Source organism: Limanda limanda, chromosome 13 (assembly GCF_963576545.1).
Source record: "Limanda limanda chromosome 13, fLimLim1.1, whole genome shotgun sequence".
Classification (NCBI taxonomy): domain Eukaryota; kingdom Metazoa; phylum Chordata; class Actinopteri; order Pleuronectiformes; family Pleuronectidae; genus Limanda; species Limanda limanda.
The window spans coordinates 16,089,472-16,366,664 of record NC_083648.1 but is presented as its reverse complement, the minus strand read 5'-3'; the positions used below and the strand labels follow the sequence as shown (position 1 = coordinate 16,366,664).

The window sequence follows — 277,193 nt, the reverse complement described above, 5'->3', positions numbered from 1 at the left end:
GTTTTGCTGGCAACAAAGACCACGTTGGCACCAAGCTGTTTGAGCATCTGGCACAGGCAGCCAGTTTCAAGACAGCCGGGGTTAAACCTTAACTGAGGAGCCTGGTTGTCCTGAACCATACGAACTGCTGACACAGGCAGTTGTGTGTGTGACAGAAACAGCCGAGGGGCAGGAGTGGATGGGCAACGTCTCTGAATGGTAGATGACGTGGGGGTTTTGGGGTTTAGTTTTAGCATGGATATGAAAATGAGCCCAGGTTTCCAGATTCCCACTCACGAGAGGGCACCGTCGGCGGTGGGCGGCCCACCTTTGATTAGACGCTGCTACCCTTTTCAAATGGATATAAATGTCATGACATAGAGACGTCCCAAAAGGTTGACTTTACATAAGCATTGGTCCTGCAAGGTCCAAGATGGTTGGAAACAGGAGGTGGTGTTATAAACCATGATCAACCCATAAACATAGAGTTATTATATGAATATGGTCATAAATGTGATATTAAAACCAGCATCAATGTATCGAATCGAATAACAGTCATAATTTTTTACTGCTCAAAAAAACGTGTGTGCAGTTTCTCTGTCATCATTCGAATATGTGAGAAGAATAGCACAGCCTCTAGAGGTCAGTAGTAAATGTTGAGCGTGTTTACCTCCACAGTCATAGCCCCCCCCCCCCCCCCCCCCCTTCACCTGAGCATTGGAGGAAACAGGCTTTATTAATGCTTCTTGTTGAGCGGACACCCCCTCGGAGAAAACAGTCTGATGGTGTTAAATGAACTGACTGTGATGAACGTAATCACATCTGATTAACCATCTGAAATGAAATGATGGCACTGGTGTTCATGGCATTTACTGTGTTTATGGAAATTAGAGCAGTGGTGCGACACTGTTTTTTAAGTCAGCATCTGCTCAAATTATGACTTCAAAGTTGTCGCAGTTTTTAGCACAGCCTCACCAGCTCTCTCTCTCTGACGCTGCTTTGCATCGGTGGAACGCAGCTCGGCGTTTGAAGCCTAAACAGGGGTGAAGCACGATGAATAGCTAATCAGTATTTAGACACTTAAGGCAAATGTGCTTCATCTATTAAAAACTCTGATCAGCGTAGACCTTTTCATGGTCACAGCTCCAAGAGAAAGCTGTGGCTGACTTCCAAACACTCTGAGAGGTGGTGAATTGGAAGTCAACGGAGGATTTCACCAAGCGTTTAAATTATGTTTGACATAAACACCATCCATGGTTTCATTGCAGAGCCCCTTTTTAAGTCATGAAGGCTGTTTTTTTATGACGCTTTATAAAGCAGAGCTCTGATAGTGGCACAGAATGGTCAAATGAAAATAGTAAATTGTTTACCAGTTTTAAGAACATTACTTCAAATGGTAACCCAGAAATGTATCAAGCTTTTTCAAATTAAAGTTAGCAACGGTGATAATATGACATAAAAACGTTAATTTGAACACAAATATATAATTCTGGTCACATCTCTTTAACTAGGGCACTAAGAGAGATCAGCCCTTCAACAAGGCAAATGCCCTATTTCGCAATGTAAAAGAAAGTGAAAGAAAAAATGGAGGATCTGCCCCCTTAATTAAATCTTCTACAGAGTTTTATAGGTCGTTCCTTGGCCCTATACCGCACCCTTCCAACTACTGTAGTTTCGAGAAAATGGGTTCAGTAGTTTTTCCGCAATCCTGTTTACAAACAGCCAAACAGCAATTAAACAAAACTCCTTGGTGGGGGTAATAAGCTAATTTAAGCAATTCTAATCAAACCAACTATACACAAATACTGTGCGACACAACCACAAGGAAAACTCCTGTTTACCTAAACCGGGAGACGGAAAAATATTGTTGGAAACCATCTCTGTAGAAAATAAGATGCTATAAATAACATCACAGACAACCTAGTTACAGAAATTAACCAAACTTTTCACAAGTTACATATAACATAGGCACTAACTAGGACACTTGATCATTTTCAGAAGCAGAATACAAATCTTGATGGAATGAGTGTTCATGAGAAGAGCTGGCCACGCAGCACTCTCACCTCCAGTTGAGCCGTTTGATGTATGTAAGCGTTGGATGGGATCCAGACTTATTCATTATCTCGATTGTTATCCAGAGATATCCTATAGAGCGCTCGAGGTGATAATGAAAGTACAGTGCTGGGTGAGGAGGTGTTGATTGCGTTTGGTATCTGTACGAGCAGTGCAATTAAAAAACAGAAGCAGCTTACAGTGAACACCATTACTTTGCAAGAGAAGGATATATAAGGGGATTTCGCAACACAGAGAATGCAAAGGCCCATACAACACTCACACACAACGCAATATTTCTGCATAACATACAGTATAAACAGGTTCCTATACAGTTGGATTCTGACATTGTCAGGGTAGAAAAAAATCAAAACGATGTTCTGCTCTGTTTGCCCTGGAGATTGCGCTGACAGAGCAAAACTGCAGACAGGTAATCATATTCCAGAGCACCTAAGGGCACTCAGCAGCAGACTAACGCCCTAATCCTTTTCAATAATATCGACTGTCGACGTAGCGATTACACCAGATGATCACTCTGACAATACCTCTGCAGTTAAGCACATGCTTTAATAGATGTCTTCAACATGCAGTGGTAATCCCCTGCATCTCTCTCGACTTTCGCCTTTTCACTGCCTAATGCTCATTGCTGTGAAGTACATACAGTGCATTTTAAAAGTATTTTTCGTCTAACAACGTATCGAGTACTGCGACATCTTTCTGTGTGAATGGTCTCTAAAAGGGCCATTCCACAGATTTGAGGTTCAGTTAACCAGTCAAAGATGGAAGACTGTTGTATTATGCCATCTAAAGCTTTGTGGGCAGCTCTAATAGAGGGTCTAAGTAAATTACTCTCATGATGTCTTTGAGGATTATGTCAGTTTAATTTTCTGAGACTCCAGTTTTTAACAAAGTTTGGCAAAAGTGGCCATTTAAGGAGGCAGAGAAGCTCTGTGAAATAATGAAAGATGCCGTCAAGTTGCAATGTTAGACGTTTAGAATTCTGGGTTTCTGCAGTTTGACCCAATCATATCTGTCCTCTAAATTGAAACCATTGTATTTTTTGATCCGTCTCAAATGAGCCCAAAGACTTCATGGAAATTTGGTATTTTTTAAAATATATATACTTACGTTTTTTAAATAAAATTCAAAGAAACAAGAACAAGTAACTTAGGTGTAAATGTAGTGTGTGTTGTTCAAATATTTCCATATTTTTTTTGCTGCAATTCAATAGAAATTTGGTTTGTTAATGTGTATTTACAGTATTAGACAGTGTCAATAATCGGTCTTAGTGCAATTGTGTCCCTCACTAGTGTTTTTAATATTCTGGGACACTAAGGAAGACTAAGAAATTAAGTTGTTTCAGGCTGTGACCACACTGGTAATACTTAGGATGACGTAGGATGATATCATTGTTGGTTTTGGTGTGTTCACTGAATCTGTTGACAATAAGAAAAATGCTAAATATCTGCAGCCTTGTCCTTTCACTGGTCCACAATGCTTATTGCCATTCATCCAAGTATTTTCTAAATACTTATTCTTGAAGCTGCTGGAAGTGAAAAATAAAAGACTCCACTAAACTGTCAACTACAAATAGAGAACTTTATGAGCAGGGAGTTTAAATAGCTTCAATTACAGGGGTGAAGCTGGGGATAGTACTTCAGTACATAAATTGGCAGTAGGGACTGGCGAAGACAATTAGCTGGATTAAAACATGACCAACTGTAGGGGAAAGGACAAAAGTGAAGTTACTTTTTGAGGCAAGCAGGTCCATAATCTATACAATATTCATGGAGTGACAGCAGTAAGAGAGAACGACACTGGTTTTAGCTGCAGTCTTAGCAGACACACCACTGAGGCGTTCATTAATTATTTAGACTTCTCTACTACCACACTGTGCATTAGAGACGTGGTGTACAGGAAGTGCATATGGCACTAAACTATGTGTGTGTGTGTGTGTGTGTGTGTGTGTGTGTGTGTGTGTTTACTCAAATAAGCATCCACCCACAACTGTGTGTTGAACACAAAAAGCTGCACATATACACAAGCACAAAAAGTTTTACACACAAGGGACTTTTTCCACAAAAGCATACACCCACACACATACAAAACTGCATCAGGTTTATATAGTTAGCAGTTGACATTTGGACAAACAAGCGCAGGGGTTGATCACAGCCGAGTGCGAGTCGTTCTAAAAGGAGCGAAAGGTGGCTGACTCCGAACGAAGAGACACGAAACAGATGTAAATGATTAAGGTTAGAGATGACAGCAAATGCCACAGAAGTCAGAGACACCAGAAGGGTTAGAATAAGAAAACAGGAAAAGGGTGAGAGGGAGGAGAAGGTGAGAGAGGGAGAGAAGGAGGTGAGAGCAGGACAGAGGGAGATAGAAAGAGACATTTGACATTTAAAACATGTGTAATTAGTCGCAGAAGCTCCGTGTGTCACAGCCGATGAGAGCAGGGGAGTATTAATAACAACATAAACATAGAGAGGCTAAATCGCACAAGTAAATTTACAAGTAACGCATCATGTGGCCCTGCAGCTCTATCGACATGGTAGTCATATCAACAGAAAACAAAGAAACTACAAAATGAGAGAGAGGGGCGAGAAAAGTAGAGCGACTTCCTGAGGGAGCAGCAGAGACACAATGTAAGCTGATGTCACCAACTAGATCCTGGCTGGCAGAGACAGATGCCCAGAATCAGCAGCAGCCTCAGCCTCAGGTATGCCCGCCCCTGCCTGCTGTGACATTACCTGCCTACCACCACATAATCATGATGAATCGCTCCGGGGCTTGCCGCCGACCGCTCACACCGCCAAACAATGAGTGGCAATGGCAAACATCACCACACCACGCAGCCTCTCTCTTCCCCTTTATCTTCCTTCGCTTTCTGTCACCGTGCTCTCATTCTTTTTCCTTGCCCTCCGGCTCCCCACACCGCCTCTTCTCTAGCCCTCCTCTTGTTGCCTAGCCTGATTCTTTTCTCTCTCTTTTGTAATTTCAAATGCATCTCTGTCCTCTATGCCTTCTTTCAACTTCAAGTGGGGCCAGTACCAGAGAGAGAAAGAAAGACGGCTGAAGTTTCAATACATAGAAGGACACTAGAGGTGACTTTTGCATGCATAGGACAGAGAGTATAATAATACTTAACCTGATGATATTTAAAATAAAAATCCTTTCAACAAAAACTGTAGAAAATATGCAAATATAACACGTGCATACTACAAACCAATGGCAATAACCACTTAACCAATTAATAGAAATGCACAACAAACAAACCAAAAATAAAAGACAAATAAATTGCTACAGAGGCCAAAAGCAAACAGAAATGATATTTCACATTAGTCTGATTCAATTGAAAAGGACATTTTTCACACAGAGAAGATACAGTGTCATTGTTAGACATGGACATTTCCATAATCCATTGCCCAATACTTGGTTTTGTTCCCGCTCTTCCAGGCAGGAACTATGAAACGTTTTTAGAGAGGGAATCGTGATGATCCACCGATCAATCCGTCCATTATCTATACAGCTTATCCATTGAGGGTCGCGGTGGGGACTGGAGCCAAACCCAGCTGACATTGGACGAGAGGCGGCGTACAACCTGGACTGGTCGCCAGTCCATCACAGGGCCAACATACAGAGACAAACAACCATCTACACCTACAATCAATTTAAAGTATCAAACCTACTTGAATGTACATGATTTTGGACTGTGGTAGGGAACCAGAGTACCTGGAGGAAACTCCACACAAAAAGACTGCGGCCAATAATCGGGAACCATCTTGCTGTGAGGTAACCGTACTAACCACCACTCCGCAAATTGATGATTTCTCCAAATAGACTGTATGTGGACGGGATATCAGTTAGATGGCAGATAATGCCGCGTGCAATGCGAAAGCCATGACAAAGTTTGTTAAACCATATTCATTCTGTTGTGTAGGCAACACTTCACTTCAGACTGCAGTGGCTTCCTAGTTAAACTATAATTCACAGAAAAAATGTATGTGGAATTTCATAGTTGTTAATGTTTTCTTCAAAACATTTTCTTTTTTCATCTCACCACATAAAGAATGTGTGGGTCGAGATCACCACAGGGGTGGGGGGATTGATACATGTGGAGTATTATAGATATAGTACTTCCACAGTATCATAAGTTAGAAGACCGTGGGGCGCATTTTCAGAATTTAATACTAAAGCCAAGCCATATTACTCTCGGCAGTTTGTTTTAATCTAACACGGGGATCGGGGTGGGAAAGAAAACATTGTTTATCATCACTTTTCTCCAAAAATCAATATCTGACAACGGGGATGAATTACGTATTCTGCAATAACAAAGAGGGTAGCATCAGCGCCTCGTATTTTTTGAAATCACCTCATTCCTCAAAGTAATGCCGAACTAAAAGGAAGAGAGTATAAAAGCTATAAAAGCTGGTAAAGTTCGAGATGGTGATCCGCTGTCACCGATTCCCAAGCAATTACCGGAGCTCCCCTTCACTTTGCCCCTGCAGGCTACTGTCTTTATAAAGAAATGATGCTTGAGAGGCTAACAGCACCTTGTGAGGTAAACAGTGTAGCTCTTTAATATTTGATGGCGAATCGGCCTAGTTGCTGCCCATTTGAGCAGTCGTACAGTAACAGTCGTCCATGTGGGAAGACAGAGGGAGGAGAGACAGAGGTCAGGGGTTAACAAGACGAATAAGCTGGACATCCTCCCCCTGATTTGTCTCATCTGCAAGCGTCTGTCTGCTCCCTCGTGGAGCTGCCATCTTGGACCACTCCACTCACTGCTGATCCCCATTACTGAGGAGGACAGCTGCCTTGTTACAGAGGCTGAGGAGACGTTAAGTGAAAGTGTACGCGTGTGTCTGTTTAATTGTGCATGAGGGAAGGAAAGGGGGAGGTAAGTGCAAGGGCCATGGGGGAAAGGGCAGCTGTGGGAGACGAGGTATGAAGGAGGCAGAGAAACAACAGGCCCGTTTTCCAATGAAGACAAACAGTCACTACATGCTTAACTCGCATAGCTTGCGGCCGTCACGGCTGCTAACAGGAGCACTCTTCTTTCTGATGACGGCTGAGAAACATTTTCCGGCCAACTACTAATAACATATAATGGGAGAGTGGTCACACAGAGGAAGGAGCGGAGGGGAGAGGACTGATGGTGTCTTTTAATGCTAATAAATCCCAAACCAATGCATCAGCAGGGTTATCAGAGCTGTCTCATTCCCTTTCACACACTTCCATTCATGTTATTTCATCTGTGATCCTCTTACCCTCTTTTCTCTCCCTCTCAACTGCCTCTAGGGATGTGAAGTTTTTCAAAGAAAAACGTTTTGGTTCTCTCAGACGAAACACCTGTTTCCCGTGACAGGAAATGAAGTGAAATCATCGGTTCAAACCCACTATAATCCAAACATATCATAGTGAGTAATAACTGATATTCGGCACAATGTAACAGGCGTATAAATGACACACATGTATCATTGTAATGTGCTGCTGTTCAACCCATTGCTGTATAAATGTCTGACATATTTCAGACGATGTTGCCAGTGGCTCGCATAAACGGTCAAATGAAACCTTTTATTGAGGGTATGGTAGAATTTACTCTTCCAATAATCTGGAGTGGAAAAACACATTCCAGACGATAGTATTCTGTTTTTAGTAAAGGCGGATGTGAAGTATGTTGCAGGAACAAGGAGGCTGACGGTTTCAACTATCCAAATTACATTTTACACACCTCTCTGATGTGCCTTGTGTGGTGCCGCTGTCTTTTCAGCTCCACACAATAAATGTATTGTCTGCTTGTGAATGTAATTACAAAGGAAAGGTGCCACAGAGACGTGTGAAGTGAGAAATCTACACACAAATCCTTGGCTTTTCAATACAAATTAAGCAGTTCAATGGTTTAATTGTGACGGGTACGTCCTTACTTTAGATACTTACCAGGCTTTTTGTTTGCAATGTCTGTGATGTGACTGCCGTCTCCTTTTCGAAAACAATGCAGCAAAGTGTGTTTAACTCTTTACTGTCTCACACAAAAATATGTACAAAATATATTTGTCCTCTCCCCCGTCTTTCAAAACAGTTTGAGAGAGATTCAGTAAATAATGGTAATTTCTCTACATTTAGCCTTTATAAGATAGAATGTCTACCCCGCCGTTGTATGCCTCCCCCAACCAGTGGAGTGTCAGTCTACGTACATTAGTTTTCCAGACTGATGACTGTTCAAAAACTGAAGAAATTCCCTGAAAGGTATCCTTAAGATATAATGTTCAAGAGGTCAACAAGATGTTTTATGAGACAATCATGACCTTGACCTTTGACCACCCAAATCTAATCAGGTAATCTGTGAGTCTAAGTGAACATCAGTGTGTGTATATATACATTTATATGCATAAAAAGAGTAGTTCGAGAGCCTGTGACAACGTGCCATCTAACACAGCACACCAGAATCTCACATAATCAATAATAAGTCTTATTTGAGCCAAATGTAAGAAATGGCTAAGGACCAAGTATCTTTTCATGAATGAACATTTTACTTAGATCAGTTACTACAAATACGCGCAAACACATTCTCTATGCCCTTACTATACAAAAACATGTGAACAATATCTGCTGTTATCTGCACATAACACAATCTTCTCACTTTTCCAGCCACCTTCTAAGAGGAAGTATCACCTCAGACAACAAAGCCCTTGTTGTCACACATGTGCATAAAACTATTGTGAGATTTTACACATCACAATGCACAAAGGCCTGGAGGAGCTGCCGAGGATACAAAGGGATTTTTCATTTTTGCGTTTGTAATGATGGATGTCAATCGATTAATGATAATGACCTGAGGAAAAAAAAAACCTGGGTAAGCACCTTTATCAGACCACCAACACAATGCTGAACCGGCAGAAAGAGGAATAGGATTTTTCTTTTTGCTGACAAAGAACTGAGCAATAATAGCAAAAAAGCTGCGGACTGAGAATAAAATAAACAAAAAGAAAATTTATTACACCCGAGTAAGTACAAATTAAAAATCATCTGTTGTGACTTGGACTTGATGGGAAATGTTGTTGTGCTGACACAAGAGAGGTGGGTGGTAAAATACTGCTCGTTCCTTGGGGACAGAAAATAAAGAGAAGGAGAAGAGAGAGCGACTTAAACAGCTCTTTGTGGAGAAAATAGTTTTGAAAGATCCTATTAGCATAGCAAGAATGTATAGAGGAGGAGGAGCAATTGACTTATAGGGCAACAAACCATTCATCAAAAACACTGCAGATGGGGAAACTGGAGAGTAAATTACAAAAACGGAAATAGAGCTTCCGCTTAGAGGCATTTAAATGTATGGATCAGGGAATCAGGCAGTGGACTAGACAACTCACAATCATGTGAATTTGCTTCACATGGAACAACAATATAAATGGCCTCATGAGCCTGATGGCACCGGGTCAGCTTCTGTTGAAAAACACAAGAAATGAATGTATGAAAAAATAAGGTGATTAATTGACTTTCTTCAGTCCAGTTAGGTGCCCATCACACTTCCTGTTAAAGTAACTAGTGACTCAGAAGAAGTCAATATTTGCGCTGGTGTAAAACCACAGCAGGTTTTGATTTGCTTAGTACTGAGAAGATACATGAGATTGAGTCTTGGAGTAGAGATCTTTTTTCACAGCAGATGTTTTCACATGAGAATCCCATGTGTTACAGATAACTGCACTTTTCTTGTTACATCATTTATTTAATTAGTTTAATTATTAGCCCATTTCCGTGTGAATTCATTAAGCATATCCGACCCATGTCTTTGTGCTTTAAAGAGATTTTATGTGATTTTTTTTTACTTCGCCATCAAGGTTTGTTTATCGGGAAGATTTTTGGAGACAGATCAGCTTTCTTCTTAGGCAAGAAAAAAATCAAATCTACAGTTCATTTGCTACCAATAAAAATTAACTTCTCAACATCACATTATAAATGTAATCTAAGCCCAAGAAGCATGAAGCTGAAACTAATTAGCAGGTGAATGTGTTGGTACATAAACTGCCAAGATGGATTTTGCTCACAAAACAACATACAAATGTTGTATGCACAGTTGGATGCAGCAAAGTAGCTTCAAAACACAGTTGTACTTTGTAACTACATAATTTACACACACACACACACACACACACACACACACACACACACACACACACACACACACACACACACACACACACACACACACACACACACACACACACACACACACACACACACACACACACACACACACACACACACACACACTATAAATCAAATCTAAAGTGCTGCTGCCACAAGGGGAGAAGAATAGAAAGACAGAGTCAAAAGGCACAGACAGAGACAGGTAGGGTGATAAAGAGAGACTCATAAGAAGAAACAGAAAGACTGACGGAGAGAAACAGAGATAACTCCACTGACTGATGACTCATGAAAATTAAAACCTTTCTTCTTGCTCTTTCCCTTCCCGCTGAGACGTCTTTCTTCCTGAGCAGCCAATGCAATTTCAGGTACAGCAGGTGCACCAGTCTCTACATGCATGCAGATGTTGCACCCGTGAATCACATCAGGATGAAGATATTTTAAGAAAAAGGAGGGCAGGTATTACTGTGAGGGAATAAAGGAAAATGAACAGTGATTTGGCTGCGCTGTTATTCTCTGCGTGTTCCTGCCAACAACAATAGTATTCTATCAAAATTTCAGTATCCCAAAAACACAGTCTCTAAATAATCACAATAAAACCCTTCATTCAGAATTACATAAGCTATAAAATTGGCTTATATAATAAGTATTAGTCATTGTTTATTCAAATAAAATAGAAAGGTATTAAAACTCACTCTCTAATCTGCATTTCTGTGTATATTTTGTAGGTAACAATAAATCCATAACAAACCAATTTGAAGGTTTGTGTTACAAATTAAAAAGGTTTAAAAGGTTTAACCTAAAACTCATGCTGAATAAAATGCACATATATTTACAATGTAACTTGAAACTGCATTTTAATTTTCACTAACCAATATGCGAATATTTACCATTACTATGGCAACAAGTGACATTACCTGTTTATGTGCTAGTTTAGGTTAATCTTCCAAAGTACAATACAATTCAGCTAAGTTATTAATCATATCATCTACAACTAGAATGGCACTCAGGAGAGCCCATACCTTTACCAAGGCCAAGCATTCCAGTTCTTAAAAAATAAATATATAAAATAAAAAAGGAAATAGCCTGATAACCTAAATGATTCATTTTATAGTTCATGGATCAATTCCTTGATCCTTATAAAGATTTACATTCTTTACTGGCCAAGACTCCACCCCTCAAACCAAACTTGCTGCTAACAATTAAACTAACAAAATCATTAGAGCCCAAACCTCAGGCAAGGCCCAACAGTCCCCTGCTGAATCCACATTTAAATTCACTAGATACAGATTTTTATTTGGATCTGCTCCAAATTGCACATAATCATAAATATCAGTCCCCTAAACATGTATGATTATCATCAAGATCCATGAATTATTCTCTGAGAAATCTATGAAAATGCTGCAAAACGTCCTCTCGCCTAATGTTACAGAAAGTGAAAATAATTCCTATATCAAAACCTAAACTGGGTCATGTCCCTTTGCTCGACAAAACTTTTATGGATATCGGTTGAGTAGTTTTTGCGTAATCCTGCTGACTAACAAACAAAAGGTGAAAACAAAGCCAACTAAGTGGACGATAATGAACAGTGATTTTGCTTCAGGGGTTATTCTCTGGTTGCAACTGCAAACTGCAAACTGAAGACTGTCGGGCGTGGATGGCTTGTACACCCACATTTGGGTATCTGTCAAACTACAAAATAAAGTACATAAACTAAAGACAAAAGGACATATGTGTAGATACATGTGAGTGGGGAAATAAACAGAGATGCTCTATATACCACACAGATATGACTGGAACCACATAAACTGACTATCATTTGCTCCACACACGCAGCTCAGTCTGCTCTCAAGGTATTCTTTTGTTGGCTTAAAAATAATTTATTTTTCAGTCACCGTTCAAGTCTCCTTGTAGGCAAAGTATTAAAGGGTTGAAAGAATTTCCTTTGGCATGACTTTCCGCAGCACCTGTGATTTTACACTATGCAGTTTCACTTTGTAGCCCACCTCTCTAATATTTACCTAAACATGTGGTTGTAAAACATCTCCGGAATCATATTTCACGATGGGAAATACATGGCTCTTTCATGGTTTCTACGGGGGAGAAGCAGAAGCAATGAAAAAATCTAATATAAAGCCACTTCAAAGCATAAAGTGAGGCTTTGGACTGATTATGCAAGAGACCCACACAGGACAGCTTGAAAGGAAGATGAAGGAGATGACTCAATCCAGTTCGGGCTGACATGAAAAGAGCTTTGTGTACGTGTGTGTGTCCTATATTACATTCGGTCGAAGTTGAACACACACCTCAATGTTAACACGTTTTATTAGGTGGAAAAATACACAGCAAGCTAATAAGTTTGTATTGGACTTATAATTAAAACAGTGCGCAGTGGTGCATGTCTTCATAACTGGAGGCTTTATCATGAGTCACAACAGAATGCCGTCTATTGTTTAATAAAGGATTGCCAGGCCTGTGTGCATAGAGACAAAAGATAACACTTCAATGACACCAGCTCATGGGACACAGCTGAAGCACAGCGCCTCAGCTCAGTCTGTAAGACGCTGTTGAGCAGCTATTCAGCCAAACGTCCAAAGACGAACCATTTTAAAAACTGGTACCATGCTCTTATGAAGACTAAAGAAAATGATATCCCATTTCAAGAGAAGATTTTAGACAAAACCTCAGAAGAGAAGTCATTGAACCTCCTCCTTCTCTCAAGTCTCTCTTGAAAGATAACGTATCAGTGCAGCGAATTCAATTATGTGAAATTTAAACCCCAATTCTTAACTTTTTAATCACCTAACCTACCATCATAACACTTAAGTGTCCTTTAAGCAGTTGACGAGAAAAGCACAGTGAGGAGCTATACCATATAATTGATCTACCTCAGATATTAAATATATCTGTTTTGTTAGAAGTTGTTGCTTATTGTCGTCTCTGTGTAGCCTTTTTATTTGAGTTTTCAATAATTCATGTAGCATCATGATTGGACATTTGGTTAAAAAAGGGGGGGGGGCAATTCTTTCTGTTTTGAGCAGCTGTGTTTCTACTATCAGGTTAGCAAGCATGGATAAACTAATAGGTTGCTGCTAAGGTTGTTCATCTCATGTCATGTTATCCCTTTGATATTTTAGTACATGGAAGTAATTAGCTGTGAATTGGATGGAATACAATGGAATAAAATTAAATGGATATAGAGCCGAAAAGGGCCAACCCACATTGTTCACACACTGCATTTTACAACAACTATAATAATGATACATTACCTGAAACGTACACTGAAGTCTACAACTGTAGTTTTATAGTTCAAGTTTGCCCAACGATGTTAAAAGGAAATGTTGCAGTAAATCAGCTTTTAATTGTCCTGGATTTTACCCTAGCGTGCCCTAGTTAGCCAGTAGGTCACTGACACTATGGTGAATGTTTTCAGCGTTTTTTTATCTATATTAAGATCTTGGTTCTTTGTGAATTCATCGAAACGACAAATACACAATGCAGTGGTGTACTGCGGCACCTCACTGAGATTTGTCCACATTATGAGAGTGTGTGTTTCGTCCATATTCCAGGACTGGGCTTACTGGTCAATCGCAACCAAGTTAGTTAATGCCCATTAGACTCTACACTAAGGCAGAGTCCCCACACAGTTAAGCTTTGACAGAACTGAACTCTGTTGTTGCAGTTGACACTTAACTGAATTCAGTGTGGGATCCAGATGCATTCTTAAGTGTCACTGAGTAACCCGTGCACCAGTGTTGTGATGCTGCAGGGACAGACAGGGTTTGGGGAAAGCGTGTCTACATCCCTTTCTTCCCATCCAATTTTCTGTGTTTTTAAATCTCATGATGAGCAAAATCCAGACAATAAAAGAAAAGGAAAATAAACGGGTGCTGGTGTAGTAATTATACCGAATCTACTAGCACTTTATTAAAATAAATAAAGTGTAAGTCTCCTTTCATGCCTCTCTAGCGCTCCCATTACCTCTGTCCTCTGTCTGACTCCATCTCCTCTACAGCACCACCCTGCTCATTTACGGACGAGCCGCCACCTGGCAGAGCTTCAAGGGGAAAATGTGTGTGTCTTTATAAAGAAATAAGTGTTTAAAGGGGTAGTTTTACAGCGTAAGAGTGTTCAAGTGTCTGTGAATGTGTGTGCACGCTTTAGTGAGAGAACAGTGTCTCTCAGAGGTGAACACTGCATGCAATGTTTACCCACCACATATTGAGCAGCGCTGACCAGAGAGCCCCATCGGGCCCATTGGACCAGCTGGTGTGTTAGTGGCACAGACACAGGTCTAAACATAAACACCTCTCTCTCACACTCACACCACGCACACACACACACTCACACTAATTCTCTCCTCACCACACATACATCATCCGATGGCAGTCCTTCCATTTTCAGTCCTCTCCTCCACCTTACGCCTCATCAGACATATTATAATTAGCTGTGCTGAGTAATTAACATCCAAATTAGGACATTCATTTGCATATCTGCCCTCATTTGCATACACTTCTCGCAGCAGACGGACCTGACATTCCTCCACACACGAATAAATGCCAAGCACAAGGGTAATAATCAGTCTTCCTCTCGATACACAGCTCATGCACACATGGGTTTCACAAACAGTGAACATGCTGCATATCTCTTTGCAAACCACCATGTATAATGGCTGAGACGTCTCACACAAGTGCATTAACAGAAAACACAAATGCAAAAGTGACAACATAACGACAATAGTCACACAACGAAGACATAACCACAACAGGACAAAGCATCAACGGATGTTTACTGAAACATCTACGTTTTTACTTTTACTGTAACACCTCAAATACACAAGGCAACTGGATTTCTGGGTTTTCACAACATGGCTCACTTGACCGCAGCAAGTAACTCCTGTTTCACTGTCTTTTGTAGTTGTGTTGAAGCTTTTGTTGTTGTGTCGTGGCTTTTGTGGTTGTTATTTTCATCGATGGGCTTCTGTGAGAGCCGGGGTAAGAGGCAGAGAAAATAATGGGAGGAAGGGAACATAACTGGGATGAAGAAGAGAGTCGGTTATAGAGGAATCCAGGATAGAGTAAGAATGTGACACTCCAGATGAGGAAAGGCAAAGTAAGACAGACGAAGACTCTCTCACCGTTTATACATCTCACTTAAGCCCATAAAACTCTGGAATTGAATCGACAGCTATGAAGAGAGAAGGAGAGAGCTCTGGAAATCAGACTAAGAGGTGTTCAGGCTCAAAGAAAAAAAAGGAGTGAAAAGAGGGAGAGTGACGAAACACTTCTCTCCCTCTGTGACATTTGGCCTCTGAATGGCATCAGCTCAACAGAGCGGAGCAGCAGAGAGTGATGCTGAGTCAAAGCAAGAAAGACAGAAAAAACACAAGTGAGAAAGCAGAGGAAAGAAAGAGAATAGGACGGCATGAATGACAGTAAAGACGGGAGAAAAAAGGAAAAAACACAAGAGGACGGGGGAGAGCAGTTCCCGGCAGACATTGTTTCACCAGTCATTGCACAGAAGAGGAAAGCCTGATTTATGCTTCAGAGTTCCACATTGCTTTCACGATTTATGTTCCGGCGAGGATAATGCAGCTAGACGGCTCTGTTGAAAAGACAACCATAAATCTGATCTTGTTTTCGATTTTTTTCCTCTCCTGTTCTTTCCCTTTCGACGCCCCTCATATCCTCTCAGTCTGTTTTCTCTGGCAATCATCTGCTCTGGTCTATTCCCCGACTTCTTATGTAAAGGTATTCAGCAGTAAAGCCTTTGTCTCATGTATATACTGTATTCTGCTGAGCTTGTAGAGCGCACAAAATGGAAAACCTCCACACACAAATTAATCGCTCTCTGGGTCGGTCTGACATCCAGTCAGCACCGAGGCCTTGATCGTATACTTTTCTAACATTAAAAGGAAACGGCTTTACATAACAATACCAGGTCATCTCGGTTCTGAAGAAGCGATATTGATTTTTTCTTTTGACTGAGTTGAAGCCAATCTAGCCATTTCATAATATGACCAGATTGTGGTCTCTGCACTGTCTAGCCAATAACAGATGTAGACATTCTGTACATATATTTGATCTGTCAATCAAAGCTGAGTCCACACTTTACATTCACCTTTGAAAACTGAGTGAGTTATTGAAGTCTATAGAAAAGACTCTTCTATACAGTTAATCCAAACCTAGCTACAGCGGCCTTGCTTCTGGTTCCTGGCCACATGGAGGTCTTTTATAAACAGACAAATTATTATTTTCGGTTGAATCTAGACAGTAGGTTGGTCCAGCACTTTGACTGCAAAAACCCAATGAATATCACAGGAAAACACCACAGATCGTATATGAAAATGGACAACATGTCTCCAGTTCCGTCCTAAAGCCAAAATATCCACGAAACGATGCCATCATTTTGCGCACTCGAGGCCACTCTGTGCAGTAGTAATCGGGGAATGAGGTAGGAAGGTCGCGTCGATCCAACTGTGAGTCAGACATCGTTCATGACAGTTCATCCCGTTTTTAATGGCATCAAGTAATAACAACCAAACTTATCAGTAAAATAACAGTTGAACAAACATCAGTGTGATAAGAAATACCTAAAGTGACAGAAATATCTTCGAGATTGTGAGATAGAGAGAGATATGTAAAGATATCACGGGGTAAGGATATGAAGGAATACAACACCCTGACAATGGCTGCCCTCCATGAGCACTAATCGATTATCATAACCAGATATCATCTTCAGATCACCGGCCAATCATGACCAGCAACTAAGTGCTGACGCCCTCAAATAATGTGGAGTTAATGGTGTTAATCATTTCAAAAGCAACGGGGGCCATGTAAGGATTCTTCCGCTGCTGCTTGCCATTTGTGGGAACTGCTGGGGTTCTCTATAATATTATGGGATTTCTACCCTTTAGGTCTTTAAAATACTTGTATATGAATTCTTAGTGTGTTATATAAGTTAAAGAGGTCAATTATGTCTACCATCAGAGCAGAATAGACCACAGAGAAAAGAAAATTGAGAATCCAATAATCAGTTTGTCATGTTTACAGCTCAGTAAAATTGGCTTTAGTTTCTCATTTGTCGGGTTTTGCTGCTTTAGTTGACTAATCTTATGTATGAATTGAATATACTTTTGGTTTATTTCAAGACAATACAGAGTTTTAGGACATTAAATGGGTGTTTTTCATAATTCGTGTTCATAGGTAAAATGAATGATGAAAGCAGCCCCAATGTATATACAACAGTCAGATATCAGCCAGACCCCACCACAGTAAACAACAACAAAGCTGTAACTTCCCACTGCCCCTGAACACCTGTCCTGATAGTCACACCTGTCCGCCATCACCTTAACCCTTCGGCTAGCGAACAATTCACAAGTGAAAAACACGTTGATTTACGGTCTATTCCTCAAGAATTTAGCGTCTAACAGCCTGAGAAGTATAACACAAATGGCTACGAAGTTGTCGTACAACCCGTTGCAACTCAAATGCGGAAAAAGCCACAAACATGTCGAAGCTAAGTTGATTTCACTCTTTCTTTTCTTTTTTCACGTCCTTACCTTTTCCGCCGAGAGTCCGGGAGGAGCCCCAGATAAAGAAGAAGAGCCAAACGGAGGAGAGCCCGGGTGTGTGCATGGTGGTGGAGCCGCTGCTGCTGTGTGTGTGTGGGTGATGTCTGCTCCGTCCTCCTCCTCCTCTCCTCTGTTCCTGGATCTGCTCCTCCTGAGCGAGAAGAGCTTCCTCTGCTGCTGCTACAGCGAGGAGGGAGGAGAGACGGCGTGGGTCGAGAGACACTCACTGACGACAGAGAGAGAGAGAGAGAGAGAGAACTCACTGACTACTGTGAGGAGAGAGAGAGATACGGAGCGAGAGACTCACCTACTATTGAGAGAGAGAGAGAGACAGAGAGAGAGAGAGAGAGAGAGAGAGAGAGAGAGAGAGAGAGAGTCCTTGAGTATTTTGAGGAGAGAGAGAGAGAGTCACCGAGTTTTGTGAGGAGAGAGTGAGAAAGAGGGGGAGTCTCTGAGTATCGTGAGGTGAGAGAGAGTCACTGAGTATTGTGAGGAGAAAGAGAGAGATAGTAGGTATTGTGAAGAGAGAGAGAGAGAGAGAGAGATTTACTAAGTATTGTTAGGAGAAAGAGAGATCCACTAATTATTGTGAGGGGAGAGAGAGAGTCCCAGAGTATTGCGAGAAGTGAGAGATAGAGATTAACTAAGTATTGTGAGGAGAGAGAGAAAGAAAGAGTGAGTAATGTGAGCAGCGAGAGAGAGAGAGAAACGTTCAAACAGCATCAATAAAACCTCATAGCCGCTGGTTTATTTTCAAAATAAAACGCAATTAACACTATTGTTTAATTGTGTAAAAGTAGAAAACAAAAATTGCATCTATACTCTTATGACTTTATGCGACTTTTTGTACTTCTAAATGTATGTTATGGCACTCTAGTAATAATAGGCCCTCCAGAACTATTGTACTACAAGCCAGACAAATGTAACGCTTTTATGTTGAAGAATCACAGTTTCCTTTCGAGGCGTTGGTTTTGTTGAGCTTTATGTAAAAAGAGAGATGCAGCTATTGATGGACAGCAGGGGAGATAGAGGGGGATCTGTGTGAGATGAGAGTGACATGTGTTGGTGGTGTGGTGTTATTATAAGAGTGGTGGGGGGTGTTGACACCCCCAGAATGGGCTGCATTCCCACCAGAAGAACTATTAAATCAATAATCCCCAAGCTGTTGTGCGATGGGGCACCACGAGTTTACCACATCCACCGAAATGAGGCAATGACTGTTTTGTTATGGGAGCTGTGGGAGCACAGTGCTTCGAGCGCAGAGGGATTCAAGCTCGACACATGAAACTGCTTCTAAATCAATGATCCTTTGAACCCTTGTATTTATCTCGTAGGCACTTGCTGATATCATATTAGATCACATGCCTTGATTCGGTGATCTCCACCTCCTTCATTTGCAGCTCGTGTGCATCCTTGAGGTGGTTTATTTAGCTGTTAACTGTCTGTGTAAGTAAGACTACTTTGGGAAATGTAAAAACTAAATTAAGGAATGACACGAGCTGTGGATCTTTGAATGTCCTCACTGTTCATAATCGAATGAGGCAGCTGTTACGCTGTGCCTCCATCTGTATCCTCCTAACCAGAGCCCGAGCAGCACAGCCGTACTCCCCCTCACAGATTTGGAGTCTTTCAGTTTTCACCCTGTGGCGGAATCACAGTTTTTTTCCTCTAAAGGCCGTGTGTTCTTCAATTATTCCCCCATGTTCCGTCTTCTTTTGGGTGTGGGTGTGCGTGCAGAGGATTAGAGAGAGGGGGCAGACCTCAAGTGAGTTAAGAGGATAACAAAGATAGAGCGTGCACACACTCACACACACATGCATATGGAGACACACACATGCAGCACCACATGTTTATGCACACGCAGTCACATCTACTCCCAATTGGCTGTTTCCATGGGCAGCACGTTAGTCGCAGCGGCGCAGCGACGGAAAAAAGTGTGATGAGCTGTTTGTCCCTCTTCTTTCAGCTCAAGCTCTGAGGTAAACAACCGTTTAGGACGAGGGACAGAATCCGTAATTTACTCTCGGGTCGTTAAGGTATTGACACAGCCCAAAAAGTTTACGACTGCTAAATTATTCATCTTGTAAATAAATTAATTCATTAAGCTACTGGACCCTCCTTGTGATAAGGTATTTTATTTTGCTTTAAACAGCATACAATATACAAATGAGAATGATTTTTGTTATCGTTTCCATACAATTAAACCTCTGAGCCAGCGATGCCATCAGGACACACTATCTAGACCTATTGTCCACCTGGGTTAGGGTTAGCCAGATTAACTTCTAGGCACCATAGTGGTTTATTTATTCCAAAAGTTCCAAACAATATGTTCATCCATACTCAGAAAATGTATCTAGGAGCTGTTTTTCCACTTATCTCGACCGACTCTGATGTTGCTTCATGGATTATTGGGTGAAACAAACTATAGGGGAAGGTGATGTGAAAATTAATATCACTTGATTTTTCTGTTTTTGGAAGGTGATGATATTATATTACGATATTACTTTATCTAATTCAAATCAATTTGTGGTAAGATGCTAGTTTGGATGCTTTAATCGATCAGCTGGTCTGCTCCCTTGTTAGCATGCACCTTGCATGAAGGCAGTCGCTGGCAGAGTGATTATGTTTTAGTTTCCATAAAATTAAGCTGTTGATTTATCACAGTGATTCACTGTATTGCACAATCCATGTCATGGCACACTACCGTACTGGTGATGACTAAGACACTGGTGTTCAGCTCACCCCTGAGACAAACTCCTCTACACTTGTATTAATGGCAGAAATATGATGCATGCATGAGGCCTGAGTAATCCACAATTTAACTCTGACCATTGCAATATTTACTATACTATCAATAAGAAGAAATTAAGAATTAAGTAAGCTTGTTTATGCACGCAGTCCCAGCTTGTTTGTGCTTCCCTATGACTGTAACTGTCCTCACTGGGCAGACCAATGTCATTGGTAAAACTATTTGCTGTACGATCGTCTAGAAATCAGTTTCCGGCCACAGTACAGACAGTCATTTAGTGTTCGACAACGTTTCCGCCTTCCATCTGACAAGCAGCTAACAACAATGGAGCGAAAGGTTACCTGCAGCATGTAGGTGTTTGATGCTGCATCGCTGTAAAGGTCAGATTCCTATGAAGGAAGATGGTGTCCTCACCCACACAAGAACACATTCAGCTTAAACTCGCCGTAATATTATGACACAGATCACAGTGTGATGCATGGGAAGAATGTGGAGCCCCTCACTGATCGGGCTGTGCTGCGTATTCCAGCACCACGGAGAGCTCCGTCCGCTCAGACTCATCCTCTGCCAGCAGGGGTCGCACTTCAGTCAGGGATTCTCTGCGGAACCATCGACAGGCAGCTCCTCAGATCCAGGGAACACAGAGAGTGTGACACACTGACCGACCCGTGTAGAGAAGGTAATGGAAGTAATCCTCATTGCTGCTGCTTGTGTTTGTACTGTGACGGGTTTAATGTGTTCAACAGCTTCAGCTCTACGTACATTAAAATGGGTTGATGTAGCCATGTCAGAGCTAACCATAGTTAGCACGCTCGTTCAATGTCAAGGCTGACCTTTTCAGTGTTGTCCTCTGGTTTACATCATACTGTGGCAACTATTAAAACCACAGTAACTCGTAGTTTCTGTTTGATTTCTTAAAAAATGTGGCAAACACAACGTGTGTGTCTGTTCGGTTGTACACAGTGTGGAGTGTGCACCTGATTAACACAACCTTGCACCAACACATACAGGTTATGTAATGTACTTAAAAAATCAAAATCAGACCAAACAACATTCAACCAAGCAAATTCAGATCATAACGAATTGCAAATATATATAGAGGCCTATTCATGTTGTTTTATTATGGGATGTCACAATATTAAATGTAGTATCAGCTATCGTGCAATGTTTTGATGTAAATATTCTTTTATTTTTTTTTTATTGTAAGCCTGTTCAGCAATGTCAAATGTGTTTGTTTAAAATGTGCTATATTCTGATAACCTTTGACTTGACTTGTAGAGATTAGACGGGAAGGTAATGCAATAAAAATGTATTAATAGGGGAAATGTAAAGCTGGACTCTTACAAAACTGACAAGCATCATACAGGGTACAGAAAGTTAACCAAGAATCAGCCCCAACCCAAATGACATGTCTCAAGTAATGGTAAACTGTATTTATATTGTGCTTTACCAGTCGCATTCACCCATTCATGCACATATTCATTCAGCGCTACTAGATGCTTTTTATTTTGTCACACACCGTTCATACACTGTCTCTGCAGCCGTCAGTGGCAATTAGAGGTTCAGTATCTTCCCCGAGGTCCCTTTGGAATGCAGGCTGAAGTTGCTGGGCATCAAACCACAACCTTTTGGTTAGTTGATAACCCTCTCTACCTCCTGAGCCACAGCTGCCTCTGTAATAAATATAGATCCTTGGCTGGATACCTGCTAGATTGACTGTTTGAATAAACAGGCTCTTCACTTAAAGTTTACCATCAGCTGAACAGTGGCTGGTGTTTATTTCCCCTTCGGCTCCTTAATTACACCAATGTACACATTAAAACAAAATGTCAGTACAGCCGGTCCCCTCCTCCGGTTTCTGACTCGGTAAATTACTTCCACTTTTTTTTCTAAGTACATTGGGTGTCCTGATGATAAATGGTCAGAGAATGGGAGCAGCTTGGGTTTGTCTTCCACTGACGCCACCTGCACTAATTCTGTCCTCATGGGATAAAAACTCTCACCAAATGACAAATTAGTTTATAAGGTTAATGCAACTCGGGCTAAGCTCTTCAAAAAGCTACATCATGATTATTAGAATTGCAGAATGACCTATCACGCCCTGTGGAACCTTCTAGCGGACGACCCACTCTCTACTTGCTTGAGTCCCCTCTGTGTCCCAATCGTCTGTCTCCCACAGAAAGTTTATAACTCTTTCCTTCTGCTTTCCTCCGAAGTTCTTTGGCCATGGTGTGAGGGGATTAACCAAGATGGCTAACCGGCGTGTTCCACTAGTCCTGTTAGCCTGCGGCTCCTTTAATCCCATCACTAACCAGCACATGAGGCTGTTTGAGCTTGCCAGGGACCACATGCACAGCACAGGTGAGATCTGATCGTCCCAGACACTGTGACATAAGGACTAGAGCAGCATGTCAACCAGAAGTTGATATCCTACAGAACATACATCATCATTTTTTGCTGTGCTGGCTGTTTGTTTGTCTCATCTTACTTCCTGGATAACCCTCGGGGTCAGAGCGTCCCTGTTAAACCTCTCATATGTTTGTCTCAGGAATTTTCAGAAAGCAATAAAGGAGAGTGAATATTGGATTGTGTTTGTGAGAAAGACAAAACCCGATGAAGACATTGCTTTATTTCTCCTTAATGTGAAAGTTGGGTATTTCCTAATATGAAAACTTTATAAGAAGGTAACAGGGCTTTGTTTAATGCTTGTTCTAGAGATGTTTTATCCATCCCCACGGTGGGCAAAATATTCTTAAATCCAGCTTTAAATATATCATTAAAATTATATTATAATTATTGTAACAAAAAAGCTTCAAATCAAAGGGAACTTTTGTTTCATTGATTTTTGACAAACCCACACACAATGATAACCATCTGCAAACTCTCTGATGCTCTCTTCATGCATAAATACAAAGATCAGTTACTCTCATGCGGCACCCGTGTCAGCAGACCCAGTCCCCTTATATAAACCCTGCACCATGTATATGTCAGAAGCAGCTTTGAATGCATGCACTGGCCTGATCACATGGTGGCAACAACATAATTGTTAGAGCTGCACTGGTCCTGAGTCAGCTCTCTCTCTCAGTCTAAGATCCTTTATGAATCTGTGCAGCCTTTCTGTGGGCAGGGACATGAATAATGCTCTTACAGGTTCCCTTCGACCCTAAACCTAAAGGACATCAGCTGACTGGTGTGAGGGTAACAATCAGAACGAGTGTTAGCTGCATACAAGAGCTGCTTTTATTCTTTTGCTGAGTGATGCTCATACAAAAATGAGCACAAATTCAAACTTTATAGAGTGGCCAATAAAATGAATTATGTGTATCTTCATTTCCTTTAAAAAAGATCAAGCCTTTGTCCTCAAATGTGAGATCGGACAAAACGCTCATAATTTCAACATCACTATCTAATAGAGACGACTTGATCCGCTGATTTACATTCCATTTCTGTATCTGCTGTCCTGACCCAGAAAAACTGTATTAATCATCTCTCCCCTCAGGCCAGTACCAGGTGGTGGGTGGCATCGTGTCTCCAGTGAGCGACAGCTATGGAAAGCAAGGCCTGGTACTGGCTAAGCACCGCATTGCGATGGCGAAGCTGGCGCTGCAGAGCTCCAACTGGGTCACGGTTGATGAATGGGAGAGCCAGCAGCCAGACTGGACGGAGACAGTGGTAACTATGAGGTATAAAACAAGTTTACTGCGACATCGCAGTTGAAACTGCTTCATTTAACAAGGGAAGGTTTCAAGGGGGTCGAAGTCAGAGGACAAGAGTTTCTCGGGTGATGCCAGCCTTTGATTATTCAATCTAAAGTTGCTTCTAATAACAGAAGCCTGTAAATTCAGTCAGTCTATTTCCATTCACTGTTCAATTCAGAGCGCTTCAGTGGTTAATCACTCCGGAAAAATGTTCTTTGTGTTGAGTACAGAGCAAATTCCATTACTTTGGCTGAACAGATATTATGAGATTATATTAAGTGTAAGTACCAGCACTCTCATACTCTAATCTTTTTTTTCTGAATCAACCTATATGGACACTGATTACTCCAATTAAAGTCACAGTGTACTTCACAAAGGGATGAAACAGTTCCAAGTATCATGGTGTACTTTGGTAGAATTCAATAAGTTGCACCATTTCAAGTCCGAAAGCTCTCAGGCGCAGCAAGTGACGTGGATTTGTTATGTGAAGTAAAAGCATGCTGGAGGGAGTGATAGGTAGTGACAGCAGGAGAGCTGCTAGAGCTCTGCTAGCATCCACTGCTGCTATAATTATGTGTGTTGAGCAAATGTGTATATTTGGTCCTGACTCTCAGACATTTGAGGTCGACGTCTGCACTTAACACAACAACTTGTGAAAAACCTGTCTCCTTCGCAGAGAAAACTCAACTGTGAATGACTTAAATGCAGCTGAGATTCTCACACTGAGCTCAAATGAAACATTCAGCATTATCGTGAAATTCTGAAATGACTTGCACGTCAGCTGGTATAGTACAGAGTCTTCTGCAAATTTTATATACTTACTTAAGGTTGTGTTCGTTTAAACCTGCATTACGAGAAGTGTTGAAACTAAAGCCTTCTTCCTTTAATGTTAATGTTGCACATTTGACATGATGTTGGCTATATTATTATCACTAATAATGAATATATTATTAAAATGCAATACTTGAATTTACTTCAGTTTGTGCACCAGTTCTTTTTGAAAATTTTCAGGATATTGAACAATGCTGCGATAATACTTCAAATAACCATTCAAACTTTGGTCTCTATAATCTTGATGTGGAACTTTCACACCGTTTCAACTCTAGCTAGACACAAGGATTATATTGAGTTGAATTACTGTATCAAAAGCCCTTTTCTTTATTGGCATGTCGAGTCATTGACGACTTTTTAACGCACTAGAGGATAAACCTACTTCACGACAGGGTCAAGGACATTCCATTCCACCAACAGCATGTTACTCACTCCCTGCTTTATGTTTCCATTAGCTTTTACTGTCTCCTGCTAGACCTTCTCTGGGACACAAGACAAATATTTCCTCCTTTTTGACACGTCCTAGTTTTACCTTAGCACCGGCAGAGTTCCCAGGGACGTACTCTTCTTCTCTGCCAATCTGTCAGCCCTTCTTAAAGCCCGATATTCAAGCCTAAATTATAGGTTGTAGTCTCTTGAGGAACGCCAGACGAGACTTGAGCTGTGGCAGGTTTGGGTTTTCACCGGGTGAAATCAGAGGCGCAGGCTGTTAAATTCATGGGCCAAGTGGGACTGGTGCAGTTGTATGAAAAAATAAAAGCTGCCTGCGATATGAATATGGGTGAAGAGAGTCAGATAGAGCTGCTGCATTCATAATGAGAAGATGTGAATACGGAAAGTCTGGGTGTTGTCCCACTTTGTATTACAAAGGCAGAAATATGCTATTTGTGTAACTGGGCCTTATCAAGTGTGTCGCCCGGGGGAATGAATCAGCATCTAATGATAAAAATGGAAATTTAGTAAGTTGCATTTGCTTATGGGTGCATATCTGGGCTAAATTTAGAAGTTTTTTCTCACTTTTCCCTGTTTCCTGCTTCTTACAAATCCCCTTATTAGTGACCTCCCCCCCGCCCGCACTCGTTCCTCTGTAAGCTGGGATTTCGCAACACAGGTGCAGATCAAGGCATAAGGGGCCTGTTGTCCGAGGCCACGTCACACGCCATCTCTCCCGAACACACAAGCGCAAATGTGTGATGACCTCTTTAAGAAGCTTTACTTGAAAACAGTGAAGTTTTTCATTCATCTTTTTGTTAATGGTTCCTCTGTCACTCTGTCTTTCTCATTCACTTGAGTTTTCATACAGTTTAAACAAATGTATACACAGAGAAAGTGGAATAATACTTGAATACACATTCAAGCCAAGGCAATTTCCTGTATGTGTAAATATACTTGGCAAACAAAAGAATTTTGATTCTGATTCTGAAGTAATAATAAGCTGCCCATGGATTCAAATTATAACTCTCTATATTGGAAAAAACAAAGACAGAAGATTCTGTGTATTACCAATAGACTGCATCTAAAAATGGACGACGCGTCTTCACTTCCTCCCACCATCCAGAAATGTAGTGAAAATAACCTGGATACAAACACTGCCATTTTGCGCATTTGAAACGAGTGCAAGTCTGCACACTAGTGATGCACAGTGAGTTTGGTCCATGTCCTATCGACTAACATGGAGGAGGCGGGTTTATGACAGATACCGCAGCAAGCCCCCAGGTGGCGATCGAGACGCTTTGGCTTCATTTTCTGGGAACTGTCATGTCATCCATCTCTATTTACAGTCTATGTCATTACCATATCAAATTCATATTCTCTCTCATACCTTTTCTGTTGGTTTATGTGCAGGTATCATTATGGACGTATTCTAAAGGAGTATGAGGGAAGAGCAGGGAAGCACATTAACTCCAACAGTGACCCCACTACCGTCGCAGGTGAGAACTGCTTGTTTGAAACTTGGCATTAGTTCAGTAAAAGTATTAACACAATGAAAACTCAAACGTTTTTTCCCAGCACATTACTTCATCCCATCTTTAACAATCCCTGTAACAGAGGACTGTTAATCCCACATAATGTGCCTGTGCAGTGTGCTGCTGAACAATAGTGTTTAGAGAGTATTAGTGATACTTTTTAAGAGTGTGTGTGTGTGTGTGTGTGTTTGCAGCACTTTGAAATAATATCATGCACAGGAAAAGCTCTGAAAGCTCATCAGAGAGAAAGCAAATAAAATATGTATTTTGTTTCGCGATGACGATGATTATTTCCTATTGTATTCATCTTTTAGTAGATTTTATGGAGAGTTAAGGAAACATAAGTTCACACAGTTCACTTTGAGTTTTTGTGGAAAGAGTAGTTAGCGTTGTTGTTTTTAACTTTAGCCTCCTGCAACATGAATATCTAAGTTGTGTAATTGTTAGACCTATTAGTTTTAGCCATGTTGTACTTCTTCTTTTTATGGTCCAAACCCTTTGCTCCTCATATCAGTGCTTGTTTTCGAGATACTTTATTGGTTTCCAAATTTTTTTTACCTGATTGTTGAGAAACCACAATTGGCCCCAAAATCCTTTCCCTCCTCTACAGATTCTTCGTAATCGCATACAGAATAGACATAGCGGTTACAAAAACCTTAATCCTTTTATTATCATAGATTATGTTTTATATTCAGAATAAATAAAATCATATCAGGTATTAGCTCTAGCCTTTTCACTTGAATGCCTCACAACTTCCATACATGTAGCCTGTATCTTTTGATCTGTCTTCCTCTTTAGGACCCCAGCTGAAGCTCCTCTGTGGAGCCGATTTCCTCGACACCTTCAAGATCCCCGGCTTGTGGCAGGACGAGGACGTGGAGGAGGCGGTCGGGCGTTTCGGCCTCGTCTCCGTCAGCCGTGGCGAGCTGCAGCCCGAGCAGACTGTGCACGAGTCGGACATGCTCTCCCGCCACCAGCAAAACATATTCCTGGTGAGAGAGTGGATGAGGAATGAGACGAGCGCCACGGAGGTGCGTCGGGCTCTGAGGCGGGGTCAGAGCGTGAAGTACCTGATCCCAGACTCAGTGATAGAATATATTCACCAGCACAAGCTTTACACAGAGGACAGCGAGAGGAGGAATAAGGGCACGGTGCTGAGGCCACTCACCAAGCAGCCAGTGAGCAGTCTGGATGACTGAGACACAGACCCATGCGTCATGGCTGAGCATGAGAGTCCTTGAAGAGTGGATTTACTCAAAGATCGGTGCTTCACTTCAGGGACTGGAAGCTCTCTTTGTTTCCACTGGACTGCCGAGTGGAAGAGGTTTTCACAGCCTGAAAATGTCTGTACAAAAAAAAACATGTTTGGTCTAAATTTGTTTTCCAGGCATCACTTGTGTTCCTGCACAGTGCTGTGACGTCTGTTGATTCACTCTCATGAAATGTCATGAATCCTTGTTCCATTGTGAAAAAGAACATTTGTCTGCTAACAGTTTTCTATCTTTTGTAGTTTTTCACATCGCACATCATTGCAGTTCATTAAACCGATATAAAATCTATGTATGTGAAGTTTTCTTGTCTGACTGGTGTTTTTATTATTAATCATATATATATAAATGTATAAAATCTAAAGCCAGGCAGTAAAAATATAAAAAGATCATAAAGCCCCTTAACAACCCAACCCAAGTATCACTTGTGAAAGTTTTTGAAATATCTCAATCACACAGGTTTTGTTTTGTTAATGGAGATAATTCTTAGGTTGTTACAACAAATACAACATGGCAGACTTTTTCAGGCATAGAAAAATAACTTTTTTAATTTACATTGATCACTGGTGTTTACACAGACCACTACACTTAATCATAGACACAAAGCAACATCTAATCATATAGATTATATATAGTTTATTGAAAACCACCTCCTCAAGTCCACAAAACTAAACTCTTTGTTCTGTTGGAATTACTCAACCCTCTATGTGCTGTATAGGTTGTTTTGCTGTGGTTCACAGTTTTCAATCACCATGCTACCAGCCACCATGTGTACTTGTTTAGTTGTTGCCCCATTCTGAATTTCTTCTCATTTGAGGATTTTTCATTCATTGTGTATCCGTGCAGTTTTCCCATTATCGTCCACACACTGTGTGTCTGCAGGCCTGTAGTTTATTTCTTCCACCACAGGAGTTAAAGTAATCCTGACAGTTGCTCAGCTACAGGAGGTGATATCTCACTGAGGCCAATGGCTGAGAGCAGCACTGTGCCACTGATACACACTGGCATCCTTTGAAAGAAGTGTGTATGTGTCTTTGTGTTGTAGCCACTAAAGGATTTAGACAGTGGTTTGGCTGCAGCAGGCCCAAAAAAGAGATTATCAAATTAATTGAGTTATTTAGGCGAGACAAAAGATGTGACAGGCCTTTTGTGCTCAATTTAATTGCTGCAGTTGGATCATTTTAAGCTCAGGTGATTCCGCTTTTGTGCCGTGCATTTCATCCACAACATGTGCTCCGTTCAGCCGCAGCACAGGACGATCAATGTTTAAATTGATCTTTGTGTGATTTGATTCCATTAGACTGATTGTTGATGGCTCAGTAATCTTGACACAATTGAAACAGGCCTCATCTTATACAACAGAAGCCAAATCTACCACACACGGATTTTCCCACACACAAACACACAAGTGCGCCTGGGTCAACTAATAAAGGAAGTGTTTCATCCTAATCCCATACAGGCGGAGTAGGCACTCTCCCAACATAAAGCACACAAGTGTACTCTGCATTATGTATGCATGTTCCTGTTATACATGCAGGGGAAGCGTGCTGGGGATTGTGGGGTTATGTGGTGCCGGTGGTGGGAGGTGTGAGGAACTGGTTAATCGGATTAAAGTGAATTTGGTTCAAATTGAGGCTTTTGACAGCAGAGTTCTGCATTCCATCACAAACAGTCGACCACAGCAGACCTCCTCGCCCGCAGAAACACAGCCATCATGCCTATCGATCTGAATGGATATTGGAAAATGATTTCCAGCGATAACTTCGAGGAGTACCTGAAGGCTCTCGGTGAGTTTGTGGCAACTTTTGTGGAAGTAGGTGAAAGGCCGTCCTGTTGGCTGTAGAGAATCTGCCTCACCTCATCCTCTGGGATAGAATATTAATATCAGAACAGACTGAAATTTGAAGGTCGGTCAGCAGGTATATAGTATATGAATATATATATATATACTTTTTCTAACAATCCTCCAGTGTTCATAAAGAGAATAATATTTGAGTATATGAAATAACAGTTTTTTTCTCTCAAATTTCATATTATTACCAGAATAAAGGAAATGCAAATTTGTTCTGATATGTAAGGTCCTCCAGTTACTTTTATAGATAAACTATAATTATTAACAGCTAGTGCTCTACTTTAGCTAGATTGCAAAATATAATATCCTTTCACTCTCACTTTTCAAAACTAATCATCTTATTCCTGAAGTTGTATAACTGTACTGAAATACCCTGCTGCTCACCTCCCTCCTCCTGTTTCTTATTCCTTTTCCACTTCCACAGATGTGAATGTCGCCATCAGGAAAATCGCAACCTTGCTGAAGCCTGACAAGGAAATCAGCCACGACGGCGACCACATCGTCATCAAGACCCTCAGCACCTTCAAAAACTACAACATGGACTTCCATGTGGGCAAAGAGTTCGAGGAGGATCTGTCTGGAGTGGACGACAGGAAATGCATGGTGAGTGTGCTCCAGGGGGCGCTCAATACATTTTAATGAAGGTACACACGTTGCACTTGGGCAAAGCTGCTCAAGCTACCTCACACTGCTGCAGGTGTGGCGACCTGTGGCTCGGACACATCTGGTAAAAACCCTGCAGACGGATAAACTGACTCTTGTCGGTGGCACATAGCTGGACTGTAATGAGCCGCACAAAACTTTTCCACCTGCATTTTTAAAACTTCTCAAACTCCTCTGACGCTTGGCAGCGGATTGACGTAATGGAGAGCAAGGTCAGACACTCCAGGGGAAGAAGTGGAAGAGGCCGAGAAATAAGTCAAGATTCACACTTATTTGATCAGAGTCAGTGAATACTGAACGGGCGTAAAGATTATCTGAGGTCCCCCTTGATGAATCTTTTCTTTATTCTGATAGTCTGATTATAGATAAGCTATAAGCTGTTTGGCTCGGTTCTAAAGAGAGAGAGGGGTCCCGTGTGTGTGTTTGTGTGTGCGTGCGTTTGTGCGTGTGTGTGTATGTGGAAGAGGGGACTGGGCCTCTCCCTCTGCATATTCCATATGTTTAAATCATGCATCTACACCGTCAAGTTCAAATAAATCCCCCACTGACGCATCTCGTGTCTCACCCTGACCTTTGACCCCCCCAGACCACCATCACTTGGGATGGAGACAAGCTGGTGTGTGTGCAGAAGGGGGAGATCGAAGGAAGAGGCTGGAGCCACTGGGTGGAAGGAGATGAGCTTCATTTGGTGAGAAAACATCGGTTCCTTTCATGAATATTAATGTTTGCAGTTTGGTCACTTAAATTCAAATCCAAAATGCCTCTCAGCGCTGTATGTGCGGTGCATATTTTTTCTATGTGGGACTCCAGTATGAATTTGCCCACCAGCTCCAGCAACATTATACTGTGTGAGGTGCATAAACACAGGATGAAGATTATCAAGGTTACAAGTGTGTGGCTCATTTACTGCCATATAAATCACATTTCTGAATAGGAAATAACATCTGAGGATGTTGTCTCCATGGAAAAAAATATAGTTTCATACATTCTCAACTCAAACTTTTCCTCATGGTCAAACAAAAAGATTGATGCTGAATAATATAAGATTAAAATGTCTTGTTTCTTCATGAGCTCCAGTGATCCAGCATGCACCAGCGCCAACTTCTGTCGTATTATTATCTTGACTCTGCAAAACTAATTTCTGTTAGGAGGACTTGAGTAGCATTTTTTTTCCAAACAACTCCTCTGTGAAATTATTCATAGTGTGGCCCCAGTGTGGCTGCGTAATGAAAAGCATTTGCATCTGAAAAGAATTTAATGTAATGACTGGTGCATTACCATTTTCATTAGCTCTGCATTATCAGATTTACCTCTGTATGATTACTGCTATCAAGGCTAAGAAAAAAAATTACCAGCTAAATTATTTGGTTAAAGTTGTGCCAACTTATGTTTTCAATCAGCCGCCATGAAATTAGTTGTTAGTGAAAAGTTCCCAAGAGCTGGAGGAGGGTTTGAATGTGGAGCAACAGTGACCTCTGGTGGCAGAAATGACATTACCGGGTGGAAGCATGAGAGTTATGGTTAGATCATTGTCCCTGTTATGGTAAACCATGAATTACTGATATTTCTTGTAAATATACTGTAACTTTGTGGTTTCTAAGTGCTTCTTTTCACTGGGAAACACATTTCATCATCTCTGTCAAAATGTACAAACCAAAAAGGGCAAATAACTCAAAAGTCCCCCCATGTAACTACATTTAAATCCATGAGATCCGGATTTTTATTTGGATCTGCACCAAATTATACATCAGTAAATATCAGTTCCCTGGACATGGCGGATTTATTCACCAAGATCCAAGATTTATTCTCTGAGAAATCAATGAAATGTTGACAGACGAAGGAAGAAGGGGTGAAAATTCCTGTATGATCCGGAACTGCACCAAAATGTGATGGGTTCCTACTGAGGTCATGTCCCACCCCTCCACAACCGACTAGCTAACAAGGAAAAAAATTAACACAGAAGAAGGAAATAATAAAAAACACCCTAAATGATTTGTACATCAGATTTAATGTCCGTGACAAATCCTTTATTAACATTAACCCATCATTATCCCAGCCTATAATGACTTTTAGTAGTTAACTTTCAATCAAAAGCACTTTTCAGGTTGAGGGAGAAGTGTTGATTGGTCAAAACTTTAAGCAATTCATCCAATTTTTTCCCTTACTTACCTATCTTTTATCTCCCTTGTTTTTACAGGAGCTGAGAGCCGGGGGAGTTGTTAGCAAGCAGGTATTCAAGAAGACCTAAGCTGCCTCCGACTCTAACACACACCCCCAACTTCCATTTGGGCCATTTCAGCATCTCTCCATAGATCCATCCACCTACATGTGTATTAGTTGTTGTAAACGCTATTTTTGCTGAAGAGAGACTAAGATCCCATCAAAACTGTTGCCTTCCTCTGTAATAGCCAGTTTCATATACAGTGCATGTCAGTGTGTGTATCAGGTAACGTTATCTGTCCATGTCTGTCTCAAGGTGGAGAGCAGTGAAATAACAGGTTAATCATAAGAGGGTTAATAATAAGAAGGTTGAACTCTTTTTAGTTGGACTGAATACAATGATCTGAGTTTGGTTGAGGACTTAAAGTTTCTTGGTGACTGAAGCTTAGTTTCTGCAGAATGGATATCAGGTACGATGTGTGTGTATATATCCCTCCATGATCCTTTAGGGCTGTGCAATTTATAGTATAAATGAATGAATCAATAAATTATTCAGATCTCAACCATGTTGTTTGTGTTTTGTGAGATCTTTATTTGGTGTTGAAGTGTTTTTCACTGTCTTGGTTGGAATCCTGTTTCGTCCAGGTTGTGCTTTTATTGAGTTTACATGTTCTCTTCGCAACCCTCAGAGGATAAGCCGTACAGATGATGGATGGATGGAATCAATTGGTTTGGTTGGCACACAAACCGTTTAAATGAAATGTTCTTATTCACCTAAGTTTGGAGCTTGGAGCCTCTTCTATCCAAAAAGCCTTTTTCGTGATGCGTGTGAGGAATCTGAGGGCCTCATTTTGAAGATTTCAGAAGTGAACTAATGTGCAGCCTTCAGAGCTTCAGCCACACAACTGGGCTCTGAATCAGCTAATCTGTCAGCTCACTCTTGCCATTACCAACCGGTTACTTTATATAAGCTGTCCAACTCATTCTTTACTCCTTCTGCTCCTTCTTCCTGCTGCTCCTTGTGCATTCACACCCCGCTGCCACCCGGGCCTCTACACCTGCAGGCTCTGTTTATTTATGGTTCCCGAGGGGGGGGGGGTTATTGATCTCTCCCCAGCTCTTGCTTTGGCTGGTTCAAAGATAACGCTGTCAGGGAGAGGTCCAACCACAGTCTGATGCCAGAGGAGTAAAAAAAACTACATTTACATTTATTCTCAATAAAACATTTCTAAAGGATTTTGTCGGTTTGGGTGAAGCAGGAGCCATTTTGTGTCCTGAAGTTCAAGTTGTTATCAATCACTCGAGGATGGAAAGATGTGTGAAGCAGCTACATTTGTAGATTTATGTGAATGTTTTCTGGATTCCGTATGATCCAGAGTGCAAATGGTGGACCCTTACCAGATTTAACCAGTCACCTTAGCGATGCAATAGTTCAATTGAAATAAAAGCAAGGTAGAAAGAGCCTACTATTGAAAAGTCAAATACATTACATACAAAACTAAAACTAAATACATTTAAGGTGCAGTGTGACATTCGTTGCAAATTAAGTAACAACTGTAACTGTATGGAGTGTGGTTGAATTTTTCCAAATTAAGAGCAAATAGGCAGGAAAACAGATGAGGGTTGTTAGTCATGTGTTGACTGCAAGTTTATGAACCTGATGACCTGTTGGTAGAAACTGTTCTTAAACCATACGAAATTAAATTAAATTGCCTGGGGGCTATCCTGGCGAAAAACTTACTCAGATATTTATTTCAGATGTAAATATTTATTCAAATTTAGTCTAAAATGTATTTTGTCTTCACTGCAAGACTGAACTTTATTAACCACCACGCTCAAAGGTCAGCTCCTCTTGTCTGGCGGTTGAGTTTGCCTCAGAAAGTGATCAAATAGAGAGGGCTCACTGTTGGCAGAGGTTACGACACAGCGTCTGTACATTGCACACGGACCACCACAGTGACATCTGCATGGGTACATGTGAGGTGGTGGGTTCATGTGGGTCTGTGGGTCTGTGGGTGTGGGGGTGTGGGGGCACCCAGACCTATGAGCCTAGTATCCTCCCCAATGACCCAAAGTAAAATAATGACTCCTAACCCAGTGTTTCCCCTACCATTCTATTAGGGGGGCGCAGCGCCTCCCGCCCCTCCCGCCCCCCCTGGAAGGTCAAGTTAATTATTTATTTTTTTATTTATTTTTTTATATGGCGCCAGATTTCTACATAAAACATTTTAAGGTTACATTACCTATAAAACAGGTCTATAGTTTGCATTTCTGTCTCGACATGGTCGCGCGGTTAGAGTTCTCCTCTGCTCTCTGTATCGCGCACGGCGGAGTTCCATCCAGATGCGCGCACACACAGACACGTGCGCGCACACACAGGTGAGAACCTCCCACCAGCGGACAGAGAGCATCCACCTGAAAACATGTCGCATGAACCACCTGAGAAGCAGTTAAAAATGTCCGCGTTTTTTATACGCTCCCAGGTGGATGATGGTAACGTAAGTTATGACCATAACTATGGATCTATGAGACCGACCGATGACCGTCACCACGGTCTTAACACGAATGATGTCCTCATCTCCCTATCCTCGAGACCAAATATCAACAATGTCACGTGAGTGACCTTAAGGGGGCTGGGCTCACCGCCCATAAAGCTCCCCGGTGAGCGCGGCCGCCTCCTCCTTGTCTGAACGCCTCAGCCCGTTCTGAGTGACAAAAGAGGGTGACGGTCATCGGTCGGTCTCATAGATCCATAGTTATGGTCATAACTTACGATCTATTTCGACCTCCCTCAGACCGTCACCACGGTCTTAACACGGATGACTAGTATCATCAGGGTCGCGAAGAACGGAGGACTCTACCGCCTCACATCCTCGCCCAGCAGCTGAGAGCAGCACTGCGGAAGCCATTGGTGTGGGGGAAGCCACATTGACCCTGTAGAATCTAGAGAATGTGCAGGGAGCACTCCATGTTGCTGCTGCACATATTTCTGAAAGAGGGACCCCCTTTAAAGCAGCCCAGGAAGTGGCCATACCCCTGTTGGAATGAGCTACCAAGGAATCTGGGACTGGTATGTTCTGTCCAGAATAGGCCTCAGCGATAGTATTAACGATCCAATGGGACAAACACTGTTTAGACACAGGGTGGCCGACTTTCTTACCCCCAAAACAGACAAATAACTGAGAGTATGAGCCCCTCAGAGACTTTGTGCGTGCAATATAAGCCTTCAGTGCCCTTACTGGGCACAACATAGGCAGGCCGGCTTCCTCCTGTAGTAGAGCCGGATCAGGTTGAAAAGTGCTGATCTCGATCACCTGATTTACCGTCTGATGGTTTATGACCTTAGGCAAAAACGAGGGGTTTGGCCACAGAGACACACCTGAGTCACCTGCCCTCCATCTTAGACAATCGTCACTTATAGACAGAGCATGCAATTCACTCACCCTTTTGGCAGAGCATATAGCCAGGAGGAAAGCTGTTTTGTAAGATAGAGACTTAAGGCTGGATTGCCCTATGGGTTCAAAGGGAGACTGCATCAGGGACCGTAATACCAAGGGGAGTTGCCACGATGGAGCCCTGGGAGCCCTGCTTGGTCGCAGGCGGTGTGCTCCCTTAATGAACTGAGACACTAGAGGGTGTCTACCAACTGTAACATCTCCCACTGTCTCATGGAAGAAAGAGATTGCGGCAGTGTATACCTTAATGGTGCTAGGTGCCCTGTTAGAGTCCAAAAGTGACTGAAGGAAACGGAGAATCAGCTCAATAGGACAAGCGGCTGGATTTTCCTGTCTGTTGCGACACCATGTAGAAAACACACTCCATTTATGGCCATAGTTAGCCCGAGTGGAGGGAGCCCGGGCATTGTCTATGGTCCTCAGGACAGCCTCATCTAACCTTTGAGAGAGGTACTGAGAAGGGGCCAAGCCCAAAGCTGCAGGATGTCTGATCTGGGGTGCCATATCTGAGCTTCTGCCTGTGAGAGGAGGTCTGCCCTGACTGGCAGGGCCCATGGTTGACCGTGAACCAGGCGAAGGAGCGTTGGGAACCAATGCCTCCCTGGCCACCTGGGGGCTATTAACAGCACCTCGTAGTGGCCCGAGGCAACCCGGTTGAGTACCTGGGGAATCAGAGGGAATGGAGGAAAAGCGTACAACAACCCTTCCGGCCATTCTTGAGATAGTGCATCTAGGCCTAGGGGACCTCCCTGGTTTTCCAGAGAGAACCACATCCTGCAGTGGGTTGTCTCTGCTGATGCGAATAGATCGGCCTGAGCCGTGCCAAACCGACTCCATAGGAGGGATACAACCTCTGGATGAAGTCTCCATTCTCCTGGGAGAGGACCAGTCCTGGACAAGAGGTCTGCTGCTCGATTTACAATCCCTGGGATAAAGATTGCTTTGAGTGAAGCCAGATGCTGAAAAGCCCAAAACAGAAGTTTCTGTGCCACCTGGAGGCAACGCAGGGACCTTGTGCCTCCCTGGTGATTTATATGATACACAGTTGAAGTGCTGTCTGTCCTTATCAAGACATGCCTGCCCTGGATGGAGGAAAGGAGAGCCTTCAGAGCAAGGTGAACCGCTCTCAACTCCAGAACATTGATGTGTTCGCCACCCCAAGGGGGTATCCACGGGCCACGCACCATTCTGCCTTCCCAGACTGCTCCCCAACCTGTGAGGGAAGCATCTGTCGTCACCACTGTCCTCCTCGAGGGAATGTTCCCAAGGGGGACTCCTTGGAGCAAGAGCACCCGGTCTGCCCATGGGCGTAAGGCTTGGAGACATGTGCGTGTCACACGAAGTTTCATGTGTCTGTCCAGCTTCGGGTTGAGCTTGAAGGCATTCAGCCACCTCTGAATTGGCCTGGCCCTGAGGAGGCCCAGAGGAACAACAGCTGCTGCGGCTGAAACCATCCCCAGCATCCTCTGAAAGCTGATAAATTGTAGCTGCCTGCCGAGACGGAATCGTTTCCGGAAGACTAGAATCTTCCCCACCCTCTGAGATGTGAGGGATGCAGACATTGTAAGGGAATTCAAGCAAAGTCCCAGAAAAATCACCTGCTGCCTTGGCTCGAGGTTGCTTTTCGTCACATTTACCTTGAAACCCAAGGACCGTACATGCGACAACACCCTCTGGGTATCCTCTACAACTTGGCCAAGAGATGGAGCACAAATCAGCCAGTCGTCCAGGTAGGGAAGGATTTTTACTCCTGACAACTGGAGAGGAGACAAGGCCGCCCCAACCACTCTGGTGAACACCCTTGGTGAGAGGGAAAGGCCAAATGGCAGGACCTTGAACTGATAGGCTTGCCCCTGGAATGCAAACCGAAGAAAAGGTCTGTGGTTTGGACAGATGGGCACATGGAAGTACGCGTCTTCCAGGTCTATCGAGGTGAACCACTCTCCTCTTTCGATAGATTCTAAGATCTGACCCGTGGTCAGCATCTTGAAAGGAAGTACCTTTATGAAGGCGTTTAATCGCCTTAGGTCCAAGATGGGACGTATTCCGCCATCTTTTTTCGGCACGAGGAAATACGTGGAGTAGAAGCCAGTGAGCTGTTCGTCTGGATCTACTTTCATAATTGCATCCTTCTGCAGAAGGGTTAAAATTTCCTGTGCCAGGATTTGAGCCTGGACTGGGTCCGTGACAATCGTCATGCGGATCCTGGAGTAAGGGGGGGGCCGCCGCCGAAACTGAATTCTGTACCCCTTTGATACTGTAGCAAGCACCCATGGGTCTGACACAGTTTCTTCCCAGCTGTCCAGGCATAGCCGAGAATGAAGTTCGGCGGGTGTCCCCCCACCCCTAGGCTGTACCGCCCCGAGGTCCTTGACCTCTGGGGGGGCGCCTCCTCTGGGGAGCACCTCTAGTCGAAAAACGGGGATAGAACCCACGTCGACTTTGTGAAGGCTGTTTGGAGCCACCAGAGGCTGTGAATCCTGTAGCCTGTCGCCTGTCATTCACCCATGGCTCCTTACGGGCCCAGGATGATGATCGGTGGGGAGGCTGGGAGCCCCTAAGTTTATACCTGGTAGACGCAGCCCCTCTGAAAGTGCGCTGTACTGACTCTCTGGTACGCCGAGACTGTTCAGCCTTATCAAACACACCCTGGGAGTCAGGATGAAAAACATGTGCCGGCACGACTGGCATATTGGTCAGTTCTTTCCTGATATTCTCGGGAAGAGTTGTCTGTGCCAACCAGATCTGCCTCCGAGCTACCATGGCAGATGACATAGCTGCACCAATGTCCCTTGTTAACTGGGAATGAGTGACCAGGGCAGAGTCTATCAGGCTCATGGTGTCCTGGTCCTCTGGGTTGGCTGTTCTCCTAAGAGCTGCCAATAAAATGGCGAGTGCATTGCCCGAGCGGGCTGCTCGTGTGGCTGCATTATAAGTCCGAGACACCAGTCGGTCTGACTTATCACACTCTTTCAGGGGACAGCGTGGATTGGTGGTTACCCGCTCTGGACCCAGAGATGTTAAGGCTGCCATCTCCCGCTCAACTGGAGGCATATCCCCCATACCTGTTTCAGGAGCATACTGATTCTTAGTCAGTCTCCGGCAACCTGCATTGAACTGAGGTGCCCCACTTGGGATGTTCCATGCTTTCCTGAGCATGTGCAAATAGTCACCAGCCACAGGTACAGTAACTGATTGCTGGGTCTGAGTGATGCCGGCCCAAATCCCATCCATTGGAGCAGGAGCCTCAGTTGGAACATTGAGCCCCACAATTTTTGCCGCACTTGAAACCCTTGAGATGAAGTCCATGGGTGAAGGCTCACTTTCACCCATGTTGCTGAGGTTGGACGCCCCCTCACATTGTGTGGATTTAGGCTGTTTTAGCCCAGCAGCACCCTCAGACTGCCCATCACTTTCAAAAAGGGAATTTTGAGCATAGAGAGAGAGAATGTCAGGGTGAACCACATTCTCCTCCTGATAGGAGGGTAACCTGTCCGGGGAGGAGTGCCCATGCCTCGATGCCCTAGCTGTTGTGGCCGGGTACTGGGCCTCAACTCTACCCAACCTGTCTGACAGACTACGTATGGCCGCTAGGATTTGCAGCTGAGTGTCATCATGCTGACCAGCTGGGTTCTGTGAAGGTTTTGGAGCCTGTGTCTCGCTTGAGTCCCGCCTGCGAACAGGGGTGTGTTCATGCCCACGTTTTCGGGGGGCTTTCCTTGAGGTGTGTCCCCTTTCATTTAGTTTGGCTGGTAGAGGCTGCACGGCCCCAGCACGAACAGACTGCTCCACCCATCTGGCTCTTTTAACACGCTCCTCCACAGGCAGTTCCACTGCTGCCACACAGGGGTTCTCAATATCATCCATTAAATGTGCCATGCCCAAACAAGTCGGGCATTCACGGTGGCCATCTCGGGGATCCATGATACCCCGGCAATAATGGCACAAATGTGAGGACATTTCTGTGTTACTTTTGTGATTTAAGAATAAATATATAAACAATAGCGCCCAGCAGCTACGGATAGCTGGTAAAGGGGATCTTATAAACAGGCTAATCACAGCTGGCCAATATCACATAAAACGAAGGAAGGGGTGAAATAACTAATTCACCTGAAAATGCCCACTGTATGCCTGCAATGGCAGAAAACAAGGGGGGTGGGGGGGTGGAGAGAGAACAACATCCCAGCCACTGCGAACAGGGCTTTAAGGGAAACAAAATAGCACCTACAAAGGGTGATAACCAATAACCAACTGTATTTTATACAGGGAACACAGGCAAACAATCCCACCTGCTGCGCACAGAGGTGAAAAGGGGACACTACCTGGCCTCAAACACGGTTTATTTATTCATTTTTGAAAGGCAAATAAACGTGAAAAGGTTGGCTTTAACTCACCTCCACTCACTGTGCGCGAACGCACGAGGGGGAGTTGGAGAAACCCCACTCCCTGCGGACAGCGAGTTACCGGGTGAGGAGGGGGGGGGGCACCCCCGATCCAAATCAGTTTTAAGGGATAGATTATTTATTGATTAAGCTTCCCAACTTTTCTACTCACTCCTGTAAGAGAACAAACTCTGTATGGACACAAAAAGCACGAGATAAACAATACTTACCCAAAGCTGTGAACATGAGTAGTTAGTGCCAGGTGCAGCTAATTAAGCTGCCTGAAACAAAGAGCAGAGCTTAACACATGCAGTGTAGCCCTCTGCCTCACTTTTAGAGAAGGGGAAAACCACAAACAATCCTCAGGGACACAAGGCGCCTGCACAAAAGTGTCGGATTGATAAAAGTGGAGTCCCAAAATATCTTACTTACCTGTCGGTCTCGGATGAGGCGAGTGAAGAAAAGAGGAGGCGGCCGCGCTCACTGGGGAGCTTTATGGGCGGTGAGCCCAGCCCCCTTAAGGTCACTCACGTGACATTGTTGATATTTGGTCTCGAGGATAGGGAGATGAGGACATCATTCGTGTTAAGACCGTGGTGACGGTCTGAGGGAGGTCGAAATAGATCAGCCACTCTCCTGCGAGGAGCAGCCGGAGGAGCTCTCCTGCTCCGGGTCCGAGTTTAGAGAAGAGCCCACGTGTTGCACGCCCTGCCCCAGACAAGAATCTATTCAGTCACCACCGGATGACATGTTCTGACCCAGTTTGGCTGTCAGAGGGGAAAATTCCCCCCTGGTTGTACAAGACTGATCTTGATAACTTAAGTATTACACCGGACGCCGAAGCGCCGCGCCGCGCAATTCTCCAGCGCGCAGGCGCCTGGCTGTTCTCACGGGACGCGCATTTCTCAGCGCCGGTCAGCCAGCGATTCTGCTTTCTCCGCTTGTTGTATTTAACCTTGTATTTGACTTTTAACTTTTACTCGCTACATTTGAGCACAAATAGCTGTACTTTCTACTTCTTACATTCTCAAAACTGGCTCGTTACTTGAGCAGCGGAGGTTGGCGGAACGTGCAGCTTTACGCACGGCGCACCTCTCTCTCGCCTTCTCGCTCCTGCAGGAGCTCGGTTCAGTCTTTATTATTAGGGCCCAGGCACTGACAGACATGTGGCCCTATTGAAATTGTAAGGATTATTATTCAGGCAAATGAATTGGCTTTTTGAGGGCTTTTATAAGGTGACTTTACATAATTTTTTGGAGGTATTCCTTTTTCGATTCACATTCGTTTTCCCTTTCCTGCTTCGTGTCAACATCTGCACATAAATAGCTCGAAGCAGCTAGTGGTTAACTTTTCTTAAAGAAAATATTGGAAGAAGTTGGTTTAAACAAAAACTGTTGGCAAATAGACTATCATTGGTTGACCATGTCTTACTACTTAGTCTTACACGTCCACGTAAACAAAACAAACAGATTTAAAACAAGTCGAGATGGAAAAACAAACAACACAACCAATTATATAAGCAAACGCAAAAACAACTTTCAGCCAACACAACCAAAAACAAACACTGTGTCATGGACTACTACTACTGCATATTCACGCACACAATTCATTTTTTTAATGGACCTCCCAAATGGAACCCTGGGTAATCAGGCCCAGTTTTCCACTCACTATAATGCCAATATAATTTTTGCAAATATATTATATATCTATATATTGCCAATTTCAATCCTTAGACGCCCTTTGTGCTGACTCAACACAACTTAGAAGCTGTTGAGTCTTATATATGTATTGTACAAACTGGCTAATGTGTACAACTTCAGGCAGGGTTGTGTCTTCACTTTGTCGTCCCTACAGGCAAGATACCCTACAGGTGTATTGTCACCCTGCTGGAAACAAATGCAAACACAACCCCAGGCCCATTCAGTGAAGATAGTCTAATGATAAATAAACAGGCTTACATGTAGATGCGTGGACAAGCTGGCGGGCAGGTATACAGGCAGGTAAACATCCAGGCAGTTAAAATGCAAAATACAAATAGACACAAAAGGTTAATTTGGTCTATTAGTGTTCTTAGGTAGAATCAAGAGGCACTTGTTTATTCTGTTGTGTTGATTCTTTGTTGTCGCTAGAAGTTCAGATGCACTTGTCCAATACCAAGTCATTTTCTGACGGGTGACTTTTACTTTAACCGGAGTCACTTTCAAGTAAGATATCTGTACTTTTACTCAAGTATGGCTTTCAAGTACTTTATACACCACTTTTTTTAAGAATGTTATGTCGCATACGTAGACAGCATAAACAGGCAGTTGTGAGAGGAAACCAGACCCGGCCATTTATAGTCTCCCTGCCAGTCCTACAGAAGGGAATAACTGGACAAACACATGACGTCTGAGCATCACAGAATAGCCTGTCAGCGCCGAAATCCAATGTACAGTTCAAAATCATTAAAAGAAACACATTAACATCATGATTCCTTTAAGTTTTTGTGTCCGTGTTTGTCTCCCCCCCCCCCCCCCCCAAAAGCTGTAAACCTAGGGGAAACACTGTAACCCCTCCCTCACCTAATGATAAATAATAACCCCTGCCAATCTTCTTCAAGCTATAAACTCACTTATCAATAGTCCTCTGCCCTCCCCCCCGACTCTATCTTGCATAAAAGCAGCACAACGTAGACCTTCCCTCTCTTTGCACTAAGTCTAAAGTCTACACACCCGCACAGCACTGTCACCAGCTGCCACCATGCCAGCAGACTTCAGTGGGAAATGGATACTGGAAACCAGTGACAAATTTGAGGAGTATTTGAAAGTACTAAGTAAGAAACTTTTTTAATTGTAACAGGTTTCATTTGTCGTCTGTGTTATGCGGTGACGTGAAGTTCCAGGGTGATGAGAGAGGTTGAACAAGCTGCACGAGTAACAAAGTCATCCAATTTCATGCTCTCTCAATCTTTCTGCAGCGCTCCTGTTCTCTTGTTCCCATCTACCCTGGAGTTAATGCGCTTTCACTACAGATTCGTGTTGAGTTCAACTGTTGTATTATTCAACTATTCAACTATTTTTCTCATGGACATAAATCAAGAAAGAGTGTCCTCTACTTAACACTGAACGCAGACGTCAGCGAAAAGCTCTGAATTGAATTATTTCTCTGTTCCTTTATTTCATGCGGAGTGATGTGTCTGTTCTGAATAAGCACGTCTCTCTCCTCTGACCCCAGACATCGACTTTGCCACAAGGAAAATCGCCATCTCCCTGTCTCAGACCAAAGTGATCACCCAGGATGGAGACAAGATGGACTTCAAAACACTGAGCACCTTCAGGAATTATGAGCTGGCCTTCACTGTGGGGGTGGAGTTTGACGAGCACACCAAGGGACTCGACAACAGGAACATCAAGGTGGGCTGACCTTGCATGTCAGGAGACCTTGACGCGTCAAGAGACGGTGATAGTGTATCTATTATTCAGAATTCACCCCTTGTTGTTTATGTGTTAACAACAGCAGTGCTATCTAGGTGTGTCCAGGGTGCGATGTTTCTGTGGCGTATGTGTAACATCAGAGATAAAAAAAAAAGTTGAACCACCAACCTTCTGGTTTGTGGAAGACCTGCTGTAACTCCTGATTCACCCAGTGCTGGGTAAAGAAATGGATTAATGACATAGGAGGTAGTGGGGAAAATGTAAGCGCTGTGTTTTTACATTCCTTAAAAAATTCAATTCAATGTAAGACATGGTGATTCACTGAAGGTGTAAATTCAACTACTACAGACCTGTGAGAAGCCACACTGACACGTTCAGTATATGGTGAGTGGTCAACGTAATCAGTGAGGTGGAATCAGGCAGCTTTAGTCACAGGTGTACTTATGAACATGTCAAATCAAAAACCCATTCATACAGATTCATATGTCGTCTTGTAGTGTCTGGTAAACTGGGACGGTGACAAGCTGGTGTGCAGCCAGAAAGGAGAGAAGGCAAACCGAAGTTGGAAGCACTGGATAGAGGGAGAAAAACTTTACCTGGTGGGTTGACAGTATTGGTCCTGGTAATCACAACCAGAACATGGAATTGATAAAGAATAATAATAATATATTGGATTACTAGGGTGTGTTGTACAGCAGAATGTGATTTTTAACACTTTCAATGCAATTTATTCTACGAATCCCTCGGCTACATCTCATTAACAGATTCATTTTCCTCTCTGCTGACAGGAGCTGACGTGTGAAGATGTAGTTTGTCTTCAGGTGTTCAAGAGAAAAGAATAAAATATGTGCAAATGTCTGTTTTTGTTTTGATTTGCTTGGTTAATTTAGTCTCTGCATGGTCCTCAGTGACCTGTTTCCCACATTTGAACAAAATGAATAAAGGCAGTTTTCAGACAACATGCTGTGTTGTGTGTGAATGGGGGCAGGGGGGGGGGACACCTGCTGTGAATCCACTTTTACTTCAGGTGTTCATCATCAGGAAAAGCAAAGGGACTTTTTGACTAGTGTGTCCAGGCACAAAGAGGCTGCAAGGAAGTCAAGAATCACATCACACCACTATATTTCAAATCACTTGTAATTGACATGATTTAGCATTCTTCTTCATGGGAGATCATACTCGCCACCTGCTGGACAAAAAAGGTACTATCCTGGAAGTGAGGTGGAAGTCAGTAGAGCTCAACAGGTTCATCTCTGATCCATGCAAGCTTCCTTCTACCAAGTTTTGTGGTTATTGGTCAAGTAGTTTATTACATGTTGACTGACAAATCAGAGGTGAAAACATAACCTCCTTAGCAGAGGTAATAAAACCTCCACACATTTATAAAAGTAGAATAAAATGTTTCTATAATATCTAAATAGTTGATGGGTAATTTTCTTATCAATTAAAAGCTCATTTCCCCCTGCTACTTAGTCTATAGGGTTTTTATATTGTTTTTTATTTACATTGTATATATTGGTTTATTTTTGTCGTGCACTGGTTACTGGTTGTACATCAAATTGCCCTTGAAGGATAATAAAGATTTTCTTTTATGGACAGCTTAGTTAATCACAAGCTGCACAAAACAAGCAAGAGCGGAACAGGAACCCAGCAGCCAGCAGGGGGCAGCCTCAGGACATCACATGGAAACAAGTAGCAGCAGAATGTGATTCTTGTAAGACGTCAGAAGACAAGTTTGGAAACTACTGGGTTATTCTCTAACAATAGGTTTTTAAAGCATGTTAAATACTCCAGTATCTAAAATCCAAAAATATAAAAGTAGCTTTTAAGTAAGGTAGTAAAGTAGAAAATATTTTTCTGAAGTGTGTATAAAAAGCAGCACACACACGATAATTTGTCCAACTTCTTAGTGTTCTTAGTTCCTCACAGTAGTCAGCAGGTGTTTTAGCCTAGTGGGTAGAGTGGTCGTTCTTCAACACGAAGGTTGCGGGTTTGATCCCCAATCTTTCTTATCTTCGTGCCGGCAATATACTGAACTCTTAAAATTGGCAGGATTTCAATCACCTATTAATTGCAAAATATATTACACTTTGTAAATTTAAATTAATTAAATATAAAAAAAGAAAATTAAATTAAATTAATAAGTAGTAGGCTTCTGCGCAGGATATGCGCAGTAGGTTTCTGCGCAGGATGTGCAATGGGCTTCTCCGCAGGATGTGCGCAATGGGCCTATGCGCAGTTTTTTTTTAAATTTAATTTAATTTTTTTATTTAATTTAATTTAAAAAAAATTGTTAATATATATCTTTGGTGCACAGCAACATTAAGCTGCTTTCCCAGTTTGTGCATCTTCACTTCGTTTGGTTTTGTTGTTGCTTCAAGTTTCTCTGTGTGTGTCTTTGTGTTTGTGCATCTCTCTGGACTTGCAGTCAGCAGCCTTGTGTCTCTTTCAGGTGGAGATGAGGGGGGCCCTGCCTCTTTCGGCCCCTGACTCTTTGGGCCCCTGGACGTCTCCCACAGGCCTGTCCGGTTGTCCATCGATGACAGAGACACACTGGTCAGCCTTTGATTCGTCCATGCAGCAGCTCAAAGACAAACAGCAGCTCCATGTCACGTCATCACTTCCTCAGCGCAGCTCACGCGAGATTACGTTCCAGGAAGTTCCACGTCAGTGTCCCTGTTCACTGGAATCGCAACATTAAGAGACCGACCGCTACATTTATTTGATTTTATAGCGACAACACGGGGATACAATATGGTAGGACACCTTTAAAATCACTTCATATCTGATATTGTTTCCGTAAGAGTCTTGTGAGTCTCCTGGTTTCTTTTAAAATGACTGTGACACATTGTCAAATAATAATACACTGTCGTTATTAGCTAAGCGGCTAGTTAGCTTGTGGCTAACGGCTGCTAACATGTCTAAACTTTGCTGTTTGTAGACTTGAATTCCTGCCCTGACATTTGTATTGAGTCCGCTTTCTAATGTTTCAATTGTACGAGTTACAATTATGGAGAGAGCAATTAAATGTATCCGGCCCTTTAATCGCATGCTAGCAGCTACCATTCCTGGTATTTACGTGGACGTCAGAGTGGTTTTAATCCAACAAATCATCAAAGACTTAGCTACACTTTTGCCGAGAATATGAACAATGTACGAAGAGACCCTGACAACCTCCATGTTTTCAGCCTCTGAGGCTGGACATCAAGCGGCGGCTGACAGCCAGGTCAGACCGGGTGAAGAGTGTGGACCTCCACCCCACCGAGCCATGGATGCTGGCCAGTCTCTACAACGGCAGCGTCTGTGTGTGGAACCACGAAACACAGGTATGTCCACCAGGCTCTGACCCTCTTATCCTGGGTAATATGGGGAGAATGATGTCTAAAAGTCATTGATTGAATATCTGAATATAAAGTCAGAGATGAAGTCTGACATTTTTTCCACCCCAGACTCTCGTGAAGACTTTCGAAGTGTGTGACCTTCCTGTCAGAGCTTCTAAGTTTGTGGCAAGGAAGAACTGGGTCATCACAGGAGCGGTGAGTTGTGTCCATGAATCTACTGGTATACTTGAATAAACTGAGAGAGTGTGATATTGAACTTATTTGATTTGGTGTGGTTTAAGTGCAGTAAAATATTGAGCCATGGTTTCCCATAGCCGAGGGGGACTTAACATCACATCGTTTATGCTTCAACTTAACATCTGATCAAGATAATTAACATTTCATTTTCAGTCGGTATTGAATTTTTTTCCTTCCTCAAACAGGATGACATGCAGATCCGTGTGTTCAACTACAACACCTTGGAACGGGTCCACATGTTTGAGGCCCACTCTGACTACATCCGTTGCATCGCTGTCCATCCGGCCCAGCCATACATCCTTACCAGCAGTGGTAAGCTAGTGAATTTGTGATGACAAAATTGGTGGTGCACTGAACTCCCCTCTACCTTGTGTATCAAATGTACATATAGTTAATCACTAATGAATGAATGCCTTTCTATGTTTGCACAGATGACATGTTGATCAAGCTGTGGGACTGGGAGAAGAAGTGGTCCTGCAGTCAGGTGTTTGAGGGCCACACGCACTATGTCATGCAGATTGTTATAAACCCCAAGGATAATAACCAATTTGCCAGTGCCTCCCTGGACAGGACCATTAAGGTAGCAACCACCTGCTGTTGTTAATTTGAATGTACAGTGCTGCAGCTTCTTCAGAAATGGTCTCTGAAACACATTCAGTGATTCTCTGTCATGTCCACTGGATTATTTTAGGTGTGGCAGCTTGGTTCTTCATCTCCCAATTTCACTTTGGAGGGCCATGAGAAAGGAGTCAATTGTATTGATTACTACAGTGGAGGAGACAAGCCCTACCTCATCTCAGGGGCTGATGATCGCCAAGTCAAGATCTGGGACTACCAGGTTAGAAAACATTATGATTCCCCCTTGGTGTTTTTCATTTACTTCTTTCTCTGGAAAAGTCAGTAGCCTACAGAACACTGATCATAGAGCCTTAGCATTTTGCCCTCATATTAAAGTTTCAACTGTCTTCCTCTGTGTGTGGTAGAACAAGACCTGTGTTCAAACTCTAGAGGGCCACGCCCAGAACGTCTCCTGTGTCAGCTTCCACCCCGAGCTGCCCATCATCATCACTGGATCAGAGGATGGTGAGGAGGAATACCACTTGTTCTCACTCTGCGCACAAACATCACATCACTTCATCTCTTTCTTGATCTTACTGATATTTGCTTTGTGTAACGTTACCTCTTCATTCTGTAGGTACGGTGCGTATCTGGCACTCGAGCACTTACCGTCTGGAGAGTACACTGAACTATGGCATGGAGAGAGTGTGGTGTGTAAGTGGCCTCAGGGGCTCCAACAACGTGGCGCTGGGCTACGACGAAGGCAGCATCATTATTAAGGTGAGCAGAGGAAGGAGTCATTTTTAAAAAGTCCTTTTGATTTTAAATTATTAAAGGCACTATGAGAAGCGTGTAATCAAAATAAAGGAGCTCTACTTAAACTTTTTACATTCAAAATGCTAAATATGGAGGAAAAACATACATAAATACTTTTAGGTTTTGTACACAATTCAACTATATATGGGTAGTTGACAAATAAGGGTGAAACAGTATTTTTTTAATAAAGTTCTAATGAGGATACAGTTTTATGAGATTATAATTTTCAAATGCTGAATTTTTTTAAACTGCTAGTGTTCGGTGGATTTTTTGTATAATTTCATCCTTGTGAGTCATTGCTATACAAGACTGACCTTACCTATTATGCTAACTGAAGAATAACACAGTTTAACCTTAATATGTTTAATTACCTATTCACCTATGTTACGGTCACACCGCAGGACATTTTGCGTATTCACCTTAAAATATAATCAAAACATAACAGATATTTCATACAAAATCATAAGTTTAAAACAAAGTACCATAATATGCATCACATCCATGTGTTGTTTAAGTGGTTAAATGCATCTAAATAAACATTCACACTTAATTACAGAAAAATCATGCGTCATGTCATCCACCCATATAGTATAGCCAATTCAAACAATCTTATTCTTCTGCTTTGCAGGTGGGTCGTGAGGAGCCAGCCATGTCCATGGACACAAATGGCAAAATCATCTGGGCCAAACACAGTGAAATACAGCAGGCAAATCTGAAGGCAATGGGTGAGGCTGAAATCAAGGATGGAGAAAGGCTGCCACTAGCTGTGAAAGACATGGGCAGTTGTGAGATTTACCCTCAAACCATCCAGCATAACCCTAATGGAAGGTACACAGACAGAGAAAAACACAGACACAAGCCTCCAAATATTTGTCCTCGGCAGACAGATAAATGATGGATATACAATAAGATTTCTATCAGAGGTCACTCATTTATCAACTTGTGTGTACACCAGGTTCGTTGTGGTTTGCGGAGATGGAGAGTACATCATTTACACAGCCATGGCTTTGAGGAACAAGAGCTTCGGATCAGCTCAGGAGTTTGCCTGGGCTCACGACTCCTCCGAGTAAGTACGCATATAGAAAAGAGATACTTCCCTGCTCTTTATCTTTCTGCCAGAGAGTTGAGAACTAACTGCAACACCTTTTTTAATTACAGGTATGCCATCAGAGAAAGCAACAGTGTCGTCAAACTCTTCAAAAATTTCAAGGAGAAAAAATCTTTTAAGCCTGACTTTGGAGCGGAAGGTAATGAGGACACTGATGTGAGGTGGGATTCGGGTTTTGGAAGTCGACAGTTTTCCTCACCAAGTGTGTGAATGTGTTTACTTCAGGGATCTATGGAGGCTTCTTGCTTGGGGTGAGGTCAGTGAATGGCCTGGCCTTTTACGACTGGGAGAACACAGAGCTTGTCCGCCGCATTGAGATCCAGCCTAAACACGTAAGATAGGCTTCTCAATTGATAAATGTCCATCATTGTTTTTCTTGACAGGCTTTTTACTTTGTCTGATTCACATCTTCTCTACATACTTTCGTCTTTTTCATAATTCATTCAGATCTTCTGGTCAGACTCTGGTGAGCTGGTTTGCATTGCTACAGAGGAGTCCTTCTTCATCCTGCGTTATCTGGCTGATAAAGTAGCTTCCTCTCATGAGAACAATGAAGGAGTGACTGAGGATGGTATTGAAGATGCCTTTGAGGTGGGTGTGTGGATGTGTGCACATCCTTTATTAGGAGTACATTTCTGTATTTGTGTGCTAAAATGTTCAGTTATCTAGCATATCGTAGTGTCAGTTTGGTGCTATTTATTTACTAAGATGGAATGTTTTCTTCACTTTACTTTCCATACTTACCTTTTCAATTGATTTTTAATCTGTTTGTCCCTGTTGTCTCTTTTCAGGTCCAAGGAGAGATCCAGGAGATTGTGAAGACTGGTCTCTGGGTCGGAGACTGCTTCATCTACACCAGCTCTGTGAACAGACTAAACTACTATGTTGGAGGAGAGATTGTCACAATTGCTCATCTGGACAGGTAATTAAACAGAGAGATTTATCTTGAATTTGAATTTAAGCTCTTGATTATTTCTCGCAAAGTCTGATAAAAGCTTGCTTTCTTCTAAATGTCAACCCGATTGCTGTGTATCTATTAAACCTGCTGCCCTCTTTACCTGCAGAACCATGTACTTACTGGGTTACATACCCAAAGATGATCGTCTGTACCTCGGAGACAAGGAGCTCAATATTGTCAGTTACTCCCTGCTGGTCTCCGTCCTCGAGTATCAGACTGCTGTAATGAGGAGGGACTTTGGGATGGCTGACAAGGTGTTGCCCACAATTCCAAAAGAGCAGCGGACCAGGGTGGCCCATTTCCTGGAGAAACAGGTTAGGAAAAAAACAGCGCTTTATTTTTCATTCAATTTTTCTATAAGTTTAATTAAGCAAAGATGCAGTTTTTTTTGTAATCAACTCTGCAAAAAGATTGAATATTTTATCTGATGATACATTATGATAATGACTATAATCTGTGTCTTTGCAGGGTTTCAAGCAGCAGGCACTGGCTGTGTCCACAGACTCAGAGCACAGGTTTGAGCTGGCCTTGCAGCTGGGAGAGTTGAAGATTGCTTATCAGCTGGCTGTGGAGGCAGAGGTAAGATCATGCTAGCTTTTTTTTTTCAAATCACATGTTTCATAATTTAGAAACATTGCCATACAATTCACAAAATCTCTCAAAGATTTTCTGTGTTAAACACATTTCTCATATTTGTCCTTTCTTCTGCAGTCGGAGCAGAAATGGAAGCAGCTAGCAGAGCTTGCTATCAGCAAGTGTCAATTCAGCCTGGCCCAGGAGTGTCTGCACCACGCCCAGGATTACGGTGGCCTGCTCCTCCTTGCCACAGCCTCTGGTAACGCCACAATGGTGGGCAAGCTGGCTGAGGGGGCAGAGAGGGACGGGAAGAACAATGTGGCCTTCATGACCTACTTCTTGCAGGGGAAGTGAGTATAGAATGTTTGGGACTTCAAGCTAGTGACACTAGCGAACAAAATTAGTGAAAGGGATCAGTCATGACGACTGTTAATTTTTCTCTATCTTCTTTTCTCAGACTGGATCAGTGTTTGGAGCTTCTGATCAAGACCAACCGACTACCTGAGGCTGCCTTCCTGGCTCGCACATACCTGCCCAGCCAGGTGTCCCGTGTGGTGAAATTGTGGAGGGAGAACCTGGCGAAGGTCAACCAGAAGGTCAGTCCTGTTGTTGAGGTCATAGTTTACCAGAAACAATATTGCTGCAGCAAGAGTTGTTTACTGAAGAAAAATCTAGAAAAACTATCTATCAATGTAGATGCTGGAGAGTTATTTGTGCATATTGTTCTTGACCATGACACATTGTACTAAATCTCCGTTGCAGGCGGCTGAATCACTAGCAGACCCTACAGAGTATGAAAATCTGTTCCCCGGATTGAAAGAAGCCTTTGCAGCCGAGTATTATCTGAGAGAGACCTGCTTGGGCACCTCCAGGCCTGCAACGGACTATCCTCTTGTCACAGTGAGTTGTATGACTTAAAAAGTGACAAAAAGGTGTTAATATTTCTATAGTTTGTCAATCGTCTCTTCCTTGTGTTTTTCAGCCCAATGAAGACAGGAACATTCTTGAGGAGGCTGTAGGATACGAGCCCAAAGGAATCTTCATTCCTACAAAGGTTTGTTAACAGTTTTCAACATTTCTGTTGACCCGCATATCAGTTTCAGGCTTAGCTTTGCTTACATGCTGTATAGGTCATACGTTTGTATAGAATCTATAGGAAGAAATTCATACATTCATTAGCTGCCTGATTCTGTCAGACACAGGATCCTGAGAAGAAGGAGGAGGAGAAAGAGGAGAAGAAGGATGAGGAGGAAGACGAAGAGGAAGAGGAGAAATTACTATCCTCAATGGCAGAATTTTCTGTTGCTGCAGCAGCAGCAGCACCTGAGGTCACTTTTCAACCTGAGTCTGCTGATACCACAGCAGTGGAGGAACAGGAGGAAGAAATACCTGAATTTTCACTCAAAGACAAGGTTGGTTTTTATCTTTTCTTTTTTTTTTTTTTTTTTTTGTGATCAAATTTTTTTATTGAGATTTGAAGAACAACAATCATCATCATTCAGCAGCGCATAAATAAAGTAATTACAGTATAAAAACATAAGTATACCCATGTACTCACACACACAGATACACACATACACGCCGGATAATAATAAAATGAAGACATAAAAATAAAATAGAACGATATAACTGAAGATAAATATATAGGAAAAATTAAGTGCAATACATAAAAGGAAAAAGGTGCCATTGAAGTGTAACCTAGTTAGATCTATCAAATGGTTAGATTCCGTCCACAATTTACAGTACACAGTAAAACATAAACAGGCAATATAAACCAAAGAAAAGAAAGGAAAACAGGACCGGAGGGGGGGGGGGGGGGGTTATCTTTTCTTAAGACATTTGTCTGCTGGGTGCTCAGTGCCACTTGCTCACCTGGTAGCATTAGCTGGTGTTATCTCTCGATTATATATATTTTTTAAATTGTACTTTACATTTTTTTTTGGAGCTAAATGGTTATTACAATTGTTTAAAGGACCTGACATTTGTTTTTAAATTTTGTGATATTCCCTTTATGTTGACGTTTATGAATTGGTGATTGTGTTATTCCGAAGTTATATTTTCAAATAAAATTGGGACACTTAAGTTGGTAATAATTGTCCTTTTTGCACCTTTTTCAACATAGATTCTGGACGAGCTGGAAGTGGACCTTGACAACATGGAGCTGGATGACATCGACACCACAGACGTTAACCTTGATGATGACTTCCTAGATGATTAAGACCTGCTACCACTCTGCTCCTCAGCACACTTGAGAGTTTATTTAAAAAAAGAAAGAGACCAAACCCCCTCTCCCCACTTTTTTGTATTTGTATGTAATATTATTATACTGAAGTGACAGGATTTCAGTAGATTATGACAACGATGATGATGATGATGATGAAGATATTAGTCATATTTTATTCTCGGATGAAAAGCAGACAGATCATAATGTCTTTTTCTGGAGCACCATTTTCTACCCCATTCATTGATTGTTCCAGTCACTTTCACTGACTATTCATTGAGTGATATGTTATATTTACTCTTCGCCTTTGTGTTGTCTGTATTGGCAAATCAAATTACATTCAGTCCAATAAACTGCAGATTCTGTACATATTGACATTTGACTTTGTAGTATTTCATACTTGGGGTTGAACAAGAAGTGATGCTCCAGTATCAAGGTTTCACCATTTTCTCCCGAAAATTTCAAAACATTCTACGTCAGAGGACAATAATAATAATAAATTGTAAATGTTAGAAAAATTCCCAGTTTCTGATTGTGAAGGATAACAGACACAGGTTACAGCTATTGCACGCCACAAAATAATACAAGTGCAGCTGATGAAGTTGTGGAAGACTGTCCTATTCAGGTCTGCCTACACTAAATGCAACACAAACATTGTTATGGAATATCTTGTGTTTGTCTTTGTGACAACACAGTCTTAATGTTCGATGAGATGGAAGTTAACACTGGACAATGTAAAAATCTACAGTCTGTTTCATTCTATCTTTCTATCCATCTACTGTACCTATCTGAATGTCATGTCTTTGTAAAGCACTTTGGAAAACATATGTTGTTGTTTATTGAAGCATTCTGGGACTTGACATTACAAGTCCTATGAGATGAACCTTTTTTCCACCTCATGCACATGAAATGTGTGTTATGATAATGAGTGGGTGCAGATTTGAGGGGTGTTAAAACATTACCCCAGATCATCCTAAAGGTTTTCCTTATCAAGAACACTTATTTCAATTTTGATGTGTACACCGTTGTGGCCCTGAGGTGCAGAACACAACAGCAAATAAAACAAAATGACGAGGAGAATGGTACATAATTAAACAACAGCTAATCTGTAATCGCAACAGCAAAACACAAAGGCATTAACATCTAAGAAAAGAATAGTCATTGCTTTTGAAAAGGCTTGTCACTGATTGGATGGAAAGATTGTCCATGTTTTAAACAGGAAGATTTTGATTTTTTAGTGATTTCTTAAATTTTGGGATTTGCTGTGAGATATGTGTTTTTAAATTTGTCGTTGTATTAATAATTTAATTAAATAGTAGGGATCTGCACACATCCTAATTTTAGGGGTTCAGTATCTTGCTAAGGACACTTCAGCATAAAGATGGGAAAGAGTGGGTATAGAACCCACACCCGTGTTGGTGGAGAAGGAGCACTCTACCGCCTAGGCCACACCGCTAGCTCATTCCCAGTGTCATTCTGTGCTGCTTTTGATACACATTTCAGAGAAAACCATTGTATTTTATACTTTACTACATATATTTGACAACCTTACCTAAAAGTTACTTTTATATTTTTGGATTTTAGATACTGGATGATTTAACATGCTTAAAAACCTATTGTTAGAGAATAACCCAGTAGTAAGGGTCACTCATTAATCATTAATCAAATCAAACCTCCGGTTTCCTGAACTTTTACTTCGAAGGTGAGCTGGCTCACTGTCCAACTCTGGATGTCCTCGTTCAAGATTAGCTTCTCAGGTTGACTTCCACTTCATGCACAGACCAGGTGAGGCCTCACTACTGCACGAATCTACAACAACAAATCCCTGGATCTTTGCTGCTTAATTTCCAAGCAGTCTGCTGCTGCTTGTTTCCATGTGATGTCCTGAGGCTGCCCCCTGCTGGTTGCTCGGTTCCTCTGCTGCTCTTGCTTGATTTGTGCAGCTTGTGATTAACTAAAGTTGTCCATAAAAGAAAATCTTTATTATCCTTCAAGGGCAATTTGATGTACAACCAGCAATCAGTGCACGACAAAAAAACAACCAACATATACAATGTAAATAAAACACAATGTAAAAACCCTTTAGACTAAGTAGCAGGGGAATGTTGAATAGATCCACATTTGTTCACGTAAATATTTCCACTCATTCTCATCTTACACCCTTGATGTGTCCAATGCTGTTGTAGAAGCGGTAGTAGGACTGAAAGTCAGGAGTCCCTCGGTGCCACTTTGGGTCGACATTCCTCTCTGGTCGAGAATTAGTCAAGAAATCATGACCCTGAGCTGAGTCAATGTTCACTGGGTTCAATGTGGAAGAACATGGAAACAGGAATTATAAAGATACACATGCCAATATCACTTGAAATACAATTTGAGAAGCATTCTGTTATTACTGAGAATTAGTAGGTATAATATATATTTTATTAAATATAATGATACATGGAAGTCGTAGTTGGTTTTAGATTTGTCGTTGTGTTTTGCTGTTGTAATTTGCACTTCCGGTCCACGCTATGTTGATCATATGACCTTCTACCTGCAACGTGGGTGCCCCCCCCCCCATTCCCCCCTCAGTAGGACCGCCTCTGTTGATTGTATGCACTGCAGCAGGCCTCGCACAGCTGCCACTCTCCTCCTCTCCTGTAGGTGGCGCACTTCTGAGAGAGGCTCGGACGGTTGTGTGCAGATTCGTGTGCAGGAGGAGTAGAAGCTTGCAGCTGGCGAGCGGAGGAACCAGAACCTCCAGATACCGATTATCTCTCCTGCCTTTTCTCACGGGTTTCCACTCGTTTCTCAGCCTCCGCTGCGCTGTCGGGAGTTCGGTACGAACGGGAGCTGACGCAGTTACATCGTCGGACGGGGCTCGGACGCTTTGCGGTGGAGCAAGGTGCTTCTTCGAATTTAAAAGGCTGGCGTCGGCGAGCTGGCCTAGAGAAGAGAGAAGCAGGCTCACAGCAGCGAGTCGGTCCGCCGGGGAGAGCCGGGAAGACCACGGCACCGCCGCCGCCAGCGCCACGGGGAGCCGGGGCCCGAGAGGGAGCCTGCCGGGCCCGCGGCTTGATGCACCCTGCCTGCCTCGCCTCAGCCGCAGTCCGACATGGGGGAGACCAAGATCATCTACCACCTCGACGACCAGGAGACGCCGTACCTGGTGAAAGTGTCCGTGCCGGCGGACAAATGCACTCTCGCAGACTTCAAAAACGTCCTGAAGAAGCCGAACTACAAATTCTTCTTCAAATCTATGGATGATGACTTCGGGTAACTGTCCACTGGGTTTATCGTGTTTAACATGGAGTCGACATTAGGCTCCGGGCTTTTCCTCACGCTACAGCAGCTAGATTAACACTAACTTGGTTACTGCCTCATTCCGCCGGCCTGTCATCAGTGTTAACGTTACCTGGCTGCCGGTCATTAGCTAGCTCATTGCCCTGCCGTTCCTTTGTTAGCTGCTAGCGACGGAGCTCGCTGCGTTAGCAGCTCTGCTCAGCGTCCTGACCCCGTTTGTTTACATTGCTGCTGCGGCTAGCTTACGGGACTCGGCTGCCTTGACTCTGTCACGCCGAGCCTGGTGTTTGTCATGTTAACAGACACCAGAGAAAACCCCTGGCTGGCACTGTGACCCATTTTAGGTAAAGTAGGAACATGGTAGTGTTTGACTGAACTGATAACAACCAGTTAATACAGTAACCACCAGGCTAATATGCTAACATGCTAATGTCAGAATGTACACGGCCAGTTTCAGTGAGTCTAGCAGGCCCCCGCTGTTGTTGTCTGTTAGCCCGAGGAATGCGGAGTGGAACACAGGAATGCCCTGTTCATCACCGTGGCAGCTTTATGAGCACGTCCCTTTGTGTTTAAACCAGGCTGGAGAAGTAGACGTTTTATGTGCCTCCAGACAGGGACTCCTGCCCAGCAGGGAAACGGGAAAATGTACTATTTTTATACAGCTCAGCCAGGTTTCCAAAGTTGTTTTTGGCTATTTCCAAACTCCAGGGTGGGGCAACAACTCCTGAACGTTTGCAAGTGGGGAAGAAATGTTTTGAGAGGGGACAATCTTGTCCATGCTGTAAGGAGGGATCTGGATAATCCTGTAAATTAGATAGTGAAACCTTTACGCCAACCTGTGTTGGTTTAGATTGAGCAACCTGTCTTACTGAAACAGAGATCAGAGATCCTGTCAGAAACTCCCACTGACCAAGATGCACAACCATTCCTGTCCCGACCTGTAGTCTTGAGGCAATTGCTACATATGTGCCTGATTTGTTTGCTTGAAGTGACAAGGTGGTGGAGAGGAACCATTTGACACCTCAATCAAATGTTATCTTTACAGCCAGTTATCACAATCGGCCTCATATGGTTTAACAATCTGTACAAGGTGCAACATCCTCTGGTCTTAGCACTGAAACAGTCGGATCCATAGCCCGCTGTAGATTCATCGATCAAAACATTTTGTTATTTGGTTGAAACATATGAGAGGATTCATGTTTATCCTGGAAATCTTTATGTTCCCCAGTCTGTTTTATCTTCAGACCCAAACAGTTCCCTTTTAGTACCATTTGACCTTTATATAATGCCTGACCAAGATGGCGTCTTTTGACTGGTTTTCCATGTCTGTGCTTGTAGCTTCTAAAACACAATGATTTCCAGTTTCACCTTGATATTCTGTTGATATTCTCTTTTGAACAGTGCTAAATTGTGTCTATTTGTAAGCAGATCATTGATGTTAAGTAAGCCAATTTTCACTGGTTCATTTTCCATATCCATTTGTAATACAGGTTAGCATGCTGAATAGTTTCTGCTAACTTAATTGTTTCTCTTCTTAACCATAGTTTCATGTTACTGTCTACAAAGTATCAAGGAACAGTTTTATCTCTGCATTGAGGACATTTCAATTGTTTTCCCTCTGTCACTACACAATACTTTGGTCTGACGTTTCTATAGGCACTTTGTTTAAGCAGTATATCTTGTTTTTCTGGCAGTGTAATAGTCGTGTAGTAAGTGCACTGTTAAATCAGCATTGGTTGTCCCAGTTTTCAGTGTCTGCCCTTGCTGAAGTTTCGCCCATCTCCATTGCATCTAAATACAGCCACATGTTTTATTGCCCTGAGAGCTTTTGTGTTGGTAAAGGTTCTCTGAAACAAAGCTTTGTTCTCTTTACAGGGTGGTAAAGGAGGAAATATCCGATGACAACGCTAAGCTGCCCTGTTTTAATGGACGTGTGGTGTCATGGGTAGGTTTAACGTACATCCGGGAGTCATTGCTCTGGTTTATTTATTTGTTTGTTGGTGTGCTTCTCTCTGTGTTCACCATGTCTGTGTGGCAACTGCGTGTGTGCATGTATATCAGAGATTCCCATCTGTCGGCCAGTCACAACCCTACTCCATCTCTAGGGAGGGGCTCCATGCATCTGCGTGATAATATCATTATCACATAATGACCCGAGGAGCAACACACACATGAACAGCGGGATCTTTTTCTCCGATTGTGTTTTTAAGCACCTTTTTTATGTGTTTCAAAGTTTGTTTGTTTATTTATTATTAATTTGATATGCTAGTCACCACATGCACCACATACATGCACATGCTTACGTTATGTAGTGTTTGATTTGGAGGCTCTAAGCAATAATCCTCCCATCTCCACAAAATTAGAGACATCTGCTGTTGGTGCACACTGCACAGTCGGCCTTCCTCTCTTGACGACGTTGAAATTGAATTAAGAACAAGTGAAATCACAGGATAGGAGGAAAAAGACCCCATAACAAAGAGCTTCACTGCATTTCAATCTAACAAGAAGATTGAATCTTAACGAAAAGAGAGAACAAAGTTGAGGGAAAGAATGTTGTGTGTAAAAATCTGAAAGGGTTATGCATTTGGTTAATTTTGTACTGTGCTTATATTAGATCCTATTTGAGGGACATCAAAACAGTGTTATCGCTTCATGTTGCTGTGCGTTATCCAGTGTGCTCATTCCAATGTAACCCTCTCCTGTGGTCATTTTCACTAGACTGTGTGCAGAGGTTTGGTTTGTGTAGTTCTAAGCCTGTTCCCCTCTTTGTGTGTGTGTGTGAGTGAACATGTTTATCTCTTGGGGGTTGTTGAAATGTTCCGTGTACAAGGAGCTGTTTTTCCTGTTACGGTGTGTCCATTTGTTTGTCTCCACCGTTCATCTGTTGGCTTGATTGATTGCTCTCTGGGGTCCAGGGGCCTGGCTCGCTAGCATCACATCACATCATCACAATGGGCCAGCACCCCGAGTCTGCAATGTTTATTTTATTGTCAGCTCACAAAGGTATATTGCCTATTTAAATCTTTCCACCTCAGTGCGCTACAACGGTCCTGCTGTAAAAATGAAATGTACTGAAGTAGACTCCAAACCTGATAGTACACATACACACTATCTATATATAACTGAGAAAGGGTTAACATTATTAGTTGTACGGCACATTGTTGCAACAATAAGTACTCTTATTTAATTACTGTCTTAAAACAATAGATTGCTGTGTTATTTCCGTACTGGTCATTAATTTTAATGTCCTTGCCGTAATCTATCTAATTTAAGACAAGTTGTCCATTTGCAGTATGATACAATTAATCTGCTGTTGTTTCATTTGTTATTGGACATCCCCCATTTTCTTCCCTTGCAAAACTTTCATAGTAAAAATCAGTTACGGTACACAAAAGCCAAATATTTTAAGTGTCTGGTTTCTCATGGTGGAGATTTAATGCTTCTTCATGACATTCAGTCTCATAATCTGAACAGCCATGGGTATTGGAGTTTTGGGTGGACAGAAATAACACATCTTGTTGATCACCTGGGGTTGTGGGGAAACTTATGGGTAAGAAAGTTAATTTATTTTAGTTTGGCTTCAGGAATGGTACAGCTAAGCACTATGGAGATCATGTTTTATAGACTTCATGGGTGTGGTGAGGATAACATGAGATATGACTCTAGACACATGTTGTGAGAATGAACCTGATGTTCTAAAAAAACATGTTTCTTTGCCCTGGATCTAGTAAACGGCTGTGTTTTTTTATTTTTTATTCTACACAAAAGATACAGTATATACTGAAATGTATATAGCTCAGCTATTACTTCAGCTCCTACCAAATTTGATCTTTTAACCCCCTTCAAGCTGCTAAAAGAGCAGATAGTTAGACTTTAAGTTAGTTTTTGCATGCAAAAGCAAATGCAGCTATGGACAACAGCCAAGATGCTACAGAACTTAAGAACCACATTAGACTGGGTTAAAAAAATATTCCCTGAAATGTGTTGGAAGTTAAAAAGAGATGGAAATGTAAACAGTTGAATGTGCTAATATTAAAATGTGCTGGTGAAATAATTTCCTCTGAGCGCTCACGACCCATTGGAGCCCACTTTTTCCCACACTGTGGTAACTCAGGCAACGCTGTCAGGTAGACAAACCACAACTCTTGAATCTGTGTTTTCTTTCTCTCCTTCTTTCTTTAATCCATAGCTGCCTCTGGACAGCTTTGCTCTGTCAGCAGGAAATTAGGAGAAGGCAAATAAGTTTTTAGTATTCGTGGAAGCATTTTTAGTCCCCAAAGTAAGAGCACATTTGTAGCTATTAGCTGTTTTATTTTGTAGCAATAGTTTACTTACCACCTGTAAATGCTGTTCAGGCTGTAGGCTGCGATAGTACAACAAGATATCCTGAATATGGTGTAGTGTAAATATAGTAGTGCCCTGACATGTGCCTGTGCCCACTTATTCTGTGTCTTCATGTGTTCTCCTCCCTCTCTGTCTTTGTCTCACCCCTCAGACTGACCTGATTCTCTGTTCTCTTTGTTAACAGTTGGTCTCGGGAGACGGGGCCCACACAGACACCGGCTCAGTTGCAGATAGTATAGAGCCGACACCCCCCCTGGAGAGGACCGGGGGCATCGGGGACTCTAGACCACCTTCCTATCAGTCAGTACACTCAAGAGAAGACTTGTTGCATCTTTGTCTAACGTGCAAAAGAGCGAGTTTGTGTAACACTTGATTCTGTGGGTGTGTGAAAGAGCGAGAGATGCCACGTGTACTTTGTTTAGCTCTGTGTATGTGTCTTGAATGAACCCATCTGTTTTCTAATAACCTCAGTTACACAGGAAACAGCAAATTGAATAGAAAAAGTATGACACCTTGTGACTGCTGAGGAGGAAAAATACTATTTTTTTCTTCCACCCACTTATCAAACAAGTTGTCTTCATGCTGGAAATACATCTTTTGTAACATTTGATTTGGTAAAGTAGAGCACAGATTTCTCTCAGTCCTGCTTCCATCTTACAAGACTTTTAGTTCTTTAATGGATTTGTTCAAAGCTTTTACATTTATCTTCAAGTAAATCAGTGTAAAGTGTGTAAAAGACACATGATCGTAATACAACAGAAATCTTCAACTGACTTAAAAAAGTCAACTAACACAACCACTTCAATTTCTTTCAGACCCAGAGTGAATCCTCAACCACACTGGGGCAGAGCTTTTACATTTGATACAGTTTATGATGTGATTTTAAAAAGTAGTACTTTATATAAACTTGAAATGAACTTAACTGCTACACTGATGATGATCGATTGTATTTCCCTCTTTAATGCCCACCCTCTCCCCTGTTCTCTCGCTCTGTCTAAAGTGGGAAAGCAGCAAGCGGTCGAGACAGTTTGGACAACGACACAGAGACCGGCTCCATTGTGTCGCAAAGGAGAGAGAAGGAGAAGCCAAGACGGAAACACACTAACGACCAAGGTAAGAAAACTGTAACTTCAGCTGATTTCAGACATGAACTCCGGAAAAAGTCTGGATAATTGGGTCTGGGCATTCTCTGGAATTCAGAGGGGATGAACGCAGTGAGAGATTGTTAGGGTCATGCCCGATCACAACATCAGGAAAATGTTTTACTCTGTTAGAAACGTTGTCAACTCACTCACTGTTCATTTTCCTGCTGTATTCTCAAGTGGGCTCACTCAGAAATTTTCCAGACATGGCACTAAAAGCTCTGATAAATGTCCAGAATATCTGATTGTAACTCTGGTGTCCTCACATTCAGCTCAAGAACATCTCTAGAGAAGTTTTTCAACGTGCATGTCTGAAAACAACTTTTGTGTTTTTTTTTTAATGTTTCTCGTTTTACTTAATGTTTTTGGAATGTTAGAGTTACATCCTTAGTTTTGTGCTGTCACAGTTTGAGTAGCTATAGTATGAATTTAGATGAAAAGGAAAGAAGAGTCTGACCCATGACAAACAAATTGACCTCAGTTAGTCTCTTTTCTATTTGTGGATACAGTTTTCATATTCTTTTGTCAGAATTTTTTTAACAGAACTTTATTTCCATTTGTCACATGTATTCTGTTCATGATATCGTCCTGCTTTAGGTGGGAGGCAGAATGGCGTCTCATCGCGGGCAATGGGGCGCGGAGGCGCAGAGTACGACAGCTGCTCGTCCTTCATGAGCAGCGAGTTAGAGTCCACTTCCTGCTTTGATTCAGAGGATGACGACGCAACCAGCAGGTCAGATGTTTAGCTTGTTCACTCAGAAAAGGGCTAGAGGAAAGCATCTACATTTACAGATGATGGCTTTTGGCAGAGATTAGCACAGACTAATTGCCTAGTGGTTTTGTGGTCACCCCCTGGTTCTCCTGCAGAGCTCGTAGAAATATCTGCAACCCACGTTAAAGCCTCTGCTGTTCTCAGCCTTTAGGCATCTCCCAGGATGACTTTTCCTGTTGTTGCAGCTCTAATCGGCCTGATTTACAGTTTCTTTCCGCTGCAGAATGAAATTGATTTTTTCACCTCAACAAAATGTCTTGATACTGTGCCAACTGAGGCTTTGTCAGCACCTAACTTATAAATTAAGTTAATTGGATGCTGTCGCAGAAACGGTTAAAGCAATCCTGACTCCTGGCCGGCATAACTTTTATTATGGAAATATAATAAAAGTTATAATGTGCGGAACAGGGAGGTTTACATACAACATTTACACAAATTACACGAAGACAATTTGATTATTGTTCGGTACAAGTATTTTTTTCTTTGATTATGTCCTGGATTGTTAACTTGATTTAGGAAGAAAAGATAATTGAAATTATATGGTATAATTTCTTATTTAAAAGAGCTATATTTAAGTTTGGCTGCTGCTGTATAGCATATCATTTACAGCTGTTTACTTAGCAATCTAGCTGAAACATTACAAGTTCTATTCCAAATGTGATTTCTTTACTTGCCAAGAGCTTTCTCTAGCATTAACTCTTCTTTGGTTAATATCTCGTCTTTGCTTTGTACTGAAGTTAGCATAATCACATCATCACATAGTTAGTTATGATTAGATCAAACATTGAAGTGTTAGTTTACTCAAATGCTAATATCTTCTCGTATTCAGGTTTAGCAGCTCCACCGAACAGAGCTCCTCTCGTCTAATGCGACGACACCGCCGTCGTCGACGGAAACCGAAGGCCTCCAATATTGACAGGGTGAGACCTCGCACACAATTGGAAGTACAGGACTGCAAAACCTACCTAAATCTCTTAAAGAAAATGTATTTTCTTTGCTTTCCTCCCATCTCATTGTTCCCTCCAGTCGTCATCATTCAGCAGCATCACAGACTCCACCATGTCTCTGAACATCATCACCGTCACCCTCAACATGGGTAAGTGACTTAACGCTTCGGAAGTTGTACACAGAACATACTTGGATTCGAATGAATAAATGTGTAGTCTGCCTTTTTTCCATAATAAAGCTTCCTTATGTTGTCACCCACTGAGACAGATTTCAAAAAGTCATTTCACTGGACCGGAAGATACACAAATGTTAACAATTTGTTCTACTTTAATTCCTAATTCAATCCCTGCTGCTTCGCTTGTTCCTCTCCACCTCACAGAGAAGTACAACTTCCTGGGCATCAGTATTGTGGGTCAGAGTAATGAGAGGGGAGATGGAGGAATCTACATTGGCTCCATCATGAAGGGAGGAGCTGTGGCTGCAGATGGACGCATAGAGCCTGGGGACATGCTGCTGCAGGTGTGTGTCTTTGTGTGGGTGTGGTTGAGACAGAGAAAGAGTAGAGACATAGAGAATGAACAACGTGTGTAGGTAGTTACCTGGAAAAAACTTCTCAACAGGCAAAACAAACTCATGAGTTATTAGCATTACTGTCATTCATTAAACGGTTGTTGTGAGTCAAGCATGTGTGTGGATTCAGATGTCGTCTGAGCCTCTCCAGTGTAGGTAGCTGCATGTTGTGTTTGTGTTTAAGTGCCAGCACCTGCAGTGAAGTGGAAAGACTTAGTAATGTGTGAGCAATAAACGTTTTTCTAATAAATGCCACAAATGCTTTTGGCATTATGTCACTACACATGTTAATAAAGATTTCTACAAACCTTTTTCTTTTTATCTATTCCTCTATCCCATGCTTGTTTACGTTTACTCGCTCACTCACATATTAGTAAAAGTGCTGTTTTGCATGGTTAAGAAACTCTTTTGTGCCTCACTTTCCTTTATTATTCTAATATGGCACCTCATGTTGAAACAATGCCAGTCTTGCTAATTGCTCTATGCAGCTGGATTTAATGGACTGGCTGTGAAAATGTTATACCTCTTTATACCGAGAACAATGGAGTGTGAGGTTTGTCATTTGAGTATCAGATTTTAAATATTTTTTTATTTTCTTTTTATCCCTGCAGGTGAACGACATCAACTTTGAGAACATGAGCAATGACGATGCAGTCCGAGTGCTGAGGGACATCGTGCACAAGCCAGGGTGAGCAGCACAAATTAGCACAAACCCTGTCAGATAATCATAATATTCCATAAACCACAGTTGTTAAATAAGAACATAAATGAATTCTTGTAAAGGTGCAGCTGAGACCTAAGTTTGTTTTTAGATCGGTGTGGGTGTAAACTTGCTTGTTTTTTTTTTTACCAGCCCCATTACTCTCACTGTGGCCAAGTGCTGGGACCCAAATCCTCGTGGCTGCTTTGCTCTGCCAAGGAGTGAGTATTTGATTCTACTTCCATCGTGTTACTCTGGCTCGAATATGGTCACCAACTCCCAAATGACTTCCCCGCCTTTCATTTCAACAGGCGAGCCAATCCGGCCCATTGACCCAGCTGCATGGGTGTCCCACACGGCGGCCATGACGGGGGTGTACCCTCCGTATGGCATGAGCCCTTCCATGAGCACTGTCACCTCCACCAGCTCCTCCATCAGCAGCTCTATTCCTGAGACTGAACGTGAGTCCTGTCGCCCACTGAGGGCTGCATGTTGTGGCCTTTAATAAAGGACCTTTTGTTCAAAGCAACATAGCACATTGTATTTTAGCTCTTAGTCGTGGTTTTCATTCACTTTTATTTTGTCAGCATCTACCCTGAACAGGATCTTATATATTGTCTGTTCTTCTGAGGTATAACGTCTTACAGGATTGTTGATATTCCAGGACATACACTTTTTTGACCAAACACAAACCCTGCCACCTCCAAAACTGCCCTAATATCACTATCTTCCTCTGGCGTGTTAGTAATTCTCTGTTAACTGTGGCCCTGCCCTTTCACTGCATTCCTGCAACTTCTCTCCGTTCCAGCTTTTTACTGTGCTCGGCCCCACAGCTTCCATCTGCTCAGTAACTCTTGTCAAAACTGAGCTCATAACTCACAACTTTCATCCTCCCTGTAATCTTTGGAAGGACTGATGCTTTTTTCCCTTTTCTTTCTGGAGAAATACCTCCACTCTTAACACACTTTCCGATCAAGTTTTGGGGATTTTCCCTCTCAGAAAGAACATAAATTGCACTTGATCACATGCTTCGGGTAAATATCTGCGATATTCCAACACTTAAAAGAGAGGTTTGGCTGGTTCTGTCACCATTTTTCAAATTTAAAGGCACATTTGTCTTGTGCTCTGGATAATTGGGTAGGAGGGTAAAAAGTGTAGCTACGGTAAAGTTTAAAAAGAGAGTTAGGCTTTAGTATGGGTTCTTTTTTTTTAATGGAAAAAAGCACTACAAAAAAACAATGAAACCTAGCATTATTAATCTTCAATGAAAACATCTACTTTCCTTGAAGTTATATCCAATGTTAAACTGTCTCGTGTGCAGCACTCAGAAAATGTTTGCAACCGTTTTATTGTATTATTACAGTAACGAGGAAAAAATCATGGTTGAACGGGAGGTAAATGAGGCAGTGAAAGAGGAAGTCAGAACTTTAATAAGTAAATTACAGGACATTATTTGACTGCAATAATCCTCAGTTAGATGATACGTAAGACATAATAATATTCTAGGTAGAACTTTAAATGTGAACAGGCTTTTGTTGGGGTTTTATCAAGACCAGCTGAGTCGTGGTCCAGGTCAAACAAAGATCAAACCTGATCTCGTCTGATTTGCGTCAAGGCAGAAAGGGACACAAACTACACTCCAGACCACAGGAAACCAAATACTATTCCTAAACAGACTTACATTTTTGTAGTTGTCCTGATAACAGCACTCAGCTCATTTTGAGGTTTAGGGGGAGAAAACAGAAAGCTCTCAACTGTTTTTATACATGTAGGAGAATAACATATTTTTTTCCAAACAGGTTCTGTGGTAAATACGTTTGATATGAGATGGAGATCCAGAGTATCTCAGCTGTGTGAGGAGAATGTGGTTCAGCTGCTGTGTTTATTTGAACGTGTGTTCTTTGATATTTCCCAGGATTCGATGACTTCCACCTCTCCATCCACAGCGACATGGCAACAGTTGCTAAGGCCATGGCCTGCCCAGAGTCAGGTCTGGAGGTGCGGGACAGGATGTGGCTCAAGATCACCATCGCTAATGCCTTTATCGGTACGTCTGTCAGAGCGGAGGGCATGGTCTCGCATTTGTAATTTCCTTCATCAGTATGCATTCACATCTTTTCTTTTATTCTCTCCATTCAGTTTTTAGACTGGCTCTGTCAATTCTAAAGTGACAACATTTAGCTTTTTACTCCAGTTTAGAATTATTCTTTGTCTTTATGAAGAAGCACCATCACCAGTTTTCAAGCAAACAGCCTTTTAATAACAGTGGTGCTAATAAGCCATGAATTTGTTTTACCTACTGAGAAGTCGGCAGATCTCCTGGTTCATTGCTCAGTTACACAGTATATGTATATGTACTGGTCAAAGATAATTGTGTGTTGTTGCTGGCCAAGACAGAGCAAGAAATAAGCAAAACTGCAGAATTCACATTTTATGAACACGCGTCTCTGTGTCTTCAGGTTCTGATGTGGTTGACTGGCTCTTCCATCACGTGGAAGGCTTCTCGGATCGCCGCGAAGCCCGCAAATATGCCAGCAACCTGCTGAAGGCCGGCTACATCCGACACACTGTGAACAAGATTACCTTCTCTGAGCAGTGCTACTACGTCTTTGGAGACCTCTGTGGCAGTAAGTGCACACTGCAGCCTTCATTTTGCTAAGATCTGCCTGGAGTGTGAGCAGTAATATTAAAATTCTATACAGTTTGTTGGTTAAGTTGTATTTCCTGCCACATCTTTTTAATGCACTGTTGTGAAGGAGGACAAATATATAATATAAGTGGATGGTTAATGCTGGAGTTTACATCCTTGTTTCTTCCTCTTTCCTCCCTCAGATATGACCCACCTGTCTCTCCATGAGCACGATGGTTCCAGCGGGGGTGCCTCAGATCAGGACACCCTGCCCCCTCTCCCCCACCCCGGGGCAGCTCCCTGGCCGATGCCCCTGCCCTACCAGTTCCCCATCCCTCATCCTTACGACCTGCCACAGCCCTTCAAAGGTGGACCAGGCGCTGGCAGTGCAGGAAGCCAGCACAGTGGTGAGTGCAGCGTGAACAGGAAGTTTCATCACGAGAACAGCTTAGTTATATTGAAAAACAATCTCAAGAGAAGGGGAAGTGTTGTGGTTGTTGGAAAAGCAATAGGAACATCCAAAATTAATCTTTGGGGTATTTACTTGACCTGTGAAGAGTTATCTGTGTCTTCACAAACAAATATGTATCAAAATGTTTATTGAAACCTTTCCAATAGTAGGATATTAATCAATCTATCTGTTGCAAACCCAAGGTTTTCCTTAACATATTTTAATTAGAATTCTCTTATTCTAATGAGGGACGGAGGGACTTCTAGAATTTTAGATAGAGCCACATGAGAATATCAACACAAATGTCTCCATACAGTGACTTGTCCAGTGCTTGTTTGAGTTATAATACTTCAAAGACTTACAGGACACAGTCTGGCTCTGTTGAGAGTGAAAAATATTTCTTCCAGCCGCGCCAAAGCTGCCTTATTTTCATGATGCATTTTGTGTATTGAAAGTGTGTAGAAATAGAAAACCAGACATTGTGGTTTTAGGAGCAGTCTGCTTACGCAATTGAAATGTTTACAGACCAACAACAGCTGGACCCACTGACTGCACACAACATCTCATTTGTTCTGTCTTGATTTAATGGCTGCACACTACTGCAATTTGAATGTACTGGTGAATATCTTAGCTAACAAGATACAACATGAAAATAACAGTTTGTTTCATTACTTTTCATGTTTTTCCTGCTTGAAATGTTTGTGCCGAGTTAGTCTAACAAACCACACCTCTGTCTCTCAAGTAAACTCATACAAATTCTTTTCATTTCTGTGGATTTTAATATAATTTCATGGAACATGCATCTCTAGCACTATAGTAATCTTTATTCATATCAACTGTTATGGTTTCATTCATCATTCTGAAGAACTTGCTGGAAAAGAAAACAGGCTGTTTGTGGTAACAGAATGAAACTTGTAATTGCCTCTGGGAATGGCTGAGGTGTTTGGCCGGTGAAGGCAGAGGATTCTCTGAGTCATGAAGCTCTCCTGAGTGGCTCCCATAAACTGGGTCAGCACTGACTGCATTACTTCACCGGCACGCAGGTGGGAGGGAGAGGCTCATGTAGGTCATGCAGAGATAATAAAAAAGGGTAAGGTTTTTTAAATTTTAATGTGACACATAATAAGGGAGGATAAGTGGATAATAAGTACCTCGTCTTCTCCTCTGTCCACAGGAAGCAGTGGTTCAAACTGCAGCAAAAACGAGGGTCGGAAGTCCGGCGGCAGTGGCAGCGAACCTGAGATCAGGAGCCACCGAGCTCCTAGCGAGCGCTCGCTCGCTCCCCCCAGTGAGCGGAGCGTCCGCAGCTCTGTCAGCCACCGCAGCGCCAACTCTCACTCCATAGCCTACGGGCCTGGCCTCGTTTACGGCCCCCCTGGCCTGCCCCCCCAGCCCCCACACTTGTCTACAGCTGCGCCTGGCGCCCCACCGGGCAGGGAGCTCCCCTCTGCACCCCCGGAGCTCACTGGATCACGCCAGTCTCTGCGCATGGCGGTGGGCAACGCCGGAGAATTCTTCGTTGATGTGATGTGATGTAATGCAGGTTTTAGGCCGATTAAAGTAGCAGATTGGGCTTTCTCATGACGTTGTGAGACTGAGAAGGACAGCGTGACGAGACGGGAGGTCCTGTTACCCCAACGCTGTGATTCCACTTTCATGAATGGAACCAATCCTGCTGTGTGTGCGAAGAGAAAACGCTCCCCCTCTCTTTTGCTTTTTTCCTTATAGTAGTGGCCATACTTTCTTCAGTGAAGAAGCCCCCTCAGTCAAGATTGAACCAAAGCAGCCTTTCTCCTTTTTACGCTCCTTGGTGGGGAAGAGTTTGAGTGAGGACAAAAAGCAAGAGAGAGAAAGAGGGAGGGAGGCGGGGGAAACGGACGGCAGGGGAGGATGAGTCAGTGCTTTTCTACATGGATGTTTTTCATTTGTTCTTCTCTTCACTCCTCTCTGCCTTCCTTATCTTGCATTCTCTGTCCTCCCCCACCCCTGTCCATGTCAAAACTGAAAGAGAGAGAAAAAAAAGAAGCCAATCTTTCAATTCCCACTTGCTGACCCCTAACAAGACGAGAGAGAAAAAAAACTGTAACAAAGCCGAAACGAACACTAACTGTTGACCTTATTCAAACTTTTTAAATGTTTGCTTGACTTAAAAAGAGAGAAAGAAATGGAAATAATTGTATGTAGTGCAAGAGAATCACAGTCCTTAATGTAAGAATGCATTTGTTTAATTATATATACGTAGTTGGTCACAACTAGTCTCATTCTCTAATGCTTAACATGAGCATCCAGCTTCCAGAGTCATTTTTACACTACACTGCTGCATTTTCATCTGTTAACCAGAGCATTTTCTGACTCTGTCATGTGATAATGTATAGTGGAAAAAAAATCCTACCATGTCTTTCACACTACTCTTTTATCAAGGAAAAAATGTCTTTTTATTTATAAATATAGTTTTATGACTTAACTCTGCTGCTCTGCGTTGTTTTTATTGCTTTGGTGTTGTTGGTGTGAGCCTGGGTGCCAGACGAACTAAGCCCCGCCCACATGATTTTTTGGTCGGAAAAATCGGTCTGGAGTCGCTCCTTTGGGGAGAAAGTATCTCGAACAGAAGCTGTTCGGACCAATCAAATTGTCAGGGCGGGCTTTATACGAGGATGGACAGATGATCAACAGTTACGTAATCAACTACGTCATCAAAGACGCTGGAGAGCTGAGATGTGTAGATGCTGCCATTGAGTAAGTTCTCCGTGTATCCTTAAATTCTTTTTACAACACCCGCAAAAATCGTTCTTATTCTACTTCTTCCAGCGTGCGTGCAGTTGAGTTCTATTGACAACAACTATGCGTCGCTCAACATACGTCACACACTACGTTGCTCTGATTGATTGTAGGTCTATCCAATTGAGCGAAGAGGCATTTCTTTCCTGGTGCGGTTGAAACACGCCCCATAATCACAGCCCAATGGAGCGGTCTCATATTCTGACTAGAATCATAAGTATGACAACGTCAGGCTAGGTGTGTGTAAGTGGAACTGAACTTTGAAACCTAGTCTTTTTTTCTCCCATATGTTACCCCAGGTCATATTTGCGTTTAAAAGCAGCAGATTCCAGACTATCCACGAGCAGGAATGTGAAGGTCAGGCAGTCTGGTGCACAGATGTGTGTGTGTGTGTGCATTTCCCTCAGAAGTGAATGACCTTATGCAGGAAGTTATGTGTTTCTAGGGAGGGGGGGTACATTCTGTAGAAGGGTGATTCAGTTAAATAAAAAAACAAGTTTAAAGTTGAAACGGATGGATTCTGCGGGACACAGAGCACCCACACAACCATAAAATAAAGTCAGATGACAGAAGTGTGTTTTCTGGCTTCCATCCAAGTCGGTGGTCCGGATCCACTTCTGGAGCTTTTCGTGAATTCCCGTTACTCAAGAACATTTAATGAAACCAGCAGGACACAGGCTGCCGGGCTCCAGAGCCTGTCCTATAGAGGGGGAGGGAGGTGCCAGCTCGTCGTGTAACTCCTCCGTGCAGCTATACCATCCATAAATCGTTAATGAACCGCCATGAAACAAATAGTAATTGAGCTGCAGCCTCTGTAGCTTATCACAACAGGGCCTGGGTGCGGTTTACACATCGCTCCAGCCGCGCCTTTTCCTGTCCAAGCGGAACGCCTGCGTGAGGCGGCGGGTCAGCTGACAGCCACAGAGCACCGGGAGGAAGCAGCGGAATCAGCGGCTGTGCGAACTGGGAGCTGCACTGCCAGAGCCCGTCACTGAGGCTGTGTCCGAGGCCGACGAGGGGGGTGAAAACCGGTGGCGCTAGCGTGAGAAGTCGGGTAAGTTCCCCTCGGTCGAAAGGGTCGAGAGTTTGTGGTTAAACAGGTGTAAATGTAGCGCGGTGACCGCTGCGGAAAAGCCGGCGGAACGGTTACATTCGCGGGAGTTGCTAACGGTAGCATCGTTAGCCTCCGCTCCGCTAGCTAACGTAAAGCTAGCATGAAACCGGAAACGAGGTGGCTTAGTTCCTTCATAATAAAAGCGCATAACGTATCACCTTGTTCGGCTTTCAAATCGAGTTTTACCCCATTGTGAAAAATTGGTGATTGCATTTGATATTGTGGATTTTTAGGTTGATTATAACAACATGTATAAATAATAATGGAGTCTGGGTGAGGGTTGTGAACGAACTGGATTTCTTTCCACCGGAAGTCAAGTTAAATTTCCTCACAGCTAGTCGCTGGTTCGCTGCACATATCTGCCAGCTAGCCTGCTAGCGTGAGCTAAATTAGCTAGCGATCTCTCACTCGGTCTATTTCCCATCACTTTGAATATAGCTGAAGGTCAGGCCTCCATCTGTGCTGGAGTCATTCAAAGCAATAATTTCCCACGTCAATCGAGTCTCAAACGAGAAACGATGAAAAATGTATGAACGTTTGGGAAATGGACCGAGGGAGCAGACATCGACCAAATAAAAGGGCGATTGCGTTTTGAAATTCGGTCACGACTCGACGATGTCTTATTGAGCAAACATTTGTTTAATCCAGGGCTCACATTTGTTTTGTGTAATCCCAATGAGCTCTGTGTGCTCAACATGTCAGCCCTCGGTCTACGAGAAATGTCGAGCTTGTCCTTCATCTCCTGGTTTCCAGAAGCGTCCTTCTTGAATGGAGGCAAATTCCTAAGATGTGTGGATCCAAAGCATTTAGCAAAATCTGCTTTGTGATAACTGCACTGAATGTAGATGGAAATTATGTCTTTATATGTTGATCTTATGTTTAGTCTATTTAGATCCAGGCAGCAAAGGATGTACAATCTAACCCAGTATAAGCAGCATATTTTCCAGCAGGCTACCTGGTGGCATCCTGCTTCAAACTGGTGGCTGCTAATCTGCTGTTAATCTGCCTTTAGTGGAAAACGAGGAATTGGCTGTGGTGAGGGTAGAGCTAGTTGAGTCTTGCTAGCCTATATGATCCTTCTTGTGTGTGTGTGCATATGAACACAAATGAGTCACCACAGTGGGCCAGCTGCAGGCCACCTTCAACTGGCCATAGAGAGTGATGTGTGTAAGAGACAGAGAACGACAGAAAAAGAGGATGTGAAGGACAAACGACTCCCTGTGTACTGTTGGTCACTCCCTCACTTTTCACTGCTTTCACTTCTGTCACCCACTTTTTCCCCTTTCCCCCCCACCCCCCAATTTCCTTCCTACAATCTCTTGCTCCATTTCTATCTCTTCCCAGGCTGGGTTTTGGTTTCACCATGGCCTGTTGGGACTGAGAAGCAGCCACAATGATTGGAGGATTGTTCATATACAACCACAAGGGGGAGGTCCTCATCTCCCGGGTCTACCGAGATGACATAGGGTACGTATCTGAAGGGGTGAAGTTACATTTTGGTGGGTGACATAGGTCACCGAGGACGCCCTGATCCGGTGTGGGTCGACAGGTTGGGTATTGATCCTAAAGGGATGAGAAAGGATTATGTCCACCTTCTTTGCAAGGAACTTCACATTTGTCTTGTTGCGTAATCTTGTCTCAACATTCAACAATATTACTTATTCTTAGACAAAACATAATTTGGTGTCAACCTTTTTTTCCCAGTTATTCTGTCAGTAAATGAACAACAAAAAAACAATTTAATGTAATTAACATGCAGTTATTGCTCATCCACTGTTTCCCATGCTGTTTGGTGTAATGATTCAGTTCATTCGTGCTTATCAAACCACACCTTCCATTTAAAAGACTAAGTGCAGCTGTTTGGAAAGTTTCTCAGAGCTGAAATCAGTGATGATATAAGACATTAACTATTGCCGCATGCAGAAGAGGCACTGAAACCTTGTTGTTCTCATCACTGGCAGCAACATCCTTTCAGTTCTCTGGATAGTGCAGTGGCTTGGCTGTACTTTGAAATACCTGATCATAATTACCTTCAGTCAAACAGTGTATATTTGGTATAAACTACCTGAACATTTCAAAACACACATCAATATTGTTTGTTAAATCTGAACATCGGGAGTCCCTGAGCAGGTTGATATTCAGTATAATTCCAAACAGTGTCTTCACCTAACGTTTATAGTAAGGTGGATATAAAGGCACGCAAGAATTTATTATTGCAGATTCTTTCAAAAGAAATCATAGACATATAGCACACCATATGAGTCCTCCATCATTACCACCTCTAATACACAATTGGAACTTGAAAATATCATTAATGGGTAGGTGTGCACATCTCCTGTCTTCACCTTTTTGATAGTTGATCATTGTCCTTTGTCTGTCCGTATCTGGAGTGAAACATGTCACAATTCAACATTTGAATAAATAAATAAATAAAAATACATAAATAATGTCAAATATATATATTTTCTAGCTTTGACATGGGGGGCTGTGGAATCTATAACTCAGTAGGTAGGTAGGAAATAATGGGTTTAAAATATCAGTAGGTTGTAATGACCCCCTCTTAAATGTGGCTGTTGCTTGAAGAGACTTTAAGCAACTAAACAGCTGAGGTAGGAGTCTATGCAAAGCTCCTGAAGATCCTGTGTGAAGGAAAATGTCCCTTTTGCGTAAAATGGAGGATTAAAACCACGGCTGAGTCATATCCAGTGTGGACGGTGTGGTAGCCATGTTGTAAAAGATGACATGTGTCTGGTTAAAGGATAATCCACACTGAATCACCTGTATCTTTAATATGTTACAGACAAACAAAACTACACTAAAGCGTATTGGCTAGAAGCGGCATGTTTTAACCCTGCACACATGAAGTGACTGCAAATAATTACTGTTTGTCTCTATCTGTCTGTACACCCTGATGAAGGCACAAGCAGATATGCGTTGGTGTATTTTAAAGCTCAAGGCCCATTTAAAGCTTTTTACATTTTTCAAACCACTTTTGAGTGCCTGGACCTGGATTCTTCATGCCATGTATTCCCTTCCATGAGCACCAGTGGTTTGAGGGACACCAGTAGCCCTCCTGCCACCTCTTTCCTTAAGAATTGAATGTATATTCTGAAAATCTAACTTTAATGGTGTCTGTGTGCCTTCTCTTAAACTAACTTGCTTGTGACACACTGTTGATGTGATGTGGAATTACCAGGTCTCCATGCGCAGGCCTAACAACCTGCCTCTTTTTTGTGTAAACTGGGTGACATCCAGTGTTTGGATTGAAGTCAGAGTAGGACGGTTCTTTCATGTCGTCTTTTAGATTTACACAGTGAGGGCTGTCAAGGTACAGAGAGGGCACAGGGGTAGAAATGGACGTCCTAACACAGAACCAATACAAGGTCTGCGGATCATTTCTTGTGCAGACCCACAAAGATTTGTGTTGCTTGTCGAAGTAATGTCGGAGCTGCTTAATGTGACTAGTTGTGTCCGCGGAGACCCCATTGAAAAGCCTATTTCAATTAGATGTGTAGAGGTTCTGCATGTTTGTTTTAATATCTAAATGAAATGAAAACTTCCCTCCAACTTTGTATTGTTTCTAGGCAGCAAGATGGAATTGTGGTCGCTAAATTGTAATTATTGCTCCGCCCTTGTCTAACAGGAGCACAAACACTGTCTCCTCATACAGAGTACTATAGGAACTAAGAGCAGCACAGACATAAAGTACTAAGAAAAGGCTAGAACTGAATGATTACCTTTATCACTACGGCGGATTTTCTCTTTTATCATTTTCGAAAGGTGCAACACTAGGATAGTGTTGTGCTTTGCATTTCCACAACCATTCTTTAAGACTCTTCTTAGGGTGCAACTGATCAGGAAACTCATGGTTTGAATCAGGTCATGGTTTAGAATAATTTTTGGATCAGCAGTTTTATAAGGAACCCAGAAATATGTATTCTAATAATAACATAGGAGATCGATGAGGTGGTGTTTTGCTCCATTCATTCCTTGTAGAGCTGTCTGCAGCACTATCTGCCTCATGCTTGCTTGGTCTTGCTATCGTCCATAAAGTTTTAACTATCCGCGTAGACAGCCAGACCTCATTATCAGCTAAAGCTGTGTGCGTACTCGTGAGTGATAATCTGTCCAGTTGTCTCATATGCGATAACTTCTCTTATACTCTAGTCTGTGTACCTGTAACTTGGGCCCTGTTGTGCGTAGGAGCTCACTATGTGGGCAAGCAGGTGCACACTCCGTACCGCCACAGACTGAATCAGTTGTGTGGAAAAACACACATTTTATGTTGAGGTCCTGCTTCAGACAAATTAGGTAGATGCTTCATATGTGGCCATGCTAAATGTAGTGCCATATTCATATGGCTTTCTAGTTACAGTGCCTACAAATGCAATGGGGTTGTCCGCCACACTTCCGTCATTAGTTCTATTTTACCAGGAAGCCGAAATGCTCCCATGCATGTGACTTAATCAACATTGAAGGCTTCTACAATTCCACATTCACATGCGTTCCAAACTGTGACCAAACAGATCAATTGTGGTCTGTAGCACCCTTAACCCTTAGAAATATTCTGCAGAAAAACAGAAATCGATGCATTTTATGTTGTTCTCAACACATTTTAATGGTGATATTTGCATTTGGATATCCTCCCTGTTGCTGCAGCATTGCAGAGTCAAACAGGCACATTATGTTGCTCTAACGTCTGCAGTGTATGTGCTATTATGTTGGGTGGAAAGCTGTGGTCACAGTGAAGGCTTTTCATCACAAGTTAAATAGAGGTTGAAATTATGTTATTGAGCTGTATAGATCAATTAATATGCACCTGATGTGCTGCAGTGAATATAAGACACAAGATTGAGCAATATAATGTTGCAAACCTTCCCTCAGCACATTTGATAGCATCATCACAAACACCATGTTACTCACTCTGTCTTTGTACATGATGCACGAAAATGTCTCTCGTGCATTTTTGTCTCTGTCCTCCCTCCGTTACTTCATCCGTGTTTCCTCTCTATCCTCTGTATCACCATTTTCCTCCATCTGTCCATCTTGGCCCCCTGTAGGAATAGGTAAGAATCGCTCCAGTGTATCGAGCATGACCCCCCCCCTCTCGTGGCCACCGATCAATGACCCCTCCCTCCCCTTCCCCGAAACCCTAAACTGCATGCCCACTGACGCCACAGTCAATGTGCTGAATCTTCCTCTAAGCATGAGTCACCTGTCATGATAAATAAAGCCCCAAGCTACTGAAATACACAAATCAATCAATCAAAGCCAAAGACACCAGCCACTTCTACAGTCCTTAGTTTATACTGTTGCTCTCTACCAACTCTATCCAATGCCTAAGCATGTAGTCTGAGCATGAATATGACTGATTAAGTCCTCATGTTTTGTTTCTACTGTGATTTTTCACATAGAAATTCAGAAATGTTTTAGATTATTCAAGGTTAATTGTATGAGCTTTCAGTCAAAAGGGATTTTGCCCAATTCAGTTTTAAACCATTTCATGTTTAATTTATTATTTAATGTTTAGGCATATTCAATGTTTTAGGATTTCTTGGTGTAGATGATGCTCATACCCAATAGCTTAGCTTTATGGGTAATTCAGACATCCTCCTAGACTGATGTACTGTACCTTTGTGCTAATAGGCTTTGAGTTATCACCATCTTGAATTTCTAAACTTGCATCTTTCAACATGTAACCTCAACAAAGAAAGCTGTTTGCTGTTTGGGTCTGCTTCGTTTTTTTTCTCATGGTACCATTCAAAAAAAGGGAAAAGTACAATTTCAATATCAGTGATTTGAAAAGTTTACATGGAGTTTTGAAGACAAAATGTAAAAGATCTTAGTACATTGTCCTTACACTTGAGTTGTTAACCAGAGTTATTTATCTTAAGAAGTAGATGGAGTTGCTTTGATTTTTGGTAACTTCGCAGTTTGTAACTGGAATTAGACCAGAAGATGTTCTCAGGCGTCTCTCGGTAGGATTTGTTTTTCTTGTCAGAACGTGCTGCATCCTCTTCACTAAGCCCTGTTATTTCTATATCCACGGTAAGCAGGGATGAGATTTCCCAAAGCATTGTTGCAAAAAGCTACGTTGTCCTGTCTGTTTTCAGTAGAACTGAATTCAAATCTAATTCAAATGGCCTTTGCAATTGAAAAATAAAATAAAACCAAATATCAGGATTATAAACATGGTTGACCCTCTTTAGTTTCTGGTGAGTCCAGTGTTAGTTATGATTCTTTGTTCAGGGTGTCAAGGTAAGCTCTGTGAGCGTCTCTCTCTCCCTCCTGGTAATTATCACCATTTACACAACAGTCCTCCTTTTCTTCCTCTTAAAGCAGCAGCTCAATGTGTCCTTTTCCAGTCTTTAGATAATGTTTTGACGATTGCTTATTACTTGAAATGGGTGGAAATGTCGTTGAGGTTTAAAGAGGTTATTTATTTAGAGCCCTGGATCTCACATGATCTCATAGGGTGGGTTAGTGTGAGTCAACACTCTAATTGTTGGATAAAAACCTGAAACAATAATCTCAAATCCTCCCTTTTCTTTCTGTCCCCATCTCTGTCCCTCTCCACCTTCCTCGCATCCCAGGCGTAACGCTGTGGACGCATTCCGTGTGAACGTGATTCACGCCCGGCAGCAGGTCCGATCCCCGGTGACCAACATCGCCCGCACCAGCTTCTTCCATGTCAAGCGCTCCAACATCTGGTTGGCGGCTGTCACGAAGCAGAATGTCAACGCTGCCATGGTGTTCGAGTTCCTTTATAAGATGTGCGATGTCATGACGGCCTATTTTGGCAAGATCAGCGAAGAGAACATCAAGAACAACTTTGTGCTCATCTACGAGCTGCTGGATGGTACGAGACTACGGCCTCTGGAGTAGAGGCTCTCAACAGTATTGTATATTTGAGTAGTAGATACATTGAGAGCCTAAATGATACCTGAACAAACCTAAAAAGTACTATAAATAGAATTCAAATACAACCAAGCTAACTCGAATGCACATCCTTTCTATATAGTGTTAATTCTGATAAAGTTTTTATTCCGACACATATCTGCAACCAAATGCAGATACTCATATGTCTGAAAATCTCATTTCGACCAATCTTAAAAATAAAAAAAACACAGGTGTCGAGTGAATGGGACCAGGAAATTACCTGCAACAACAGTCCCATATGAATTGACTAATGTGCTTCCTCTTACCATCTTATCTCAAACCAACTGTTATCTGTTTGTTCACACAGAGATCCTGGACTTTGGCTACCCCCAGAACTCAGAGACTGGAGCTCTGAAGACCTTCATAACCCAGCAGGGCATTAAGGGACAGGTCAGTGAGGCCGATGTAGACTCCCATTAGATGATAATGACAAGTTAGGCTGATAGACTGAGAATAGACTCCAGCTGCCGGTTCATTGGGTACAACTTACTAAAGGTAGTCTAATGCACAATTCCTGCAATAAATCTTTCTTTTATAAAGAATAGAATGTTTAGTTGTTAATTTAACCACTTTGAAGGCACTAGTTGGTGATTGCTTTTTTGTGTTTTATGATATTAGCGATACCCAGGTGATGGCTCTCTCTGTAGGGATATGATATAAAACTCAGTGGAAACAAAGCATTTCCTGTAGCCTGAATGTGCATCATTCATCATGCAGGAGAAAAATCCATAAACAAGAACAAATATAAGCTATGACAGACTGGGAGCAAACAAAACCTCATAAGTATGTATGAAACATGTTATTGTGTGATGACCCAAAATTACCTTTGAATTAACATTTAGCTGTTTTCCTCTCATTCTCTCCCCAACCTGTGCTCTTCGTCTTGGACCCGTCATATTTCAGCACCAGGTAAGACAACACACTGTAGCGCCGATGATCCCCTTTCATCGTCGCCTTTCTTCTGTCGGTCTCGTCAGCTCTCTCCTTTTGTACTAGTGACACAGTTTCTCCCCCCGTCTCCCAGACAAAAGAGGAGCAGTCTCAGATCACCAGCCAGGTGACGGGGCAGATCGGCTGGCGTCGCGAGGGCATCAAGTATCGCCGCAATGAACTTTTCCTGGACGTACTGGAGAGCGTCAACCTGCTGATGTCGCCACAAGGTCCAAGCTCAATCCTTCAGAAGATATTTTATTTAGAAAGATTACTAACGAAAGCAGATTTTGTTGTAGATAGTCTTACAACAGAATCTGTATCTTTGCGTTTTTTTTTTTTTTTGTCACAACAATACTCTTAAGTAGAAAGGAGGACTAGGGACTTGTAAGTCGTAAATTTGTGAGTAAAATAAAAATTAATTTAAATAAATTCCTCATTTAATGACAACTTTATTCTGGTAATAGTACGATTTTTTTGTATCTTGTAATATCTCGTCATTATTCTATTACGCCAATATTGACATGTAGACTTTGGATTTTATTTTTAAACAGAGCTGAGAGTGTAGAGAGGAAAAAGCCGCACAACACAAATAAAGTTATTATTTGACTGTGTTTTGTTTGCCCTCAGGCCAGGTCCTCAGCGCTCACGTGTCGGGCCGAGTAGTGATGAAGAGCTACCTGAGTGGAATGCCTGAGTGTAAATTTGGCATGAACGACAAGATCGTCATTGACAAACAGGGAAAGGGAGGAGCATCGGATGACGCAGGGAAGAGGTGAGAGACCACAAATCGGCTTCAGTAGAAAGTCAATTCTATTTAAACTGTGAGGCTGCAAATCAAATATATTTATATATATATTATCTGCATTTTAAGTTTCTGTATTCAACCTGCTGCTTTATATCCTGGCAAGAGAATGGGATTGTTGTGTTAAAATTGTAAGACACCACCTTGTGTGTTAGCCCCCTGTCTGTTTGAGTGTTGTCTACTTTAAAACAACACTGGCTTTACAATTTATTTATTCCTTTTCTTTGGATGCATCTCTCCTTTCTTTCCCTCTCTTTCTTTTCTATGTGCTGTACCTCAGTGATTTAGGGGGAGGAAGGTACTGTACAGACAAGTGTCCACCCTTTGTCAACTCAACACAAACATACACACACACACACATGCACACACACACATTCACATTGTACCAACACACTTGTCTTGTCCAAGCCCCTTGAGCAAATGAACCTGTCATGCACTGTCTCCCACACTATATACAAATCATCCCGGTGGTTGTTTCCTGTTTTTAGTAGAATGGTTTGTTTGTTTTGTTTCCCCACACCTCCCTGCTTGACTTTAACCCTTTACCAACTCACCTCACAGATAGTTTTTCCTTTCTTTTTTAACATTAAACTCAAAAAGGCTCATGTCTTGCTACCAACAGTTCTGTCCTCATGTGTTTGATGTTCATTTTTTTATTATGGACAATAGTTGAGGGATAGTAGTAGTAGTAGTGGTTTTGTCTTTAATGGATGTGAGAATCATCATTTTCAATATTTGATTAGTAATGTAGAAGAGGACTAATACTCTATTTTTTTCCCTGTGTCTCTCATGTGTTTGCTCTCCCAGCAGTGGGAAGCAGTCCATAGCCATCGACGACTGCACTTTCCACCAGTGTGTGCGGCTCAGTAAGTTTGACTCGGAGCGGAGCATCAGCTTCATCCCCCCCGATGGAGAATATGAGCTCATGAGGTCAGTGGATGGAGTTTTGAATATGACACAAAAGGGCGAGAGGTTGGGGGACATGAGGCAGAAGAATGTTATTAACAGTCCTTTGTTTTTACCAGGACCAATTTCTCGTGAAATAAATGTTGTGAGATATGACAGAGAAAGGTTTGGGTGAACACGAAGGCACTCTTGTGTTAAATAACCATTTTTCTTGCAGGTATCGCACCACTAAGGACATCATCCTGCCGTTCAGGGTCATCCCTCTGGTGCGGGAGGTGGGCCGCACTAAACTGGAGGTTAAGGTGGTCATCAAGTCCAACTTCAAACCCTCGCTGCTGGCTCAGAAGATCGAGGTGAGATCTCATCCCAGTTAAGCTGGTGATGAATGCAAACGACCGTAAAGCAGCACACGCCCACACATCCTGGTTTTTAGAACTATTTTCCACACATGACAAAATGACACTTGTAAACCCTTGATGCAAATATGTGAATCTTAGTTGCTTTAACATTAAAAGGCTTATTATCAATGTCCCAGGTGCGTATCCCAACACCCCTCAACACCAGCGGAGTGCAGGTGATCTGTATGAAGGGAAAAGCCAAGTACAAGGCCAGTGAGAACGCCATCGTGTGGAAGTGAGTTGTTGGCGCTCTGCTCACAAGATGTATTCAAACGTTAAACTAATCATTAACTTCCTCTTCTCTTTAACCTGGTTGTTTAACCTCCCTGTTACGCAGACAGTCCTCTTTTTGTAGCCCACCTTTTTCCGGCGACACATTTAAAAAGGTTGTTTGTGTGTCTGTGTGTGTGTAGGATCAAACGCATGGCCGGGATGAAAGAGTCTCAGATCAGCGCAGAGATCGAGCTGCTGCCCACCAACGATAAGAAGAAATGGGCCAGGCCTCCCATCTCTATGAACTTTGAGGTCAGAACACATTAACAGACTACAGTCCCTCTCTCTCTCTCTCACACGTCTCTCACTCACTTTCCAAGATTTCCAATTCAGTGTCGTTGAATAGTTTTAAACCCATCACACTAATGTGGAAAGTTTTTGGGAATTATTGTAATTTAGAAAACAACAAAAAAAGTTGGCTGATTAAATATTGTTTGAGCTTTAGTTTGAAGTAACTTTATGTACAGAGTTGGCAGCCAGACAATCAGCCACTATCAATCATGCAAATCCTATGGAGCTCACTGTTTCCTCATAAGCACACTTCCTGCTCGGAGCTGCCTTCACTGTTTGTCTCGCCCACAACAACATCCAGTAGCCCGTGTGGCCTACATCTCCCAGCATGCCCCGACACGCCCTGACCCTCCTCTCGTCTCCGCAGGTTCCTTTCGCTCCGTCTGGTCTCAAGGTTCGCTACTTGAAGGTGTTTGAGTCCAAGCTCAACTACAGTGACCACGACGTCATCAAATGGGTGCGGTACATCGGCCGCTCCGGCATCTACGAAACGCGCTGCTGAAGTCGACCCCTGCCGTGCAGCGAGCTGACCACTTCCCCGCCCCCCCCATCCTGTCCTGTTAAAAGATTTTTTTTCTTCTTCCTCTTCCTACTTTGTCTCTTCTCTTCCTTCCCCCTCAAACTCCTTATAGCTTCTCTCATCCCTCCCACCTCCCTCGCCCCTTCTAACTAGGTGTCGGAGATTGAATTTACATCATAAAAAAAAAAAAAAATGGTATAATGCAGAGATATATGCAAAATGTGAACCATTGTATCGTATATATCTTGTAGTGATGAGTAAACCTGTACACCAACTGGTGTCCGAAAGGAAAAGACAAGTGAGGCAGGGGGGGACCAGGGGGAGGGGTCTGGGGGCACCGCTTGGTGTCTGTCAGGGTTGCTCTGTTGTGTTAATTCAGTGTTATTGTTCGACCATCCACTTCCTTTAGAAGTCCCACGTGTCGTAGAGTTATCCCCGCTATGATGATGTCTAGCTGTTGTGGTTTACCATGAATCCCGATCTAGTCCCTGTACATGAGCTTCTGTCTCAGTAGAGTCAACCCTCCGAATCGAGCTGTGTCGTCTGATCCTTGTGCTGCACACTGACTGATGTTTGATCTGTGTTTATTGGGAACTGTCACTCTGGATCTCTTGTCGGTGGAAAGAGGAGGATTTAAAATGACTGAGCTCTTTAGGGTTTTTTTGTTCATTTTTTTTTTTTTTTTTTAAATGTAATTTCTTTCCCGTTTCCACTATATCTTTTTCTTTTTTTTACCAGCAAGTAAAGTCAGAACATAAAAGAACATTCCAGACAGTTTAGAAGTTCGACCATCTTCCTTGTTAGGACTCCATTTCCTCCATGTTTCTTAAGCACTAAAATCAACTTTCGTCACACTATCTTGATTCAAAAATCAGGCCCTGGAAGTATGTGTGTGTGTGTTTGCAGTGAGGTGAGGTCTCCCCCTGGTGTTTGCCTCGTCACTATCTGCTTCTTTGTGTGTGTAGCCCTGGTGACCGTTCTATCCAATAAAATCTGACTATGTAACCAAATCCCAACCTCTCATTCCTTATTTCCATTTGACTGATGTTTGTTTATATGTCATTGTCTCACTGTTTCCTCTTGACATTGTTTGAAATGAGGGTATGGGGTGGGGGTAGCTGTAGACATAATGAATCTTGGGTACTATTGGTTGTGATGCGGCTTTGGCCTGAAATCTGACCAACAGAAGTTCAAGGCATAAATTCCCTGATTGTGATTATTGAAATATAAAACCCAGCAGTGATGAGACAGGAAATGCTTTGGCCGACATTGTTTAATACATTTTTCCTGTCTTCTTCCTCTACATCCAGGACATAAAACAAAATGAGCCCCAAAAACTGTAAAATAACACTTGATTAAAACACTTGCTGTTAAAACATTTACATTTTGTTAATCTTTGCAGCAGTGGCTGTCACTGACTCGCCACTCAAGTCTTTCACCGACGTGACAACATGCTCTGAGAAGTTTCACACTGATTTTTAAAAAGAACAGATTCCACAAGAATCAAGGCAAGGCTTCCCAAAAGTAGCTTAGCACCAAAATCTAGGCTGGATTTCCTCAGCAGATTAGTCGAGTTTAGTACTTTTAAATACCAAAAGTAGAACATTTATAACTGGGAATTCTTTACTGTTACCACCTCCGCAAATCTTAAAATCGGACACACAACACACGAGAATAGAGCCAGTTTCTATCGCTGCAGCAAAGACCGATTTTAAACCACAGGTGCTTTTGAGAAACCAAGCCTAGAACAGATTGATCCGTCAACATTTATAATGGAGTCGTCTTAACAGTATTGCATTACATCTTCAGGTCACCTGTGATGGTTCATTGTCGGTTATATAGGAGACAACACATGCTTTATTATCACTGGAGATGCAGGATGAATACACAATCGCGCGCACACAAACACACACCGAGGCCTGAAAATCAAATATTTAACCAGTCACATTGGTTCAGTGTTGTAACAATGGCTCTGTTCAGAAAGGACAAATAACGCTCACACCTTGTGCTCATCTAAAGAAAAGAGAAGAAGTTTAGGGAAGAAGGAGGTAGCTAAAAAAAAAAACTAAAAAAAACGACTTTCACCGATACATAAACCCAAACCCTTCACCCACATGTGAAACTCAGTCCAGGCCAACAACACAGACAATTAGTGTCTGTGTGTGTGTGTCTGTGTGTGTGGTCTTTAAAACCTTGAATTTTCCCTAAGCATAACATGAATATCAGAGGGAACATGTTGACTCCCCAATGGCCCAGATCTACATCACAAAAAAGGAAAGAAAAGAAAAGTCCAGCGTTTCTCACGTTGATCCTCGGCTCAGCATGAAAAAGTGCTTCTACAAGGGGGATGATTAAGATCACATCTGTACAGAGGATAAAGAAAGGAAAGAGGAAATCTACAAAAATAAGTTTCTACGTCAACATTTCAACAGGTCCTCCCTGCCATCCTTACGAGAATTTCTCTTCTGCCACATTTAAAAAACTGGCGTCCAGTTTGATAGGTCTCTTTCAAAGACCCATCTCCTTCCGCAGACAAAAACAAAAACATGTGTAAGCAAATTTTTTACTAAATGCAGTAAAGTCAAGCTGAACACAGAACTGTCAACAGATGGAGAAGTTTGACAGGAGCCAATTCAAACATGCCAATGTTATTTTAGAGCTCGTACGCAAAAAACACCACATGCACATACACACAGCCGCACACAGCCCAAAGCAGGCGACAAACTTCAGAAAAAACCTGCTGTTCAGTGACGATTAACACCGCTACTCTCAGATTCAGCTCTGGTTTGATTGTTTCCCCTGGTATTTCATAAAAAGCCGGGTTGATTTCCTGTTAGAAAACTGCCCCATTGAATGAGCAGATCATTAAAAGCTTCAGTTTTCGGACCTACTCCAGGATAAACTCAACAGCGTCACCTCTCGCACACCAAGGCAACATGTGCTGTTCCAACAAGTAACCGAACCCCCCGTGAGCCCCTTCCGCTAAAGTCATGACAAGAACAAAACCACAAACTCCTACAATGCAAACCTGAAGAACACCGTTAGAGATGGAAGTGTGACACAGAGAGTGACACGTGCAGATATTCCTAAAAGACATTGTCTATTAAAAATCAACATCAAAAGTGACTGAGATTAATGAGACGAATTTTCAAAGAACTCAAGTGAATAGTGGTAACTTTTACTGACCATTACACAGAGACAGAATTGGCTGTTTAAAAACAAGAGCTGTGGAGAAACTGGTTGTTAAAGTTAACGTGACACTGAGGTGCTAAACATCGAAATAAAATGAAAAAAACGTAAGATGGAAGCAGGAGCTTGACGAAAACCACGCTACTCGACAGCTCAGCTAACTGGTAGCACTCCGGCCGTGGATCCACGAGGCTGACCATTCAGTTTTCGTCGTCTTCGTCTTCGTCGTCCTCGCTGATGAGGTATCCGCGGGCGCCGCTGTGGTGGGGCGGGGGTGAGGGTGGAGGGGAGGTCTTGTTGAAGAAGGGGAGACGGAAAGTGGGAGAGGGCGAGCGCTCCTCGCGGGTGGGGCTGCTGTTGGGGCTTTGCCTGGGGCTGATGGCCTGCAGCATGCGGCCTTTTCCCTCCTTCAGCATGTGTTTCTGTGGAGGCGGAGCCATGGAGAGTTAAATAACGAGTGGCAGAATAAGCCCTGGTTAATCAGGTTACTATAGAGATCAGTTCTACGTGTGAATGATTAGTAAAGAGCAGATCAGCAGAGGCTCAACAAGTAATGCGTCTCCCCCTGGTAAACAAAGTCCCAGAGGAAACATTGCAGTGTGCTTAATATTACAATCTTGACTTTATATTCATTCACTTTCTTGCTAAGAGTCAGAGAAGACTGAGACTACTTGAATATAAACAAAACATTTCATTATTACTATTAAATAAATCAAGGCATGTTGGCATATTATACCATGCGTCACTGAGCTTAACACTTTAAAGTTCCCTGGGCAACCAACAGTGGTTGTTCAGCCTGTTATTCAATATCATAAAGGGCGTCATCCTCACCAGAGCTCCCTCGGGTCCAAACATCTGCAGGAAGTTGCCGATGAACTCCCTGGATTTCTCCTCCCATTTCTGGATGAGGTCGATGCTCTTCTCCTCCACCTTCTGCACAAACTCCTTGCTCTTCTCCTCCACGTCACGCACCTTCTTCTTCACCTTATCCACGCGCTCCTGCAGGTGGTATTTCTTCTCCTGTCGAGAGGGAGGACAGCAAAGGCCATGAATGACTTCGAACATACATATAAATACACATTGTGCAAACAAATTGCAAACTTTTTGTTCTCGTAATTTTACTTACAGAAATGTATGCTGCTGTACGTAAATCTGTATGTTTTCTTAGTATTAGGAACCGCTTGTCTTATCTGTTGTGCCTGTGCACTTTATATGTTTCACCGTGGGAGAGTGGGAAACGTCCTATCGATTCCTTTGTATGTCTTGAACATGTGAAGAAATTGACAATAAAGCTACTACTACTGCTACTAATTAAACCAAAGCTGAAAGTGTCCTACGTTGATGAAGCTGACGTTGAGCTCCTTGGCGGTGTATCCTCTCTGTAGGTTGCGTCTCACGTACAGATCGTAGTCACGGACGATGCGTGTGATGATGTCAGAGGTGGAGATGCCCTCTGTCCGCTGGGTCGGAGCAAACATACCTGAGAAACACGGGTCAAAGGTCAGAGTAGACTCCAGATGTCACATATTTACAAAGTCTTATTACTCAAATTTCTTTAGTGAAGGTGAAGCTTTTTTTCCCTCCTCCCCATTTGTAAATAGAGGTTCAATGTTTGGGTGGTCAGAAGTGTAATTATTTGAGCATGTTATACTATATTATAAGCACTTTGTAACCTCGTTTAGATAAGTGCTATACAAATAAAGTTATTATTATTATATGTATATTCAAGAGTCTCAGTGTCATTAGTGAGCTGACATTGTATAGTCTGAAAAAAAAATCTCTATTTATCTAAGATACGTTGGGGTTAGTATCACAATGGAAATGTTTTATTTGTATTCGTCATCCCCAACAAATGTTGAGTCAAGAGAAATCATTTAAGATGAATATCAGACCTGCGTCGCTCTGACTGGAGCCACAGGGGATCTCACAGAGAAAGAATGTGAACAGACAGATAAAAGAGGAACATGTTATCTAGTATCTATTTCCTGGTATCAAATGCAGCTCAGGTCAGTGTCATTGTAAACTATGAATACTATGTTTAACCAAACTGCTTTTATCCTAAGGGTGTCTATGGTGTGTAAATAGAAAAATATGATATTTAAATGAGTGATATGTTCTCTTGTCAAATCTGGGAACTTTCCTAGCAGTTCAGTTGAAAATGTCTGTCCATATTTAAATCAAACATGCTATCCAGTCTCAAATGTCCAAGAGTTGTAAACACTGAACTGTATTGTATAATTATTTGTAACGACACAACCTTATGGTTACTATGACACTCACCGGCTTCTTTAATGTGCCTGTACACGTCATCACTGCCCGCTGAGGAGTATGGGATGTCGTCATGGGCCACAAAGTCAATCTGGAGAGGTCAATACAACCGACATTAACACAGTGGATTCCAAAGTAGTTCTTTGAGTACAAACATGTTGTTGCTGGTTTCTCACCGTAAGATTCTAAACTGATTAAGTATTTAAAATGTTTTAATCCACTCACGCGATGTTTTGTGAGGAATTCTGGCGTCAACGTCCAGGGGGCGTTTCTCACCACCTCGTCCACGTAGCGGCAGTGGCAGATGGCATCATAGCGCTCGTCCTCATTCATCACTGTGAAGCCCTTGTATGTGTGGGTCAGGTCATCACTGCACACTGTAGACAGTTAGAGATATTTAAAGAACATACACCGTGGAACGCAAATAAAAACATCAAAGCATGATCTGGCTCACACAAACACACTCATTAGGTGATGAAAGGAAAGACAAGCGATGGACACTGAAAAATACAACGTGATAAAAAGCACTGATCAGATGCATTAAAATGTACTATGTGTAGGACACTCATAAGCTGAAGATGATAAACTTAAGAACATCCAGCAAATACCACAGTTATCTTTCCTTATCTTGCACGTTTCACTCTCAGTATTCTAACTTTGACCAGATGTCTAAATTCATCTGTGTACACTTTCACACTTATGAAAGAAGTAGCTGATAGAAGTCAGCCGCTGTGAAATATGGACACACACACACACACACAGAAGAGTCATAGTTACCTCCGACGATGAGGTGTGTATTTGGGAAGAGGCATTTCGCCTGCATGAGAGCTCTGGCGTGACCCGAGTGGAAAACGTCGAAGATGCCATCTGCATACACCCGCACTGGTCTGTCAGCTGGACGGAGAGACAAGACAAAAGAGAGACCAAAGATTACAAGTGAAGCCAAGGCTGATGCGTGTGACTGTACTGAGGACTGAGAGGAAGTGTCCTAATATTGGTAGAAAAACAAAAAGGAGAATGTGTGTAAGAAATACAAGGAAAAACGGGAATAAGAAAAGTGCAATGATGTCGAGAGCCATGAGCTTAAAGAGAGAATCCGACTCACGTGGTGTTCCCCTCTTGGCCGTCTCCATGTTGACCCTCTGATAGGGTTTATCAGCTGGCTCCAGCTCATCTGCGAAAGGTGCAGGGTGCTTCAGTCCCTAAAAGACCCGAACCAACGGAATGAGAGGATTTGAGTTTTTTACTACGTCACACAGAAATCATTGCTCTACACTCGACTGATTCCCTCAGTTTTAACAACATTATTTCCTGGACAAAACAAGGCTGATGTTAATGACTAGCAGGTCCATGTTGCTTTAAAACAGCTGGTAACATTGTAGGCAGCTGTGGCTCAGGAGGACCACTAATGAGAAGGTCATAGGTTCGATCCCCCACTCCTCCAGTCTGCATTTCAAAGTGTCCAATTTCCAACTGGTGACTGTGCTAACACTGTTAGAACGGGATGTGTGATAGAGAAGCTTGTTCAAAATGCTGTTTGAATGTGTGTGAAGGGTGAACGAGACCTGTGGCGTCCAGCCTGATCTAAATGTAGTCCCTTTACAATTGTATAAGCACATGACATTATCCAAAATATGAAATATTTAAAATCCCTATTGCTCATTGTTCTTTGTGTTAAACTTGGGTTTAGCTGTCCTTGCAATCATGTGCATTATATACAGAATTTGATAAAAAAATGTACTTATAGAAATTGCAATAAATACAAAAGATAAAAAAGGGATTCAGATCTCGAAAGAGAAGGTAAAAAACGTAATATATTAATTAGGTGTGGGAAATTTGTATCCTTCTTTTAACATTCACTATAAATCTATGCTTAAATTGTAGGTATGCATCTCCATATTATACATGTCTGTGTGGCGCACACACATAAACCTATGAAAATATGCTGCTTAGTGACAGCTGGCTCACCACAGTGCATCTTGGGTATTTCACATGCCTCTCGGCCTCATCTTTGTCCCCATTGGAACTATCTCTTCTTCTCTTCCTGGTCAGCAGCATCTCACTGGAGCCTTCGGCTTCCATCTGGGTCAAAAGCCAAAGAAAAACAATAAAAACACTGAGTATCTCCAATACAACATACATGACCTCCGGATATGACCTCTACGATACATAATAACAGTATGCATGACATAGTATACTGTACAGACGGACAGTAAATATAGAAAGGTATGAGGTTATGGGATATGACATATCCTGAGTCAGCACTGAGCCAGTAACAGAAAGATGACAGTATGTGCCTCAGCTCGGTAAAAAAAACATAAAAGAAATATGAAGTGAAGTAATCTAATACAATCTGTTTCAGAAAAAATGTGGGGTTTATTGGCGGCTGGTAACCAACTCCACTTACTTCTTCTTATTTGAATGGGGCCTACACAATACTTTAATGGCCTCTCCAAATTCACCTCTACCACTTGGCCCTAACCCCTTAGTTTTGCGCCTGGAAATTAAAGTATAAATTAAGGGGTATACGGAAATTCCAGAATACTTTACTAGCAAACTATTGCAAACTAAACTAAGATATACTAAATTATTTTATAGTAGCCAGTATCATCACAATGTGAACGGTACCCAACCTTAGGTTCTCGTTCTCTAACCCTTGTTAGAAATTAGAAAGCATGGAGTGGAAGAACTGAGCCTGTAAATAAAATGTACCATTGGAATAGGGAGTATGCTCCAATATCTGAAAGAGACAGGATTGGAAAAAATAATTGAATATGACCTGGATTGCACTGATTCACGCTCCAGCCAGGGGGGAGTGGTGATGCAACTTGATGTTGGTTGCCACTTGCCAATAAACTGAACAAAGAAAGAAGAATCTGTAGCCATCAATGATTCATAGCATAAGTGCATTGTAATGTCATTGAGACTACGTTGCATTTAAATCGATTTTTGGAACAGGGAGATGGAATAGGCGCTCGCTCCGTCCACTTCACGCATAGACCTGGTTTTGCAGTACCTCTTCTGGTGGGCAGGCCAAAGAAGAAGACACTTTAGATGGCGGCGATCCACATTGGTTTTGGTTGCCGCTCGCCAATAAACCAAGCAAAGAATATGAAGAAACTGCAGCTATCAAGTATTCATAGCATAAGCGCATTATAACTTCATTGAGTCACATTTAAATAGATTTTTGGAATATGGAGATTCCAGTTGGGCAGAACAAAGAAGATGACCCAGTAGATGGCGATAATGGACCTTGGCATTGGTTGCCAATAAACCGAACAAAGAGGAATAACGGCTTTAAGGATCAAAGGTTCAAAGGCTTTATTGTCATATGCAGAAATAAAGGCAGTGGCTTGGAGATGAAAGTCAGTCGTATGGCTTGGGGGTAGTGTAGAGTGTGAAGAGGGGGTGCTGGGGGTGTGTGGGACCTTTGATGGTGTTCCGGGCTTTTCTGAGGACCCTCTGCTGAACGATGTCCTGCAGAGATAGGTGGGGTTGATACAGGGGGTACAGTGCCCCCCTTGGACTTTCCTAGATTTTGTCATGGCATAACCACAGGTTATAATTAATTTCATTGTGATTTTATGTAATAGACCACCACAAAATAGTCCATCATTTGGAAGTGAGGGGAAATATTACATGGATTTCAAAATCCAGCAGTCTGTGGGTGAATGCAGGAATAAAGAGATGTGATCTGATAATCCAAAATGGGGTCTGGGTGAGGCTTTCTAGGCATCACGTATATTGCTATACACGTGATCCAGTGTGTTATCCCCCTTGTTGGTATCTTGACATGCTGGCAGTATTTAGGCAGAACAGTAGGTTACAGTGGTTAAAATCTCCCGCGATTATGAATGCTGCGTCAAGGTGTGCAGTTTCCTGCATGCTGATGGCGTCATGGAGCAGTGTGAGAGCTGCTGCTGAGTTGGCGTGCTGGGGAATGTAAACACACCCCAGGAAAGCAGCGCTGAATTCACGTGGTAAATAGAAAGGTCGGCACTTCAGCATTAGCATTTCCACATCTGATGAGCTTCGGTCTTACCGGAGTCAGCTGTGCAGCCACCTCTGTAGATGGAGTGGGTCTGCAGCTGTAACACGGAGTCGGGGCAGTTGGATGACAGCCAAGTCTCCTTGAATAGCAACGCACAACAGTCCCTGGTTTCACGATGTGTTCGTAGCCTGGCTCGAACACAGCATGATCGAACCAGTTCCTCCATCTTGTTCTCCAGTCAGCACATGTTAGTGAGCAGCAGGCTGGGCAGTGGTGGTGGGTTAGCCCTGGCTTTTAGCCTAACGTGGAGGCCTCCTTGCTTCCCCCGGTGCAGTTGTCCCCCCGTCTCCCCTGGCTGCTGCTCCTCTTGGGAGGTGGCGGTGCGCGTCTCTGCGGTGCAGTCCAGCATTCCGGTCGGACGATACACTTTTGGATTAAAGCCGCTTCTTACCGTCCGAAATGTTACCTGCCAATGTCCAGTAATGTCTGCCAGTCGTAGGTTATCAGTGCGTTAACCTTGTTCACGGCCAGCAGTGGCAAAACAATGAAAATAAATAAAAACACACAGCCTTCAGGAGAGAGACGTCTGCCACGATGGGCACCATCAAGTATTCACTTAAAATTGCTTAAATGATAAATCAATAATCCAAATAGTTGCATATGGATTTTTTTCGTCAGTTAACTGACTACACAAATCGAAATAAACCAAGAAGTCTAAGTTCAGTGATTAGTGCGAGCCTGAAATTGTCTTGTGTATCCTTTCAGAACAGGACTAGAATTTAACACCACATTCCCTAAACAGAGTTTGAAACACCTTTTAAGATCCTATCTACAAGGACAATGTTATGGGTTAAGGCTCTGCCCCATTCCACACATTCCATCAAGCCACAGGTCATTAAAGGGAGGGGTCATTACTTCCTTATTTAAATTGAACATGCATTTAATTCTGGAAAAGGCCAGTCAGGATCAATGCTGCTGTGCCAGTTATGCATGTGTGACTAAGTATAATGAGTGACTGAGGTGGCACTACATATTGCTGGCAGTGCCAGCTATTTGATCCCACAAACCCAAACGCTTGCACAAGCACCTGGCCGCTTCCTTCTCTCTGCAGCAGCTGAGTGAGAAGCCGGGCAGGGCTCCCACTTAACACTGACAGAGGAGATTTACATGAGGATAACATGTCCTCATACTTGAATTTGCTGCTATAATAAGAAAACAACAAAAGGACAGTGCCAGGTCCTGTTTAACCAGATGCGTTGCAACAGAGATTCATGACAGAACATGTGAAACCATTTAATGAGAGAATTACCAGTTTGGCTTGGTGGTGCTGGGGCCGGGCTGTGTGCACTCTGGCTGGGCCAGCAGAGCTGTGCATTACTTCCTGGTTTACTTTACTGTGGTGTGAGTGAGTAGGTGGGTGAGGGAGTGATTGAGAAGCCTCAGAGACACTGTTCATGAGAAGGCAGGCAGTTCTAGAATTATTTAAAAACATTTATTAACGTTGAAGATTAAAGCAATATGTAATAATTTTGAATGTTGATTGGATGTTGCTTAGCAACTGTTAGGAGGAGCTTTCTGGAGAAGTTTGGACAAGAAGATGAAGACAATAGATGGCAGTATTGCACCTTGATGTTGGTGCCACCTGCCAATAAACCGAACAAGGAAGAAGAAGCTTGTGGCTTGGTGCTCTCTGGCTTGGTTCGGCCCGGCTGTGCGCTCTGTGTCTGGGCCAGTGGAGCAGTCCAGGGTCCCCAGGTGTCTGCCCCAGCTCCATGCTGTGCCTGGTTCTTAGCACATTCCCAGCCTGACTTATTGTCCCAGTCCACCCCTGGACCGACCAGAACTACCATCAGGCCACCGGGAAATGTTCCAGTGCTCCCTATGTGCAGTCCACCACTGTCTACAGTATTTACGTGTGCTTGATGTGCAAAGCAGAATGCTAACATACTTTTATTCACCATACTTATTATTAGTGTTGAATACTGTGGTTCGGGATATAACTATGGAGATCTCTAAATAAGTCAGTGTGGTCTCCTGTGATTGATCTTACAGAAATGTAGATCAGTCGAAGTCAGTAGGTAAGTTTAGTTTACTGGGATCCTGTCCCGGCCTCGTATTGGTCCCTGAACCCAACTTGGAGCACCACAGGCTTCATCTGCATGTCACACAATGTTCCCTACATCGGTTCTATCGCTTATTTTGACAAGGGCGTCACAAACAGACAGAAATACGCCAAAGGTGAGCTTGAGTCCGCACACGGCCCCTCCAGCTGGACTCATGACAGTGAAGTTAACCCAGAGAGTGAAGCAGATCACAGAGGAGTTGAACTGGTGACACCGCAGCTCCACTGGCAAACCCCCTGAGGAACTGCCCACTGAACCCCTGGAACCATCATGCTAACTATCCCGTAAAGTAAAGCCAGGTAACGTTAGCTCGTTGCTTTTGGCTTGTATTCACTTACCGTTCCCTCTTTTGTCCGGAATGGCTGTTTAGTTTAGCAGGAGTGGGCGGGTTCCTCCCCTCCTACGAGCAGCAGTCTGGATAGCTAACGCAGCTAGCGACCGTCGAGCGCTAGCTAGCCAGCAAGCTAGCTGTCAAGTTGGTGGGCTCGTTAGCTAACTTTAGCTGTTAGCTCGCCGATTAGCTGACAGCAGCAGCGACAGTGAGAACAGACAGTCCTGAGCGTGAGGAGCCCGGGTGTCGCAGCCGCTGGGAGACTGTAACCTCCAGAAGGACTAATAAATTAGCGTCAGTGACAGCTTGCACTACAACGCTGACAGGTCAACTGCACAGGAACTACAAAACTTCGACATCCGTAAGGGAAATGACGACACGACAGCCACATCAGCACTTCCGCTGTTTTATTGTGCTGCCACCTAGTGGAGGTACTGCACGTTGCAGCAGGGAAGCCTCCACAAGATGGCCTGCGTTTTGTAACATTATCCTTACTGAGGTGTTTATTTAGCATTCAGTACATTGACCTACTTTGTGCGTCCATTCATTTCTCACATATCCAATACTATGCATCATTTTTTTAAATCACAGTTATTTCCTCTGCTTTCAGACTCTACAACACCATCCAAAATTAAAAATAAAATCCTGCACTGTTTTTTTTCTTATGTCACCTCTACTCACACTATTCTACTCTACTTGCACTATTTCCAACAGAAAATAACTCTTTGCACTTTTGGTCATCTGCGCATCACAATTTATGTGCAAACTGGTTTTCAACTCGCTTGTGCAATCATCCTCTGCCCCTGCACGTTACTTTATAACAATCAAACCAAATTTAATTTAATTTAATTTAATTTTTTGTTCTATGGCTATATTCTTTTTTCACATTCTGACCTGCCTGCTGCTGCTGTAACAATTGTATTTACCCGGTGTGTGGATCAATACAGTTTTATCTCATCTTATCCTATCTTATCAAATCTTTTCTTGAGCTCACAAATTCCACAAATCTATTTTTGTGTTATTCACTGCATGGCCATTTTCCAGAGGTGGGAGAAGCCAAAAGAGCTCATATTTAAGTAAAAGTAGCAAAATCATCATTTTAAATACGAAAAGTATTATATTAAAAACAGTGTTGTTGTTGTGCAGTCAAAATCTTAATTTAGTAAACTACAGAAGCATCGTTAGCAAACCGATTGGAGTAGATGTATGAAATGGAAATATGCATCTATATTTATTACATCTAGTTCTTGATTAAATATCGACCATTATTTATTATTTTTTTACATTTCACCACTCCCTTTTTTCACCCCGGACTTCTTGACTTGTCACAAACCTACTAGCTTTGGAATGACCTGAAGACATTTCTCTGGAGCTGATCCTCTTGTTTCCTGCAGAGAGCTCCATGACAAGGTGTAATTTGACTTGAGGATCAGAGGGCCACATGTTATGATAATTGATACCCTGAAGGTTATGTGTTAAAGTTGTGCAACGAAAGCCGTACGCCACAGTAATGCAACCACGACATGGTCTCCAACTCACATACATAAAAAGAGCATTAAAATAATTACGAGGTGTGTAATGTCACCCAGGAGTTTACCCAATAGCTGGGTACAAGAGGTCTTATTTTACTTTTTCCATCACAAAACAAAAGAGATATAACTAAAAATCTCGTTTAACATGATAAACCCTTTTTAATATGTGTTGTTTTTTGTTTTCTAAAGATATAGTAGCATGGTCTTTCATCCATTCAGAAAGTTTATCTGCTGCATGGCAAAAATGGAAAATAACGTTTTTTTTCTCCCACTTACACTCACTGAAAATAGTTGAGTTTGTACTGCAGCTGTTTGTCCCAGTATACCGGTGAAATAAATGTATATCATTTAAGAGTAATAGGTGCCCGTACCCTTCCATTTTTGTCATGTGCACAGAGCAATTACAGTACGATGTTCACCATTAGCCACCTGGCAGGTCTCCTTCAGACTCCCTGTCTCCTATTTTTGCTCTTTGATCGCAGCCTCACCTCCTGGTTTGAAGGATAGAATTTGCTTCCCTGTTGAAATGTCAAACAGCTGATGGGTGGACAGTCTCTGAGCAAGATGGAAAGCGAGAAAGTCCAAATGGGTCAAAAATAAGACCAGGGAATGTAATGAAGAATTTCCAAATCAGAAAAACAGATATATTACCTGACTGAGCCTAGTTCACATTTGTCCAAAGTTTAGCCATAGCATATGAACTGCTTGTTCTTATTTCATATTTCTTTTTTAGATCTCAGATCTAGAAGACATACAGCAAAGGGCTGGATCAAATCCAAACCTGCAGCTGCTGCAGAGGACTCAAACCTGTGCACATGGGGCGACTGCTGAGAATGAAATATGTGTCAGTGAGTGGGGAAACCAACAGTCCAACACATGCACATCCCCCTTTAGAATTGCATGGGTTACACCGTTATTCACAGATACTTGAAGGATCCCAGTTATACAGTCCAGCCAATGACAAATAGCTTTTTATCACTAATACATATTGCAGCATGTCCATAACATGTGGTGGTTCATTTTAAACAACTGCATTTTTCTAAATAACTCTATAGTTGGTCACTTGAAACTTTTTTAATTAATTTATCTGTTTCTCAATGTTTTGGGGATTTTGTTTTAATTTGTACTTTAACTTTAACCAGATTTTAATTTAAAACAAACATATGTGTCTACTTGTGGTATCCAAAGATTGAGAACTATGTCTTGAAGTGTCTGAACAACAATTCCCAGGTCTGTGTTACAGATTCTTGTTGTTGGGACAAGCAGGCCCATAACTACAGCATATTTCCTGGGGACTGAAACAGCAGTTGACTCAACTCCCCCTCTATTTCTTGACTGGCCAGGACCAAAGTTAAAAGGACACATCCAGCTGTTTTGGGCACGAAGGGTTAATTTTTACCTTCCAGGCATGTTTTGTCAAGAATTACTCTAAAGTTACATGGTGCATGTCACCATATTCTGCAAATGTGGAGCATAAAACAGATTGAGGAATCAATGTTTTGCAGATATAGATTTTGGAAAAATGCATGCATGAATACTGCCTTCACTCATGGCTTCACCCAGGATTATAATCCCTATGGTACATGTAAGTAACTGGACTGTCTGTGCACCCAGTGGGTGCCCTGCTGTCACTGGGTTGTTTCCTGTGACTTTACAAGGTTTCACATTTTGTTTGAAGTTCACCTTTTACTGCTGGCCCATGCTCAACCTGCTAATGAGCTCTTCCACGTCTATACAGAAAATGCAGGAGAGGTGGAGTCAGGCCTGCCAGCAGGTCAGTGGCCAATGGAAACGCCTTGGGGTTTTTAGCAGTATTTATGAACACATATGTTGTGCAGCACATTAGTCCAGGACAGGGGAGATGCAACACCAGGTAAGCACGCTCAGTTAAACCATGTTTTTCTTTTCTGCAGTAGCCATGTCAGGTTTAAAGCAGAGCCTTTCAAATATTTACATTTCATATTTGCACCATGTTTGGACCATTCTCTGCACCATGATTGTCTGCCATTGTGCAAATAAATATCAGAGAGTTATGTAACTGATCAAATTGCAAAGAGTGGTAGTAACTTCACAGGGAAATACATCACTATGAAGTATCACGGATACACTTTAAGTACCTACTGGGATTTTTGAGGATTTTTCCTGTTGGGTAATTTTTTGTAATACTGGTATCTTTTTTCTTGAAGGCAGATGAACTACAACTGGTTGTAATTATCATGTGATGTGACACGTTTGAGTGTCCCTGCATATTTTTATACCCTTTTGTTATGTGCTGAGTCATGTGTGCTTTAATCTAATACTCTTTTGTTAATAACAGTGACCATATAAGGCAAATTGCAATAATTGGGGTTTTGCTTAATATTGTTATTTCAGACATCAAGGATGATGTTTGACGAGTTCCTGTTGAGGGCGATATGCTGTCTGGTTTTTATGTCAGGTTTGTAAAATGCATTACATTTTTTGTTTTTTAATTTTAGTTGAATTTAAGTGTTACATCTCTTGGGCAATAACTTAATGCTGGATTCAAGGTCTTGAGTGGAAATTCTTTACAATCTTGGCCATATACTTTCATGCTTTATATATAATGTTAAGTACTCAAGTATATTTCCTGTTTGTGTGTCTAAGATTTTCTCTGCTTCTCTCCAGGTTTGCTAGAAGCAACATCTCTTATGAAAGTAAAGAATCCTGGAGGTATTTGATCTTTCATGTTATTGCAGATTGTAATCTGGTTAGATTCAAAGTATAAACAGAACACAAAAAACGGTACACAAAAATGTGCTACTTATTAAAATATATATCTAAATTATCGTTTAAAGGCTGAGATTTCTTGTGAAATATCATAGTAAATTCAAGTGTGGCCATTTTTTAGACATTCTGGTTTTAAGGTACATTGACTAACTAATTATTTCAAAGTTACTTTGCATAAGCACAGTTCATATGTTACTTTACAACTTCTGTATATCATTATAGTTTAGTTAATAAAAAATATATTATACCGACTAATTCTTAGTAATTTAAAACGGAATGCTTCTCAAATTGTATTTCAAGTGATATTGGCATGTGTATCTTTATAATTCCTGTTTCCATGTTCTTCCACATTGAACCCAGTGAACATTGACTCAGCTCAGGCTCATGATTTCTTGACTAATTCTCGACCAAAGAGGAATGTCGACCCAAAGTGGCACCGAGGGACTCCTGACTTTCAGTCCTACTACCGCTTCTACAACAGCATTGGACACATCGAGGGCGTAAGATGAGAATGAGTGGAAATATTTATGTGAACAAATGTGGATCTATACAGCTCAAAATGTTCTGTGTCCTCTCTGAGCACCTTCTTTTTCTCTCTCAGATCTATGAGATTGACAGGATCAGGATACTGTACCAGCAGATGCGTCACTTGGAGTTGACCTACGGCCCAGACGCCTCCAGTTACCAAAACATGTTAGGTGTTCAGACAACTACCGCTGCACCAACTACAACCACCCTGCCTCCTCCACCTCCCACCACCCCTGCTCCGACCCCAGACCCCCTAGAGAACGCTCAGAGGATCTACCTGTGCAACCCCAGAGACCCGCTGTGCAAACCTCAGATCGTCTACCTGCCTACGGGGGCTGTTCCAGTGCTGTGTGACCCACGACGCAACCCGGCCTGCAGGCCCAAAACAGAGGAGGAGATTAAGGCTGAAGCTCCTCCCCCACCTCCCCCTGCTCCCAAAAAGCCTGCCCCACCTCCCCCTGCTCCCCAAAAGTCTGCCCCGCCTCCCTCTCTTCCTCCACCTCCTGCTTTCGTTGCCAAAGGTATGGAGTATGACTGCGACCCTTACTGGGATCCTGACTGCCTCGTCGACCACCCTCCCCGCCCTATCCAGGAAACATCTGCACCAGAGGCACCAGCTGAGGAGAAAGTGGTGATAGAGGAAGAAGCAAAAGCTGAGGAGAGTGCCCCTGCAGAGCCAAGCATAGAGGAAAACCCTGAACCTCACTTTGACCCTTATGATTTCAAACGTGACCTTTATGACCCCTTTAAATATGCCAATCCAGCTCCAGAAGAGTAAAAAACACAGTGCTTAAGAAATCATAAATAAATAAATCATGACAGGACTGTGAGCAAATCCACAAACTTAAAGTAAACCTCATGCAGGTCATCACGTCTAACAAGGCAGACATGAAAACTCAACCTTTTTCCTCATGGTTTTCCACACTACACCTGTACAGTAGGTGTGAATGAGTGCTAATATTGTGATACACAATAAAATGTTGTGTGGGATAAAAACAAAAAAACAATAAAAAAATGTATCGACAAAAAACAAGTGTGATTTTATATTTAATTTGTCATTGCAGGTCTTTGAAATGTATCTCTTTCCCTGCTACCATTTTTTTTATTTGACAGCTCAGATAACTTTGACTAGTGGCCAATATACTACGCACTCTACTCCTACTAATAATAATGATAATAATAATAATAATATTAATGAAAACACAGGGGGGGGGGTACAAATTACCTATATGAAATCAAATATATACAAAAAATATTAATAATAAGTAAAACTGAAGTACAGAATAAATACAGGTAACAAGGATATAATTCAATTAAACATTTGTTCCATATGAGAACAATTCGACACAAAACAATGATACAAAATATTATAGCAATACACAAACATTAGTCAGTTTATTTTCTAGTGATGTGTTGGAGTGATGTAAACATCTCAGAGTGGCATGATGATAATGACAATGATCAATGTAGTAACAATGAATCAGGTATGATCGTGTATACAGGAGGCAAAACGCTGTGATATAATGTTCTATACTAAACAGTGCAACGCTATGATTCAGACTGTAGGAGGATATGACATTTTTATACTAAAAATATGAATAATGAGCTCAGTGCGGTTCCAGCTCGAGCCGCCAGAGGTCGGTAATACTCCTGCTGGTGTTCGGGCTGAGCGCTGAAGAAGAGCACTGCAGCGGCTCCCTCTCTTCCAGCATCATCACTCTTCACCTCCATCATCCCTGTCGTTCTGTAAGCTGTCGTCCTCTCGTCTTCTTCCCGTCCGACACCCGGCACCCGACACCCGGCACTAGGTATGTCTCTGTCCACGTCCACAGCCGTGTGTCCTTCAGACACACCCGGGGACGGCGGGACAGAAAGACTCGGGCGTTGCTCTCCGGTGTTTCCGTTACGTCCGCTCATTGTAGGAGACGGGCCTCCTCCTCCTGCCATGGAGATTAGCATGCTAACACAGCTAGCCAGCTTAGCATCTAGCCGACAGAGGAGTAATTAGATTATAACCAATGTTTGACAGATCCCAGACTGAGTGTAAACAATTGACAACATAAAGCCGCCGTGGAGCCAATAGAGGGAATGTGAGGTGCTGTGTTTTCCTACAGTCCTGACAGTGGGTGGAGACGTGGAGTGTCTCAGTTGTCTCAGTGTTGTGGACACTCGCCACCCAGACAGGATCAGCACATGAATATAACCAGTGTGTATCTGTTGTCATGTCTACACTATCCTTAATAACACTGTGACCTCTGACTTCTAATATAAAGGCATGAAGAAGATTCAACACAACGATCTAAAGTGTATATCATTTAGGATAAAAGCATCATTTAGGCTTTCATCTTCGTTTAGCATGGATGTTTTTTTATCTAATACACCAGCTCAGTGGTTCAAGGCCCTGACTTTGTGCAGAGAGCAGATAAAGAGATCATTGTTGTGAACAGCTGGTCTGTGGTTCACATGTTTCCAGTGTGATCTGCTGCTGCAGGGTGTGTTGCTCTTATCTATCTCATGTGAAGTCTGCACACTGGAAAAGATGATTTTTTTTTTTTTTTAATAGGAGCAAAGCTTTCCTGTCCAAATGACCTTTTCTGGGGCTGTTTGTTTATGTTGATGCATCATGCAGTGGCTCTGAAATAAAACAGGTCGAAAAGAATGAATAAATCTCTGCCGTAATATACCAAGAATCTAGTTTCTAGATGTTTCAGATAAGACAGCAACAGATATATTGAGGCTTTAAAATATAAAATGCCTTTTAAATAGGGAAGAGTTCAAATTATCAACGTTATTGAATTAAATTCCTCCCACTGTCCAACCAATAATTTCCATGTGAACTGTCTATAAAAGTTTGGTCGGATCAATGTTTTACTTTGTCCTATAAATATATATATATAATTTGTGTATAGTGTGTTGTTCTTGTTGTCCAAATGGTGAGCGTGTGTTCCTATTCTGCTCATGTGTCTGTATACACTTGCATGAATTAGTGATGTGTTTTTCACGTGCGTGTGAGTTATCTTAATTATTTAATGGATCAGGTTTTATGGGATAAACTGTTGTTTACCTATTTCCTGTAGTTTTCAGCTTGTAGAAAGTCTCTTTTCAAGCTCCTGGAGGTTTTTAGACAATTCTCCTTCACGTTCCCTCAGAATTTATGTATCAAGTATTTTTTATTTATTTTGGAAATAAATAAAACTATTACGAAATCTAAAAAGCAACAGTCCAAAACCCAAAGAGAGTTAGTTTACTAATGTATAAGACAAAGGGAAGTAGCAAGAGTCAAATCCTCACATTTGAGAATCTGAGAACAGACTGCTTAGTATTTTTACTTAAAATGTAAAGGATAGTTTCTAGGCTAGGTAGCTTTTAGTTATTTTTCACTGGCCCATTTAAATTCTCCTGCAGTATGTCCGACAAGAGTGAGCTGAAGGCTGAGCTGGAGAGGAAGAAACAACGGATCGCCCAGATTCGAGAGGAGAAAAAGAGAAAAGAAGAGGAGAAGAAAAAGAAGGATGTATGTTTCATTTCAACTCCTTTTAATTGAATTCAGCTTGACAGTGTTCAGTTACTGTAAAATGTCTGATGTGTTTTCATGCTGAGGAGAGGTTGACTACGTTCTGTTTCCCTGTAGGGAGATGCAAAGCGCGGAGCGGAAGGTGGAGGCAGCCATGAAGACTCTGACCTGGAGAGGAAGAGGAGGGAGGCGGAGGCGCTCCTGCAGAGTGTTGGCATCACTCCTGACATACCCCATGGTAAACACACACACAAACACACACACACTGCCAGCCTGCCTCTATTTTTGTCCCTCACCCCACTTATCTCCCATTATTTTCTGGTTGTTTGCTTGATGGAGTTGCAGCGTTTATAAATGTCACCTCTAACTTTGTGGTCTGGCTTGATCACATGCACTCTGCTTTCTCCCCCCTGTCTTCCCAACATACCTCAACATGCTTCACAACTGTTTTTGCGCATGACGCCTGCCATTTATTTTCATTCTCTCTTCTCTCCCCTTTTTCTGTCCTTTTGTGTTTTGTCCTCCTTACTGCATGCAACCTCATTCACTCACTCACTCACTCGTCCACACACTCTTTTCATACCTCACTCACTCCCTCACTCACTCACTCACTCACTCACTCACTCACTCACTCACTCACTCACTCACTCACTCACTCACTCACTCACTCACCCACTCACCCACTCACCCATTCATCGACTCACACACTCACAAACACACACGCACTCACAGCTCAGCCCCTGAGGGTAGTAACAGAAGATACATGTCTGTTTCACTACCTAGTCCCTGCCCCCATGTCTCCCTCCAACAAATCAGTGGGCAGTGACGCAGGAAGCCAAGATTCTGGGGACGGAAACGCAGGACCAAGGTTTGTGTGCTTGTGACAGAGAGCGCTGGGTCGTTTTATCTAATTTTTCTGTGATGTAGAGTTGGTTTTGCATGCTAAGTGTGTGTGTTAACATTGTAAATACACTTGATGAATTCTGACGTGTCTCCTCTTTGCCTTTTCACCAGCACGCTGATTTGTCTTTATTAACATGCACTCCGTTCTACTTCTTCTCTCCCTGTCCTCCTTTCTCTCCCTCTTCTCTGTCTTTCCAATCTCTCACATTTCTTATTTGGCTCACCTTTTGCCCACTTTCTGCATTTGCTTTCATCCCCCTTGTTTTCTTCCTTCTTTTTCTCTGTCCCGTCTTTCTTCTTATTAATACCATGTGGTGGTTTGGCTGTATAAGGACATTGCATTGGGATCCTGACCCCTCTACTCTGCAACTGCACTCCGACTCTGAGCTGATGGGGTACTGCTCCTCCTCTCTCCTTTAGCTTGTGTTCCAGCCTTAATCAGTTTTTGTGGTGTCATTTTAGATTTGTCCAAATGTGTTAATATTATCTCTGTGCATCACTATTTCTGTTACTTCATGTAAACGTTGCATTCAGTTCCACTCTATCACAATCCTGTGTATGTGTTAGCTTATGTCCACTGTGGTTTTATGTGTGTGTGTGTGTCTGTGTGTATGTGCAGACGTGGAGCTGTGAGGCTGGGCATGTCCAAATTGACCCAGGTGGACTTTGTCCCGAAGGAAATGGTGTCTTACTGCAAAGAGACGCAGACACCCACTGAGGCTTTGTCACATGCTGATCAAAAAGCAGGTAAAAAAACAGAGACACAAACCAACCTGACCTTTTCTCCAACCTCTTTTGTGAAAACGAAATGGAAGGGCGCGTGTTTGTGTGTTTTCCAGATGAGGAAGAGGATGAGGAGACAACAACTGCTCCTCCAGTAGACGACAACAACGAAGAGAAAGATGAACAGGGTGAACAGCAGGATGAGGGTAAGGACTTAAGTTTGTAACATGTTAATAACAATAACAGGAAATGCTTTTTAATAATGCTGATTACTGGAAACAAGTGGTTTCAGCTTACATTATCCAACTTTTGAGTTCATTTTTATCCACTAGATTCGTTACAGTATCATAACAAAAGTGAAGATCTTTTTTGTAATGTTTTTTCCTCTTTGAATACTGAACAATCTTTGTATAGAAACTCCCAAGGAGCTGACTGAAGAAGAGAAGCTGCAGCTCCTGCACTCAGAGGAGTTCCTGTCGTTTTTCGAGCGAGGCAGCAGAATTGTTGAGAGAGCTCTGGCTGAGCACGTGGACGTCTGCTTCGACTACAGTGGCAGAGATCTGGAGGATAAGGAGGGGTGAGGCAAATTAACAAACCTTAGTGTAAATGCTGTAACTAGAGAAAAGGTGATGGAAAGATAGATAGGTGGTGTAAGTACTCATTTTTCTCCGTCTTTTTCAGTGACCTGCAGGCAGGTGCAAAGCTGGTTCTGAACAGACAGTTTGCAGATGAGCGTTGGACTAAAAACCGAGTGGTCACCTGTCTTGACTGGTCCCCTCAGGTATGAGGTGTTTGTCATTGATCCCCACAGAGAAATTCAAGCTTTTAAGAAAAGAACCAGTCGCAGAGAGTCTGCATTGATTCATTTGTGTTTTTTAAAGCCCTTTTTAAAGATTCTTGCTTTGCTCCACTGCTTCTAATATTGGCTGCTATGTTCCTCCCAGTACCCAGAACTGCTCCTGGCCTCATACAACAACAATGAGGATGCTCCTCATGAGCCTGACGGAGTGGCACTGGTCTGGAACATGAAGTACAAGAAGGATACACCAGAGTACATCTTCCACTGCCAGGTGAGGGAAGAACTCCCATGCTGTTGCTCTGCAAGCAACTCATTTTCTTTAATTTATTACCTTAGAGTGAGAGTGTGAGTATGTAGGACTTAGTGATATCTAGTAGTGAAGCTTAATATTACAACAATATCACCTCAAATTCTATTTCAAGGTATGTTGGAGAGGCTAAGGCTTCCTTCGGGTAATGTAAAAACAGCAGAGGCCATCTTGGGAGCCAGTATTTGGTTTGTCCTCTTAGGGCTACTGTAGAAACACGCAACAAAACAGACTCTGGTAGAGGATCCGCTTCTGATGTAGATATAGAGAGCTTTTTGTAAGGTAATAACAACAAAAAAACGTTTCTTATTTTTAGCTGATTATACACAAATGAAAACATAATTATGACTATTATATAAAATCCTACACAGTGGACCTTTGAAAAATCCTTTTTTTTGCTTTAGAAAACCAAACATTAAGACAGCAGTAGATAGATTCAAATTATATTTTTTTTCTTTCTGCAGTCAGAGGTGATGTCAGCTGGATTTGCAAAGTTTCACCCCAACCTGGTGGTGGGTGGGACGTATTCGGGACAGATTGTCCTGTGGGACAACAGGAGCAACAAGCGCACCCCTGTCCAGAGAACCCCCCTGTCTGCAGCTGCTCACACAGTAAAGCACCACAGCTCACGCACCTTTTTGGTTTTTCAGCCAGTATTTAGTCAGTTGTTCTCTTTGGATGATGTTTATGTTGCTGTGCTCTGTTGTGTTCAGCACCCAGTCTACTGTGTGAACGTGGTGGGAACCCAGAACGCCAACAACCTGATCAGCATTTCCACTGATGGAAAGATGTGCTCTTGGAGCCTTGACATGCTCTCACAGCCGCAGGTGTGATGAATGTGCACGGATGATTGTGCACACGCTGTTGTTAAATGTCAGGGAGTCTGAGGTTGTGTGATTTTCTTTTCTCCCTGCAGGACAGTCTGGAGCTGGTGTTCAAACAGAGCAAGGCAGTGGCTGTTACCTCCATGGCCTTCCCTCTGGGAGACGTGAACAACTTTGTGGTGGGTAGCGAGGACGGCTCCGTCTACACCGCCTGTCGACACGGGAGGTGAGAGGTCATTCTAACATCAGATTCCTGTTTGCATGTTGAAGAAACACTGAGACTTCCTAAAAGTAACGGGAAAAGCCTTTTGAGGAAAGACAGTAATAAGTTGTGTTCGTCACAATATCTGAAATGTGTGTTACAGTGATCTTCTTTGTCTTATGTGTGTTACCGTAATCTTCTGTGTCATCTATGTGTGTTACAGTAAGGCAGGTATCACTGAGGTGTTTGAAGGCCACCATGGTCCAGTGACTGGGCTGAGCTGCCACAGCGCTGGTGGACCAGTTGACTTCTCTCATCTCTTCATCTCCTCCTCTTTTGATTGGACCGTCAAACTCTGGAGCACCAAGGTGAGACACACACTCACACACTTCTATTAGAAGCACCATTAGCTACGTTCCTTAGCTTGAATCCATTGCTCCCTCTTCTCCTCCTTACAGAGTACCCGTCCACTGTACTCATTCGAGGACAGCTGTGACTACGTCTATGATGCGATGTGGTCTCCAACACACCCGGCTCTGTTTGCCTGTGTGGACCTTGCCGGACGTCTGGACCTGTGGAACCTCAACAATGACACTGAAGTATGCAAACACACACACTGAAGCTCAAGACCTTAATTTCCCCCTTAAAGACTGGAGGCATGTATAAACAGTCACCCTGGCAATATAATGCATGTACTAGAACTACTAAAGCTGACTAATAAACTTGTTAAATTTTGTCCAATCTTTAAAAATTAGACTGTAATAGTATGAAATATTTATTTTCTGGCACCATTAGAGTAATTTCAGTCTTTTCAACTAACTCTGGGCAAGAAAGTGAGTTGCCGTAATTCCAAAATGAGTTAAAGGAAAGATGAATCTTACAATTTTTTGCAAAAACTTCTAAATAGTTTCATAAGCTTTTTGAAAGCATCGTCGAATGGAATCACTCGGGACCTTCCATGAATCTTCTTTCTTGTAAGTTGATGTGTGTTTTCTAGGTTCCCACCGCCAGTGTGTGTGTGGAGGGGTCTCCAGCTCTGAACCGTGTGAAATGGGCTCACTCTGGAAAAGAGATCGCCACTGGGGACTCGGACGGACAGGTGCGGGTCTACGACGTAGGAGAGGTGAGATGTCACAGCCTTTTTACTATTTGTTTTTTGTAAATTCAGCCAGTGCTACACAAGCTAAAGCTCGACCAATATGGAGTTTTTGGGGCCAATGCAGATACTGATAGTGGTGTACAAAATTCTGATACCCTTTTGAGATAATAAGTATTTTTGAAGAAACATGGCTGTAATTGAGGCTTGATATTTTACAGTGTAAGCATTAACTTATCAAATTATAACTTAGAAATAACTATAAATAAAAAGAAAATCCAAATACAGCCAAATGTGTCATAATCATATGAACGTAAAATGTGAACTCAAGTGCACATCTTCACTGCATTATTTGTTCCTGTCTTTGTTCTCTCTTTGACACACTGCTGGTGCGTTGTCCTTGTGTTTCTGCAGCAAATCTGCGTTCCAAAGGCTGACGAGTGGACGCGCTTTGTCAGGACGCTGGCTGAGATCAATGAGAACAGAGATGAAGCTGAGGAACTGGCCAATGTCTGATAATGTTCACCCCACCTCACTAACAACTGCTCATTAATTCCACTTCAGGGGCCTGTTGCACCAATTGGTCTTTGTCAGTCTTTGTTATGGATTTAAGTTCAGTTGCACCAACTGAACATAAGACTTAGTCTTAACTACGCCCGGTCTTAGCGATGCGCAGTCATGTGAATACCCACTTTTCTGCTGATAGACAATTAACGCTGACAGCCCAACTGGCTTATTTTGCATTTATATATCAAACAGTTGTTGCTATCATTATTAGCAGTAGCTTACTAATATAAAATAAATTCAAAGGTTCCGTGTGTAGAATCTAGTGACATCTAGTGGTGAAGTCTCACATTCCCCTTCCAAACATGGAAGAGAACCTGTGGTAACCTTCAATTGTCATAACAACTCCAAGGATGTTTAGTTTGTCCAGTTTGGACTACTGTAAAAAACATGGCGGCCTCCGTGGAGAGGACCCGCGCCCGATGTAAATATAAAAGGCCCAAATAACTTGTACAATTTAATGAAACGCACTAGTGAAAATATCACTAGAATTATTTTAAATAGATTCCCTTCACCTAAATCTTACACACTGAACCTTTAATGGAGCAAATGAAATGGAGCAGAGATCATAGACCTATCAAAAGACCAAACACAATCCTAAACCTTGTTTGTCACTCAGGGAAACAAGGGGACAGTCAATGAGAGAGAGAGAGAGAGAGAGAGCGCTATAAACGGTAAACAGATGTTTTCACACACCACCCACCAGCTCTGGGAGAGCAGGAGAATGAGTCTTGCTCAGATCACTGAGAAGCCGACTACTTCACTACTGCTTCTTCGTCTGCTGGTTTAGAGTTTGACTGCTCCTGACCAGGTGTAATATTTGCAACAGGTCCTGATGAGAAGAAGATTTAAAATCTAGATAGTGCAACTGGTGTAACTGTGAGGTCAGACTCCGAACAGCGACTTAGCTTCACACCAGATGTGAGACCAGCTGGTGCGACCGGCCCCGGTTACTTATGGCACACACACTGCCAAGAGGAGCTGCTCTCTCCTCTGTGGCTCCCACCTTTTCCACCCACTACTACATGAACTGGCCCGAGGAGAGGTGCAGAGCTAGAACGGATAGAAAAGACAGTATTAGATATGTTTTTAAATGTCCTCAAGAGAACATTTGTAGATACGAAGAATGTCACATGTAGCAGGGTACAGTAAGTCAGGTGATTGAGACGAACACAGGGAAGTGAGAACCAGGATGGACCAGTGGCTGTCCACTCTCTACACTTCTAGCTTTGATTTCATCCTCGGTGCTCCAGAATCTGCTCCTGTCCTGAAGCCTCAACCAACTCAGTCCTTTTTTTAAAATATGCAAACCTTTGTACCTGCACCTTTTTAGTACCATTTTAGTGTTTTTACATGTTTTAATATTTTCAGGACACACTTGTGCACACGGTGGGCGTTGGGAGTGTTTTCAGGGGAGCAAAAGAAAAAGAAAACGCTGACATATCAGTATCATTTCCTCTGTATCCTCAGCAGCACTTTAATTTGATGACTACAACCGGATCATGTGCTTAAACAGACACTTTTGTGGCCTGTGCGGAAGTGTGTCACTTACATTTTAACCACTACAATATTTATTATTTATTCCAATGGTGGCACTTATTTAAATTTTGTGTTTTGTTTAAAAATGCTGCTTTGTACTCAAAGCTTGAGTAGTACATTCCTAAAAGCTTTTACCAGTTAAAGTTCATTACTATACTTGCCTTGAATTTATTGACACTAGTACAGTTAAAGTGTTTTTTTCTGTACCAAAGGTTGTTTTCTACTCTGTACCTGTCCAAGTAGTAAGAACTGTTTCCTGACATGTACTCATTGAGAGGGTTTAAATAAACTAAATTAAGATCTGAATTAAGTTGGAAAAGATGAGGATGGAAAATAATTCATACTTTTTCTCTATCCAATTTTTCTTCATGATGCAGAAGTCCAACTTCACCAGGCTGGAAAAACTAATTTTGCTTCAATATATAAAATGAGAAAATTGCACTGTAGCCACCATGTTTGTTACAACAGGACAGAATTGTTGTACCGTGTTCTTCCCTGTTACAGATGATTCACTTTTCCATTGGAATAAAACTCAAGACTTCGAGGTAAAATTAAACCCATATGGATGATTTATTTCAATAAAATACAATGACTGAATTGAGATACACTTAATTTATTATTTCCTAATTCTCTGCTCGCCATTCTTGTTTCGCCAAGAAAACACAATCGAAAACCTTTGTACATCAGTAAGAGCGATTCTCAAGAGACCAGGACCAGAGGCCCCACGTTGCCATTAACATTACAGTTACTGTATAATCATTCCAACTGAATGTTACAACTGGACCTCTGTCTCGTAACATTATATTTGTTGCAGTTATACAATATGTACAGTACGTAACCTCCTGTTTGAGGACTGGATCGCGAGCGATGGCGACGCCCAAACACTGTGCTGACCAATCTAATCATTTCTATGCCCGCTGTTCAAAATGAGAAGCGCTACTCAAACTGAGTATGAGACAGAAAACAAAATACAAATCATATCAGCTACTCATGAGAGAGAGAGGAGTGCAAGAGTCAATTTTATACAAATGCTGGAGAGAAGGAACACAAAGGATGAAGAGGCCAGGAGCGAGCAGGCACTCGAGATACAACACAGTCAGCGCTCTGGTTCCGTCTGTCTGCCTCTATAACTGGCAACTGTGGGACCAGTGGATCACACCTTCACCCTGGAGAGAGTAGACGGGCTGCTGTTGTTGTTTTTTCCTAACTTTATGGCCCCTATTTGGGGAGTGCCTGTTAACTGTTGTTTGTTTTGTTTGTGTATCTAAGTTTCTGGCTCCTGGTAGAGGGAAGAGAGATAGCAGAATGATATGGAGTCTACGGGGCCTGAGCTGGCGTGACAGCAACTGGCTCTGGGTGATGTATGGACACCACGCCAGAGGACTTGAACTTGGGGAGGTGGAGGCCAAATTTGTTCTCCACCCCTGCGAAGGTGGCTGCAGCCAGGCGGTAGCCCCCCACGTGGTCTGCGTTGATGGGAGGAAGCTCGGAGATGCGAGACCTGGGTGTGGGCTCAGATCCTGCCGGACGACTGTGGGGAGGAGAGGAGGACAATGTGACTTTAAGTATTTATAAATAAATGTATATTATGACATAAGTCATATGTATTTTCAGGCAAGTCCAAAAGAAATAAGAAAAGGCATTTAAAATTTTAAGAGTTACGCTTCCTGTCTGTGTATGAACTTACTGTCCTCCGAAGTCGACATAGAACCACCGCTGCAAAAACTCATAAGTCACCAGAGTCACACCAAACTGAGGAGAGGACCGGCACATACGAGCTGGAGAAAAGGAAAGCAGACAAACAAGTCAGCGTGGTTTCAATGCAACAATATTCAGAGATACATTGTGCTACTGCCTGCAGGTGAACACACAAACAGACACACACCTCCAGCTCCCTTCCACAACGCCCTGAAACCCTCCTCTTTCATGATCTTGGTGAAGCAGTCTATGACTCCGGTGTAAGACGTCTGTCCTGCCCTGGCTGCCACTTGCAGACGGGTCTTGATAACGTCAGCAGGCGTCACAAGGGAGGCAGCAGGGATACCTGGGAAATGAATTTCAAAAGAAAAAAGGATGAGAATTTACAAGATTACATGCCGATGATTCACTGGATCACGTTCTAATTGACGGCTTCTCTTCTGGGTCACAATCTCAAATTACCTGCGATGGCTCCGGCTGTGAGAAGCTGCAGAGCCCCCAGCCGGCCCTGGTCGTCGGCGAACATGGTCTTGAGGTGTGCATACGCCGGGAAGTAGATGGCTGAGAACGGGATGTCTCTCATGAAACACGCTTTAGCACCCTGGACACACAAACAAAATAAAGACATATGTAATGGACTGTGCTTGTAGAGTAAGATTGAAAGACTGAGGCAGAGAGAAGAGTGAATATCAGTGAATTAAAACCAGGGTCCAGTACCTTGTAAAGGCCGAAGAAACCAAGGTCACGGACCACGCTGACTGCACTGACTCGGGGTCCCGTGGTGATCTCACCTGCCACCTGCAGGCGAATCTTCACGATCTCCAGAGGGTTGGTAAAGATCACCTGAGAGCCTCCAGCCTGAAGACACGAGGAGAAGAGCAACTTATTTACAGACTTCATTACAAAACAACGCACATCACTTCTCCTGCATGTCACATATACGCAGCTGAGGTATGGAAGCCAAGTCTTGCTCAAGACACGTATCAAAAGTACAAAATTAAAATCCTGATCACTCATTTACTTTTCCATTTCCTCGGATGGTAAGCAGTGCCGGGCCAATGTGTGTAAGGATGAACAACGCTATCGAAAACAAAAACAAGAAACAAAAAACATTTTGCATTGACAGTGAGACCATCACTCGGGGAACAGTTTCATATTTCAGTCCGATGTTAGTGACATTATTTGGAACTCTGCAAGCAGGTTAATAACACACATGGAGGTTTCACTCACGAGTTACGACGCAAAAAGTTAAATTTTTATCTCATCTACGGTTCATTTATGCATTTACAAACAAAAACAGTGTGGAAACTGGTACTTACACAGCCACCGGCCAGGACCTCAGCCACGAAAGCAATGCCTTTGTCTTTGTCAGTGAACTTGTCTCTCACAAAGTCGTTCACCTGTGAGACACAAACCAAAAGAAGCATCACACCAAAGACTTTAGGTTCATTTTGGCTTCTGTCAATTTGCAATGACTTTCATAATAATACAATTCTAATGATTCAAGGCAAATCAATTGGTATACAGCGTTATCATAGAGGTTAACACAGGTTATTCAATGTGCTTTACAGAAATAAAAGAAGCGTAAATGTACAGATAAGACAAACAGAAAACATCTAAGTAAAAAGTGCTATAATTAAAAGTAACGTAACATAGCGAATGTGTATGCAAAGTGAGTGGACGGGGGTCATTATTGTGCAGAGTTGTACTCACAGTGAGTTTGATGGCCTTCTCAGGTGCCACACCTATCAGCTGAGGGACCAGACCTGTGGGATATCGAGGGGAACAGGTGACATGAGGATCTCATTTCAATGGTAATACTGAAGAGACAGGAACAAGAAATGAGCAATCGAAAGGAAATGATAACATGGAATGTCAGAGGATGTCAAGTGTGCGAGGAGGAGAGTTTATGAACATGACCTGGGAGCCAAGAGACTCATTTTCTGTCTCACAGTCTAGTTGCGCGACCCAATTCACTGAGGCTGATAGAATCATCTTCTGAGATGATTTCTGTCACTAGCAGAGCTCTTCTGTTCTGTATTTTTAAGAGATTTCTGTCACTCACTTCCTCTGAACATTTGCAGCTGTAGAAAAATGCATGCTAATGTGATAGAATATTATTTTTGCGTAATGCAGAAACAAAATGCTGCAATTTTTAGACAAAGGACACTGCATCACTTCCACAACAAACATAAACAAATATTAATGTTAAAATACACAGCATCATATATTTGGCTCAGTGGTAAAAAGGAGCCAAGCACGGAAAAAATGCTTTAGCTGAGAAAGTGTATAGTTTACAAGAGGGACACGCCATACAATTAATAATATAATGATAAAGGCTTTAACCGCGAGGAATATTAACTCAAACATTTGGAATAACGAAGCTGAGCTGAATGAATAAATAAAAGACCGGAGCCTTGAACCCTAACATGACACAGGTGCAGTCTCCTAACATGTCCTACCTCTGTAGAAGCCAAATAAACCCTCGTAGCGGAGCACCTTCTTAGCGCAGTCAAAGCTGTTCTTGTACATCAGCTCCCCGACAAAGGATCCTGTGGACCTCTGGTTCTGCATGCGAGTCTTCACCAAGTCGATGGGGTACACCGCCGTCGCTCCCGTGGCTATGCAGACACACACACACAACTCAGACTAAATTTAATTCATCAAATTCACATACTGGATGCTGCTGTGTGCTCATCAGACAGAGACTTGTCTCAGGCTCATGGTGCAACTCACCTCCAGCGATGGAGCCCAGCATAAACCTGTAGGCTGACTCTGCAACCTGAAGATAAACAGGCCTGGAGCCGTCCCCATGGGTCTGCTGAAATACAAAAGAACAAGAGAAAACAATGCAATTATAGATGATTCTGACGATGGTAAGACGAGACTGATTCCTGCATTTGGGATGTGAATAAAATAATGTGTCATAAAGAGCAAATAGATTTGCTTTTTAAGGACATTTAAGAGACTAACATAATTATGAATTAGGAGTTACAAGCATCCTACCTGTTTCTGACTTTCAACCAGGTGGTGTGGCAGACATCCTTCCTCTAATGGAGTTATCCTCTCAATGTCAGCGAGGTTCAGGCGCCTGAGACACAGTTATTTATTCCCCTGTTAGTAACATTACTGACATGTTTGCAGGTGCAGGTAGATCATAAGAGTGAACAGTGAATATCTGTTCAAACTGATCAGTAAACATTTACCCAGAGGGGGAGTGCAGGCCTGACAACTGGTACAGAATGTCAATTTCCATCGGAGTGATTTGACCAAACTTGTTGGCAGCATGAACAAACTCTTCTGCAGGGAGAAAGAGAGAGATAAGAGGAAATTACCCTCCACGTGAATATTCCTGACACTCATGAAAACATATCAGCTGAAGAGCAAACAAACAGAAACACTGGAACATGACGATGTGTGCACCTTTGGTCGCGAGCGTGTCCTTCCGCGTGCCAGCCAGTGTGCTGTAGATTTTACGGATCAGCTCCATGTTGTTCAGGAGGGAGTTGAAAGCGTTGAAGTATGAAAAACTGACCATGTGAGAGGTGCTTCCACCGGCGGCCTGGTAGGAGAGAGACAGTAACACATCAGGTACTTTATACAAAAGGTTTACTTATTAAATCCCCAAATGAGAAAGCAAAGATGTGCAGTTGCAAATATCAATTAAAAAATAACTTTCATGTCTTTTATGTATTGCAATGGCTAAGGAGAAACTTCACTCCTTTATTTTAACTCTCATATTATACCGAGATATTTTTGATTGTTGCCTGAACTTGGTCCATAATGTCCTTTAGGGCTTAGAACCTCAAATAGGAAGTGTCGGACAATTAACATTTACTGAGTGTGACATTTTTTGTAACCTTCGATTAAAAACATAAATTTGCCGTCAAAACTTATGGGAGATACTGTAGCCCACTGAAAACACTACTGTCAATCAAAGATGGATATTCACTGTGGCCATAGTGTGACATTATAGAAAAAACTGTCAGTCAGCCGCTCACTGACACAAACACTCACTGAGACAAGGTTCTCCTCCACAAAGGGGGTGAGCACGTGGTGCCTGATGGTGGCCATAATGTCACTGAAGTCCATGGAAGAGATGACGCCATTCTTCCCTTTGTCCTTCTGGGCAAATGCCTGGCGTGCGTGCTCCAACTGTAGCTCCTGAATAAAATATGACACCACAGAACTTGGTTGTAAAAATAAAGTCAAAGTAACATTCAGTGTGTGAGAAAGAGAGAGTGCAGTAATACTGATTGGTGTGTGTGTGTGTGTGTGTGTGTGTGTGTGTGTGTGTGTGTGTGTGTGTGTGTGTGTGTGTGTGTGTGTGTGTGTGTGTGTGTACCTGCAGGAACTGGGTGAACTCGAGGTAGCTGAGGCATTTCTTGTTGTCGTGCCCAAAGTGCAGACGGATAAACTCACATTCCCAGTTGAAGGGAATATGGTGGTGCACGGTGGTCTGGCTGAAAATGTCACGTACATTTTCTGCAGCAAAAAATACATGTTCAAAAGAATGATTAATTTTCAAGACAAATTTCATAAACAATAATAGTGTTAAATAATTTTAATGCCATGAGGCTTTGTGATTGACATAAGAAAGTAAGTAGACACAGTGCATGAGAGTGATTATATAAGTCCAGGACTTAGACTGAGTAGTAATCTGGTTCACAATGTCACATTAGGAAATTCATTCCTCACACTGCACTGCAGGAAATAGAAAAAGGGCGCTGCAAACATATTTAACACAAAATACAGTGTCATAATTATACTGTCCTTTTTATGAGTTCACTGACATCATCAGTAAATCAAAGGTCGTGCAAGAAATTATAAAAAGCCACGGCACATACCGAAGGAAACAGATCCAGATCCATTCTTGTCAAACAGCTGGTAGGCTACGATGAAGAGAGCGTCAGGCGCACACAACACCGACTCAAAAGCAAGAAACTCCTGGAATGAGATCAGCCTGTGGACAGGGGGCGGTGCACGAGACGGAAGGAAGACAAATTAAAAATGATTTAACACAAACGCATCACAAAACTTGGAAAGAAGCCAAGATCAGGTGAAACAAGGTCAGTTGAGAAACCAGTTCTCAACCAACAGACAGAATCATTTACAATAACATTACAAAATGAAAACCGTTATTGTTTAACATTTGTGTTAACTGAAAGGCCGGACAGCCAATAAGATTACCTACATCTGATTTATAAGAATTGTGTTATTTCTGAATGAAACGTCTACTTTTCACTGAGAGTTCTGTGCATGAATTAAATAACAGTCAGAAGAATAGGACTCAATGGGAGTTTTATCTTATCTCCAGACATGCCTCAATAAAGTGTACATTGGTGTTGATAAGCTGTGTGTGTGTGTGTGTGTGTGTGTGTGTGTGTGTGTGTGTGTGTGTGTGTGTGTCAGTACGCACCCGTCCTTTGTGGTGTCAGCCACTGCAGCGATGAGCTGCACAGTTTTGGGGTTGTGGTGGATCTGTGTGTGGAGTCCTAGATATCTCTGGACAAAGTCTCCCGGGGTCATGAACCTCTCCCCTTCATTGTCCGCGACACTGGCATACTGAGGGAGAGAGAGAGAAAACGAACATTAACATGGACACATGACACTTCACTGATGCTAACGCTAACATGACCAAGAGTTAATCCATCTCAAAAGCATGATTTTACGTTAGCTTAGTTAACCCTCACAGCGCCCGAGCTGGCTCAGAGGCCTGTGTAGAGAACATGGGTTTGAGTGAGGTCAGCAGTTCTCTGTATACTGAAGGCTCTTTGTTACTTGTTTAAAGCTGGTGTGAAAGGCTGAGAACATTACACAAACATATATGTGCAAGTTTCACTTCATACACTTGACGATTCCTTTCAAATGATAAACATTTGTGTCAAAGTGTCTTGGCTATAAACATCATCATTTCGAGGTCATTGGTCTTTTCCCTCACTGGGCGGGTGATTCATGCTGCAACTGGAAATATCAAGGTCATGGATCTCAGTTGTGGCGTTACAGGCACGAGTAGGGACACGTGCGCCAATATTTTGGTAAAAGCAATTTAACCTGTGTGTGTTTAGCAGCTGACCGACAACTGCTGGCCCACGTGACACCATGCAGGCTGGTCTCTCCCCCGCCATGCAGAGGACATTTGGAGAAAGGCGAAGATTAACCAACACTCCTCTTATGGCAGTTACTCCATGACAAGTCAGGGTAATGCAGTAAGCTTCAGCGCGCTTGTACGATTGTCTACACACCAGAGCGACAGGGTGATCCCTGATCCTTCAGAGCACGAGTAAGCACGTCCTTGCTGGTGCTGTGCTGGAGAGAAACCTGACACACTCTCCTGAGCACTGGGCCTTCAGATTAGAGGTCTAAGCTGCACTGACATTCTCTGACTGTCATGATTTCAACCTCAGCAGTCATGACAACAACCACTGCGTTCAAAACAGCTGACTTGACACGTCAGACCCACAATTGTGTTTACACTTCAACTTCTACTAGAAAGAAAAATGTAACAACTGAAAAACCTGTTCATCTCCGGTTGACTGTGAGGTTAATTTAACTCCATCAGTCTGTGCTGGACCTCTAACTGTGGCTAATGCTTTAATTTAAAGCCCATGACACAATCCCACAAGATCCTTCTCCAAGTGAAGTCTTGGGACCAGATGTTTTGAACAGATGTGGCTGTTTCACAAATACGGGACGTGTACAGACGTGAAGACATTTAGACGTGTAAACACAGCCCGACACGGAGAGAGGAATTAAACACAGATTCGTGTCCCATCTTACCCTCTGGAAGATGGACTTCAGCTCACTCGGGTCCCCACGTTTCGTAGATTGCACCTAAAACAACACAATACAAAACAAAATCACGACACTGTGGGACAGAGTGAAAGCGAATGTTTGTGTATTTAGACGAAAGACGCTGCCGGCTATAGCTCGTTTTCTGCGGCGAAGAGGAGGGTGAATGTCTCCTTGACACGTCCAAGGAGACATGTCCACTGCGGTGAAAGGGGACACAACCCGACAGGAAATACACGCACACGAAAAGCAAACGACCGCGTCCCGGTGCACGAACACCACGATTCAGGTCCTTGATGAGCTGACCCGTGATGTGAGTGAACGAGTGTCCACAGGCTCCCACTGACAGCTGTGTAGCCGGCTAGCAGGAGCCACTGTCCCCGGACGAGGACACACACCGCTGTCAGGACACGGTAACGCTTTAGAATGGAAGCTTGCGACACGACGACAGAGGAGGAGGCGGCGGTGAGAGGATGAGAGTTCAGGGGAGGTGAGAGTCTCCATCGCGGCGGGTCTGGGTGTGGTAGCCGCTTAGCATCGCGCCGCTAACTCCGAGGTTGTGGAAGTCTCAAGGCCGGCGAGCTACCGCGGGGCGGCGGCTAGCAGCGGGGATGCTACCGGCTCTCCGGGCTCCCCGCTGCCCGCACGACCCCCGGCCCCGGGTCACACAGCAGCGGCCATCGTTCCGACGGAGGAAAACGCGACACAAGACGTGAGAGTATGAAGAAGCAGAGGTTGAGACACCGCTGAGGGAGCGATGCCGAAGTCACCTTGGCCGCCATGCTGGTTTGACGTCACGAACAGTGCAGGCGCAGAGCGCGTTCACAGCAGCTGCAGCAGGTCCGCACGCACGCAAGCACTGTAGAGGATGTAAGAGGATGCAGTGATGTGACCACTGTACCACTACTACTACTACCAGTGGTGGGAAGTAACAAAGTAGAAATACTTCGCTACTGTAATTAAGTAGATTTTTCACATATCTGTACTTTACTTGAGTATTTATTTTCCTGACGACTTTTAACTTTTACTGGCTACATTTGAGCACAAATATCTGTACTTTCTACTTCTTACATTCTCCCATACTTCTCTCATTCTCGTTACTTGAGCAGCGGAGGTTGGCGGAACGTGCACCTCTCTCTCTCTCTCTCTCTCTCTCTCTCTCTCTCTCTCTAAAAGTATACATTATATATATAGTGTTGTTATAATTTTTCCGTCAGTTGAAATATATCCTGAACTGAACAATTTTGGGTTGTTTTGTGTCTGTATAGGCCTACTATAAAAAGCACTTAGCATTTTTAATTTTGGTACTTGTACTTTTACTTTTGATACTTAAGTACATTTCAACACCAGATACTTTTGATACTTAAGTACATTTAATATGAGCAACTCTAAGACTTTTACTCAAGTCACTTTCTGACGGATGACTTTTACTTTTACCCGAGTCACTTTCAAGGAAGATATCTGTACTTTTACTCAAGTATGGCTTTCAAGTACTTTATACACCACTGACTACTACTACTACTACCAATAATAATAATTTGAATTTCAAATATGAATGAAAGATGAGGGGGGCCTAACATGTTGCCGGAAGCAGAAGTCAGTGGGGATGACTTGGAGAAGGCTGTGAAAACGATAGAGATTGAAACAAAGCAGGAAGGAAAGGCATACAGAGAGTGTGGTGGTTTAAACACCAATCTGACTTTCATTGATAATTTGTAACCTGGAACATATCATCATATTTAAAACTATATCATAGTCAGTAATATTTATTACGACTTATTAATCATGAATGAGAATGATCAAAGCCATCAGTAATAGTGTAGTTTTGCCACTATGGTAGAATGTCCTATGTGAAAAAAGACTATTGTTCTCTATGGGATTTATAGCATATTTTCATTGTAGCTTGGTTCAGCATGGAGATGTAGCAACAGATTGTGCTCAGGAATGTCTTCACTTTCTTCTGATTTATTTACAATGAGCACTTATCTCAGTGACCCTGGAGAGGTTGTCATGTTCCATCGAGTATTTGTTTTAAGTGATAAAGCAGTGACCTACTACAGTGTCTCCCCCTCCTGCACTGCGGTTACGTAATTGTTTAACAATCATCCGTCAGAGATAATGTTCTATAAATAGGTGTTGGAGACCTCCAATAGACTGACCATACATTTCTCCCTAGAGTTGACAAGTTGTGATGGATGACCACCTTGCTTTGTGTAATCAACACTCACTCTTTTTTTCACATTATTTCATAAATTTCATAGAGTCAAAAATACAAGTTTAAGTTAACTTTTATCGTCATTCATCCTCATACAAAATATATGACTGAGTGAGATGTCGTTAAGGCCAAAGTGCAAAAAGAATGCAACAAATAATACAAAATAAAAACATAAAAACATAAAATACAACATTAAAACAGAAGTAGACTTCAAATATGGGTGTGTTGCATGTGATTGCTGGAAAGATTTGTGTGCACACCTATAGTAAACACAATAATACTGTTCTTACCTTGATATTTATATTTAATGTTTTACCTCATACACGTACAAATGTTGTGGGTTTTAATAATCATTTTTGTTATAACATTCAGAAATCAGATGCATATTATTCATCAACTTCTTTAAAGAAAATGACAATTATTTTTGATAAACATAAAGTTACATTCATGAAAATGCCAAACGGATCTATAAGGTTATGATTAAAAAATAATAATAATAAAACATGTCGCATTATGAAAAAAAGTTTAAACTCATATATACATATGAATTAAACCCGATTAAACTCTGCATCTTCACCTTTTAATAGACGGTCTACGATCTTCATTCATTGAGTCGTGCAGCACGGCACTTCCGGAGGTGGCGACTTCCGTACCATGTGACCACCAATAACAAGCAATGGCGGCGCCCTGCTCCACAGCGCTGTTCACAAGATCAGGTAGAAACCGAGCTAAAATCCCTTTTACAGCCGAGTTAGCAGCTAGGTTCAGTTGCTTCTCTCCCCGCCCAAGTCAAAACAATGTGCTCGTTTAACAAACCCATCGAAGCAAACAACAGCAGCTCCGATATTTCCACACTAAACGCCGGTGTTTCTTGCTAACTCCAGTACAGATAGATATTAGAAGTTACACTGAGGTGTTATCGTTTTCATGCAAGAGGAAGCAGAGTGATTAAAAACCCATAATAATGAGTATGATGCAGTTCAGTTCAAAACGATCACTAACTATGACCTCCATACTGTAACATAGGTCATAGAACAGTGTCAATACTGTGGGGCGTTATAGGCACAATACAAGCAGACCTAGAACTGTTCTATTAGATTGAGTTAAACTGTACTTGATGTGTCTAATGTAGTGATCACTGGATATATGTGATATATAGATAGATAAATAGTTGGCCAAGTAGGTTTGTGCATACCATATTTACAAAAAGATTATATTACCTAACCACATCCCATCACAAATCAGAATCAGAATGTATTTGTTGCCGAGTAGGTTTACACCTACCTGGAATTTGCTTTGGTTGTAGGTGCATACAATGAACCTAAAACATAAAAACACAATAAGTACTACATAAGAAACAAACAATATAGAAAATTAAAAGATATAAAAGATATAAAAAGTAAAATGCTAAAGAGGAGAGCAATGTGAATCTGTTACCCACTTGAGCACAATTGATGAAGCCAAACCCAATATCACAATAAATCATATGTCATTTAACCAATTATCTCTTCATTGTGCTGCTTCCCTTTTCACCAGGATTGGGCAGTTTCCTGCAGAGAGTTTGTGGCGGTCTTCCCTCAGCCCCACTGTGTCAGCAACACCGCCGCTTCTTCTGGAGGAAGTGGAAAAACTCTCACAATGTAGTTCGCCCAGCTGCTGTCAGGCCTGCATATGCAGTGCCCAAGGTACAGGACCTAATGTTCCCTTTTTGCCATGGAAACATATTTTGATGGGATTACAAACTATCAACGGGATAGATATGTCAATTTCAATTAATGGCCCTCTTCACGTAAAATTTCTCCCATTGGAACAATGCTTATAATGTTGTAGGAAAACTTTAAAGTGTTGTTTTTATACTGAACCTTGGGACAACTGTATGACCCGTCACATCCTGTCTTTCCTGACTGCAGCACATCGTGCGACCTGACTATGTCGGAACTGGAATTGTCCCGGATTGGCCGGATTACATAGAGATCAAAGACCAGGAGCAAATCAATGGCCTTGCCCGAGCATGTCAGCTCGCCAGACATGTACTTTTACTCGCTGCAGGCAATTTGAAGGTAAGTACCGAACAACTACACTGAGTATTAGTACTTAAAAAGTACCATTAAAAAAAATAATTATGACCTGTGGCTTCTAGGTTGGCATGACAACAGAGGAGATAGACTTCATAGTGCACCAGGAGACAATCAAACACAACGCCTACCCATCCCCTCTCAGATACGGCGGTTTCCCCAAGTCAGTCTGTACGTCTGTGAACAACGTGGTCTGTCATGGGATACCAGACAGGTAACTGGTAATATGCTCACAGCTGTTGCATACTTTTATCGATTTAATTTATTTCCTTGCAATATAAGATTCTACCTACTACATTGAAATAATGTTTTATGTTGGATTTTATGGAGAAATTTTGGTTGTGTATCGTCATGCATATATATATTTTTTTATTGTTACCACAACATATCTGAATCATTTTGGAACAGAGTTTATTTTTTTGGGGAAATAACCAAATACAGTATTTATAGCTACAGTCTATAGATTTCTGACTGTGTATATATTTGATGACGTCTAGTATTGATGATATTATAAAGCAACTGTGGTTTAAAAAAGGAAAATTGCAAGATTCTCTGTATTCATCAGTTATCTTTTTAATTGGATGTGTCCTGCAGCCGGCAACTTCTAGATGGAGATATCATCAACATCGATGTGACGGTAAGTAGAAGTCTTAACAGACACACAAACAATCCAGCAACTCATAGACACACAATCAGACAGACCAACACTGTTTTTGAACCTGACTTCTTCCTGTTCCTGCCAGGTGTATTTAGAGGGTTACCATGGTGACACGTCAGAAACTTTCTTAATTGGCCAGGTGGATGAAGCTGGGCAGCGGTTGGTGGAAACTGCCAGGCTTTGCCGAGACGAGGCCATCGCTGCCTGCAAGCCGGGTGCACAGCTCTGTGTTATAGGAAACACTATTAGGTACAAACACGCACACAGAAAATATACAAAAAAGTAAGACACACATTAAAATGTATATTTACCATACAATCAAACTTATTCTTTCTCTTTTTGACAAATTATATTTTTTGCACTGCTGGCAGTGAAATAGCTCACACCAATGGCTTCCAAGTGTGTCCTTACTTCATTGGACATGGAATAGGCTCCTACTTTCACTGTCATCCTGAAATCTGGCACCACGGTAAGATTGGGTCTGAGTTCAGATGATGAGACAAACTCTTTTGTAAATTGTATTTGAGCTGTAAATCTCTAATTAATTCCAGTGAGACAGTGATATTGAAAACTGAAATGAATATTAAAATAAATGACATGTTGCCTTAAGGTCTTTATCATTCTTTACTTTTAGCTAATGACAATGACATGACCCTGGATGAAGGGATGGCTTTCACGATAGGTGAGATACAATTTTATCATCTTTATATGCACATCAAAGTTGCTGCTGTAACTGTGGAGCTGATATCATATGTGAATTTATAGAGCCCATACTGATGGAGGGGTCTTCAGAGTTCAGAATCCTGAAGGACAAGTGGACTGCAGTGTCTGCAGATGATAAAAGGTAAACAGACGTCTTAGCTGTGTGCCTGTAGTCATCATGTAGCAGAGCCCTCTAAATGCTATCCCAGCGGAGCTTTTACATTACTGTTTTTTGTCATTGTCTATTTGTTTGGATTTAACCAAATGAGATACAGTTCATGATTTGGTGAACTTTAGAAGTGCTTGCTAATTTGTTTTACGACTGAGAGAGCCAGGCCGTCTGATTCTAGTCTGTATGCTAAGCTAATCTTTTGGCTTTTAATCTCCAGATCCTAAAAAACATACACAGGCAGGAGAGTAGTATCAATCTTCTCTTCTCATTTTCAAATGTCTCAAAATAACAAATAACAAAAGCAGCATTTCCCAAATTGTTCCTTTTGAATGATGTGTGTCTTTTCACGTTGACGTTCATGCAGGTCGGCTCAGTTCGAACACACGGTGGTTATCACATCCGACGGGGTGGAGATTCTCACCAAACTGCCAGAAGAACGCAACCTATGACCTTAAGGAATCAAACTGCTGACCTTGGCATTAGCTGCTGGAAACATTTAGTCAAATCAGAGTTACAGGAACCTGAGCGGTGCTTCACCTGGACATATTTAAAACCACTTCTACAACTCCTCCATGGTGTTTAAGTTAAAATTAAATTATTATTAACTGTACACACGGTATTTATGTATTCATTTAGACTAAAATGTAAAACTTCAATCTTGATTGGAGCACAAACACTTGCTACTTTCAATGACTCAAGTTGACATTTCTGCATGTCTGAGTGTTTTCAGTATAAGAGATCCCCATCCTCTCTCTCTTTTTTTTTTTAGCCCGGTTCTGGGATGTGTTCAATCCCTTTGTGAAAGTTCAGTAGAACCCGAGATAGTTTAATGTGACCTTTGACAATTAAGGAGCACTTGTACTGTAACTGTCAAAGGGTTAAATCAGTCGGGTCTTGGCCAGGAAACATGGAGGACACTTTGATTTAATGTATTTAACTTGCTCTCAAGGAAAACCTCTGGCAATAACTCTTGTTTTAAAATAAAATCACTAGAATTCGATCACTTGTCATTTGTTCATGTTACCATTCAAATACATTTTCTGTAAAAAGTTAAAATGCTCTTTCTCCGCTGCAACTTATTTTTCTTACAGAATACAATTTTGTACGATTTACGTTTTTGCCTCATCACAATCCAATTTGATCATATTTAGCCTCAGATACATAATATGCTTGTGTCATACCTAAAAGCCAAGGTGTAATAGTTGTGTAACTTAAGATTCCAATTCTTTATATAACTATACTCTGTGTAAAAATACTTCTACTTTATACCATGAATCCCTTAAAATACCCAAGATTTTAACAGAAAGCGTGACTTCAGATTCCTTATTGGTAGCTGCTGCCCTGAAAACAAAGTCAGCAGAGATTAGGTTCATGGGGTTTTAAGACATTTTGTGCAGCCTTCAAAACAATGTGATGCAAACTCTAATTGATATTTAATACACATTTTTATTAGGATAGTGGAACCATGTCTCTCAGTCAAATTACACACTGTAAGGTCATATATAAACCAGTAGATGGCAGCACATGCTTTATTAAATTGAACCTCCATTCATTCCCTCTGATGGAACGATTGGGAGGAAGCTGCATCTGACCATAAACAATCAGTTTGTGCTCCACAATCATGAGGAGAGAGGAGGTAACTGTAAATCTTAGTATGTTCATGTCCGCCACTTGATGTCAAGGACCCTTGTTAGTTTAAACAGAGTTTAGTAATGGCTGTTAAAAATCCACTAGCAGGACCATGTGACATCTTACTTTGGAATATTGGTTCAATCCCATTAAAACAATATTTTTTTTAACAAACACGTCCATGATCAAATCTGTAGAAGCTCGAGACCAAGAGTGCTGCGGAGGGTTATAAATTCCAGGCATAACATCAAATGTTTCTCCAATTCTTCTCTACCCCCTTAAGTCTGCAGGAGGATTTAATTAAGAAAACTTTTAAGAGCCCAAGAGATCACATCAACAAGGGCTAATTACAGGTCTTTGGATTTAAATAGAAGTTGGTTAGCTTCTACAGAACTTCATCAAGTTCCCAAACTGTCACTCTAGCTACAGTGGTGTGAGGACACTGTAATGTTTGATATTTTTGATATTTTTACAAAGACTACGGAAGTGAAGATGCCTCAGAGAAGAAAAAAGATGGGTGGATCAATTGGATTCCAGCCTGCTGCAGGGTGTGTTTTCACTTCCTGCCAATGTACTCTTGAGTGTACGCATGAGTCTAAGCTTGAGTGTTTGTGTGTCTGTGTGTATGTGTGTGTGTTTGTGTGTGTGTGTGTGTGTGTGTTTCGTGTCAGTGCTAGTTTGTGGGTGAGGTAGGAAGGGTTCGGCAAATAAAGGTGAGCCAGCTAATCTTCAATCTTATCATGACCAGCCAGGAAATGATTCAGAAGTCATAAAGTTTGTTTGATGCATGACAAATAATGAGCAGGCACAAAGATATTGAACTGAACAGCACTTGCAGATTTTTTTTTTAAAAGCGTTACTGCCCTTGCAACTTGTGTTGGTGTGTGAGCTGCTTGTGAATGAGGACAATAGATGTAACCCAGTCCTAACAGGCCGGCACACGAGTAATTCAAATTCAAACATGACCCAAAAATCGGAAGAGAAGATATACAAGGTTTATGAAGAGGGCGGAGAGAAAGTGAAGGTGTAGAGCAGAGGGCAGATATTTGGGGGGGGGGAATGGAGGTGGGTAAGAGGGTAGGATTTTAGGGAGGAGCAGGGAGGAGCTGGGAGTGGCGGGGTGAGGTGCTGAGTTGTTGAATTCCCTCTCCATGCATGTCATTCTTTTCCTGCATGTCGGGACTCATTCGCTGCCCCGATCGTCTCATACTTCCCTTCTCCTGCATTCTTAAACCAACAATTTCGTGGTAATCCGTCCTCTAGTTTTGGCATAATTCTGCTCACCAACAAAGGCAACAAGTGCAGACAAAAACATAACTGGCAGATTGATACGTTAATATTTCTCCAACATTTTTGCATTCCAGGTGTGTAGATCTGTGTGTGTGTGTGTGTGTGTGTGTGTGTGTGTGTGTGTGTGTGTGTGTGTGTGTGTGTGTGTGTGTGTGTGTGTGTGTGTGTGTGTGTGTGTGTGTGTGTGTGTGTGTGTGTGTGTGTGTGTGTGTGTGTGTGTGTGTGTGTGTGTGTGTGTGTGTAGGTGCTAAGGAAACTGTGATATATCACACGTACCTGGGACTTGACTGAGGAGCACCACAGGAATTCTCGGTTCCTAGGCTACCTGAGGAATTATGACTCGAACAAAGTGACGCATCCTTTACAGACTTGTGGAAGCAGATCCGTCTCTCGCGCACAAGCACAGATGGCATGTTCTAAACCAGAGTAACCCTCTGTGTCCAAACACCTGAAGGCCAAAACAGAACATCTTGTTACCTGACACAGAGCGTTCACTGTAACTCGACGTGTGGCTACAGGCCGATGGTGAGAGAGTAAACACACAGGCATATCTGCAGTGGAAGGTTGCTTTATGATGACAAGGTAGAGAAGTCGAAATCAAGGAAACAACAGAAAGGCTTGAGAAATTTACAAAATTGTTGAAAACGAATTCATGTATCTGCACCCTGATTCCAAAATGTACTGGGTTCTTTCCTGGCCCATACCTCCTCCTTCCATCAAGTTTCATGATCATTCTCCTGGTAGTTTTTTGTTTGTAATCCTGCTAAGAAATAAACAAAGAAACGCAGATGAAAACATAACCTCCTTGGGCGGATGGAATTTCTCCATTCTACATCGTGTGGATAGGGTGAGAGAGGCATGAACATCTGAAACCAGACACTTGGCAAACCATACAACATCATGGTGCACAGAAGGGAAATGGGATCTCCAATATTGCTAAGATTAACCCCTCAGGGAACCATGAATGTGTGTAAAAATACTTCAACCTAATATAATATTTTACAGGATAACTGCTTGTAGTGCTGTGGGAGAAGTCATCAGACCACAAAGGTCCACAGGATTCATCCTCTGGGCACCATGAATATCTGTATGAAATCTTACGACTATATATTCAGTAGTTGTTGAGATATTTGGGTCTGGACCAAAGTGGTGGACCGACATCAACTGACCAAGCCAAGGAACGTCATGTCTCTCGGCGGCTTGAGAGAGAGAGAGAGCATGAACATGTGATTGTTTTGAGAGAGAGATTCGATTCATCTTTTGACAAACAGATAATTTTTTCATATCAAGAAATTTGCAGAACAGATGACACTGATTACAGGAATCAATCTTTAATGAGTCTAAGCACATTTACGCGAGGCATGTTTTGCAGTATAATTAGGTCACAGCTTATATGTGTGTCACAAGTGACAGTTAATTGGCAAGAATGCATTGAGTGTGTGTGTGTGTGTGTGTGTGTGTATGTGTGTGCGTGTGCGTTTGTGCGTGCTCGCCTGCGTGCCTGATTGGAACATCTGTAAACTGGAGTCACAAGACTTGTGCAGGGAGGGTTCCCTCTTGATTGACACTTTCAAGATGGAAAACCTTTCTCTCCGCTAACCTCTTGACTCTTTCATTCCTTTAGCTGTTTTTATAACAGTGGGCATATTTTCACAGTTAAGCAAAGCTCTCCATGCATCCACTGATTCCTGGGAGCATCTCTCTCTCTCTCACCCTTCCTGCTTCTAAACAAACAGAGCAGGTTGCCACAATAAGAGCGAGGGTGCTATTTGTGTGTGTGTGTGTGTGTGTGTGTGGCATGTATCGCCGGAGGCGGCTATAAAAGGTCTCAGATAAATGCTGTTTGTCTGTGTCTGCTGTTGTCTGAGATTCAGACTCACACTGTCACACAATCAGATAAACACACAGTGGAGTTCACCGCCCTGCACACTGTGCTCTCTCAGTGGGTTTGGACCTGAGAAAAACCGGTTATACAGAAGCAGAACCTCTTTAGCTCTGTGTGTGTGTGTGTGTGTGTGTGTGTGTGTGTGTGTGTGTGTGTGTGTGTGTGTGTGTGTGTGTGTGTGTGTGTGTGTGTGTGTGTGTGTGTGTGTGTGTGTGTGTGTGTGTGTGTGTGTGTGTGTGTGTGTGTGTGTGTGTGTGTGTGTGTGTGTGTGTGTGTGTGTGTGTGTGTGTGTGTGTGTGTGTGTGTGTGTGTGTGTGTGTGCAGGCCTCACTAGGAGCTTGAAAGAGGAATGATCATGTTTCCTTTTCATTATGTCTCCTGTCCAAAATAAAAAATATTTTCTCGACTTCAAGAAGGTTTCACCAAAACAAACGACTGAGAAAGAGTCCACAAATACAGACATATTGTTCACATGCTATACCTAACAAATGTATGATCAGAGTCACTGTGGTTCATTATAAGAAGAGTGGAGGAATTTCACTAACAACCCTTGCAAGTTCGAAAGGTTCCCCCCAGAATGCCATTAAAACTTGTAAACGTTTTGGAGGCACTTTCTTACCATGTCACACTATGCATCATCGAACATAAAATGATTATTCTGATATAATTTAATGGACACATTTTTGGTATTTTGTTTTAGATTCCATCAATTGTCCCAAAATAACAAACCATGTTTGCTGCTGACTATATATATATATATACTGTATATATATATATACTGTATATATATTTGACTATATATAAATGAAGACTTCGGGGATTAAGATATGAGTAAAAGACTATACGTGTATTACCCTTTGAATTAGCACTCAATAAGCAGCTCTGTGAAGCTGGACCCAGGCACACGGCTGTTTTTAAACTACATGTCTCACATGCGACAGATAATTTTTACATACAGGAGTTCAGCATTTATACTGTTCACCATGTTCACCATATTAGTTTAGCTAGTAAGCATATTTACAGCAGCATATTTCATTAGCATTAAACATCTTCACATGTGGGAGCTGAACAGAAAAGTCACAGTATTCTTTTTACTTTTACTTGCTTTTCTTTTAGTTGCTTTACTGGGGCAATTTGGACATTGTTACGTTTCACAAAGATTTGGGAAAGTTATATTTACTTCCCTGCACGTATTTTCTCAGCCCGTCCAGAGACTGTTTCCTCAACTCATGTTGTTATTCTGCTCAACTTTGTAGCTTGTGCTCTTTTATACGCTGCGACAAACATTTGTCTCCGACCTGAATCTGGCAGGAAGAAAGAGAAAGTGAGCAGAGCGGAAAGTGAACTTGAGGTCAGTTAACATCTTTCTGAAGCACACCTGGACCCACACATAACACTGGGGCCCCTCCCTTTACTGCTGCCATCTCATATTACATCCTCTGGCCAGGGCTGGGACACACACACACACACACACACACACACACACACACACACACACACACACACACACACACACGCACACATAAGCACACACAATATAGTGAATGGGAGATACTACATAGGGGAATGTAAATTAGACGTTCCTCCCCACAATGTCATCTGATTGCTAACTCTTTGTTTTACAGTACATGATAAACACAACAGCCTCACCAGCCTTGTTCAGTTTATTCTTCATATTCAGGTTCAGGGATATCTCATGAATCTCAGCCCCTCTGGAAAAAAAGCAGTAAAATCCTGATTTCACTTTTCACACGTTGTTAAGAATGCATTCAAATGTTGAATTCCATTAAAATGCCATTATCACTATGATCGCAGCTATGGAGAAGCATTACTTTCCAAAATGTCAGCCTGCTCCTTTGTATTCAAACTGAGAAGGCCGACAGTAACCTGAGAGGAGCTCACCCAGCAGCTCACATTAATCCTCCTCCTGCACTGTGCTGTCCCTCTTTCAATACACACTTCAGTATATTACAGTACATTAAGTCTCTCTCATGTCTTTTTTCAACCTAGCTACTTAATTAATTCCCACCAAGGAGGTTATGTTTTCATCAGTGTTTCTTTTTCTATTTCATAGCATAATCATGCAGAAATTATCCAACCCATTTTCATTTCCGTGGATCCGGATCAGGCGCAGATCCAAGATTTTTTTCAACCACTTTGTTTAACGTTGCGAGAGGGTGTTGTTTGACATTTTCTCTAAATTCCCAGACAATAATTCATTTATCTTGATAAAAAAATGGTCATGTTGAAGGGACTGATATTTATGTGTGAAAATTAGTGCAGATCCTTGTAAAAAATCTGGATCTAAAAATCTGAAATCTGAATTTAAATGTGGTTTTGTAGGGGGACTATTGGGCCTTGGTGGAGGTTTTCCAGTCTCTCAGTTCTAGTTGTTCAAGCTATTCTAGGTTTTTAGCTGATCACTCTTTAAATACACACTTTATTTTATCACCGTACATTTTGTCTTGTCACTGTTATTGTTCAGTATTTATTAGGTAACTTATTTATTAAATGCAGCTTCCTTGCTAAAGGCCACCACACTATTGCACTTCTAAAGGTTAAACGTTGTGACACCTTGAATCTTGAATCAGTTTGTCTGATCTGAATCACAATCAGCCGTGAATTAACTCTGGGCTGAGGTGCTGTCAACATATTTGCAGCCCGATGTATAGCGCTCAGGGAAAGTGAGACGCACTGACGTGTTTCGGATGCTCTTGGGTGTGGAGTTCAACTGATTGTGAAACTGATTGTGCATCTGAGTGTTTGTTTATGAGTATCCTAAGGCTACATGATTCTACAGTGACATAAAGACACTCCCTGCCAGTCAGCTGTGCCACACCCTCAGGTGAGTGTGTGTTCTCTCCCTGTGTGTACCTGCGGCTGTGCCTTTAAGTACAAAAACAGGGCTGTGGCTCGGGCGAGTCCGGGCACTACACAGAGAAAATTGATTACACTGTCAGTCCTCAGCTTTAACCCCCCAGGGAGGGCTTTTTCTCCCCTAATGTTGTAACACTGTACATGTTGTACACAGAGCAGATAGACAACTCATTTCTTAAATATGTATAGAGCTCATTTTAATCAGTCACAGTGTAAACATACCTGTTTGATATTTTATTGGGACATTTTATGCATATTTTGTTAAAGATTCAGTAAAATGTTTGATAATTTATCAATGACTTAGACGTAGCTTAATCGTAATCAGACAGGCCAAAGGAAGTCCTGTTAGACCCCACTCACGTAGCAGCTCCTCTCAGCAGGCACCACAGTCTCAGACACTCCCACCTTCCATCAAAGCCCTGCTTAAACTGGAATGTATGGATGTTTTGTTTTATTCGTTAACCATTGTTTTATATGGCACTATATGTACATTTTATCTAACCATATGAACATGTGTTGAATGCATGTAAAAGTTTTATGATTGTTTTTTTTATTGAGGACAATTTCTTTCTTGGACAATAAAGTATTTTTCTACCTTAATATGATTAATACTGATTCAGAGTTAATCAGCAATGACTCATATAAAAGGGATCTTCAAGCAGTGATAAAACTCTGACTAATCTGGTTCATTTAATAAACTAAGTATTTTATAAGCCAATTATATCGTAACTTTTTAAGATTCAGAAGCTGTTCGTTTACTTTTTGTTGATTTGCAGTTATTTGTAGATTTGCTCTTTAGTAATTACGGGAGTTTAGTGTCACCCTAAAATCATGACTGAAAGTCAATAAATTGATGCTTGATGGCTGCAGGGGGTTTTCAGTCTGAACCAGATGGGATTATTATTTCCCAAGTTGATAGTGGAGGAGGAGAAGAAAAAGGGACAGATAAGTAGTAGCATAAAAACAATAGAATGACACTCAGTAGAGTGTATACCTCCGACAATAGTCCTCTTATGAAAGCACATTTGGTTTTATTTGATAAACAGATATTTCTGCCTGATTTTTATGAAGTATTTTCTAAATCATTTCCTGGGATCTTCCCTGACCTATTCAGCATCCTTCCACCAAGTTTCATGGAAATCTGTCACGTAGATTTTGTGTAGTCACGCTTAAAATGAGACAAATGGATGCAACAAATTATATTGATACGTATTTCTATATGATGTTGGTTGATGTTAGTTGTGATGATTAACACCATCAGAATATGTCTGGTGGTCATAAAAATGATCAACTGCCATGGAGGGATGAATGAGAGCTGATAAGGCTGAGAGAGCAAACACCAGAAACAGAGACTGGAAGTCAGACAGAGGAAGTGCCATGTGTCATCGCACACACACACACACAAACACACACCCCCACACACATAAAGCAATGCACAAGCCAAGGTCAGACTAACACACCTCACGCTGCGGTTCTTATCAGCGATAGAGCTGATTCCTGTTCCTGACCTGCATGCGACAGAGCGATAAAACACTGCTCGTACCTGGAACCGGAACAACATCAGGAACAAGCCAAGCTGGACAGGGGAAAGAAGCACACATGCATAAATAGATTCGACACGCGGGGGGGTCACATGATTTAGGGATGCCGCTACTTTCTAGAAAGAGATTTTTATCAGAAAGAGAAATATTATCAACATAAAGGCCAAACATGTGACTGACCAGGACAAAAGCAGGGGATTTCTTATAGTTTTTGAATACATATCAAAAGCAGTGGGTTTCCCCATTTGTTAAATCAGGATCTAAAAAAAAATCTGATAAAGATCAAGATAAAGTTTCTGTCTTTTGTCCAAGTAATCTTGCAGCACAGAGCTGATCCTAGCCTGTGATATTTCCAGAGCCTGCTCATGAAGACTCTAAGTAGATAAGGCACAACATTCTTCCCTGTGCCCTTTTACTTTTTTTGCACTCCCCTCTCTTGCATCCATTATTTGTGCTTTCCTTTCTGGATGTGGGCAGTTCTCCTCTCCCTCTCTCGCCTGCCCTCTTTCTCTGCGTGCAGACAAAGCCTGAGTTGTCTGCTGAAATGCTGTGTTGCAGGGGACAAGCTTTGGGTCAGTGTCTCATGGAATGCCTTGAAACCCATCTAGTGAGAGAGTGTGTTAATTGTGTGAGTCTGCTGTGCCCAGGCCGCTCTCTGACTCCGCTTATGGCTGTGGTGACTCATGTAATGAGTCGTTACGGGAGAAACAGGCCCTGTGGTGATGGCATGTTGCGATCAGAGCGAGAACGCATGATGGATTGTCTTTCTAATTTCTCAGTACATCCGCCAGCTGATGTACAACAAACACAGCAGTTGCTCTTTTTCCATTCCTTCTATTCCTTTGGTACAAATTGAAATCTTTATCTCATGTCTTCCCATCTGTCACGATCATTGCGCTGCTATTGTTGTCTGGATTAAACAGCCGTGTGCCGAGAGGGAATACTGGTATTTCTGACAAAAACACTGTATTGACGAGCTGTTCCAGCATCTCCTCCTTCCCCTACGTCTCCCTTTTAACTAACTACAAGGATGTTTAATGTCAGCAAACACAATTGACTGTACTTGTGGGACTTGGGATATGTTTTGTGTACTCAGAGGAGTTCAACTGAAGGCTTTATTACAGATTTACATGCCAGTGTAGCCTCAAGCAGCAATCATTTAGTTCTCTAAATCTGTTTTGACGCAACCTCAGGCCTCATTGACCTTGCATTGATCTGCAGATATTGATCTGTTGCAGACTAACAACAGTCTAAGGAGGTATTACTGTATTTATTTCGATTGCTAACATTCATCGGAAAAAATTTAAGTCACACAGCAAGTGAAACAGAATTCTATGTGGACCGAACAGAAACCTTTTTTCATTGCTTTCACACACAAAAATCCACTAGCTCTTTCCTCATTCATATCACTGTTATCAAAACAGATCCAACTCAAAATGATGACAACTTGCATACATTTCTAGATATACATAAATGTAGCAGCTTATTCACAATAAAATATGAATCAATACTAATCATTCCATCACAGCTGATTGCTGCTTCAGGTGTTTTTACTCTCATTACCAAACCGACACAATGGGAGGGCTTCAGAATGATCTGGTTGAAGACAGTTTGGTGGGTAAAGAAGAAAGGTAAAGAGAGAGAGAGAGAGAGAGAGAGAGAGAGAGAGAGAGAGAGAGAGAGAGAGAGAGAGAGAGAGAGAGAGAGAGAGAGAAGAGAGAGAGAATGCATGGAGGACAAAGGAGAGGAAGACCTTTCAACCTTTTATTGTTTTATTCACAAGCATATTCAAGGATGTAAAAAAATGAAAGTATGCTGAAGCAATTTCTGATACATTCTGTTAAATAAACTCAAGTACAGTCAATGAAGTAAAAATGTGTTCATCTTACTGCGTAATTTAACCCTGATTTAGTGAAAAATCATAAAAGGATAAACGTTCATGATTTATGTGATGGTACGTATGTTGTTATCGTGTTTGAAGTCAGTGTGTTGGACAATGGAGGCTGAACGAGGACGCTGGGATAAGGGCCTGAAGCTCCCTTACTGGCAGGGAGGCTGGGAATATTATTATGTTTCACTTCATTTTAGAGATGCATATTTATGTATAACTTAATATGAATACTACATGTTAAGTCTAAGGTTATAGTTAAACTTGTACATAAAAGTTTAGTTTAAGTAACCTTAAACCTATACATGGAAGTTGTGTTGATTTAGATATTTATGTAAATAAGTTCAACGTTTTAGTTAAACTTACCTACAACTTGTGATTAATGTGTATATTTATGCATACATTAGACTTTATTTAATTAAAACACTTTCAAGTGATATGATTAGTGCACACCAACTCAACATGATAGAATACTTAGTAATAATGTGACATGGAAATTGAATATGTCATTGAAATACATAACCTCAGTTTTTTTTGTGGGTTATGCAGACCTCAGTGCTGACCAAAGCTTTTTGGTAATTGGAATAAACTGTAATTGTTTTAAATGTAGAGTTGGGAAATTGAGCTAGAGTTGTGTGTGTTTGCGTGTGTTTGTGTGTGTGTGTGTGTGTGTGTGTGTGTGTGTGTGTGTCTGTGTGTGTGTGTGTGTGTGTGTGTGTGTGTGTGTGTGTGGAAGGGGCGGGTATAAGTGGAGTGTACCACATTGAACTCTGTGGAAAACTCAGTCGCACTCTGCACCTCCTCCAGTAAGGACCTCACCTTTCACCATTTCCAGCGGAGTTTATATTCCTTTCACCTGTGCGTCATGGTGGACAGGATCACCTGTGGACTGTGGCTGCCCGTCCTCCTCATGGGATGCGGGCGGCTGTGGGCTTTCAACCTGGACACCGACAACTACCAGCGGAAGAACGGTGAACCGGGCAGCCTGTTCGGCTTCTCCATGGCCCTGCACTGGCAGCTCGCACCGGAGGATAAGAGATTGTAAGACACCAGGAATTCACAACATTTGTCTGCTTGTGCGACTGTCTGACACGCCTCTAATGTTTTTAAAATAACTTCAGTTAGCGTGTAATTAAAATGTCACAGCGGGTAGATGACTGTAGAAGTCTGCCATGTGCTGTTAGAGCTGCAACATGAGGAGAATAATACATCTAAACACGTTTTAGAAGCAAGAGTGCAAGAAAGAAGGTCCAGGTATGTCACAGGTGAAAGCAGAAACTGTTATTCTCACAAAAGCAGCTTTGAGTTCAGTCATAGGATTTCACCTTGTTCATATTTTGCAACTCTTTCCTCCCAGGTTACTTCTTTGTGATTTTTATTGGACCATCACAGTAGCGTTTTTTTTTTCTTTCTTTTCCCACAGGAGCACAATGTCTCCTAGTGTTTATAAGTGAGATCCAGTCGTGGCATTTGTGTCCAAAACAACTCCCTGAATCATTGTTGGCATTTTTATGGGCACTGATTCACAGGGACTTGTCCTGCTGCATAAAGGCCCGGTGCCATCAAGTGGTGACTGGTTTGAAAAAGCATAAATATTAACTGACCTGAGATCAGAGGACCCACATTCTTTCAACTGGGAAGCTGCCAAATCAACCAGCCAGAAATACGTGCGTGTTTGCATGTACATTAGATAGTTCTGCGACTCCATAATCCCTGGTGGAGGAGGTATTCCAATACTTTAAAAGTACCCTGTAAAAAGTTATACATTTACAAATATTACCAATGTAAACACAACACGATCAAATGCACTAAGAATATCAAAGGCTGCCAAAGCAAACACAGATGCATTAGTGTTTAATATGGATTTCAATCTTATAGATGGTAGAGAAGGAGTTCAACTGCTTTCTGTGTCCTCATGCTGGGTTGGCCAATTTGATTTGACGCATTAAGTGCTACAAGTTCTTCGTATTTTCCATATGTAAAATCATAATTGAATTAAGTACAGTACGTATCAGTAAAAGGTAAAATACTTATCTTTAGTAGTGGCAGTAGGAAATCAAAGACTCAGGTCACGTACAAAAACCTCAAATATGTAATTAAGTGCTGTACTTGAGTGAATGTACTTTATTTCACCGCTGTCCATAGAAAAGCGCAAAATGTTATTTCTTAGATTATGACATTTAAATGATCTTACAGTACCGACAGGACAAATGGCTTCCTCCTGGTAATGATCAGTTAGTTGTGCTGCCGTTAACCAACATTTTTACACAAAATATATCAAGACACAGGTTTTCTGTCTTGTAGTTAGTCAAGTGGATGAGTTGAAACCAAGTAGTCGTTTGAACAGTATTGGTTTAACTAATAGCTAGAGATCACTGACGTGTGTTTGCCCACAGCAAGATATTCTGGACTATGACGGCTCAGAGTCATTAATCATCCACCAGAATTTCTTCACACTGTTTTTAACGTTTATTCACATTTTGTTCTGCTGCTACAACACATTTACACACGTGATCAGCACGTGACAACCATGAAGTCGCCCTTCTTCAGGTTGTAAAGTTAAATCCGAGAAAACACAACACTCCTGGATGTTGTGATAACAAATGCCAGGACAGATAAAGTAGATTGACGTCGATGGGTAGAGCAACAGAAACAAGTTTGTTATTTGGATGTGAAACATTGACACCTTTGCCAGTCCCCGCTTTTCAAATGTTAATTTATGCTGTGATCAACAACTTAATACCTCTGAGTTTTGGACTATTGGTCAAAGAAATATAGGTATTTTATTATTGCAGCTGTGGCATTGAGGTGTTGTGATGGACATTTTCCCCTATTTTATATAATTTTGTTGATCAAACTATTTAAATAATCTGTTAATGGAGAAACTAATCAATAGTTTAATTGCTAATGAAATTTGCTGCTCTAAATGTTTTTATTGTGAGTTGTATGATCCCACAGAGCTGTTTATCAAATACAAAATTATTCCAGATTGAAATTCCGCATATTTAATCAGTATTTGGCTGTATGATATTTAATCAGTATATAAACGGATAATGTGTGTGTTACATTATTATATTATAGTATATACATTATTATTTGAGTGTGTGTGTGTGCATTTCTTAGCAGGGAGCCATGTTGGTTTTGCAAGTTCCTGCCATAACAAGAGGAATGTGCTCTCACTGTGGACTATGCATGTGTGTATGCACATGTGTTCATGTGCTACCCGTATGTGTGTGTGTGTGTGTGTGTGTGTGTGTGTGTGTGTGTGTGTGTGTGTGTGCCCATTTGGTGTGTTTTAATGGTTCTGATGCAGGCTGTGGCTGAGCAGTGAGGCGTTGCCTGGTTGTCAGTTATTTGGAAGAGTGTCAGAGACCTCACTGTGCTGCTTAATATATTCCCAACCTGAGGCAGAAATATAGATAGATAGATAGATAGATAGATAGATAGATAGATAGATAGATAGATAGATAGATAGATAGATAGATAGATAGATAGATAGATAGATAGATAGATAGATAGATAGATAGATAGATAGATAGATAGATAGATAGATAGATAGATAGATAGATAGATAGATAGATAGATAGATAGATAGACAGAAAGATAGATAGATAGATAGATATAAAGATATAAAGATAGATAGATAGATAGATAGATATAGAGATAGACAGATAGATAGATAGATAGATAGATAGATAGATAGATAGATAGATAGATAGATAGATAGATAGATAGATAGATAGATAGATAGATAGATAGATAGATAGATAGATAGATAGATAGATAGATAGATAGATAGATAGATAGATAGATAGATAGATAGACAGACAGACAGACAGACAAACAGACAGACAGACAGACAGACAGACAGACAGACAGACAGACAGACAGACAGATAGATTCTGCCAGTGATTTTATTTTTCTTGTGTGAGTTCACTTACGTACATTGCAAAATTCTGTATTTATGTAAGTTCTAGTGTTTGTGTGTCTTTGCTCTGCTGGGTGTGCACCGTGAGTCACCATGGCTCTCCAGCCGTGTATGCCAACTTTTATTCAGACATATTGAAAGCTGTCTTCTATGCCCTACAGGGAGGAGGGGTACATGAACCTGCATGAGAGGGCAGGAGCTGATGGGATCATGTATATGCATGTGTGTGTGTGTGTGTGTGTGTGTGTGTGTGTGTGTGTGTGTGTGTGTGTGTGTGTGTGTGTGTGTGTGTGTGTGTGTGTGTGTGTGTGTGTGTGTGTGTGCGTGTGTGTGTGCGTGTGTGTAGCATTCCACAGGCTGTCATAATTGCCAGATGGAGCTGTCTATAATAAAATCAAGAGAGGAAAGTGCAAAATGTGAGAGTTCAGAGCAGTTAAAGAGCTTTGACCGAGTGGGAGAAAGTGTGTGTGTGTGTGTTTGTGTGTGGTCAGAACAGCAAAGAATACAAAGACATGGTGTGAGAATGAGAAAGCAAGACACATCTGCATGTTAGAAAACTAATGCCAATGTCATGCTGTGTCTAGATTACAGAAATGATAGAAAGCAGAAGAAATGCTCCACCTGTGTGATTACATATGGTCCGTACAGACTCTGTGCAGAGTTTCAGGTTAGTTGAGGTTATCCAGCATCAAAGAGAGAAAGTGAGGAGGAGCTGAGGAAGAAAAAACAGGTGAAGGCTGAAAGAATGCTGGGAGGAACATAAATCGGTTTGACATCTGGGCACTCAAAATGAGACGTTATTCAATCAGACTGTCAGACTGATGGAGGGAGAGGTAACGCATGGCATGAACCTCGAGATCTGCAACCCATTTGGAGTTGGAAGTTGATAGGGTGCTACCGGCTGGAGCTAAGCAATGGGCTAAAAAAACACACCTCTCTCAGTGGGATTCCTCTGTTATGGTCCCTGCGAGCCGGGGGAGCCACCCAGTGTGAGCGAGTGCCACCGCTACTATATGTGTGTCATTGCACACACACCCAAACATACAAAGAAACACACACACGCTCTCTCTCCCTGTTTGTCTTAGTCGTTCCTGTAGACTGAGCCTGTGTGTCGGGGCTTCATGCATTGCTGGTGAATGATTAGATAAACAGCTGAGTCACTTTCAGCGGAGCAGCAGGTCAACCTTATCACAGGGACACTGACACATCATGTCTGTGGTGTCAGAAACAATAATTGCAATGATGAGTGCAGTATTAAAGAAGAAGCTTGTCCACCGGGCTAAACTGTCAAATCAGATTCTTAAATAGGTCTTATTACGAGTTAAATAATAATGAATTATTAATCGTGATATGTAGTAATACGTAAGCAGCTTCTGTAAGGTTCTGCTGTTTCAATGATAAGTACAATTTTAATATAATGCATTATTTCACCATCACATTACTACCTAGCAGGATTATGCAAAAACTATTGGACAGATTACCATAAAACTTGGTGGAAGGATACGGTTTAGGTCAAGTGTGTCCAGATCAGGGTCTTGCAAGATAGGGTGTTTTCATTTTTTTTTAAACATTTTTGTTGATAAAAAAAGAAAAAATCATGGATCTTGATGACATTTTCAGAGTGTGTGCAATTTGGTCCAGATCCAACTAGAAATCCAGATGTGGTGAATTGAAATGTGGTTTCACAAGGGACCTTGATGTTCTCGTACAAGTAGGGCCCATACATTATCCTCCCCTGTAGACACACTTGGACAGACACTCTCAATTTATTTCTCAGCCAAGCTACAAGGTAGAGTGTTCCAGGGACCCCCTCACGTACATCCCTTATAATTTGATACAGCCTACTTTTAGTTATGTAGGAGAAAAACAAGTGGAAAGTCTTACAAAGGTATCTGACATGTATTCAACTATATTTTCCCCATGTCTACACAGAACACCCATTTATCAGGATGATTCTAATGGATCGATCTTTCACGGACCCCCTGGGGCTTGAGTGATCCCTCACGGCAGAGCTCTTTCCTTCTATTCCACAAACTTCATGAGTAGAGATGTGCCCCTCCGGCATTCACTGTTAGTCAGAAACTCCTTGTTTGAGGTGTTGACTTATTAGAAACAGACTCATCTGATTGACAGACAACCACATGCCCTAACAGTTTCTCTTGGTGTGAAAACATGTTGTGTGTGCACGTAGAGTTCAGATTAAAAGTGTCAACTGTCTTTCCCTCCCCTTGTAAAAAAACCAGGAGAGGACACTGAATGACTCCACAAATGACGGTGTACTGGTTTTTGAAACCAGGCCAAAACCAATCCAGTGGTTAAAGCAGGACAAACAGTGTATATTTGTCCATCACGCAGCAGGAATGTGCTTCTGTTGTGATGACTTCTTTTACTGTAGTGTATTGTAGAAAAAGTAAAGAAAGTTAATCTCATTTTCTCTCTGTTTCCTGCAAAACACAAATAGATTCATCTCATCTCGGCAGAATTCTGCGGATAACGCCGTTAAAGTCATATTTTTTGAATGTCACATGAACAGATTTATTGTCCTCCGCTAATCCCCATCCAGCCTGCTGAAGCCAGTGTTCCTGTTGATTTACACTGTCACAGAAAGTCATCTCTATAGTTTGAAACCTCCTCCCATGTGCACTCAAGTGTTTTGCGGTGCTGACTGTGGAGGTCTGCAGTGAAAACATGCCGATCGCATTGTGGCCACGGCGGTGTGTGTGTGTGTGTGTGTGAGAGTGTGTGAGAGACCAACTCTCCACTGTTTACCTCCACAAAGCATAATTTTAAAGGATGATATCCTCAACTTGTTTGATTTACTCTGTAGGAAATACTGGGAACTGAAGGCCCATCACCAAGGCCTGGGTGTGGCATTTGCCATTGTCCTTGGTCCACAAAGGCAGCCTGTGTGTGTGTGTGTGTGTGTGTGTGTGTGTGTGTGTGTGTGTGTGTGTGTGTGTGTGTGTGTGTGTGTGTGTGTGTGTGTGCACACAGAAAGAGATAGAAAGCCTGCTTCAATCAGGCCCAGCAGGCGCCTGAATGGGGTCTTTGACTCAGCTGGACCATGAGGACACAGAACATCAGTATGGCGGCGGATGTGTGTGTTTGTGAATATGGTGCTGTGTCACACAGTAGACTGGAATTTATTATAATACTAATGTTCTAGAGGAAGAAATGCCAGAGCGCTCCTCGTTCTGAATCCCAGATGACAGAAGAGTGTTGCAATGTGCATTCGATTGAGCTGCATATGGCTAAATGGATTTGTGTGTGTGTGTGTGTCACAGTCTGCTGGTTGGCGCCCCGAGAGCGAAAGCCATGAATGGTCAAAAATCCAAAGTGACAGGAGGACTGTACGGCTGTGACATGAGCTCCAGCTCAACTGACTGCGTCCGACTTACATTTGATAATACAGGTGAGTTGATCTGTTTTGGTGATTTGAGACGGTTTATTTCTTGCCTTGATTTGAGTCACAGTTTCTTCTCTGTGCCTTCTTTGTCTTTGAAGAGGATACAAAAAGAGAGAGCAAAGAGAACCAGTGGATGGGAGTGACAGTCAACAGTCAAGGGCCAGGAGGGAAGATTGTGGTATGGCTGTTTGTCTTTGTATCGCACCATGAACAACAACAACAGATTCAAGAACTGGGCGTGGCACGACAAATTACATTTTTACTTTTCTCGTCCTCTCTTGACGCAAGATTAAATAAGAAAGTGAGATTAAAAAGTTAAATATGGATTAAACATAAAAATAAAATACAGATAAAGGTCTACTAAGTAGTTTAGTATTCTACGTGACTATGGTTTTTTTTACACTATTCAAAAAAATCGAACTAAAATACTCATGTACTTAAGATAGGATTGGAATATTTCTATATCTGTTTGGACAAAGAACATGACATGAAAATATCTCCTTATGTCTTGTTTTGACCAAAAATTATCAATTTACAATGATATAAAATATAGAGACGCAGAAACTCCTAATGTCTGACATGCTAGTGGCAGCAAAAGTTTGTGTTATTTTGTTTTTGTGTTACATATTGTAATAACTCATAAAAAAAATTATTCTATACTTAAATATGTTAGTTCTACTTATTTCAGTGACACTATCTGTTCTAATAAATCAACAGAAAATGTTTAAGACCTCAAACTTTTTTTGCTCCACTGAAAACTAAACCTTAATCTTATCACATCATATAAACTATGTGTCTCTGTTTCCCTGGTAGACCTGTGCCCATCGATACCAGCGCCGGCACAATGTAAAAACATCCAGCGAATCACGTGACATTATTGGTCGCTGCTTCGTGCTGAGTCAGAACTTGGAAATCGATGAGAATGCGGCTGAAGATGGAGATGGCTGGCACTTTTGTGACCAGAGGCCCAGAGGCCACGAGAGTTTTGGATCCTGCCAGCAGGGGCTCTCTGCCACGTTCGACAAAGATTACCACTACTTCATCTTTGGGGCTCCAGGAGCATACAACTGGAAAGGTGTGTGTGTGTGTGTGTGTGTGTGTGTATATGTGTATATGTGTATATGTGTATTTCAAAGTCCATCCCAAATCAAATCCATCCTATCTTATATTGGTGTTGTCTCTGCTCCTCTCTTTAAGGCATTGTACGCTTGGAACAAAAAAATGCCACCCTTATAGATTTGGGCATCTATGAAGATGGTCCATTTGAGGTGGGAGACGAGAGAGAAAAGAACGCCGACCTGGTTCCTGCCCCTGCCAACAGCTACATGGGTAAAACGCTCAATTCTCACAAGGCTTCGGTTGTTCTATTTTCACAAAGAAGCATATTCAAGCACCTGTTTTTCCTTTTATGTAAGCAAGCGTTCCTTTGTCTTTAAGGATTTTCTCTGGACTCGGGTATGAGTTTGACCAAGAATCGTAAGCTGACAGTGGTGGCGGGAGCTCCTCGGGCGTACCACAGCGGGGCGGTGATGCTGCTCAAGAAAGGCGAGGGCGCCAACAACATCTTGCTGGAAGAGTACACCCTGAAAGGGGAGGGGCTTGCGTCCTCTTTCGGCTATGATCTGACTGTGCTGGATCTCAACGGGGACGGGTGAGAGATGGAGGGCGATACGTGTACACGGCTTTGAAATTGCCATTTTCCCTGTATCTTCACAGACATGTATTGCTGTTGTGAATTAGCTGGCAGGACATCGTGGTGGGAGCACCTCAGTACTTCGAGAAGGATGGAGAAATTGGTGGAGCCGTTTACGTCTATGTCAACAAAGAAGGAATCTGGAACAATGTCAAACCGATCAGAATAGACGGACCGAAAGACTCCATGTTTGGCCTCGCTGTGGAAAACCTGGGAGACATCAATATGGATGGTTACCAGGGTGAGGCTGCAGCACCTGTACATATGCATCCTACTGGCCTGCAGGCCTTCCATGATGTTTCTGTGTGAGTGAAGTACTTGTACCATTTGTACGACACTGAAAAGTACTGTTGTGTGTCTTTGTGACAGATTTTGCAGTGGGAGCTCCTTATGAGGGTGACGGGTCAGGAAAGGTTTACATCTACTTTGGATCAGATGCAGGACTCCGCTCTGAAAAAGCTAATCAGGTATGTACGACATTTCAGCTCTTTTTTTGTATCCAAGAAATTCTAGATTTTGAGAATAACGTCGTTTTACAAGAGTTAAGTCGTAAGAGAGATAAAATTGTAATATTAGGAGAATAAATAAATAAATGGAGGAAATGAGCTGCAAGGAAAACCTGTGCCTTTATTTTCAAAATCTCACTTTCTTTCTTAAGCGACCCTAATGATGATACTTGTTGTATCAAACCCTAAAAGCCTCATACAACAATAGTTTTCGTAAAAAATCTTGCAAGGGTGATATTGGTTTATACTTTTGTTCTCAGACACAAATATGTGTTTCTTTTGCTGTAGGTGCTGTCGGGCCAGACTGTTGGTGTAAGGCTGTTTGGCTACTCTTTGGCAGGCAACATGGACCTGGATAAGAACTCCTATCCAGACCTGGCTGTCGGATCCCTCTCCGACTCTGTCTTTGTGTTCAAGTGAGTCAACTGATGTGTAAATCTGGTCGTGTGTCGCTCAAAGTGTTCACTGAGATGCTCACTGATTTTTTGTTCTACCCAGAACCCGGCCAGTTATTAACATCAAGAAAGTAATCACGTTCACACCGAAGGAAATCGACTTCACCAAGAAGAACTGTGACAGTGGCTTTTGGTAAGTGTATGCAGTTTTTTAACATATTCATTCTTTTTAATGTGATGTTTAATGTCTTATCATGAAAAAGCGGAACCATTATTTGTTTAACTCAATCTTATTTGCTGCAGATACCTAGAGGGAATTTCATTAAATATATGACAAAGATTTAGTTTGTCTCAAAGATGAACTTATCAGATTTTGGTGGTCAAAGGTCAAGGTCACTGTGAGGTTTTGCCTTGTGAATGCAATATCTCAAGAACACCTACAGGGAATTCATTTCAATTTGGCACAAACCTCGACAGAGACTCATGGATGGACAGGTTCTATTTGGGTGGTTAAAGGTTACGATGGGCTCACACAATAATTTTTTGGCCTCTTGAACATGATATTCCAATTCTGCCTTGTGGGGATTTTTTTTAACTTTGACCAGTTGTCACTTGGACTCAAAGATAAACCAATTTCATTGGTCAAAAGTCACAATGACCTCATATGAGTCTGGAATAAAAAAGTATGTAGACTGACCCTGCAAATTAATGGACAAAATAATGTGGAAACTGTATTTTAGTACTGATGTGTCTGACTGATAATCACTGTGTTTCCAGCTTGGAGGTTGAGGTCTGCTTCACTTACACAGCCAACCCCGCAAGCTACACTCCCAAACTGAGTAAGCTGAGTCACATTCTTCTTCATTAAAGCTCAATTTCATCTTTACAGTGTTTCAGTGAAAACACCATACTTAAAATTAAATGTTTTCATCGCTCATTGCTCAAACTCCTCTGTCAAACGAACTCACTTATTCTGTTCCATCTAGCGGTGGAGTACATTCTGCAGGCGGATGCTGACCACAGGAGTAACGGTCTCACTTCCAGGGCGACCTTCCCCGGGTCCTCCGACTCTGACAAGGGAACCATCGTCATGAACAGCAAAGGAGCAGAAAAGTGCACTAAACGTCAGCTTGCCATTCAGGTACTCACTCTCTCCAATCACCAAAGTATCCATTCACTCCTGAGTACTCTGGCATCGTGGGTAGTAATGCTGTATGTGGTGTTGTCTGTCATCCCACAGGAGAACATTCGAGACAAGCTGCACGGGATCCCCATCGAAGTGACTGTGGACATCAAGGACGCCAAACGTAAACGCAGGCAGAGCTCGGGTCCTCTGCCCCCAATTCTAGATGCTCTAGTGCCGATGACAACTCGATCAGTGGTGTGTATACGCATGACACTGCGTGTATGAACTGAATTAGTGATAGTTATCGTTGACATTTTATCGTGGCAGATATTCCCACTGACCCTGTGTTACCTTTAATGTGTTTATAGGTGAATTTTCTGAAGGAGGGTTGTGGCAGCGACAACGTTTGCCAGAGCAACCTGCAGATGCAATGTCAATACGGCAGCAGGGCGAGTGACAAGGACCCCTTCGTTCCATTGAAAAAGGGGTACAAACACACACACTAGGGTTGGGTACCGATAGGCACCGGTTCCTAGTAACTAGCGGACCTAATCACAACTACAAGGCCGAACCATAACGCAGATTTTGGTGCCTCATTTCTGTGTTTTGTACTTGTGGAAGTTGCCTGGCTTACAGGCAACATGAACATTACCGCATTCGCCTAGTTGTCAATACAATTAACTCTAACTGTAGGTGTCATGCTAGAGTACTTTTCCCCGACATAAATTGTTGTCCAATTTTATTTGTATATTCAAGTAAATATACTTTAAACTGTTAACTTTAAACAGATATTTTATAAAATTTCAAGTTAAAAGATAAAAATGCTTTTCTTTTTGTCGGCCGTTGTTTTTTGCTTTTTGTTAAGATAAAATAGTTTTTTCTGGCAGCAGTATCGAAATACATACATATACACACTTTGTGAAGATTCCTACATGTGTGTTGTGTATGTGTGTTGAAAGGGAGGACGGCATGCCCCTAGTCTCGCTCAGCAACCAGAAGGACATCACCTTGGAGGTCAAAGTGACCAATCTGGGTGGAGATGACGCACATGAAGCAAGTTTGGTGGTCTCCTTCCCGCCATCCCTGACCTACTCAGCTCACCATGTACCTGGTGTGAGTCTCTCTTTCTCTGACAATCTCTCTCACACACACACACACACACACACACACACACACACACACACACACTGACTAGGACCTGTTCTCACTTTCAGGATAAGAGAGTCAGCTGCAGAGCCAATAACGACGGTTCCGAATTGGATTGTGATCTTGGAAACCCTTTCAGCCGTGACTCAGAGGTGAGTCCTTATTTTCTCCTCTGCACAATTGTCATTGTTAACACATTGTTAACACAAAATCGCATATATTTTTGTCGTGCATATAGATGACCATCTACATTATTTTGGGTACATCCCGCATCTCTAACGACAATTCTGACCTGGAGATTGATCTTCAGCTAAATACGTAAGTATTTGTAAGCTTGTAATCCTGCAGCACAAACGGCAGAATAACGTGGATTACACTTGTTGGGTACTTAGGTGACTTATCCCCAGACATGCTCAGGCACTAATGCACTTTATTTAATTATGTGTTGACATTTGCATTGCCTGAGTGTAACCTGTGTGTAACCTGTGTGTAACCTGTGTAACCTGTGTGTAACCTTTGATCCAATAGCACAAGCAACCAGGTTATAGCTCCTGTCAAAGCAAAGGCAAAGGTGGCCATCATGTTGCAGCTGATGCTTTCAGGGTAAAACAGACACACACATGCACCCACAAAAAAAACACACAAGTATGCACAGTGTCATGCATAATTGCATTTCTGTCCTCCTAGACAAATCCAGCCGTCTCAGGTCTACTATACAGGAAAGGTGAAAGATGAGGCGGCCATGAAGACTGAAAGTGACGCAGGCCCTGCCATCACACATCAGTTCAGAGTGAGCACAGATATCTGCCTGATCAGAATTGTCCTCTAAAGCACTCAACATGTGTTTTAGGTGGATAATTGATACTTAATCTACTGAGGCAGGACATCTGCTCTTGACTTGTTCTACAGATAGTCAACCTGGGAAAACGCTTGACGGGTCTTGACAGCGCCACCCTCAACATCAGGTGGCCAAAGCAGGCGGCGCCGGGCAAGAGGCTGCTCTACCTGATGAGGATCAGCTCCACAGGAGTGGAGAATATCGAATGCACTCCAAAAGACGAGATCAACCGTCTGGGGCTGGTCAGTGAGAGCATCACATTCTTATTTGTTGGGCACTCGAAGAGAATATGTGATGTTTCCTGGCATGTGGTGGAAGAAGTAGACTGTTTTCTGACATGAAAGTTTGCCGGTCATAGATGAAGAACACAGCAGGAGATGGTTTGTTCACAACAAAAGGAAAATGCCATTGAAACATTCAGGCGGGGGGGGGGGGGGGGGGGGGGGGCGTCTGAGTAAAGCATGCAGGAGGCAGGACATGACAATGAATTCCACTGCAGGGATCACGTGTTTTTGTTAGTAATAGTTGAATGTGCATTTGCTTGAAGGAATCAAGTAGCAACAGGAGAAGAAGATCAGCAGAAAACTCCCAGGGAAATATTGAAGGCAAAATTTCCCGTTACGAAGGAAAGAAATCACTATCTCTGGTAACAAACACACAACAAAGTTCTATTCTTTTGTTTTATAATATGTTGTATGTGCATTTGCAGCCACTAGTAGAGGAGTCCAGTGGTGACTCTGTCTTCCCTTCTTTGTTGATAGTCCTGTGACAGCGGGGCTGATTGTGTGACCATAAAGTGCCCCCTGCAGGGCCTGGACAGTAATGCAGTAATCACTATCCACTCTCGCCTTTGGAACAGCACCTTCATTGAGGTAACTGTGTTTTTACTCAAATATCCTATTATGTTACAACTCTATGAAACTGTGACTAAATGCGTTGAGTTTCTGCCATGTGATTGGCTGATTAGCTATTTGTGTTAACAAGCAATTGAACAGGTGGACCTAATAAAGTGGCTGGTGAATATATATTCATGTAATTCTAATAATTATAGAAGTATTTGTGTTAAAGGGAATCTTAATAACTGAATGTGAATATAACCAGTTCATAGTAGAGCTGAATGAAGTTTGCAACAGACACACGCGATGACCAATCTCTATTTAAGTGTGTTCTTTTATTCCTCCAATCTAAATTTGATCTTATTTTCTGTGTATAGCATTATTCCGAGTTACATCATGTGGAGGTGATAGTGACGGCCTCTCTTCACTTGGACAGCTCAAAGAAGAACACAATTCTGGAAAACACTCAGACTCAGGTAAATAAACACAAACACAGGTTATTGGGCCTCTCTGTGGGTGACAGTCAGTGGCCAATATCTTCAGGTTTTTGTTTTGTCCATCCATCTGTCCATCCCATTCTTGTGACCATATCTCAAGAACGCCTTGAGGGAATTTATACAAACATTCACTTGAACTTACATATGACCTGAACCCAAGGAAGACCTGATAAGAATTAGGACGTCAACAGATCAATGTCAAAATGACCTCACAAATGTATTTTTTTTTCATTGTGAACGTGTTATCTCAAGAACACGTTGAGAGAATCCTTTCAAATGTGTTTCAAATGGTCACTTAAACACAAAGATTAACTGATGGGAATTCCGTGGTCAAAGGTCGTAACCCACTAAAAATGTATGTAGACTCAAACTGCACTGGTGGATGCATGCGTAGTAATTCTAGCTTTTATAATTTGTGACTGTCCTGTACCAAGAAGGGGACGTGATTATTTACTGCATCAGATGCAGCTTTATACAATAGGTCTTAAGTGCAGGTGTCATTGCTGTGCATGGACACAAAGACTTCAGCTGGTGGATGATGTTTAGAGAATAAAGAGACGTTTTGAAACGTTGATGAGAATGTGATCTTAATCAGCGACGCTCTGCCACTACACTGTTTCCCAGCTGAAACTGACGGTGTTCCCAGTGATGCGTGCAGCTCAACATGGAGCAGTGTCATGGTGGATCATATTGCTGTCCATCCTCCTCTTCCTGCTGCTGCTGGGCCTCTTGGCTTTCCTTCTCTGGAAGGTAAGACTCAAGGATACGGCACCAGGACACACCCACTGCCTGGAGCTACTGAACACACTTACAGCACACGTCTGTTTTTACAAGTCTGTAAACCAACATTTACAAAACAATAAGTATCACAGCCATTTCACACAACTTCTAACAATGTTCCTCTCCTCAGTGTGGAGTCTTTGGAAAAAAGCATAAAGACGAGGCACCAGAAAAAGAGACACTGACGTCAAATGCATAAAAACAGAGAGAGAGGGTAAAATAACATGGCCTGCCATGAATGAGTGAAATGTCTTTTCTTGCTCCTTTTTTTGCTACAAAAGCATTTCTACTCTGGTATTGGTAAGTGGGCAACCCTAACTGTTGTAGGAATGCTATTCCAACAGCTTACCTTTTTGAACACATGCTTGTATGTGTGGATCATTACAGTTTACCTGCATGGCCAGGGGAGGTGATGGCTGATCTGATGTTCTGAGGAATTGGGGGCTGCTCTGCATCTATTTTATTTTCTCTCCTCCTGAAGGTTTCTTTCTCTCTCTCCATTTAAAACCAGGGACATCACAAAATATGTCTTCTTTAAGAGTGCAGGCGGCGTTCTGCACCTCTTAAATATCTTACCAACCTCTTTTGCATTCTGTGCTTAATTCTTTTTTAAATTGCCTTTGCTCAAACAAAACTGACTTTTCCCCTCTTGTCTGCAGTGCGGCTTTTTTAATCGTGCCAAATATGAAGACAAGGTCCCCAGTTACAACGCGGTTCGGATCAAACGGGAGGAGAGAAACATAAATGCTGGAAATGGTAACTGGGCGACCCTGGAGAAGAAGCCATGGATGACGACCTGGCATGACGGCAAACATTATTCTTGACATTTTTACTCAGATCATGCGGATCCTCTGAAGCTTACAGTTGAAATACAGGTTCCACTGATTCCCCCCTCCCCTGTCTTTGAACAGCTCGGAATGTAAATAAAGAATCCTTTTTTTTTTTTAAACAAAATAAAATTTAAAAAAACTAAATACTTGATCAAACATTCTGCTTCAGATAGTTTGTATGAGTCACTGGACGGAGAGTTTTTGAGATGGTCCTGCTGTGGGAGCGTTTCTACAGTTTTTGTACATTTTTTAAGAAATGTTTTGCAGAATTGTGTGTATTTATTCTTTGTGAGTACTTTATTACGTGCTCTTCTGGCCAAATAGTCATTCAATGCTTACACAGGTGGCTGACAACTAGATTGCATCCACCCCACGCAAATTGTAACTCATCTCTACAGAGCCTCTTGGTGTCGGATCAGGTTTTTGTATGTTGTGCTTAAGCTGCCTCAGGTTGTTCATTATAAAACTACAATTCATCCTCAGTTGTCAAATACTCGGTTTGTAAAGTTCCATCCATTCCTCTGCAGAACTTACTGGCTCTATAACAGGAAGGAGGTGAGAGCAAAATAAAACCTTTTTCCATATCCATTTGTTCTGTGTTATTGTTCAAGGTCTAATTGATCTAGAGAGAGCATACCTCCACCAAGGGTAACACCCCATAACGCCATTTTAAATAAAGAGGAAAAACATTTCCTGGATCAGCCCGTGTATCCAGATCTGCTCCAGAATTTAATGAACTCTTCCTCCATCCATCCACAAAATGTGGTTTGGTAGATTGAGTAATCCTAGGGAACGACAAACAATGAAAACAAAGCATCAGGCCAGCGGTGTTTTCAAAAGTCTGTTTTAGGGGCTTGAAAAATGAAATGAATGTGGATGTTACCTGTGAGTTTAACACAACTGCAGGATGTTAAAATAATTATTTATTAGAACATAAAAAAGCATTTACAGCAAATACCTTAGCGCTTTAACAAAGCATCTTGTTAAATATTAAAAGACACGATAACTTAAAGTTCATGAAAAAAAAAATACACTAAAATTATCACAAACACACACTTTACATTAAAAGATCAATAACTGCTGTGAGAGGAAACTTTGGTGCAGAAGTCAAAGTCTGAAGATCTTTGTTCCCTAAATGAAAACCTAACAGAAAATTGGTTCAAGTGCATTTCTGAGAGTCAGACGCTCCCTCATGCTGGTGGTGTATCCAACGTCCCCTTCTTTATAAGAGGGACTCAGTTCGGACAGTTTTACCACTGCGCCCGACGTCCTTTACTGACTTCTCCTCCATTGTTGTTCTCACGCTCTCCTTTTCCAAAACTGCACTCTTCTCCTTCTCCCTTTTTTCCTTCAGCCTCTTCTCCTCTTTCCTCTGTTCCTTCTCCTCCCTTTTTTTCATCTCCTTGAGCTTTTTCAACATTGCCGACCGGTCACTTCGACTGCACACGCCCAGAGCCTGTGAGAAGAGAGTGGATGTGTGAGTAGACGTTCAAGGATGCAGATTAAAATTTTCCACTGCAACCGATTCCTATGATCACATTTGGCAACAAACATGGTTCAAGCCCACTTAAGTAGACTATTTACTACCAGTTAAGACACGCTGATGCACAAGGATGCCCGTCAGCATTGCTATACAGAGTACTGTGTTCCGACTGATAGGCACAAAGTGAATGCATGATCCCCTTAGTTTTAAACCTGGATCGTGGGACTTTAAACAGCATTTGGTTGTCTGATTGGTGTCGGAGCAAAGTAAGCAGTTAAAAGTTCTTAAATACAAAGTGGAGCCAGAGCCAGGTAGAGATTTAAAAAGTGATCAACAGAATCTGAAATTCTTCAGTGAATGAGGAGAGAAGTGTTGTTCAGCTGGGACTGGAGCGATGCGTTTCCTACATCAAGTGTTTCTAAGAGACTTGCTGCTGCAACTGCTGCTGCTTCAGTTTCCTGTATTTTGTCCAGAGAGCCAAGCTTAGTACATATCTTAGGAACAATTCTTTAAGGTTTTAAAAGGATCCTTATTTGTAAATTCAGCCAACTCAACTTGTTATATATTGATGTGGCCTCAAATCCAGTGGATCCAGTCACTGATTGTTTTTAAAATAAACTTAAATTACATTTCCGGACAACTAATTAGCTGCATTTTGAGCATACATTTTAATTTAAAAAGATAAAAAAACAAATGAAACATGGATATTGCAGGAAACAAAATAAAGGAAAATAATAAGAGCGATGTACATGATATATATATTCAACATGGTAATTTACTGCTCACCTTGAGTTTCTCAGCGTCCATATTGAGCAGCTGTGAGCCGTTCACTCCTCTGGTGGCGAACTCGGACACGTGCTGATCCATGTTCATGGCGACTAACCACAGACCGACCTGCTGGTTGTTCCACTCCAAGAGGGGTTGACTTTGCCACTGATTGTTGTTGTTGGTGGGAGCTGGGTCATCGTCCAACGTCTGACAGGACACCAGAGACGAGGACAGAGTCAAATGAGAGGAAACTGTAGCTAAAGAGTAGAGTAGCTCAGGAGGATATAAAAAGGACAAGGAGTGCGCTGTAGGGAAGGAAGTAAGCAAAAAGGAAAGGAAGGGAGGGATAGTCTCACCTCGGTGGAGGAAAAGGTGAAAGTGTAAGAGTGTCCAGAGAGGGAGTGATCAGAAGCATGACCCACCAAGCTGGAGCGGCCCACTGGAGAGCCAATACTCTGGAACCGAGAAAACAAACCTGGGCTGCTAGCACATGTCACATCTATTGCATTCGTATCCATGCAGTTGGGGTTTATTTGAAAAAGATCTAAAGAAGAATCTACATCAGGAAGTGAAATGAGAGGGGAGAGGATGTCATGCAGAGGAGCGTGGGAGTTCTAAACACTGCTTTAGCCACCATGAAGCCTTTTCTTACCAGATCTCTTCGTCCTGTGGTGGTCAGGTACGGCAAACTGCTGCTGGACACAGACCTTAGCCTCTCCCTGCCTCTCCCCTCCTCCTCCTTCTCCCTCCCTCTCTCACCAAACCAGGGAAAGGGCAAGCAGGAGGGCATGGAGGTGAGGGAACCCGACAGAGACACTCCAGAGGGCTCATCCACCAGGTCACCACATGACCCCTTGCTAGAAGGCAATGACGACTTTTAAATTTCACATATTTTAAGCAATTTCGAAAAAAATATTAGGACATTTTTTATTTTGAGTGGTAGGAGGTTAAACAGGTCATGGATATAGAAGAAACTGTCTAAGTTTCCATCATGCTTTAATATAGCTCCACATCCTTTTCTGAGGGGTGTTTGTGCATAAATTAAAATGGGATGTAAAAGCAGTGGGAAACTGAAATAGATAAAATATTTTGGATCATCAGTTTTAAATGGCTTTAATGACATTCAACATCAATACGCTTATTTTTGTACGACATAGACGAGGTTCATTTTGTGCATGTGTGACGTTATCACACCTGTTGACCATGAACCTCCTGCTGCGTTTTTCACTCCTCCTTTTGCTGAGAGACTTGCGAAGGCCGCTGAAAACAAATCAGTGATTGAAAAAATATCTCAAATTTATCAAGGATTTTGGAAAACAAGCAACTTAGCTGTTGGGTGACAGCAGTGAGAGACAGAGACCCCACACCTGAAGTCTGGAAATCTCCTTTTCGACTTTCTCGAAGCGGAGCTCTTGCATGGCGAAGGAGTGACGGTGTCTGTGATGAAGACGGGAGGGGTGGAGACGGAGCTGGTGGGAGGACGAGGACTGAGGGTCGAGAGCGAGGACGTACTGGACAATTCACTTCTGCTGCTCCTCTGTACCAGTGTGGGAACAGACAGTGACTGCCTCTCGAGCCGTTTCTGAACTTCATCTTCCTAAAAAGCAACAAGAGACGGGCGTGGGGACGACTTAAGGGTTTGACAGTTTTTGAAACAGCGAATTTAGTGCCAGGTTTCCTGGTCTGTCCACTCACCGGTTTTCTAAAGCTCTCTCGTAGTTTGTCTCGTGAGGGCGGGGCTCGCTTGGATTTCTGGGCCAGCTGAGCTCTGGCTATCTGAGCACTGGAGTCGAGACGCACTGTATCGGGGACAGGAACATACCAGTGTGGACCTGAGACAAACGGTTCCTTTTGATTGGTTAGAAGCACATTTTGTTTCTAGGTTTCTATAAAAACAGTTCAATTTTTTCCTCTTCATTTGGCATTACGTCATTTCAAAAACTGAAATAAACGGTATACTCAGTGACACAGCCACGTACCTGAGGCTGAAGAGTCCTCAGAGTTGTTCTTTCTTTCAGCTCCAGGCTCTTTCTTCTCAAGCTGCGCTATCTGTGACAAACAGAGTGACAGACGGTGTGAAAGCAGAAATGGCAGCCTCAGTGAAGTTAATCCATTCAGGATTGAGAAGTCCCCTCTCACCTGGATTTGCAGCCTTTCAACAGTGTCTCTGTGCTGCTCTTCTCTCGCCTCCATTTCTCCCCTCAAATCCTCCTCACTCTCCTTCTCTCTGAAACACATTGTTTGAAAAGTTAAATTCCTGATCTATGGGGGGGAATCTATTGAATAAAAGCGTCCCTAAATTTCATTATCTTACCAAATACACTTCAGTAGTTTTGGAGTAATGGATGACACACTGACAGATTTTTATAAATACCTGTGCTGGTATTCTCTGACCAGTCTCTTGGCTTTGCTGTATTTGATCTCCAGGCTTTCTGATTGGCTCTGGGCATCGGCCAGTCGCTGGCTCACAACCCTGCACAGTGTCTGGGCCTCCTGCCAATACCTGATAACAGAGGGACAGTCCATTATTACGCTCTGAAAAACTAAAATTATCTGCATGATGTTACTCTACATTTTGCAGGCTCCAAGCCCCCACTCTGTGTACTTTAAACCTGAAAGCACATCTACCATGGCAAAACACTATACACATACTTTACACAATAAAAATAGAGCATTGCCTCTAGAGCATCGTACTTCTCTAGCTTTTCAGACTTCTCCTCTTCATCCTCTGCCCTCTGCTCCAGCTCGGCCTTCTGACTCTCCCAACTCTCCTGCCGCTCCTCCCATGCCTTTAACTGAAAAACCCAACATGTTACGCAAGTCTTGATATAAGCACGTCTACAATAAATAGGGCTTAATAAAAAGGTCCAAAGGAATATTCAGTATATGTCGTCGATCCTCTTTGCCAGTTTCGACACAACAAATTAGGTATTCACTGATCAGTTGGATGGAGGAAAGCCAGATTTCTGACTGAAAGGCAACCCAGTTATGTCACAGTGGTGATTTCTTCAAGCAAAAGGCAGAAGAGCCAGGCTGACGAGGAACATTGTTGGAACATGGCCCGTGTCCTAATAACTCCGAGCCCAGCCACCTCGCCCACAGTTAAATGGGTCAGACTGTTCTAAGAGTGGATGCGAACGTGTATTAAAGTGAGTAAACTTATTGTGTGTGTGTGTGTGAGATTTCAATCTCAACTGAGTGACCTACCTTTTCTCTAGCGTGGTGAAGTTGGGCCTTTTTGCTTCGTAGATTTGACTGAAGCTACAGAGATTTAAAAAAAGAGGGCTGTGAATTATAATGGATCCTTTAGGATATTTTCATATGGACGGAGAAACTATTACCCATTTAACAATATAAGGAAGGGATAACACAGACTAATATCTATAGCTCTACATTATAAAACTGCAATGAAATTAATGCAAATATAATTGCTTTGTCTTCAATTCTAAAAGCCTCCCTTAGTGTGTTTAAATGAATGTCAGAGTTCACGTTGAATACCTGCTGATATTTGAGGCAGAGCTGGTAGTTGTCCAGACCGGAAAGAAAAGACAAATCCTCCTCTTCATCTTCTTCCTCCTCTTCTTCAGCCACCCAGTCCTTTTCTGACACGCTGACATCATAATCACCATCGTCTCCGCCTCCTTGTTCCCTCTTCAAATTTAAAAACAAACAGTAAATAGTACAAGCAGCCATACGGAATTCTTCACAACTCAAACTCTTCATTTAGAAAACACACCTTTCTGGACGTTTTATCCATTTCCAGGCTTTCGTTGATGAGTCGTGCGACCTCACTCTGCACGCCTTCTCTCTCACGACCAATCACAAACCTGCAGCCGGAAAAAGCGAATAAGTTACAGCTGCAAGCAATCGACACTTCCCATAATGCACTGGTAGATGCATCTTAGGGACATTTTAGCTCGTCCTAGTAGCTAAAGCAGAGACTGCACCTATTACATCGATGACATGCAAGGGAAGCATATCAGTGTTTTAACTCAACATCAACACTATGGTATGGTTTGGAAAATGGATGGTATTAATATAAGTACACATTATACTGAGTGTAGCTGATCCACTGGCCACTAAAAACATCCGTTGGAGAAAAGTTATATTTATCTCACTTCCATCGTTTCATCTTTAAATAACTTCACTTCCTGTTTTAAAGGAGACATATCAAACACCAGTACCAAATTAGTTCTGATACATAGCATCTAAATCAGCAGTGAGCATAGTCTCAGTCTTTCTCCCAGGTGGAAGGAATTTATTGAAGTAGGGCAAAACAGTACAAGAGACGGTCTGCTACACGTGTTCAGACAAAGCAATGCTGTGTCATGAAGAATAACAACAATGCACAGGATCACCACAATGTGACTCGGTAACTCACTTGACGAGGCCGGATGTGTTTTTGAGGACTGTGGCTGCAAACAGCTGGGAGACTCCGACCAAACTCACTCCATCCACCTCCACGATCTGGTCATTCACTTGAATCCTAACACACACACACGGGATAGAGTCACATCGGTGGAGCCACACTGAATCCCCACTTAACTAGAGCCTGATGCTGAAATGCACCTTCCGTCCTTCTGCGTTGCTCCTCTTTCAGTTACTGTCTTGACAAAGATTCCAAGTTTTTCCAGTCCCTGGTCGGCACCTACACCCATTCCTATGATACTGATACCCAGACCATCATCTCCTGAAAAGGGACAGAGATTAGAAATGTATCCTCATATCAACATTAGTCATGGTAGAGTCTGCTACTCAATAAAGAGGCATAAGATCTGAAATGAAGAGGAAACACATCAACAGAAACTTGGTGCTTAAAATAAAGTGAGAATATCTCTGTGTTTCACCTATTTCATTACATCAGTCTTGTATTATATTTGACATACAGCCCAACTATGTTGTTTGGTTTGAGTATAAAGGCTCTACCTTGTTTAGTTGCAGCAAATGACTGTAGTGACATGACTGATTATGCATAAAAAAGGTGAAAAAAAATACTGCTGTATCATAAATATGTCACTAAATTTGACCTGTTACATGATTTTGTTTTTCTTTCTGGCTTCACATGGGGGCGCTGAAGTGCAAATGGCCAACAAAACACACAGAAGAAAACAGAGGGACACAAAACCTTTCTCTATCTCCACTGGAAAGACGTCCATCCTGTCCACTCTCTTCTCCAGCTCAAATTCGGCCGAGGCGGACACTGGGTCAATGTCCTCATTGTGTCTGTCATAGTCTGCGTTAGAGTAGGTGCTGTACACCTGGAAGACAGCAGTCAACATACACTTAAAAAAATGTTTAACACTGCAACAGCCACAGCTTACATCAACACTGATGCCAAATTCCGGCCTAGTGCAAATACTGATTTATGCATTGATAGCAAATCCACGTGGAGCAGACTGTAAAGAGAACCATCTGCAGCTATTGACACAACAAGACACTGTTTATGTTGGAAAATCTGTCAGCGAGAGTGCGAGAGAATCAGAGTGAGAAATTCGCAAAGTGCAAAGATATGAGTGACAAATCTCAGTGTGCAAACACAACTCCCATGTGCGACTTGCTGATATTACACACTAACCGCTGCTGCTGCAATAGTTTGCAATGAACAGGACCAGGCTGCGTTGTGTTTTTGTTTCAAGGCAGCTCTGAGCTAAGTGCTGACAGACTGAAGCATGTGGGATCTTGCCTACTCCCCCTCCCTTAATGGATCAGAAACATGGCTCGGGGCTAAAACGTGTCTTATATGGACTTAAGCAGCAGCTGGAACTGACAGTCGCACAAATCTGCAACGAAGAGCCTCCATAAATGCATTGCTTTAGAGACAAGTGACCATGCAGCTGTTAATTCACTAAATATCAGACGCTGAAAGCCTTCATTTGTGTTGTTTTCTTAAAGATTTCCTTACCTTGATTGGCTCTGAGGAGAACCTGACCCTTCTCTTCACCACGTCTGGTGAATCCTCATCGACCTGATCAGGAACACCAGGAATTTCCTCATATTCTGATAAACACTGATCCTCAGCGTTTCCAAAGTCCCGTCTTGGTGATGTTAAATGTTCTGGAGGACATTTGGATTCCCGATCAGACACAAAAGCCTTGTTCTCAATCCCACAGATTACCGCAGATCCTGTCTTGTCCTCTTTGTCATCGTTTCCATCGCTGCCTCCTCCACTCACCACATGTTTCACCTCCTCTTCGACGTGCTCAGACATTGTACCTTCACCTTTTTGCCTTTTCTCCTCATTTTCAGACGTCTCCTCCTCTTGACTTTGCACAAGTTCATCATTCCCCTTCCTTTCAACTTCCTCATCAACTTCCCCCTCTTTCCTTCCAGCGCCTTCTCCCACTCCTGCATCTGTCATTTTCTCTGTGTTGTCCCCCTTTTCTGTTGACTTCTCCTCTTCTCGTGCAGTGAACTCCCCGTCCTGCTCCTCCCTTTCACCCTCCCGTGGTTCATCCACCTGCTGATACTTGTCTCTTACACGTTCCTGCCTATGGTGTTCTTCTGAAGGAACAACTGGCCTTCCTCCTCCTCCTCCTCCTGCTGCTGCTGTTGTTTTGTCCCTCGACTCCTCAAACACATCATCCTCTAAGGCCTCCGCACCTCTTCTTGCTATTGCGTTCACATACATTTCTTCCTCCACTTTAAACCATACTCTGATCTTTTTTCGCTCCTTCTCCTCTTCGCTCCCGTCGCTTTCTGACGAGTCTGCATTTACATCGACAAGTTCTGCCCTCACTGGCTCCTCGGGGGTCAAGCAGAGGTCAAGATCACCGATTTCTGACGGTTCTTCCTCTGCCCATGCTCCTGTGGTTTCACCGTGTTTTAGAAGATAGGAGGGAGATGTGTTGGATGCCTCCGCAGGGCCAGGAGAGGTACGGTGCCTTGTCGGTGACGTGGGCGCAGGGGGATTCAGTGAGGAAATATTTATGACAGCTAGGTTTATGGATTTGTCTTCATCAGAGCCATCCTCCCTCTTCCTAATCGCATCTTCCTCCTGTTTGCCTCCTCCTCTCCCATCCTCTCCTTCTACCTTCCCATCTGCCCCCCCCTTGCTTCCCCTAACAGTCACATGTTTCGAAGGTCCTCCGATCTCCATCACCTTGGTCTCAAACAACCTCCGGGCAACGGAGAACTTCTGAGCCAGGGCGGCTCTGTCGATATCCCTTATCTCATCTGACAGGGAAGGTCTGTCCTGCAGAGAGGATTCTGGGCTGGAAGTGTTGGCCACGGTGCTCAGGACACATGAAGAGCCCATGAGTGAACGTCCGGATCCTGGGAAAGGTGAGGTCTGGGGCTGCGGGCTCGGAGAGGAGAGGGGCGGGGAGCCGGAACTCAGAACCCCAGCACCACCATCTTGTCTCAGCTGATGGCTGTCCATTTGGAGGAAGATGTTTTCTCTGATCTTGGTCCCCCTGTTGCTGGTGACCCTCCCTCTGCTGCCCGGGCTGCTGCTGGTGGCGTGGGACATGTTGGGGTCGGACAGGCTGGAGGGCAGCCGGTTTGAATGCACAGAAGAGCACCGAGCAGCAGCAGTTCTGGACCCGGCGTCAAATGAACACTTGATGGCATGGAAGTCAGACTTGTAGGTTATCCTATGAGGGGAGGCACTTCGGCCTTTGCTGTCCGTCCGCATCATTTGACAATGGAGGCCTGGTGTTTGTGAAGGAGCTGAAAAGGAGGCTTTTCAATGCGACAAATTTTGAGCAGGTGGATATTTTTATATTTGAAGATGTGCTGGTGCAGCAGAATGGCGGCAATGAGGCCAGAAATGTGCCGGATAATGGGGCTGCTGGTGATTTAAGAGGTTACTGGCTTTGTTGGATGGCAGCAGGTGACAATGGCAGACTCTGGAAACTTCATGGTCTTCAGGTCGGCTTCTCCACTGCAAACGTCTCCTGGAAATGCAAAAGTTAGAGGGAAGGTAAAGTTTTGACTCTTTGAACAGGTGAAACAGCACAGCACATTGGGGGGTATATTACAAATTACATCAAACTACAAACTATCTGAGTGACTTTATCTTGCAGTGATTACAACCCAACATGTTCTGTCCCCGTGTACTCATACTCACAGGTCTATTGGAAGAGCAGCTCCACCACAACAGTAGAACTAGCGTCACTACGTTCCGTTAAGTGAGTTAATCGACGCAGGTCTTTACGATTTACCTGTAATGAATCCTCGGCGCGCTGCTTTAAAGTGCAGTCGGAAATGACAGAGAATGTAAGTGTGCAGGTAAGTAGCAATGCATCTGCACACTGCTAACCACTACTATACAAATTAAATGATAGTCATTAGTGTTTTGCTAATTGAACTCTTACGGTGTTGGCGCTGTTTGTCATGTTAGGAGTATGGGAGTCGTTCAATGCACTAAGCTTATTACGTTTGTCTGAATCCTTGCAATGCACATGCAGATCCCCTCAATGTTAGCTTTGTGCACCCTTAAAGTATAACGACAATATTTGTGGTGCATTAGCTGTGTAGCTTAAATTAATATATAAATAATAAAGGAATGCAAAAGAGTGAAAGCCGGTGTTTACGACGGCTTGAAAGGCAACACGTCTCACTAACCTGTGTGGAGCGAGCGCGCAGTTTAAAGGTCGTGACAGTCGTCAGGTCGTAGCCTCGTTCACGGACCTTCGGTAAAAAGCAGCTTTCGGCGTGAAACCACCTGGATATTCGACTATTTAACTGTGGTATCAGAGTCGCAGTGTTTCCCTGCTCCTCTCCCGACTGCCTCTCCTACCGTAGGTGTTGTTTGTTTGCAGGCAGCCGGCGGCTCCCTCCGTCGCTGCGATAAATACAGACAGATGGCGACTCATGTCTCTAAATACACTAAGTGGATGATCCGCCGGTAATCCTGTGTAAACTACCCCACTATCAGAGGCAGGCCGGCGGGTGAGTATAGGCAGCAGCCCCGGGACAAGTTAGTCTACATGTGGACGGTTTAGTTACATCATGAATCTTAACAATATGCTGCTATATACGTCAGCCTCTTCTAGTGCAGCAGTGTAAAGTCATTTTGATAATTTAAGTAAGAATGGAAATATATAGTGTTAAAGTCCTGTGAATTTTCTGTAATAGATATTTTGGCATCATAAACTCCACATTAGATTCTGGGTGATCTGAACAGTAATGATACCAAGATCTTTTTCTCTCCATATCAGTCGATATTTATATTATCATTACTAATGTCACATTATTACTACTATTATTATTATTTTAACTTTTAAGGCTGATTTTCCCTCCAGAGTGCAGGTTGTGGGTTTGAACTCTTTTAATTTCAGAGAATGACAAGCACTTTAAAATCCCCTTCTCTTGACACATTTTACACAAAACTGAAGACCTCCATGTTCTCAGACTTTTAAATTACTTTAAGTTGTTTTTATCCACATCATAGTAGTTTTAAATTTAAAGTATTTCCTTCTATTTGACCCTTTCTTGCATTTTGCATTGTTTCCCTTTATTCTAGAGCACTTTGGTCAACTGCATGTGCTTTATAAATTTGATTATAAATCGACCTGACAGCAATTCTGAGGTAGTTCTCTTATGTGTTATACCTCATCACTGCTTACACAATGCATTATCCTTACATCCATATATATTGAGCTTTTTCTCTATTGCTAGTGATCATCAGGATTATTGATATAGCTTCATCACCCAGCTCGACGTATACATATAATCTAGCTGCACCTAACCCTATAACAACATGCATGTTGCATTCACTTACCTTTACCTGTCTTTCAGCATCAGTGCCTGCGCCGCCATCTGCTGTGAGAGCTGATACCACAGTGACAGAGGCTCCCCCGGGCTCAGAGGTAAGCTCTGTGCGACTAGTCACCTGTGAGCAGGATGCAGGTTAGTACAGTCAGCCAGATCTCCCACTCTCCATCTACCTGTGTGTGAGGCAGACGAGAGCAGTGATGCAGCACCTGCTGATGTATGTGTGTGTGTGCCTACCTGTGTGTGTGTGGGTGGGATACCAGTCGGTGCAGTACCTGTCTCTGTCTGTGAAGCTGGCTCGCATGGCAGATGGACTGGACCAGACTTCCTTGGACTGGACCGATCCGTGCGGTGCCAAAGAAGGGTTCTGCTTGCTGTGACCTGGATCTGACTGGAGACCATTGTCCCAGGTGGCACTGGGACCTAGTTGATATAAATACTGGCCAATCACAAAAGCCCGCTCCTGAATGAGGCTAACCATGAGAGGATGGGGAGGGAGGGGAGAGTGAATTTGAAGGAGAGACGGTAAATGAGGGAGTGATGTCAGGGTGTGTGGCAATGTATAGAGAGATTGTCAGATAGTGAGTGAGAAAGGGGAGGAGATGGAGACAAAGAGGAGAGAGAGAAATTTAACCTGGATTTGTTGAAGGGAGAAATATTTGGGGCGTGGCAGTTGTATGAATTGAGATGTGCAGGTGGAGAAAACAGCACATTACAGGTTTGATACTTGCTGTGGAATAAAGGCAGATCAATTTCTGTTTCCGGCCGCAGCGGTGTTGTTTAGGCGAGTGGGATGAGAAAAACACAGATCTGTGAGTGCCGTCATAAACCTCAACTCCCATTTCTCTCTCCAGCAGCAGGTCACCTTGACTTCTGCAGAAGTTTGTTTTGCTCCCTCCTCAGGCTCACATCGGGACTTTAAGTTCAATTTAGTCCCTATGACTGTCGTGTCTTCACATGCACACGTACACAGAGACACACAAAGTCACAGTGAGTCTGTGCACAGATGTAGTGTTGATCTGTATGTGTCAGCTGCAGGTGGATGGCTTAACGTGTATCATGTTTTGCGAAGCACATATTGTAATGAGAGCTAAATAATATATGTTATGCAAAGAATAGAAGACACAGATTCATGAGCACATTTGCTTTCTGTCCCCATTTATTCAGATAAACGGACAGATGTATTTTCTGATCTCAGCTGATCATAAACACTTTATATCTGTATTGGGTGCATGTCAGGTGCAACAAGAATGCCTCACAGATAATATAGATTAATGTGGACATTTCAGAGTCTGTCCACCAGAGAGCACTGACATCTATATCTTCATCTGTCTTTGAACTATAATACCATACTACCCAGTATGTTTTATGTGATATGCCTCAAGCATCATTGTGACATTTGAGATTTGTAATTCTAACTTTAATGATGCCATCTTTAAACAGAGATACTGTCTGGCAGTTGATGGTTGATGGTTGATGGTTGGTGGTGTGTGTGTGTGTGTGTGTGTGTGTGTGTGTGTGTGTGTGTGTGTGTGTGTGTGTGTGTGTGTGTGTGTGTGTGTGTGTGTGTGTGTGTGTGTGTGTGTGTGTGTGTGTGTGTGTGTGTGTGTGTGTGTGTGTGTGTGTGTGTGTGTGTGTGTGTCAGTCATGCACACAGTTATGCCCCATATGGTCGTCTGTTCAGTCAACCATATTTAGAGTTCTCCAGCTTCACGAGGGAATAGTGAAACAATTCTCTGAACATTAAAATATGCACACACACGCACACAAAGTCAGCAGTTTAAATGAGCTCTTCACAAAACAACAGCTCTGCACAGTTAGTTTATACAGTGCTGTGAATTAGACTGTGTCCGTTTAATGCGAGTTTTTATTGTTGCATCTATAAATCCATAAACATTGATACTGCCTCTCTGTGTCTGGATGTGTGAACTGCACATTTACTATTTAAAACCACCAGTGACAGTGAGGTAATCCTGTCATGATAAATACGTAGAGCGAGGCATCACAGAGTTATGGATTCAATCCCTTCCAGGGTCCAACATAATGAAATCCACCACTGTAATCCATGTACGTGCTTAAGAAAGCGGCTTAGCCAAGACATTTCAGACCTGTATGAACCTCAGATGTACATGAACACTTATTTGTTTAAAACCATTATTTCATTCTATGCTGTTATGGTCATTTTTTATTGGGACACACAACTACACCTCATTTTTAACAGTATGACGAAAACCTGCTCAATCACCCGTCAGTATTACAGTCATGCGTGCAGAAGTGCCACTTCGACCAGCTGCAGTAATGCAGGTGCAAACGTCCACATGCACATCATCTCAACAGGTTTATTGTCACATAACAATTCACCTGATGCAGCAGAACTAACTGCTCTATCAACATCAATGTGCAGCGGGAGGAGAAGGAGAAAGAGCTTGAATTTCAATAGTATGCCTCCTGCCTCCATTGTGTCTCATTCATCATGTTACAGACAACCCTTGTCTTCTTCTTACTGTCTGGCCTGCTGTGCTTTCCCCTGAACAGGATATGAACACATCTCCAAATTCCTCTTTACAACTGATGTTCTCTTGTTTCTTCTTCTTTCCCACTGTTTTTTATATGCATATAAGTTAGCTGGTAGTTTTATGCAGGGCTGAATGCGTCAAACATCCCTGCCTCTCATCAGCCCCCTCTCCGTCTTCTTCCCCTCCTTCCCCTCCTCCCTTACTTCCTCCATTTGCTGTGTTGGCTGTGGACGTCCTGGTGACAGGCTGCATCTCTGCTGCTGCCGTTTTCGTGTTGAAACATAACAAGTGAAACTATATTGCCGCCTTGTTGCTGTTCGCACAACATCTCACGTATGGAATCCTTCAAGGCCGCGGCAGCAGCATCTTGCACCGATGCTTATTTACATCAGCGCCTCTACAGAAGCAGCGCTCATATACAGCTGCCTTATATGGTCGGCTTAATACTGACAATGCACATGTTTGGCTGCTTTTTCTCCTTTTCGTCAGGAGACATGAGTCCAACCAAATCCCATCTATCATTATGATTCACTGGTCAGAGACTAAAATTATGGTGGGATATGTTATGTACCAGTATGTATCAAAGGAATATCATCACATCTGGAATTGTGATCATTGTAATAATATGATGTTTCAATAAATAATTGTCTTTTTCTTATACTTAGCTCTGCAAACATTAACTAACACAAGTTAAAAAAAAAAAAAGGATGTTACTGTTCCTACTGGTGTGGTGAATATCATTTAACCGTAATGCCCTCAGTCTGATTCCTTGCTGGGGGACTCCAGTTTACTGTGACCTTGAAGTGTAAAAGACAGCAACAAATCAAAAAAACACAATGATAAGAAATAAATTGTGTTTTATAGTTTGTTGTGTTTTCTGATTTTCTGTTGTACTTGTTGCACATCATAGCCCTCAAATCAAAATATCATAAAGTGAATACTTCTCACCTATCGTGCCACTTCTCTACAACTTGACCACCACTGAGAGGAAACTGAATAGGAATGGCATCTTGTTGGGGTGGGGATGTCACTGGATGTTTTGTATCAGAAGGTTCAGGGATTGAATGAGATGGATATCACAGCTTCCTTTCTAAAAAATTTTTTTTAATCCACAAATGACTTATGAACAACAATGTCCATCCAATAGGCCTTTTTAAGTGTAGACATTTTCTCTATCGCTGCAAGAAAAGCACTGGTGTTACTAATAACACTGAGAATAGGCTCTGTTGCACTCAAGCGCCTGAGAGTGAGCCAAGGAATTTATTACTGATTTATAAATATTACCTCCGCCAAGGAGGCTATGCTGTCACCCCAGCCCCTTTGTTTATCAGCAGGATTACTGCACATAGTTCCATGAAACCTGGTGGAAGGATGGGTCCGGAAAGAACCCATTAAACCTTGGAGCAGATCTGGACAAAGGGGAAAATTTGAGAATTTTATTTTCACTTTCTTAAACATTGCGACATTGGTGTTCTTTTGACCTTTAGATAAATTCCCATGAAATAATGAATTGATCTTAATTTGAAAAAAATCTCTTATAGGGGAGAGATATCTTTGATTCTGTAGGGGTTGTGTCAGAATTTTTTATTGTATTTGTATAGTGCCAAATCACAATATCCAGTATCTCAAGGCACGAAAAAAGAGAACAACTCCCTCATTAACTGGAAGAAACCTGTAGATTCAGACTCAATGTGGTCATTAAAAGACCAATGACATTTTGGTGTTACTAACAACAACTGAGTGACTCAGAAGGCACGATGAATATACTGTGATCTCCAAAATATTGTTCCATCAGAGATACAGTATTGAATTGTCTTGAAACATCTTATTCTCTCCAGTTGTCATTGCTCACACACAACAAAAGACCAAAGTGTTCTTGTGCACAGATAGTAACAAGGATTTTCCTACTACTACTGACACGTTGAATTCTCTTGGCCGTGCAGACAGTAACATGTCTAGTAGCTCCCTGATGCATGCACCACAGTGTGTGTGTGTGTGTGTGTGATAGTGTGTGTGAGCCCTCCAGTTGCCCTCACAAAGCCCACTCAGGCAGACTGACACAAGTCATCTGCATGCCTGGGTAAAGGCATCATCATCATCATCATCATCATCATCACCAGCAGCATCATCATCATCATCAGCAGCAGCATCATCATCATCAGCAGCAGCAGCAGCAGCAGCAGCAGCAGCGGAGGGGCGGGGAGCTCAGATCCAGTAGCGACCACCGACGGACTGGGAGAGTCTCTCCTCCGGTAGCATCAGCTCACACACCACCCAGGGAAGATGGTCGCGGTGCAGACGTCCCCCACCCCGGCCCCTGCGGCGGAGTGGATCTGCTGCCTGGATAAGAGGTGAGTCGTCTCCACGGTACAGCTCCACGCACGATCCCGCTGTTTTCAACCCTTCATTCATCCGCGTCAACGTGTTTCATCGGGAACCGGCGATTGCTGCGTGCGTGCGTGCGCGAGTGTGTATACGTGTGTGTGTCTGTGTGTGTGTGTGTGTGTGTGCGCGCAGTAATAGCGTAATATCGTGTCATGTCAAACCCTCCCGTGGTTCCCAGCGGATGCACACTCCTCATCGACCTACGGTAAAAGCTGCAGAGCAACATCATCTCACACCTTTTTAGGAGATCCCTGCTTTTCCATCTCCTCGGTCACAAAGGCGTCGGTGGCTTCGAGGTTCACTGACACGTCTGTGCTGTGGAAGATGGCTGATGAGGCGCACATGGTTTATGTCTGTGGGCTTTAAATCAAACCGCTTCGCTGTTAAGAATACAAACCACTGGGGCGTGTGCGTTAGTCATCACATGGAAATAAGGATCAGAGGCACAGGTCCCCCATCATTCACAGTTGGTCTGCTTCCGACTGAACTGAACAGGTAGCAGCACCTGAACCGATGATGATCAACATCTAATGGTTGCTGTAAGATTTGAGCCTCTGCTGACACAAAGGGTTTATGCCTGGTGTCCAATAGAGATGACTGGCTTTCAATGACTAAATGAAGAGGCAACTGTGCACCAATTACTGGAAGTGGGCAGATGATACATCTCACACCTAAAGAGAAATCAATGATCTAAGACATACACCCCACTGCTCATACACCCACACATTCTGGACACACCTCACTGTGACACATCCTCGTGTTACCCCTGGCAACCAGAAGCTACCATCTTGTCTGCTCATCCTCACCTGGAATACGAGTGGGTGCATGCACTTCTGTTTTGTCATTCATAAAAAGAAGCCGCAAATTTGAAAAAAGCACAAGGAGAAGGTGGCCTCTCCAAACATCTCTCAGTTCACTTTAGTATTAGAAAATCACTGAATATTCACATTTGAGAAGCTGAACCCTCTACGATCGTGGGCATTTTTGTTTTCTGTAAAGACTTAAAATGAACATTAATGCCAATAAGTTTTCTGTCGATTGAGTAAATGATCAGTCGAAAGCTTCTTTTTTCAGCTTTACATTTCTGTAAAACATAATGACCACAATATTATTGTGTGACGGGTGTGTCTTATTATGCTCTGTTGAAAAATCTGGAGTTTTAGATGACAACATCAATATATATATACGTATATATATATATATATATATATATATATATATATATATCTTAAATCAGATGCAGCCTATAAGCAGTGGGTGTCAGTAAGAGCAGGTTAAGTCCTAAGAGGAACCCGGACAGGATGTTATTATCGAGCACCGAATGCTCCTCAGCTAAATGCGCCTCTTATTCAATCAATATCCAGCAGCCTGTGTGTGTGTGTGTCTGTGTGTGTCTGTGTGTGTTTGGGAGCTTTCATCTACAGTGACTGTTGATGTGAGCGAGTGAGGAATTAGAGGCAGGGAGGGGGGAGAGTCAGGTGGAAGACACGAGGTTAAGATACAAACCACTCTGATATATCTGTCCGAAGACATTTATTGCAAGTGACTGTGAAGTGTGTGAGATAAGATCTGAATTGTTTTGTTCAGTGTCGCCCGAGCAAGGTAAAAGACAGCCCAGTCAACACATACACCCCCACACACACTCACACGCACGCACACGCAAACACACACTTTCTGACGACATACCAGGATAAACCCATTAGGCTTGTAAGTTAAACCTAGTATTTCCTCCATGGAACATGTAAGTTAATTTGCAAAGATGTCAAGGGCTGGATGAGTGATTTGATGACTTGTTTTTAAAAGAGTAAATTGAAGAGTGAGCAGTGTATACAGTGATGAATATTCAATGTTTTAACAGGATCTCAGGTTGTTAGTGGCGATGCAGATTGGTGTTGAAAGAACTCTGCTACAGTAACATTTTAATCTGCCACAACAGGAAACATGTTTGTGTTGACATTTTGGTCAGCCAATGATTTATATTTGTTTTACTTCCCCAGATGGAGGTTTCCTAAAATATTCTGAAGAACCTTCTGGTGTCTCTCTGTTTCCTCCGCAGTGTGTGGTCTATTTGTGAATCCTCTGTGTGTGTGTGTGTGTGTTTGTGTGTGTGTGTTTGTGTAGCCATAATTTGTGGTTGAAAGCTGAGATCTTTGCTGACATGGGCACTGTGGGAGGGCGGCGGAGTAAAGGAGAAGTCAAGGAGGAGAGAGAAGGGCGATGGAGGGAGGGAGAGGGGGATAAGGTGAACACCTCTCAGGTCACATTGCTTGTACACCAACGGGCGAGGCAGATTCCACCAGACAGGCAGGAAGCGAGCGAGCGCGTGCATGACAACGAAAAGAGAAAGAACAAAACAACGAGGCTTTGAGCAGAAAATCGGAACTGACAGATCTTAGCCGTTTCACTGCAGACGGAGAGGTGAAGGGTGGCGCTGGTGCTGGATCCTTTAACCCTGCAGAATCAACGTCCATGTTTCTCCTTATTACAGAGTGGGAGTCCCCCTGTTGAAACCATTAACCCAGCGCACTGTGGGATACGACGCTCTGTTGAAGCACCGAGGCAGTAGTTGGGTGATGGCAGGATGAGTCAGAGACAAGAATAAAGGGAGAGAAACACAGGAAGAGAAAGAAGAAAAGACCTGTTTGTAATGGCAGATGTTGTGGGACTGGGAGACATGTTTGGCAGTGCAGCCCTTTAAGCACAGTCTGTTTATCTGGGAGTAAGGTCCCAGCTACTGAAGACAATCTGCTGCTTTGGAACACAAATATATGTGTGTATCTCTGTATGCACATGTGCATGTGGGTTAAGAGGGAGTCACCGCTGCCTGTGAGCTTGCAAAACATAATAAAGGGATCGTAATGGCATGATATATATCTGAGGATATGGATGGGAGGGGGCACACACAGCTTGTGGCAGTAATGGAGAGGAGAAATTAGGGAGACATTTGTCCATTTCCTTCATCCTGACAAAAAACTTGCAAGTCTGGACGGAGATGGAGATCAGAGAAATATTTAGTGGAGTCAGGGGAAAAAGAGGAGGAAGAAGAAAGCTGGGAGCGGGGGGGAAGGAAGGAGCTGAGGGAGGATTGGAGATAGGCAGCCTCCTGTCGGTGAAGGAAAGAGCCCACGCTGCATTAGGTATTCTGTATGAACACACACACACACACACACACGTGCAAGGCTGAGTCACGAGCAGAGGGGAAATAAGTGAATGAATGGGGCTAACTGCAGCGTGTGTTACTCTCATACGATTTAGTCTTCCTTCCCCCCCCTCGCTCTGTAGTTCCCTTTCCACCACATTGCAGAGTAGAACGTTTAAGCTCTCAGATGAAACTTCCGTGTGCTCTCTCGTGTCTGTGTGTGTGCTCGTCCTGATTTCCAGCAATGACGCGCTTGTGTGTGCTCAGATTTAAGCGTATTAGAAATAGCTACCGAACAAATGAGATCTTGCATCAACACCCCTGTGGGGGGTCTGAGCCAAGCGAAGTAACGCCTGCGGCTCTCTACTGTTATCGCTGAGGCACCAGACTGAACAATGAACCACACGTACACACACAATCACACAAATCCGTAGACAGCAATAGTACACCACCGATTTTTCATGTTTTAACATATTTACTGGTAATTGCAAATGTTTAACATTAATACAAAGCCCATTCCACAGCACAGTATGCATTTTTGATTGATTTCCTATCCTCCATCACAGTTGGCAAGTTACATCATGCAGTTAAACAAACACTGATGTATCTATTTGACCCCTAATATAAGAGCTACTGGTGTTTGTCCACAGGCCCACTGAGCGCTCAGGAGAGGACGTGGACATTATCCTGACCAGACTGAGAGAGGTCAAAGCGTTCAGGAGGTTCCCGTCGCCACTTCTGGTGCAGATCTGTGCTTCTGCCTTCTACGAATGCCTGGAGAAGGGCATCACGTGTACGTACACAGTCAAACACACCAACACACGCTACAGTTGGATTAGGAGACATTGCTATGCTTTAGAGAATTAAACTCTTCTGTACAGATGAATGAAAGTCGGGCTGCAGAAGATCTTTGATGTCTTCTTCTAAGAGCTTTTAGTGGGATGCATTGGAATGCAAAGCACTTGGTTCAGGCTAATTCACATGTGCATGTAAACCATACAAATGTGATAGGATGTGAACTCTGTGGGTTTCTGTATTGTGGAGCCAGACCAATGTCGATCCGCTACAGTTATTAGGTAGTAAAACATTTGTGATACAAGTAAATCTATGTACAGTGCACCAACCACACCATGGCAATTTCCAATAAATGCAAATATACGTGGCAATAAAAATAATTCTGATTCTGATTCTGATTCTGATCTGTGTGTAATATAGAAATGGCAATGACTCTAGATGTCATCATGAAACCATTTGAAATTGTTTATTAGATTTCCTTTTAATCACAAATATCCCAAGAAATACAAAACACAAAATATGTAGAATTTGAAAAATAATACACAAAATAAACATATTTTGGAAAATGTAAAGATGAATTGATATCTTTTCTGCATTGGTTATTCTGTATAATGCAAACGCACGTGCTAACAGCGATATGTCTGTCCTGGTTTACTGTATTGAATGTATTCTGACACGCTGTTACTCCACTGTTTGTAGTGTTTCGACAGGGAGACATCGGCACCAGCTGGTACGCCGTGCTCTCGGGTTCCCTGGATGTTAAAGTGTCAGAAACAGCCAACCACCAGGTAACATCATCAAATTCAATTCTTACTGCTCAGACTGGAGCTACAGACACCATAACCTGCTCATGTTCTGTTCCTGTTCCTGTTGCGTGTCAGTTCTGCGTTTATCCTGTGATTCATTTGAAATTAATCTTGGTTCATGGACACCAATGTTAAGAAAATTCCTCATGGCTGCCATTTACCTATTCCCCCTTGTACTATATTCTATCATAAACCTCTCTGTCAAGCTCCAGGTCCTGCAAGACTCCCTTCACTACCGACTTTGTTTTACTACATTAGTTTATGTCTGTCAGCTGCTTAAATACACCGCAGCAAATCTGCCATGGTGCAGAAAACAAGTCCATTGAGAATCGTGCTCTGGCGCTGGCTTTATACCCTTAAAGTGAGAGCTTGAAAATAGGGTTATAATGTAAATATAGAGGAGGAGAAGGACATGTGGGCGAAGAGAGGGAGAGAGCAAGAGAGGATTTGTTTCTCGGGGAAAGACAGAGATAAGGAGCCTCCCCATTGTGAAACGTCCTTTTCATGCACTGTATGTCTCCCTAAAGTGCCACCACTGGCCTAGTTTCTGTGGCTATATATGAAATGACAGTTTGGACAGCTGAACAAAGGTTTCCATAGCATGCAAAGTATTTGTCTAAATCAATGTACAGTGTGGATATACTATGTGTGTTGTGTATGTTTGTGTGTGTTTACATTTCTCTAGCCTGTCCAATTAGTTCCAGCACCTAGAGCTATTTTCCTTACAGTAGCCTCTCATATTTGAATTCATTTGCATTCATTTCCATGTATTAATCCGTCTGCTCACCGTGTCTGTCCATGATCGTTATGAACCTTAGGCGTATTGATGATTATAACCGCTCCAGTGTCTCAGTGAGTTTAGTGTTTCATTATACTGGTATAAAACAGGACCACATCACTGACAGATGAACACATGTGTTGTGTTTGCGTGCAGGATGCAGTCACGATTTGTTCACTGGGGATTGGGACGGCGTTCGGGGAGTCGATCCTGGACAACACACCACGCCACGCTACCATCGTCAGCAGAGAGACCAGCGAGCTGCTGCGCATCGAGCAGAGGGAGTTCAAGAGCCTCTGGGAGGTGAGAGGGAGAGAGAGAGAGAGTGTGTTAAATACAGTTTGGAACTTCATGATTCCTCATTAACTCCCTTTTCGAGACAAACACGCATTGTAATTGTGCTTTTAACCACAAGAGGGCTGTCCACCACAACTTTGCTTTTTGTTCCCCTAATTGGATACAGCCCTCAGGTGACATGCAGCATTGAGTTGTGTGAGTACAGTGAGAGAAGGGATGGTGTAAATACATTGTGTGTGTGACACTGGATTGCTACTGAAGCATTATGCATCCAACCAATCCTGATGTGTGGCTCAGGTATCTATTGGCTGATATGAGCCTATTTTACTGTGTTGGAATGAGAAGCAGTTACACAGGAGCCTGAGGTGATCTTTTGAAATGTCTTTGAGCCAGCGTAGATTAATTTTTTAATAAATAGATATAGATAGAATATATTTGTTCATAATCTGCTGAATATCCTGAGTGGTCGCAGTTAAAATGTCAAATCCTGGCTTGCCTCATGGCAGATATTGTGAGGTCACTGCACAGAAATCCAGTGTAAATAGAATGTTTCTCAAAAGAGCACAAACCTCCCCAGCAGTCCCCTTATGAAACCACATTTAAAATCACTTGATCCAAATGTTTGATTTGGATCCGCACCTAATTCCACATGCTCATAAATATCAGTAATAATTATACTCCCTCAGATATGACAGATTTCATTCATCAAGATCCATGAACTATTCCCTGAGAAGTTGATAAAAAAGTCAAAAAATGCTCTCACAACGTTCAAAGTGATAAAGAATTCCTGAATCCACATTATCTGAATGCATTTCCATCTTTAGATATTGTGGAAATCTGTTCAGCAGTTTTTCCATAACCCTGCTGACAAACCAATGTAACCTCTCTGGGCTTCTTCCATTTTATTAAATAACATTAGTTCCTACATATGTACTTTTACTGCTATAAAATGTCAGTAGGATCCAATTTTTCAGAAACTAATGACCAAAATGCTTTTTATTGAAGGTGCCATTGGTATATTACAGATATAACTTAAATCATTAAAACACATTTAAACACATTTGTATATTAGATCAAAGAATTCATGATGAGCAGTTAAGATATTGCAAACAGATACTATATCATACCCCCCTCATGGTAGAATAAAAAGTACTTAGTAACATGGACTCTGGCTTCATCTTTAGGAGTTGGCAGTGTGGTCACTGCCTCTCTGTGGGCCTCCTGGTTGAGGTCACCATCTCCATTCACAGGGTCTCACTTGGAGAGGAAGTCCTGGCAGAGCGGGGGGTCACTTCACTGTTGCTTCCCATTCAGCACCCGGACCCTCTGCTCTGCGCTTTATTCAATCTGTTATTTTATATCGTCAGATCTGAAAGGTTCTATTTTCTTTTAGACTGAAAACTAATTTAGTTTTTATCTTTGGTTTTTCCACAAACACATCATTCCTCTAAACTTAGTGTGACAACATAATATAATACAGTTGCAAGATGACTTTTTATTTCTCATTATGCGCAAAACATTAATTTTATGTGTTCTTCTTTGACACTTCTGCACCTCAAAATCAGACTCCAAATCCACCCGGATACTTTTAGTAAGCACATCATTGACTTTAAAGCAGTCGGACAACTTTATAATTATTCCCTAGGTCTAAAAACAAAACAAAAATGAGGCATATGTGGCTTGAGTTGCTGCTCTAATAATCTGTGGTATCTTTTAATTAAATTAATAAAAAAATGAATTTATTTGTATAATTTATGATAAAAATAATGGCCTTCAAAATAATTATTACTAAATGAATTAAAAGGAAAATAAATTCCATTTGATTCCACAGGAAATGATAAAAGCAAGATAAGACAACAAGTGATTATGAAAGCGTGGGCGCCAGCCATCTTGTGTGTTTTGTTTGTCGCCTAAGTGCACTCGGTTTCTCACTGTGTTTTCTATTTCAGGACAGTAGACATGAAGCAGAAAACATAGCCCAGGGTTGTCCTGCTTTGGATTTCATTCAGCTCATAGTAAAAGGATGTTTGTGTGTGCTTGGGTTAATTTGTGTGTGTCTGCGTGTGTGTGGTGAGTGCTATAAAGCCTCAGGATGAATGTAGTCATGTGTTTGATGAAAGGATGAAAGAAAAAAGCGCTGCTCCATAATTCTAACACTAAGTGGCAGTGAGGTGAATAAACAGGGTGTAGATGTACAACAGCTTGTTCTTTCTGATGGATATGTGCAAATAAACAGTGTGTCAGTCTGATGATGTGTTGCCCGGCTGGTTGACGCACATTCATCCCTCTGGCACGTGTCCCAGGTCAAGCTGGAGATCCTGGTCATCCTGGAGAGTTGTATATGGTTTTAAAGTGACGAGAACACAAGCTGTCTGTGGTAAATCATTCAAAACGTAAGATTAAGATTTACCTTTTGGTTTCTCAATGCACTGGGCAAGTAATTTGAAAAAGGCACACGTAATTAATTCTGGTAGTTTTGGGCAAAATAATCATAAAATGTGACATAAAACTGAACAGGAATCGTTTCCTTACTTGAAACGTTGGCAATTAAAAGAGACACATGCTGCTGAATATCCCAGTAAAATTAATAAACACAATAACTCACTGACAAAAATAAATATTGAGCTGATGATGACTACAATAAAGTTTATGATGGCACAGGCTACACTAATAAACAAACACTATTTTTTATACTTGAGGGTTTAATTAATATAAATATTAGAGCTGAAACATTTGATTGTATGAGAAGTACCTTAAGATTTAATTAAACTGTAAAGTTACATCATCCTCCATATTTTAAATGTTTTTTACTGCAAAATCTAGAAATGGCCATAATATATTAATCTTGCAGATGCATGTGACCATCTGATGTTACAATAATACCATCAGTAAATTGGGCTGTCTCCTGACCATTACTGTTTAGTGGTAATCCACCCTGTAGTTTGTGCGTAATCCTGCTAGTGCACAGACAGACAGACGCAGACTAAGTCTATTTATGCGTATATCATTTCACAGTAGTATACTAAATAGTATAGTATAGTATAGTAAGAAATACTGTGTATATATAATGAAGTCCAGAAGGCAGGCCAAGACTAACCTAGCCCTCTCATCCCATTTGTTTGTGTTCAGCATGAAGGAGAAGACTTGGCCCTTGTTGTACAGGACATCTGTGCTATTGTTACTATAACACAAATTTGTAGTGACTTTAAAGATAATCTTCCTCAGACCTCCTGTCTACTGTCATCCTGGTCTATAGAGTTATACGAAGTAAAAGAGAATAAAATTTCCATATCAATGTCTTTTCACCCAGCTTCCTTCCTTTTTCCTCGCTCCCTCCCTCCTCACTACTCCTTTCATTCACCTCCTCTGGTTGCTTTCTCCGTCTCTCCCTCCCTCTTTCTCATCCACCGCCGGAGCAGCCCAGTCATACGGCGACTGAGATCACCGTGGTAACCTGCCAGGGGTAGAGTGGTTCGGTTCTTGGCGAGAGAGGGAGAGCGGTAGACGGAGAGAGACACTGAGGCGACTATGTGACAGGAGGAGAGAGAAATAGAGAGAGTAGCTTGTTTTGAGCGGGATGCTGTCCTGTGGCTTGTGTGTGGGTTGGAGCGGAGCAGAGGGCAGCTCTCTGGAGTTCTAGGCAGCTGAGTGTGTTTCCTCAGGTGAGTCCTGCTCCTCAACTGTCTGTGTAGTCTGGGCTGTGTATGTGGGGAACATAGTCCTTCACTCTCAGTTTCTATACTTTATGTAAATGTACGTTGTTGTTGTTGTTGTTGTTGTTTTTTCAATATTTGTTATTGAAACCTCCTGAGATGGATGTGTCTGTAATATTGGGCTCTGGTCAATCATCTGATTGTCCTCTTGGTTACAGAGAAGTGGTGTTTGTGTCAAAGGGAACAGAAAACAGATGTCCACTCTGTCTCCCTCTCTCTCTCACAGTGTGTGTGTGTGTGTGTGTGTGTGTGTGTGTGTGTGTGTGTGTGTGTGTGTGTGTGTGTGTGTGTGTGTGTGTTTATGTGTCTGTCCTCAGAGGGCATGGGTTGCTTGGTAATGACCTTGCAGATGACCAGTGGCACTTTCAGGCTCATAATTACCTGCTGTGTGTATTTAATGTCTCTGCAGTAGAAATGAAAACACAGTTTATTATTTATAACAACTGTAAGAGCAGCATCTGTACACACAGCAGCATTGGTTGTTCTCATTAACCCCGGCTTAAATGCTGCTGCTGCTGTGTGTGTGTGTGTGTGTGTGTGTTTGTTTGAGTGTTATATAATGTTAGTTGTTCTGCATGTAAATGATCTTGGTTGTACAAAGGGCTTTGTTTTGAGGGGTATTTGCTGGGCATGTGTGTGTCTGTGTGTAAGTGTGTGTGTGTGTGTGTGTCTTTGTGTCGACATGTAATGACTTTGACATTTTATAGCAGAGGATGTGGTAGAATTGACCCGTCGCAACAGTTGAGGTGTAAATGTTTTTTAATCTGACAATGGCTGAAAGTCCCTGTGTGTCTTTTTGTCTTTTAGAAGCATCGTCAGAGCCTGGCTGGCCTGCTGGCCCCCCCTTATGGAGCGATGGAGAGTGGATCTAACAATGACAGTGAGCACGCACACAGACACACGCACACACACAAACACGTATGCACAAACACACACACACATTGCGGCTGAGGAGGGCGAGAGGGTCGTTCACTAACCAGCAGGTTGGTGAATTGATCCCCTGCTCTTCCACCTTGCCCCTGACGGCTGCACCGACACTGGGTGAATGGTGTGTGATAGAGAAAACGCTGCATATAAAACAGCTGTATGAATGTGTCTGTGAATGGGTGAATGAGGCTTTTACTTTAACATCCTTTGAGTGGTTGTGAGACTGTGAAAGCACTGAATATATTCAGTCCATTAAACATGAACACAAACACTGAAATAAAAGAAACACTGTAAATGTGGCTGATACGGAAAAAGCATAAGGTGCTTTTATGACTCTTATTACTTGAAAGGGAAAAAGGAGTTCATCATGTTTTATTTAATGAATAGAGTGTTTCAAGTGCTCCGTCGTCTTTTTTACGATCCTCTATACCTGTTTCCCACCTAATCCTCGTGCGAGTTGTTTTCTTTCATGTTTCAGCATTTAGCAAATAAGCGATTTAATAAATGGTTTGTGTATTCTGCAGAAGACTTCAAATGCACCGTGCTCATGCTCATTTTTGCTCCTCAGGACTCACAGACAAAGACAACATTCACTCCGACTCGGCAAACAGAACTCACAACAAGGTAACCACCCACTCTGCCTCACAGTCGTCTTGGCTTTGTGTAAGAAGTAACAATAACAGTATCCTTGAAATAAGCCCTGGTTTTTGAGAACTGGGTCTTTCCTCTCGGCAAACACGAAGCATGAATGAACCAAACCACCGTGGCTGGGCAGCCTCAGTTTGTCTTTGATTCCTCGAGACCTCTGTACTTGTGTGAGAATATCTGTGTTGACAGCTCAGTATAAAAATATGTATTTATATCGGCCAGTAGGTTAGTGATGTGTGAAGAAACTTGATTAGTACATATGTTGTATGTTGTGTTGTATGTCTGTTACGAACAGCATGATAATAAGAACCTAGTTTAACCCGGAGCACAGTGTCATCAAAGCGAACACCGCTGCGTACGCACATGTTTCTGAACCAATCAGAATGAAAGAATGGATTTTTTAAAGGTGCGTGTGTTTTTTCTGTGAAGTGACAAGTGAGGACTCACAGCTGTGATCCTCTGTACTTATTCTAATGCTAACTAATGCATGCACATAGAAGAAAGATCCCATCTGCTCAATTAGCATGCCTTTCTTTGTTGTTTTCAATAGCATTTGTGTGTGTGTATGTCGGTGTGTGTTTGTATCAGTGTGTGTGTGTGTGTGTGTGTGTACACATCTGCTGGTCTCTTCTGTCTGAGATGCAGGTGGGATCTGCAGGGTGTTTGCTTATATGTGCAGTTTTTTGACTACACATGGGACGGACATGTAGACATATACTTTCAAACTAAACACACAGTGTTGGTGGGACAGCCAGGGGGCGCTGCGTCCACACGTCCTTGTAAATGCCTCAAGAGAATCCTTTCGCACATGGACTCACAGATGAACTGATTAGATTTGGATTTTCAAAGGTCAAAGTCACAGCAGCATCACTGAATGATTTTAGGCCTCTTGAACATGATGTCTAAAGTCTGTCTTGTCACTTGGACTCAAAGATGAATCCATCCTATTTCAGGGGTTAAAGGTCATTGTGACCTCAAATTAATCTGGAAAAAATGTCTCTGGATTGAAAGTAGGTATAACAGAGCGTGGTGGTAAATCTAGTCTTTTAGATGTGGTTTAAGAATGGTTTTACATAAATGTTGCAGCACAGAGTAAGAATAAAGGATTGTAAGTGTTGCCTCTTGGATTCAAATGAACACCCCCTCACTCTGCCTCCCTGGTGTTTGGCAGATTCCCTCAGAGAAGCTGCAGCGAGCCGGTAAGGTTCTACGTAACGCCATCCTGTCCAGAGCCCCGCACATGATTCGAGACAGGAAGTATCACCTCAAGACTTACAGGTAGGATCATCTACAACCATACAGACTGGGTGTATTTTTTACAGAATTTTTATTTAAAAATACATGGGCTACTATTAATGTCTCTGCAGTTTACTGTTTGTGTAACCACATGTTTTTTGGTTGTGTATTGCAGACAGTGCTGTGTGGGCACAGAGCTGGTGGACTGGCTGGTGCTGCAGAGTGCATGTGTGCTCACACGGTCCCACGCTGTCGGGATGTGGCAGGCGCTGCTGGAGGAAGGGGTGCTAAACCATGGTAGTTAACACTTTGGCTGTTTTTATGACTTTCTCATCATGGTGCATGCCGTTAAGTTACTTACATCACATAGTTGCCATGATGTACTGCAAGGCATTTCGCAAACCTCTGCCACAAATCAGCTGGTTATTACTTTGCACATCGTTTATGCTTAAATTCTAATTTAGTGCTTTTCAAAGTTTGAGGGTTTTGAATCTGAACATCAATGTTAAGATGAATTCCAGAGGGTTAGAATTAGAAGTTTTAAAGCATGAATATAAAATATAGATTTTGTCTTGATTAGATTCACAATCTTCAAAGATGATTTCTGGAATTAGGTTTTAAGATGATAAAAAACAAACAAGAAACAACTCTGTTTAAATGTTTACATGTGTTTTTTGACACGTGTGTTATTGTCGTCTTGCACTTCAGTGGACCAGGAGCTCGGCTTCCAGGACAAGTACCTGTTCTACCGTTTTCTTGATGATGACGAGGAGGACACGCCGTTGCCTAGTGAGGATGAGAGGAGGGAGAGTGAGGAGGAGCTGCCGGAGACCATCCTCTTTGTCGCTCAGATTGGCCCCGACGCCCTGCTGCGCATGATCCTCAAGAAATCGTTAGTCAGCCGATTGTAGTGCAGCATTTACATTACACTAGCAACACATTACGAGTTGATATAATTATATATATCATATACATTACACATTACATTAAGGAAGCTCATTTCACCATCCCTACTTCCTGCTGCTTTTTATATGTAATTTACTTCTCTATGGCAATATTTTCTGTTTTTCATTCATACTGTAGAGAACCAAATCAAATCTAAAACCATTATATAGCTTCATCATTTCACTTGGTGATAATACTGTATGATAAACTGAATGTTATATACAGTTTTATCATAGTGAGTATTCTTTAAACCACTTCAGCATTAAGATGTGTCATCTGCAATATCCTCAGCATGATGAGTGGTGGAGTGCATGCATGAGATGTTGGTGAGTTCATTCTGACTAACCCCTGTGTGTGTGTGTGTGTGTGTGTGTGTGTGTGTGTGTGTGTGTGTGTGTGTGTGTGTGTGTGTGTGTGTGTGTGTGTGTGTGTGTGTGTGTGTGTGTGTGTGTGTGTGTGTGTGTGTGTGTGTGTGTGTGTGTGTGTGTGTGTGTGTGTGTGTGTGTGTGTGCGTGCGTGCGTGTCTCTCTCCCTAGGCCTGGTCAGAGGACAGGAGATGACCTTGAGATCATCTACGATGAGCTGCTTCACATCAAGGCCTTAGCTCACCTCTCCAACACTGTGAGTCAGCCAGAGGCTACTCTTCTCTTTTTAAAAGTACTGGTTTAACTCACCAGCACCACATGGCACCGTTTTTTTTTGTGAGTTTAAGAGTTGAGGGAGAAGCTGGTGTCACAAGCGATCCTCTGAACTAGTTTTTAGTCCCACTGACCACCATTAACTGTGTTTTGTGCTTTGCAGGTGAAGAGGGAACTGGCAAGCGTTGTGATTTTCGAGTCGCATGCAAAAGCTGGAACCGTGTGTGAGTTTTCACTTTGAATGCATTTTTGTTTGTGTAGCAGTTTTGCTGTAGGCTCCAATTTGAGCTATTTTTCTGTATACACATAACAACCGGATTTCAGATGCGTGGGCTGAGAAGCAAAATAAATTTTAAGAGTAAAGAACACCCACCTACTAAATAAAAAACTCCCAAGATATGTTGATATTTTTACACATTGGGATTAAAGCTTGCTAAATTAGCATTTCCTGTTTTCATTATTTCCTGTTATACTGTTACACACATGAGGTATGATGAGCATCTTTGATGTAACAATTCATTTGTAGACACTTGTTTGCGATGGACATTGGAGATAAAGATGTCCTCAGGAACATTTAGTCAGACTCCAAAATATCAAAAAATATGTGTATCATGTCTGTGTGTTTGGATATTCCTCTCCTCCCCCTGGGGAGAGAGCGCCTGTGGTTTGAAGTCCTCTGGTGTTCAGGATGATTAAGAGGTTTAGTCACGTGTGTAAATGTCCTCTTTATCTTCCAGTGTTTAACCAAGGAGAGGAGGGCACATCATGGTACATCATCCAGAAGGGCTCAGTCAATGTGGTGATCTATGGCAAGGTGTGTGCGCGCGTGTGCATGTGCTTCAATGCATTCACCCACCTACATGGTTATGTTTTCTTAGTTTTTTTGCATATGAGCATTGTTCCAGGTTTCTGCTTCATTAGATGATATTTCCTCTGTTTGTCCTGATAAGATTTGCTGCTCATTGTGTCTGAATGGATCCCAGCAGCAGTTTGCTGGTGTTTCCCTGTGAGGCCGGCAATCACCAGTAGAAACTTCTCGTGACTCATCATATGATTAAATGGCTTCAGGGATTGTCCCCATACACAAATTCACACCACACAACCACCAGACAGGCACATGCACTGTTCGTGTTCATGTGTGCACACGTTGATCAGTCTTTTACTTTACATGCACAAAGGTATTCTGCACATACACATTGGTATACATACGCATGATTCATCTCAGTCTAAAACTGTCCTGCTCCTTTCTGACTGTTGCTCAGGGCTGATAACTAGTGAGCTGTTTGGGTTTGAGCTTTGTTTATATCTTATATCTTGTGTGTGTGTGTGTGTGTGTGTGTGTGTGTGTGTGTGTGTGTGTGTGTGTGTGTGTGTGTGTGTGTGTGTGTGCCTCAGGGTGTTGTGTGCACACTCCACGAGGGCGACGACTTTGGGAAGTTGGCGCTGGTCACAGATTCACCTCGAGCTGCCTCCATTGTCCTGAGAGAGGACAACTGCCACTTCCTGCGTGTGGACAAGGAGGACTTCAACAGGATACTAAGGGTGAGAGCTGGACTTTGTCCTGACTTATGGAACACACACAGGGTTACCCAAACATCCAATCACTCCAAAGTGTTCACAGAGTCAGCAATGAACCAACTATTTCAACCTGCAAGTCAAAATGCAGATATATCCACTGTACTCCTTCTAAATGAAAGGAAAATCCCATAAATTATATTATTCAGTCTGTCAAAGCTTTGTGCTGCACTGTCTGGTACTGCTGTACAATGGTTGTCTCCCCCCACTGGTATATAAGGTGTATTACATGTAACCTTTTAGAATCCCATGGTTAATCTGGCTGTTTTTAATACTTTAATAATAATAATAATAATTATTATAAGAAGAAGAAGAAGGATAATAATAATAATACATTACATTTCTATGGTGCTTTTAAAAATGCTCAAAGACACTTAATATAGGATTGAAAAATAATGCAGAATAACTTTAAATACAAATCACATGCTATATAGATGATTTCGATTAATCCTTCATACACAACATCAACATTTTTTTTCCCTTTGCCAATGTTTGACATCTGTCTTTCAGCACAACATTACCTATATGACAAACACGTTTTTCTACTTGGCACAGAACACAGAACTTGATTTGATCACACCAGCGTGCAGTGACACTGTGTTGTGTGTTGTGTGTTGTTGTTCCTGCAGGATGTGGAGGCCAACACGGTGCGTTTGAAAGAACACGAACAAGCCGTGCTGGTGTTAGAGAAGAGTCCCCGAGCCTCCACCATGGGAAGCATCAAGTATGTGTGTGTCTAGAAGCACATGTCCGCATGTAGAACCAACAAATGCTCATACTGACGTAGCTAGACGTAAACAAAAAAGCATATGTGCCAATCCCTCTTTCAGTTTTGCTTTAAAGTGTTGATTTGTTTTATTGCGACACTGTTGAAGGTACACTGTGATATCAGGAATGCCAGAGAAGATTCTTGAGCACTTCCTGGAGACCATGAGGATGGACATACATCACAATGATCCAGGTAGCCAGAAGGAAATGATGGATTGGATTTTAAAAGATGGTTGTTGAGGATGTCTTGTGTCATACATTGCATATAACTGTATATTGAGAGCTCTTTATATTATTGAACTATCATATTTTGCCTCTGAAACATCACACTTCTGTTGAGCCCAGGTCATTTATTGTGATATTATGTTGTAGGCCATGGATTTATTTAATGAAATAAGCAAACTGTGAGTTTAGGTTTTTGTTTACCCTCAAATAAATCCTTTAATTGAACCCACAAACACTGATGTTGTTATTCATATCAGAGGTTGTGTAGGCCCAAAATCACATGGGTTACAGTTAAAGATGGAAGATTAGATAAATATGATGAATGGCTTTTTCACAATCTTTTTTTAACCTCTTAACTCTCTTGCACTTCATTTCCTTTGTTTCCCCTCTGACTCTCTTCCCTCTCTTCCCTCTCCTGTCAGACCCAGCGGTGGACGATTTTGTCCTCATGCAGTGCGTCTTCATGGCCAACAGCCAGCTCTGTCCTCTGCTCATGGCACAATATCCTTTCTGCCTTCACGCTCTCTTGCTCTTTCTGCCCCGGTACTTTCGGCATTTCCCTTTTAAAACTCACATTATATCTGTGAAACCCATTTATCAAGTGCTCTGACATATCAGAACAGGAGCCAACATGTTATGTTGACAGCATGTCAGCGGTGCCAGTTGCAGCTCTGCTTGTGGAAGCGCTGAAGCAGCAGTTTGCCATCCAGCACTAATGAGCTGCTGACTGTCTCCTCACCTCCTCACACCATAGTAACAAGTTGTAATCCCAGACGAGAAGGTCTTTTCTTGTTGTCTTAGTCATTGAAACACAAGTGCTCAGCTACTTGTGTTCTACAGCTGCTGCAACCATGATTACACAATATAAACAATAAACAATGCCCTCATTTTTATTGACGGATGCACTGAAGTTAATTTATTACAGCCACAGACTGTTTCTAAAGATGGACGACATGTCTCCACTTCCTCCCACTCTCTGGAAATTAAGCCAAAATATACCAGAATACGAGCTCTGCCATCTTTGGAGTCAGAGTCTTCACAGTAGACTCTGGGATGGAGCCGCAGCAGCAAGGTCTCACCGACACACGTGCTCGATCAAGTCAGTCTCACCGGTCAATCAGGACGTTTCACTCCATTCTAATAGCATCAAATAACTAATTAAAACCAATCTTGCCAGAATTTTTTTGGGGTCAAAGTCCCATTCACAATCTATCTTTGTATTCATCTTTAACCTGGTGTGCACCTACCATGCGCCCTCTCCGCCCGGCTCTGAGCAGGAGAGGCTGGAGTATGCAGTGAACAGTAAGAGGAGGGCCCTGGTGATCACCCTGCGCTGGGCCAACACACACTCGTACCTGCTGCAGGAGGAACCTGCCGCACTCGCCTTCCTGGAGGTAAACCAGAGCAAAGTTTCAAAAGTAGTAAATCACACCACTTGCACGTGTGATGATTGTGCTTCCTTCTCTCCGTCTCTTTGTGCAGGAGTTGTACGGAAGTCTTTCAAATGACTCTCGGGTGCTGAGAGCTCTGAAAGACTTAGTGCCTGACCTGGAGAAAATCATCAAATTACAGTAGGTTTTCAGCTCCCACGCATTCAAGTTTTTATGTTCCAACCCCACTTTAATATGTTCATTGCATCTTTATTTCTACACTTCTTTTACTTTGTAGTTCAGAAGAATCCAAAGCAACGAAAAAGGTACGTTCAGACCAGTGTTTTTAGAAGATGCTGCATCATTGTGATGCAGATACTCACAAGTTGCTCTTTGTAACTTTGTCAGAAAACCCTATTACGACAATTCAGCAACGGAGAGGAAAGGCTGCAAAAGAAACAACCCATTAGGAATCACGACGACAGTAAGTACAGAAAATTCAAATCTTCACTATGATCTCACTGTATCTAATGTAGGACTTGTATTCCTGTTTTGTTTGTTCTGGATTAATGAATCTTCATCTTGGACATTTGATTAATTCACCAGATGTGATCACATACCATGTAATTGTATTTCAGCATATTTTATGTTTTTGTTTGTGTGTGTCTGTCTGTGTGTGTGTGTGTAGTCCTACTAAAGGTCTACTGCAGCGATCACACATACACAACCATCCGGGTCGCCGTGGCAGCAACAGGAAGAGAAGTGATCGCTGCTGTGGCCGACAAACTTTGCACCACAGAGGAGCTGGTGTTGGTCCACCTCAGCTCGGCTGGTGGTAAGAACACTGAATGTTTGTCTTTTCAGCGGCTTCTTGTACAATAATGTACCTTAAAAACTGATCCAGGATGTTTGAGGTGTCTTTAAGTAAATGTTGGGACATATCTGGGTCCTGCTTCTGAGTGATCTCCCTTTATGTTACAGAAAAACTAATGTTGAAGCCAAATGACGTGTCAGTGTTTTCGACTGTGAGCATCAACGGGCGATTATTTGCCTGTTCTCGTGGACAGCTCACCAATCTGGTAAGAAGACATTTTGATTGAACTGATTTATAGCACTAAGAGTATTATGCAGATGTTGCTTTGGTGCAATTTTTTTAAAGCATACTGGACAAAGAGCCTACACATCAAATACAAGTAGAGTTGGAAATGGGATAACTGCAAACTTGGACAAAACCACATGTGTCAATGTGTCCCTTTGTGTGTGTGAACCTCTGCTCCCTATTTATATATTTGTTTTGCTTGTGAGTTTTAATGTGCTTCTGTTGTTTGTGTGTGTCTCAGACTCCTCACCCTGAGCAGGAGGGCCCCACTGCAGGATCCATGTCGACCTTTGAGCTGATGAGCTCTAAGGACCTGGCCTACCAGATGACCATGTATGACTGGGAGCTGTTCAGCTGTGTGCATGAGGTATCACACGCGCACACACACACTGAGAAATACCTCAGGCCAGTGGTGACCAGATTACAATATGTTACAGGCACAGTCTTATAGTCTGATAACAGTTTGGATCATACATATGTAACCTTTCACTCAAAGTTGGCATTTTACAGGACCTGTCCACTAGATGAAACTTTAAACCTTCTCCTCCCGTCTCCTCCCGTCCCCTCCCGTCCCCTCCCGTCTCCTCCCGTGTCCTCCCGTCGCCTCCCGTGTCCTCCCGTCTCCTCCTGTCTCCTCCCGTCTCCTCCCTTCTCCTCCCGTCTCCTCCCGTCTCCTCCCTTCTCCTCCCGTCTCCCCTCAGCACGAGCTGCTCTACCACACGTTCGGTCGGCAGAGCTTCAGGAGAACCACGGCGAATTTGGACTTGTTCCTGCGGAGATTCAACCAGGTTCAACTGTGGGTGGTCACTGAGGTGTGCCTCTGCGGACAGCTCAGCAAGAGAGTCCAGCTCCTGAAGAAGTTCATAAAGATAGCTGCACAGTGAGTAGGACCTGCTGAAGACTGTCACGCGCTTCACATGCACGTCGGTGTAGCACACATGCACTCAGAGGAGGAGTTCCTTCATTTCTCCGCTTCATTTCTCGATTGTGTGTTTATTTGTCTGCAGCTGTCGAGAGTTCAAAAACCTGAATTCGTTCTTTGCCATTATTATGGGGATGAGCAACCCAGCTGTCAGCCGACTGAGCCAGACGTGGGAGGTAAAACATCTTCCTCCAGAAACGCATCGATCTCCAACCTCCTTAACATCCTCTTGTTGCTAAACTCACTTATACTCTGGACTCTGTTTATTGGCAGAAACTCCCCTCCAAGTTCAAGAAGTTCTACGCCGAGTTTGAGAGCATGATGGTAAGCTCCCAAACAAAAGTGGCTTTTGATTATGTCTGTAACAAGTCTGTTCAGCTTCACTACAAAAGAATAATGTAGTTATTTACTGTGAGTTGTATCTGGTTGTATGCAGAGTTACACAGTTTATAATCAATGCACGTTCCATTCACCAGAATTAACAGCAGAAATATAATAAACATAGAGTAGCTAAAAATCTTCGTGATAAAAACTGATAATTTGACGTCACCATATAATCTTTATTCTTGCACCTCATACGCAAATAATTATCTTAATGCATAAGAAAACTAGAATCGCTCTCATTGCAGTGACAGTCTTGTAAATTCTACTCCAAATTCGATGGTTTTTTTGGGGCATAGTTCTTAAACTATTGAATATACACAGAAAGTATGGACTCCCTATTGAATCCATATTATTTCCACTACAAACAGGTGGTAGTTATGGGTTTGAATCCCTATTTGCAACAACTTTCAAATCCGCTAGATCCAGATAATCAGACGGATCTGCACCAAATTCTGATTTTTTCATTAAGATTTATAAGAATGTCTTGACAACCTTATCTTGCAATTTTGAAGAAAGTGATAAAAAAATTCCTGGATCTGCACTTGAATGTAATGGTTTATTTCTTGGCCCATGTTCCAAGTTTCATGGAAATCTGTGAAGTTCTTTTAAACATTATCTCAGAGATAAAATCTTACTGCGTGACCAGATATCATCAGTGCTGAGAAAGAAAAGCAAATAGTATTTTTGATCATCATGGTGAACCAATCTCATGTATTAGATTTTAACTCTGTCACTTTGTTTGTTAACAGGACCCATCCAGAAACCACCGGTCCTACCGACTCACTGTCACCAAACTGGAGCCGCCGATCATACCCTTCATGCCCCTCCTTCTCAAAGGTCGGTCACTGTGAAGGTCGATGCGTCTCATTACATCTGTCTCTGTGTCTCATGGCAAACATTGTGGGACAAACATGGCCGCCATTCATTCTAATTATTTCTCTTCAGATATGACATTCACACACGAGGGCAACAAGACATTTATTGACAACATGGTCAATTATGAGAAAATGGTGAGTTTCTGTGCCAAAGAAAAGGCTAAATTATCTTTCTTAAGGATAATAACAACAACATTAAGAATTTGTACTAATAATACTCAGTATCTTAACAGTGTCATATTTTTCCTCACGTGACTCGACCAATATTTGTATCTCTTTATTTCCTCAGCGTATTATAGCTAACACGATTCGGCAAGTGAAGCATTGTAGAAGTCAACCTTTCAGTGAGTTCGACATTATTTATCACCTTTGTTTACTGTGTTTTATTATCAATCCTTCAAATGCTGTTTTCTTCTTCCTCTCCACTTCTTCCTGTCGCTGTGTCAGATCCCGACATTTGCCAACCGAACAAAAACCAAGCCGAGGTGCGAGGCTACGTCAGGAAGTTCTGTGTGATTGACAACCAGAGGGCGCTGACGCAGCTCTCCTACCGGCTGGAGCCTCGGCGGACATGAGCTCCAGACCTCCCACCGCCATCGCCTTCTCTGTGACGTCCGCATTACAAAAAAAAACAACAACAACAAAGACAGAACACACATGTGACCTGGATAGAAATAACACAACTTGAATTATCAGTAGCAAATCACAACAGTAAATGACTTAAGCACTGTCATGGACTCTTGTGGCTCCAAGACTTATACTGTGCCATTAAACGCCTCTTCTTCTTCCTGGACAGACAAACTGTTCAGCTGCTCTCCCGTCGCCGTGTCTCAGCCCACCCCCCCCCTCCCAGACTGATGGTTTATTAGCTGTCGCTGTTTGGGACCTGTTAGATAGAACTGTAATGTATAGAACTTGAATCAATATCCTGCATGACTGAACTTCATAGGCTTTGCGTTCTATACAGTGGATTTCTATCGGAGTGTCCTGTGATGTTGTGCTCCCCCCCCCCCCGACCCCGGATGAGCCTTGTTTACAATATATAACTGTACCTGCCTGTCAAGCGAAAGCATTCTCGTGACGGCCCGACTCAGAGACAGAAAACACAGAGGAGCCCACAGACTGTAGTGAAGACTCCTCCTTTCCCCTGTTGGATACACAGATGAACTTCACACGTATTTACTCCATAACCTACATGAGTCTGTCTTTAGGATTCAATGTCCTTTAGGTGAATATCGATGTCCCTTAACTAGTCATAGAATTCCAAAGCTACTTAACAGAGTATTAGTCAGATTATTGCCCAAATGATATCGAAAAAAAGTGTTCAAACTTGTCACCATGCGACGGTGACGAGTGTAAACGGTTGTAGATGGTGAAGTTTCTCGCTGGGATCCGTTCAGCCGAGTCCAGAGAGACTCTCCCACTCTGAGGGGGAATCTCGTTGTCTCCCAGTTTGTGTCCAGTCCGTGTTCAGTCATTTTATTTTTGTATCTGTGGGTGTAGAAGTTGAGTGTGTTCTTGACATTGACGTGTCATTAGTTTTCCTTTGAACTCAGGAGCTTTTGATGTGATGGTGTGTCAGTCAAGAACTGCCTCCCCCCTCCCCCAGAGCAGCCTGTAAATGTACTGTTTGTGTGGTCTGCCTTGTAAATAAAAAAAATAGCTAATTTAACAGTGAAAATGGTCCAATCACCTTCTTCAAAAGTGTGTCCTGCCCAACGTGGTGCTGAAGTGGTGATGCCAGCCATCTGTTTGCTCTGTTCAACACTCGGATCCAGCGAGAATAGATCTCAGCTACTGGAGACATCTGCTGCAGAGCTAAATGTAATTTAGCTCAGATCTGAGTGAATAACGCTGAACTATGACACTGACTGTCACATGATCTCTGTGGGTCTCTTAAGGTCAAGACATGATCTTTGCTGCTGCACCATACATGTCTCGAGTCATTCTCTTATAGCACAAGAATACTAGAATGGCTCTCAGTAGAATGAATAGGCCCAACAGTCCAATTTCAATCACACCTTATAGTTTAGACAACAAAACAACGCAGATCATTAAATCCTAATTTCCATTTGCAGATTTTTTTTAAATCAAGATTAGTGATTTATTCCCTAAAAAAAACATTGAAAATGTCAAAAGAAACACCACCACACAATGTTCACAACAACAAGAAAGAAATGAAAGTAGCCTAAATGTTAATGGCTCTTTCCTGGCCCATGTTCCATCCTTCCACAAGGTTTCACTGAAATCTGTTTAGTAGTACTTGCTGACAAACAAACAAACAAACAAACAGACAGTGTTGTAACGGAGGTACAGTTACTACAGTATCTATTAGTTGGAGATGCTGGGAATACCCATGGTTCTTAGAGGACGTAACCCTGGTAAATTTGTCTGTTAAAGATTTATCTCTCCACCTAACTGCTTACCGTGCACACGTATTCCTCCCAGAGCAAAACATCTCAAATGTGGGATCACTACAACCTTCTGTAGTGTTGCGTGTCATCCTTTTGTTTGCATTCCAAGCAGCAGGACTCATTAATTGATCAATTCATGTTTTTTCACTCCATCCAACGCTTCTATCCTCTGAGGGGTAACAGCCCTTAGCCTCTTAGTCACGCTTCTTGTTTTTACTCAGTGAATCATGATCAAGTCTACTTTTGTATTTGATACTGTCAACAAACAGAAAGTCGTCATAACTTCCTGGAGCTGATCTCACCTGTCCCTGCACGCAGTGATGTCACCATGACCGTCCTGCGTAATGATGTCACCGGGTCATTCCTGTTGGGTTGAGTAACATGCACCGTCCCAGTCTGGCTGCACTGGTGTCTTAGAGAGAGAGAGAGAGAGAGAGATGGATTTAGGTTTATGTGGCAGTCCTTGTTTCTGATTGATTTACTATGTCTGAGGCCACAGGTTAGAGCTGTATATCTGGATCTTTCTGTGCATGTTTGTGTGTGTGTGTGTGTGTGTGTGTGTATTTGGTGTATGGGGGATCTTAATATAGCCACAGTTATCCAGGAAGGAGGAATGCCCTGCATGCCAGTGACCATATTTGAACAGTGTGTCTGCTGCAGGCCGACTGCACTGACTGCAAACCGTAACTTACACACACTCACCTCCCCTCCATCCTGTGTGTGTGTGTGTGTGTTCCTGCTCTGTACTGTAGTTCCACTGGACCACCACTACCGGGCAATGTAATACCTTGTCTAGTAGTGACAGAGGGGCTTCGACTTTTCCTGACTCACGGGGAGCAAACTTCTCTCTCTCTCTTTTCCAGCACTTTCTGCTCTCTTCCCTCTGGCAATCTCTCGTGCTGACTGACAACATCCACTCGGACCCTGCCGAGGAAACTACTCCACTTCTCTTTATTCATCATCCTTCACTCTCTCCATACTGATCCGTGAATTGTATATATATTTATATACTTTTGGAGCAGCAGCAGCTGAGGGCTTGAGCTTCTGGGCTCTCTCTCTGTGCGTTTGTGTGTATGTGTGAGTGCATGTGTGTGTGAGTCAGTATGCCATGTCGTCCCCTGGCTCGTCGTTTGTGCAGATAAAGCATGAGGACCTGCGCTTCTATGAGAACTGTGGAGGAGGCAGCTTTGGGAGCGTCTATAGAGCCCTGTGGATTTCTCAGGACAAGGAGGTGGCCGTGAAGAAGCTCCTGAAGATTGACAAAGAGGTGAGGGACACACACACACACAAACACACACACACATACACATTCACACACAATATGAATATCAACATCACTGCTCTTATCATGAATCAGTTTCCACTAATTTCCCAGGTTCTCTTTGAACCCGTACACCCTCAGGCCTCCTCCTCCTCCTCCCCTGCCTGTCTGCCGTTGAACAAGTGTTTATCTTAAACATACCACTCTTTGTCTCATCCCACCTCCTCCTGCTCTTTTGTGGATGGAGCACTTTTATTTATGCGAGGGCGAGGTGTGTGGTCACCTGGGGGGGGGGGGCCTGAATACCTGGCAGGCCGGGTGATTCTCTGTGGAGTGCGTGCCCCTCGATGGCGATCCAAACAAAATTTCCTCCCATGTTATTAATACTGAGGTGGTGGTGGAGTGGTGGAGCAAGTTCACAGGCCGGTGTCAGGAGGATTAAGGGCGTCCTGTGGGTGAATCGATCATGTTACAGTTACTCTTGTGGCAGCAGGTTTCAGAAGGGATTGAAAATTATTGAATATATTCACTTGTATATATATATATATATATATATATATATATATATATATATTTCTGTGTGGTGCACATGGAGGGACGACATAACGTTTTGTTTTTCGTCTGATTTATTTCTCTCTCGCTCACATCCTCACACAAACACATGCAGGGTTGGCAGGCGTGTTAAACTGTGTGTGTGCACTTTTAATGTAAATACAGACTGATGGATCAGGGGAGAAACTGTCTGTTCGATGCCACACCGCTTTTAAACACACTCACCTCACATGTTTTGTCTGATTTATTTACACAAACAGCAGTGGAAAAAGAATTCATGTATTTATTTAAGTTTGAATAGATACACAGCACAATATTTACTCAATTAAAATTGAAGTTAAATGTTTAAGGTGCAGAAGTATCAAAATGTAAAAGTGCACTTTATGCAAAATGTGTAATATTATTGGATTATTAATAAGGATCTATTATAGTAAGAAATATCTTGTTCATCTCATTTGAAGTGCAGTATTATAAACAATAACACAAAAACATAATCGATTTATAAATTATCATGATTTTTATGTTAACTCTGAAAAGTATGTAGCCAGATTTGAAGTGTAAATTTAGAACTCTGAAATGTTGTGGAGCAAAAGTATAAAGTAGCTTCAAATGTAAGATAAGATCGGGATGATTCGATGCTGAGGATATTCACCAGTCAAAGCAGAAGATAGTTAAAAGAACAAGTGAAAGTATAAAAAAGAATAAAAACAGGCAATAAAACATAAAAAATATAGAGATAAGTACATGAAGTAGACCCTCCACTACAGACAAAATATTATGAACCAAATAAAAGTGCTGTGGCACAGGATGATGCACAATTAGCTTTGCATGACACAGTATATTTATAAGTGCACTGACTTAACTGATATGTATGTACCTATGTATATATCAACAGACTGATACAAAATATATTGACAGGTATAGTATACAATATATATATGAAATGTATATAGGTTTAAAATACCTTAAAATAGTACTGAAATGAAGTGTTTGTGTGCTTCAAGGTTACTTTCCACTTCTGTATTCACAGATATTAAACTGTACATACACACAAACTGATGTTTGTACACTGATGAAATACACGTGGAAGAAATGGTAAACAAACAAAATTGCTCTTTGGAAGAAAAACAATTTATTCAGAAACAATTGTCGTTGTCTTAATGTGACATAACATGTATGTTATGTTAAGCAGCACTTTTCATATTCCACATATCTAGAGGTTATGACCTGGAGTATTTGCCGCTCAGATGTTTTATCGCGGCAGCGTGAACGTTCTTTGTTTGGAGACTCTAACCCGTTGTCTGACAGAGGCTCAGACAACTGCTCCACGTCCAACACGCGCCATCAGAATCTAGTTTACACGTTTAGGTTTCCAGGTCTTAAAGGTCGTTACCAGTGTCAGATATTAGGAAACCAAAGTTGTCTGCTAATAAAGTTGTGAATATGCCTCTGCCTCTCTTTCTCCTGTCTCCTCGTCCAGGCCGAGATTCTCAGTGTCCTGAGTCATAAGAACATCATTCAGTTTTATGGAGCTGTGCTGGAATCTCCCAACTATGGCATTGTCACAGGTCAGAACCCGTCTGTATGTGTGTGTCTGAGTGTGTGTGTGTGTGTGTGTGTGTATGTGTGACCCATACATCCTTTCAAATGTTTTCACAAGGACGTACAATCTGAACATATGGTTGTTAAATCTCTGTCTTCATTGAGGACAGAGGTTATCTTCTGAAATTGTTATCCGTAGGCTTAATGCCTAACGTAAATAATTAACATGGGGTCGGGCCAGACTGTTCTTTCCTGTAAAACTAGGGTTAGGGTTAGTGTGTGTGTGTGTATAACTATATTAGTTTGTATTTGATCCTTGACGGGCCACTTACACACACACGTTAGCACATGCTCAGATGACCGAGCAGTGTTTGTGTATGTGTTTTGAAGTATGGGTGTATACTCTAATGGCTGGTTGGTGCTGTGTTGCCTGGCAGGACATTTGTAACTGAGACCAGCATGTTTGGATGTGGTAGTAAGCCTGGACAAAGTCATATGGTTACGACACATCACCGACACACAGCTGCAAACCCGTCTAGGTGTTGATGCAGTTGAATGTAGAAGTACAAAGCTTAACGAAATACAAAGATAGACAAAAATAAAAAAGTACAGTTACTATAAATGACAGGAGGAACATTTTCATCCCAGTGAAATTGTAAATTGTAACATTAAGTCATTTAAAAGTAAGATTTTTCCCTTTTCTACTCACTGATCGACACAGGCCTTTCATTGGACTGTTTCCTCTCCAAAATAATCTACGTATACATCATAAACTGTTTATAAAGTATGACGATGCTTCTCCACTTCCTCCCACGATCCAAAAATGAAACCAAATATCCCAGATACAAACGCCGCCATCTTACACATTTGGCACCAGAGTCTCAAGTCAGTCTCACCTGTCAATCATGATTCTTCACTCTGTTTTTAAAGCTTTTAATAACCAATTAAAAACAAACTTGCTGGAAAATGAACAGTTGGTGAAACATCAATGGGATATGAACTACCTGAAATGACTGAAAACGTAAAGACTTTCTTGTTTCTTCCATGTCCCATCTGCAAACATGGAGGCAGCAGAATTTACAATATGGTGCAGTCAGTCCCTAGGTGGCAATCGAAACACTTTAGCTTGACTTTTGGGGGCGTCGTCATGGCATCCATTTATTTACATACATGTTTATTACATTCATCGACCAGACAAAACTATTTAAATGCAAACACAAAATCTCAAATCTTGAATGAAAAAGAAACAGAAAGAGGATTTTCTTATATAATCTGCTCCTCTTTCACGTTAACTAACAAAGCAAATAATTCAATAAAATTAAAAATGCATCTTTATAATTATGTATTCTCATTCACTATAATATCCTTAGTATAATAAATTCTGCACTTCAGAAAAATGGCCCAACAGGTAAAAGTGAAGCACCGAAGCTGTGTTATCTGCTGGAGCGGCACCATTGTTTATACATTTATTCTTTGAATAGATCATCACCTTTACTTATTCACACACATCTATACCTATCTATGCTGCACTTTTCCATCACACATCATTAACACTGATGGAACAGTTTAGGGTTCAGTGTCGTGCACAAAGACCAGAGGATCCCACCTTGTTAGTGGTTCCCGCTCTTCCTCCTGAACCACAGCCGCCCATGAAAGTGTGTTTGTGAATCGGAAAAGCTTTCAATAACTGTTCTCTGATAATAACCTCTGTTTCTGTGTGCGCTTACAGAATATGCCAGTGGGGGGTCTCTGTACGAGTACCTCTCCAGTGAGCAGAGCGAGGAGATGGACATGGAGCAGATCATGACATGGGCCATACAGATAGCCAAAGGTACAGCTGAGGGAATAAGACAAAGTAAATGTCCTTATGTCAGGCTTTTATCTCCTGGTGTCAAAAGTCCAGCAGCTTAGAGGTTATTAATCAGCTTTTAACTTTATTTCTAATAAGTGTCTCTACATTTTGTAATTCACTGCAACAAGCTAAATAATAAATAAATGAATTAAATAAACAATGTAAAATTATACACAAAGCCAAAGTATTTCAGCAAATGTATGTGCTTTGGCCTCTTAGAAATAAGATTTTCACACTGAAGTAAAATATAATAATAGATAAGTTAGCAAATTAAGCCTTTGCCGATTAAGTTAGTAGATAGAAATTTACAGTTGTGATGAGTTTTAAGGTAATTGAAAAGATGTAAGTCAAAAACAGCATCTGTTACTGTAACAGTTGGATTTAATTGACAAAAAGCAACTTGAAAGCTGAGACCAAAATATGCAAGTTTGACATTTAACCATCAAACTACTGCCAAATCTTATCACCACAAAATAAATGTTAAATTATGAACCCGCTAACATAATAAACTTTGTCTTTCCTTCAGGGATACATTACCTCCACGCAGAAGCTCCAGTCAAAGTCATTCACAGAGACCTCAAGTCACGGAACGGTCACATTTACATCTTTTTTAACCTCTAAACATGAGATCATTGTGTCATCTGTCTGTTGTACAATAATGTCCCATGGATTTGACTGGATTCTCTCTTTACAGTGGTGATGACAGGAGACAAAGACCTGAAGGTTTGTTACGATGATTTTATTCATGGAAACTTATCACCAAATACCAGTAATGTTCTGCACAATCTTTGACTTATTGCACATATTTTCATATTGAGCATCATTTGATAATTTATTTACTTTTATATATTTATATATAGTTATTGTATATTTGTATATTGCCTTTTTACTTGATGCTCATATACTTTAAGTTTCTGTCCATATCTTTCCCTCTGGTTTTATGCATCAGTGCCGGTGAAAGCCAGAGGCCGGAGGCATTATGTTTTTGGGGTTGTCCGTCCGTCACATTCCCCTGAACACGTTATCTCAAGAATGAATTAAGGGAATTCCTTCAAATTTGGTACAAATATTAACTTGGACTGAAGGAGGAACTGATAAGATTTGCGTGGTTAAAGTTAACTCTGACTTCACAAAGCATGTTTTCTGCCTTGTGAATGTTATATCTCTGGAACGCCTTGAGGAAAGTCTTTTGTTATCCAAAGGTCAAGGTCACAGTGGCCTCATGATGTAACTTTATGCTTTTTTTTAACATGATATCTTACGATCAGCTTGAGGGAAGCTCTTCACATGTTGTACAAACGTTCACTTGGACTCAAAGATGAACTGTAAGTTTTTGGTCATGTGACCGTGCGTTGTTTTGAACAAAATATATCAGGACTGCCTGGAAGTAGTTTCATTGCATCTGGTACGATTCACTTGGACTCACTGATTAACTGAACCGATTTCGTTGGTCAAGGGTCAGAGGTCACGGTGGCCTCAAAAAAGCTCAGAAAAGTCATTTCTTCGCCGATTAATCGGTTCTCACTTGGACTCAAAGATAAAGTGACAACGTTTTAGTGGTCAAGTGTCAAAGGTCACAGTACCCTTATATAAATCTGGGGGGGGAAGTATGTCGAAATATGTACACAGAAACTACACTTTTTGGCAGAGGCATTCAACTGCAGCATGGTAGTTCTAGTCTGTTAAGAATAAAAACAACAAAGCAAATTCCTTGGATGTTGAAAATCTACTTGGCAGTAAATCTGGTCCTGAATGGGATTTATTCAGTTACTGCTCTTATTCTTACTTGTCCTAAGTGTTTTGTCCTCTCTGTTGGAATTTCAGATTTGTGATTTCGGGGCCTCTAAGTTCCTCACCCACACCACCCACATGACCGTGGTGGGCACGTTCCCCTGGATGGCTCCTGAGGTCATTCAGAGCCTGCCTGTGTCCGAGACCTGCGACACCTACTCCTACGGCGTGGTGAGTGCTCCTTAAATGTTTTTTTTGTAAGGCCGGAAATCAAACTTCTCTACTCAGACGTCATTAAAACGTATTAAAGGAAACGAACAAAGAAACCCTATATGTGGCTCAAAGTGCTGGTGTGTGTATGAATGAACCAACACAGTCTGCTCTGTGATCAGGTGCTGTGGGAGATGCTGACTCGGGAGGTTCCTTTCAAAGGCTTCGAAGGGCTGCAGGTTGCATGGCTGGTGGTGGAAAAACAAGAGGTAACACACACACACATCCAGTCTCACACACAGACAAGGCAGACAGACGCACACAAACACACAAAGGGAGCCCACCTTTCTGAAAACCCTGCGAGCGCGTAGACCCACCAGAGCTGGGGAAGGCCGGGGGAACAATGCGATGCTCTCATGGTTTCCACTGTGAGGCTGGTGAGGCTGAGGCTGGGTATTTTTAGGCCTGATGTCAGTTTTCTGCTCTTGTAAGGCCTGGATACACAGCAGTGGAGCTCGGCCAGATCCCCCCACCCCCAGGCTAAAGCCTTTACGAGAGAGAGAGAGAGAGTAAAGGAGATATTGAAGGAAGAAGAAAGGCTGCAGCCATAGGTTTGATTCACAAGGTTTATGGCTAGTGGGGGATGATGGTTTTGTACATTGCATGTGTTTCAGTTATTGACGCGCCCGAATCCCCTCCGACAGCCACACACACCCTCACATCGCAGGGCCAAAAAACAACTCTGAGAACATGAATCCTGCATAGCTGCTGGCTAATCTCCAAAATACTCTCCCTAAATAACTCACTGTCTCTCACCCTCTCTTTCCCTCTCCCAGTCTCCCTCTGATTTTCCCCTTCACTGTGATGCCTCTTCCTGACCCTCCGACTTGCCCTCTCTCCACTCGCGGGATGTGATATTTTAGGATTAATCCCCACAGAAAACTGTTTCCATTTGCACTGAGGGGCTGTCTGGCCTCATTCAGACCTGTAGCGATAGTCATGGGATCTCAGTGCAGGGACAGGATCTCAGTGGCCTGTTGCTGAAGTTTACAATTTTACCAAAAGATGAGACACTTTTATTCTCTTCTATTTTAAATTCAAAATCTGATCAATGTTAAACACATTTTAATGATAAAAAAACATAAAGCATGTTTGAAACAGTCTCAAGGTCATATAATGTTTTTGTTGTTGTTGTTGTCCCCGGAGTAGTGTTAAAGGCCCTGAAACCATTTGTTTTTACATGAAAAAAACATTTCCTTACAATCTCAGAAAAGTCCAGATTATTCTATATTAGACGTTTCTGTACATGTCGTTTTGTGAAACTATGCTCTTATCACTGGTTTGAAGTGTGTGGGGCACATTGAGTTTCCTCTCAGCACCGAATTTAGCAACATCTTCAACATTGTGAGATAAGGGGTCCACAGTTTTTCCACGGTGATCATGGATCTAAAGTCAGGCACATTTAGGGAACCTATATCTATGAGTGTGTGAAATGTGGTGCAGCTATACAAGCCTTACTGAACTATTTTAGTTCAAAATGAGTTAGAAGCTGTGCGGGTATTTTCTTGTGTTTCCAAACACAACATTTGATTATCTTGATTAAAACACCTAAGTAGTTAAACCACAATAGCAGCCTTCATCACCATATTAAGTTGCCATGAAATCTGGTGCAGATCCTCATGCAGCATGCTGATTTAGCACAAAGTGTCACTGCGGCCTCATGGAACAGCAACCAGGACTGATTTACTTTTTAGTTTAAAATAAATACTTTAAGTAAACACAGGCTTTAAAAGTGTGTTTTTTTTTATATAAAAGAAGTTGGTCAGGTATGTGTAAAAAGTGAACTTGTGTATGTGTGTCTGCATATCCAGAGACTGACCATCCCCACCTGCTGTCCTGCAAGTTTTGCTGAGCTGATGAGGAAATGTTGGCAAGCAGATCCAAAGGTGAGATATAGGAGGATACAAAGATTATCTTACAGAAAATCAAAGAATAGCTCGCTTGTATAAAGATATTAAAAAATAGCATAACGTCTAGTTATTTGGACCTGTGTGCATGCATGTTCCTGCAGGAGCGTCCGCAGTTTAAGCAGATGCTGGTAACCCTGGAGGCCATGGCCAACGACAGCAGATTACCGGACCAGTGTAATTCCTTTTTACATAACAAGGACCAGTGGAGGTACACAAAAACCCAACACACACACAGACATATGCTTGCAGACATACAAAATGAAGCAGTGATTGTGTATGAGAACGAGGCATCATCTCTAATTTCCAAGTTCAATAGAATCCCTGCATGCATACACACTTATACACAGCTCTGTGGAGTCTAAAGCTCAGGGGAGAAGCTGAATGTGTGACCCTGTGCTCTACTTCAGTCTATAATAAGCTCTCTGGAAAGTGTTCCTGAAAGAGATTCCTCTACTCCACTCTGCCCTCGCTCCGCCACAGGCAGAACAACAGGCGACAGAGAGGGAGGGAGAGAGAGGCAGAGGACAAACTGAGTGTGAACCCAAGAAGAGGAGAGAGGGTTCAGGGAGGAACAGAAATGTATTGGGTCTGTGTGAAATCTAAAACATGGAGAATAGAGGGGGGCGAACAAGAGTGGACAGATGACAGGGGGGAGACAGGGGGGGGTAAAGAGAGAGAGAGCAAGAGAGAGGGGCGGTGGATGGAGCAGAGGAGAGAAGGTGAGAGATTCTGTGCATATTTAGCATGAGTACAGCGAGGCAATCAATTCTCAGTGAAGTTTTGGGTACGGGTGGAAAAGCTTGGACAAGAAGAGGGGGAGGAGGAGGTGAGGAGGAGGAGGGGGGGTTGAGGGACAGTGAGGGAGGTGAAGGGGCGGGATAAATGAAGAGGGAGGGATGGCTGGAACATAGGAGGAGGTATGGCTGCGTGTCAAATCTCTCATCTATATTTAGGTGCTGTGTGAGATCTGATTGTGTTTGTGAATGCAAACTCTTACACAAGCGCACTGACTCCACCAGTGACCTCCTGTGGCAATAGACAGCACTGCAGTCAAATATTATTCACCTGGTGCCATGTAACTTCTTAAACAAATAATACTGTATTCGGCAGGAAAAGTCAAGTTATTATGTCACACTTATTGCACTGAACACAGCATGTGATGGATTTTCTCAGATCAAACATTTCTTATGCAGTTTTGTTGTTAAATAATAATGAATGTCGCCCCATAGTGGATTCAGTTATCATAAGAGTGGGTTTGAAAAATAGGTTTATCTGGAAACAGTAAATGAAGAGAGTAAATAATTAATAAGGAAGAACTTAGAGGGAATGAAGGAAGGAATGAAGCAAGGAAGTAAGTAAGGGAGTTAGGAAGTAAGGACAGAATGAATAGGAAGTAAGGAAGGAATAAAGTAAGGAAAATAAGGCTGAACAAATTAAGTAAGGATGGAATTAAGTAAGGAGCTAAGTGAGGAAGTAAGTTAGGAAGTAAGAAAGGGATGAAGTAAAGAAGGAAGGAAGGAAGTGAATCTGTAAGGAGAATATTCCATTGTTTTGAGGTCACAAGAATGAAAGAACGATCACTTTTAGTTTTTTATCAGGGACATGGCTACGGCCGTTAAGTTCTGATCAGACCTGAGTGACCTTCTGTCTCTGTACGGATGGAAGAGATCAGCGATGTAAGCAGGGACATTACCATGCAGTGCTTTATATGTGAAAACAATTATCTTAAATTGAATTTGAAATTGGGAAGTCAGTGTGAGCATTTCAATAAAGTACATAATTAAATAATACAGTTGCCTTTAGGCAGAACATGCACCCAGCAGCTCATTGATATTCTGTCTGTGCTCTACCTGTAAATACCACAGGTGTGAAATTGAGTCGACCTTGGAACGCCTTCGCAAGCTGGAGAGGGAACTTTACTCCAAAGAGAAGGAGCTGGAGGAGCGGGAGAGGAGGCTCCGACTGTGGGAGGAGCGGCTGATGGAGAGGTCCAACATGACGCCCAGTCCCAACTCCTTACTCATGGAGCGCTCCAACATCTCACCAGTGAGTAAATCAGAGGAAGGAAGTATATGTAGAGTCATACAATAGCTTTTTATGATCTTGACCGTCCTCTCCTTCTCCTCCTTCACCTGACTAACAGTTCTTCACCCCCATGTCCATCGGCTCCTCTGGTTCCTTCTTCCGCTCGCACTCTCAGGACTCCAACAATACAGGGGTCAGCAGTGCCGGGGTCAGCAGTGCTGGGGTCAGCAGTACCGGGGTCAGCAGCCTCCTCCGAACCCTCAGCAACGGAGACACAGAGAGGGGGAGCAGTGCTGGGGTGGAGAGGGGGATGGGCTCACTCGACAGCGGGAGGCTACACGCCATGCTCAGGGGGTTACAGGGGAGGTTCGGAGAGGAGGTGGACGAGGAAGATGAAGGGACTCTGCAGGAGAAAGGCTGGGGGCAGAGGGAGAGACAGGATAGTGGGAGTCTGGACGGAGGAAGAGTGCAGGTGACGCTGCGCAGCTTCCCAGGTGGCGTGGTGGAGAGGGAGGAGAGGACCTGGGAGGAGGGGGACAGGGAGAGAGGGGGCATGCAGAGGAGCAGGGTGACGACCATAGTCCGAGGATACTCGGGTGGGTTTGGAGAGGCAGAAGGGGAGAGGGAGAGAGAGAAGGAGACAGAGAAGGAGAAGGAGGGAGTCTGGGAGATAGAACAACTCAATGAGAGAGGGATGGAGGGAGAGATGAAGATTGAAGGACGGCTCCCAACCATGTTCAAGGGTCTCCACGGGGGTCTGGGGGGCTTGGGGGACATGCTCACCTTAGACATGGATGACATGGGGGACATGGAGGGACTGGGGGACATGGACATGAACATGGACATGAACATGAACATGAACATGGGGGACCTGGGGGTGAAGGTGGTGGGTCAAGGAGTCAGGAGTGAGCTGGGGGTCAGGGGTCGCAGGAGTGACGTGGGAGTAGTCCAGGGCGTCAGGAGGGGGGACCTCAGCGAGGCCATCGGCCAAAAGATCAGGGGCGAGGTGGGTGTCCGCGGCCACTCGGGGGTGCAGGTGAGCATGCGGTCTTCGTCCAATCAGAACTCTGTGAAGAGCTGCAGCGTGCGGCACGGAACCAAGATTAACATGGCTACTGCAGCCATGGACATGATGGAGCTCGACTGGTCTGACAGTGACTAGGACAAACACACACAAACACACACACACACACACACAAATAGACACACAAAAACACGGAGGCCAAACTAGAATGATTTTGATTTGTCAGCACATACAGTATCTGAGCTACAGTATGTGCACTAGATTCTCCAGTTGAAAACAACTGGTACACACACATTTCTATTGTTAGATTTTTTTTATTGAATGGATGAATACTACACCCATGTGTACTGTGAAGTGTGAAGGAGCAAAAAGACAATTCAACGTTGTCTTGTAAAGTTGACGGAATGATTTCACCAGTGTAACTGAATGTGCTATTAGAACTGATGCATAACATACTGTAAGAGGTTCAAGTGTGACTGACTAACACACTTGAACGCCGCTCTGATGAGGCAGCACTGTCAGATGTGTTTTTCCCTTCTGCTTGTAGAGAATCTTGTAGTTTGTAGATTTGATCAATTTTGTTCAAAACATGCTTTGACTTTTATCAGTTCTAACTGTGATCTAGCGCGTGACTTTTGTTGGCATTTCTCTGTATATTTTATCATTTTTCAATAAAAAGAAAGGAAGAGATTCGGTTCCTGTGATTTTACTCTGATACAGTTTGCCTCCTCTAGTATAAAGTTTATAATACACCCAGTAAAATAAATCCCTCTTAACCTCTCAGTCCCGCCTCCTGACGTCTCACACACTGAGTAGCAGAGCCACTCCGGCCAGAACCCACTTGGCGGGTCGCTCCTTGGTTTTGAGGCTGAAAGTCCACACATACGTGGGCCCTCTGATCTTGGTCTTGTAGAGGGGACACTCGTAGATGTTCCTGGTCTCGTGGCGGTCATTAGGCACAGCTCGCACTGAGATGACAGGCATGGAAGGGGTCAGCTCCTTCAGACGCGCCTCAGTGATCACCCCGGACTGAATGTCCCATCTTGCACCTGTGGAAACATATGCGTTAAGAAGAGAGAACTCATTCAAAATAAAAGAGAAATGAAAGACAGTGTTCTACCTTCCATGTAAAGTCCATACACGTATGCACCCTCTCTGGCTGGCTGGTTAAACTCTTCCTTAAACTTCTTGGTCACGTCCACTGTTAGGTTCACTTTATCCAGGGGCCACTCGTTCTTACGTGCCAGAGACTGCATCACGGCTGAAGAGCATGAACAGGAGGAGAGGACAGAGGATTATTGAGCTCCATCTTCAAGAAATAAATGATCTAAAACTGTGATATGAAGGAAAAAACTTTGAGATTGTTTAATATATTTGTGAGGTTACAGGTTGAAAAAGCAAAAAAGCAGGAGAAATATAGAAGAACTGAACAATGCAGCTACATTTACTAAGATGCATCTGCATACACCCTCTCTTATTCCTCTTACGTTCATTCTTTGTTATTTCATTGTTCATTGTTAGTCCGTGCTTTCTTTGTCTTTCTGATCTCTGTCTTTGTGCACGAATATGTGTTTACCTGTGAGAAAAGACTGAGGGTTGAAAAGTCCAGACAACCAGACGACACTGGGCAGAGAAAGATCCTGAGTCCAAGTGTCCAGCTCTTTACAACGCTGTAACACGTCATTGTACCTGACACACACACACACTTAGATGCATTAATATGCATGACCTGACACCATGGAATTAATTCCTTATGCACAAAACATTACAACAATAAATTACATGCTCAAATATATATATTACTCAAAACAATATTTACACAAACACACACACACACACACACACACACACACACACACACACACACACACACACACACACACACACACACACACACACACACACACACACACACACACACACACACACACACACACACACACACACACACACCATATAGCCAGGCTGTAGATGGAGGGGTAAGCAAGCTTGGTCCAGGTATCGGGGACATCGTCAAAGAACAAGGCCGCCTGCAGCTTCTCCATCTCAGAGGAAATCGCCAGTTCACCCTGAGACAGACACATGTCACTGTTCTATCATCATGAAAACACACCCAGCAAGTGCTAATGCAGCAATGAATCTAAATATCTGTTAACCACATACAATTTGTGACACTATGTGATATGACTGTATCTGCATTGAATGGAATTTCAAGTTTGTGGAGCCTGTAAATTAATGAACACACAGTAAATGTCCTGCTGCTTTTGTGTGGATGCATGTATTCATACGAGGGGAAGTGATGATTTAAGAGGGCACACAAAGCTTTTGGTTTGGGGAATTCTTGAAATCCCTGTGGATCAGATAATGGGAGTTATGAGAGATACATATAAATACTGTGTAGACAAACCCTGAGTCCGAGGTCGAGCTCCTTGAGTGAGCGTCGTATCTCAGAGATGAGCATGTTCATGCGCTCACACTCCTGGAAGCAGACCAGAATGTATGGGGAGCGCTCAGCAGTCTTAGACGTGATGTCGGACATGTTGTACTCTTCTGGCAACTTTTCCAGAACCTCGTCTAAAATAGTTTTCACCTAAAGGCAGTTGAAATTGTTAGATTAAAAAATTGAAATCTACTCTTATGTAATAAACATATACCAGTGCCAGTATGTGTTTACTAAGAGGCAGAGTCATCTGATAAAACATAATTATAGTCAAGAAAAAAAAAAACATCTAATCCAACCTTCTCCTCCAGGGTCTGGGAGGCTCCCTCCCCCATCACAGCATCAGGAGACTGAAGCTCCAGCAGAGTGTGAAAGAGACTATCTGATGTCACTGTCAGGAACTCAATTTCTGCGTTGGGGTGCAACCCATAATGCACCGGGCTCTCGTGGGGCAGCATCTCATCTATGAAATTATGGTAGCCCTGGAAATTGGATGGGGAATGTATTGATAATAAAGGATGATGAAAGTCAGGTGGTACATTTATTTAAAGATACTGAAAATCTTTTATCAACACACCATTACACGTGTATCGCTCTACTAGAAGTTAGTTTGCACATTGTAGCCATTGCAGCTGTCGCAGATGCCGGCACAGTCGATCAACTGGAGCGATTTCCAAAAGTTGTGTACGTACAATTAATTTACACACCCACATGTATAAACATAGGGTCCCGGTTGAAAAACACAAGAATTCCGTTTGGAGTGCCAGAGATATGTTGTGTATGCGCTGCCGTTAACCTTTATCTATCCAGGGACAGTGACTGAGGTCACTTCACACGTTATTTGTTCTCGCTGTCTGTTTCCTGAGACTTTACCTGGTAGTCCAGGTTGGAGGGGACGACAAACCCAGGACCCAAAGCAAGCTTCCGATCAAACTGGTAGATGGAAAAGAGAAAGAATTCTTAGCATCAGATCTCTAACACAGTAATGAAATACTCCAAACCCGGGCAGCCAACATTGCTTTGTCCAACAGTAGTCTAAATGTGGCACGTCTGGTTGCCAGCTTTTATGTGCAATCTCTGGCTCAGAAACTGGCAGAACTGCTGCTAACTGGAGCTGATTCTCAACTCAAATCGTCCACAGTGTTAAGGCAAGTGGCCATATATGCAGCAGAGCCAGGTCGGTTGTCTTGTAAATGGTTTATATTTATAAAGCTCTTTTCTAGTCTTGATAATTACTCAAAGCTGTTTGCAGTAGTTTGCCACACACATCTCTACAGTGCATCTTGCCCAAGGACACTTCGGCATGCAGATGGGGAAGACTGGGGTCAAACTGCGGACGACCACTTTACCCCTCAGCCACAGCTGCCCTTGTGCTAGAACACAAACTCGAGCCTTTGTACAGACCTGGTTGGGCTGCATGTATTCTTCCAGGTATGTTCTGCACAGACGTCTGTCCCAGTCATCAGTGATGTGTCCTCCGTACATGATCTCCCCAAACAGATACCTCAGGTCCTCCCATGGCACCTGCATAAACAGTCAGTATGAATCACTGTAGAATAATCTAATCTTCTTGTGGCACACTATTCACTGCACACCATGAACTAACACTGACATGTTCCTCTCTCCGTCACCTCGTTAAGCACCATCTCAACCCAACAAGCTGCCTACCTGAGCATTTGCCTCCAGGTAGTTGTAGAGGACGTTTACTGATATCGTCAGGTCTCCAGTGTTGAACGGATACTTTCTGTTCCAGCCCTGAGGGCCAAACTTCCTCCTCTCTGCCACACAGGCATGAAAGTAGCATAGCGAGAAGAGGATGGTCTTAAACTCCTGCTCACGGCTGCACTGGTCCAGGATGTCCTAGAGAGGGGCCAATAAATTAATTAGAGAATAAATGCATAAATATATATTTTTTAAAAGCTGTTGACTAGGAGAAGACACTAAAAGCCGACCTGGTCAAAGTTATCCAGAGCAGAATGCAAATTGGCATGCATGCCCGTTGGAGGTTCATTGGTGATCTTGATCGCGTTTTCCAGAATGCCCTGAGAAAAAACATGAAAGATCTGTATTTAGTGCCACTGTAAAGGTGCAGACCTGTAATCATCATTATAGCAGGAACGGCACCAGGGGGAGCACATTCATTATGTGATAGCGTTATTAGGGTTAGTGTGCATGTGCAGTGTATCTCTACCTGCGGGATAATGTGTTCCTGAGGTATTGGTGCTGGCTCTGCGCTCATAAACACTCTGTAGTCAGGATGACTGTCCGCACAGCAGCGCTCCAGGAGCTTCTCCAGTGAACCCAGCCAGCGACCGACCAGGTGGATGTTCTGCAAGCGAACGGGTTGGAAACCTAAGATAAAAACTCAATATAGTATCTACAACATTCATGGAAAGAGACAGAGTGGGTGAAACAGCAAATATCATATAAACATGTTTATATTTAATTTATGAACTATTGTATTATAATTTTTTTCTATTTACTCATTACTGAAAGTATTGGCATTTCTGTTCCTTCTGATAAAATATAATTTGTGTCAAGATATTACAAGTAAATCCATCTTTCTTGCATCCCAACCTGCAGTATAACCCAATGGCCCTCTTTGGCAGCCTTCTCCATGGCAACCTCTGCCACATCCTCCTGGCCCTGACCCAAGGACACGTTGTGAAGTTTCCCAAGGTCGATAGTGAAACCCAGCTTCCTTCCTGACAACACACAAAACAGATTTTTTAAATTGTGACACAGACAATAACACACAAACCTTGAGAAACAAGTACTTGCTCGGTTGTAATTATATTTCCTGTGAAAAATATTTTTTTCTTTCCGAATAATACTCACTTTTTCCATTATGCTCTATCACTTTAAATCTTAATTTGATTTTTTATGCATTCTCAACATTTTAGGATATAAGCATTTATTTAGTTACAACTTTACACTGTGACTGTCCCTGCATTGTATAACAATGATTAGTGAGTGTATGAGGATTATTTGGTGAATGCAGTTGGTGCATGTTTTGTACCCAGTGATTCCACATCTTTCAGTGGGTCGACACCAGGAGAGAGGATGAAGAACACAGGGGACGCTGGACCACTTTCTCTGAAGGACTTTGCGAACTCTGTCTTCCTGCCCTCTGTGTATTTCACACTGAGCTTCTCCTCCACAAAGTTCCTAGAGTTAGACGACAAAAAGGGTAGAAACAGCCTGGGGTTACAGATAGGTGATAGAAAAGTGGAACTAAAAGACAATAAACAGACCACTAATACAAATTGTATCCGTTGTGGGTGGGGCAAGAAATCCATCCTCTGCACCTGAGAGCATAGGTCATACGGTCAGGTCTCAGAGCTCTCATCATGATGAGTTTCTGCAGGGAGCTTTTCCCCTTCCACTCCTGAGGGAACTTCTCTTTCTCTGGACTCTCCGACTCCACCATTTTCTTCCAGCGCTTGGGAGAGCCTTCGATGTCCCGGTCCAGACCACGGAACTCATCAGAGAAACTCATCACCTGGGCAACGACAACAAAAGCAAAGAGTGATTTATGCTGTAATTTCTTTTTGTGAGCCAATTAAAATAACCTGTGTGCGCTTGCACCTTGATGGCGCTCCATGCAGTGTTGGACAGAAAGTCCAGTGGGCTGTTGTAATTGTGGTCGATGTTAAAACGGAGCAGGAAGTCGAGCTCTCGAACGTTTATCTCCTTATTCATCAGGAGCAACTGAAAGAGGGAGGACACTGTCAAGGACAAAACACACACTCTCTCCAACACTGACACACACAGACACACACACACGCACACACACGCACACACAAACACACACAGACACTCACCTGGAAAGCTAGCTGTGCGCTGAATGTCAGCTTGTCTCTCTCAAACAGTCCCCTGCTGATGTAGTTGAAGGTGGAGTAGGTTACACAGTCGATGAGTGTGTGGACTCTGCTCTTCACATCAACACAGGCCTCCGCCATCTCAACCGCTTTGTGGAAAACCATGTTAAAGGCCTGAGAATATAAGAAATGATGGAGTCTGTTCGTGAAGTAGATGATTATGATCACTGCAAGAATACCACATCACAGAGTTCATGCCAAGTTAAATGTTTTTCATCATTATGCGATCCTAATGATGTATTAAGTGATATAACAGTGAACTGGAATTACCGCCCTGTGGTTTTATGCTTCTGACAACCAGTGCAGTTTCAGTCTACATACTTTACTGAGTTCATCGTGACTTTCAAACTTTTGACCATCAAATCAGTTAATTTGTGAGTCCAAGTGATTGTTTGTTCCGAATGTGAAAGGATTCCTTCAAGGCCTTCCTGAGATATCTTGTTCACAAGGCAAAAATGTGCTGTGTGAGGTCACAGCAACCTTGACCTATAATTTGATAACCAAAATCGAATCAGTTCATGCTTCAGTCAGACTGAGCATTTGTGCTAAATTTGAAGATATTTCCTCAAGCCGTTCTTGAGGTATCGTGTTCAGAAGAATGAGACGGAAGAACAACCTGACAACATGATGCCTCAGGGCACTGACTGTCATCGGCACAGAGGCATAAACACAGCTGTGATATCTTTGCAGTGTTAGAAAGAATTTAAACTGCATAGATTGAATAATCTTTCTCCTCTGATTACCTTGAGGCTGAACTGGTACATGGCGTTTATCTTGTTGAGATCGTTCATGATGAAGTAGAGAAGAGACGCTCTGACAGCAACAGGACGGTAGTGCTCTCGAGCCTCATTTATCTTCACCTCATTCACTTTAGCTTCCAGGACCTGAGAACAAGGGATGAAAAGGAAATAAAGGAATGAATGAGAAGAGATTAAACAATGGTGAGGAAGGAACATGTTGGAGGATAAAAAAAGTGAAGTTACTCTGACATTCAATCCATGCCTTATTAACTGTAACACACATATTGATACCTCCACCCTCTGTTACCTTCATCTCTATCTCAGCAGCAGTGTGCTTGGTCGTCTCCAGCTTCTCCACCAGGACGTTGTCGCCCAGGAAGTGACTCTCTGCAGCAGATAACCTTGTCAGCAGCTCATCCTCCAGAAGCTTCAGCTCAATCTTAAACATGTTCTGCTGCTTGGTCAGTTCACTCTATGGAAAGATTGTACAACCATATCATTAAAAACACAACTTAAATGTATCCATCTTAATCTATTGATTACTGCCGTTAATATACAGTTCAATTAGAAAACAATGATAATCACTAGTATACAAGTTAAAGGGGATTCTGTTTTAAGAAATATGAACCATCCATCCAGGGTACACCATGAACAGGTCACCAGCAGATGATATGAAGACAAACAACATTCATTCTCACATTCACACCTACGATCAATATAGAGTCTCTAATCAACCTAATGCCAGGAGGAAGCTGGAACTCCTGGAAACACAGAGAGAAAATGCAGACTTCACACAGAAAGGGAATTGACTGAACTAGGTGGCCATTAAAGGAAGCAAAAGAGGAGCCCACTTTATCCCACCTTGAGGTGCTCCAGGTCCGGTCTCTCTTGATTCACAACCTGGGCCAGGAGCTGGTCTTCCAGTCCATCCCTGGTCACAGTAAAATTAATCAAGGTGGTTTGGGCTTGGATCTCTGGCTTGTAGTGAGGATTGGCCAGTTTAGTGTGCAGGATCAGTCTGAAGCCCGGGTGGAAGAAGCACTCCTTGTCCCCGACCTTTATACAACTATCAGGGAGAGGGATAGGAAAGGAAGTGGAGATAAAGAAGGGGAGAAAATGCAGAGATGTAAGAGGATCACATGGTTGTGTTGTTGTGTACAGATGCTCACATGTGTCAGTGTTTACCTGCCCTTCTTGATTGTGTGTCTTCCCAGCAGAGGGTCAATAACAGGATCAACTGTCTCCTCTAGGTTCTCGATCAGGACGGTGTCACCTGCCACGACGGCCTGTTCTATCACATCTACATAGCTGCATCATTCAAAATGAACATATGAATATTCATGTCAGCTCTCACACACAGCACTAAGAAAACCAAATGGGTTTTGAGTAGAGTACAGCAGCACTTCATATTTTGAGGAGGTCCATGTTGAAAGCCCCGATGACCACCTGAGCATGGTCACACAAAGAGAAAGCACTCACCCTCTCTGCCCGAGGCTGACGACCTTGAGGCTGCTGCCATGGCGACTCTTGATCCACTTGATGCCCTGCAGCTGGGGGTCGATGAGGAGAGGCCAGCGCTCGCCTGAGGCAACACACACACGAGCCAAACAAGATTTACACCTGTATTAAAGAAAACGCAGCTCTGCACTGTTTATATTGCCTGTGGGGGACTGGGGGGGAATGGACTGTCATCACCATAGTGATGCCAAATACAGTAGTATGTTGAATGCCACTTCTCACAGTTGGTGAGGATGGTCGCGTTCTGAGTGGACATCTTGTCTCCTGGTAAGCCTTCATTGTTCCACTGGGCCACTGTTGCATCATCAGTCAGCATTGACACTGGATCTAATCCATCTGTCATGGGGATGGGCATCTGATGGAGAGAGGACAGAGACATGAGCAAAATAACAATCTATGCTCCTGTTTACACCTGGAATTATCATGAGTCCTGAGAGATCTGTCTGTTCACGTATTTTTTCTCCGGTGACGACTCGTGATCAAATTTCACTTCACTTTATATGCAAATAAACATGCATGTCATTTGTGTTTTCAACAAACAAATGATGTTGTTTTTTACAGATGTGTCCAAGGCCCAGAATGTATTTGCGTTCACATAGCAAAAAGAATGGGGCTATATTTGTCCCAGACCAACTCCCAATGTTGTTCTTGCGATCGGATCTCAGGACGCATTCAGAAAACATTTGGGTGGATTCAGAACTGAACTTGAAACTGACCACTTGTGATCATATGACTTAGGATGGATGTTAACACCATGTCTGAACAGGGTTTATGATTTTAAGGACAGTCAACTGAGGGTAAACGGATAGAGGGAAAGTGGCGGAAAAACAAATTAGATCTTTAAAAAAAACCCATATATTTATATATTTTTTTTCAAGTTAGATGTTATCAAGTGTTTCGCTGCTTGTGACCTTCTGGCAGCGCAGAAACGGCATCCACAGGTTGTCCAGCAGCTCTAGTCTGTACTTCTTGGAGAACGAGCCGGCATAAGAGATGAAAGCTGCAGTGAGGAGGACGTCCCCACACAGTGTTTCTTCCTGTTCATGGTACCCAGCCACTGAGTGGGCCCAGCGCACATTCTCACTCTGAAACACACAGACACACACACACAGGGAGCATCTCTTATTGCCAATATATTTAAATATTGTTAAGCATAAGAAAAATAAATAAAGTACAAAACAGTGCACAATATATCCAAAATATCAGAAATCAAAAGCGATCTCCTAATGGTCACTGCTGCTCTCACCTCCAGCCCTTTGACCAGACGATTGGCGAGCTCTATTGTCTTGTTGGTGTGGTTGACCTCCTCCTGAAAGCGCAGTTTCTCTAACGTGGCTTTCTCAAATTCTGTTGTCAGAATCTCCAGGCTGCTGTCCAGCTCCTGAGAGACAGAGGAACATCCAAATATGAAGACTTGAGGCATTTGATGCTCTATTTATTACAACCTTTAGATGCTTTTACACGTGAACTGCAAAGATGTCTGAATGCCTGAAAATGTCAAGAGATTCGCAGGAGGAGCTGTTTGAATGGATGCGCGTGTCAGAATCAGTTGAATTGGACATTAAACAGATGTCTAAAGGTCTGTGTGATGTCTGAGGCGACGTGGGAATAGAACAAGTCGTTTCACGGATTCATGTTGACATTTCTATTCCTCTCTCCTGCAGCACCACTGAATGGCGCTGGTCTCCTGCACGCCACTCCTCGCCTTAACCAAACAGCAGAATATCCAGTAGGCAGGAACGTGTCTCATGCTTTCTGTGGCTGTGTGCGAGTCTCAAAGGGCGACTTGACATGAGTATGCTGACATTTTCCAGAATTCACATGTGAGATCACTATTTGCTTTGAATCGACATGGGAAGGGAATCAACCAATCAAACTACTGGCTGTTCAGGATGCTATTAAAACTCCCAGGAGGAATTAGAGTTGCTGGAAGAAGACAAAGAAAAGAAGAATGATGTGAGGAGACTTACAGACAGTTTCTTTCTGATGGCCTGTAATTTCTCAGCAGCCTCTGCCAGATCAGTGTTGGCCTGAGACAAACACATCCTCTTCATCTCGACCTCACAGAAGACCTGAAGACAAAACACACATACACACACACGCCTCTGTAACACACATTTGTCAAATATAATAATATATAATATAATAAAAACTCTACAACAAAGACAGCAGAGAAAAGTTGTACTTACAAAAATCTATCCAGGGGAGCATGATAGTTTGGGAAACAGAAAATAACAAATGAAACAACATAAAGCAGTAAAATCACAAAGCACTTGGGTGATTGTGTTTCCCACACATAGACTTTACTTGGATAGATTGCCCAAGTATATTATCGACCGCCAAAATATATATAATATGTTTGCTTTTATTATTTTTTATTGATTCTGTTGATATTTTCATCCAAGAGAACAACGCAATCTGCGATTGATTACCTGGTGCACAATTTGCTCTACCCCTCCTGGGAGAAGGGTGGATTAACAAGACAGAGAGAGAGTGAGAGGGTGAGAGAGAAAGAGCAAGAGAGAGAAGGAGAGACGTTCTCTGGTATTATGGTAGAAGATGCGGGGGATATTCTACAAGCACAGACCAGGTGAAGAAAGCCCCCTCCCACCCTGGGTCAGCTACCACCACAAGTTGAATCTAATTCTGTGGGAAACACTGGCTGACACTGAATGTGTGTGACAGCTGGTGTAAATGTGAGTACCTCATGGAAGCGTGCGATGTTGATCACCCAGGCACAGAGGCCCGCGGCAGCTGAGGATTTCTGTCGGACAAACTCGGGGTTGAACTCCGGGTCACTGAGGTAGTCGTCTCTGACACACTTCACCGTGGCCTCGGGGATGTGCTCTTTGTCAAACTTCACCAGAGCCTGCAGGAAGTCGTCCACCTGGATATTTGCGCGCAGAGGTGTGCGTGTGGATTACAAGTGTCACATCACAGTTTCTGTGTATAATATTTTTACAAGGTTTTTGGATTATTAATCAAAAGTGGGAATTAAGAAGAAAAAATGATATAATGCTGCACACCATAATGCAACTGTCATATATACATAGAAATATATGACAGTTGCCAACACGGTATGCAGCTGTGCAAATGAAACTCTAAACTTTATATGAACCCTCTTTAACCAGGAAAGTGCTTCACAGGCATTAGAGATCCTTTTTAATTTGTCTGGGCCCAGAAAGCAGAAGCACTCTAAACATAAAAATATAAAACCTATAACTCAGACTGATTGTAAAATAGGTAAATTATGAAAAGAGAAGCACCACTACAATATATCGATGAAAACACAATAAACATAGATATTGAATTTTTAGCACAGACAAGAGATGAGGAATAGCCAATAAATTATTTGAAATGTGCAACCTGCAGTTCAGGGAATTTATTTGTGATGGACTTTTTGGCTTTGCGGTAGCAGGCCATTAATCTGAGAAACACTCTAAGACGTCGCAGTAAAATATCACCTTGCTCATAACCACCTTGGACGCCTTCCAGCTGCGATCTTTGGGGATTTTGCCCTGGGGAGACATGAGCACCAGAACAGCTGCCGAGACATTGGTGACAATACCTGGAGGGTTGGGGAACGTCCTCAGCTCTGTCAGATTCAACTGAAAGAAACACACACAAGTACACGCACACGATTTAATTTGGGGGACTAGAATAGACCTTGTAACACGATTTTCTTTGTTTATTTTTGCCCTATTTGCAATTTGCTCATACAAAATGGATTGAATCTAATAAAACAAATCAATTGTGTTGAAAGGATTGAGGTCCATGTGTTTATGTTTCGTTAAAGTGCTTTACCCTGTTTAGTGTATTAAGCGCTGCATTAGCTGCCTGTAGGGCAGGTTCTGCCTTGATCAGGTCCTCCTCCGTCTCCTGCTGCTGTTTGGTCACTTTAGCTTGAATCGCTGCCACCTGAAAAATCACAAAAAGTCATAGATGCACTTTGCATGAATTGTCACAAGTTTTGAGGGAGGGGTTGTCACAAGGTTGAATATTTTTCTGGTCATTATCCTTCAACCATATGTCCTCGGTAAGATGGAGAACTAGGGCTATGTTGAATAAGAACTCAAATTATGAGATTTTGAGTCATAATTGTGGGCTCCATGTTAGAGGGGAAAATTTAAGAAGATCACCTAATCGCCTGAGTTAAAATGAGGAATGTGAAGCATCTTGTTAAGTTATACTTTAGTATAGGTCCCATAAATACAATTAAATATTTAATCTTTTTGCACATCAGTATCACAACTTTAGTATAAAGATTCTGTAAGAAACACTCTATTCCAAAGGAAGAACAACACACTCGGAGGAAATTGCCTCTTTAGTGGAGGAGGAAACCATTATTATTATCATTGGGTATATCAGTGTGATATTTAAAAAGATTTCATAGTTTCACAATAAGATTGGTTTAAGGTTTTGGATCCAGGAGTGGAACGGGTTATCTTTGCTGCTTATTTATTGTACATTGCTTTGTCTTTGCACTCATAAAATATAATAAACCATATTTCTCATAGTTTTAAGACTTTATTCTCCTAATATTACCACTTTTTTTTTTCTTCTAATATAACGAGCAAATTCTCAAAATCTCCAGAATTTAAGCCTAAAATGTGCTGTAATTTTGAAAAAAACACCCATTTTATGTATTAATTTGCAGCTCTAGAGCCCTAAAAACACTCATTCCCACCCTTTGCTCCTCAGCATCAGCCACAGCCCTCTCCTGGTTCAGCTTATCTGTCTGTTGTCCTATCTTAGCAATGAGAGCTTCGATATCTGCGTTCCTCTGCCACAGCTCCACCTCCTGCACCGCTAACTTGGCTTTCAAATCCTCGACCTGCAACAAGGATGAGAAAAAGCCTTTGTTGGGTGTGCGAACTAGCTCTAACTTGGATGCATTCAGGCACCACAGTATATAGACTCTGACCTGTGAGGCAGTAGACTGCAGTTTCTGTAGGCCGTTCTCTAATCTCTCCATCTTCTGCGTCAGCTCTGTGCGTTTCTTCCCCAGCAGATTGCCGTATAGCTTCATAAACTCCAGGAAACTCTTTGGGGTGGTGTAGTTGAAGTGCTTCTCGTTCTGCTGGTACTTGACACTCACCTGGATGGCGCAGTTAAACAAGACACTGAGAGATGATGTCAGACAGGTCATCACGTGGTCATCACCTCGGGCGCTTCGCAATAACTCACCTCATTGACACTGGTGTGGGCATAAGAGATGAACTCACCGATAGAGGCCCTCACATTTGGCTGCGTTGGATAAACACACGAAGATTCATGGGTTTATAATGCTGGCAGCCACTGGCTAAAGTCCCATTGACACATCTTTTTATATTACCTGTGCCATATAAATGTTTGCTCATATTTATGGATGTATCTGGCATAATTTTCCACATTATGTTTCCACTATTTGAAATACAACTTTGTATAAGAGGAGAGGAAGCAGTTGATTGAGAAAGAAAGTGTGTGTGTAAATGTGTTGTAACCTCTAGTCCAGGTATCTTCTCTATGAAAGTAGAGCTGACAGACTGCAGGGCGTGTAGAGGCCACGGGTGGAACCAGTTTATCGCTGTACAATTCACCAGAGCTGGAAACTTTCTTGCACGTGTCCGCAACGTGAATCCGACCGGAGAGAAACACAGGACGACCTGGAGGACAGAGACCGTGACAGCAGATTCATAACTGATGATGTGGTAAAATATGTCAAAATCAATCTAGTATATTGTATAAGGTGCCAACCACTGCACTTATACCCCTAATAGTACAGTTATAATATAACTAATTTAAAAAAAATGATGTTTTAGACCTTGAGCTGTCGTCGTATCCTCTCAATAAAAAAGCTCCAGCAGTTATCTCTGGAGTCTATGAGTCCCAGTCCTCTGAGCTCCATACGGATGGATGATACAATAATATCAACATCCTCATCACTAAACAGGTCTGGAATATCTCCTGAAATAACACAAACAATGCAGACTCAGACATGTGTTTCTTCCTATTTATATAATGCCTTAATATTCCCTCCTTCCCCTTGTTAATGGCATTTAATGTTGCTGCTAGTACTAAAAATTACCATACACAACACACTTTTATTAAAATCAGTTCCAATGCCATCTTATTGATGAACTATAATATTATTCATTGCAAGAGCATGAGTCTGATGTTTCTCCAGCTCCTCGTCTATGTCATCAGTCTGTAAGAAACTGATCTTCTCTGCTCTCCATTCAAATAGATAACAGAAATTAAATTTGGCTGAGGAAATTTTCACTCTTTGAACTGTTGCTGAATTCATGTTCAGAGAGGCTTTGACATAAATTCACACACAAAGGGTCTTTGATTCTTTCCTAGAACAAAGTACTCCGCTTCCTTTTCACACAAAAGCAGAAATCCATTCTTTATAGAGGGATAAGAGACTCATTCGAGGTCAGTGTAGCCGAACCTGACGCCAGCATGTCGTTGATGAGCACCAGGAAGCGTTCATCTGGAATCTGGGCATCTGTGTGAAGGAACACTGTCCCTATGTTCTTCACTCCCACCTTCATATACAACGCTGCGATATCACTCTGGATGTGAGGGGTTGCAGAAAAGAGACAAAGACATAAATGTGGCACCAAATAAATGAAGCAAAAGTGAAATTACAAAGTAGAACAATGCTACAGCTATACTGAGAAGTGGAATGATATTTTGTATCCGTCTTACATGCCTGTGTGAATGTCAATTTACCTTAAGGTCATTGATGCCGTAGCCTTTACGCAGAGTGATCTGGAAAACTTCCAGCATGCTGAGGAAGGCGGCTAGCCGACACAGACTCTGCTTCCCGCTGCCCCCCACCCCCACCAGCAGGGCGTTACCATAGGGGGCCTCCAGGATACGACTGATACGACACCTGGACACATTCACCAGAGTTAAGATAGTGTGTGTTGCCTGTGGCTTTATATATGCGTTCATCAGTGTTAATCCACCCTTGTGCATTTCAGCATGTTTAACTGCATACATGTGTCTTTTTGTGTCTTACACATGCTGGATAGCTTCTTCAAACAGAACCAGGTCCATGACAGCGTGCAGCTCATTGTAATGCTCCAGAGCATCAGCCAGTGTCTTCTGGAGTTTCTCCCAGTCTGAAGCCTGACAGGAGGAGAAAAAAACAAATGAACTCGACTTTCAGCAGCAGGGTCCAAGTTACTATCCAGTTACTTTCAGATACATAATACAATTAGTTTCTTATCAAGACTTGAGTCAATTAACTTTTAATTCAAACCCCGTAAAGAAACGAAAGGTAATTAGTTTGCTAATGACGGCGCATTCATCCTCATTTATTTCCCGGCAGATTAGATATGACAGCTGAATTTGTGCCATACGGTATTTGAATGCGTGAGCTACAGATAATCCAAACGATAAATTGATTAAAGTCAAAGACAATTAAACTCACCCATTTTTTTTTATTAGCACAGTTATTAAGGAATAAATGGATGCTTGAAAAGAATCAACATGAAGTAAATAGAGAAAAGGCCTTGACTGGCTTGTGTGTGACTGAATGTGTGTACCTGGTGATAGCGAGGTTCTCCCACTCCCTGGGCAAAGTGACAGTAAACCAAAGGCTGGTGGATAAAGAAGGACTCATCGATTCCCTGGAAATAAAAGCCAGGAAACCTTGAACATGCCAAACTTAAGATCGTCTAATCTGAGCTGATCTATGACAAGCTCTCGACATGACCTAGAAATATCATTCATATTTGTTATATTCTAGGATCTGCCACAAAACTAAAAAGGACATAACATTTATTTGGCCATAAAAATACATTGCCAACCAACCGTTAAACAGTTTAAGGATTAAGATGTGACTGTACTCTACCTCAAAATATCTCTTGCCGGTGTCCAGCAGGATTTTATTGAAGAGCTCCACGTCCTTTTCCTCCATCAGTTTGTCAGAGTAGACCCTGGAGCTCTCATGGAGCCACAGGTGAACCAGGTCCATGGGGTACCGGATGCTCTCCGGCAGGGCAAACAGGATGCCCTACACACCAGGTCACATAGAGTAAATATCATGTGATGAGGTTATAGACAGCCCATATTGATATTTAATGACCATGCATGTTTTACCTGGAAGATGTTGGAGAGGTCTCGCAGGTTAAAAATGTAGTGGAAGCGTATGGCTGTAGGCATGAAGTTCTGAGTGATTTTCTGGTGCAGGCAAATAGCTGCCTGGATGAGCAAAGACCGAAGAGGGAGAGGTGCAGAAAAGGTTGGATAGATACAGGCACAGGCAAGCAGATGGGCAATGTCATGGATGTGTGCTTAATAAATTGAGAGACCAGTGTTGCATGCATAGGCTCAATAAGTGTAATCAGGTTTTAAAGAAGATGTATTATGGTCATATTCAGGTTTATAATTTGGGTTATTACTTGAACAGATTCACATGTTCAGAAAAGACATCACTTCCCTGAAAGTTTCCATTATCGGAAACACTTGGTTTGAGCTCCTGTCTCTTTAAGGGCCTCTCCTGATAGAGCATAGTCTGCTCTGATTGGTCAGCTGGCCCTCACTTTACCTGGCATTGTTCGGGGCCATGCTATTATCAGCCGCAACGCATGCATTATGCAAATATAGCGAGGTATCCCCTGGAAGAATCGGCTGTGCTACTGACGAGGAGGTTTCAGGAGCAGTGTTTTCTTTCCCTTTACTGTAGATTTTGGTATTTTTAACTTTTCAAAACTTTTACATACACAAAAAACCTACATAACACACACTAGAGGAAACAAAAAAAAGGACATGTGTATAGTGTAGATGGACCTGTAAGAGAATTCCAACTGAGCGAGAGACGCCGTAGCTGAATCCTCCTTGAAGGAAGTGAGCTGACAGGATGCTTGAGAAGATGGTTGCTAATGCATCAGCACCAGGGAAATGAACAGCAAACACTGAGAAATGTCTCTGGAATGAAAACACAGATATTTTTTAGAATTATTAACCACCTGGAGTCTGTGGCTGAGACTCACTTCATTAATAAAATAACTGTCTCTGAAATCTGACTTATAATGAGATGATTTCATGAATTCATTGTGTTTTTGCAAAGGAAAATACAAATTTGGATACACTTCAGTTTTTCCCACCCCTTTTTCCATTTCTGAACTTTTTATTTTGGAACTGAGTTTTTTTAGAAATCTAATCAAGTTACCATTAGAATGAAAGTCATGACAATGGAAAGTTATTTTATTGGTTATAATATTGTGTCATATTGCATTCAGGCAGGTACCTGTAGTCTGGGGTTGATGGAGAAGCTTCCAGCTGTTGGGTTCATACAGGTGATATACTGGCAGTTATGTATTTCCTTCAGTATCAGCCGTTGTCTGTCATACCTGAAAAGTTTCCCTTAATTAAAATTCCACTCAAGCAGCAAATTCTGTAAAACCTGTATTTTGTGTACACTGATGATTTAACACAGAATGGAGCTGTATTGTTGTACATTATAAAGCGTGTCAATGTCTTACCAGTGGTTGTAGTCAAGGTGCTGGCGTATGAGTGTGTGCGGCTGGACGGTCCCATAAACGTCCACCTCGGGCATGTTGAGGTCGTCTATGAAGTAGATAAGTCTCTTCGCAGTGGGAGGAGCAAATTTACGACCTGCTTTCTTCTCCAGGGGCTTCTCTAGGATACCTGAGGTCCATACAATGAACAGAAGAGAAAACAGAAAAATAATAAATGAAAAATATCTAATAATGTAGAAGTAACAACAGCGACTGTAGAACAACCTCCACAGCAATTTGGACATCATGAAAATAATATAATTAACTTAGAATATAATTAATAACTTTTCTTCTCTATCACAACTTTTCGAGAATGAGCATGTATTTAAGGTTTCAGTGTGTAAGATTTAGCTGAAAGGGATGTATTGGCAGAAATTGAATACAAAATAATCCTAGTGATATTTTCACTAGCGTGGTTCATCACATTTTATGAATTGTTGTTTTCTTTACCCTAGAATTGGCCATTTATATAAAAACACTTTATATTTACATCTGGAGCAGATCCTCTCTACGAGGCCTCCGTGTATTTTACAGTAGCCCTGACTGGACAAACTAAACCCCTTTTGAGTTTTAATGACGACTGAAGGCTACCACAGGTTACCTTTCAGGGTAAGGTGAGGGTTATTTAGCCGCAACATGCAACTTCACCTCTAGATATCAATAAAGTCTACACAGTGAACCTTTAAGCGCTGACATCCCATGAATATTTGTTTATTCATTCATCCTTACGTTGCAGCATTGCTGATGTGGTGTAGTAGTTGAAGGGGACTTTAGCCACCATGTAGGCCTCCTTCAGCTTGGCGACTTTATCCGAAACCAGAATGGTCTTACCCACTCCTGCGTTCCCCACTAACATGATGGGTTTACCTCTCTGGAGGAGCAAGTCCATTATGTAGGTCAGACAAATTGTCTCTGGGGTGTGGACCAGCACCGTCTGAAACAAAACAGCACATGACCTGACTATAGTGCTGCTCTATTCTGGTTAGTGCACACAAATACACAGATCATAAGTGCCCACCTGTAAAGGTATATCAGGTTCTAGCTCAAACTGCAGCATCTTCTCGCTCCAGGGCGTAAACTTCTTCGTCTCAGAGTCTATGAAATAGTCGAAGACGGTGCCCTGGGACGGAAACTTCACTGCTCGCATCTCTTTAGACCACCAGCGGCTGAATTCAGCACGGTGGTCGTTCAGCTGAAACAGTAAATATGCATAAAAATATGGATTTTTTAATTATAGGGAGATGATTGTGACACAAGGAAATTCTTCAAGTGAACACACATGATCCTGGAAGAGAGCCCCGCCAAAGGCCCAGACACAGGCGAAGACAAAGTAGATTTCATAGAGTTCCCTGGGAGAGTCCGCTGGAGTGTTGTCCTCAGTCAGCAGGCAATCCAACAAGGAGCACAGTGTCTGAATGAGCCAAACAGAAACACAGCATCTGATTAAACAATAAACAGTAACACAGTTTGATAATATGCAACAACTGTTTGAATAACAATGAGAAGAAAGACTGTAAACGTTTGTGACACAGTGATTAAGACTCATATTGTGTGTTATCACCTGCACCATGCTGCTTTCTGGTATGGGGGTGATGGTTTTCAGGTTGCAGCGCACTTGCTCCAGGCAGTATGGCACATACTTATCAAAGAGTATGGTGAGGTTGGCTCGCTCTGATTGGGCCTTTCGGGTGTCTATCCAGCTCGTCACATAACTGAGAAAACAATTAAGACGCTGCTGCTTTACTAAGATGTGATTTAGAAAAGTTTGTGTGTGTGTGTTTGAGCATCTTACGAGCTCCAGCCGAGGTCCTGTGGGTTGACATAGAGTATTCCTGCTCTGGACACAGTAGCCGGAGTAGCAGCTTTCAGATGAGAGATCTCAAACAGAAGACGCATGGAGGAAGATAAACTGATCCTCTCGTTACTCGCAAGAGTCAAGACCTGAACAGAGGAGAGAAAAAATTTAAACTGGTGGAGTTTGTGGTCAAATATAAACAGTCGCAGCAAAACGTAAAGACAAAATTCCAGGATTAGAATGAATGGAACAAATGTCTGAGACTAATAATCTTCTTTCACCTTGTTGTCGTCCATAACTGTATTAAGTGACTCAATCCACATGGGGTCAATGTCTCCATCCAGAACAATCCATTTGGGTCCATCATGAGTTACTGAGGTCAACTCTCTCATGGTGTAGGAGAATAGACCTAAAGTAAAATAAATCAAACAAGATGTGCTGTATTTTCAACAACGTGCCAACTGTTCATCAATTGAATCATCTTTAGATTCCTCTGGTAACAGACCCTCACTGCAAAATTACTCGAAACTATTCAAACGAGAGCTAACTCTGAACTTCAAAGTGCTTTATTCGTTTATTCGAATTAAATCTGAGAGGAGACTTTTTATGGTCTTAATTACTTTGAATAAAACAGACATTTGAAAGAAACAACGTTTCCCCTGATTATCTATGATAACTGATAATGATTAATCCTCACCATCTTTCCACTCTCTGGTTGCAGGGTGCAGGTATCCAAACAGCTCATCTGTGGTGACAGCTTTAGGGTTGATATCGTTCCATACAGTCTTCATCTTCATGTGTGCGTAGGTTCTATAGAGAGTCTTTAAGATCTGATGAATACAAAAAAAATAAACACATGAGTGAACGGTGAAATTCAACTCTTCCTTGACTTTAGCTTCACTCTACGTATCAAAACTCAGCAGCAACGCAGCCTCAAAGCAAGCCTGTAGAGATACCTCTTCTATGTTTTAATGATCACAGATTAAATCAGTTTCAAGCTAAAAATGTATGTATATAGGGTTTGAGGACAATAATCAAGTGGCTCTATGAGGTGGATTTGTAAATGAATGGACACATTTGATTATGTATGTGTTTTCATGATACAATAGTTACAACAAAGTTAACCTGGCTCTTTCCAGTTCCTGGTCCACCTACTACAAACACAGAGTGTCTGACTGCCAGCAGCTCCTCCAGCTGGGTGACCTGCACACACAAAAACGGTAAATTGTCTGTATTTAAATAGACCTTTTCTAGTCCTGATGACCACTCACAGCACTTTACAGTACAGCTCTTGGCATTAACCCATTCACACACAGATTCATACAGTGCATCTATGTGCAGCACTTTCCCTTTGAAAGGCGGCAATTTTGGGGTTCAGGATCTTGCCCAAGGACCCTTCTGCATGCAGAAGACAGGGATCAGACCGACCTTCTGGTTAGAGGACGACCACTCTAACCAGAAGGTCAGCAACATACCTTTCTGATCATATAATTACTAATGATTACACATAATAACACACACAGACCCAATATCATCTTCTATAAGTCTGCAAGGGAATTAAGTTCTGTGGGACTTCCTGCATGTCGACCTGTGAAGCACGAACACCTTTTTTTCTTCCTATTTTTTTTGCTGCTATAATCATACAAACTCCACTTGGTACCATAAACAAATCCATTTTTATATTACGTTTAAACTTTTCACAGAAAAGAGGATGAGCTTTATTGGAATATAATGTTGAAATGAGACACCTTAAGTATGAAGTTCTCCTCGGGCTGTAGGCGAAGTTCACTGACTGACTGGCGAACAGCGTTCTCCAGCTCAGGGTCTCTTTTCCTGGGAACATCCAGCTGAGGAAACAGGTCACTGATCAGCCCCAGGAATATGGGCACATCACTGGTCACTATCTTAGGCAGGTTGAAGTCCCTCAGCGCACGCATCAGCACCTGGAGAGAAAAGCATAGGATTTATGTTGTAATGCAAATTTACTTATAAACTGTTTAGTTCAGAAAATACTAGGAACAAGAAACAGCAATGGCAAAAAATTAGATAAATGATTTCTTTGTTTGGACTGACGAGAAGGAGTGTCGGCGATGCTTTGCATTCACCACTGGTAGTCGAGTTGGGACCAATAACAAAGAGGAAGTGTTAATCTTTGTCATCATTTCCAAAAGTCAGCAACTGGATATGAGGTGATTCAGGTAGAGATCAATGCCTACCTGCTCTTCCGGTCTGATGCGATCCTCTCGTTTCAGAGATCCAGCCACAACCAGCACCGATTTGATCGCTCTTAAACCCCAATCATAGTGATCCTGACAGATGAAGGAATAAAGTTATGCAAGCCGTCAAACAAGCAAAATATTATATAATGCCAACTATAATTTGTATGCTTTCCAAATGGGGAGCTAAAAGTTTAAATGAAATGTGGGAATAATGTTTCTGCATATTGAAGTTAAATGCACATGTCACTGCTGATTCCTGTGAGAACGTTCTGAACCTAATTCAAACAAAGATCCTCCACATGATAATCTAAATGAGATTTCTTCTTTTTAAAATGTGTTGTTCTAATCCTAAAGATGAGTTTCCTCCTGTGTCTTGACACCTTTGTTTGATGGACGTACCTGTTTGGATAGCAGCTCTTTACAGAGAGTGTAGAGGCTGATGAATTTACGAGCCAGCAGACGGGCGTCTATGAATCCTTCTGCCACCAACATGATCTCACATATCAGCGCAAAGTCTGGGATCACCATGGCACAGGGCCTGCACAGTTATCAAAGCATTGTTAGTTTTAATTGGTCACTTTTATTATTAGCTAACTATTCCATTTAACATCTTCTCATTCTTTCTGTTTATATCAGACCTGAACAAAGCCTTGAGGTTCTCCGGGAGCTCAGCCCTGCCGGCGTAACCAGGATTCAGAGTGATGAAGATTCCCACTGTGGGCCGCAGCTCAATCTCCTCTCCCAGGAAATGGAACCTATATACACAAAGGAACAACTACTGCTAAAGTGGACACATATAGATCATAGAATTGATAAGCCGACACAAGGGTGAATAAATATACATATAGTTTATAATACAAGTCTTTATATCCACACATACCTTTGCTTCTTGTTCCGTACAGCATCCTGTATAGTCTTAACCTGAACAGCTACCACTGACAGCACTTCCACTGAGATCCTGTTGAACTCATCAAAGCATCCCCACACTCCTGTCTGAGCCAGACCTTTATAAATGTTACCTATGGACTGAGGACATGTGAAGGAGACAAAGAGATTAAAGTTGGAACCACTATAACGAGGTAAACCTAACACTACATAAAGCATCTGCACAGTCCACGATACCTTGTAGTCCATCTGTTCTGAGCAGTTGAAAACATACACCATGATGCCCAGGGAGCGTCCAAGATCTTTAGTAGTCTCAGTCTTACCAGTGCCAGCTGGGCCTGAGGGGGCGCCACTCATAGTCAGATGGAGAGACTGGGTCAGGGTTATGTAACACCTAACAGAAGAGAGAGGTTGAGACACATTTAAGCTAAGACATGAGGAATCAATGAAATAACTGTGGGTTCACTGGACCTGTCTATTAATAGAAAATATGTATCTAGTTACTGGTTTATGATCTTGAATGTGGTTTTATACTAACCTTCGGTGTTTGTGTAACAAAATACACTTGTTTTCATTATTACACTCACATTTATGCTTATTTGCATGGGAGCTACCTGCTTCCAACCGCTGCAGAGCTTCACTGGAGAACATTAAACCAACATTATTTAGCTCAACTCCCAGCAAGAAGGTCCTAGGTTTGAATCCTAGATAGGCCAGGGCTTGTGTAGCGTTTGCATGTTCACCATCAGTACTCTAATTAGTCCAAAGATTAGTTTTAGGTTAATTGGTAATAGTCTGTGAGTGCCCAACAAAATGAATTACAACCTGAGGCTGCAGAGGGTGCTGTTCCACAGTAAAAGTTAAATAGTGTTCCTTAAATGTTAAGTGCTCATAGTGACCCTGATTGACCTTGTTGCTTCACCCTGTACAAACAAAGGTCACATGCCAGCTCTCTCATTAAAGAACACATCTTAAATAAAGCACCCGTTCGGCATGTGTATTAACATATTGTGCTGTATGTACAGTATGTGTACCTGTCAGTGAGTGGAGTGATGACCAGTCTGTTAGTGTTCCCCAGGTACTCATAGCTGAACTGGAACTGGGCGTCACAGATGTTAACGCAACAGTGTCTGGTTTCATCATTCCAGCGATGACGAAGCTGGGACAACCATGCAAACGCCTGTCCTGTCGTCACCTAAGAGACACCAAAAGAAAAAAGGTCTAATTGTTCGGATAAAACTCATTCAGACAAATTCTTTTTCGATTCAATATTAACTTTACCTTCTGAGCTATGAGATTGGCGACCACATCTCGAGCGTGGACATCAATGGTACAGACGGTCATAATTTTCTGTCTGTCTCCAGGAGTTAGATCCCCGAGCAGCATGTGGATCAGTGAGTTCAGCTGTATAATCTAGAAAACCACAAATGTATTTATCATCAATGGACAAACAAACACGTTCAACCGTCATTGTAACAATGTCTTTCTCTAGTGTGTTCGCACTACCTGTTTTCTGTTGTAATCCTTGAGGGCTGTCTCAAATCCCTCCTCCACCCTCTCAAAGGCAATGCCCACATCTGTGGCCCACCACACCTGAGTACCAGTCAACCCGACCTGCAAACAGACGCAGGAGACAACAGCTTGTTTCCTTGTGTGTTAAGTCAAAGTGTTAATTCTGCTGATTATACATCATCATACCTGTGCGGGGTAATCGAAGATCCACTGGTCTCGTGGTTTGTCTTCATAGGCAGCTACGGCCTCCTGGATCTCCCTCCGAACCGTGCAGCGCATGGTGCTCTCCAAGGCACTTAACCAACACTCTGCCTGCAGAGAGACACACAATGTCAAAAATAGATGAATAAATATAAAAATCAGGCTGTGTGAAGTTTGAAAAGGCATGAAGATTTTTACAAATGGAAAATGGATATACATACACATGTATACTGTGCTGTACAGTACTGATAATAAACAAAACTGAAGAATTTTTGATAGGGTTGGTGAACAGTGTGTTTGTTCCTGCACACACGGAAATCTTATTTTGTTTTTCAGTACCTGTCCTTTACAGAGGCACGGCTCAGAGAAGGGAACATATTCTCCCTCTCGGCTGTACATCCCGATAGCAACTGCCTCCTCATCCTCCTCCTCCCCTGCATTTCTGTCAGAGTCCTTGAAGCGAAGATCTGCGATGTTGTCAAACAGCTTCAGCAAATGCCTGGTCACCTTGAAAAAATAAAAAAAAACAACCACACAAACCCCCACACACAAACACTATTTATTTGGTTTACAAACCTTAATCTCTTGACTGAAATGTAAGGACATGAAAAAATATGAAACAAATGAGATCATGTGAAATGTCCACTTTGTCTTTCATTGTTTATCTTTAATAATATTCTCCGCTCTGTAATAGTTAGACACAGCCATAAGAATATATTGAACTGATAACTACAAATGGGTCTCTTTTAGGGATGGGTATCGTTTGGTTTTTATCCGATACCGGTTCCTAACCGATACTTTTAAAACGATACCGGTGCCTAAACGGTGCCTGAACCGATACTTTTTTTAAAAAAAGTGCACAAAACGATACTTGACTAAGAAAGGCTTTTTTTATTGCCAAATATATTAACTGTTTAAAGTAGATTATAAATATAAATAAATACACAACCCTTTTTAACTTAAAACTATGAATAACATACGAACTGTTAACAAAAGTTTACACTATACTTAAATCAATACAAATAAATACAAAACACACACACTCTGACTCTGACTTCGGTGCCTGAGCCAAATGAAGACTGAGGGTCGCTTTTCCATCACTCGGAGACCCCCGTGTCTCCGCGGCTGGGGCTGTCGCAGGCAGGCTTCGGCCCCCCGCCTTCGGCCCCCCGCCTTCGTCCCCCTAAAATGCGATCGCTTTTATGAAACATTTCTCGGTGTGGTCTTCGTTCCTCCCGCCCCGACCCTTTCCAAGCCGACCCGGCCGCGGCGCACCGCCACGGAGGAAATGCGCCCGGCGGGGGGGAGAGGTCTCGCGAGGAGATTCCCCCCCCCCCCCCCCCCCCCCCCACACACACACACACCTGCACGCGGGGCGCGGGCAGCGCGGGGACAAGAGTCTGTCCACCGGCAGCCCGGCGGGGGCCACCGCTTCCCGTGAAGGAAGAAGCGGAAGTGTGAGGAGGCGGGACGAGCGGAGACCTCAGGCTTCGATTGGCTCAGGCACCGAAATGAGGCACCGAAATCTCCGTTGCATTTCGGTCCGGGTAGGTACCGGTTGTATTGGAACCGGTTCCATATTGGAACCGGTTCTCGGTACCCAACCCTAGTCTCTTTATGTTTTCCTTTCTCATTTTCCCTAGGAACCATCATTCAATTGTTATCTATTACCTGTTTGGGCTGTGTTCCCTTGGATACAATCTCCAGAAGATCTGAGGCCGACACAAAATAAAACCTGGGGAACGTGAGCCTCTTGGTCTCCAGGTACTCGGCCAGGGCCTTCTCACACACAGACAGCCTCCGCTGCAGTGTCTCCAGGTTCTCCAGGAAGCCGGTGTGGTTGGTCACCTCCACCACATTACTGTTCTGCACCACCTCAGTCATCAAGCCCTGGGTTAGGGAAGAGAACATCAAAACAGATAAAAATGGAGAGGAAATACAGTATGATTATATGGTTGTTGGTCCTTGGTGGTCCGTATATGGTACCTGGAAGTCAGTATGGATTCCCTGAAAGCGCTCTGCGTCGCTGGCCAGCTGGCAGCGGATGTCGTGGCTGTTGGTGAAGATGGCGTTAAGGTGGGCCCAGGTCCTCTGGACAGACATCCAGGAGGAGATGACCTGGTCGGCCACCATCAGCTTCTTCTGCCATCCACTCACCTCTGCCTGGAAATACTCTACATACTTACTCATCAGGATGTTCTGCAGCTGCACCTGAAGAGTGATACAACCGCAGTGTTACAGTTATCCCTAAGATCCAAGCCACAAATTAAAAATATTCTGCATTAACCATTCACTATGAATTTATACTGTTCTGGTTTTTGCTCAGCTACCTGCCAGTGTGATGATATATATATTAGGAAACATCAGGTCACGACAAACCCGTTAAGCTACTACAAGAAGGTACGTATCACACACTTGAGAGAAGCAGCTGCGTAACACACACTCACCTGGTTGTCCTCCAGTGTCTCAATCAGATTCTCATCAGCTTTGAGAAGAGGGGTTCCTGTGCTGGTGTGAGTCTCATAGGACAATAACATCACACTCCATGTCTGGGTTATCTCTGCCAAAACCTAAGCATAAGTAGAACGTTTTAATTTGATCTATCTTAAAAATATGCAGTAGGATAAGGATAAAGTTTATTGTTCATCACACATGCACATCCTGATCTCAAGTTTCACCCTGTTTTTTATTAGTCAACTAAAGGGGAATTAATCCTATCAAATTATATCATATTCTACTGATTCAAGAACATAATTGGAGTTTATTTAATGGTCAAATGTGTGGATGGTAGTGTACTCTGTTTTAATTTTTGTAAATATTTCAAAAGTACATTGTTGTCAACTGTGTAAAACGTTTGAATTCAAGCTCTGGCTTCTCACTGGACAAGAGTCACTGGAACCCTTGGAATTGCGGGGACTCCCCTGTGATGACACGCAGGTAGGTGCTCTGCATTTTCTTGCTCTTTTCCGTCTTCAACTCGCTGATCAAGCTACAAGATTGTTTTTTTTGTAATCTTTGCTGTGCTAAATCGTCTGATCTCTCACATGAGAGACATACTGACATGCTAATATGCAGCCCAATATACTGTTACTAGTCTAGTCTGTGTGTTCTTACCTTCTCTATGGCCATTTCTTTCACGGCCTTATCCACTATGTTTTTGACCTCATCCTCCACTCGGTGAAGCTGTAATTCCAAAAGGTCCCCCAGGGTGGTGCCCTCCCCCATGACAAACCGGACCTGACAAAAAAGACATGGCAACCATTAGTGGGATCATGTTTCAGAGCAGGATAATTGGGTTCCCTCAACTGTGCTGGTCATTTCAGGCCTGGAGGGGATAGTTCAATGATGGTACAGTACATGAAGGCTATTAAAAAGAGATCAATAGTGACACATGTACAGTGCAGAATGTGATAAGAAATGAAATACTATTGAATGAAGGGGCATGAGGTATGAGGCATTGAGGAGCATCAGAGTCTCATACCCCTGTGGTGTTCATGAGCTGTTGCCAGTGTCTCTCTCTGACTGCAGAGTTTTGCAGCTCGTTGATGGCTCTCAGAGACGTCAACAGGTTCTTCACAGTCGACTCCAGACCCATGTAGACGTCCCACACACGCACCTCCTTATCCAACATCTTCATCTCCTTTAGTGTGCAACAGACAGATAGTCAGACAGACAGTTTTACAGTTTTCTTAAACACTTTCAAAGAATTTAAGATTTTGTCCGTCTGTCAATGGGAGCTTGTCGTACTTTGGCAAATCTTCTGAGCTCCATGTCCATCTGCTCAACGTTGATCTCTTTCCATGGAGTCTTGGTCCAATCCTCTATACTAGTCTGCCATGGAGAGGAGAATGAAATATTCAATCTGGGATTCTCTGGTGATATTTACAGATGAAACTTGAGTTTCACCTAGAGCCTAAAAGGAGGTCTAAGCAGTGTAAAAACACACTGTAAAATCCTGAGCCTCACTATGTTACAATGTCCGCATCGTGCAAATGGTTAATCTATGGAGGTCACAAAAAAATAAAATGCCAAACAATTTTTATTTTGTACCTTGACGAAGATGACCATGTCCCAGACTGCTTTGACCAGTATGATGTCAGAGCGGCACTGGCGTAGCTGCTTGTAGTCTGGGAAACTGACCTCAAATAGATCAGCTGTGTCCTGCAGCTTCTTCATCTCTGCCTCCATCAATGCTACTGCTCGATTAGACTGGAGACAAGCACATTGGTATTAACAATGGAATTATTATTTTCAGGGTGTGACCAGCAACAAGTATTCGTTTTGAATTATCTTCTTATCTCACTTTATCAATCAGTTTATACGGCTCCTCCACAGCGATCTTGAAGATGGATTCAGTACGAAAATCTTCTCTGAACTGGTGTTGTTTTACCTAAAATATGGGGGGAAAACCAGAACCTTCAGGATTTATAGATGCTCCAGGTTTTATGTCTGCTTTCACCTTGTGTGGGCTGTCAGTCATGTATAATGCAGGACAGAAAGTGATCAGCAGGTTTATATGTCAGATATTGAGCTCTTTGTTAGGGGCCGCCACATTGACATCCTACCCCCCTCACACACAGCCTCACCTCAAACCGCACACATTTCCTGCGAATCACTGAAACTTCATTTGACTGTAGAGGTGCCACTTCATGTTTGACTGCGAAGGCAATTTTCCTCAGACTCTTCCACTTCTCCGGCAGGTCCTGTGTTTTGTGGAGGAATGTAATGTACCAATAAATACACACATGCTGCTTCCATCCAAGAATTGTATGCATCATTGGAACGTGACATACTTCTAGCTGCGAGTAGACGCTCTCAGGCAGCTGCTGTCCGTAGGTCTTGAGGAGCTCAGCAGTAGACTTGAGAGGTTTGAAGTGCTGTTCATTGCTGATCTGTCTGTCTCGTATGGCCATGAGGTGTCCCATGATGTCCACAAGACCTGCATAGTCGCCATCTGACACCTCATTAGAGAGACCGTGGGCTGTGTTCTGGACAAAAGAGGATAATTCCCTCACGCTGCGAGATGGAGAGGACAAAGGATGATATAAGGTTTCAGAGTCAAGGGAGAGGAAAAGGAAGAAGTGTCCGGAACAAAATTAACAAGAGACTGTTAATTTTGCTTTGCTTAATTTCAAAATCATTGACTAATTATTTTTCCAGCATAATACTTGTAGTTCTTTTTATTTGTGTGTGCTTGTGTCTCACCTCTGCTTCACATGATTCAGCAAGTGCTCCTTGAACATCCAGCTCCACTTCTTGATGACGTTCATCAGTGTGAGCTTGAAGGGTCTGATGTCGAGCTGCAGCCAGCCACAGAACACCCTCCTGTCCTCCATCTTGCTCACTCGGACATACAGAGACTCAAATAGGTTGATCTGGAATGAAGACGGATATAATAAAAAGATCTTTACAAATAATAAATTGTGGTTAAATACAGGAATATTAAAGGTTGGTGAAGCCCACCTGCTCTTTGAAGTTATCCAGGGTGGGTGGGTTCTTCTTTAGTTCATAGTCTGCGTACAGCTCAGCTTCTTCTGTACTTAACACATGGCCATAGAGCAGAAACTGCCTCATGAATTCAGACCTGTGAAATGTAAGAAAAAGACTTTGGCCTTGCCTTTTTTTTCTTCAAATGATATTTATATTCTTTCGTGTTATTACACAGAACAACAGAAAGCCACATCTGACCTATCATCAGTCCAGAGGTAACGGTAGCTGGAAAACGATCCCTGGTATTCCCTGGCCTGAAAATGAAAGCGGTCTTTCCAATTAGAAGCATGTTAGTACAGTAAATGAGTGTGTGGGCAGAAACCAACATATACCTTAGTGATAGCTGCACGTGCCCGAGAGCGGATTACATGGCACATTTCCGTCAAATCCTCCATCTCACTTATGTCGCCCTACAAGATGAGGAAACAAGTGAGCGGGGTTGTGGCAGTGTTAAAGCCGTTTATATTGACGAATGGATGCACAGGGTACAAGCCATTTATTTAATCTGCACAACACCTGATAGTTATCCAGCCCTTTATGATTGGCCACTCTGGGAATGAAGGACGCCACGTTTGTGATGTTAGTCACCGTCTTATCCACAATCTCATAAAAGTTACCACATTGGATTAGGTCCAGTGAGGGGTCAAAGGTCATCTCATTGCTGTGGAGTACCAGCTTCACTTCAAACAGTGGTGTGATACGCTGGGCTGCATCTGTGTTGTCCATGAGGTACTGCAGGGAGCAGCGTACTGCAGTGGAGAAGCCTGTCAGGATCATACGATCCACGTAGTCTGTGTAGCCCCTCCACTCACTGCTGTCCAGGTTTGTCACGCCCAGCAGAGACTGGTTCTCCTGGAGGGCAGTGAGGGAGATAAGGAAGCTGTTAACCTCTACACTGTCAGAACGAGTCCTTTTCTTTGGAATCACAAATGAGGCGAGTGAATAAACTGTACCTGCAATAGTTTGTGTATCTGCTCCCCTGTACTGGTGATGAGAGCATGCTGTTTGGAAACACTCTCTTTAATGTCTGAGAAGAGGAGGAGAGTAGAACCACAGCTCTTTCTGGTGATGAAGGCCCGGTGGCTGAATTTACCCATAAGAGCCTGGATAGCTTCCACATTAGATTTGCTCCTCTGGACACGGCTGGAGATGCTCTAGCGATCGCAAAAAAGAGAACAACCGTTACAACCAGTTCTCTACAAATGAGGTACCACATAAGGAGAATAACAGGTTTCATGCTGCATTTGTAAGCAACACATACCATTAAATAAACTCTAAGATGAACCACGAGTTTGTTTAATATTTTCTCAACATGCATCTGGGATGAGCTTTAATGAGCATTAACATGTGTAGGCTTTGAATGTTCAGTACCTTGACCATTTCCCGTGTGCTCTGAATGTAGTCCCACAGGTCATCCTGAGCCCACGTAAGCTCATGGAGGGTTGGTTCTAGCTGAAGTTTTGTCTCGTCCATCTTATCTTTCACCAAACCCACCTCCACAGCCAGGATGGTGCTCTGGAGCTGGTTGTACCACTGGGTCACCAAGGTCAGCGTCTGTGTGTGCTGCATCATACAAAGGGAGTGTTTCACATGATGGGTTCTGACATATTTTACAAGTCGACAAACCCAGCTCAACATATATGCAGCCAGCTCCCCAACCCAAAGTCCAGTGGACGCACCATGTAGAGTCTCTCCCGTTTGGAGTAGAGATGGAGTGCGGCTTCAGGAATGTTTTGGTTCTTCAACATACTCAGATACTTCACCTCTCTCAGCACGGATGTCAACTAGGAGAGAGAGAAAGGGAAAATAAAGTTAAACTTAAGTTAATGTTTTTTTTTTATACCTCTGTTGGAATAGTACATCTGATTTGATAGGATTAGCATCATGAATCATAAAATGGAGGTGTTTGTTGTTTAGGCTTATGAAAATTTGTGAGGTAGATATACACAAAGGTCAGTTATTTTTGAAACTTATTGAAACTTGACATTAAATGGTACATTAGAAGAACCGTGTACAATACATCATAGGCATGTATAGGTTGACACATGTAATGCTGCTTTGCTTTTCACAGAAAACGTCATATTGTTTTTCTGATCACATTAACTGCTACTTAAAAAACTGGCTATTGGAAAAAGAAAGTGGAGCAATAAAGCTTGTTTTAATTCACAAAATCGTGTTTTAAGGAATTTAGTGCAGGCTAATTCAGTATTGTATTGGAGAAATCAGAGATACGTTAAAGCAGGAATGTATATCTAGAAGATTCTGCATAATAAGTATGGTATTACTTCAACTTACCAAATTTAAATACAGAATGTTTTGTGCAATAAAATTATATATAGTAGTTCAATGTTTGTCCCTTATCTTAGCTGTGAGCAGGTATGTTGGCACACTTCTGCACCAATTCCACATCAAATAAAAACATGTTGAATGTGTTTCTTGGTGGTGCAACGACTTTGTGCTTACAGCGGGACTGAAGTTGACCTGGAACAGGCCTGTGTCGGTGTCCAGAATGAGCAGCGGTTCCTTAAGGTGGGTTTGACAGATTTCCTCCAGACCCTCCGTCCACTTTGAGAACAGCTCCTCGTCATGCTGGTCCATAACCTCCAGAACACGCTCGCACTTCTTGAGGACAGCGTCTGCTTCAGCACAACCCAGAGGCCTGGAGGGGAGAGAGGGAAAGAGGCATCTTGTACAAAGCTTGTTTTGACCAAAAAAACACATTTTGGCATATTTATTCCAGAATATGATTGACATTGTTTAAAAAGAAACTGATACTTACGATATTAAGCTGATATGAAGAATTACATTTTTTTAAAGACAAAAATAGATAATTACACTGAACATTGCAAGTTAGACAAAGATTTCCGAATGTTTTTGCATTGGAATATAGACAAGAGTCAAATTCATGTGTTTTAAAGTGACTGTCTGAGAGTTGTGATGAGTTCTACTTGTGTTTCTATCAATCATTTTATGGTTACCAGGACAACAACATCTGCTGGATCTCAAATCACACTGGAGTGGAGTAACTGTGTGTGTGTGAGTAGGGAGAGTCCTCACATATAGGCCAGCTGGCAGAGGTTGCTCCTGTTTGTGAGGATGCGACTCCGAAGCTCCTGAGACAATTTGAGGTTTCCAGCCACTGGCGGCATATTTTTCCCCAGGACGGCACAGCCTGAGAGCAGCTGAAAAACAAAGGCTTCATATATTTGGTTCATGACTGGGACATATTAATTAATCTCTAACCACACATGTTTTGCCAAGTATGTGAACCATGTGTCTCATAATGAGCTTAAGGGGACTTTCCAATTATAACATAATTTAATTAATAAGGTTATTGGCCATTTAGAATCATTATTCCTGTTCTACCTCTCTTACCGCTTCTCTGTGTTGATCAAGTATAAACTGACATTGGTCTATTTCCTGGTTGAACATGGTCAACAACATGCTGTAGTTCGGAGAGAACAGCTGGTGGATCCCGGGTCTCTCGAGAAGGGTGCCGAAAATCTTTAACAACTAGATGGGACAAAAAACATCATTTTAAGAGCGAATTTTAGACCATACATGGTAATGAATAGGACAGTTCGCCATGTGTTGTGCCTTGAGGGTCTGACGTGCATATGTAAAGAATGGAATTGTTTTGAAACTTCAGGGTAACAGACATACCTTAAAGGTTGACTTTAGATTTTTGGAGTGGTGGAAAGCCAGATTGAGGACAGTCCCAAGCCTCTGGTCAAAATCTCTGTTCTGATCCATGAAGTACCTGTAGTGTCGCACAAAATCCTGGACGCAAAATGGAATTAGACAGCTTGATATTTTCAGCCTCTTTCTGAAATATAAAACTTCCAGTCCTCTTTTATTGTAATGCAATTTTAATAATATAATTTTTAGAACAGAAATATCAGCAGTTTATCAGAATTTGCTGGAACAACACACACACAAAATTATATGATAACACTGATCAATTTCTGATTGAGTTCCAGTTCAGATTAGCTGAGTCACAGTGGCAGATGTTGTAAAATAGCTGTAAAATATCTAGTAAATTAAATATTGATGCACTGACAAATTATGATCGCTGTCACTGGTTCTTGTGTGTTGCTCAGCAACCACTTTGCTTTCTCACTTTTCAATTACTCTACTGCTGGGCAGAAAAATAACATCTAATTATTTTTTTTATTATTTGGTTGTGCCTGTTAATTCCACTTACAAATGGCTGTGAATCACACCCCTCTGGGGCTTATTAATTAAATAGCAGTGTGATATCAAATACATCTCTACAATCTCCATATAGGTCTCACATCGCTGGTGTAGTCCAGGGGGTCGTATTTGCCCTCTCTGAGAGCCCGCCAGCGCTCATGAAACTCCTCGCTCATGCTAAAGACTATCTCACTGAAGACTTTCCCTCTGGATCCACCCAGTTCAACCTTCTCCAGCTTCAGAAAGTCCAGTGCTGATGTAAAAAGTTCCTATATGAGAGACAAAAAAGCTACTGATGGGTCAGGGTGGGGGAAAGACAGTTACAAACACTTTTTGTGCTGTGGCAGTTTTTTACTACAATAAATAATTGTTTAAAATTAATATTGAGCAGTTTAATTGTTGCAAAATGTGTTTAAATAACACTGTCTTCACATGATTAATTGTTTAAGCATCTTATTTTTGGAATAACAGCCAATAAAACCAGCCCTATAAATATACACACACACAAACAAACATACTGTACAATTGACAGGAGTTATGCTTGTCAACCTACGTACCTCAATCATGAGCAGCCTTTCAATGATGCGGTCTGAGCGCTGGAACACAAGTGAAGCAGGAAAGTCCCAGAGTTTTACACTGTGGCTGTGTCTGTAGTACTCAGGGATCCGTTGACGGTGAGTGTGAAACAATTGCCTGAATGTGCGTAGAACTGAAATGGTTATCTGGACCCTCTCCAGCCCCTCTTCAAGCTCCATCTTAAACAGTTCCTCTGGGATGAGGTAGGCAACGGCCTGATGAAAAACACAATAAGTAGGTTGACCAGTTATTCAAGTCAACTAGTTCTTCAGCTTTTCTTTCCATTTATTTCACATAAATGTAAAGATCTATGAGTTTACCTTTTCAATGACCAGGTTACAGAACTCCTGCAAGAGGACCACCATACGTTTTGGAATGCAGTAGTACTGGGAATTGCTCCAGATGAGACAGAGAGTGTGGAAGAGAGGAGGCAGCAGAACGTCGACTTGAGGGAAGATCCTCTCCTCTAAGCCGCTGATCAATCTCCTCAGAGGGCGTAAATACAGATCTATGTCCTCTGCTTCCAGCACAGCTGTAATGATCATATACAGATATACTAATATATAACATGTCTGTAATGCGGTGGCAATTTAACTGAAATAAAATCAATCAGGGGACTAATAGCTGTGTTTTTAGATTTTAAGCGAATGTGATTGCTTGTTTCCTTCACAGAAAAAGTGAAGGAAAGCTGCACTCAGGTATAAATATAAAATTCAGAAGAAGTTATCTGATTAGATATGAATCAATCTTGTACAAAAACAGAAGCTGCTTATATATTTGTAGAATTACATTAAGGAAAACTAAAGGAGAATATTAATTACCCCTAATAAAAGATTTATAATGCTGATCTACCTTCATTGACTTCGAGGCAGACATCATTAAAGGAGGAGTAATAACTGCTTTTGACGCTCCTCAGGATCTCCATGATCTGCTCCACTTTGGGGCTCTGGATCTGAGAAGAAAGAAATCGTAGTAGGATGTAGATCACCTGTCATGCAACATGTTCAGAGTGCTCTAAGGCAAACTGGACCAAAATTATATTAATATCAATACCTGACATTGCATTAATACATTCTGTAAACTGAAACACCACTATGGGAACTGCCACAGCAGTTCACATTTTGAACTGATTGCACAACTTACACAGAACCAATGTCTTACCTGCGATTGGATGCCCAGCAGGTTTTCTCTCTGAGTGGCCCAAAACTGGAGCTCGACGTTGGGGCCTGGGTGGTCTCCATGAAGCAGCATCATACCAGAGTTCTTCTTCAGGACGTTCCATATCTGTCCAGACCACTGAACTATTATTGTTTCTATAGAGTATAACAATCCAGGGTCCAGTGGCCAACCAGTGGGGCTGTGAGAGACAGAGAGAGATATGACAATATTGGCAGTGGCATGTGTAGTCAGCAAATGAAGAGTAGGACTTAAGTATTATTTCGCTTTTAAAACAGTTGGTCACACTCAACATTGACTGTAACAAGACATCAGAGACATGTTTGTCTAAGGGTGTTCTCACTAAATTATTTGAGCTGTAAATCAGCCATTCTCAAGGGGGACTCTCAGCTTGGGGCCCCAGGCAAACAAGCTGCAGCTGGAAAATTGATGCACGCCTATTTCAATTGTCACCATAGCACTCATGATGTGCCACATTTAAATATTATTAAAATTTAAGAATTTACACCTCACCCTTGTTCATGGTGACCTCGACTGTCTGCATGTCAAGCTTCAGAAGATTTTACTGAAGAATATTGGAGAAAATTGAAGGGAATGTTGGATCCATTTTCATTATGGCAATTGTAAATTGCTCTTATTATTATATAGTAATATATTATTTTAGAAATTCCTTGAGGTAACAAAGAAAAATGTTCACCTCACTCTTTTGAACTCTAGTTCACCTTGACATACAAACAGTGGGGGTCACCATGAACTAGGTTTTAAAAACTTAGAATTTTTAATATGAGAAAGACCAACATTGCCTTAAATGTTCTCAGAAATTCTACAGTTAAACATTCTGAGACTTGACATACAGACAGTGGGAGTTTTCTCTTGATATCTTATATGAGCTAAAGCGCCATAATGAAAAAGTAGCCAACTTGTCCTTTAATTTTTGTTAAAAATAAATAAATAAATATTATCAAATTTCATTAGACTTGTTATGTCTTCCGTAATAAGTGTCATTAAACATTAAACAAAGAACGTTTGTCTTCGCCCTTGTTTCCGCACCAGGGTCCTTTACACGTATAGACGCCAATCAATTTTTAAAGTGCAGCTGGTGTTACCGAGTGTCCACAATCTAACTTCGGAGCACCAACATCAGCGGGGACAGGTGTTCACTTCGCATCGGTTCAAACGAGTATTTTACCATGGCAATGTGGTAAGTAACCTTTTATCAGGGAATAAACAACGGGAAAAATATAAGTTAATGTAAAACTTAACGGAACAATAACTATGAGAAAAGAATGCGTCTGGTTTCCAGCGTCAGAAATGCGCCATAAAGAGAGAAGTTAAGCTAGCAGTTACTCAGCTGTTAGCCAAGACTTGTTTCATTAGGTTCTGCTCCTGACACGTCCAGTTACACACACACACACGCACGCACGCACGCACACGCACACACACACGCGCGCACACACGCGCGCACACACGCGCGCACACACACGCGCACACACACGCGCACACACACACGCACACACACACGCACACACACACGCACACACACACTCACCCGAGGGCGATGTCTTGGGGTCGAGCTCGCTCCACGCTCAGAGGCAGCGGGAGCAGCGTGTGTCCCTCGGCGCGGCCTCGCAGGGTCACCACCCGGCTCCGCAGCCTCTCCAGGTGCCGGTGGATGTCCTCGACCACCACCTGAGGCCAGGCCTCGTGGGTCAGGCCGGTGGACAGCACCGGCACCAGCACCTGGACGCGCAGGGGTCACACAGGCGGGAGGGTGGACACAGTGGTTACAAGCACAAGATTCTGGGCCCTGTACACCAGGAGCCTCTGTTGCCCCCCGTCCACTCTCCATTCATGATTTCATAATTAATTTTTCTACAAATAATAGAGTCGACTGTACAAAGGAATCTGTAGTGTTTGTTCGGCTAGTCACCAATAAACAGTACATAACAACTTTGGTATAAGTAATACTGATCGTATGTGCTTAATTCTGCACAATATGATCGAATATAATTCTGAACGCATTTCAATCCTCCTTTCTCAGACTTTTTTTGATGCCACCTGCATCATTGTGTGAGATGGACATTCACTCTCTCACACACACAAACACACACACACACACAACCACACACTCACACACACACACACACACTCACTCACTCACTCACTCACTCACTCACTCACTCACTCACTCACTCACTCACTCACTCACTCTCACACACACACACTCACTCACTCACTCACTCACTCACTCACTCACTCACTCACACACACACACACACACACCCACACCCACACACACACTGGCCCACCTCTGAGATAATAACAGGAAGGTGCTCCATGGGACATCCAGGCAGCTCTCCCAGCTGGAGTTGCTGTCTGAAGTCCTGCCGGCTGATCCTCTTTACGCCCTTCTTCAGCACACACAGCACTTTGGTCTTCCATGGCGGGGCCGTCTTCACAGGGGCAAAAACAGCAGGAACGCTTTCAACCGCATTGAAAGCACCAGAAATAAGCAGTGACTTATTTCAAAAGGTGTGTGTGTGTGTGTGTTAGATGGGGTGGGGACTTAATGCCACAGAGGCAAATCATTTTTTCCACTTTGCACGCGTGTTTGTGCATGACACAATTCCACAGTATCTTTACTTCAGGGATATTTGTATGTAGAAATTCTGATATACAAATACATAGAGGAAAAAACAAATGGAGTACCTAATTAAATACTTCAATGCTTTAACTCTAATTAAATGTACTTGCATATCTGTGTATGTATCCCTCTGTGTATGTTTTTCTTACCTGAGCATCCCCTGCATGCAGTGTCCCACCAGGTCCGGTGAAGAGCAGCAGCCTGGTGGTCCAAATGTGGTCCAGGAAATCCAATATAATTTTCTGGTTCTCTTCCGCTCCAATGAAACGGTTCCACTTGTCTGTCTTCACTCGCAGGATACAAAAGGCCTGCTCGCGAAGGAAGTCCACCCTCTCATCTGACAACACCACCCCGGCTTTGAGAGAGTGATCCTGGGGAACACGCACTCCTCTGGCACTTCCGCTGCCTAAACCATTCCTGGTACTGCTGCGGCTCCCGGGGGACTCGGCCATGGAGACTCAGCTGGTGTTGGGGATTGTGAAGCCAGGAAAGAGAACCTCGCAGAGTGTGATAAAAGGTACAAACTCACCTCAATCTTTCTTGTCAAGAACAGAAGCTCTAAACTGGGCCAAACACAACACTGATGAACTCCTTCTATCATCCCAACCTCATGTCTCTTCTCTGTCCCTCTCTCTTCTACAGCTCTCAGGGCGATCACCTGGGAAAGCTGATACACTCCTTGATGGACAGGTTAACTTGTCACTGTGACAGCACAACCTCCCTATCCGGCGCTGGTGGAGGCTACGGTCTGTGGGGCCTGTAACTCTATCCTGTAACCTGAGTCTTAAGGGGAGATCTTTTCACTACAGTGACACCTCCGGGAAAGGTACAAATATTAAACTTTTAATATATAAGGTTGTCAAACATTTGGCATGAGGAAAACATTTATTATTTGGTTTGTAACTATAAACAATTTGAGTAATTTCTGATTCTATGAGAGTGTTTCAGATGGTAAGACCAGTAGGTTCAGATTTTAAATTTTTTAAAAATGTTTAATCAGCGAGAAGTTATTTCAAGTCAAAGTCACCCAGATAAACGGATCCTCTCTGACTAATATATGAAGTGTATTTAACCACCACATGGAGGCAGTGTGGCACAATGCTTCTGACATCATCCTGCAAATGTAATCCAAAGTGACCTTAGCCGTGACATCCTATTACACATGTTATGCCATTTATGTAAAAACATGAAGAAATGGGACATTTCTCTAACTGTGTTACTCATAATACAGCAGCAATGATTACCCTTTTCAAAGATCCTGAACTTACTGACTTAAACCTTAATACATGGATATAATGATATCCCAATTTGAAATGGGCTGACCGGAGAGAGCAGTGCATTTCTAACATTTGAGTGTAGTGGTCATTTATTTGATCCATAAACCAGTAGAAGGCTTGTAAATCAATGAAATGTAACGTCTGTAAAACATCCCACATAGTGTATAAATGCATTTTAACTGTTCCCCATTACATTATAGAAGATTTCCGGAAACAGCCACTGTATTGTCTGTAATCACTTTCCTTTGACCCAAACTTTAATCCTGAGGGCACAATGGATGGAAGTGTTTTTTCGCTTCACATGGTGCTTAATGGATGTAAATGACCTATAGAGGTTTATTTCTTAATTTTTTTTAAGTAAGTGCTCAGCATTTATCGACAGTGAATATTTCCATTGTTCACAACTCTGGCTATACCAGCCAATAATCCATGGCAGCTCTCCAAGGGAATTTGTCCTTTCAGAAATCTGTAATTCCATGCCTCACTCTGAATAAGTGAATGCCTATGTGTGTATGTGTGTGTTTGCTACACACACATATTCATTTTGTGTATGTGTGTCGGGCAGCTCCAATGATTGCCCTTTATATCAAATCTAAGGGTGCCGTTTTTGTTGGTGTTAACTTGCGAATGTGTGTGTTATTATATGCCAACAAAAGTTTGGGATTGGATGTGTGGGATTTATGTGCATATGGCTGTCTGGAGCCTAAGGCTGGCGGAGGGTATCCCTTGGGTGTCTTCACATGCGCTGCATCTAAGCCTATTTGAGCCCTCTGACAGCAGGAGCATGACTGCCCATCTCTCTGACCTCATGCCCAATGTCAGCTCTGCTCTGCAGGGATGTCGGGTGTCGGGATGGAGGCCAGAAAAAGAGATCTTAGGACAATGGGGGAACAAGAGGAGCGGGAGAGGGGGCCAATGGAGAGACAAAGGGGGGAGAAAAGAGAGGGTGTATGCTGGGGTGAAGAATGAGGAAGGGCGGCGAGCATACAGAATACAAATGAGACGGAGAATAGTGCGATGAAGGAGCAGAGGAGTAACAGCAGGAATAGAGATATGTTCTTGACTGGCCACTGGTGATAAATATTCAAGTGTTGTTCTCAACAGTCATTGCTGAGTAATGTAAACATGAGTAAGAGGCCAAATGGAAAAAAATATCCCCGGGAAATATTTAAACTGTCAGCACTTGACTGTAACAGAAATATCACCTGTAGGTTGATGTAGTATTCCACTCCATTGTAGCAAAACTCTTTTGTTAAACTCTGCAATGTAGTTCAACCTAAAGCATCTCCCTCTCTTTTCTTTTCTTCCTCTTTTTTCTTCTTCTTCTCTACCTCACTCTCTCCATTTGCTGTTGTTGCCATGACTACGTGTTACTTGACGATGAGGCTACCGCTCTTGAGTCCGGCGTCTCAGCCTGACTCTCTGTCTCTCTCCGAAAGCACTCGTCTACTTCTCTCCTCATCACCGTTTCCCCATCCTCAGTCAGGGGAGGGAATTACATGTAGATGAGCTCGAGGTCTCTATCTTTCAACTGCAGACACACACACGCACACGCACACACACACACACACACACACGCACACACACACACACACACACACACACACACACACACCATGGTGACCATCATCTCCACAGGCACTGGGTGTCTCGAACTGCACTTTCGTATCACTCACCATGGCCTTTTTCATTTTGTCTTGTAGTCTCCAGGGAAAAACGACAGATTCATGTATTTCTGCAGCAGCTGATCTCAGGGGAAGCAAAAAAATGGATAAAAAGGAGGATAGAGACATGGGGGGGGGGAAAAGCAAGAAGAGAAAAGCAGGAAGAAAAATGTCACCAGGGGAAGGGAGAAATTGAGACAGTGATAAAGATGGGAAATGCATACACACTGTCAAAAACAAAAATACACCCGTAATGATCATTTCAAAGCTTCCCTCTTGTTGCTGGCCGACTACCCATGAAACTCTGCCATGGTTGGCGATTGCCGTGTGTATGTGTGTGTGTGTGTCTGTGTGCCCAGATGGTGCTGACCAGCCGAACCTCCCAGGGCAGATGAAGTAAATGGAGCGATTACAGTAATGACCGACACACACATCTGTCTCATACCTCTGCATGGCTGCCAGCTCATTTGGAAACGTGTCATACACAAAAAAACACACATACACACACATGAAAAAGCACAGTTGGCCGAGATCTGTGGAGTTGGTGAGAACAAGCAACCCCAGTTTAATGTGCGTTTTATCTGATGCAAATATGTCGCACAGCTTTGCATTTTATTTTATTTTATTGGGGGTGAATATGTCAAAAAAAGCAGCCGTGTTGACACCTTTGGTAAGAGACACACCTCTGACTTCATCTCTCAATCATCACACCAATCTAACCCACTCCTGTCCTTCCATCTTTTCTTTTCTTTTGCTATGTCTTTGTTTTTTTGTCTCCCATCTGAGATGAGTCAAGAGAAGGGGACAGTTCGGACGGCCCACCAGGGGCAGACAGTCTCTTTGTAGTTAAGAGAAAAGGCAGGGAGTCACCAGCAAGATCTTCCTTATCAGACCTTCCCTTTGTTCTGCAAAGGTCTTTCTCCTCTGTCTGGACTCAGTGATATTTGAGAACCAGGTGTCTGTGCACAGGAAGGGGTTAGAGAGCATGGCCGATCTCCCAGGAAGTGTGTGTTTGTGCATTTAAGTCCTGAGCTTGCTCTCTTCTGAGTATATTGTGTGTGTGTGTTTGTGCAAATGTGTCTGTTTGTGCCTACTCGTTGATGGGACCCCAGCAACTTGAGTCGAGAAATGCTGAGTCCATGCTGACCACTTCCAGGATATTGTTCACTAAGGTAACACTATGCGTAAGAGAACACCCTCATTTCACTGGCAAAGTGCTGCAGTGTCTCCTCTAAAATCTGCAGATACAGTATTTTCTGTTTCTGCATTGTTCTGTGCTGTGGTCGACACAGGTAGTTTCCTCTTACAGCAAGTTCACCTGGGCGTGTTCTCAGGAGGCTCATTAAGCTTTGCTGAGACAAAGAGACATGCTGGAATTTAAAGTATGGTACACAGCCCACCCTGTTTAAGGAGGGGTTGTGAATTTGTTTACACTCATGCTGTGGTCCTGTAGATGGGGCTGTTTCTCTATCGGGCTCCCCTGGATCGTCTAATTCAATTTTTTTAGCCATGCCTCTTCCATCCTCTTGTTGCTTATGAATTCCATATATGCTCTGGAGAGATGGGTTATTATATGCGACTCTTGTCAATAGCTGAATTGGATCTGGGAAAGTTCCACTGCAAGCCTATGGTAAACATCTTACTATAGGTATTCAGATAGATACTAGTTCACACAAAACAATAGAAGAATGTTTGCACAGATTAAGGCTCGGACTCACACTGAGTGTTCCCTTGGTCTTTGACACAGAGAAAAAGTATTGTTTCTATTGATTTATCATCATCTGCTCACCTCAGAGATATTAAGACGATAAAACAATAAAAGTGGAGTGAAATCCACCTGGGTAGCCTCTGAACAAATACAAATTATACAAACCCCACCATCTCCAGCAGTGGATAGCATTGTAAGTGAGTTCAGTGTTGAAGAGATTATTGTAAAAGAAGAGGTTCAAAATGAATAAATCTCACTTTCATGAGAAGTGACAAAAGTAAAGCTCTTAAGCAGAGTTGTCTGACCTCGGGGGCCTTCCTTTTAACCTCCACCATCATGTGATTATCTAAAGAGTAATACCACACTGTACCCCATATGTTTTTCATGCTCAGTGGTTTAACCAAATGAGGTGAAAGCAACCAAGCTTTTCCATGGTTCCATTAAAATATGTCTGAGAACAAAGCGGGGAATTACAGTGACACACCAACTGTACCACCATCCCCCTTTTAAATGACTACACTACTCTGAATGGCTGCCAGTGCTTGGCCATTACACGGTGAAGATGTGCTAATGAAGGTAGAAAGAGGGGAAATGATAGAGTGAGGTTTCTCTCTGATGAATAAAATGGCAGGGCACAGAGACTGATTGTGCGTCATTTTGGGGGCATTCATTCACCATTATTGCAGTGACCAGCAACAAGGTTGGCTGGTCATGATAGCAGGGTATCAAGCTGGGCTTCCAGATGCTTAAAACATATTTTTTAAGCATAATATATAAAATGAATGTATCATTTGAGATTTTCCATCCATTCGGATTGACAGTTGGAAGTGCAGGTAGTCTCTCCCCCCTGTGCACTGTTGCCTCTCACACCTCCGCTGGTGCCATCAGGTCAGCTGCAGAGTTGTCAGTAGGGACATCTCCCTGCTGGTCCCTGCAGCTGACCCCAAGATTCTTTTCTGTCCCACTTTGCTTCTTTCCATCTGAGCCACAGCCAGAAACTCTTTGCGCATTTTCCTCAGCCTCTTCTTTGAGTTGAGTTTTTTCTTCTGCCTGGACCCAGTAATTTGGAGTGCCTTTAGAAATCATTGAGTGGAATTTCCATCCAAACCTCTGGAGCCAACTTCTACTGGGCAGGTAGATGCCTTCCAACCGGCTTCAGTTCCTGCCACAGGCAGCTCACTGTTGTTCTTCCTCTCAAGGATTTCTTCCAAACTGTGATCACAGGATCACAGAACAATGTCTGTCTGCAACAATATCAACGTTGCCTTGCAGCATGACAGATTGTGCAGCAAGCTGTGGTTCGGGGCATCACAGAGGTAACTGTTCTCTTCTGAGGGATAACAGAAATGTACATTTCCAGGACTTGGAACAGCGTCATATGCTGACCTGATAAGAAAGCTCAGCATGCCTGTTAGATCCTCCACAACTCTGCACATTTTTAATGTAACCAAGTTTATGTACTATAGAACTATATATTGCGTTTTTAGTCATTTCATTATGTTTGACTGACAAATATGCATCATATTAATTGTATTAGCTTGTGTATTTAGAATTTCTTTTAATCTCATTAATCTTTTTTGAGATGTTTGCGAACCAGAAAATTAATTCTCATTATAGGAAGAAGGCTTGTTATAAGAAAGCTACAATCCCCTCCGGTTTTAAGTTGCTCTTTTTGTTCACTGCCAATCATACATAGTCTTGATTAGTTGGGCCACTAGTTTGATGCAGACTTAATATTCTTAATAATTTTGGGTAGACAGAAGATGATTTGGTGATCCCTTGAGTTTTCCTAAAGTGGAAACGAGGTTCATATTTCTTTTTTGGAATTAAATATCCTGACTGATATTTAATGGATTGTTATGCAATTTGCAATAGATACATTTGGTGATTCAGATTTTTTATCATGAGATGAGCCATCCTCAAATCAAAATTCAAGTTTTTGACCACAAATTAGCAAATCTTAGGAATCATGGTCAACATTATAAATGCCTATCGTGGTGTCAGCATCGTGGGCATGCAAGGCCATTACATCATGCTAATTCTAGAAAAGTAGAGTCTCATAGATCTCCTTGCTAGCACAGCATCAAAGTTTGATGATGAAGTTAGAACCTGGTTGTAAAATATATTAAGTGTGAAATTATGAATAATGCTGGAAAAATTGAAATGATGCATCAAACCAGTGCACACACACAGACAAACAGATTAGCCATTGATCAGGGTTAAGCCTTGATCTCTGTGTGAGAGCATGCTGTGATCGATATATTAAATTGTGCCTCAAGTGTGGGCTTGCACGATTCCGTGTCCCCCAACTACCACTCCTCTACACTCTCCACTGTCAACCACACACACACAAATACAAAGAGTCATATTCTCTCCTTTCTCAAACCTTCACAGACAGAATTAAACACACACACACACACACACACATACACAGCAACCTGATTAGGTGAGCCGCAGGGGTTAGGCCTAATGACAAACAGACTCAGCGTGCGCACAAACACCTCAGCTTCTCAGATGAAATATAGATTTTCCTCCGTCCCAAAAGCTGATGGGTATTAGGTGAAGGCATGTGTGTGTTTTTGACTGATTGTGTACTTTTTTGTTTGTGTGTGTGTGTGTGTGTAATCTCGTCTCCAGATTGTTTTGTGTGGCACCAGGGAAAAGCATGTAAGTGATTGGACGCTGCTTTGTTACTGTTAAAGACCCTCTCTCCAGGGAAATAGTGGGTTAAATAACTGTGTTTTCTGTTGGTGTGTATGTGCTGTGAGGTGTGTTTGGCTGATAGATTAACAGGACTGCCGTTTTATCCCAAGGGAAATGCATTGGTATTGTTTTTACTGATGGAATGTCCATCAAGCTTACTGAAGATGGGCCTAATGTGTGTGTGTCCGTGTGATAAACAGGACAGGATTCATATTCTGAAGCCTATGAGTTTTTGTGTTTATATTTGTGGGTGTGTGTGTGTGTGTGTCTGTGTACGTACATCATACTTTGTTATGAATGAATACAAATATTTATTGCTCCCAGGAGTAATGGCTGCGCACAGTCGATCGTTAAAACATTGCAAACACATACTGGAGCAGACATACTCTGACCTAAATTTGCAATTGTAAAAACCTAGCGTTGATTACACCATTAAACTTATTAAAAGCACCTTGTAACAGAAATGCAAATGATCATTCCATAACTGATAATATTTATGGTGCAGGAAAAGCAGTTAGTCACCGACATTATATATTGTCTAATAGGCCAAGTCGTATAGTATAGAGTCCAGCATTTGGAAGGTCACATATTTTGATCTTCAAGCTTCAGCACATTTAAAGGCCAATTTTCAACTTAAATTTGATTATATACATGATGTACATATACATGAATATATATTCATTCATATATAATAACTCTGTGGAGCATGTACACACTGTGCCCGTAGTTTTAAAGAAAAAGGACAGATATTAATGATGTCAAACAAGTCATCATGTTTAATATTTTATGGCAAATCCTTTGCAGCCAATGGTTGCTTTCACACCTACCTTGTGTGGTTTTTTTCAGTTTACAGTTCAATGACCTAACAGCCATGTTCCCTGGTGTGAAACAATCACACACTTAGAAAATCATCACAAATCTCATTGAAACATATAAGAGTTTTTTTTTCTGTAATCTCTGCTCTCCTTTATCAACAGAATATGGTAAAGCTTTTTCTTGAGTGATGATGGAGGTCAATAGGAGCTTATGTCTGTGAAGGTATATTGATGATCAGATGTCTTTTCTCATAGTAAATGTAATTCATCAAAATTATTGCTTGGAGGATATTTAGTGCAAAATCCTTCTCAACATCTTTAATTTTATTTAATCCATTTTTCATTACATCTGAAATCTGTCAGTTAACTATTCAACATTTCATTGTATCATCAAAGCCCCAACTATTTTGCAAGCAAGAGATTAAGATGACTCAATGACTTTAATAATCCATAATCGGCTTTACTTTCCTGCCAGACATCAAGTCATCTGTCAGATTTCTCTAATGGTGGGTGTCTTATTATGGGATGAAACTCTTAAAACTGCTCCAAACCCGTCAATATCAGCGCTGTGAGCTGTGTAATATCCTGTAACTATATGTGTAACTGTGTGATTGTGTTTGTACGCGCTCAGCTTATTGTGGGTTAAGCTAAGTGGTTGTCTGGCACAGCCATCTTTGATTATCTTTATTTATCCCTCCTGCACCTTCTCTTTCTCTCTCTCTCTCTCAAACGCATGCAAACACACGCACGCACACGCACACACACACACACACACACACACACACACACACACACACACACACACACACACACACACACACACACACACACACACACACACACACACTTCATTTATGCTAAAAGGCTAATCTTTTTGTGCTAATGAAAGGTATTGGGTTTCCTAACAGGCTTTTAAAGGAAGGTGATGGATTGAGGGGTAGATGGATGGAGGGAGGGGAGACGGGACACAGGGAAGCGAGGTGTCAATAAGCACATCAACCCGATCCCTCCCAGACTGCGAGGTGTGCGCATGCTGCTAATGTATGCACTCATGCACGTACACACACGCAGCCACACTCGGCTGTAGTTGCTCATAAATCTCTGCGCAAAGCATAAAAGCAAGTCTTTTGGTGCCAATAAGCTGAGAGATGGATTGTTGGAGATGTCTCCACCTTGACCAGTGCTGTGATAAATGCTCGAGGGAGCGTATGCATGCACTCCAATGTATTACATCAGTTTGGAGCTGTAGGTTTTGTGCAGATTGGTGCAGAAACCAGTGTTAGTAAATGCATTTTGTTGCAGGGAGGAATTAATCATGTGATACTCCTAACTTTGAACACATTTTCTGGAAGAAAAAACTTTAAAGACAAACCATAACTACATACAGGTTAAATGTGTGTCTTGTAAGATTCAAACATGTGCCAGAATAATGTTATTAATACGAAGAATAGATAAAGTTACAATGTTGAGACTTTGGATAGTGTAGAATGATTCCCTTTTACCGTCTGTCAAGTCTCCTCTCTTCAGGTGAAACAGTCACTGAGTCCTGAGGATCATGAGCCCTATGCCCTCACTTTAGCTATTTTCCCATTCTAATAAAGCTGATAATCATTTGTTTCCCAATCACATTAGCATGCCAGTAATGAGAAGGGTAAGTCAACCATTAGAATATGATCCATAATTCATTGTTGACTCCCGTTCATTACCCCATCCTTACTCTGATGAATGTTAAATAAGTCTGTGTGTGTGTGTGTGTGTGTGTGAGACTTTGCATCTCTGTTTGTCATCTGTGCTACAGAGCAGTGTGAGGCTGCGATGGATTGTTTGTGAGGACAGAAATTTACATGATGGACTCTGTAATCTACCTATTTCCATATGCATTATGTAACTTAGGAATGACGCAAGCAAGAACTTAAATTGGAAATATATGCAGGGGTGCATTACTGTGCATCTTTTTAGGTGTGTGCGCGTCTCTTTCTCTCTCGTTCTCTCTCTCTCCCTCTCTCTCTCTGGCTTTCTGTCTCTGTCTCTCTGGTGAGTGAAGCCGACAGCTGTTATCAGTCGCTGACAGAATCCTCCCATCAAACCCCTCCTTCTGCTGTCAATCACAGCCCATTGTCACCAAGTTGCTATTTAAATAGTCGTCTCCCCTCTGTTTACAAAAGAAATGTGTGCGTGTGTGTGTGCATGTGTGTGGACATCCTCTCCTCTCCTTCTCTCCTCCAGAAAAAGACAGACACTGCAGGTTGATTAATACATAATAATTCCCTAAACACCTTTATCAGGTTCACTACGCTGCAAAATTACTCCCTCCATAAATAAATAGTTGTTAAAACCAGTTGGAACATCATTAATGTCCGACTCAGAGCCAGAAGAAAGTTGCTTCAACTCTTGTGTGTGTGTGAGTGTGTGTGTGTGTTTGTGTGCCTTTTGGCAACCCTCTAATGAGATGCCTGTGTTTCCCTCCATTAGTAGTTTATTAGATAGCACAGGTCGCTGAGGTTTGTAAAATACAGTAAGCTTAATTTAGCACATTTGGCTCCATGGGGGCATAGGGGACTTCAGTGAGTATCAGGGGCTTGGACAACTGGTGTTAGCTTGGGATATAAATTAGTGTTGCGAGCTATAATAAGGAATCTGTTGAGCACAGCCATCATGCGCTTCACCAAAGCATTTATTATTAAAGTGCCTTAGAGGTGCTGATGACTGCGAATATAATTATGTGTAACCGGGATTTGAACCACCTGAAAACTTAATTTTTAAGCTGCAGCTTTGAAGCTGGGGATCTGCTGTTCTCTTTATTCTTGGCTGTGGTCACTGCAGTCATGGTGCAGCTCTCAGGGAGCAAACAAACAGGCTCACCAACAGTGGAATGTATTTTCATTGCATATCTTATCAATGGAGCACTTTGTAGGTGCTGCCATTTAATTCTGAACAAAATACTTTGCAAAGTGATCTTTCCTAGACAATATTGCAACAGACCAACAGAACCCTGGATGGTTAAACCAGCAAATGCAACAAAGGCATTGATGAATGGGGTAAAGGTTGCACTGCGATGGTGTTGTATTATTTAGAGGCACACAGACATATAGTAAAATACTTATTTGGCATTTCAACCACCATGTTACATACAGTGTGTTTATGTTATTCTCCATTGAAAAGAGAATCGTTTTGTTTTTAAATGTGGCGATCAGTTTGTTACAGTCCATATAACAGATCTACCTGTAATAATGTGCAGCACCACAGACAATATTCTCTGTATCCTTCAGTTAACAGAGAAGGAGGAAGTATATGAAGTTATTTTTATAGTATATTGTTAATGTTTTGTGGGTGAATGAAAGATACACCTAGTTTTCTTTGTTCGATCAGACACACACACACACACACACACACAAACACACACACACACCACTCATCATTTATAGCTACCTAGTAAGTGACAGATACACCCATTTTCTCTGCCGTTCATGTAACCTTTTATGTCTGGGGTTATCAAAGGTCATTCCGTCAGGCCTGATTTACTGATGGAGCATGGTGCTCTCACTCTCTCTCCTACATCAACCTGTCCCTCTATCTTAAACCTCTATCAGACACACACTGTATGTACAGTCATTCATGAAAGCTCTATCAATTTAATACTCTGGTGTCAACTTTAAAAAGAACCCTGAGAATTGTTTTTTCATTAAAGTCACTATTTGTCCAAAATACACAATACTCATCACATGTCTCATGGTAGGAGACTTGATCTTATGGTGTGTGTCCAGATCCACTTGTGTGAGTTCAGCGGTGGGAAATTGGGTCAGTGTGCCAGGTGCATGGTTCAAAGAGGTTGTCTTGTAATTGATCATGGATGTTTTGGACACAACATGCAATAAACCAATCAACGTGCCGTCTCACACTCACTCTAAGAGCCAGGGGTGCTAGCACCTTGGCAGATTGCTATTATAATGGTGGATTTGCAAAAAAAGGTAAGAAAGAACAATTCTCTGCACATGAAACGGTTTCCTTTTGTGCAGCAGCAGATCATCTCTGTGAGTAACAAGCAGAGTGCAGGTGCAATATCCAACTGTCTATGCCAGAACATATAGTGGAAAGCAGAATTACTTTCCACTACCTCAATTTAACAATGTATCAACAATGTGCCGGACCACACCTCATTTGTGCAAGTACATTTGCTATTTAAATCAAATGGGCACTGGACGGAAATATGATAACTGTCTATCTGGAAGACACATTGCACTTGCCGCTTCCTGCTTTGCATTGTTTTGTGTCGGGTGTAAGAACGGGCCCCATGTTTTCTTTACCTAAAGTGACAGATTAGGAAGTGAGTTTTTAGATAGTCATGTATTTGTCTGCGTGTGTTTGTCTGTATGTCAGGAAACAGGATTTTGTGAAAACTACTTGCTTGATTAGCATGAAACTTGGCCGAAGGATGTAGTACGGGTCAGAGACACTCCCATTAAACTGTGGATCTATAACAGGGGGTGCACTTAGGATTTTTTTCCATTTCTGTTGACATTGTGTGCTTTTCAACATTTTTATTTCAGTGTATAATTCACGGTTTGTCAAGTGTAAGCTGGTTTGATGAATGCCTCTGACAAAAAGACACAATTGACACGTCATTCTATCGCTAATAAGAAAAATAACACTTGAGCTCAAACAAGAGCAAAGCTTGTTCACGCACAAATCTTTACAATGCTCTCTGTCAGACGTGATGTTTAACCGTGATGATTAGGCATCAGGTTGAGTTGAAGAAAAACAACCATGCAAAGACATTTTTCTGTGTGAGGAATAGGGAGAATGATAGTTATGTCTTCTTTTCTTGTCGCTGCTCTCTATCCTCATATCTGGTCGGGAGGGCTCCGGAGTGGAGGTCTAGTAATCCTGTTTCCGCTGAAGGGAGGAGAGGAGTACCGTTAAGTAAAGAATTCATATCAACGTCAACGAGCCCACATCTGAACACAGACAGATACTCTGGGATTATGAGAGTGAGAAAGAGGGATGTGTGAATGACCCTGTAAAACAGACCGTGTGTGTGTCTGCCCAACAGAGAAAGATGATTCTCGTTGATGGAGCGCTGTTTGCACTCTGAGGAAATGGAGAGGAGTTAGATGGAGTAGATGCGGACAGGAATAAATTTAGCATTACTCAGCCTTTGATGCCTTTGTCTCTCCATCTCGGCCTCATTGCTTTCTCTGATGTCATTCTTCTTTGCATCTCATCTGCATCCATTTGTGTCCCATTTGTCTCCTTTGACTCCACTCTCAGGTTTGCAGGCATCCTGCGTCCTTGGATTTTCTTCTTTATTACCCCATTTCATCATATCTCCTGTCGCTCTCCTCCCTCTTCTTTCCGTGTTTGCTCTTGTTTTTCCGAGATTGTTATTGCAGATCCGTCAATATTTGTAAGGCGGGGCCAAGGCCTGGAGAGTTTTAATCTACTTAATTAACTTGGTGCCTCATTCCTGCCCATGATGCGTGTTTGCGAGGAACTAGTAATTTTCTTGATATGCGTCAGCAGTGTCACATTAAAACGCTCTCCCGGGCTTTATTGTGAAACCGGTGCTCACTTAGCATATTGATAAATTAGTTAAATTTTTACACCCAAAGTCTGTTGCTTTTCTTTTATAATGTATCATTACATGGAGGTAGTTTATTCTGCTGGGGTGTGGGGCTCAGGTCTGTGTGTGTAGACGTGCACGCTGTAGTTTGACTGTGTGCGTTACTGTCAGGAGTTAAATACTGTGAAGTTCATCGTGCTGTGTGGCGTTGGAAAAGAACAATAAGAGACTTAGACTCTCTTGTTAAACCTTCGTGGGAACAAACAAAAGCAACAATAGAGCACTTGTTGACTCTTTTTCTTCCCTCAAAGCTCAAGCACAGAGTTACATAAACAGTTCTAGCGCTTTTCTTTTCCTGCTTATTTTTTCTCTTGTGGTATCTTAGTATATTGATGGAGTGCATCAGTCTGTGTTTTTCTGAAAGAATTTCTGTATGAATGCGTTGGTGTTTGTTTGCTTGTGAGTGTGTGTGCGTGGGTGCCCTGGATTTAACCCCTGTTGTTCATTAAAGGAAGATGCATTTGACATTTATCTAAAAAAAAAGCTCAACTACTTAACAAAGCAGCTAGAGCCAGACTTTGTCCCTCTTTCACTCCCCACGAATTATTAGCCCTTATGGGTTGAAGTAAGTCTGTGAAAAAGCAATATCCAAGGAACGCTGAATTACGCCATTTAGACTTGATGCATTTACACCTAATCTATGAGACTGTTTAATGTGAGTCCCGTCCCATAAATAACTATCAATACTTCCTTCATTGTAATTATTATTGCTGAGAGTGTTTCTTGTCAGCAGGCTACCTTTGCCAAAGTGATCTGCGAGACAGAAAAGGACAATCTGTCACTCCACTTTACGGCTGAGCCCCCTGAGATGTGAAACGAGCACAATGTCCTAAAATGCAAATATGTACTTCATGTAAAAAAAGTGAGAGAAATACTTTTTCCCTCCTCCTTGAAAGTATTACAGGAAGGTGACGAGACTATTAACAGGCTACAGTTTGACATTGAAGCAATGACAGGGGAAGTTTGTGATGATGGTGGCACATTGGATGGTAAGAAACATTTGCCTTCAACTTTTGCAACTCAAATTCTATTTATTTCTAAGCTATTTTCTGGGATTTTTGATAGGACAGCACAAGTGTGAATAGGCAGAAATAGTGGGGAAGACATGCAGCAAAGGGCCGGGAAGGAAACAAACCTGAAACCACTGCAAGAGGGCTCCAGCCTCTGTGTTTTCTGCCGCCTGCTGAGCTCCACTGATAGAGCGGGCGCCCCACCTCAGTTTTATTTTAAATGCAAACCAAAATTTCAACTGCATCAGGTTTTGATTCTCTGTTGTCCTTAATTGCTAAGTCCAACAAATGTATGGTTGTAGACATTTCAATTTAAAGTTATTTATAAAAACATATATGAGTAAACTGTGACATATCAAGCCTCAACATTACTCCCTAATATGGGCATGTGCCTCCAAAAATACTAATTGATTGGGCTCTACTCAAAACCTGGTGAAATATGTCTTAATGGATAAAGTGCTTGTTGAAATGCCTTTACAACCAGTGAGAATTTAAACATGTTAGCCGATAATTCACATTCACCATTATTTAAAATACTGCACATGAACAGTATGTAACTTGGAACTTGAGAAAGTCAAACCAGCTTCACTTGGATTAGATTAATAGCGGCTTGGGCCTGTGCCCTTTTTAAATAAGATCTTGTGGAGTCTACAGCGTTTCTCTTGTTCTGTGATGCTGCTGCTCTTCATTTCTTATTTTCTTGGAGACTAAATTGACATTTTTGTAAAGGTGAATCAAAAGTACCTGAATTGATTCAATACTGCTGGACAGTCTGCAAAGAATTGAGTTAGTTAAAAGAATCAGCTCTCCCAGCGCTTCTATACAAACACGCATACTCTCTCTCACACACACACACACACACACACACACACACACACACACACACACACCGAGTCATACACACTGCAGTCTATGCACAGTCTGTTTTCAGCATGACTAACAATGTAGACAGGATGTTCAAAAATGAAGGTCTTATAGGCCTTGTCCCAGCTAAAGGCTTCATGTCGTATGAGATATAAGAATTCCATTACTTTATATCACAAGCGTTTAAAGGGAAATACCTGTACATTGTGTTTTATAATTCAATAATTTCTGCGTTGAATTTGATGACTGGTGGTTTCAATACATTAAGGGTATTCCTGCATATGTAATTTTATCATAATTAGTTCTTAAGCATGGGATACAAACAGATATATCCGACCAAGCCTGAGGTGACTTCACCCTCTTAATCTAACATTGACACTGTTCCTTCAAGGTTAATCGTCATGACAACACCTCTCTGTTTGTCTGTTTCTTTCGATATTTCTCTCAGACTCTCCCTCTCCTCTTCCTTTCTCTTCTTTCTCTCTCTGCTCCTGCCTCAGATCAATGGGCTGGATGACGAGAGTAAATCTTAATGGTCAGGGTGTGTGTGACAAAGTTTAGGTGTGTGTGTGTGTGTGTTTGTGTGTGTGTTTGTGTGTTTGTGTGTGGGACTGTGCGGAACTGTGCAATTGATTGTGGCTGGACAGGAGGCAGGCAGGCAGGCGTGTGGTGGTGCCCAAGGGGCAGGACAGTGCTGAGTGAGCAATACTTCACCTGCAGTAGAGACACACACACACACATATATATATTTATATATACTCATACACAGATACACACACAGTTGAAGGGAAATCTGGTCCTACGAACATAGAACAGTATAAATGTGTTGTTTATAACCAAGACACATATTTTTCATTTTAACGATTATAACCAATAAAAACAGTATATAAAATCACATTTTATTTGTATAGTGCCAAATCATAATATACATCATCTCAAGGCCCTTTACATAAAAGGAGGACACCTTCAGCTGTACAGCTCCCACAATGAGCAAACACTTTGGTGACTGTGGAGAATTTAAAACTCCCTTATTGACTGGAAGAAACCTCTAGAATCACTCAGTGTGGCCTCGACCGGTTGGGGGGAGAGGAAATCTATTCTGACACATTGGATCAATGTGGCCAGTTAATGTTACTGGAAGTACTGTATTTTCAACCAGTGTAAATTTGCCCATTGGTGGCTGTTTGTGATACTAACACATTTCAAATAAAACCTCTGTGTCATCAGTACTGCGCGCATGTATTTAATCAGTGTATTTTATCTCTTTTTGATGAAGTTTCACAAATGTGAACACTACATCCATTTGTATCAGACTAACTCCTTCTTTGTGCCTTACATTGACAAAAAGTAGTTCTTTGACAATATAAATTGACATAGAGATGGAAAGTTTTATGTTCTATAACCAACCACTGTGAAAAAAATTGCCACATTTGTTTCATTGCACATTTACAATTTTTTTCAATATAAATCATTTCGTTGATGGATTAGAAAATAATCAGTTTTATATATATCACCTACAACAAAATCAAATATATTATATCAGTCTCCTTTTAACAAGTCTCTTATCTGACTAACACACGTTCACCCGGCCCTGTGGATACAGTCCGACTCGTCTTAAATTAACGTTAGTTATGTATTGAAAGTCACAAAGTGTTGACCATGGGGTTAGATACAAGCTCAGGCTTCAGCACACACTGATCAATCTTGAGTTAACATTTAAATTCAGTGTTTGTTTCTGTGAGTGTGCGAGTATATGCAGCAAGGCAGCTGCAGCATCTCGCCTCTGATTTTATGATTACCACATTTCATGTTTCCTGTAGTCAATTGTAGATAATTATGGATGATGCCTATGCATATCTATATTGGTCTGTGAGTGCACTCAGCGTGGGCCCTCGCTCCAATCACTTGGTGATTTCAGCATAGACGTATCTTCATCACATGTGAGTGAAAAACAGCCTGATGATCTGTAAATCTGCCTCTTCCTCATGAGGAGGGAAATGGAGAGGGAGAGACCCCACTGAGCGTGGATGGCACGGGCCAGGTTGTGTGAGTGAGTGCAAAGTGAGGATATGTGTATGGTTGGGGGGGTGTGTGTGCACGCTCTTGAGGTGGGGTGGGGGCAGCATTCAGCAGGCACCTGGTGCTGACAGGCTCTCATTAAAACTGCGATCCAATTCCGATTCAGACCCCCTATGCTTCTTTGAAGGGCCTTGTGACAGCTCATTTCCTCTCCTCTACTCTTGTCCTTCTCTCCTCTCGTCCTCCTCTCCCTCTCCTCACCTCTTGTTCTCCCTCTCCCTCTCCCTCTCCTCACCTCTCCTTCTCCCTCTCTCCTCTCCTCTCATCTTCTTCTCCCTCTCTCCCCTCCTCTCTATGGGGGTCCTATCAGTACCTGCTGATTACAGAGCTGTCGTTCCTTGCATCCGTCAAGCTTGCGTATTGGCATGAATGTGGGTGGGTGTGTGTGCCCTCATGTGATGCCCTTCCTTGCGTGGATGCTTCCCTTGGGTCTAATGCTTGTGTGTTTAGCCATCTGGGCACTTAGGTATCGGTGCACCCATCCCCTACTCTGATTGCAGTGTGAATGAATGCTGGCGCTCTGCAAGACGAGAGGAAAGAGGAGTGGAGCAAAGCTTCCGTTCTTATGAAAGCAACCTGGGAATAGCAGATCGACAACACTTGCACTGTGATGTCTGGTTTTCTGTTTAAACAAGTCTTTCACACCAGTATAACGCCATGAATTCTAAATGGATTGTTTTGCTGTTTAATGACTGTATTGCTCATGCAGCATGAAAAAATCTTGATTTTGACAGATTACCAAGTGATGGCCATAATGGTTTTATTTTTCACTCGTATTGCAGAAATGTATAGCAGAAAACTACAGCATAGGCTTAAGCAAATAACCTTATGTAATACCTATAGGTAAATACCTGAACCTGTACAGACATGACTTATAACAGAGAAATGTATCAGGCGTACAGCGAGTGTGGAAACAAAGGTTGAATGTAAATGCAGCATTAAACATCTTGCATACCCAGGTCATTAATGCATGCCACAGTAAGGTCATTAAAAACTGCCAGTCGAGGGAAGTGGCCTGATTGGCTGTTTGACCTTTAAAGGGTAATTGCCACTTTTAAAAACTAATAAAGACTCAGAGATTCTGAAAGGAAGCCGGATTCCTTTTATTGAAAACAATAACCCCAAACAATAAAGTATGTTTCCCCATCAAAAACACAGAGAAAGTTATTGGGAAATGGCTTTTAAAAGGAATCAAAGTGTAAACTGCAGGTTTTTGTATCCCTCTCTGTGTCCATTTACTTTTAGCTCTTAAATATTTCAATCACATATATAGTCAATCTCCTGTATGCTGTAATGTGCACTGTTCCTATTAGGAGGGGAAGCTGATGCATTTTGTAAAAGTTAACCCTTGAAATGCTATCCACATTCTTATGGAATCCTTCAAAGCCTCATTTCCAACTTTTTTTCTGTCTGCTAAAAGAGGAAATGGGGGATTTGAGAGACAAAAAATTATGAGAGCTTCACTGGCTCTAAGTTGAAAGGTGCCCTCTACTCAGCTAGAATGAAAATCCCACTTTGAACAGCGGTGTTTTGGAATATCCTTTAGGAATAGCGCTTTCACCATCTAGACCATTGTCACTTCAAAGCCATCCGAGACCCACTTTTGTCTCTCCAGCCTTAGAAGTGGTTCCTTGTAAGAGAGGAATGAATATGGGATGATATGAGATAGGAACCTGGGACCATAAAGGCCCTGAAACCAGGAGACAAGCCGATGGATTGGGGGGTAAAATATACAGAGAGGAATTAATGATGGGATTCAAGGACTCCAGTGCACCTGAACTGTAGAAGACATTAGTCCTGGAGAGAGTGGACAAACTGGAAAAAAGAGCTTAGAAGATACAGACAGAGAAGATGTAGCGAGATAATTCATGGAGAGAAGACAGGGTAGTGACTTGTTAATCCTCACTGAGCAAGAGCAGATACACCAAAGACTAACTGAGAGGTTGAAAAAAGGAGAGAGGGATGGTAGAATGTGAGAGAAATTTGGTGATTACAGAGTGCTGGTTGACGGTGCGGTCTCCAGAGCCGCTGTAGCTCCTCGATGGCGTTGGTGTTCCAGTGCAATAATTATCAACTAAGTGTTGCTCCTTAAATGTGCCCATGACAAACATCATCACCACTGACACCACCATCATCAGAGTGAGGAGCAGGCACCCCGTGGTGGTGATTCAACATCATTAGTGAACATGACTGGCTGTGGGCATTAGAGACGCAACATTACACCACACCATGCTGGGTACTAATGACCTGGAAAACTAGATACCATCTTTTCACTTGCCATCTTTCACTCACCGAGTCCTGGCAGGAAAAGAAGACGGAAGAAGTGAGACGTGTTTTGTTTAGATGTTCTGGGGTGTTTGTTTTTATGTGTGTGTGAGTGCTTGGAACACACACAAGAAGAGAATGAAAGGCAGAAAACCAACTAATATTTTAGTATTTAAGTGATCCATGCATTCAGTCTTAAATGATTTCCTCCTGCCATATGTTTGCTGAAGGGCAGAGTTCATGCTGTGTTCTAAACCCGGCTGTTTGTTATGGTCTTTGGAAAGGGACACACAGTGATTGAGCCGTGCCAAATAAAGACCAGCTGCTCAGAACCCTGAAGCTGCGTCCTGGCTCATGCACAAAGAGCCAGTTACCTGTTAATTCAAGGTTTGGTGAAGCTTGACTCCGCACGCTGAATGTCACTGACTGATCGATAATGCAGCCACTGTGATGAGTCCCAGCCGCCACCCTTTACCGAGCACTGGTCACCTGTATTGATATTGAACATATCACACTTGCCAAATTGCACCAAATTCGACACTGACCTTCCTTGGGCCCTCAACAATATAATAAGTGTGAACCCGATAAAATGAAAAAGTTCTTGAGACATGCGAGCCACAGACAGAGATCTCTAGAATTGGTAGATAGATACAGTATGTCTCTGACAGGTGTCTCCCAGAAAGGCTTTGTGACCTACAACGGAGTAGGAAGGGTTAGATCGCTTTCTGTTAGGCCTGTCCTTAAAGTTGCTCTTCCCTGCCAGTAGATGCAACATTTGTGAAATTGGGGAAATTGTGAAAAATCCCATTTTTCAAAAAGACATCCCAGCAAGGGCTCACTTATCTGTGAGAACTGATACAGCAAAGACATTCAAGTGTGTGTGTTCACGTGCCTGTGTGAGTGACTTTGAAAGTACTTTATCATATTCATGTACACACCAATCCAAAGATAACTTGTGCCCGCGTTTGCATGAATGTGTGCACCCGTGTGTGTGTGTGTGTGTGTGTATAATGTGTGCACAGGAGCATGCCATAGCAGCCCACAGTATGCATTCCCACATCAAGGCTATCATCATCTCACCTCCTGCTATTATCACCACCTTTGACAGCCCACTCCTGGCTAAATTAATTTTCCCCTCGTTCCAAATGGTCGACCTCGCTCCCTCCTTCAGATCTCTGCCTGCTGCCTTCACCACCCTGGCCAAAGTATTTCTCTGGCTTAGGCTATGTTTTTTTTCCCCCTTCGTGTGTCTTACAATGTATGAAAAAGGCCAATACTGAACTTGTTCATACCTCTTAAGAGGTAGCTACGCCTGACTTAGATGTGTTTTCATTCCGAGTCTAGTAGAAGCAGCTAGACACTCTTCCCATCCTCAGAGAGTAACGGAGTAAGAAAAAAGCAGAGATTGGAGAGAAAGATTGAAAGGCGGGGTAGTGGTTGTTTGTAGCAACCAATTATGTCTTTGTCTACTTCTTTTTAATGGTAATCCCCTGCAAATGAACTTCTGCAAAAGCCAGAACAACCACAGTGGCTCGAGCTTCTATAATTTTCTTGTTTTTTAGAGTTTCTATGGAATAGCTTTTCATCTCTGTCATATGCTTATTCTCGTGGAAGTCTCACCTCCAACTGTTACACGTAATTCTTAAATAAGAATTAAATCAGAGAAGGCTTTGAAAAGGAATCCATCTCAGACAATTAGATGCACCATCTGCCTCATCTTCCACCAGTCCCCTGTGTGATGGCTGTAAATACCAGCTAGGTTAGTTAAGTAAATGGCACAGAGCCACTGGTTTTGTGTTTGGATTGATCGGCTGAATATTAATATGCATGTATTTGCTAGTATGTTTATGGGAAGGAAGACTCCATTAGTTATGGTTTAACAAGAAGGGTGGAGGGAATCATTTGCTTGATTAAGGCAGGCCATATGCTCCAGTCACAGCAGAGGACCCCAAAAATCACCAAAAAAAAACAAGATCCCAGAATAATTAGCTCTCTGCTCTCAGTCGATCCACTGGACCACACGAGAGGTCTGTCTCTTCCTCTTTCTGTCTTTCAGGTTCTAATGCAATCTTATCCTACTGTCATGGAGTGGGATCTGGAATGTGAGAAGAATATCTTTGTAAAACCAAATTAATTACAACCACTTGGCCGTTTGTAGGTTGGAGAGGGAATATGCCATCCCCTTGAAATCAAAATAACCCAAATTCTATTCCCATTAACAACCTACCTATCATCCCCTGAGAGAGTTCTGCATGTGCAGATAGATCATTTGTATGTAGGCTAACATGCCATGGTAAATTCTGCTAACTAAATCACACGTTTATTCTTAAAAGTTGGTAGTTAAGTTTTTCTTTGGAAGGAAAATAATGTGGTTGAATGATAGGCAATGGAGAGACTTGCAGTGTTAAAAGGACCATAACAGCTAAACACTTTATCAAGACTTTATTTGATCATATTCAAATTACAAGTTTGTCTGCACTATAGAGACGGAAATACACAAAAGAAAGAAAGAAAATGTGATCAAAAAGTAGAGCGAGATAAATCTTTTCGCGATCACATGTCTACCACCCTCTCAAATAGCACTTCGAAATATATTGTGATGACGGCAGTTGCATTTGAACAAAACTCTTTTAGTCTGTTTTGGGGTAACGTGGAACCTGCTGAGATCTTAGAAAGGAAAAAAAAACTTTGAGATTCTATGAGGTTTGTCAAGTATCGCTTATGAATATATCAGTTTCAAGAATCAGTGCAACACAAGATAAAATGCTTTAAATCTAGAGAACCATTGATTGAACACTGATTTGATTGCCTGTAACTGACAATACACTCTCTGATAATGTATTCCCTCTGCAATAATTTCCCAATTTGGGATCAATAAAGAACTATCCATCCATCCATCCATCCGTCCATTCTGTACTTTTATCGCTATCCCTCTATTGACTCATTGACTATGTGCCTCCCTTATCTCTCAATCTCTCCTTGTCTTCATGTCCTTCCCACCTCGGATATTACTGTACTCCCATCTTCTGGTTTCTGTTCAGTCATGCATTGACCTCGCAGTTCCTCTGTATTTTCTCCAGAGGAGGTGCATGTGTGAATTTAAATGTCCGAATAGGACGCTCCCCAGTTTCTGCTGACTTGTATATAATATACATATCCTGGTATAATGTCCATAGAAATCCAGGAGAAGGTGATTTGTGAATCCAGCAGGGCATCCCCTGCTGGATTCACAATTCACCCCAAGCTAGTAGAGGGGTTGATGACGTTGCTAACATGCCACAAACAAAAATTAAAAAATCAAAGAGAAAATGAATATCTCCTGCTGAAAATCGTTGCTATACACCTACAATTGAAGATGTCAAGACAGTTTGTGGTGTTAAGAGCTGACGCCACTGTTCATGTGTTGTCAAGAAAATCGCATGATCTCTGCAGCGAAGTTAATTCGTCACTTCCTGTCTCTGTCTGCTGCTCCACCTTTCACCTGAATAATGCACAGGATTTGTTACTGTTGTGAACGGTCTGTTCAGAGAACCTCCCACTGTGTTGTGCATGTGTGAAAGGCAAACTGCGGGTAAACTCCATAGCCAATTCTCCGGATTTTACCCGCAGGTCACGTCGGAAAACGTCTTATTTTTCTTCTCCTCCTCTCCCGCTCCCTCCATGACAGCATGCTGAACTGGGATGAATTAACCTTTCCGAGGAACAATGCCATTACAAGCATGGATGCATCCCACCATGCATGTGCGTGTGTGTTTGTCTATCGTTGTGCGCTTGTGTGTATGTCACACACAGTGAGACTGTGCACGCACAGTCTCACAGACTGTGCCTGGGGGAAAAACACGGATGCAGTCTTTTGTTTTTGCTCTTGTTTCAGATTACACTTTGTTTTATTAATGCTACAGTAATCTGGCTTCCCCTCCCTCTGTGGTCCCTGTGCCTCTCGAAATGGGGGAAAGCTCAGAGGACGTCCATTGATCTAAGCGGCTCCAGAGACCTCATGCCACTCAGCCAGTTTCTACCGTGTCAATCTTTCATGAATGCTGCTGAAGGAAAGTGGCCGTTTGGGAACTGTTACAGACAATATGCTTAAAACAAAGGGCTGGAAACATGGCGGAGCCAGTGGTGCAATGGCCAGGCCCTGGTGTGGCCGCATTGCCAACTTGTTTCTCATTATATGCTTATTAACACTTCTGCTCCTCACATGGATGGCTGATTGACACAAAACACCCGCGGCCAAAAATGGTGCTGAATATACAGGTGGAAAAAAATGCTGTGGTTCTGTTGTTGTCCTCAGCATGAAATGATTTGCAAATATCAATCAATTTCTGGACATTTCTCAAGCGCTTCTGTGAAGAAGCTTCAAACAAGCTATAAACAGAGTAATGTTTTATTTGTTTATTTACTTTATTTAAATGGTTTTGTATGTTGGAAAATGAGGTCCACTGAAAAGGGAAATTTCAGAGAATAAAGAAATTTTTGTAGTCTACGTGTTAAAGAGTGCGAAGATCAGAGTTTCACATGTGTTAAAATGAGGAATATGGAGCATCTTGTTGAGTTATACTTCAGTGTAGGTTTCACATATAACTAAATATTAAATATTTTGGCACTTCAGCACCACAATATCACAAGTATAAGGACTTTGATTGTGCAAAGATCTTTCTATTTAGAAGAAAGTTAACTGTAAGATATTCAAAGGGGTTTCATAGTTTTCTCAGAAACCATGTGATTAGTCATCGAGATTTTGAATCTTGAAGAGAGAAGGGGTGGAACTAGGGACAAGCAGGGTTTTCTTTGTTGTTTATTTCCAACATTCTTTTCTGTATGCTCGTAATATTATGACATTTTTCTCTCTAAATAACAACTCTTAATATTTTGACTTCACTATGGCTCAAATTCTCGAGGAAAGTCCCTTCTATAATGAATATACAAGATACTTTAATATTGATTTCTAGTTTCACCTTCAGATTATTCATATCATCATATACACCCATGCATGCAGACGGAGATGCACATTCTTTATGTTAATACTAGTTGCACATAGCCTGGGTGCCAGACGAACTTAGCCCCAATCATAGATATGTGATCAGCAGTTACATAATCAACTACGTTATCAAACAGCGCTTGGGTTGACTTTGTTTTCCACAAAAATGCCTGCCGCTGGAGAGCTGAGATGTGTAGGTGCTGCCATTGAGTCTGTTTTAGAAGACATCGATAGCGCATTAATTTTGAAAGAGGAACAGAGAAACACGATCAAGGCATTGGCGATGCAACTCGGCGTGCACGACGAGGTGGACATTCTTTTTTCATCGATAAAACTATTGCATGGTCGCTATGTGGCAGAAGGTTTCCCTGAACGAGGTTGCCCTGAACGCAGCACAGGGAGGATGTTGGCAGCTGGAGGCAGCAGCCCGGAGCTAGCCTCCGCGGCTCGGCTTCATGTCCGCACCATAGACCATAGTCCGCTAACGGACCGTCAGTTCACGGGAAGGGAACCCGGACAGACCCGGGTCTGGGTGAGGAGTTCCGTAAGTGAGGGCGTGACAACAACCGGACTGAGAGGTCGAGAGCTGTCAAATCGAGCTAGCTCTCAGCGAATAGCTGCTCTCTCAGCGGGGCCTGGGAGCACAGCAACGCTTATTTACAAGTGTAACCATTGAACGGATTCCGTTTAACTGCCACAGGAGTTGTTCATCTTGTAATAAAGATCTCAATGAGGAAACCAGTGTGTTGTTTTTTTATGGTAAGAGAAAGTCTTGACTATCTGACTTAGTAAATAACTCACAATGTCGCTAAACATACGTCACATACTACGTTGCTTTGATTGGTTGTAGGTCTATCCAATTGAGCGAAGAGGCATTTTTTTTCCTGGTTCGGTTGAAACACGCCCCATAATCACAGCCCAATGGAGCGGTCTCAGACGCATATTCTGACTAGAATTGAGTATGACAATGTCAGGCTAAGTTGCACGTAGTGAGCTCAAACAAATAAGCACATTCTAAGAAATGTCTTTTTCTCTACCTCAATCTTTTTCTCTACGAGTCTCTTCATCTCGTCCTCATTTCCCTTTACCTGCAAGAGAAAGCCTATGAAATATTAATTACAATGCACTATCAAGGGCATGTGCTCAGCTTACTGAGAAACTGTGTGTGTGTGTGTGTTTCTCCGTGTGTGTGTCCTGCCTGCTAATGACCACTGTTTTCGAGACCTTTTGCCCTCTTTCTCTTCACTCTTGTTTGTCTCTCCCCTTTTCTGTCCCTCTCACCTCTAATCTTTTCCTCTGCCCCCCCCACCCCCTTCCCCAGCCCCCAGATGCAGGTTTAAACAACTAGCCGCCAGCGCTGCCTGTCACCTCGTCAATGCAAATTGAATCTCCTCAAACTCCCCGTCCCTCTCATTTCTTGGCCGTCTTTCTCTTTTCACCTCCTTTCAGAGATTATGTGGTAATGAGGGTGTCTTGCTTGTACAGGCGGACCTTTCTAGCCTCGCTTTCTTTTGCTCTCGCTTTTGCTTTTCCTTCTTCTTCGCTCTCACACATCGTCACTCTCTCATGCTGTCCCCTCCCTCTTTATACCTCCCGTTTCATTAATAGGAGTGTATGCAGTTGTGTGTGTGTGGGTGTGGGCAGGGGTGGACTGGGACAAAATTCAGCCCTGGCATTGTCTGTCCAGACCAGCCCACTACATTATCAGCGGACACCACATAGAAGTCCACAAATCTCGCGGCGTCTTCTCTCATGCATACTACTGTTACCACCTAGCTCAAAGATGGCAACAAGAAGGGAGGCCACATACAAACCAAAACAAAACAAAAATATGTTACGCGTCAGTGGTGTTAACAGTGTTTGGATGTGTGAAAATAAGGTGTGATGTATGTTGTAAGGTGCAGAAGCAAAGAAAAACAAAGGCTGAGGGCCCCATGCCCCTGGAAGCAGCCTTTAGATCTGCAGCTGAAGCCCAGCCCAAAAGGGCAGGCCCACGGTGACTTGAGTAAAAGTCTTAAAGTAGCTCATATTAAAAGTACTTAAGTATCAAAAGTATCTGGTGTTGAAATGTACTTAAGTATCAAAAGTAAAAGTACAAGTACTAAAATTAAAAATGCAAAGTGCTTTTTATAGTAGGCCTATACAGACACAAAACAACCCAAAATGTTTCTCCTCAAGATTTATCTCAACTGACTGAAAAATTACAACAACAATATGCATATAATGTATAATTTTACCAATTTTGAACCCTAGATGCTGAGGTTCAAATAGTAATGGACCAGTGCATCTAGAGACAACAAAGAATTAACTATAAACAAGTGCCTCTTGTGTCTGCCCAAGAACATTAATAAACCACAGTATAACCACTAAAACATTCTGTAAATATCACTAAACATGGACCTCTCATCAGTAGCAAGAGTGATACACAATGCCCCTTATGATAACTCAGCAAAGGGAAACCAGATCTAGGCACACAAAATAAGACACTATCTCTTATCCTATTCTAGAGGAAGTAAAAGTCGTAACAAGATTTCTGAAGGTGAACCTGCGGAGGGATAGACCAACCTCTCGCGCTGCCCCCCCCGACGGCAAACACGCCACCGGGACCTGCACATCTCAGGAGGGAGGGGGCAGCGAGTGAGAAGGAGAGAGAGAGGTGCGCCGTGGGTAGAGGCGTGCGACGCCAACCTCCGCTGCTCAAGTAACGAGCCAGTTTGGAGAATGTATTGAAAATTGAAAATGCGCGCTCACATGTCTGCCTCCACTCGCTCATCATTGTCAAGTCCTCCTCGCTCGTCTCCCGGCGCACCTGCTGCTGCTGGGCTGGTGAACCCGGCACCACATAGGTCCGTCAGTTTGGCACATTTAGCAGCCTCCACCTCCAGAGACTTCAGCTTTTTTTCCCGATGCGTTTTTTACTCTTATTATCCATTTTAAGTTTCTGTCTCAGCAGCAGCCCGTCCCGCGACTCCTCCCGCCAATGCCATGAGGTCCCGCCCCACCCTGGTTTGTGTTGTGATTGACAGCACTGTCAGGGCTCTCTGAGCCTGTCAGCCCATGATTGATTGACAATGACAAACAATAGACCAATAATATGTGTCGATGCTGGCAACACACTGCTAGCCCTCTGTAGCCAATTGGCCGGCCCAATTGGAGGGAATTTAGAGAGGAAGAAGAGAAAAAAAAAAACAACAACAACATAGCGGACCAGACCGGCCCACATTGGGTCAATGGCCCACCGGGACGATGCCCGGTATGCCAGATGGCCAGTCCACCCCTGGGTGTGGGTGGGCCAGAGGTGACGCGTGTGTTAGTGTAAGCACTGGGATAAATAAACCTGTGTGTTAAAAACTTGGTGTCTCCTCCAGCTTTTTCAGGTGTCTTTACAAGCCACTGAGCAATTTAACATGACTCAATGTGCAGAAGGAGGACATGATTAAATAATTTCTGATAACACACACGCAGACAAACAGAAGAGAGTCCAGTTACAACTTAAAAATTTAAATTCACATTGAATAGATGTTCAGACAATGGAGCCTTGCAGAATACAGTTTGAAAGAAAATTAGTCTGCTTTAATGAACTTCCGCATCATTTGTAAATCCAGATTTTAATGGGCTGTTTTTGCTAATAGCACTGACTCTTCTGGAGATGAGGAGTTGCTGTACGTGATGTAAAAACACACAGGAGAGTGACTGAGAGACTGAGTGACTGAGAGAAAAGTAGCAGAAGATGATCTCCGTGAGGGCTCTGGTCTCATTTCCATCTGACGGACCATTACAGCGACATATTGTTTCCTCCTTGTCGACTTCCTCATTCTAACCCATGTGAAGCCATTTTGCATCATAACCCTGCTCTCCACCATCCCCTCTTTTCGTTAACACAAACACGACATGACATTCTCCAAGGCCCTGAAAAGATGCCCACATGTGAAGTGTCTTTGTGTGGAGCAGCACAGAAGTGGTCTTTTTCAGTTACACTCCATTATCAAGCTTTTGAGTTCTCAACAAGAGGCTGGCCCAGCGTGGTAGAAAATGTCACCTGTCACATTAGATGATAATTGTACCAAGATGAAGGGAGTGGAGGCAGAGGCCCTATTAAGCTATTCTGCTCTTATCTTCAATGAGGCGGTATTAGAAATGCACATGTAGGATGAAGGATTTTGCAATTTGTGCCCTCGGTTGGGAGGCGCCTGAAAGAGAGAGGAGAGAACGATGGCAATGTGCACATAGCAATATTTGTGTCTGTCTGTGTGTTTAACGAACAGATCCATGTTGCCCTTTCTGCATGGAGCCAAAGATTCCCATGGTGCTCAGGGTCAACGCACGGTCACTGACTTTCGATGACAAATAAATCTGAAGCGTGTCTACAGTATTCATGCATATTTGTGGTTAATTCTAGCTGTTGCAAAAGATACTGCAAAATGAAATATGTCTTGTTAGATATGCATGCATGTCTGAGTGTGTGAGTGTATGTCCTTGCTCTGAGACATTCTTGTTTTTATAAAATCAAGACAATAGTGCAAAGTTTAGATCAGCGGTTCAAGACTGGGCTTGCAGCTGTTATTTATTTATTGCTGGTTACAGCTAAATCAACATGCTAACCTCTGGCTAATTACTTTGGGGTGTGTGTGTGCACATGTCTATTGGAAATGCTGAGTTTAGGTGTCTGCACATGTACATTATCACATATATCCACATATCCAAATGCATGTGGATAGCGTGCAGCGTCTAACCCACGTAACCTCATCTGCATTAAGTGGTCCCACTGAGGGCTCTTGACCTGCTGTCTCTAGGCACTTACTGTATGTTTCATTAAATATCTTGGACAGGACATGCTGGTGTAATTATAACCCTCACCTTGTTGTTGTCAGCTTCTACATGCTGAGGGCACAGGAGAGCAGCAGAGGTTAGAGCAGGTGCTTATGATTCATGATGCTTTCTTGCACAGCACATGGTTTGTTTCCTGTCTAGATTTGAAATGAATCAGGCTTTTTGATGTCAGAAAACTTTCGGTTCTAGGTTTTTATTAGTTCAAACCCTGTAATCTTCTCCAGTTTAGGATTGCATGAGAAGCTAAAAGGATGTTGCTGATCCATAACTATAAGACTGAAGGGTTGATTTTTGAAATTCTTTTTCTTGAATTAGACACGGGAGCATTCAAGATAAACCAAAGACATTCCGTACAGGGACACACAAATACACAGATTTCCAACATCATTATATGTCCACCAGAAAAAAGACTAAAAGCCAAAATGTTGTTACAAAATGTGGGTATTTTGAAGAAATCTTTTTTAAAAGGCTCAAATTATACTTTCAACTCTTTCATATTATGTTGCTATTTTATAATTAAAAAATCCAAATTGCCTGCTGCTACAATTGAAATTCTACTCGCTAACAAGTGTCTCTGGGAGTTTATGACCGATGCAGTTGCAATTGTCTCAAAAGGAAACGGTTTTATTGCATATCCAACGCCAATTATCAGAATGGTCATTGCTCATTGCTCTCTTGAAGCAGTGGAAAGCATTTTTTGAGCTTTTGACCAACTTAACCTGGTCTAAAGTGAACCTTTACCTGTCATTACATGTGAATGGTCATTTACAGCACTATTATTGCATGGGTAAAGACACCATGCAGATAATCATTTATTTAATGTACGATTGGAGGTTTACCAGGTAATTGATGAAATGATAGTAATATCGTAATTATAAATCTGGAAATCATATTCTTGCTGTCATATTCTCCTTGAACTACACAAGAAGTAACACCACCAGAGATCTGTTCTCATACATTTAACTGTAAATGAACCAATCTGTAATTCAAGTTAATCAACAACTGCTCATCCAATTGACTCGCTAAATGGTTGTGAGTGGGACAAACCTGATGGGTGTAATGCTGAGGAAAAGCGGTGTCGATAAGTGGAGCCCCTGACAATTTACAGCGAGCACAAGCCAGGAAATTCGAAAAGCTACAACGCAATTGCGCTTTTTATTGTGTCTCAGATGTTTCAATCCTTTTAACTTGATAACATCGTTCACTGTGCTTCACTTGCAGGCCCAAGTCGTTCAAGTGCACACATCCGAAGTGCGCTGCAATCTTGTGTACTGTCTATGAATCTGAGAGCATGGTTTATGAACTGTGCGCACAAATCTCAGAACCCAGACATACCCAGCAGAGCCCTGTACATATGTACATTTTGTATATCTCTGCAAGGGGTATTTTTGCATGCTGGCACAGCCCCGGCAAAGCAATTTGGCCCTACTGACAAGTACATTTTGAATGGGGACTGCAACAGTTTTTCTGGAACAGATTTATTGTAGATAGTATTTGACCTCCTGCTCATTTCTTCAAATGCTGCTTCAATGTATTATTAACATTTACTCAAACAGGAACTCCTGGATCAGTGGCAACCTGCGCCCGCCAACGCAGCCTCTTGATTTGTTTTGTAAGTCAGTGGTATTTTAGTCAGCCTCAGCAGGGGCTCTGTCGGACTGGCACAGAGTTGAGCCAGCGATAGGGGCAGCCCTGGAGCATCCCCCCTCTGTAACCACTGAAGTGAAACAGAGAATTACACAGGTGGCTGTTAGCTTGTGAACAGAACTTGCAGGGAGGTCTGTCTGTTTGTTGTGTCTGTGTTTACACTGGGACCCGGAAATTGAGAAAAGTGTTTTCTACTACTGATCCAGTAGGAGAGAGAGAGAGATGGTGAGAGGACTCTTACGGGAACACTGTTTGTTGTTATGGGTTTAACATGGTTCCTTTCTTAGCTCATAATGACAAGTGCCGCATTAGACTCACACACATGCACACCGAAATGCACACACACTTACTTCATGTTTAAGTCATGAGGCTCCACTGCTCTTTTGCCAACTCCACAAACACACTTCTGCCAAACCCACTTCACCCCCACCACCACCGCCCACAATCCACTACACTGCTTCTAAAAATATCCCATGTCATTTTTGGGGAGTAAACACAAGGCACAAACTCCTCGAGATTTGCATTTTGGTGTTTTGTGTTTTCAGTTCACTGTCAGATAATATCAATCTGTAAGGTGTGAACGCATGCCTGCAGAGAGTCTGCAGCCATTATTCATTCTTCTAAGTTTACCTGCTTGTATTAAATACCTACAACAGGCAGGTTTAAGACAAGTTTTCACTTTTAGTAGCAAATTTGATGACTGCTGCTCTCACTAAATTGAATACAAAATCTATTACGTCTATGACTATTGCACAAGTTGCCTTGTTTTTCGCTTGTTTAATTCTTCTAATCTGCATTGACAGGACTGGAACATGTTCAGATTGTATTAAAGGTTCCTTTAAGATCTCTGGTAGTGCTATGGAGCTGTTTAAACAAAAAGGTACACAATAGACAATCCTCCTAATCACACTGTGTTACACTATTCCACTGATCAACAGGTGGTCATTTTATGCTCTATAACTGCTGGGTTGTATTGGCCACGCCCTGATGCCAGAGTGGCCTCAGCTGTGCCAGTGGAGGTGATTCCAGAGGACCCACCTGCAGGAGGAGAGAGAGAGAGCGAGAGAGCGAGAGAGCGAGAGAGCGAGAGAGCGAGAGAGCGAGAGAGCGAGAGCGAGAGCGAGAGCGAGAGAGAGCGAGAGCGAGAGAGCGAGAGAGCGAGAGAGCGAGAGAGCGAGAGAGCGAGAGAGCGAGAGAGAGAGAGAGAGAGAGAGAGAGAGAACATGACACGTAACAAAAATACTTGCTGCAATATAATCCTGTGATGGCAGTGGAGAAGAAGAGTGCAAGCTAGTAAACGTGGATATGAATACTTAAACAAATCTGCTTGACAAATGGTTTTCAAGAAAAGAAAATTCATTTGACATGTTGGGTAGACCTATAGGATTAAAACCATGTGTTTTGGTGAGTCACACTGCAGCACTGATACAACAGTAAACAGGAAACAGATTGATCACTAAAGCTGGATTACATGAATAGATGGTTTACTAAAAATCATTGATGCATGTGAAGGCAAATTGAAACCAGTACAGAAATGATAAACCCTGCCTTAACACATATGACTATGAAGTTAAATAATTACCTTTGCAAAGGAGGTTAATTTTCATCTGCGTTTGTTTTGTTTGTTTGTCTCTTGGTTTGCAGTAATACACGAAAACTACTGGACTGATTTCCACAAAACGCAAGAATGTGGTATGAATCAGGGAGGAGCCCATTAAATTATAATAATTACAGCGCTCATCCAATAACTTTTGTGCACTTGCTCCCTTAAACATCTGATTTCTGTTACGACATTTTCACCAGTTTCCCTGGAAACAATCTTGATGAAAGAAATCAGGCATATTAAGGGGACTGATATCGTGTGTGTGTAATGTGGTGCAGCTTGAGTGAAAACAAGTGAACTGTTGTGCCTTGACCAAGGGATGTGCTCTACTGAGGGCAAATCTTTTTAGTGAATGCAAATACACAATTCT

At 42.4% G+C, this 277,193-nt stretch overlaps 16 protein-coding genes across 20 annotated transcripts; 12 read left to right on the top strand and 4 right to left on the bottom strand.

The window, feature by feature from the left end:
• Window positions 1-21,154: 21,154 nt before the first annotated feature.
• On the top strand, window positions 21,155-28,541 carry nmnat3 (nicotinamide nucleotide adenylyltransferase 3). Its single transcript, XM_061084855.1, has 5 exons — window positions 21,155-21,180; window positions 22,718-22,862; window positions 24,001-24,184; window positions 26,876-26,961; window positions 27,796-28,541. The coding sequence occupies exons 2-5, from the start codon at window positions 22,751-22,753 to the stop codon at window positions 28,194-28,196; spliced, it is 783 nt and encodes a 260-aa protein (XP_060940838.1). The 5' UTR covers window positions 21,155-21,180; window positions 22,718-22,750; the 3' UTR covers window positions 28,197-28,541.
• A 1,232-nt stretch (window positions 28,542-29,773) lies between these two features.
• LOC133018488 (retinol-binding protein 1-like) lies at window positions 29,774-33,028 on the top strand. The gene is given in 5 exon segments (XM_061084857.1): window positions 29,774-29,954; window positions 29,957-30,052; window positions 30,542-30,720; window positions 31,367-31,468; window positions 32,978-33,028. Coding segments are annotated over 5 exon segments (609 nt in total).
• Window positions 33,029-43,453: 10,425 nt separating this feature from the next.
• On the top strand, window positions 43,454-45,149 carry LOC133018487 (retinol-binding protein 2-like). The gene is made up of 4 exons (XM_061084856.1): window positions 43,454-43,589; window positions 43,991-44,169; window positions 44,688-44,789; window positions 44,979-45,149. The coding sequence occupies exons 1-4, from the start codon at window positions 43,517-43,519 to the stop codon at window positions 45,030-45,032; spliced, it is 408 nt and encodes a 135-aa protein (XP_060940839.1). The 5' UTR covers window positions 43,454-43,516; the 3' UTR covers window positions 45,033-45,149.
• Window positions 45,150-46,851: 1,702 nt separating this feature from the next.
• Window positions 46,852-54,380, top strand: copb2 (COPI coat complex subunit beta 2). 2 transcript variants are annotated; one of them, XM_061084854.1, is made up of 22 exons: window positions 46,852-46,947; window positions 47,379-47,516; window positions 47,640-47,726; window positions 47,954-48,080; window positions 48,200-48,348; window positions 48,460-48,606; window positions 48,752-48,851; window positions 48,964-49,106; window positions 49,771-49,970; window positions 50,098-50,208; window positions 50,301-50,389; window positions 50,476-50,582; window positions 50,698-50,841; window positions 51,042-51,172; window positions 51,315-51,522; window positions 51,677-51,787; window positions 51,920-52,134; window positions 52,242-52,380; window positions 52,547-52,684; window positions 52,767-52,838; window positions 52,987-53,196; window positions 53,907-54,380. In XM_061084854.1, exons 1-22 carry the CDS (start codon window positions 46,945-46,947, stop codon window positions 54,000-54,002), a joined length of 2,865 nt encoding a protein of 954 aa, XP_060940837.1. In that variant the 5' UTR covers window positions 46,852-46,944; the 3' UTR covers window positions 54,003-54,380. The 2 variants fall into 2 exon arrangements, with proteins under 2 accessions (XP_060940837.1, XP_060940836.1); XM_061084853.1 differs by having other exon boundaries at window positions 52,981-53,196.
• Window positions 54,381-56,650: 2,270 nt separating this feature from the next.
• LOC133018353 (segment polarity protein dishevelled homolog DVL-3-like) lies at window positions 56,651-71,307 on the top strand. The gene is made up of 15 exons (XM_061084708.1): window positions 56,651-57,260; window positions 59,163-59,232; window positions 61,816-61,931; window positions 62,632-62,744; window positions 63,371-63,506; window positions 64,375-64,465; window positions 64,572-64,641; window positions 64,873-65,012; window positions 65,675-65,751; window positions 65,917-65,984; window positions 66,075-66,224; window positions 67,679-67,810; window positions 68,223-68,390; window positions 68,596-68,799; window positions 70,018-71,307. The coding sequence occupies exons 1-15, from the start codon at window positions 57,100-57,102 to the stop codon at window positions 70,374-70,376; spliced, it is 2,055 nt and encodes a 684-aa protein (XP_060940691.1). The 5' UTR covers window positions 56,651-57,099; the 3' UTR covers window positions 70,377-71,307.
• A 953-nt stretch (window positions 71,308-72,260) lies between these two features.
• Window positions 72,261-84,807, top strand: LOC133017825 (AP-2 complex subunit mu-A). Its single transcript, XM_061084035.1, has 12 exons — window positions 72,261-72,675; window positions 74,080-74,202; window positions 79,329-79,594; window positions 79,982-80,064; window positions 80,578-80,583; window positions 80,699-80,834; window positions 81,235-81,379; window positions 82,217-82,339; window positions 82,533-82,668; window positions 82,851-82,948; window positions 83,127-83,238; window positions 83,645-84,807. Exons 2-12 carry the CDS (start codon window positions 74,129-74,131, stop codon window positions 83,777-83,779), a joined length of 1,314 nt encoding a protein of 437 aa, XP_060940018.1. The 5' UTR covers window positions 72,261-72,675; window positions 74,080-74,128; the 3' UTR covers window positions 83,780-84,807.
• Window positions 84,808-85,052: 245 nt separating this feature from the next.
• Window positions 85,053-96,037, bottom strand: pcyt1aa (phosphate cytidylyltransferase 1A, choline a). Its single transcript, XM_061084038.1, has 9 exons — window positions 95,707-96,037; window positions 91,223-91,336; window positions 90,360-90,456; window positions 90,032-90,148; window positions 89,480-89,631; window positions 89,267-89,345; window positions 88,324-88,466; window positions 87,818-88,006; window positions 85,053-87,408 (listed from the first exon to the last, which is right to left on the bottom strand). Exons 2-9 carry the CDS (start codon window positions 91,334-91,336, stop codon window positions 87,187-87,189), a joined length of 1,113 nt encoding a protein of 370 aa, XP_060940021.1. The 5' UTR covers window positions 95,707-96,037; the 3' UTR covers window positions 85,053-87,186.
• A 3,573-nt stretch (window positions 96,038-99,610) lies between these two features.
• Window positions 99,611-101,488, top strand: and3 (actinodin3). Of its 2 annotated transcripts, none has more exons than XM_061084310.1 (4): window positions 99,611-99,668; window positions 99,878-99,922; window positions 100,340-100,479; window positions 100,581-101,488. In XM_061084310.1, the coding sequence occupies exons 1-4, from the start codon at window positions 99,614-99,616 to the stop codon at window positions 101,283-101,285; spliced, it is 945 nt and encodes a 314-aa protein (XP_060940293.1). In that variant the 5' UTR covers window positions 99,611-99,613; the 3' UTR covers window positions 101,286-101,488. The 2 variants fall into 2 exon arrangements, with proteins under 2 accessions (XP_060940293.1, XP_060940294.1); XM_061084311.1 differs by having other exon boundaries at window positions 99,878-99,924; window positions 100,336-100,479.
• Window positions 101,489-102,211: 723 nt separating this feature from the next.
• LOC133018031 (dynein, cytoplasmic 1, intermediate chain 2a-like) lies at window positions 102,212-111,569 on the top strand. Its single transcript, XM_061084309.1, has 16 exons — window positions 102,212-102,315; window positions 103,913-104,021; window positions 104,139-104,259; window positions 104,805-104,889; window positions 105,544-105,671; window positions 105,764-105,853; window positions 106,062-106,224; window positions 106,329-106,428; window positions 106,592-106,717; window positions 107,218-107,364; window positions 107,467-107,580; window positions 107,670-107,803; window positions 108,003-108,147; window positions 108,238-108,378; window positions 108,777-108,902; window positions 109,290-111,569. The coding sequence occupies exons 2-16, from the start codon at window positions 103,914-103,916 to the stop codon at window positions 109,389-109,391; spliced, it is 1,830 nt and encodes a 609-aa protein (XP_060940292.1). The 5' UTR covers window positions 102,212-102,315; window position 103,913; the 3' UTR covers window positions 109,392-111,569.
• On the bottom strand, window positions 111,525-120,256 carry LOC133018030 (electrogenic aspartate/glutamate antiporter SLC25A12, mitochondrial-like). Its single transcript, XM_061084308.1, has 18 exons — window positions 120,239-120,256; window positions 119,457-119,510; window positions 118,096-118,241; window positions 117,524-117,639; window positions 117,022-117,161; window positions 116,694-116,840; window positions 116,100-116,238; window positions 115,883-115,976; window positions 115,683-115,767; window positions 115,413-115,497; window positions 115,139-115,297; window positions 114,390-114,442; window positions 113,996-114,076; window positions 113,394-113,534; window positions 113,139-113,277; window positions 112,864-113,022; window positions 112,666-112,756; window positions 111,525-112,509 (listed from the first exon to the last, which is right to left on the bottom strand). Exons 1-18 carry the CDS (start codon window positions 120,248-120,250, stop codon window positions 112,296-112,298), a joined length of 2,055 nt encoding a protein of 684 aa, XP_060940291.1. The 5' UTR covers window positions 120,251-120,256; the 3' UTR covers window positions 111,525-112,295.
• Window positions 120,257-122,341: 2,085 nt separating this feature from the next.
• On the top strand, window positions 122,342-126,290 carry metap1d (methionyl aminopeptidase type 1D (mitochondrial)). The gene is made up of 10 exons (XM_061084706.1): window positions 122,342-122,399; window positions 123,220-123,368; window positions 123,594-123,743; window positions 123,824-123,972; window positions 124,353-124,395; window positions 124,502-124,665; window positions 124,788-124,885; window positions 125,051-125,098; window positions 125,182-125,260; window positions 125,655-126,290. Exons 1-10 carry the CDS (start codon window positions 122,360-122,362, stop codon window positions 125,737-125,739), a joined length of 1,005 nt encoding a protein of 334 aa, XP_060940689.1. The 5' UTR covers window positions 122,342-122,359; the 3' UTR covers window positions 125,740-126,290.
• Window positions 126,291-137,292: 11,002 nt separating this feature from the next.
• Window positions 137,293-152,375, top strand: LOC133018324 (integrin alpha-6-like). The gene is made up of 25 exons (XM_061084659.1): window positions 137,293-137,441; window positions 143,613-143,740; window positions 143,833-143,912; window positions 144,548-144,809; window positions 144,932-145,063; window positions 145,172-145,385; window positions 145,475-145,668; window positions 145,797-145,894; window positions 146,222-146,349; window positions 146,432-146,521; window positions 147,106-147,167; window positions 147,315-147,469; window positions 147,569-147,709; window positions 147,823-147,941; window positions 148,414-148,567; window positions 148,669-148,752; window positions 148,839-148,918; window positions 149,129-149,203; window positions 149,288-149,390; window positions 149,510-149,680; window positions 149,986-150,084; window positions 150,200-150,310; window positions 150,652-150,750; window positions 151,396-151,521; window positions 152,211-152,375. Exons 1-25 carry the CDS (start codon window positions 137,311-137,313, stop codon window positions 152,373-152,375), a joined length of 3,201 nt encoding a protein of 1,066 aa, XP_060940642.1. The 5' UTR covers window positions 137,293-137,310.
• Window positions 152,376-153,471: 1,096 nt separating this feature from the next.
• On the bottom strand, window positions 153,472-162,268 carry LOC133018565 (neurabin-1-like). Its single transcript, XM_061084959.1, has 18 exons — window positions 160,535-162,268; window positions 159,758-159,890; window positions 159,202-159,322; window positions 159,014-159,118; window positions 158,369-158,459; window positions 158,131-158,283; window positions 157,840-157,893; window positions 157,327-157,427; window positions 157,007-157,135; window positions 156,772-156,859; window positions 156,612-156,681; window positions 156,328-156,464; window positions 156,000-156,229; window positions 155,827-155,892; window positions 155,285-155,489; window positions 154,989-155,087; window positions 154,651-154,839; window positions 153,472-153,837 (listed from the first exon to the last, which is right to left on the bottom strand). The coding sequence occupies exons 1-18, from the start codon at window positions 162,266-162,268 to the stop codon at window positions 153,604-153,606; spliced, it is 3,939 nt and encodes a 1,312-aa protein (XP_060940942.1). The 3' UTR covers window positions 153,472-153,603.
• Window positions 162,269-169,148: 6,880 nt separating this feature from the next.
• LOC133018234 (rap guanine nucleotide exchange factor 4-like) lies at window positions 169,149-190,965 on the top strand. Of its 3 annotated transcripts, none has more exons than XM_061084555.1 (30): window positions 169,149-169,216; window positions 173,040-173,182; window positions 173,884-173,972; window positions 174,925-175,071; window positions 179,586-179,658; window positions 180,274-180,293; window positions 181,525-181,631; window positions 181,765-181,886; window positions 182,298-182,481; window positions 183,071-183,155; window positions 183,336-183,396; window positions 183,910-183,986; window positions 184,568-184,714; window positions 185,377-185,471; window positions 185,623-185,708; window positions 186,163-186,241; window positions 186,984-187,134; window positions 187,223-187,311; window positions 187,409-187,436; window positions 187,519-187,594; window positions 187,799-187,945; window positions 188,092-188,189; window positions 188,451-188,576; window positions 188,911-189,089; window positions 189,217-189,307; window positions 189,405-189,455; window positions 190,265-190,352; window positions 190,461-190,525; window positions 190,680-190,734; window positions 190,838-190,965. In XM_061084555.1, exons 1-30 carry the CDS (start codon window positions 169,149-169,151, stop codon window positions 190,963-190,965), a joined length of 2,955 nt encoding a protein of 984 aa, XP_060940538.1. The 3 variants fall into 3 exon arrangements, with proteins under 3 accessions (XP_060940538.1, XP_060940536.1, XP_060940537.1); XM_061084553.1 differs by having other exon boundaries at window positions 180,274-180,297; window positions 181,475-181,631; XM_061084554.1 differs by having other exon boundaries at window positions 180,274-180,329.
• Window positions 190,966-193,909: 2,944 nt separating this feature from the next.
• On the top strand, window positions 193,910-205,174 carry LOC133017519 (mitogen-activated protein kinase kinase kinase 20). Its single transcript, XM_061083625.1, has 12 exons — window positions 193,910-194,071; window positions 196,098-196,185; window positions 197,889-197,990; window positions 198,538-198,603; window positions 198,706-198,734; window positions 199,836-199,973; window positions 200,135-200,221; window positions 201,824-201,898; window positions 202,024-202,130; window positions 203,788-203,968; window positions 204,066-204,419; window positions 204,690-205,174. The coding sequence occupies exons 1-12, from the start codon at window positions 193,913-193,915 to the stop codon at window positions 205,107-205,109; spliced, it is 1,806 nt and encodes a 601-aa protein (XP_060939608.1). The 5' UTR covers window positions 193,910-193,912; the 3' UTR covers window positions 205,110-205,174.
• A 598-nt stretch (window positions 205,175-205,772) lies between these two features.
• On the bottom strand, window positions 205,773-241,260 carry dnah9l (dynein, axonemal, heavy polypeptide 9 like). Its single transcript, XM_061084083.1, has 88 exons — window positions 241,099-241,260; window positions 240,790-240,889; window positions 240,258-240,469; window positions 239,919-240,152; window positions 239,463-239,630; window positions 238,831-238,947; window positions 238,543-238,680; window positions 238,225-238,349; window positions 237,631-237,826; window positions 236,847-236,951; window positions 236,539-236,730; window positions 236,121-236,321; window positions 235,684-236,019; window positions 235,500-235,577; window positions 235,366-235,421; window positions 235,141-235,261; window positions 234,883-235,052; window positions 234,471-234,693; window positions 234,264-234,380; window positions 233,981-234,067; window positions 233,728-233,886; window positions 233,425-233,508; window positions 233,159-233,317; window positions 232,792-232,914; window positions 232,125-232,247; window positions 231,664-231,888; window positions 231,349-231,567; window positions 230,017-230,184; window positions 229,663-229,788; window positions 229,471-229,578; window positions 229,246-229,377; window positions 228,999-229,159; window positions 228,202-228,358; window positions 227,960-228,105; window positions 227,718-227,834; window positions 227,479-227,617; window positions 227,077-227,169; window positions 226,609-226,803; window positions 225,986-226,063; window positions 225,558-225,690; window positions 225,142-225,269; window positions 224,858-225,006; window positions 224,627-224,777; window positions 224,345-224,476; window positions 224,084-224,257; window positions 223,795-223,999; window positions 223,030-223,195; window positions 222,795-222,897; window positions 222,335-222,472; window positions 221,645-221,746; window positions 221,397-221,558; window positions 221,089-221,172; window positions 220,560-220,669; window positions 220,268-220,430; window positions 219,984-220,107; window positions 219,354-219,496; window positions 219,034-219,195; window positions 218,738-218,797; window positions 218,475-218,648; window positions 218,238-218,384; window positions 217,355-217,468; window positions 217,015-217,158; window positions 216,255-216,437; window positions 215,521-215,622; window positions 214,797-214,931; window positions 214,462-214,635; window positions 213,773-213,905; window positions 213,512-213,614; window positions 213,218-213,340; window positions 212,894-213,098; window positions 212,340-212,504; window positions 212,036-212,176; window positions 211,236-211,406; window positions 211,000-211,122; window positions 210,720-210,913; window positions 210,431-210,579; window positions 209,989-210,116; window positions 209,603-209,740; window positions 209,364-209,453; window positions 209,080-209,271; window positions 208,816-208,935; window positions 208,285-208,344; window positions 207,711-207,893; window positions 207,379-207,561; window positions 206,925-207,040; window positions 206,548-206,660; window positions 206,092-206,232; window positions 205,773-206,020 (listed from the first exon to the last, which is right to left on the bottom strand). Exons 1-88 carry the CDS (start codon window positions 241,189-241,191, stop codon window positions 205,773-205,775), a joined length of 12,762 nt encoding a protein of 4,253 aa, XP_060940066.1. The 5' UTR covers window positions 241,192-241,260.
• Window positions 241,261-277,193: the final 35,933 nt, after the last annotated feature.

Bases quoted from the DNA above. Each gene is read 5' to 3' on its own strand.
- LOC133018031 (XM_061084309.1), top strand. From the start codon at position 103,914: ATGTCCGACAAGAGTGAGCTGAAGGCTGAGCTGGAGAGGAAGAAACAA. The intron at 104,022-104,138 runs GTATGTTTCATT...GTTTCCCTGTAG, and splicing joins AGGAGAAGAAAAAGAAGGAT to GGAGATGCAAAGCGCGGAGC. The intron at 106,718-107,217 runs GTGAGGGAAGAA...TTCTTTCTGCAG, and splicing joins AGTACATCTTCCACTGCCAG to TCAGAGGTGATGTCAGCTGG.
- dnah9l (XM_061084083.1), bottom strand. From the start codon at position 241,191: ATGATGCTGCTTCATGGAGACCACCCAGGCCCCAACGTCGAGCTCCAG. The intron at 240,470-240,789 runs GTAGATCAGCAT...TGATCATTACAG, and splicing joins CTGCCTCGAAGTCAATGAAG to CTGTGCTGGAAGCAGAGGAC. The intron at 219,196-219,353 runs GTCTAAAACATC...TCTGTCCTCCAG, and splicing joins GGATACGACGACAGCTCAAG to GTCGTCCTGTGTTTCTCTCC.
- LOC133017825 (XM_061084035.1), top strand. From the start codon at position 74,129: ATGATTGGAGGATTGTTCATATACAACCACAAGGGGGAGGTCCTCATC. The intron at 74,203-79,328 runs GTACGTATCTGA...CTCGCATCCCAG, and splicing joins GTCTACCGAGATGACATAGG to GCGTAACGCTGTGGACGCAT. The intron at 82,340-82,532 runs GTCAGTGGATGG...TTTTTCTTGCAG, and splicing joins GGAGAATATGAGCTCATGAG to GTATCGCACCACTAAGGACA.
- LOC133018565 (XM_061084959.1), bottom strand. From the start codon at position 162,268: ATGATGCGGACGGACAGCAAAGGCCGAAGTGCCTCCCCTCATAGGATA. The intron at 159,119-159,201 runs GTGCATTTCAGC...TGTGTGTGTTAG, and splicing joins GCAACGCAGAAGGACGGAAG to GATTCAAGTGAATGACCAGA. The intron at 155,893-155,999 runs GTGTGGGGTCTC...ATTTGTTTTCAG, and splicing joins AGGAGATTTCCAGACTTCAG to CGGCCTTCGCAAGTCTCTCA.
- pcyt1aa (XM_061084038.1), bottom strand. From the start codon at position 91,336: ATGGAAGCCGAAGGCTCCAGTGAGATGCTGCTGACCAGGAAGAGAAGA. The intron at 89,632-90,031 runs GTAACTATGACT...AACTGTCTACAG, and splicing joins TACACACCTCATCGTCGGAG to TGTGCAGTGATGACCTGACC. The intron at 88,467-89,266 runs GTGAGTGTCATA...CGTGTTTCTCAG, and splicing joins CAGGCACATTAAAGAAGCCG to GTATGTTTGCTCCGACCCAG.
- LOC133018487 (XM_061084856.1), top strand. From the start codon at position 43,517: ATGCCAGCAGACTTCAGTGGGAAATGGATACTGGAAACCAGTGACAAA. The intron at 43,590-43,990 runs GTAAGAAACTTT...CTCTGACCCCAG, and splicing joins GGAGTATTTGAAAGTACTAA to ACATCGACTTTGCCACAAGG. The intron at 44,790-44,978 runs GTGGGTTGACAG...CTCTGCTGACAG, and splicing joins AGGGAGAAAAACTTTACCTG to GAGCTGACGTGTGAAGATGT.
- LOC133017519 (XM_061083625.1), top strand. From the start codon at position 193,913: ATGTCGTCCCCTGGCTCGTCGTTTGTGCAGATAAAGCATGAGGACCTG. The intron at 199,974-200,134 runs GTGAGTGCTCCT...CTCTGTGATCAG, and splicing joins ACACCTACTCCTACGGCGTG to GTGCTGTGGGAGATGCTGAC. The intron at 202,131-203,787 runs GTACACAAAAAC...TAAATACCACAG, and splicing joins CATAACAAGGACCAGTGGAG to GTGTGAAATTGAGTCGACCT.
- nmnat3 (XM_061084855.1), top strand. From the start codon at position 22,751: ATGGCTAACCGGCGTGTTCCACTAGTCCTGTTAGCCTGCGGCTCCTTT. The intron at 22,863-24,000 runs GTGAGATCTGAT...CTCTCCCCTCAG, and splicing joins GGACCACATGCACAGCACAG to GCCAGTACCAGGTGGTGGGT. The intron at 26,962-27,795 runs GTGAGAACTGCT...CTTCCTCTTTAG, and splicing joins TGACCCCACTACCGTCGCAG to GACCCCAGCTGAAGCTCCTC.
- LOC133018234 (XM_061084553.1), top strand. From the start codon at position 169,149: ATGGTCGCGGTGCAGACGTCCCCCACCCCGGCCCCTGCGGCGGAGTGG. The intron at 185,472-185,622 runs GTATGTGTGTGT...ACACTGTTGAAG, and splicing joins TCCACCATGGGAAGCATCAA to GTACACTGTGATATCAGGAA. The intron at 189,308-189,404 runs GTAAAACATCTT...GTTTATTGGCAG, and splicing joins GACTGAGCCAGACGTGGGAG to AAACTCCCCTCCAAGTTCAA.
- LOC133018324 (XM_061084659.1), top strand. From the start codon at position 137,311: ATGGGATGCGGGCGGCTGTGGGCTTTCAACCTGGACACCGACAACTAC. The intron at 145,669-145,796 runs GTGAGGCTGCAG...TCTTTGTGACAG, and splicing joins CAATATGGATGGTTACCAGG to ATTTTGCAGTGGGAGCTCCT. The intron at 149,391-149,509 runs GTGAGCACAGAT...CTTGTTCTACAG, and splicing joins CCATCACACATCAGTTCAGA to ATAGTCAACCTGGGAAAACG.
- and3 (XM_061084311.1), top strand. From the start codon at position 99,614: ATGATGTTTGACGAGTTCCTGTTGAGGGCGATATGCTGTCTGGTTTTT. The intron at 99,669-99,877 runs GTTTGTAAAATG...GCTTCTCTCCAG, and splicing joins CTGTCTGGTTTTTATGTCAG to GTTTGCTAGAAGCAACATCT. The intron at 100,480-100,580 runs GTAAGATGAGAA...TTTCTCTCTCAG, and splicing joins GCATTGGACACATCGAGGGC to ATCTATGAGATTGACAGGAT.
- LOC133018353 (XM_061084708.1), top strand. From the start codon at position 57,100: ATGGGGGAGACCAAGATCATCTACCACCTCGACGACCAGGAGACGCCG. The intron at 64,466-64,571 runs GTGAGACCTCGC...TGTTCCCTCCAG, and splicing joins AGGCCTCCAATATTGACAGG to TCGTCATCATTCAGCAGCAT. The intron at 68,391-68,595 runs GTAAGTGCACAC...TTCCTCCCTCAG, and splicing joins CTTTGGAGACCTCTGTGGCA to ATATGACCCACCTGTCTCTC.
- LOC133018030 (XM_061084308.1), bottom strand. The intron at 116,239-116,693 runs GTGAGTGTTTGT...CTCTCCTACCAG, and splicing joins TGGAGGAGAACCTTGTCTCA to GCCGCCGGTGGAAGCACCTC. The intron at 114,443-115,138 runs GTAGGACATGTT...GATATCCCACAG, and splicing joins TTTATTTGGCTTCTACAGAG to GTCTGGTCCCTCAGCTGATA.
- copb2 (XM_061084853.1), top strand. The intron at 48,607-48,751 runs GTTAGAAAACAT...TGTGTGTGGTAG, and splicing joins TCAAGATCTGGGACTACCAG to AACAAGACCTGTGTTCAAAC. The intron at 52,839-52,980 runs GTTTGTTAACAG...TGATTCTGTCAG, and splicing joins GAATCTTCATTCCTACAAAG to ACACAGGATCCTGAGAAGAA.
- metap1d (XM_061084706.1), top strand. From the start codon at position 122,360: ATGGCGGCGCCCTGCTCCACAGCGCTGTTCACAAGATCAG. The intron at 122,400-123,219 runs GTAGAAACCGAG...CCTTTTCACCAG, and splicing joins AGCGCTGTTCACAAGATCAG to GATTGGGCAGTTTCCTGCAG. The intron at 124,886-125,050 runs GTAAGATTGGGT...CTTTACTTTTAG, and splicing joins TCCTGAAATCTGGCACCACG to CTAATGACAATGACATGACC.